The sequence below is a fragment of the Rhipicephalus microplus genome, chromosome 10 (assembly GCF_043290135.1).
Source record: "Rhipicephalus microplus isolate Deutch F79 chromosome 10, USDA_Rmic, whole genome shotgun sequence".
In the NCBI taxonomy this organism is placed as follows: domain Eukaryota; kingdom Metazoa; phylum Arthropoda; class Arachnida; order Ixodida; family Ixodidae; genus Rhipicephalus; species Rhipicephalus microplus.
Genome location: NC_134709.1, coordinates 60,787,051 through 61,061,855, shown reverse-complemented (window position 1 = coordinate 61,061,855; position 274,805 = coordinate 60,787,051). Strand labels below are relative to the sequence as shown.

The window sequence follows — 274,805 nt, the reverse complement described above, 5'->3', positions numbered from 1 at the left end:
GATTCCTACACCAGCCTTATCACCATAAACCGAAGCGTCAGTCGCTATCACAGTGGATGTTTCTAGATTGGCCAAATGATCTTCCAAAATGCCATTTATATACTGATATGGTAAATTTTTTGCATTCTTGGGATATATATCGTCAAATTCTATCCTAATTGCATCTACAGTGTTGAGCACAAGTGTTTCCCAAAGGTTAACTCTTAAGAGCTGCAAAAGTTTCTGAGTAACTATTACTTGAGGACACCTTAATTTAGGCCATTGGTGGTTGAAGAATGAGGTCTGCTGGCTAATGAACACATACTGTGCCCTCCGCTGAGGTGATGCATAAATTTTAAGGAATGTACGTACTGTTAGAATATGAAATCATTTGATAAGAGAAGGCAGGCGGGATTCTTCGTATAGGATATTGTTGGCAACATATTTGGGTAGCCCTAGGCATAAGCGTAAAGATTCGCGTTCTAGCAGAATCAGTGGTCGAACTCTGTAGGCCGGAGCGCCAGAAAACAAAACACAGCCGAATTCTAGTATCGGTCGAATGTACATGCAATATATCATAATGAGCATGTCTATACGCAAACCGGCACGGTAATTACTGAGCCTGCGCAGCATCCCTACGGCACGTGCTCCTTTAGCGGCCATGTTTTCTATGTGGGGACTCCAGTTTAGTGTTTCGGTGTAGGTTACCCCCAAGTACCTAACTGACTCGACCTGAGGTATGGTGTCCTGCCGGTACGTTAGTGAAATTCGCACTGGGGCATTTTGTGCGAAAACTATGATTGTACTTTTGTTTGTATTGAGTAATAGGTTGATATCCTCCAGCCACGTTTCCGGACTATTCATGTATGTCTGCAGAATCAGGTACAGTGTGTGAATATCCGCCGACGCAGCAAAAAATGCAATATCATCGGCATACACATAGACATGTACATCTTGCTGTATGGGAATGGAACATAGTAGAGCATTAAATAATAAGGGCGATAGTACTGACCCTTGCGGTATACCTCTCGTTTGCCTGTATACTGAAGAGTTGACACCAGATTGCGAGCAGTAAAATTCTCTATCACCTAAGAAAGCATGGATCCAGGCCACAAAGTATTGAGGCAGTCCTAAATTCTGAAGTGAATCTAGCAGTTTAACATGCTCCACGCTATCATAGGCTTTTGTGATATCTAAGGTTACCAAAGCGGAGTATTGTTTCTGATAGCGAGCAAGTTTAATTCTGCTTTCGAGATCCACGTGCGCACACCAAATAGAGCAACCACGCCTGAATCCAATCTGACATGGGCTCAGTGTCAGTTTTTCTGACATCCTTCGATCTATACCTCTATATAAAATTCTTTCAACTAGTTTTACTAGGTTCGATGTAAGTGAAATGGGCCTGATATTATCTAAGGTAAACCCAGCGCCTTGCTTTTTTAATAATGGAATCACTTTTGTCATTCTCCAATCAGGTGGGATCCAAGAGCTTCTAAGTGAGTGATTAATAATTTCGAGTAGGCCAAGTGGGAATATTTTATGCACAGATTTTATCACTGATGTCGTCATGCCATCAGGACCAGGAGCCGAATGGGGTAGTGTTCTGACTACGTTTGCTAATTCTGCAGGCGTAACCTCTTCAAAATCCTCAGCCCTTTGGGGGGACTGGGCTTGGTATGAGAGAAGTGTCGTAAAGCGACTTTCTAGGCCCTGAGCTATATCTTCTAGAAGGGCCTTCAGTTCAACTGGTGATGATACTACAGATTCTATATTTCTTTGTACCGGAAGAACTTTCTTAGTTCTCAGAAAGCGAAAAAGTGCTTTTCTATTGACCGGCTTTGACAGGAACTCACATCGGTCATTGTTAAATTTGTCCTTCGCATTAGCGATGGTTCTCTTAAAAATAGCGGCTGCATACTTATAATCACTCCAGTTCCTGGGACACTGGTTGAAGATTAATTTTTTCTATGCAGCCTTTCTTAGTCTATAAGCCCGCGAACAGTCCGCATTCCACCAAGGGTTGGTAGACGGTTTAGTGCTTTCAATGGTGAATTTCGATTTATTTAACGACTCTTTTAAAATGTCGCTAATTCTGATGGCGTCTAGTTCTGCATCATTCGTTTTATTGGGTAAAGCGCCTCGTAAGGATTTCTCGAAAGCATTAAAGTTTACATGTGTTACGGCAGATCTATTCTTGGAGGTTGTTGGACATACCACCTCGAACAGTATTGGCATATGGTCACTACTTGTTCCCGAGTTAATCGCAGACCATGATAAGATGGAGAGGTTAGCGTTAGAAAAAGTTAGATCGAGTACCGAGGAGGACTGATTACACATAAAAGTAGGAGTTTTTGTGTTTATGCGTATAAAGTTATTATTGTTCACCCAATCCCATAAACGTTTACCATTCAGATCAGTTTTAAAACCCCAAGATATATGATGAGAATTGAAGTCACCTACTAATACAATATCTTTTTGGCAATATTGAACTGCAGTATCTAGGACGGAAGAATTTAGAACACCCGCAGGAAAATAAGCATTAATAAATGAGAATGGGAGGGACCCAGGAATAGTAATGCTTATTGCTAAAATCTCGCTTTCTGAAGCCAATGACTGATAAATAATTTTAGCTCTATGGGCGATTTTAGATTAGATAAATATTGCCAAACCTCCACCCTGAGTTGGGTGGTCTAGACGAAATGTGCGGTAATTTTTAATCCTAAAATACTTATTTTCTGCAAGCCAAGTTTCTTGTAAAGCAACAATATCAGGGGAGTAATTATCGCAAAGTTGAAGTAAATCTGTGGCTGCTGAAAAAATGGAGCGGCAATTCCACTGTAGTACTTTTAAATTCCCTATTTTGAAGAGATACCAGCAGCACTCACTGCTTTCTCTAAGCAAAGCTGCCTTTAAAAACACAATTTTAAAGGACAGCAATGCTGTCCTTTAAAAAATCTTTTTTTGATGGGTTTTCCTTCTGATATCTCTTATTTCTTGATTTATGACTAATTGAGGACCGTTTTGCCTCAGGAGAAGCGCGTCGTTTCATATTTCTTGAGTCGGAGTCCATTTGTTCTGGTTGTGAGACATGAGAATCGGAGTCCGAGCTCCAATCTAGGTCTTGTACAAGAGGCTTAATTATTCTACGGCCAGTGTTCGGAGTGTCTGGCTTTGACTTCGAGGGGCCTGGTTCCGATGGAATATCAGTAACCTTAACTGGTGAAGGGGGCACGGTAGGTTGGTTACCTCCCTGCAATATTTGATTCAACTGAGTGCTCACTATTTGTGCCAATGACTCCGTTAGGCTCACGAATAGAGATTCCATAAGTTTCGTCATGGCCTTTTCCACCGTTGATGTTATTAAATCAGGCAATGATGAGTCAAGCATCTGGTTTGCCCGGTTGGCAACGGAGGCATAGCCACGTGAGCGCTCAGAAAGAATAGATCGGGCCTCACGCCGGGAGCATCGTTGTTGTTCGATGATCTCTAGAAGTTGCAACTCACATGTCCTCATGGGGCAACTTTCATCGTCAGCCACGTGATTTCCTCTGCATAGACAGCATCTCACCTCTTGGGTTGAACATTCGTCGGGTTTATGTTGGTCAGAACATGTGCGACACCTCACATCCGATCTACATCCCTTGATGGTATGTCCATACTTCCAGCATTTTTTGCACTGCAGTGGACAAGGGGATAGTGCATCAACACGATAAATTAGTGGCCATGCCTTAATTTCGGTTGGTCGAGCCGTGCCGACGAAAGTCACAATCACTGATTCTGTGGGGACCTTTTTGTTCTCAACGTTACGCGAGCATCGAAATACAGAGACTGCTCCTGCGGCCGCAAGCATTTCAAGTATTTCGGGTGGTGTAAGGCTCAAGTCCACTTCTCGAACTAGTCCCTTCACACAGGCCAAATGGGCAGGTACGAAACAGCTCACCGGATTTGAAGCGAAGGATCAACAGCGTCGCTCGCGAGCCAGTCGAGTCTCTTCCTCCTCTTCGTCGAATCTTCGCTAGCGCGTTTCAATATTTTACAAGGTATGTACATTAGAACACATGAAAATTCAGAGCACGGCACTCCGAACTCACACACTACGAGTCCTAAAAATGCACTGAAAAATGTACAGTGGAAGTCCTGAAAATGCACTAAAAAATTGTATACAACTCAGTACAATATAGATTTGGATGCATTGGACCTTTGCACAGAACAATAATGTTCACGAACAGTAATGAACAAGATTTCTACGCCACGTAGTCTTTGAACCGACGCGGCTTCTGCCGCTTCCGCTTACGGTGGGCCCTTTTGGGTGTAGAATCACGTGTCTCTGCACCTTGGTCACTTATGCTCTGATGTGACACATCAAGAGCAATAGAAGATTGTGAAGGCTCTGAACGAGCGTTAAAATTCGCGGTCTCATCAGAGCTCGCAGCATGAGCTTCGGAAGAATTTTGCGGACCGGAGTCCGGTTGAACGGTCTCAGCCGAATTTGAAGGTTCGAAGTGAACCGTAAGACTTGGTGTACTTGAACCAGCGACACCGACTGGTAACTCCTCCCTCCTTGAAGAAGAAATGCCTGTACATGGAGGCCACATGTAATAATCTGATGGATAGTTGAAAGGCGCGGACGGAACGTGATGGGGAAGACTTTTAGGTGTTGAAGGCGAATCCGTATGAAAAATAACAAGGCGTGAAGCATTCCAGATGTTACCATCACTTAAGCGAAACGAAGTGGGGCTTACCTGGCTCAAGACTTTGTAAGGACCCCGATACTTGGGGTGCTTGCCTGGCACACGAACCTTGACTAGATCGCCAGTGCGAACTTTGGACTGCTTTGCACCTCGACGGGTGTCGACATACTTTTTCATTGCTTGTTGATGAGAACAAACCCTGGTACGGATTTGATCAGGAGAAGACACTGCTATGTTACGAGGCAAAGAGACTATGTCGAGAGAAACTCGCGGTTGCCTACTGTGGAGAAGTTGAGCAGGAGACACTCCAGTGGTGCCTTGTGGTGTGAACCTGTACAAAGCTAAACATTCAGTCAAGACTTGCTTGAGGGGACGGTGCTCTAATTGGGCGATCTGGATATGTTCCTTCAGAACGCGATTAGAGCGCTCGATTTGCCCATTTGATTGGGGATAGAAAACTGATGACCTCAAGTGCTGAATTCCTCGTTGTGAAAGAAAAGCCTCGAAATGTTGGGACTGAAACTGTGGACCATTGTCCGTAACTATGGCATCAGGAGAACCTTCCCGGCTGAAGATTGAAGACAGAAACACAATGATGACCTCAGAAGTAACCGTATGTGTGAAACAAAGCTCTGGCCATTTGGAATGGTAGTCGATGAGAGAAACAATGAACCGGGCATTTTGTGGAACATTATGCAAAAAACCGATGATGTCCATGCCGAGTTTCTGCCAAGGCCGATCAGGCCACTGGACTGGCTGCAACGGAGAAAATGCAGGTTTGGCAGACTTGTCAGTTGCCTGACATATATGGCAGTTGTAAACTGCATGCTCGACCTGCTTGTCTAAGGCTGGCCACTAGTACCTATCTCGGAGATTCTGTTTGGTGCGGACAATGCCTGGATGGGCCTCATGGGCAAGCTGTATTAGCTTGTTACGGAAAGAAGCAGGGGGAATCACGCGTTCATCGCGGAAAAGCAAGTCTTCGACACAGGACAGTTCTTGTCGGACTGCGATGTAAGGCAAGAATTCAGAAGCAAGAGCACATTTGGAAGGCCATCCTTCACGTAAATATTTGAGAACTTGATACAAAGTGGAATCTGCAGCTGTAGCTGCCTGAAGCTCAGCTTTAGTAATGCAAGAAGTAACTAATGAAACAACTTCCTCATCCCGTTCTTCAGTAACCGGTATCTGAAGAGGAAGGCGCGACAGTGCGTCAGCAACCACGTTATTAGAACCCTTACAATATTGAACACTGAAATCATAATACATGAGTTTGGCACACCAACGGGAAATGCGGATGGGGCGGCGGCCTTCGGATCCTGCAGAAAGAAGAGCAACTAGTGCTTGGTGATTTGTACGTAATGTGAAGTGCCGGCCCCACAAGTAAACATGCCATTTCTCACAGGCAAAAAGACACGCGAGAGCTTCACGCTCTCCTACTGAATATCTGCGTTCAGCAGGGGTCAATGTACGAGATGCAAAAGCGATAGTGACCAGCTGATCACCTCTGAGTTGTTGAAACACTGCTGCCAGTCCAACATCGGACGCATCCGTCGTGATGACGATGGGAAGCTTCTCATTGAAAATACTAACAGCTGGCTTTGAGGCCAGTATTGACTTAACTCGAATGTAGCTCTGCTCAGCTTCAGCTGACCAGTTAAAAGGCTGTGCTTGTCGAAGTAGAGTACGCAGTGGTTCAACAACATCAGCATAGTGAGGAACAAACTTGGCATAATAACCAACAAGACCTAAAAAAGATTGCAAGGTTTTGGCGTCAGTAGGCCGTGGGGCATTGACAATGGCCTGAACTTTAGACTCAACAAGTGTCAAGCCGCGGGAACTGACATTATGTCCTAGAAATTGTAACTCATTCACAGAAAAAATGCACTTGTTATTAAGTTTCATACCACATTCATTGATGCGGTTGAGAACAGTATGCAAGTTAGCATCGTGCTCTTCGCGAGTACGTCCCCACACCAAAATGTCATCCAAGTAACAAAGGGCGCCATTACAACCCTTAAGAATAATTGACATCATCTTCTGAAACACTGCAGGGGCAGATGCAAGCCCAAAACACACGCGGCGAAACCGAAACAAGCCTTCGTGCGATACAAATGTGGTTAAGTCTCTACTGCACTCAGAAAGTTCAACTTGGTGGTTAGCGGACGCGAGGACCAGCTTGGAGAAACATACCGCTCCGGAGAGCTGATGAAGCAGTTCTTCAATGTGAGGAAGTGGAAACCCGTCTACGACGATCGCCTTGTTCGGTTCTCGTAAGTCGACGCAAAGTCGAAGGGATCCATCTTTTTTCTTGACGACGACCAGTGGAGAAACACAGTCGGAAGCAGAGACAGGCACGATGATTCCGCTGGCTTGCAGGCGAGACAGTTCCGCACAGACTTGCTCACGGAGAAGAAGAGGAATGCGGCGCAGCTTGGCACGCACAGGGCACACACCTGGTCGACGCATCACTTTATGCACAAAACCACGCACACAACCCAGTTCACGGGTGAACAGGTGGTGGAGTTCAGAAGGCGCGTTGGCCGGAAGATCATGTTGGACGTCGACTTGAGCACACGTCGTAGACGCACCGACGATGTTTATGGACAAAGCCTTGATGGCATCACGTCCCAAAAGCGAGCTGCCATTGACAGTTACATAAAAAGTAATGGAAGCAGTGTGACTGCGATAGGAGACCTGAGCTGTAAAATGACCTAATATATCAATCGTTTCCTAGGAATATGTTTGTAGAACGACGCGTGAAGGCAAAAGCCGAATGTTGGAAAAATGTCTATGAAAGTCAGCGGCACTGATCAAAGATACTGAGGCACCAGTGTCCACGAGAAATGACAAGGGCACATGGCCCACTGAAGCTACGATGCTGGGCTCGGACGTAGTGTGGACGCCATCCACATTTAAAACAGTGACCGTATTGGTCTGTGCAGTGCTCGAAAGAGCGGACGAAAAACATGGTTCAGGAAGATTTGCTGGACGGGAATTGCATACGGACTGAAAATGTCCGATTTTTCCGCACGCAAGACAAGTGCGGTTTCTCGCGGGACACTGCGCAAAATTGGCTAAATGCCGAGTCGATCCGCAACGAAAGCAATAAGCGGTTGCGCTTGTAGAAGAAAATTGCGAACACGAGTTAGGAGCTCGGTGCTGTTCCTGAAAACCAGAATTTGGCGGAATGGGGTCGCCATATTGCCGGTTTCCTCGCCCCCGCGTCGCAGAGAGGCCGCCACGGAAGGACTGTGCAGGCGGGCGTCCATGTTAGCCGCCGCGCCGAGACGAAGGTGAAGGGCCGCCATGTTGACGTGTCCCGTGAAACAAAGAGCCGCCGCCCTGGCCCCACGCAGCAGAAAGTTGCTGCACTGAATGCGGAGCGAATTGCTCCAACTAGGAGCGAATAAGCTCGTCCTCTCGCGCAATCGAGAGGGCTTCGGATAATGAAATCGAGGAACCTTTTTGAAGCATGCGGCAGCGGACGTTTTGTGAGGCTACCCCGGTAAAAAGCTGATGGCGGATCATATCGTCCTCGAGCTCGCCGAAGCCGCACGACGCGGCGAGCGTTCGAAGAAAAGTAATGAACTCGGCGACTGGTTCCCCAGGCAATTGTCGCCTTTCTTGGAATTTTACGCGTGCGAGATAATCGCACGAGACATCTTTAAAATGCTCATCCAAAAGAGCAACAGCATTCTTGGAGGCATCGCCCGACGCTGGCGTCGGCGACGCGTTGGTGGCGTCCAAAGTATAGAAGAGCTTTAACCCGGCAGGGCCCAACGCGTTGAGCAGCAGGGCCTTGCGACGCTCGGGCTTGCTGGCGTTCTCCCCGGCCGCGTCTGCGTAGGCCTGAAACACCAATTTCCAGTCCACCCACGGAAGTGGCGGGTCTCCGGGCGAATGAAGAAATAGGGGAGGTGGAATAAGAGACGCCATTTCAATCAAGAAGAATGGAGAGGTGCTGACGAGAAGAAAATGCCGCCAGTACACTGTTTGAAGACGAAGGCAGAGGCGGCGTAGCTTAATGAAGAAATGAAGCGATGCAGCACGCAGTAGCCACCTTGCTGGGAACAAAGAGCGTCTAGGGTTAGCAGGGTAGGTCCGTTAGAAGCAAGAAAAAGGCGAACACGGAGAACGAAATGGGTTCTCACAGGTCCTCGTCGCCATTGCTGTGTTGGGGGCTGGCTGGTCCCAACGAAGCAGAAGGAGAATACGGCCGACGGAGACGTACGCGACCGGCGGGGACGCCGACCAGCCCGAACACGCGGGTTGGCGCGAAGCGCTGAAGAAAAGAATAACGACCGCACTCCACGGTTACCCAACACACACTGGTTTTATTTTACAGTCGCCTGGAAATTCTAGATTAAGGTCCCTAGATGAAACAAGTTTTTTTTTTGTTTCATCTAGGAACCTTATCCTAGATGCCAGAACGGCACCCCCTGGCATTCTCACATGTCATTTCGAAACCAAAACCGAAAACCCAGAACACAACACTTGAAGAGGCCTCTATGACTCCTTTAGAGAGCATCTTCTCGACTTCTCGTTGTATGACCTGGAGTTCAGACTGGGAAACACGATAAGGTCGCCGTCTAACTGGACTAGCATCGCCGGTATGTATTTGATGACGCACGACGGACGTTTGACCTAAAGGGCGGTCATCGATGTCGAAAATCTCGGTAGGTGGTCAGAACGTGGTGGAGTTGCGCAGCCTGACAGAGCAGAAGATCAGGGGTAATCGTCATCGTAATTTCATCGGTAGGTGCGTTAGCTCGGCTGGCTGATATAGGGGACGAGCAGTCTTCAGGGTCTAATGCCACGATGTTACATGCATCAAGTGGGGAAACATGGCCTAACGAAATGCCTTGCGGGAGAACTTGGGTCGAACTACTAAAGTTGAGAAGCGGAGGCTGAACGTAGTTGTCCACGATAGTCACGATGGTATGCGGCATAGCAACACTTCGCGCCAAGAGCACATCCACTAATGCAGACAATATGTAGTCACCGTCAGGAAGAGCTGGTGATATCGTTAAGGCCGCAAACGTGGTGGCTTGCGGTGACAGCCGAACATAATCAACAGCGCACAATCGGTGTGACGGTGAGGACGGCACAGCCCCAAGTCGAGGCAGTTCAAGTTGGAGAACGCCGGTTGCACAGTCGATGAGAGCGGCATGAGTGGGCAAGAAATCCAATCCAAGAATCAGGTCATTGGGGCACTGCTCAACACTGCAAAGAGAACAGATGTGGGGCGATTGGCGATTGTGATGCATGCTGTGCACATTCCTATGATGGCAATATTTCTTCTGTCAGCGACACGAATAGTGCCAGAAGCAGCCGATGTGAGAACTTTCTTCAGGCGGCGACGAAGTCGGGCACTCATCATAGAAATATGCGCCCCGGTGTCAATAGTGCAGAAACAGTCAGGCCGTCAACGTCTACGTCGATCAAATTTCGTCGTGTCGGCAGTACAAGAAGAGGATTTAAGGTCGGTATCGAGGATGCAGCTTCACCTCTAAGAGCTGCACCGCTTAGTTTCCCTGGTGAGAATTGAGCGGGGAGGTCGAGCGTCGTCGTAGAGGAGAAGGGGACAACGGGCGACGTGCAGGCGGCGAACGAGACTGATGACGTCGAGGCGACGGTGAGCGGCTGTGCTGCGTATTAGGGCATCGAATGGTGGAAGGCGGCGGTAGCTGTCGGAGATCGACGCAGAAGGCTGGAAAAGGCGGTATCTGCCGGCGCGGCGAGCAGTGTTATACTGTGTTGGTGACGAAGACCAATGGTTGCGGCAATGCCATGCGACGTGCCCTATGCGACGGCAGTTAAAGCAGATCGGCCGATCATCCGCCGTTCGCCATTCGGCCGGATTGCGAGAGCATGGAAAAGACCATTCCTGGGGCGGTGACCTGGGGCGAGGCGGCGACCTTGAACGGAAGCCAAATGGTCGAGACTGAGCAACGGCGCAGACATCGAAGCCCAAATTGCTGAGTTCTTCCCGCACAATCGACTGTACCAAGCAAACCTGAGGTACTTGCGAATCGACATGGCAGTTGCTGGGAAAAGCAGGTGTAATTGCTTCGATTTCCCGCCCGACGATTCGCGTAATTTCAGACGCCGGTGAAGACTGCCGATGAGAAGTCAGTCCATCTTCGCAGGAGGACGTCGCAGCGGTGTTCGGCAGTCGAGTGAAAGATCTTGAAATACGCCTGCTTTTGGCCTGTTCAAAACGCCGGCATTCCTGAATAATTTCCTCGGTGGTCGCGCAGTTCCGGTACATTAGCAGATTGAATGCATTGTCCGCTATCCCCTTGAGGACGTGGTCAACCTTATCCGACTCCGACATGTGTTTGTCGACTTTACGACGTAGAGCCAGCACGTCCTGTATATACGAGATATACGGCTCTGTGGACGTCTGAGCACGTATAGATAACTCCTTTTTTGCAGCCGCCTTTCGACCGCTGGGCTTCCCAAATAAATCGCGAAGCTTCTCCTTGAACGTGTCCCAACTGCCGATCTCCTCCTCATGGTTCTCGTACCAGACTTTGACCGTGCCTTTCAGATAAAACAGGTTAAAGAACCCCAGGTGGTCTAAATTTCCGGAGCCCTCCACTACGGCGTCTCTCATAATCATATAGTGGTTTTGGGACGTTAAACCCCACATATCAATCAATCAATCAATCAGATAAAACAGCACGCTGGCCAGCATGAGAGTCGGGTCATACCGGTTGAGCGCACTGGTACGTTCGTAGTCGGCTATCCAGTCGTCAACATCAACTTCGTCCGTACCGCAGAACGTTCCTGGATGTTCCTGATGCGTCAGCACGTACGTGGGTGGGGGTGGGGCCGGTGGAGGCGTTGCAGTAGATGATGCAGGCGTTGCCGAGGCCGATGGAGAGGTGGCCGTGGGATCAGTCTCGTGTTCCATCACGGAAACTCCGATTTGGCGACCACTGCGGAGCTCCGTTGTAGTGCGCTTCATTACCCAGCACGTCCACCAATTCGTTACGGGGATTACAAATACACGGAAGAGAGAAAGGAGTGTATTTGCAATATTTACAGGTAGGTGTGACACCTCAGGGTTGCTAGCATCTCGCGCGCCGAATCCACTTCTTCTTCATCGATACGTCTACGACAGGGCGGAGCCATGCCCACTGCCTCGTAATATCTTTCTTATAACCAGTTTGCAGTTGCATAATGATTCTAACAGTAACATGGATATTAGCAACACCAAACGTGGTTAGCTGATATGAAGCGCAGGTGCTCATGAGAATGGTAGGCCAGAACACTGCTACATAAATCAACTTCAGTGGATGGCGCCCAACTATACAGACGTTAAACCGACGTGACGGCTGTATCACAGCACATATATGTTTATCAAATCGGATAGCCAGTACTGCAACCACAATTGACGTTTCACGAACACTAGGGTCCATTTCAAAAGTAGTGCAGAGACCTGGCGTGGCTCTCAGAAAGAATGCTTGATTGCCACACACAATGTCGGGATTCGATTCCTGCTGGCACTTCCGTATTTAATCTTTGCATTCGTCCGGTCAACTCTGCCAATGTGTGTTTTCTTAACGCTCACGTGTTGAAATTACACATGTGTGTTCTCACCGTTCCTCGGTAGATATAAACTGTCGATGACCTGTGGCACATACCCACCCACGTGTATGTGCCAATGTCTGGCGGAGTGTTTGACGACGTGCGCACGGGATTGTGACATTATTCATGTCATAACGAGCGAGTCGTATTCGTCGAACTATCTTACCTTCCCGTACCAATTTCGGTTCACCCCAAGTAAGTGGTGATCGCGAGAGCACCTAAGACGTAGGGGGTTAGACAGATAGCCTACATAGTGCCTGCCGTACCAAAAGCGATGCTTCGCATTTAAAAAGCATTGAGGGACCTGAAAAGGGAAGTCCGGTTCATTTTCATCCATACTGAGATAATGCTGTTTTCTAATAGTATTGACACTCCTAAAATAGCTAGGGTGATTCATTTTGCCTAGACACTCCTCAATAACTTTAAGTAAGCAAAAACAAACGATGAGTCAAAAGAGAAACCGAAACAGGGAGCGGCTCTATAGTCCATGGTTGGCACGGAGGAAGGAAAGGTAGGAGAGGGCATGCCCAGCCGGCACGCGGCGTGAAAAGTGTGGAGGCAACACGGAGGAAGGAAAGGCTTCCTTCCTTCCTCCGTGGGAGACAATGACATCATGGCGGCCATATTCACTGGGCACAATGGCGGCGTTGCTATGGTTACGTGTTGCGCATTGCAGCTAGGGGGGGGGGGGTAGTGGTTCGTAAGGAAGAGGAAAAGGGCACCTAATTTCTGTCCACCTATAGGCGACACGGCACCGTGCCTTGAAGGGGTGGGGGTAAGGAGGGATAAAAAGAATAGAAGGAAATATATGAAGAAGTAGAGAGGCAAGCGACGAAAAATAGACGGAGATAGCAATGTGGTGATCCGGTCGAAGCAGTCCAAGGGCGGGGCACCACAATGCGAGAGCTGCACGGCGTCAGGAGACCGCGGAGGGCGAACCAGTCGGAGGCAGATACGCTGGCGTCGGAGATCACGAGGGCACGACTGTCCAGCTTGAAATCCTGCGAGCGAATCCCATTGGAGCTGGTCTAGCAGTAAGCGGCCGCGGCTGGCGGTGGCATGTGTGCCTCCCCAGGTCTCGTGCTCAGCCGTGGCGGACAATATCCGTGCTCTGCGCCACGTTACTGTTTACGCAGTGTTCTCCTGGGAGTTACTGTACTCTTAGCAAAGTTTATAAATCCATTTGTCCATCACGGGGTTTCAACAGTGCGTAGAACGAGTGCATATCCATATGTCGTGCGGCGGATGACGCGGATGAAGCAATTAGTGTTCAGCGAAATTGCATTGGGCACCATGACGAAGCGGAACAACGACGAACGCCTTGCAGGTCAGTGATGGTTGGGCAGTGCTCCTGCTTGTGACAACGGACGACGCTGCTGAGCCCAGCAAGACGCAGTGAGGACCATGTGCACATACGTAGTTTCGTGTTGTGTGTGTACAGTAACGACTTGCATGTGCGTATTAAAACACCTTTTCTCTTCCGCTTCGTATACTCTCCCCAAGCATTGCATGTAATCTCAACGTAACAGCAACCGCATTCAAGTATCACTTGCACCGTGCTCAAAGTCACCACGGTCACAGAATGCTGACGCCGGTGAGTTTCACGCGGAACACGGACACAGCGGCCGGACGCTGCGTCGGCCGCGTGGCGGAATGCAACCGTAAAGGGCGCATGACCGATCGTGTTGTCTGTACAGTTGCTGAATTAATGACGTGAAAACACTCACCGTTGTCAGTGCATCTAGCGCGCGTTTTCTTGTACATGCTTCATTGTCGGTGAGCTGTTACTTGCTGTTAATACTGGGACGAAATGATTTCGCCGAAGGTGTCGCGCTGGCCCAGAGTGTTGAGCCCCGTTCCATTAGTTTCAGATCGTCACGACACGCGCGCTGCGCAGCTCACGTGATTTCCGAGCCAGAGAGAGAGTCGTGGCTTCTGTTTTACATTCGGATGTAAACAAGAGAGGAGAATCTGCCCAGTCAATATGGCCGACTTCCAGCTCCATCACGGCTCCACAACGAGTGACGTCAGGGCCTCTCCTACCTTTCCTTCCACCGTGATAGTGGGTATCCAATGATGTCACAAGATACCATAGAGTTTCCCAAAATTAACTAGAGAGCACTCTGGCACTGCGATCGTTCAGCGACCATGGAAATTATGGGTAGTACACACATTTGCCTAGTCTTCGTACTTGCGGGCGCCGAATCGTACTTGCGGCTTCGTTTATTGCTGGTTACGGTTTTGTTTTGAAAGAAAGAACAAACCCTTGTGAACCTAGAGACAAGATTCAAAATGGTAAGCCTAAAAAAAATAAGGTTGTGAAGCGCAAACGATGAATATTTGCTAATATATGTTTTCCTGAGAAAACAGCTTCAAGCCACACGAACAGACACGGAGCCAGAAGCAGGCCAGAAGTACGAAAATCAGACAAATGTGTGTACTACCAATCATTCCCATGCTCGCTGAAGCGCCGTGTGTGGCAGCTCCCATAGACACTTGCGCCAGAGTTCCCTCTAGTGTATATTGAGAAACTCTATGCAAGATACCGTCACCGATGACGTCACGAGATCCGCTGCACCCCGCCACGGCTGGCGGGAAAAGCAAGTTCACGATGGAGCTGACAAAATTTAACTGTGCTCGTGTTGTCGTCACCTAGTTGAAGAAAGCATGCGCTGCATCCATGAGCTGGGATAGGCGGGGTTCTTGAGAAAAAACACGGAGGAAGGAAAGGTAGGAAAGGGCATGCCCAGTCGGTGCGGGGCGTGAAAAATGTGGCGGAAATGACATCATGGCGGCCATATTCACTAGGCACAATGGCAGCGTTGTTATGGTTACGTGTTGCGCAGTGGAGCTGGTCTAGCAGTGAGCGGCCGCGGCTGGTGGTGGAATGTGTGCCTCCCCAGGTCTCGTGCTGAGCCGTGGCGGACAATATCTGTGCTCTGCACCGTGTTATTGGTTGCGCAGTGTTCTCCTGGCAGTTACATTACTCTTAGCAACGTTTACAAATCCCTTTGTCCATCACGGGGTTTCAACAGTGTGTAGAACAAGTGCATATCCATGTGCCGTGCGGCGGATGACGCGGATGAAGCAGTTAGTGTTCAGCGAAATTGCGTTGGGCACCATGACGAAGCTGAATGACGACGAACGCTTTGCAGGTCAGTGACGGTTGAGCAGTGATCCTGCTTGTGACAACGGACGACGCTGTTGAGCCCAGCAATACGCCATGAGGACTATGTGCACATACGTAATTTCGTGCTGTGTGTGTAGAGTAACAACTTGCATGTGCGGATTAAAACACCTTTTCTGCTCCGCTTGGTACACTCTCCTCCAGCATTGCATGTAATCTCAACGTGACAGCAACCGCATTCAACTGTCACTAGCACCGTGCTCTAAGTCACCACGGTCGCAGAATGCTGACACCGGTGAGTTTCATGCGGAACACGGACACAGTGGCAGGACGCTGCGTCGGCCGCGTGGCGGAATGCAACCGTAGAAGGCGCACGACCGATCGTGTTGTCTGTACAGTTGCTGAATTAATGACGTGAAAGCACTCGCCGTTGTCAGTGCATCTAGCGCGCGTTCTCTCGTAGTTGCTTCGTTGTCGGCGAGCTGTTACTCCCTGTTATTACTCGGACGAAGTGATTTCGCTGAAGGTGTCCTGCAGGCTCAGAGTGATGAGCCCCGTTCCATTAGTTTCGGATCCTCACGACACACGCACTGCGCAGCCCACGTGCTTTCCGAGCCGGAGAGAGAGTCGTGCCTTCTGCTTTACATTCGGATGTAAACAAGCGAGGAGAATTGGCCTAGTCAATATGGCCGTTTTCCGGCTTCAATCCGGCTTCACAACGAGTGACTAGAGGTGTGCGCCGACTCGTCGGCGCGCCGCCGCCGACGTTTTTCATCGGCGCAATTGGCGCGCTATTTATGCACCAGTACCGAATTTTCACAGATTTGTATTTTTCTTTTTCATCTTGATTTATAGCTTCTCTTCACAATTATGTAGCCAGTAAAAAACGGGCTTCTTAGTTATCTTCATCCAGCTTCAGAGACCGAGAGTACCACTATGAACAGCGGCACAAGTTCGGTGGCCGCCGCATGAAATGACATAATGGACAAATTGACAAAAAATAAATATAATATTGTGTAGTTCTTCACCTAACGCGCTGCATTCGTGCTGCACTGCTACCACTTCATTTCTTCTGTGTATACGCCCTGTTTCGGGCACGATTATAGGCTGCCATCTTGGACTGATAATGATGCCGTTTTACATCCATATGAATATTATATATACGTTGATGGTAGCGTCATGGAAGCTTGATGGGAGCTTCTGAGAGCTGGTTCAGAGCGTCTCGGTGCTCGCGCTTTACGCCCTGGTCTTTCAAAAATTCTCTGCAGGAGGAAACAATGGACAGTTTGCAATGATCTGCTAGACAGCTTTTGTGTAAGGTTAGTTTTTCAAACAAGAACTCTCGTTCACAGGCTGCTTTTCTCACTCATTTCATTTTTGCCATTCCTTTTTTTTTTTTTTGAGATCTTGTGCTCGCGTGCCTTCGCTGGAATTTGGAGAGGTGACATTTTGTTGTAGTCGCGTGCTCAAAATGAGAAATAAAAGCAGTCTGTGAACGAGAGTTTTTGGTTGGAAAACAAACCTTACAGGAAAGCCGCCTTGCAGATCACTGTAAACTGACAGACTGCATGTCAATTCAGTTCAGGGCAGTCCCAAGAAATTGTCGTCTTCATCTCTGTCCGCCAAAAGGGGGGGGGGGGGTGTAGTTAGAAGAAGGCGCCTAATTTCTGCAGCCCAGCAGGGAGCGCAGGGCGCAGCGAATAAAGATTAAAAAATCGCGGGAAGAAGAAAGAGAGAAAAAGTCAAACACTGCCTTCTTTTCAACCAAGGAAAGTGAGAAGGTGCACGTTCAGTTCGTCACACGGCGAAAGAGAAACATAACGTAGGTCACAGTGCAATAATACGCACAACACATCACAGTGCAATAACATTGCATCGCATGCGCAGAATAGGGTCTGCAGCGCTAGGCATGCTAGGGCTTGTGAGAATGGAAGACTTACAAGCACCACGGAGTGTGGGAAACATACCTGACCAGGGATCCCAAGCTCTCGGCCAATTGTTCAGCGCGTCTCGTGGCACGTCGAACAAATCAAGCAGCCTCGATTTCAAACAGCTCGTCCTAGGCCGTCAGTCAGTCAGGCATGTCCAAAGAGTTTTTGACGAGGGGAGCCAACAGCCCTAAAGAATTCGAAGAATGACTTTCGCGTTGTCACCGCTTTTGGCGCACCTCGAAAGCGTTGATCCGGAACAAATCAGGGTAGGCTTAGCTGCAATCGTCCCTCGCGTCCAAGCGGTGCCTAGCCAGGGAGGCCGATCTTAACATTTTTTACAGACACACGCACATAAGCACGCACAGTTTCACTCCAAGAGGGAATTGGTAGCGGTCGCAATGACGTACGTAACGTTCATCTACTATAAAAAGGCATGCAGTGTGTGCGATAGCTTTTTTTTTTAAGTCTTGTAATTCTAGTATATTTTCATAATATAGCCGAGGTATGAGGCGGTTGTTACTCGCATATATTTGGGTTAAAGTACTACAAATATTTATTCGCCGCGCATGACTTCTAGAAATGATACTCCGAGAAAAAAGAAATCGCTCCAACATTTTTAAAACTAAGTTTGCTCGTGGGAGTGTTTGTTCTCTGTCTGCGCTTTTCCATGGTTCATGAGTGTTAAGCCCCGCTGCCGCTTCTATAGAATGGTGTACAATAAGCCGTATCAACGCAGTTACAGGAATTTCTACAGACTACCAAGCATACGATCACCAGGCATTTTCCCTCTGGCATATTTTGATTAAAAGAAGCGACATATTTTTGCTGAAAAGCCAATTTATGCACTGGGGCCCGGTGCACAGATGTTGCATGTTGTAACTCTTGATAATGGCGAGTGCGAAGACGGCAAGTAAAAGCCTTTATGCTATTGTCTGTGCATCCGGTGTAACGAAAACCTCTAGTCTTGAGAATGTTGGGTTAAACCATGCACTTTGCCCATTGCTATTTTTCATCATGGCGTTTCTGAATAAAATTTTTGAGTGGTGCTATGTGGAGCATGCGGCAGTAGTGCCGATGTGCTATTTGGTGCTGGTACAAAGAGAAAACTAGCTTGTATCTCTTCTTCAATGAGTCCTTTAATTAACCCTATTCTAGGGGACTGCATAGAAGACTATACGCCTGACACACTTGGAAAAGTAAAGCACATCACAAGAGACCACTTCTGCTAATTGAAGGACTTATAGACCATCACCATCTAGACTGTGGTGTTCTGCAGAAAGATGTTGAGCAGAGATGTTGACATTGTGAAAGGATACCGACGTGTCAAGCTCCTCGTTAATTACACCCGAAGATTTATAAATTGATACAGCACAACGATCATGCAAAGAATCCGCGAAAATAAAAAAAGGTATGCTTCGCGGCGGATAAGTTGTAATTAAAAACCAACACATTATTACTGGTTAATTAAACATGGTCCTTCAAATACTTTTCAGTTAGTTTATAACTGTGAGTTCTCTGCCATGGAAAATTTTTTTTTTAATTTTATGGATTCTTCGCTTTTGTCACACAGGTTGGTATCACTTCCCAGTAAGCGGAGAGCTGCACGTGGTTTAAATGCACCTGGGGAGGGTTCGCATTTATTGTTGACCAAAGCTATAATAATGTGGCACTCGAAATGCCGAAAATCAAAATGACGAACTTTTGGAATGCCGAAATTTAGAACACCGAAAAATCAAAAAGCCGATTATACAAGATACCGAAAGTGTAAAATGTAACAAAATCAAAACACCTAACTATCCAAACGCCGAAATATCAAAATGTCTGCGTCAAAATGTCTGCCGCGCGAGATTAGGAAGAATATGGGAGGGGCGCTCGGCGAGAGGGCAAAGTGGCGTGAGAGAGGATACCAGCAGAGGGAAGCGCAGGAGAGAGCGAAAGGTGTGATCGTCACGGTTTCGATAATCAAATGCGTCTAACTCGACTATAACTTCACTGTTTCAAAAAATTCTTACAGCTCCGTGTTAGTGGTACACTTGTGCACAATTTCCTTACCACCACTGAATTTCGACCTCTGGGTGGTTTAGGGGCCCTTCAAGTGAGCATATTAATTTACCTGCACCCCGATAAATTATTTTTCAAGTTTGAGAGCATGTTGCTGAGGCTTATCAGGGCTACGTATGGTAAATTTCTAAAGCATGACGAGCCTACTACATTTTCAATCCGGTCATAATTTCTTCGATACTGATTATCGATTTTTCTGGCTTTGCTACAAACCAAGAAAGCGATACTAGCAGAAATATACTTGTGCAAGCGTTATTTGGTTTCTTATTAAGGTAAAAAAATTACGGCATATTCACGGGGTGAATGATGATGAATGGGCGAAGCTCCGGAGGGATTCATCGGTAAACTGTGAATCTTCCGTGTAATTCGCCCAGTCGATCATCATGTAAAGACGTGAGAAACGCTGTGTGTGTATATACACAAATCAACTTTTATTTGTTCTTAGACGATGGATGGCTTGCGATGTCCCTTGCCTCGCGCGCTCGCACATCGGGATTCTGTCTGCGAGCGCGCGCTGCTGCCGCCTTGCGCTCTCTCCGCTGTGCAGCCTTATCCATCCGGCAACTCCGAGCGCGCGCCAACAGCGAACGGATTTTATTACAACGCTCCCCCTAGCGTACGTCGCCGCACTAAATCGAACGATTGCCTTCAACCAATGACACGCGCCATATGTGACATCATTCCTATTTTATAAGATCTCGCGTCTTTCATCAACTACAAGTACCACTTTCTAGTTTATAACATCTTGCATCTTTTCATCATCAGCTACAAGTACCACCATCTAGTAAACACTACAAGAACTAAACGAGAGGTGGCTACATACAGGAGACGGTACCGCCATCTAGTGAACACTGCAAGAACTAAACTAGAGGTGGCTACATACAGGCTACAGGGGACGCACAGCCCACGCCCTAAGGAGCTTCGCCCCTAAAAGTCGTAGGTAAAGGGGTGGTCGAAAGTTCTTAGGCAGCACCGCCCACCCGAGCAGCAGCCACTAGGTGCTGCTGCTGCTCGGGTGAGTTACATGACACTCAAACCTCGATATAAAGGATTATGGATTATAACTAAGTGAATGAAGAAAATCTCTGTGGCAGATACGGCATTACAAATGTATCTTATAATGAATTTTCGGACATAACAAAGTATTCTTGGAGCAGGTGTAACTTTGTAATAATGAGGTTTGAGTGTATCTGTCGGTGTGCTATAGAACATTTATGAAGGAGAAAAAGAAAGGAAGAGGAATGCATTTGAAGGTTAGCGTCCATCTCATATGCCCAAGGATGATTTCGCTTCTAGTTAAACTGTTGATGTTCATGACACTGCAGACGAATTATTCGCATGCATTAGCAAGATTCTGCTTTTCGACCGGACGGAGCGGCCTGGGAACTGTTGACCGACCCTGTATCTAAAGCATTTCCATGTAACAAGGGACAGGAGAACGCTTGCATAAGTAGGTTTCTTCTGATATCACCTTCTTGGTTTGCAGCACTAAAAAGTCTTTGGTAATTAATTAGTATCACATAAATTATCACCAAATTTGAAACGTAGCAGGCTCGTTATGCTTTACTCAAGTATGCAAGCCTTTCTCGCGGCTTGCAAAGATTGGCCACGCAAGTATTCTGCTGTGGAAAAAGCGAGAGCTTGTGTCTGTATGAGCGCGTTAAGATCAAGAGATCCCGAACTGGGAAAGCACATAAGTGACACGTACGAGAGGCAGAAGGCGTAAATAATACACCTGCAACAAGAAAACGCTTTCACATAAGGCGCACAAAAGGTCCATTTTAATGTCAAACATATCCGCTGCTCGTAACAGCTCATCTTCCCTTACATGGATGCAGCAAGGCTTCTGCCTTTTTGTGTTGTAAGAACACCTGCCAAACTTTCATTTTGTTTTATTCAGAAATCGAACACCATTTCTCATAGGCAAAGAGCTTGACCATTTAAATATGTAAATAATATTATGAGGTTAATGTACCATAAGAGCAAACTGATTTATGAGGAACTTGATAGCAGAGGACACGGGATTAATTTCCACTGCCAGATCATTTTAACGTCTACTCAATGTGTTATACACTGCGTTATTCCATTCAACCCTCAATAAAAATGAGGCTGTTATCGCTGTATTTTGATTCAGCAATGTCACGCACAGAAATACATCATTATTACCGAGTTGCTATGACAAAAATCTTGGTATTTCCGATGCTGAGGTTTCACCTCAAAAGCACTAAGAAAAATCTAACTTCTCATCGACACCATGCAGCAATCCAAAAAAATTTTCAGCAGGGTCAGGAAGAGTCCAAACACACTAGAGTTCTGTGTAAGCATGTCACGTCATAAACCAGCACCGAAGCAACTTCTTATGAGATTGTTTGTGCTGCAGTCTGCAATAACTCTTTATATTAAAAAACGAACGATGTAGCCTTTCCCCGCCACACTTTAATTTCCAGTGCCCTGCCTCATATCCACTTTAGAGTCAGATCCATTCTGAGAATCCATTGCCGTGAAGACTTCAAGGCTGTCTTGAAAAGTTTGCTGTCTTGTGCTTCATTCTTGATACACACAATGCCTGACACAACACATCAATAGTTTCAAAAAGCTGGTCCTGCCACTTGTTACAAGAACTAGTCCATCGTGGACACCCACCCAGTCCTTCAGAAAGGTTCGCCCTCATCGCTCCACGAGTCTGGCATGCCTTCCTGATAGGCGTCCAGCGCCTGCTCGCGGTCAACGCACGACGTCCACCAGAGTATCGTGCGGTCGTTCGCGCCACTGAATGCCTCCAGGGTGTCGCCGCAGATGAGCACGCAGTTAGCCTGTCCAAAGTGAGCCCCGCTGAGTGCCTGCAGAGGCTGCTTTCGCACCAGGTTCATGAAAAGCAGGCAGTGGCCGGATGGAAGCAGGGCCACCTCCTGAGTTGCGGACATTTGCATGGGTGACCTGAAAGGAAAGAGACAGGGCCAAGCGGGGGGGGCAGTGAGTGCAATCCTTCATTCCAACCTGCCTTTCAGAATACAAGGAAATAAGGCTGAAGACTGCAGCAATGCCAGAGACGTCCCAAGAAATACTGAATGCGAGCGAGCGTCATCAGTCTTAAAATTGAGGATTTACGAAGCTGCCCAGTTAGGAGGAAAAAGAAAGTGCACTGGTTCCTTTGTTTTCAACAAGCTTCCTGACATGCGAAATTTTCAGGTATACAAGAAAAATGGCTGTGGATAAGCTCAGCTAGGCCTACTCATGCAAGAAAGCTTTAAAAGTAGGCTTGTGCAAATATTAGAGCACTTTGAATATTCAAACGAATAGGTACAAGAATACAAGGTACTCTTGCAGGTACAATAGATACAATAGATACAAAAAAAACCTGCATGCAACCACCCTGTAAAGGTGGTTTCACTACAGTGGAAAAGTGCTCCACTGTGAATACAGCTTTTCAAGAAAAAAAATCGACACCACCACGAAGCCCCACTTCAAGGTTAAATGAACAAATTACCCTCACATCGATTCTTCCAGTTGTAAGTTTAAAAGCTTCTTATGCTGGCATATATGCTCATTTTAAAACTTACCATATTTTACAGGTTATCACTTGCACTCTACAGAAAGTCAAATCCTGCAGGTATTTAAAGTTACTCCAACATCCTTTCATTTGCACATGCTTTGTGTCAAAACAAGGCCCAAGCAATGAATGCGATAGCAACACATCAGTTTCTTATGCGAAGTAACACATCAAACTGTTATACGGAGTAAGGCTAGGATATTCAGGAACCATACAAAATGTAGTGAACATAGTCGAATGTTCGTTGAGCCGCAGCGTTTCTCGCACGCGCAGCAGTGCTTTATTCCTGTGTCTAGGCACATATGTGAGCCCGCCTTGCTTCAACTAGAATTCTGTCGGAGCTGTTTTGCAGGTGTTCGTACAACATGTGGTCGTATCAGAAAGGCCAAACTACACACAGCGGTTTGGCCGGCGTTTGTGCGGCATTTCCTCGCTGGGAGTCAGTTGATGTCGACAATACCGCTGATGATAGCGAAAGGTAAAGTTTGAATGCATTTCACCAAAACCTCCAACTACGATTATCCTAGACATCAAGTGTAGGCTTCGGTGTCGGAAGCAGCTGGATGATGGGAAAAGCTTGCTCATTGGCTCCTTTCTTCATATTCCCCGCCGCGGTGGTCTAGTGGCTAAGGTACTCAGCTGCTAACCCACAGGTCGGGGGATCGAATCACAGCTGCGGCGGCTGCATTTTCAATGGAGGAGGAAATGTTGTAGGCCCGTGCGCTCAGGTTTGGGAGCACGTTAAAGAACCCCAGGTGGTCGAAATTTCCGGAGCCCTCCACTACGGTGTCTATCATAATCATATGGTGGTTTTGGGACGTTAAACCCCACATATCAATCTATCTATCGTTTCTTCATACTGTATTTACTCGCATAATAAGTACACTTTTTTTACAGGAAGTCCAACTCCAAAGCTTTACATTGAAAGAACCACGTTAGCAATGAAACTAGCAAGCAAAAAAAAAACTACGAAAAGAAAGCACCATCACGAAAATTCGCCGATTAAGTTTCCGCGCTGACGGGCTTCAGAGAGAGAGAGAGAGAGATTTTATTAGAAGGCGGAGAGGTCGGAAAGAGCTAGTTCGCTCTAGCCTGCTATTCTACACAGGGGATAAGGGAAGGGGCAAGGAAAGAGGGATGAAGGATGACGATGGGGACAAGAAGAGGTGGTGCGTATATACAGTAGCCACTTAGCATAGTACCCTACAGTCTAGTATCTAGTCCAGTGTTTTTGATGAAGTCGAAAACAGCCTTTGTAGCAGTTTTTGACACTGTTTGGTCATTCATTGCTGACAATATGTTGCTTTCACTCAACGACGTTCATCCGATGCTTGCCAACGTTGCAGTTAGCATTTTTCTTTGCGCCACGTATAATGCACAGTTACAAAATATGTGAGCTAAAATTTGGCGCACTACTTGGCAGCGCTCACAATTCAGGCTGTCCATACGGCCGATTAGGTGGGTGTAGTGACGAGTGAAGGCGACGCCCAGACGAATCCGGTGCAGTATATTAGCATGTCTTCGGCTGATTTTAGCTGAAAGACGAAAAGTCATATTGGTGTCTGTTTCCCGCAGACGCTTGTTCCGATGATCTGGTAGCGACCAGCAAGTGGCAGCGCATTCGCGCATGAGCAATCTCAACAATGCGTTGCCATCACTTCGCGAATACAGTACTTTGATGTACATAGGAGCGTTGTATACTGCCACTCTTGCTTCGCTATGAGCTGTTTCGTCGCCAACCAGGTCGCAGTGTCCCAGAATCCATTGAAGTGTAATCAAGTGACCGCTTCAGAGCGTATGTGTAGTGAGGCCTTGAAGGGGTGGTGTCACAATATTTGCAGCTTGCACACTCTTTGCGGCAAGCCTCGACTATAGCTCCAACAAGCACGATACATGCACCAAGATTAATTTATTCTCACTAAATAGTTTATCCTATTACCCTATGGATGAGGACAATTTTCAGTTTCGGTTTGTGGCCAACGAGTAGGGCAGCGATGTAGCAGTGTAGGTGACTTCATACGATCACACAAAGCTTTCACAGGCATGTGTGGCACGTCTGCCTCCGCACACGTGCCACACAAGCACTTGCAGAACAAATGTGCCACTAGCTGCAGCAGCCGCGATGCTTTGCCGGTGCGTACCTGCCGTGGCGGAAGCCCAGAGGTCACTCACCTTATTACAGATATGGTGCGACATCACTACAACTTTCGTTGCCCTTCCTATAAAGCTACGTCAGTATTGGACACGCTCGCGATATGCCTCGATTAGGAGAATGAGCATTTAGGTACACTTGGGAAGTGACTTAAAATATATTCTAAACGTTTCCCGAGTACGACCATTCATGTGGAGTGTCCTTGCCTATACAAACAAAACCCACACGGCATCTTACTATAGCCTTGAATATGATGGCACCATTTCATTAAAGGGGCCCTGAAACACTTTTTCAAATATCCATGGAATGAATTCACTGGAAGAGCTTATTGCCTTACGAATTCAACACTGCAAAAGTTTTAAGAATCAGTCGAGTACAAGCGGAGTTGCAAAGATTTGTCACATGCTGCAATTGCATTCTCTCTTCTCTCGTCTTGATGAAAGCGATGGAAGCTAAGCTGAGAGGGGTGACAGGGGCAAAGAAAACATGTCACCTGCACCTTGTGACCTTCAGCACTTTTTTTCTTAGAATGTGCGGTTTTTTCTGTGTGATCGCGCACGCATGCATGGACAAGTCGCGGCCTCCTGTGGTGATCTCCGTAATGACCAAGCGCGCCATATTCAATTCAGCCAATGGCTAATAGATGGGCTTGCTACGAGTGATTTTTGAGCATCTTCTGTCATTTGTCGAGATAAGAGAAAGCAATTTTTAGCTGACTTTGATAATTTATTGTGAATTGCAGGCTGCATGCTACGCTATAATATTTGGCTCGTGTCTTGTCAGGAGTCCACAACCAATCAGCAGCGTTTTCTGACCGTGCTCAAAAAGTGTTGCAGGGCCCCTTTAAGAAGTTTGTGCACAGTTTACACTTGCAGCACGTTGCTAGACAACTAAGAAGTAACAACCGTGACAGTGGTTAATTCACACTCACCCTGTGGATACATATGTGTTCTTTTCTAGCATCCTTCTTGGTGTATAAGCAGCATGCTTCCAGTGTTGAGGTGTCAGAGTTGTTCATCAGCGCTTGTCCTGTGTGCTTTTTCTTGTTTTTTTTTTCGTGCGCCCTTTGTGCTTGAGCGACACGTTGCATGTATGGAGTTGCTGCCCATCTTTGTGTGACATAATTTCTTGCTATCGCATTCACTGTTTCACCCTAACACAAAACTAACTTCATTTTTTTTTCACATGCATTTTGCAAAATGGGACCATGTGCGCCCACGCCACATTGCTGCTTCGGATATGGGAGTTTGACAAGTTGACACACTAATCTACTACATTTAAGAGACCGCGGTGTCGATATGAGAGTGCACTGTCCTGCTCACGAAATTCAAGGACTTTCAAGGATGGCAAAAAAAATTTCAGGACTTCAAAATGCATTTTCCAAATTCAAGGAAGGGCTTTCAAGTACTATTTCAAGGACCTGTACACACCCTGTGTAAATAGTGAATGTATGTACCAGTAAAAGGGGAAGCTGATGCAAAAAAAAAAAAAGAGTACAACATAAGTTACATAACTACACAGGCCTGCTATGTCATGCAGACCATCCATGTTATCCTTAAACTAGATGATAGTGGCGACCATGCTACCCAGGCTCCACCTAAACCACCAGAAGGTGCTAGTGACTTGCCGACAGCCATGCGTTCGCACTATTCGAAACACTAAAGAGAAGCAAGTTGGCTCACATGCAGCAGGCGAGTCCCGAGTGTGCCCTGCTCAATGTGCACTTCGCCACGTCCCACAGCTTGACACGGCCATCCCTGCCCATGGTCAGGAGTTGCAGGCCGTCGGGCAAGAAAGTCATGGCTGTCGTGCCACCCTTGTGGCCCTGCAATGTTGCCAGGCAGGTGCGTGCGCTCCTCACGTCCCACAGGATCACCTGCGTGCCGCACAAACAGTGGTCGAGCGAGTCTCTGTTCCAGGTATAAGAAGAGTTCAAGCTTCCCCTTCCTTCCTATCTCTCTCTCAGCCGTTCTTTCTCTATCTCTTTCACTTCCTATACTATCTTTTGCTCTCTCCTCTCCTCAACTTCACTTCCCTATCCCAGCCTTTTGGTATATACCATACACTCAAAGCCTCATTATAAAAAAGTTGCATCTTACACAAAATTAAGTTTGTTATATCTGAACATTCATTATAAAATATATATTTCTATCGCTATATCTCCTGCGAAACTATTCTTCATTTATATATTTGGTTTTAACCAATACTTGGTTATACTGATCCAGAAGAGGAAGATGATGAACATGGTGTGCGCCAGTGCATGGAAACGACAGTATTCTGTTGATGGATGATATCCAACGACTGGCATAAATAGCCCTGCTATAAAAAAAAAAGGAGGTGGAACTCGCCATGAAACATGACGCGGTCCTTAGATTAAAAAGTTGGCACCAACTTTACTTGCGAATCTCAACAACGTGGTGCAGAGTATTTAGGAATAGTTGGGACTAAATATTCAGTACAGCCAGAAGAGTGGATGATGAGAAGCCATCAACATGTTTGCAACCTTGGGGTGTTATTAGAAACGGTGCATTAAGATCAGATGCCTGGCTACACTGATGCCCATAATATAGGGTGTGCCAACCCACATGGTGGTGCCACCTGCACCCGAAAATTCTGCCGACAGCATGCTTCTGTTCGTGTTTGTACTCATAGGAGCAATAGAGCACGGGATCAGGTGAAGAAAACAGGCTTCTATGTTATGTCCCCTCTGCATCTGGAAAGGTCTGTCAGCAGTTAGGCTTGGCTAGACTGCCATCGGCAAGCCAACTTTCCAATCCTTTCTGATAATGCCGACCATATGGCTGTGAATTTGTGGCATGTGTCTAATTTGCTACTGTTTCCACGACTCGTATTGGCACGGCAAGGCACTAACAACTCATCATCACCAGGAACAGACTTTTTGCTTGCTCCTCGGAAGGCACCTTACTTACAATGCTTTTGCATGTCCTTGATAGCATTTTTTTTTTTGTTGACACCCGTGTGCACGCTCACAACAAATACTGCCTATAACAAAAAGGTGCCCAATCTGTCATAAAGTTTGACATTATTGTATAGGACAGGTACAAAAAGACACATATCAATCCCTTGTGTCTGAAGAATATTCAACTTTTTATGGAGCTTTAGCATCATGTTGAATCTTTAAACAAAGATCCCTCTGTAAACACTAACACATTAAAAAATCAGAAGATTTCTCTTAGGTTCGTACTGCATTCAAATGTACGCAGACGTTCTCAATCGAGGAGACACATGTTGTATCAGAGAAGATGTGATCAAGCAAAATGAAATAAAAGTTCAGGGGAAGACCGAAACATGGAACGAGAATGTGTTAACCTAGGAATATTACCAATGAGAACTAACAAATAATAATGCCAGAGAGAGTATAGTGGATGTCGTTAGAAGTAATTGTAATGTGAAGAAAGAAGAAGAAACGAAAACATAACTTGCTGCCGGCAGGGACCGAACCAGCAACCTTCGAATAATGCGTCTGATGCTCTACTACTGGGCTGCACGGGGGTCCTCCCCCCATCCAATTTATAGGATATATATATATGCATTTAACTGCAAGAGCGTCAGTCAGCGCCACCTATTGCCATTAGGGAGAGTGCGGGACACTTTTTTTCTGCCTGTTTGGCATTACGTAGTATGTGATCTCATTACGTGATGGCAGCTGACCAATAATCCCTCGCATACCACCTCAAGGCATGAAGTCTGCCAGAACGAGAGCGTCTCTCTGAATGAAGGGTGTAGATTTGATGGCTCGTTTTTCTTTGTTAGACACAGTATTATTGAGAAATATGAATATAGCTTGATGCAATGTTTCAACAAACAAACTTTCTTCATTAGGACACACGGTCAAAACAGCAGCTGCAGCAATATTCCTCGTTTGTTTCGTCACCATTTCACTCTGAATATCACATTGTTAGGGGCCCCACAGGTGTGAGCTTCATAAAAAGAACTGAAGTAAAGTTGCAAAGCTTACCGAACCATCTCGGGATCCCGAGGCCAGAAGGTTCGGAGTATGTGGGTTCCAGCGGACCGCAAGCGCACTGGCCGCGTGACCCCGCAGCTGCTGGCACGCTTTGCCCGTTCGCATGTCCGCCAACACGACCCAAGGTTTTTTGAATCCCACTGGAAATAAGCCACAACTCACAAATCTATCGCAATATGAAAAAAGTGTACATAATACAAGGAGTCCATATATGCATGAATCAACATGCTAAAAGATGGTACACTCAAACCTCATTAAAACACAGTCTTACAAAAAAATAGGTTCATTATAACCACAAATTCATTATAAAGATTATTCCTAACACTGTATATACTGCAAGACTACTTCTCATTTGCTTCGTTATAACCGGTATTTCGTTATATCTGTGTTTGTTATATTGAGGTTTCAGTATTGACAACATCTTTCAAATAAGCTGTTTCACAATCCGAACAGGTTACGAAACACCGCAAAGAAAAGCACTTTATTAGTGCTTCAAAAGACAACAATGTCCTAATTTCTTCCCTGCACGAAGAACACTCGCGTCAGTTGAACATTCTTGCCACTGGCATGTGTGCACACGAATATTTATTTTACTTATTAATTGATACTGTGGATCCCATTAGGTATCATTAGAAGAAGCGCATATTAACATGTTATAATATAACAATACCAATAGAAAACATTTAATCACAAGGAAAGAAGATATTAGCAGTTAACAAGGTAAACAAGAAAACGTAATAGTGCATCATAATAATAGTACATTGAGCCTAATATCATCCCACATTTTCTCTTGACGAAAATGGTGTTTCTTGTTTATGGCAGACGGGATAATTTATAATTATATAGGCGAAATCAAGTTTGTCTTTCATGCCACTTCTATGAAACGGAAGTGGAGAACTCGATAGGCATTTGTTATATGATGTTCCTTTGAAGCAATGAGCACCCTGCCTTCTTCAAGGCTTCACACACTTCTAGCTGATGCCACACTCTTCCTTTCATCATTCCCAGTCATCTATCCTAAACTCACACAGCAGGACTCACCGGCCAAGAGGTTGGGTTGCGCCACTTCGACGTGATGGCAGAAAATGAGATCGCTGAGACGGACCAAGTCGACCTGCTGGAGCGCGTTAGTGTCCCAAATTCGAAGGGTGCCGTCCATGCCCGAAGATGTGAAGAGGCCGGTGTCACATGGGTACCAGTGTACTGATGAGACTGAGAAGATGTGCGCCTCGTGCCTGCACAGGACGTTTCCATTACCGAGTCAGCAACATGCATCTAAAATTAATTGCAAATGCGATGGTGCAGGTACGCAGTGGAAACCGCCGACAGCTTTTGTAGGTTAAAGATAAAACCCACGAGGAAAGAAGTGTTCGAGGAAAGGAATCTGTCAGGTTGTGGCAGCACAAAAAAGGAAGTTTTTTTGTTGCACCATGCTCTATGATTGTTGGCAGAATTTTTGCATAGGGAGAGCAAACCAGTGTTGCGTTGCGCCTAGGAGAGGGAGAGCACTGGTATAGCTTGGGTGAGGCCAAGTGCCCTTTTTTACCCCCTCTGCCAACGTCCAATGCCATGATCAAGAGAGTGCCTAGTCCATCTCAATATCTTGCACACTCTTCTACAAATGCAACGGACAAAAAAAAGCACTTATTGTGCTATATATTTCAAGTTTTTCCAGATTTCAACTGGTAATGTCAGGGAAAAGAAGGTATGGATACTTTAGCACATGTCGCTATCAAATGTTGCCATTCTGTGCATTAATTAGGTATTTAATGTTATGTGATTCTAATACTGTCTACTTACCAGTGCTACTGAGTTAATTTTGTACTGTACTGAAGCAATTCTGTGCAACTGAATGCATATATCGTACTAGAGGCTGTGGGGATCTGAGGCGCGCCCGCGTCCATTTCGCGGGCATTCCGCCACACGGCCACACCCTTTTGCTTTCCCGCTCTGTTAACACCAAGTGGCGATAGATGGCGCCACGTGCGGGCACGGCACGCGGTACGCGCGCGCCAAGGGAGCGCGCTTCTCCGTTGGTCGGCGCCGGGTAAGCACGTGTTTTCCTTCGTCCGCGTCCCCTTTGGGAATCGCCGGACTGTAGCCTGCCTGGGGTGGCCTTGGGCACCTCGGCAAGCGTGTTTACTTGAGTGCTAGCTTCGGTAGCGTACGCTAAGCCCACAGCGGTGCCTAGTGCTTGAAGTGGTCGTACCACAACGAGCCGCACTTGCCGTAGGCCTACGCATACGAGGTTTGCTCTAACACTCGCGACCAGGCCCATTGGCCATCGTGAGAGTGCGCAGCATAGCCGCGAGGGACTTTTTCCCGACCGGCGTGTCAAAGCTCGCCATTGCCAGCTGCGACGTACTCGCGGTTTTCCCCTTATTGTGAACGTCCGCGGGCGGGCGCCTTTGCTACCCGCGTCCCGGAAGCAGACGTTGTACTGTTGTTCGGGGTGCCGCCAGAGGCAATAAAGTGTTGTGTACTTTTGCATTAGAACACTGTCTATTTGCCGCGCCGCGCTAAACGCCTTATTAGTTGAGCGTGCGCGGAGCGGTACGCTACACGCGAGTAAACGGAGTAGCGGCCCTGTGGCTCGCTAAGCGTGAACCCGCGGTGATCGTCCGCTGCAGTTAGTAGCGGTGGGGTCACCACAAGGCGTCATCAGGTGATGTTTTCTTTTGAACACTAAGTTTTGCTGCAAGCAGGGTGTTGACAAAAATAAAAAAATAGATAAATAAATTAGATATTGTTCTGCCCTTGAATCTAACTATCAGTACTTGCTTTGAAGTAGTCTAGATGACACCTGTTGATGAGCAGTGCCTCTGAATGGCCAGGAACCAGCAATCCTGAGCTGAAATAAGATGACTAGCCTAGTAAAACATGTCCTTAGCATGAATTACCGACTCTGTAATTTAATGGCATGACAGAAGGTATGCTGACGCGATAACCTTATCGAGACTCCAGAGCGAATGATGGTTTGCCAACTCATTAACTGTCACTCTATGCTGGAGCTATACAATTTGCCACAGCAAAAAGCTGAAAGCCAACTCTTACCACCAAGGAAAACTAACCATACACTTACTGAACTGACATATTCAGGTGTGATTACTTCATTTATTTTGTTGCTCGCAGCTCATAAGTTGATGTAAAAGGCCTTGCAGTTCTAGTACAGAGTGCCTAAACTACTAAACAACTGCAGCCAGTCCTGAAGAAGGACAAGTTGCATGGCTGAGTTTATTGCTTATGCACTCAACGGAGAAACTGGAAGTAAAAAGTCCGAACACAGCCTAATTCTGTTACGCAAAATACGGTAAGCACAAGAGGCATGCTCAACTTTCACATACGCCAAACTGTGTGCGCGAAATTTTGCCACAAATGTCACTGCAAGTTACTATTGTTTGAAGCTGCTGCACTCAAACTGACAGGTACAAAAGCGATGAGAGGACAGACAGTACTCGATGTGCCAACTAGAATGGGCCAATACTAGACATAGCGGAATACCGAACTGCACTTTGATGGTGAGACTTGGAAAGCAGGCACACCAAATCACAAACGACAGGAAAGGAGGCATATTCTTCACCAAAAGAATTGTTCTTTTATACTGACACATTTCATTTTGCACTGAGAACATTCAGATACCTTTTGCTGTTTCAATATGTAATTGTTCAGATAATAAAGAATGCAAGCAGGGCATCTTCAAAGGTAGCTAAAATGGCAACGTATGTAAAAGAACAGGCCAATAAGATTTTATGAAAGCTGCTTTTAGCATGCCGTTGAGGTATGCAGGCGGTGATGCCAAGGTGAGCATATTGTGCTGCTTGCATACACGCCCGCCAGCAGGAGGAGGAGGTGTCGAAATACTAAGAGTGCGACGTGTGTACGCTGCCAACAACCTTATATTGGACCTTGGCATTTATAGGCAAAGATCCCTTGAACTTGAAAGTGCAAGGATGTTAGAGTTACTTACTTGGAAAGTTTGCAGATGGCCTTGCATGTGCGTTTGGTTTTGCCCAAATCGGAGTACAAGTCATGGATGCAGAGGCCCCCATCAGCACCGCCCGACAAGAGGCTGCACACGAAAAATTTCATAACGCTCAGCATTGTCACCTCTGCCGCTCTTAGTAAATAGAGACTTCAGGTTGGGAAAAATAAGCAGTTTATGTATAGGGGGTACTATGCACTGAGCCTTGATCCGCAATGGGGCAAAACCATTGCGCCATTTTCAAGGTCCTTTTGCGCACACTGTCCGCACGTATACAAGTTTCCATATGAATTGCTGACAAAGTACGTGCTGCGAGTTTCTTGCATGTGTAGTGAGCACGCAGATCTCTAAAAAATGGCAATCCCACCGTTAGAGATTCTCGCAGATGATGTCAAGCGCATACCCCCTATACCTGAAGCCGAATCTTGCCCTCACTTCAGTAAGAACTTCATTGAACTCAGTGAGGTGTGGTTGTTGAGAAGGATGACTTATCTGTCCTCATGCATTTACATTACAGCTCCTGCACTAAGGCTGATCCACTCCGCTAAACTGCAGGAATCACGTGACCATGTTGGCAGCTTTGGTGGCAAGTAACAAAGTATTGGGTCTTTTGCTTCACTGCTTGATTGTCCAGTCGTGCAACTCAGTAATGCTGGAGCAAGGAGACTGTATTCTTATATTATGCAGTGACATGAACAGATATCTCATGAAACATATTGCTGACAATGGGCACATCACATGAGTCACGGTCAACATTGGTCATAGCAAGTCACTCCTGGGTCACCGGTTGTGTAATGGTGCGAACAAACTCTCAAAGCTTTATTTTGGACGCTTGCGAATTTTGTCATACTGTCTCATTCACCACCTTCTCATGTCCTTTGAGAGGTTCGCAGGATGACACCTTTTACATGCGGTTCAATAGGCACCGGCAACAAACACTTTCTGAAACTTCAAAAAATGATCCACAGTTCAGCATCAACTAATTGTCTCAACTAAATATTGTTTACAGCGATAGCATGCATTCATATTGCTGTTAGCTCATCGTACTCAGCCTGATCTTTTCTTCAGAAGTCGCACCTCTCTGTAAAGCATAGCACGGAATATTCGCAATGTCCACGGTACTCAAGATGCCAGTGAAAAACAGCAATTAAACGGCTACTGGAATGAGGTTTTTAAAGTGTGGCACGCCCACGCAATCTATTCGTACATGAAACATGGAGCTGCCCTTCGTGAACAACAGCAAAGCCAACTTACTATCGGCCATCAATGGGATCTAGCGACAGGCAGTTGACTCCCGAACCATGAAACAGTTCGAGATCTTGGTGACGGCTCAGTTGGATGCGTTGTAGTCGCCGTTCCCTCTGGGACACTTCGAAGGCGACTCGCGGCACAATGCCACACTCGACACGATGGTCAAGCATAGCGACGGGGACCGCCGGTCAGGAAACGTAACTGCAACACTTATTAGTTCGCAGTCTTTTGGACACTTTGCCACCAGCTCCTGAAGGTATTTCCTCACTGTTCATTCGCACTGTTCCACGTCATTGTCAGTCAGCAACCATCCATCCGCAACCGGCATCTCACAGCTTGCGATGTTGAAGCCGCTCAGAGTCGATACTTCGTGCGGAGAATGCTTCTCGGCGTTCGAAGAACACAAACACTCGACATCACTGCGTTACGGTCTTGACGGTGCGACAAGACAGCCGGAAGACGTCTGAAAGATACGGGCAGTCGTATAAATTTCCATCACAAACACGACAACCGCAACAGAGACGCTTCGTGCTTCGAGCGCTTTCGTACTTGGCTTGACGATTGGCTTGTTGAAACTTGTTCCGACTTTGCGCTTGTCTTGGCTGAATTACCGAATCGATAGTTCAGTGACTTGCACCACTACCATTGCCTCCTAGATTTCTCTTGCCTGCCGGATGAGCGCGAAACGTCCGTCGTCTATGGTAGCGCTGCCTACGTAGGGGTAAGGGTCTTTGTACTTGGCCTTTGAGATAAGCAATTTTGGTGTTTGATACTAACTTCAGAGGCTATGCCTTGTATTGAAGGGTTTGCCTGCTGAATGAGGGATGATGTTCCCTAGTTGTTTCATGGTTGTTTCATCAAGGATGAGGCAATATTTGTACGCCGTCTTCGCGACAGCAGGACCAACGATTGCTTTCATGTGAAACATTTACCGCTAGTTTCTGCTGCATGACACGAGCAAGACACCACAGTACATTAATCAGAACAACCCTGATGCGAGACACTACGACGACCCCGAGGACAGCCGCCTCGAATGGCTCGAGTTAACTTGTCCTATGTATACGGAAGAAATAAAAAACAGGTCACCTTCCCCGCAAATTTTTTTCACCGCAGAAACGTACGAAGCGCTTAGCAACGTACTCCACGGTAGCTTTCATTCGGCATTTGCTTTCAAGAAAGGTGCTTTGCTTTGTGCTCATTAGGAAGTTTAATAGTGACCATATTGAATCCCTGTTCGGTACGTTGAGATGACCACTGGGATCGAATGACACCCTGGACGTGCGATCTGCAATGTCAGACCTGGAGAAGCTGCTGAAAACGGGAATAGCAGCCGTGCCTGAAGGCAGCAACGTACGGCTTATACGAGCAAGAGTCCAGACCAAGCAAAGCGCTCCCTGCAGTAACCCGCACACCCAGGGATCTATCTGAGCTTCCTCGAGGTGCCACAGGCGTTCTCAAGCGTTTAAAGGTGAAAACTGTGCCAGCCATTTTGCAAACCCTGCAAGATACAGCCACCGTATATATGGGCGGCTACATCGCCCGTGTTGTAAGGGAACACATCGATTGTGCTTACTGCTGTCATCTAACGAGTAAAGTTCCCAGCAGCCAGCCGCTGCAACAGTTCACCAGGCAACAGGATAGAAGCGGGCTTCTGTACCCCTTCTTTACGTCCTTGAGATGCTAAGAATGTTCGCTAGCCGTGCACTGCAGGAGGGACCTAATCTCCGAAGGCCCCTAACACCCTTGCTAAATAACGCAGCTGTACCGGCGCTGGTAGATTCAGCCCTTTTGAAATGCGCAATGGGCGATGACTAGCATCGCCAAGACTTGGCTGAACTTGTGTGTTCCCGTTTCATTAAGCACTTGTTGTTAACTACGCCTCAGCTGCAACCGACAGAAGCGATGCGGGCAAAAACTTCCTTCGAAAATTCTTGTCAAGGAAGTACCTGAGGGTGTAATATACCAGCACATTGCTGATGCAGAGCACTACACATATAGTTCCTGAGAAGTCAGCTGACAGGATGAACACGTCAGTCTAAAGAGCTTCCATCGGTAATAACATGTGGGGTTTAAAGTCTCAAAACCACGATATGAATATGGGAGCCGCCGTGGTGGAAGGCTTCAGAAACTTCGACCACCTGGGGTTCTCTAACATGCGCCTGATTACAACCACACGGGCCACAATTTCGCCTCCATCGAAAATGCAGCCGCCGCGCCCGGGATTCGATCCCGCGACCTTCCGGTCATCAGTCGAGTGCCATAACCAATAGGCCACCGTGGCGGGGATGCCATTGGTGATTCCATATGCCAGAGTGCCGCATCCGAAACCAGTCAGTGACATAGGAGAATGCTTTTGCTGACTTCATGAGGCCGGGTATGCCGATACAGCCATTTCCAACAGCTCGCCTGGTATTCAGCATACCGACCGTACCTCGATCGCTTTGAATACCACATACAGTTCCGACTGCCGTCGACATCAGTGCATCTTCGTAGTGAAACACAGCCGGTGACTTTCGTGTGACATTGCATCCACCTTGCATCTGTAGTGAACACGATAACGATTTCTCGCCCCTAGTGCACCCTCTACGTCGAGAGTTCAACAGATTCCGCGCACTGCGATATGCGCCATAATGGGTCGAACGCTTTAAAGCAAGGGCAATTATGGGAGGCCGGCTCTAAACCACAAACTCCGAACGTTTGTAATGGGTGGACCTTGAAAACTTTCCCCTCGTTTCGCAATTCACCCTTTCCGACGCGATTCTATAGTATACACTTCCGCCACGAATCACCGTGACTTTGTGGTATGTCGCCTGCTTCCCACCGAGACGTACCCAGACGGTCCAGATTTTAATCTCACTCAGACCGATGTTTTTATTATTTATTTTATTTGCAGTTTTCTCAATTTTTCGGCCACGAGTGATTTTTCACTCACATCCAACGACGCTGTCATTGACGCCAATGGAGGATTCTCTACGAAACAAGCTCTCGAACGCTATCGTGTTTGTGATTCTGCTACATTAAAAAAAAAAAAACTCTTTCATTCCCACGCTCAAGTACTGAGCCCGCTCGCGCCCCGCTGCCTTCTTTGTCGTCGCTGCCTCGGCACACCAGCACGCGACAACGGCAGGGCTCCCCCTGCAGACCAGTGGAGCCTGTTTTACTTTGTTCGAGATGGCTTCGTGAAAGATGGCGGTTGAAGTGTAATGATGGTATGGTGGCTAGAAGGGGTCGCCCTCTTCTAGCCACCGTAATGATGGTACCATTTACAGAGGATGCATATACACAATGTTGCTTGAACTGCGTGCGACAGTAGTATGTCTCATGGATGTTTGACAGAAATGTAACATCGCACTTGAGTCCTCTGAAAGTTGCCTTTTTCTTTGGAACTCGCGTTTCAAGCTCCAGGCGTGCCTTCGTATAGCCTCTCGTTCTGCTTGCCTAGATCTAAATGCATGCCTCATCAGGCTGCTCGTCCACCCACGATCTTCTTGCGCCCTGAACCCATGCGCTTACCCGAGGCTGCAAAATAGGATGGTGTCATTCCGAAAACGTTTAGGTGATGCCAGTTTGATCACATGGTTTCATTCCAGCTTCACGCTGCAACCACATGATTTCATCATTCGGGTCACGGCCAAACATCGGCCTCACAGCTGCCTTGACCAATGAACGCTTGCACGCCGTGATTTTCTTAGTTGAAGAAAATGGAAAGGAAGAAGTCACAAGAACAATTCCTACCGGTGACAAAAATCCAACCTATACATAACGAGGATCTCACCGAAGTCCCAAAAAGTACTAGGCGTGTTGAGTTGGGTCGCTGACAGCTAGGTCGTGGTGCGTTGAGGAAAACACTGGCGGTGTCGATGTATAGCGAATGCTCGGGGTGTGTTGCAGTATGGTCATTCTTGCGCTCGCGTCTGCCCGACTGGCAGAGCTGCAGACTGATTCGACAATCGTCTGCTCGGACGGGCGTTTTCGACCTTTCCAGGCCTTCGAACTTGCCCGTAGGCTTGAGTCCGAAACCCAACGGCAAGCGCGCGCCTTCTTTGTTTGTAGTCTCTATTCCATGGCTCATACCCACTCTGGTGGATTGGCCAAAAGAACATATAGTCTCATATGGACGATAACTGTACTATTGATTACAACAAAAAGTAAAAAAAAGTTGCAGAATGAAGACAGTATATTAAAAAAAGGAAACAAAGAGAAAGGTTCTTCTCATCTCATGGCTCTTACCCAATGCAGGGGATTGGCCGAGTGCTAGGTGATTTTGTCTCTTCGCAATACTACTCGTATATGCTAGGGATAGGTTACACAACCAATAATTACTAAATAATAATATTTAAATGTTTAAAAGAATGAAGAATTTAGCTCTATATTCTTTTAGTCTGACTGATAAATTCCTCTATGGCGTAGTAAACAGCTGTGACTGTAGCCCAGAGTAGAAGCGCCGAATGATAGAACAACTGATTCGGATATTTCCAGACTCAAGTTTCGAAGAGGTGGTGTTATGAATCTTCTTCTCAATGACGTATAACGGCGACAGTATAGAAAGTAATGACAGATTGTTTCCTCCTCCATACAGAAGATACACAAAGGAGACAACGCTTGACTAGCTCTATGCAGGTAAAAGTTCGGGGGGTAACCCGGCAGCGAAGTTTGGTTATGGCCACTTCTATTATTCTCGACCGCGATAACTCACTGTTCCAGGGAAATAATAGGTGCTTATATTCTGAAGAAGCTAGCCATGTATTCTATGGTAGAAAAAAGTTTGTGACGAGGGGGGAGGGGGGATGGCAGGTGCCCGGTCTGCCACCCCATTTCTACGCCAATACATGGTGTTCTCCACTATGCAGCTGAAACACGTTGTAAAAATAATGCCTGAAATTAAGTTCGTAGTTCCTTCTTTTTAAATATTTGCTGTAGCGCCAAAAACACGGGCTTCTTCCTTTCTTTTGCTGATCGCATATTGACCGACAAAAAGCATTAAACGTTTCATCATGACGTCAAATGTCAGTATTACTGACACTTTGTCAGTGATAGTTAACCCACAAGTGACTGTGGGTTAACTGTGGGTCTGGGCAGGTGTATGTGGTCGAGTATGTGTTATTTTGCGCCATGTATTCTATGGTAGAAAAAATTTTGTGACGAGGGGGGATGGCAGGTGCCCGGTCTGCCACCCCATTTCTACGCCACTACATGGTGTTCTCCACTATGCAGCTGAAACACGTTGTAAAAATAATGCCTGAAATTAAGTTCGTAGTTCCTTCTTTTTAAATATTTGCTGTAGCGCCAAAAACACGGGCTTCTTCCTTTCTTTTGCTGATCGCATATTGACCGACAAAAAGCATTAAACGTTTCATCATGACGTCAAATGTCAGTATTACTGACACTTTGTCAGTGATAGTTAACCCACAAGTGACTGTGGGAACCCAACTCATACCACTGCTCATACTAACGCGTAGTCGCAAACATTTAAAAAGCGCACCTTAACACCATGCGTAAGTAGCGTCCCCGACTTAAAGATTGACCAACAACCTTTCTTATTTTAAATTTACAATACAATAACATATAGTTATGTTCATGCATTTTATTATTTTTACGTTATTTTTGTTGCATATAAGTTTCAAAAAACGTAAAAACTTATCTGAAAAGAACCCTACTTAAGTAGCGCCACGACCGCAGTTCCTACGACGGCTGTTTCCCAAGTGACCGCTGATAATCCGGCAGGCAAAGGAAGTTCAGAAGGCTGTGTGACTTGCACGCATGCTTGTTTTCGGCAAGGAAGCTTGTTCATTGCCGCTGTTCTCCCTGCTCGATATGCGAAATCGCCTTCGAGCGCATCGGCGTTCCGTCGCTGCCGCGATTCAACATTCCAAATTGCAGAAGAGATTGTGCCATTAAGGTCAGGCGCGGGGATTCAGAAGCTAACGGTGAAACATAGCCGGTCAGGTGGTGGACTGCAAACAGCTTTCGAGTCAAGGCCGAAGGGAGTTTACGGTTGTCCAGGTAGTGCACGAAAGCGAGCAGATCGCGATGACATAGGCGCCGTGTCGTCTCTAATTCAAAGTTTTCTTTGTGTATTACTCTTTCGTGTTTTAACTTAGCGTACGTGCCCAGTAGGCGACGGAACGTCAACGATGAGAGGTCGCTGACGCACTTAGCCGCACTCTGTGGTCGATTGCCGTTCATGTCAACCTGCGCCCGAGGAACTCGTCTAATCCTCAACCGTGCACAATGTACAGCTTCGAGGGAGAGTACAGAAAAAGGCCGCAGCAGTCGCTGGGAGGTGCCAGCAAAAAGGTGAGCTGAAATGTTCAATTACCGCGCGCCGTGTGGTGTTGAGTGTGCGACCGCTCAACCGATCGCTGTTGTAGTTACTGGTTTTGTAAATTCCATTGCGATTGCGTGCTGTCTCGTATAATGGTTCTCCCTTTACTGTAGGCAACGCCTTAACTTAATCACCGCGCCACTTTGCTTGCATGCCGTGATTGCTTGCGTTGGTGATCCACCGTTATACGTTGGTGGACTATCGGAGCACTTGTCAGCGCAGGCTGACAAATTGAATTAGGTACATAATACATGCTCCTTATTCTTCGATAGTCTCTGCTACACCTGCAGTAACCAAAACTGCCAGATTTAACGCCCGGCTGCTACTTTCACGCTAGCAGGGCGTCAATAACTTTTGCTTCTCATAATGCAGGCGGCTTGATTATGTAGCGAGTGGTTTTTCAACGTAGCGACGATGCGTAAACTGTTGCCGTTTGCGTATCGCTCGACAACTGAAACCGCAGGGACGCTGAAAGCCAGGACGAATCGCGCGTTTCTCAAGAAGCGTTCTTTTCTTATAATTCCGCATGTATTTCTGGTTACCTTCGTTCTGCAAATAGGTGAATGACATTTCCTTTTCAAGAAGAGAGCACTGTTGTGGCTTACCCAGAAAGCAAAGCTGTTGCCCTTTTTGTGCGTTCAAGTGCTATTCCTCGCAGTATCAGTTGCTGGTAATAGCGTGACAAACAAAAAAAAAGGGGGGGGGGGAGGTATCAGCTGGCAGAATAAGGCAGCTGCTTATTTAACCCGTTATGACAGGTAGAGAGAAGAGGGAGAGGCGGGACATTATATTGAAAACACAACTTAGCTAATGAAGACGAAAATTCATAGATAGATAAAAGTGTGAAAAGATGAACAGTTTATTAGCATGGGGCGTTTCTAGCTCCAGCGATGCCCCATGTTCCAAGAATTTTTCACCTCTTCGAATTTGCCAGCAGCAGCACTGTCTCCAAAAACTTGCAGAATACATCTCAGTTATATGAACTGTTTGCACATGGATGCACTTCACTGATCCATGTACTTGCGACACATCAATTGTGCCTTGTGTATTTCAATTGACCTTTTCCTTTTTGTTCTCTTCCTTCAGGTTGGCCTCGATGATCTCCTACGAAAGAGCGCTCTTCGGAGGCAGAATCGTGAGGTGAGACCATGGCAGGGTAGCCTAACTATCTTGTTGCAACAGATTCCCTACTCACTCTGTTAGTAAACAGAATGGCACCGTGCCCATGTAATTTCCAAGTTGTCTGGTAGTAGGGGAATGGTAATCAACAAGCAGTAGCCAAAGGAACTTGTGCATTATACTACCCTAGCTTGCGGCAAGGTCAGTGGTTTGTTAATGCCTCCTTAGAATGGGGTAACAGGCTGATAGTTCAGTGGTGTCCTTGGAGCATTGCCAATCTGCTGTATTATCTTAGTGGCTTCGATGTCGTTCTGCTAAACTTTGGTCCTGGGTTTGATTCCCATTCATGACGGCCGCATTTATACAGGGGCGAAATGCAGAAACACCACTGTGCTTAGATTTAGCGACACTATTAAGGGAAGCTCAAGTGGTTTTAGAATTCAGAAAAACTTCATAGTTATTGTAAAAAAAACGGGGCGTGCAAGCAAAAACGGGAGAAAGAATTCAAGACACCACAAACGCCGACTAACAGCTTGCTGGTCGGCTTTTGTAGTGCCTTGAATTCTCTGTTGTGTCTGTGCTTGGACGGCAAGTTGTTTTCACTTGAATACAAATGAAGTAGTTTAGCTGTCTGTTATGTTTAGCTTCGTGGTTCATAAGGCTAGACATTATGGTGCCATGATTATTTTCGCAATTGTCGCAGCAGAAGTTTTAGAATACAGGGAAGCAAAGTTTACTTAGCTCCATCCTCGTAACCACGTCAGAAGTGTGAGCACAGCAGTGAATATACTGGAACTACGTCATCTTTGGTTTCGTTGACAGACTGCTACTGAAGGTTCCCGCCACTCGCTAATCCGAGCTAACTGTGGCTGCGCTGTTTTCCTATAGGAGGCTAATCCGAGCTAACTGTGAGAGCTCTGTTTATCTACTCGAGGCTCAAGTAAATACAGACTCGGAAAGTTCGGCAGCTAGATTGCAAAATCTTCCGTAATGATAAACAGCCGAGCGCGAATGTTGACAAGGATCTCTCGCATCCTGAACCATGGCCTCCGTGATTAGCTCCTGCTATGTGCTGTTGGCAGAGATTGTGGAGCCCACTGTTCAATAGTTTTTATGTTGAAGACTGTGCAGCATAGAGATGATGACGTTACCTCATTCGTTCAGCATCTCAAGAAGCTGTGGGTGCAGCAATGTTCACTCCCCTCCCCCAAAGAAAAGCTACTTGCATTGACTTTCGAGATTACTCACGTTGTTCTTCGAATTCATTAGGGAACAAACTGTGATTAGGCACATCAAAGTAATTTTGTCTCACAAGTGTTTCAACTTCGTTCTAAAGGCTGCTAGGGGGTCCAAATTAATCCAGCGTCCCCTATTACAGCACACCTCCTAATGTTTTTACAGTTTGGGCATCTAACACTTCACCCTTCTTCTTCTACACCTGGCTCAGAAAATAAATGTGTCTGTTTTTGTTCTAGTTATTATGCACTATTGAGAGACGCTCTTTTGGTACAATACCACTCTGTAGTCGGACAGTGTGCCCCTTAGTAAAAAGAGTGGTGCCATTACAGCGTGTGCTGCTTGACTGAAGATGTTCACTTGTGATTGCAATTAGAATGGCAATTTAAGGTTGGTTATTTTTCTCAACAAGGGCCCAACTTTGAGTTAAGGGGGGACATGGTTTCTAGGGCTCTCTCATTTATTTTTGAACCAAGTGTGACAAAAGTTGGCATGCTTACTTAGTTTGTTCTTCGGATTGTAAAAATGTTATTTTTTCTGTAGCTTCATTAGTTAATTAAATAATCAAGATAACAATTTCTATTGTTCTTACCATAATAGAAAAATAACCACCTGTCAAAAATTTATAAATAACATAGGGATTGACAGTAGAAAGCATAAGACATGCAACATAAGGAGCACTTTTTTAAATGGGTCATTATTTCTCACTTTACAGTACACTAAATTTCGCAGCCCTGAATGTGGCCATTGTGTGGTCACACAAAAGATTAGTTTGAAAAACTTGCATCAAGAGAAATCAAAATCTGCTTCCTATGTTGTGTGCTCCTAACATATAGCTTCGTGCTGCAAAATAAAATATTCTGCTATCTGTAATAGTTTCAGATATATTGCAGTAATTTTCATGCAGGGTGTACAAAATTGCCATTTTGAGAAAATGAAGAAAACAAAGAATTCTAACATTTTTAACTGTAAAAATGTATGCACTTATAATTACATAGCCATTGACATATAAATGAATGCTAGAAAGCCTAAGTAGTGCAATGCTGCAAGCTGATCGAAAATTGAACGGGTACTTCTCGAATTACAGCACAGTAAAGTTCATTGCATGTAACCAAATACAGAAATTTTTATATTAAACTGAAAAAAAAAAAGATGAAGCTGCCCATTAAAAATAGGCTCCCAGCATTGTTCTTTTGTGCACATTTAGCTACATTGTGCAAAAACAATTACAGCTCTAGCTGTCCTAGGTCCACTTTTACCGAACAAGCAGAAGAATGTGGCAAAATCTGTGCTTCGAGAATAATGCTGTTAAAACTTAATTTCGCCGTTCCGTGGGAAAAATATCATGGCACACATGCTTTTAGTCAGTTAATATGCACCGGGTATGTAATGGAGTCTATCTGTTGCCAGTAGCCTCTATTGCGAGGGCCGCGAGCATGTTCACTGGGAACGGATTACTCCACTCTGACGACCCGTCGCGCAGTTCAAGGTCCTTTCGTCAGGCGGGGGGAACCACAACATCGGCGGGTTTAGCGATAAGACTGCACTTCCGTTCCGTCACTACAAAGATTGATATCTCTGGTAGCTTCACTTCTGTTTTTTACCTGCCGTCCTCTAACTGATGAGGCTGCAAAACACAGCCGTTCTCGTTGGCGGCAACCAACGGGCTCGTACGTGAGTTAGGCCTACACCGGTGACTCGGCGACCGCCGTTGACCGCGTCGAGTTTGTTATCCTCATTGTCCTGAGCCATAGCGGGAATCTTTCTGAAGTTCACAGCGAACGAACCACCGCCACACCCGCTTCACAAATTACTGTAGCACGGAACTTCTTTACTGCTGCAAGCAGTCAGTAGCCCCATGACAAAATGGTGCATGTCCGTGCACGTCACGATGGTGAAGCAGACGCCGAAAGTGCGCCTTGGCCAATCGGATGCCTAAATTTGGTCACGTGCCCCAAGCAGCCAATTGAATCGCGCGCTAGTGCTTCTCGATGACGCGTTTTTGCTAAAAAACCAATGAGCAAGGTGAGCTAGTGGTGGCGGGAAATTGAAGATGAAGAACGACCCTTCCCAACGAGACCAAGAAAAGATGAACACGATAGCTCGTGTGTAATGGCAACAGTTTGGCGCGGGAAAAGCGCGATTTTAGCGTCAATTTGCGCTCACATTCATCTCACAGGGATGTTATAAATTGATTATGCGCCAGAAATAATGACGCGAGAAGCTAGAAACTTCTCAGATAAGTGCGAAAATAGGTGCAGATTTCGAAAATGTCAGCTTCAAAAAGTCGATTTTTTTTGCGACTTTCGGCCTTCGAAGACCCGTGTCCCCGCTTAAAAATACCCAATCTCAAGATCTGGGGTTTGTTAGAACCAGGACCTGAAGAATGCCATGAAAGTAATGCATGGCAGGCAAAAAGGAACTGGTTGGTCACTGTTAAATGAAACATAACATACTTGGTTTCGACAATGTGAAAACATTGGCTGCGTTTCCGATGGAGGCGGAAATGTTGTAGGCCCGTGTACTCAGATTTGGGTGCACGTTAAAGAACCCCGGGTGGTCGAAATTTCCGGAGCCCTCCACTACGGCGTCTCTCATAATCATATGGTGGTTTTGGGACGTTAAACCCTACAAATCAATCATTCAATCAATGTGAAGACATTGTTACGAGAACTGTGATGGTGCCTTACAAACCTTCTTTTTTTTCTGTTGCGTTCAATGAACCTGCAGTGCTAACTAGTGGCTTCATGGCCAGACTTTTACGGCTGCTATAAATAAATACACTTGGCACGTACTTGCTCTTTGGGCTATACATGTACTCGTTAGTATGCCACTGTTAAATTCCTAAGCTCTCCTTGTTTCACAAAATCTATTACCTCATACGGTCGTTTTGGCCGTATTTGAATTTCCCCACCTAAATAATTTCTTCACACCTTGAGTATGGTAATAAAATTCGTGCCAAGGCGTGTCTCACTTAAGCTTGTTTATAAGATACAAGTGGTATTTATTTTCTGAAACAATCACTGAAGTTCACATGTAAAACTTTTGCGAATCATGGTCAGATATTGTACGTATATTGTCGTTTGCTTTGGATTACCTGTCATTGTATGCAAGGAATTTTTAATTGTCTTAAAAAGCACTGACTGAGAAATTTTAGTTTGTGATTTTTGTGCTTTTTAGCTCTCTGTTTGTCTGTCTGATGATCTGGAAATATGGTGGTAATTTCACTAATACCCATGCCACATGGGTACAAGAAAGGACATGACTTGCGTTAGACGTTAAATACCAGAATTATATTTTTTCGGGGAAGCTGCCACATGTCTATGTTTAATGGAATTTGACCTGTTGATGTCGATAATGTCATTTTTTAAGTCTGTCGTTTTAAATGCAGTTTGCATTCTAGGCTGGTAAAATGTGAACATAAGCATACTAAAGTGCACAGGTCGGTGAACTCAGTCGACTCACTGGTACTCATTCGGGCTCGGATCGAGTTAATGTTAGTCTGAGTGAGCCCGGCTGACTAACACATACCTGACAAGTCTCCCAAATTTTGACCTAACCTCCCAATTGTAGGAATGCTATCTTGAATCTTTCAAAAAGTGGCAGTTTTTTTAGAGGCAGTTTTTTTCAGTCAGAGGCAGTTTTTTTATCATGCGCGTACATCAAGCCTTTCCTTCTGTGACAGTGGTAGTGCTGCCGTAGAACACTCACCACTGCCTGTCTAGTTCATTGTAACCATACCGTTGAGTACCACTAAGTATGTACCGCACATCTGGGTGGAAGCATGCTGGTGCAAAATGCATTGTACGAAAAGAAGAAGAGGTAAAAAGTACAACTTGTGTGTCTGTCTGTCTTGGTTTCTGCACTCTGTACGCTAGGCCTATGACACCTGCTTAGGTGTCAGTTATGTTTGTTGTGAAGCGATGTGCTCATAAAAGGGCACATCGCTTCACAGAAGCATCGGAACTACGTTTGTGCTTTGGAGGGGCAGTAAGGGGCAGTACAACACTGGAAGTTTCTTCCAAAAAAGCTGCAACGACAATGCGATGTGTGCAAAGTGCCTATTCACAGGATTTATTGTGGAACGCTGCTCAACGTTTGTGATGCAAGACCATTGTTTCAGAGAATGTTCCCAAAGTATGAGGACGCTATGTGGTACGGGTACAGATTTATTTATTTATGTTTTATTAAAAATACCTGCAGTGCCCGAGGGCATTATTGCAAGAGGAAAATACACATCGTAAAATATCCTTACACAAAAAGAACTATTTAAAAACAAGATGGTCACAAAAACAGATCATGAAAAATGCAGCTATGACAGTAGCAATATGTCCCTGAAAGATGTTTCAGTGCGCAGTCTGCAACCTCCTGTGGTAGCCAATTCCACTGGGAGATTGTGAGCGGAAAAAAGGAGTTTTGATAAATGTTCGTTCTGCAAAACATTTCATCTAATTTTAGGGGGTGGTCAGTTCTGTTAGAGGAAAAATGGAAAGGTGAAAGGTGAGGTTCTTTATCTATTTTGATCGATCCATGAAGTACCTTGAATAGAATTTCTAATCTCAAGTGTTTCCTACGTAATACCAACAAATCCCACCTTGACCTGTCTTTAAGCACAGGGACACTGACACTGAAGTGGCAGTTGCTAGTCATAAAATGAGCTGCATGGTTTTGAATGATCTCAAGCATATTAGACAAAGCTTGTGTTTGTGGGTCCCATGCCACAGAGGCGTACTCTAAGATAGGTCGGACATTCGAAGAGTAGAGTAGTTCTCTGATTTTGGGAAGAGCCAACCGCAAGCTCTGTTTAACAAAGTTTAACATTCTGCAGGACCTTGCTGTGACAAACGTGCTTAGTCCAGGTAAGGTTTGATAAAAAGTAAACACCTAGGTATTTATACTCAGTTACTCGCGTTAGCCGGATGGTGTCTAATGTACAATGAAACAGGTATGGGTCGCATTTATAAGGGAAGGAGACATACTGGCACTTCCTAGGGTTCAGACCCATATACGACTTATCACACCAGCACGCAGTACTGTCTAAATCGCGTTGCAAGTAGGGATGGTCAGAGATAGATCTAATACAGTGGTAAATCACACAATCATCTGCATACAGACGTACTTTGCATCACACATTCTGAGCAATATTGTTAATGTACACAAGGAACTACAAAGGTCCCAATACAGCAAAGGTCCCTATGGAACTCTTGAAGTAACAGCAGCATATTCAGATTGAGAACCATTAATTACGACACGTTGCATTCGGCCTTGTAGATAACACCTGATCCAATCAAGCAATGCAGGAGTAATACTGAGGGATGAAAGGCTATGTAGAAGCCGAACATGGAATACAGAATCAAACGCTTGCAATGCAGGAGTAATACTGAGGGATGAAAGGCTATGTAGAAGCCGAACATGGAATACAGAATCAAACGCTTTCTGAAAGTCCAGGTATATGCAGTCTGTCTGCACCCCAAGGTCAAATGAGCAAAAAAGATCATGGCTGAATTCGATGAACTGTGTTGAACATGAAATACCAGACCGAAAACCATGCTGAGATTTGGTAAAAGAACTGTTACTTTCTAGATGTATCATTATAACGCGGTAGACTATGTGCTCTATTGCTTTGCTGCACATGCTCGTTAGAGAAAATGTACGAAAAGAACTGGCATCGTTAGGGAAACGGCAGCAGACATAGAAAAAACAATGGGGGAGGCTCTGAAACGTCGCGCTTTCGCACTCGCAGTAAACGAAAACAACAAAGCGGGTTGCAAATGTCTCGGTCTCAAAAATTTCCTATGTACAAAAAAAGCAACCCCCCCTCGTTGTGGTCTCCTGAGTTTACATGCAACTAGATTGGCAGGTATGCTAATATTTTGGCAAGTTTGAGTCCGAGTGGTCTGGTTGAAGAAAATTATCGTGAGTGCGAGTCCAAGTGAATATGACTCAGCAAAATTTCGGTCGTGGCGAGTCCAAGTGGGTTCAAAGCTCGAGATATATTTCTTGAATGAGTCTGAGTCAGTTCCACATTTTTTGCTGACCTATGGTCATATCTACTTATATTCAGCTTTATTATTAATGTTACGTTGCTCATGTTTATACTCACGTCTACTCAAATATTTCAAAGCAGTGTTGTCATACAACCTTTAAATATTTTATATATCACAGGCAGAAATTACGTAAGGGGGTGCCTTTGACCTCCCACTTCCACTGAAGTTCTTGATAAATATATTGACACATGTTTATATGAAAAAGAATGATGATAGGAATGTTTTGGAGATTCCAGCTAGTGGGTCAGGTGGTTTTTCGGGACGACAACGAAGCAGGCATCTTGCTGTACAGCTGATCCTGAATACGCTCTTTTCGCTGCCGTAAGCTGCTCTCATCTTTTGTTCGCGTTGCACTGTGACACTGGTAGAGGTGCTGGGCCGCGACGCTGCCCGATGCTTCACACTCCTAGTGGGAGCCGCTCATCCAGCCCGGACGTGCCTACTGCAATCCCTGTCCGTCGATTCAGTCGTCGGCTACGAGGTATTCCTCCAGACTGCAAGCCCTCGCAGAAAACCTCTACCAGACATCTAGAAATGGCTAACAGCAGCCCCCAGGGTGTACTTCTCGGCACCAGTCCTCCCGCTCCATCCCAGGTAACGTTTTTTCAATCGCTGGAGCCTAAACGCTTTGATGGTGGCGCACACGAAGATGTAGAAGACTGGTTAGACCACTATGACCGTGTTGCGAAGGTCAACCAGTGGTCTGCTCAGGAAAAGGTCGGCCGGGCCTACTTCTATCTCAATGACAGCGCTCGTACTTGGTACAAGAATAGAGAAGGCAACCTGTTCACATGGACCGACTTTCACCAGAAGATGGTTGAAACTTTTGCCAATGTCGACAGACGTGACCGCGCCCACCAACTACTAGAGCTAAGGGTCTAAAAACCCAATGAAACGGTCGCCATGTTCGCCGAAGACATGACACGTTTATTTCGGAGGGCTGACCCGCAGATGACCGAAGATAGGAAGTTGCGCTACCTTATGTGTGGCGTGAAAGAGCAGCTGTTCGCCGGACTTCTGCGCAACCCGCCAAGCACTGTAGAGAACTTCATCGAAGAAGCGTCGGCTATCGAGCGGGCCCTTCACCAACGCTGCCGACAATATGACCACTTGTGCAGCAGCCCCCAAATTCAGGCCGTCGCTGTGACGTTTGACAGTCATAGCTCCTTACGTGACATGATTAGAGAGATTGTTCGTGAAGAACTGCAAAGGCTGCGGACTCCGGTAGTGGATACACCCATGGCATCTGTCGCTCAAGTCGTCCGTGATGAAATCCGCCAAGCATTCTCGACAGCTGATCCTGCCCCCGAACAACATCCCATGACGTACGCCGCCGCCTTTCGAAGCTCCCCACCCGCCTACTATTGCCAGTTCATCCCCAACTTCGCACGGATTGCGTCGCTGTTAACTCGCCTCACTAGAGACGACGCCACCTTTGAGTGGAACCACAAACAGCAAGCAGCGTTTAATGACCTCCGCCAACATCTTCAAACATCTCCAGTGCTTGCTCACTTCGACGAGCAAGCGCCAACAATGCTTCACACTGACGCAAGCAATGTAGGCCTCAGAGCTGTGCTTGTGCAGTGGCAAGAAGACACTGAACGAGTGATTGCCTACGCGAGCAGGACGCTAACACGCGCTGAGGCCAATTATTCAACAACTGAGAAAGAATGCCTCGCCGTGGTCTGGGCAGTTATGAAATTTCGCCCGTATTTGTATGGCTGCCCTTTCAAAGTTATAAGTGACCATCATTCACTCTGTTGGTTGACTATTTAAGAGATCCAACCGGCCGATTAGCACGGTGGAGTCTGAAGTTACAAGAGTTTGATATGACGGTCATACACAAGTCTGGGAAGCGCCATACGGACGCCGACTTCCTGTCTTGATCACCAGTACAGTCAGCTTCCCTTTCTGACGACGACAATATGGCCTTCCTTGGTGTTCTCGACGCGTCCACGATTGCCCTGCAACAACGAAGTGACACTGAATTGCTTGATTTGATTAATTACGTGGACGGACGTTCTTCGAGGGCACCTAAAGTCTTTGTATGGACATTATCGTCGTTTTGCTTACGCAATAGCGACCTCTACAAAAGAAACTTTTCATCCATCGGAGCTCCCTATTTGCTCGTTATTCCTGCACCCCTTCGAACTGAAGTACTCCAAGCATGTCACAATGAGCCGACGTCTGGCCATTTAGGCTACACTCGCACATTGGCAAGAGTACAGCTGGGATACTACTGGCCACGACTCACAACAGTCGTCAAGCACCACATTCACACTTGCCTTGATTGCCAGCGACGCAAGTCACCTCCAAAGAGACCCGCCGGTCACCTGCAACCAGTTCAGGTTCCACGTACACCGTTTGAACAGATAGGAATGGATATTTTGGGACCCCTTCCTACTTCTACTGCAGGGAATTGCTGGGTTATAGTCGCAACAGACTACCTAACCAGGTATGCCGAAACAAAAGCTGTCCAAACGAGCACCGCAGTGGAAGTGGCGAGATTTTTCGTAGAAAATATTGTGCTACGCCACAATGCTCCGACTATCGTGATCACAGACCGCGGAACAGCATTTACGGCAGCTCTTTTAGACCACGTCCTGATGCTTAGTGGAACGACTCACTGTAAGACCACTGTGTACCACCCGCAAACGAATGGACTAACGGAGCGCCTCAACAAGACGATTGAAGACATGCTGTCGATGTACGTAGATGTCCAACATACAAATTGGGACGAAATTTTACCCTATATCACGTTCGCATACAATACGGCTAAACAAGAGACGACTCGCATGACTCCATTCAGCTTGGTTCACGGACAGGAGGTATGGACTATGCTGGATGCGATGTTGCCACATGAATGGGACGCTACCGATACAGGCGCTGACGTGTTCACTGAATGCGCGGAATAAGCTAGGCAGCTCGCCCGCTTACGGATCCACCAGCGACAAGACTACGACGCAGGCCACTACAATGCTCGCCATAGAACTGTAACGTACAAAATCGGTGACAGAGTGTGAGTTTGGACACCTGTACGAAAACGTGGACTGTCCGAGAAGCTGCTAAGGCGATATTTCTGGCCATACTGAGTATCGCGCCAGCTAAGTGACGTCACCTACGAGGTCGTCTCCGACAGTCCCCAATGCCCGAGGCGTCGCCAGCACCAGCCTGAACTTGTTCATGTAGTGCGTATGAAGCCGTATGCGAGTGACTGACTGCACGTTAAAAAAAAGTACTGTGGGTCTGAATCAGCATCGGGGCGATGCTCTTATAAGGAGGGGCAAGTGACACGTGTTTGTATGAAAAAGAATGATGATAGGAATGTTTTGTAGATTCCAGCTAGTGGGTCAGGTGGTTTTTCGGGACGACAACGAAGCAGGCATCTTGCTGTACAACTGATCCTGAATACGCTCTTTTCGCTGCCGTAAGCTCCTGTCATCTTTTGTTCGCGTTGCACTGCGACAATATCTTATGGTGTCTCATCTTTCAAGCAAAATGACCTTACTAATTTACAAGTAGTCATAACTCGTATACGAAAGTATTATGTGAAAAGGCCCTATTACTCACAGCACACATTATTTGAGATGTTGGTGTTATAAATCCTTGACACCTACATCGAAAAAGCTGATTGTAGGCAAACAGACTCATGAGTCGATTCACTCGGACTCAAAATGAGCCGTGAGTGTGCGTGAGTAATGGTTTGTTGAGTTTGAGTCTGAGTGAGTCCGGTTGAAGAAACTTATTCTGTGTATGAGTCCGGGTCTGTCCGGCTCAGGAATATTCTGGCGAGTTGGAGTGTGCGTGAGCCCGTTGCGCTAGATATATTTATTGAGTGAGTCTGAGTGAGCTCCATAAGATTTGCCGACATATGTTAATGGTGTCATTAGCTTGACTTTTTAGCTGTTTTTTTACAACACACCGACCGGGCCAAAGCAACTTTAGCCACTGCGTGTCAAGTCCAAAGACTTGAATTCGACATGGAGCCTGTCGTGTTAAAAGTTGTGCTTCTGACGTAAATTTCACCATAGTGTGACTAGGGAATAACTCGAGATATGTCAAGTCATGTGTAAAGTATGTTTGACCCGATAGATTCTATTACGAATGCTTTATGCATATGCAGTGAGCAAACTTTGGTGTCAAAAGTTGTCCAAACATTGACTGGAGCCAACGTTTCGAAAGTGCACTTGTCTTCTTCAAGGCTACAACTGCTTCCCTGACGAGATTAGACTGCTTGTCGGCATGTCAGCTCCAACAACACCCGTTATTAATGAGTTTTACGTGTCTTCAAGCTTCCATTTTGCTGCACTGACCTTCTGTCTTACAACAGTATATTTTGTAACAACAGCATAATTTTTTACTGTAGTCACACAGGCACTCCAACCTTAGTTACGATGAGCGTAAGTTTCTTAAACGGTACTTCCAGTTACACAGAAAGCCTAGCCACAGTTATCCCACTAACCATGATTGCTCCAAACTGAGGTTGACCACCTCAGTTAACTAAGCTAACTAACAAGCTGGCGGCACTCGTGTTGGTGGCTGAAGGCAACGGGGTTTAAACAGAGACCGATACCTCTTCCCAGAAGGGTGTCAATTTGCTTTTTTCGATAACAGATACGCTGACTTGTGAAACAGTCCGGCAAAACAAACTACACACAGATCACTGCAATAATAAACATAGCCAGCTACAGATTGCCTTGGCTTTCACATTGACCACGAGGTAACTTCGCCTATAGTTGCGAGACTAGCACTTTCTTGTGCCAAATATTTTCGTAACACAAGCCAGAATACACTTGTGGAAAGTTGCTGTGAGCAGGAAGTATTTATTTGAAAGAAAATGAATTTATTTGTCAGTATGTGTATGAAAAGCTGGTAAATGTTTATAATTATTAACCACGAAACTGAGTGTCACGTCACACGTGACCTGTTTTGCAGCCTAGAACACTTCCAAACCAAGGGCAACTTTTCTAGTGTAAATCGTGCCAATTCCAGTTGTCGGTAACTTTAGTTCTTTTTGGTTAACTGAGGTTAGTGTGTCTGTGGAATGACGGCATTACTATCTCTATTAGAGTGAGGTATGAAATGCTGCATTCACTTTTTTGCAGGAGAGCCGACGTCAGGAAGAGGCTGCACTAAAGATCAAGGCCTATGGCAGGGGTTTCCTGAGTCGCCGTCGCCTGGTACCGTGGAGATTATCATCTCTTTTGGCACGCATGTTTAAATTTTAAAAATGAAACTAACTTTCAGTGGAATATGATGCGCATGTTGCCTGTCTGATGCTTTCGCACCAGCTTCGATGCTCTAATGCTTGTGTTGTTGGCTTTCACGTTCTGTAGTCTAGTCGGGGAGAATCAGTAAGAGGCAGCTTTCGGTGATGGTAAAGAACTAATGCCGCAAATAAATGACTTCTGCACTTTCTGATTGAAGGAAGGAAGCTTTGAGGGCGCACTTTATTTGTTTTGCACAATCTCAATGAAAATCAGCAGATAATGAAGGAAATTCAAACCTTCCTTGGCTTCATTATCTGCTGGTTTTCATCAAAGTTCTATAGTTTGTATAATACAGGATTGTGCCTATATGTATTTAACAATGCTAGTTTTTTTGCATCACAGCAATAATGCAATTATCGCAGGTAACAATAGAGAGCTTGAGTGTAAGTAAGCTTGGCTGTACCTTTGTATTCTTTTTGCATGCGGCTAGAAGTACAAAGGAATGTCAGTGCGTGCACATGCAAGCTGCTTGGGACCCTCGGCACTAAAACTCTAACATGTATTGACTAGTCTGGCCATGCTGCAACCTCATCAGGAGTGGAAAGATCTCACAGTTGTACAGCAACCTAGGCAAATTGCGCATCGATAACAGTTTAGCTGCGTTGACTGTGCCAAACACTGTGTGTCGCGTATTATCATGTGTTGGTGTGACATGCTGCTCCAGGTAAACAGGGGTAAGACAGCCACGCATATTATGCATATTTTATGCATTTTCATACTATATGCGAAGCAGCTCTTTGATTGGCCTGTGTAACGCTGTCCGTCCATGTCTCTATGCCAACACGCCGCACGGCTCTCCTCTTGCCGCAGTTTCCAGAACGATGCCAAGTAGGTCAAGTCGCAGCTGCGCATTGGCTTCACTCTCTCCTCCACCCACAGCAGCTGCTGGCTCCTCCACCAGCTGGCAACACACTTCCCTCTCGCTTCACTCTTTCTCTCACCCACAACACTCAACCACACGTAGAGTGGAAACATTAGACAGATTTAGCTGCGCATCCGCAGCAGCCGTACAGACGCAGCCTGACACTGCAAATGGCTAGCAGGCTGCATCCGTACAGCGGCTGCGGATGCCTGACTAAATCTGTCTATTCATTTGGCTCGTTTATCTGTGATGAAACTTACATGAAACCGAACCCACCTCCTATGTCTTGCGTTACAAACGTTTACTTGAGTAAATGCTACACGAAGTGTCGCTTCAAATCGTTCTTCCAGCACTTGTGTCAACGCCCATTTCAATGGGGTCAACGCCATGCACACCGCTACTGCTTCACATCCCATTGGGGTTCCCTTCGGGGAGATGGCACCAGAGATTACTAGGAAAGGAGACATTCGATCGCAGAACAGAGAAAGTGTGTTTCTATGCACCTATGTAGTGTAAGCTCCCATGGTGCCGCTTCAGTCTCCTCTGGGTTGTTCTGAATATGCCTGACCCTCTTGAATCTGTTGTTCCCCGTGCTACTTCTACTCGCTAGTCTGTGCAGTCTAGCACTACTACCGCTTAGTGAAAACTGTCGAGTTGCATGCGTCGCGATATTGACTCTGAGGATCTTTGTTGTGCGTAGATTGTTCCTCTAGTTGCTGCGGTTTTCGTGTCAACGTGGCCACGTGTACTCACCTACGTGCACTTTTGCTGTGGGAGTGTTCATGCCGTTACGCCCCGTACCATGCAGGGGTGAGGTGTGTACTCGGTTGCATCAAGGCCGTGACAATTAGGTTCTTGCATGCAATATGTTACTATGGTGGTTTAGCCGTTTCGTTTATTGGACGGATGCGAAGAGCATTCGAGTCATCCCCTGATGAAAGCGTGCAGCACGCTTACTACTGCACTACACTTGCAGTACCATGCGTGCACTGGACAGGATATTGTGGCAAGGTTTATTAAAGACGATAGTCTTTCTTGGGGACCTTCGACGGAAAAATTCTGGTCTGTCTGTCTGTCTGCCCTAACGATACGTCAAATGGCACCAAACGGCCAACCCCGTCCGCAGCACCCACCAATATTGCTCAAGGTTTTGCGCTCATAGCTGTGCGATTGTCAATTAAAAAGCAATTATTGCGCATATCTGAGGCACCACAACATCGCTTCAATGTTTTGTATGTCTGCCTTTATACGAGAAGGGGCACACGCAAGTAACTCTAAGGAATGTAGCGTTTATTGCGCTGCGCTGACAGTGCAACGCGATGCTCAAAAAGGTGTTTCCAACGCTTTGCTACGACGTCACGGTGATGGCACCTGCCCGTCGTTCTGCGTTCTACACCTTATCACCTCCGAGACTGGCGCGCATCTTTCTCTACGGGCTGCACGCCTTTGTTTTCAAAGATAACTGCCAGATGGCGCTTGTGTCTAACGTGCCTCAATGCGCTCATTCGCCTTCGCTACACGCTCGAGGCACTCTAACGCGGCGCCTCCAGAATACCATTCACCGATTTTCTTGCACAGAACATCAAATAAACGTTTTTTTCACTCTCTCCAGACGCAAGACTATCGTCTTTCGACGACATTTGCGGTGTAACATGCCGATTTGGAACCAATTCACCTTTATGCCACACTCTTACGGGGATATGGTAAGGTAAATGGTATATGTCAGTTTTAGCATGATATCTCAGAAGCCGCTGCAAATATTCGCATAAAATATTATGTGCTCATCAAAAGTGCCACTGGGTATCAAATGACATCCTTTTTTTTATGCCTCGGTTGCTTATCCTTTCTATGGCCCACTCCCAAATTTCAGAGGGGGTCCACTTATTCAATGTACCTTTTCTTTGCAGCTACCGAGAGGAATGTAACCATATTCAGCCGAGTTTTTGTTGAGGCTCATAGGTTACATCTGAACTATAAAAATATTACATTTTTTATGAAGTTTTTATATATGAAGAAATAAGAATACTTGACGCGCAATGACACAAAAGATGTGTATTGCGTAATCTTTTCACAGATTCCTTTTTTTTGTGAAATCGGCAATTATTTTAGTTCAGATTGTTTCTAGCTTGTAGCTCCCACACACAAAGTTTCATCGAAGTCGGTTCAATACCTTTTCAGAATAGGTACACTGAGGTTGATAAATTTACAGAAAACGCAATTTGAGAAAAATGAATTTTTATGTGCACATACTGCTTACGACAGAAAGTGCTGCGGGGCGCACTTTGGCGTGGCATTTGAATCGCTTGAGGGGGTCGCTTGACGTCAAGCTTCCACAGGTCTGTTCCTCAGAGTACAGTAGATTTTTTGGTGTCGAAATTGCAAATTCGGTCTCAAAAATGGTGGAGCGCACTCAACACCACGGCAAACATGCGGTCAAGCAGATGGATAAAGGCACTTATTGTGATGTTCTCGTGACAAAAAATAATGCTGACCTGTAGGAGAGCTTAAGTAGCTAAATAAGCAGCCCTGCAAAAGCCAAAGCAGTAATCTGCCAAATCATGTCACTCATCTTGAGATAAAGCCTATCGCTGTGTAACTACAATTTTTGTGCAGTCACACTTGTTTTAAGAATTGTGATGCCTTCGCACTCTTTTCTTCGAATGTTTATGAGTTTAACTTAGTTTGCAGAATTTTCTTTATTTCGCATGCCGTTTGTTACTCAGGTTAGATACATCGTGTAGTGTGTAAAAACCTAGTGCACTTCATAGTTGGGGTAACCTGTTTATAGAATTTTCTATGAAGGCTGTTTAAGTGTAACGTGTGTCCTAAGCTGACTAAATTATTTACTTGTCCCCCCAAATTGGTGCACGTTTCTTTTACACATTAAATGCTACTGACTGCTACAAATCAGTGTTGTTCTGCTCCCATAATCGAAGTTTCGCTGCTTCAAAAGCTGCTCCCAATTCTCGTTCATCCATCTCACCCTTGTGTAAGACATTTCTCACACCCATCGAAACTCTGTGTAGCTAAGGTCTTATAGGAATTCCACAGGTCAGGCTGCCATGTATCGAAACTGTGATTGTTGAAAGCGTTGTGAATGGATGCTTGTCCACCCGATTGCTTTAAGCCAAAAAGTAACCGTGCAGTTTTATGAAGCTGGCACTGAATTCGTGAAGGCAGGAGTGTTTCGAGAACAGTCTTAAATGGAATCGACTTTCTACTTGAAAATAGGAAAACGATGTTGGGGGATCTTGCAGTACCCCTTTTCTTTTCTTTCTAGGCTCGTGAACTTCGCCAAAAATTCGACACAACCTCAAGAGTTTCAAGTGACCTGGGCCCGCTTCTGTCCTCCATCCCGCTCTTTTATGATGTCCAGGTTGATACAGAGCGTTTGGTGAGTGACCATGCTGATATGTGTTGCCTAACCTAATGTTGTGGCCAAGGTTATTCAGCTCCTTTTATGTGTGAAGTACTGCATGTTTTTGTTGGCTGAAACTTTTAGTAGCAGAAAGCCAGAACTGCTATCAGGAAACACAAATGAGAACATCCAGCCGCACAAATAAGGATGCTCGGGTATTCTGGCAAGACAGTGTGGGAATTGTTACGTGAACAAAATGGTGAATGTCCGTGCATCCTGTCAGAAGTTTTACAAAATGCAGTATGAGGCCTCCACTGCTCTGCACAGGGCATCATTACATGCTCTAGTTACTGCCCAAACACGTTACAATAAGTATTCCTTATGAGTTCGTAATGTTTGTTCACAATATCATTGAAGCCGTAACTTCAAGTGTGCTGAAGTTTTTTATTTGTCACTTTTAGAAGCAATGCTCCATATGTAGATTATAGAAGTCTTCCAAAAGTGGATTCGGTACACCATACACTTGATTGTCATCTTTTGGTACTGAGGTGCAGTCACCTCTGTTTTGGTTTGCGAGTGTTGCTGCGAGGATTTCGCAGCACCTCCGAGGGACGGTGCCTCTCAGATGGCGTTTTGCCGGGACAAGACTCGCAATGAGGTTTAGAGGAAGAAGTGTTCCCTCCGGCTACGGGCTAGTTTCTAGTAACTTATAGTGCCTCCTAATCACATTTTGTGTTTGAATCTAGCACTTTGGATTTATATGTTGGTTCCACCTGTCTAGGCCTGGTTGAGTCATCAAGTGTTGCTCCGTAAAGACGAAGTCGCCGGCCAGGCGGATGATCCCGTGTGGCGTCTGCGAATTCGCCGCCTCCTTGCTCTTAATGTCGTGTGAGTATTCTTGCCACTTTACCTTTGCAGTAGTGGCGGTTTATGTTGCCGTTAGCATTGATGATTTCAACTGCCCACATACTCCTCGACCCCGCGTATAGACCCTTGCACGCAAGTCTCATACTGCTTGCTCATTTGGATTAATCTCTATATGTGTGTGGGGAGGATGGGAAGTGCAGACACTTCTTGGTTCTCGGCTGGATTGGTTGTCGCAGCGGTTGCATCGTTCGAATTGATGCAGCTCTGTGGCATACAACCATTATTATGTGACCATCTTGGAGCCTTGTAATGAAACGTAATGTCCAAGGACAGCAAGGGCTACTATTTGGCGACTCGCTATGATTGCGTTTTTGTGAGTGCTGCAGTTGCCTAATCCTACATGAGAGGCAACATCCGCTGTGCAACGGAGAGCGGGAGGGGCAGCGTAAGAGCAGCTCGGCTTGCCGAATCGTGTGACACTTCCCTCTCTGTCTGTTCCCTTCCCCAATACATGTAACACCAGCCGTCTTAACATTGGTGCTGTACTGATAGCCATTAGCGTTACGGCGAGACTGCTTGTCGATATTGTCACGGAGGTGAGAGAATGAATGAAATAAATATATTTACAAAGTATGCAGGGATAGTCAGAGGCAGCTGCAGCCAAGATGGAGGCCCAACAGCAACAACAACACGAGCACGGTCGCTTTCATCGTCTTTGTCGTCTATGATGCTCTTTCGTTGCCGGTGTCGTGTAACATATAACCCCCCGCCGCTGGCAGCGCCGTCTCGGCTCCTGAAGGAGCGTAGGATCATATGCGGATATGTAGGGTTTGAGGCGGGTCACGTGGACGTCGTCCGTAGCGGGTGCGGACGACGACGACTGACTGTTTAACGAAGCAATCTCGTATGTGACTTTGGTAAGCCGGTGTAAAACCTTGTAAGGCCCCGAGTAGTGAGACAGGAGCTTCGAAGAGAGGCCAACGTGGCGGCATGGTGTCTAGAGGAGGACTAATGAACCTGGAGAGTAGGAAACTACTCTGTGATGGCTATCGTAGCGGGCCTTCTGAAAGAGCTGCGAGCCAAGAAGACATTCCTGTGCGATTCGGCGGGCCACTTGAGCCCGAGCAGTAGCATCCCGGGCGTACTCTGTAACCGTTTGCGTAGTTGATGGGAGAAGAGTCTCGAAGGGTAACGCTGGATGGCGGCCGAACAATAAATAGAAGCGGAGAAGCCAGCGGTGTCGTGGCATGACGAATTGTACGCAAATGTCACATAAGGCAAAGTACTATCCCAATCAAGGTGATCTTTGAAAATGTACATGGAGAGCATTGTTGTCAAGGTTCGATTTAGGCGCTCGGTAAGACCATTTGCTTATGGGTTATAGGCCATAGTGAGCTTGTGACGCGTCGAACACGAGCGAAGGATGTCACTTACTACTTTTGAAAAAAATGAGCGACCACGATCAGTCAGCAGCTGTCGAGGAGCGCCATGTTGAAGAATTACATCATGAAGCAAGAAGTCTGTGATGTCAGTGGCACAGCTTGTCGGTAGCGCTCGTGTGATAGCGTATCTTGTGGCGTAATCAGTGGCTACAGCTATCCACTTGTTTCCAGTGAGAGAAGTAGGAAATGGTCCAATGAGATCAAGACCGATGCAGTAAAAGGGAACGGTGGGTATTGTCATAACTGGCAATACAAGGAACCGGCATGCAAGGGGCGCTCATCGGCGTACCTGCCATACGCTGTCCGCATTCCTGTGGAACGCGGGAAATTTCTTGGCGCGCTGCGAGAAACGTGCATCGGCAGGTCTGCTGTACGCAGTCGGCGTCTAGTGCGTGCACGGACGGCTATAAAAGGAGCATGTCGGGAGTGCGCTGGGCTCTCTCTCTGGACTTCGCTGGCCCGCTCGTCTCGAGTGCGCTCTGGGCCCTTGTGATGGAAAGGCGCGTCAGTACGCTCTCGTTGCAATGTACTTCTCTTGCAAATATGTAAATTAAACGCATCTTCTACTTGTTCGTGAGACGCGTCACAAGAGTTGTCCTTCGCCGGATCCTGGGTGGCAGCCTCAACCCCTCCCCGGGCATATCAGTATGTCTATTGGTTGGAGCGGACCAGCTGGTGGCAAGGTGGAATGTTTGGAGCGCTGGCAGGACTCACATGCAGCAACGTATCAACTCACAGAATGGTAAAGGCTTGGCCAGAAGAATCTACACCGCACGCGATCGTACGTGCGCGTGACCCCGAGATATCCCGTGGTTGGGGCGTCGTGAAGTTGTTCAAGTACAGCAGAACGGAGTGTCGCAGGTACTACGAGTAGTAGCTCTGGTCTCTCGGCGCTGGTGTTGCGTCCGTAAAGAATGCCATCGCGTAGAACGAACAAGTGTAGTGACGGGTCTACATGCGGCAAACATAGACTCTGCATGATAGACCGCAAGTAGACACCGCTGAGCTGTTCCTTGCGTATGTCGGTGAAAGCCGACATGGCGAAGACACAAGGGTCAGAATCATGTGCTGAAAGGTCAGGTGGGTCCACGGGGTGACGGGATAGACAGTCGGCATCCTGGTGCATTAGGCCAGATTTGTATGCCACGTCGAAGCTGTATTCTTGTAGTTTCAAGGCCCAACGGCCAAGTCGTCCAGTTGGATCTTTAAGGGACGACAGCCAGCCCAAGGCATGGTGAACTGTAATTACCGAAAAGGTGCGGCCAAACAAGTATGGACGAAATTTTCCAACTGCCCAGACTAGTGCGAGGCATTCACGCTCTGTAATGGGAAACTTGCTCTCCGAAGGAGGAAGGAGGGGACTGGCATAAGCAATGACGCGATCCTGTCCTCGTTGCCGCTGGGTGATAACAGCACCAATTTCATGTCCGCTGGCATCAGTACGAACTTCAGTATGGGCTGACGGGTCAAAATGGGCCAAGATGGGTGGGGAAGTAAGTAATGTTGTAATGGTGCTAAAGGCAGCTGCTTGGTCAGTACCCCAATAAAAAGGCATGTCCTTCTTCAATAGCTCTGTAAGTGGTCGGGCAATGTCAGCAAAATTCTTCACAAAACGTCGAAAGTAAGAACAAAGCTCGATAAAACTCCGTACAACTTTTGCGGAACGTGGTATGGGAAAATCTTTGACAACTCGAATTTTGTCAGGATCAGGTTGCACGCCTTGAGCACTGACAAGGTGTCCCAGCACAGTGATTTCCCGAAGGCCAAAGCGACATTTGGAAGAGTTGAGCTGAAAAAATTACCGGAGCCCTCCACTACGGCGTCTCTCATAATCATATGGTGGTTTTGGGACGTTAAACCCCACAAATCAATCAATCAATCAAGAGTTGAGCTGAAGTGCTGCTGTCCGGAAAACCTCAAGAACAGCTGTTAGGCGGCTAAGGTGGCTTTCGAATGTAGGTGAAAATGCGATGACGTCATCGAGATAGCACAGGCACGTGGTCCATTTGTATCCACGCAGGAGAGAGTCCATCATCCTTTCAAATGTAGCAGGCGTATTACACAATCCGAATGGCATAACCTTGAACTGGAAAAGTTCATCCGGTGTGATGAATGCGGTTTTCTTACGGTCTCGATGATCGACAGAAATCTGCCGGTATCCTGATCGCAAGTCGATAGATGAAAAGTAGGCAGACCCATGTAGGCAGTAGAGAGCATCATCAATTCGTGGCAGTAGATACACGTCCTTACGTGTTACTTTGTTTAAGTGACAGTAGTCTACGCAGAAGCGCCAGCTGCCATCCTTCTTCTTGACTAGCACGATCGGCGATGCCCATGGACTGCAGCAAGGTTCGATGACGTCTTTTGTGAGCATTTCTTCAATTTCGTGCTGGATAACTTGTCGCTCAGCATTAGACACGCGATAAGGACGTCGTCCGATGGGGGCTGGCGTCTCCAGTGTTAATCCTATGAGTTACAAAGGATGTCTGACCCAAAGGACGGTCATCAAAATCAAAGATGTCACGGTAGGATTTCAGCAGGTGCCGGATGTCAGCTGTCTGTGCTGGAAGGAGGTCCGGAGCGATCATCTTGTCGATGGTGGCATCCGCTGCGCTCTTCGAAGATGAGAATGGAGCAGAGGACGAAGAAGATTCGGCAACGAATGCTGAAATGGCAGCATCTATAGAAGAAACTTTTGCCAAAGTCATACCATCTGAGATAACTTGAGCGCACCAGCTGAAGTTTAGGATCGGAAAAGATGCTGTATTTCCCATGACTGTCAAAAGGGTGTCAGGCACGGCAACATTTTTGGCCAGCAGAACGTCAGCAATAGGTGTCAACATGTAGTCATCATCGGGAACAGGAGGGACAGATCTCAGGTTCACGTAAGTAACTGCTTGAGGTACTAGGCGAACGTGATCTGCAGAACACAGATGGGGTTGAGCTGGTGTTGGGTCGTCATGGTAACACGGTAAATCAAGTTGAAGCATGCCGGTTCCACAATCAATAAGGGCAGAGTGGGCGGATAAAAAGTCCATGCCAAGGATAAGTTCATGGGAACATTTCTCGAGCACAGCAAATAGCACTGTCGTGGAGCGATTAGCCGCACTTGTACGCGCGGAGCACATTCCAAGCATGGGAAACGTGCCGCCGTCGGCGACCTGGATGAGTGGCACTGTGGGTGGCATTAAAACTTTCCTTAGGCAGCAACGAAGTTCTGAATTCATCACTGATATGTGAGCCCCTGTGTCCACAAGTGCAACGACGGGTGTGTCATCTACTTCAACGTCAATAAGGTTGCGTCGAGTCGGTAGCATGGTCAGAGGATTTGGCGGGCAAGTGGTCGATGCAGCATGATCTCCGGGAGCTGCATCATCTAGTTTCCCCGCGGCAGGTAGTCAGTCGGCGACGTTGGTCGGCAAAATTGGGGCAAGCGAGATGACGGGCGACGGGAGAGCGGTGAGCGGGACTGGTGAGCATGCGGAGGTGGAGAGTGACGATGATATGGCAGCATAGAAGGAACGTCTTCACTGGTGGCCTGAGGTGACTCCCGGTAAGTTTGAAAGCGTCCATAATCCCTCTCTGGCCGATGGGTGTATCCATAGGATGCCTGAAGCCAATACCACCGAGTGTTACAATGGCGGGCCATGTGGCCGATACGGTGGCAGTTGAAACAAATGGGGCGATCGTCAGCAGTCCTCCACTCGGCTGGATTGCGAGGGCGCGCCGGAAGATTTTGGCTTTGGGCATACGAAACAGGGGGTCGGCGACTGTCGATCGGCTGAAAGGGAGCTGTAGTGCACTCGGAGGCCAGTCCAGCATTGGAAAGCTCTTGTCTCACCATGGCATGTACCAGTGGCACCATCTGAAGGCTAGAGTCACAGGCGTGGGAGCACGTGGACACAGGAGACAGAGCTTCAAGTTCACGTCTGATGATCTTGGTCACGTGCTCTGCAGTTAACGCACGACTGGGTTGCTGCTGTGTTTGGTAGTCGAGTGAAATTATGGGCGATATGTCGACTTTTTGCGGCCTCAAAACGCTGGCACTCCTTGATGATGGCATCGACCGTGTTGCAGTCCTTGAATATGAATATGAGAAGGTTGAATGCATCATCTGCAATGCCTTTTAGTATGTGGGCTACTTTTTCAGTTTCTTCCATATTGTTGTCTGCTTTTCGGCAAAGGGAAAGCACGTCCTGTATGTAAGTCACGTAGGTCTCTGATGACGTTTGCGCACGAGATGCCAACTCCTTCTTGGCCGCTGCCTTTCTACCTACAGACTTGCCGAAAAGAGCGCGCATCTTTTCTTTGCACGCATCCCAGCTTCCAATTTTATCTTCATGGTTCTCGAACCACACTTTTCCTGTTCCTTTCAAGTAGAACAGGATATTGGCTAACATAAGAGTTTCATCCCAGCGGTAATTCTTACTTGTAGGTTCGTACAACGGCAACCATTCTTCGATGTCGACATCATCCGTGCCACAGAACGTGCCAGGATCTTTTAGCTGCGAAAGGACAACAGTTGTTGTTGTAGTCGCCTCGGCAAGAGTGGGTCCCTGGTTTGCCATGGTGGAAAAATCCAAGCGTCGGCCACTGCGGAGCTCTGTTATATCGTGTTGTACCCCGCACCACCACCAAATGTCACGGGAGTGAGAGAATGAATGAAATAAAAATATTTACAAAATATGCAGGGAGAGTCAGAGGCAGCTAGCTAAGATGGAGGCCCAACAGCCAGAACAACACAAGCATGGTCACTTTCATCGTCTTCGTCGTCTATGATGCTCTTTCGTTGCCGATGTCGTGTAACAATATTGCAGACTTTTAGTGTATCATGTGAGAAGACAGCTCATCAATAAGATAATTGTTGTTCACCCAGCCAAAGCATTCAGCTACAGCATACAATCCTCATTTGCCTCTGCAGCTCCCTGCAGAGGCCAGGCTTTCCAACGGCAACTGCGCTGCGTCTCCTGGAGGTACTGGGCTCAATCGAGGCATACCACCGCTCCTTCCGGGGCTGCCTGTCGGAGGAGGAGCGAGCTGCCCAGCTGCGTTCATGGTTGCAGCTTCTGTGGTTCCATCTGGCACGCCGGTGCAACCTGTTTGAGCACCTGTGCAAACTCCTGGAACCACGGATACCAGATCCAGGCCCAAAGGAAGAAGGCATGCCTCAGGTGAGTTTGTGAGAAGGCTAGGAATCTTATTGGTAGGAAAGCTGGGCTCACATGGCTCTCGTTGTTAGAGGTATAGCGCATCCAGGACGGGACAGAGAAGAAGATACAGAACACATACACAGCGCTTACTTTATTGTTAAAAGTAAGGGCCGTGTATGTGTTCTTTGTCTTCTTCTCTGTCCCGTCCTGGATGCGCTATACCTCGAACAACATGAATAACCAACAAGCCCCCCGTGCAACCTTAGTCGATCACATGGCTCATCTAGTGGTTGAGTCACATTATGGCAATGCTGCATACTAACTGCTGGTTCCCAGAGAAGGCAAGCAGGTGAGGGGGAGACAGAAAATTAGGGGGGGTACATTAGATTAGGAAGTTTGCGGGTGTAAAGTGGCAGCAGCTAACACAGGGCCGAGTTGACCGGCGGAACATGGGAGAGGCCTTTGTCCTGCAGTGAGCGTAGTCAGGCTGATGATGATTAGTTGCACTTTACCAGCCAGCAAATTACAACGTGCACTGCTCAGTCGTGCGTGGAGGCATTCTATACAAACTTGTGGTCCGTCGCCATTATGGGAGAGTGATGACAGTGTGTCTGACTCTTCTGACGGGAGGCCGTTTTGAACGCATTTTCGGTTTAGTTTTCATGCGCACGCAATTTTCGGACTTCATTTATTGGTAGAAAGATGCGCGTCAGGTTAGATTTTTTCTTAGAGTAAAGATTCGACCGCATCTCCTCCAATTATGACTGCTGCCAGTAATGGCCACTGGCCACAATAATTCAATCTACCTTCCTTGCAGAGGCACAAGGTCGTGCCGTGGGCTTACTTGGTTGGTTTGTACCCATTTTTTGGGTAAGGCAGAGTGTCACTGTCTATAATTTTAATCTTTTGATTATATGACACCCGGATTATACAACGGTCTTGCGCGGTCCTCTGAAAGTCATATAATTGTAGTTTCACTGCACGTCATGAGTTCTGGTGGAGTCAACAGAGGCATGTATAATATTTGACAATGCTGGTAATCACTCCTGATGATGGAGAACTTGAACAGGGACCTGCGAACATAATGTTGCACTGACTTGCCTGCTTACTGACTCTTTGTAAAGCATTGGCAGTGAGATAATTATCAACTCACCAGAATTCTCCTTGTTTTCCTGTTTTTTGCTCAATAAGAACAGTGATGCGACTAAGAAAACAAAAAAGTGCAGTATAACCTCGTTACAGTGAACGTGCTTACAACAGATATTCGGATATTACATGCTAGAGCTGTGGGAATAGCAAAATTTTGGGTGCAAAGCGAATTAAAACAATGCAGTACGAGTGTAAATCGAATCCAATATCTCATGAACATGTATGTCTAGAATATTTTTTGCATACTTTGAAGCAAGATCGCAGAAAAGGAATTCCCAAGCATATTCCTGTGAGTTAGAAACATAAAAGTGTTTCTTTTGGCCCTGTTGGAGAAGTGTTGGCGGGGTGGTGTATCATAGATCTCTTACCAAGAACGGGACATTGCAGAGGCTAAATTGTATTTATGTACATGATTTGGGGCAACCAACGTGTTGCCCCAAACCTAAGTGTTTGGGGCAACCAAAGTTTGCCACACTTTACACGTGAAAGGCAAAGATCTATTTCATCAGCCTCTCTTCGTCTTTTGACTTCTCTGAAAGCCCAACTGATGTGGTGTCCAAGGGTGTGCCCCCTTTGCGTCTGAGTCCCAGATTTGCCTTGTAGATGTCAATATATAGTAGTACATCTGAAAATTTGGGTGCTGAAAATCTCTGGCGTCCGATTTTTTGGGCTTACTGCCAAAATTTGTGGTCCAAAACAGCATCAATTGAGCCTCCACCTCTATCAAATTTATCATCTCCATATTGGCACCAGCATTTGGTCAAGGCAATAAATTTAAGATCGTAGCAGAGCTTGAAACACAGCTTTGCCGCAGTACAAGTGTGTAATGGGGTGAAGCATATTAAAAGTCTGAAGGGGACATTGTAGACATTGACTGAATACGACTTTGGGAAGTTCTTATAGTAAAATTACAGTAGTGAAAACGGTAGCCTCTCTAGTATCAACTTCAAAGCAGCGATTGAGCGTCTATCCCTTTAACCCTTTGCGGTCCATTGTCGGGCCCCGCCCGACAACACAACACAGCCGCAGCGGTCCGCTGTCGGGCACTGCCCGACACGCTTTCTCCTGATTGAATTGCGCGCACATTTTTTTTACTGCGCATATTGCGCCACCTCTTATAAAAGGCAAGAACTGCCTTGATTTCAGCTTTGTTTTTTTCACCAGATGGCGCAGTTTACGCGGTTGAACTCTTCGATTGTTCGAGTGGCACGCAGCTCAGATTCGGCGCCACTTGCAGCGAAATGGCCGCCTTTTCACCGAGTGCCTTCTACGGCGGTAATTCTGAAGCTTTTAGTGAAAGCGAAGACGATTTTAGTGATGAAGACAACTATGTGGCTCCATCGAATATCGAAGAAAGTGATTCTACAGAAGCCAGCGAGGAAAAAAACGAGGACGGTAGGGACGGTGGAAACAACCAGAACAACACAGGACCACGTGAAACCGACTGGACAGCCTACTTGGATAATTTACCAGATTTTGACCCTCTTCCCTTTACTGTCCCGAACCCGGGATCTCAAGTAAGCTCTTCCAATGTAAAGTGCGAGTTGGACTACTTTCAGTTGTTCTGCGCGAATAGTGCGCGAAACAAACCGCTACGCCCGTGATAAAATCTCGAGTGCCGGTGTTCTTCAGCAGTACTCGATTTGGAATGACTGAGAAGATGTGCGCGTGGAAGAATTCAAAGCCTTCCTAGGGGTTATAGTGAACATGGCCTTGAAACCCAAACCGGAGCTGAAGGAATACTTTAGCAACGACCTCCTCAAGAAGGTGCCTTTTTTCCCACACGTTTTCAAACGAAAAAGGTTTCTTCAAATATTTTGGATGCTGCACGTTGAACCAAGCCCACTTATCTCTTCAGGTCCACCGACTCGAGGAAGCAAGATGAGGGATGTTGTGACCTACATAGATGCTAAATGCAGAAAGCATTTCAACGCCGGCCCCAAAATTTGCGTAGATGAAAGTACTGTCGGCTTCAAAGGCCGAGTCTCATCCAAGTATTACAATCCCCAGAAGCCAACAAAATGGGGCATGTGCGTTTATGCGCTGGCTGACTGCCAAACAGGCTACATTTCGTCCTTTGAACCATACTACGGCAGCACAACAACTGATAGCCTCTGCCATCCCGAGGTTCCCTTCACATGCAGGATTGTGCTCCACCTGCTGGAAAAAGTGGAGCAAGCTACACCGGGCATTGGCTATCATCTGTATACGGACAAATTTTATACGTCTCCAATGCTTGCAGAAGAGTTGCTTTCGCACAGTATTTTGCTAACTGGGACTGTGATGACAAATCGAAAACAAATGCCGCAGCAGCTCAAAAAAAAGATGAAAAAAGGTGAAGTGACGGCTTATCGCAGAGGAAAGTCGTACATGGCACTTGCCTGGCGGGATAAGCGTCAAGTGACAATGCTAAGCTCAGCCCACAATGCGTCTACGAAAGAAGTGCCAAGGAAGATAGCTGGAGGAAAAACACTGACACTGAAGAAGCCTGTGGTGATATGCGGCTACACTGAAAACATGGGTGCAGTGGACAGGGCCGATCATTACTGTGCAAGTTATGCATTTTCCCGGAAGTCAATGAAATGGTGGAGAAAGCTTTTTTTTTTTTGGCTTCTGGAAGTTTCGATAGTGAACAGCTTCATTTTGATGAGACTGCAGCTCCTGAAGCAGGGAGAGAAAGAGCAGCGACACCTCCAGTACCGGAGGAACCTGATAGAGCAGCTGGTTGGTGACGTAAGGGCTCGCGCTGGGAAGCGGGGCCCATCTGCAAGATTGGATTGCAAACAAAGGCTGGATGGAAAGCCCCATTTCATCTACAAGCTCCCTGGCCAAAGCAGCAAGGACTGCGCTGCTTGCAGTGACCGGAAAACAAAAGGGGGCAGGAGGGAAACAGTGCTCTTCTGCAAAACCTGCGGAAATAATCCTGGACTGCACCCAGGAGAGTACTTTGAACGCTTCCACACACTGCCCAAGTATCGCTAAATAACTTGGGGACAAAGAGGAACTGACGAAATAAACAACCGCCAAGTTAATTTCCCACAGTTGTCGTTTCCTTTCGTGGTGCCTCAAACTAGTGAAATAGTTTCGGACCGGAATGACTGGAAAGTGGGTAAAAGTTTGGGATCGCAAAGGGTTAATCCATTGTAATAGTCCACCCCTCACATGAAACCCCTTCATTGGGGCCTTTGAATTATTGTAAATAAATAAATAGCAAACACAGTTGGAAAAATATTTGAAATTTCAAATTAAGTACACCAATGTGGGTTGTCAAATCGCGTCAACGATATTCCACTTTAAGTACGGAGCTCTGGGTTCAACTCATGTTCTTGCGTGTTGTGTGTTTGCAGGTGGTTACGCCACAGGCTCAGGCCATGGTTGACCTGCTCCTTCTCCCTCTTGTCAAACCAGTGGCTGATGGCCCCGAATGCAAAGACTATCAACGCGAGATCATCACCTGTCTCTTAAGAGGTGTTCTCGGTGACTGCCCTCAGGTATTGTATTTATGGGTCATTTTGGGTAGTTTCCTCGCGTGCCGGCCGATATTTGGGATTTACCCGGAAGACTCCGCAATTTCGAGGAATTCATCCACTTTCCAGAAATATGTCAAACGTGGCACTGGTTCGTTACGTGTTCCAGTGATAAAAGTTTGACACTCGCTGGCATAATCATCATCAGTGACTGGTCTATAGGTCCACATTTGGAGTGTGGTGTCAGTTGTAGCAGCTGCTAGGTTCTCATATGCTAATGGGCAGTGGTGGCTTATGTAACACGCTGAGAGTTTATGTAACACGCGGCAGCTGCCGAGAGAGAGAGATTGTGTGTGGGGGGGGGGGTGAAGAGTAAGTGGCGCTATTTTCTGCACTGTGGCCTCCGTGCCAGTTTCTCTGTTTTTCTCTCCGCTCCCTGTCAACGCCGCCTCGTAACTCGGCAGCCGCCCTATTGAGTAACTAGCCAAGCAGCCGGTGCGGTGGCGCGTAGTTGGAATTATCCGCGGCGGAACCTACTCGCGTTCGAATTAACAGGCTTCTTTATTTATAGGCTTGTATGGAGCTTGGCCAGACCATAACTTACAGTTCGAGTTATCCATAAATTCGAATTATTGAAGTTCGAATTAACGGGCTTTCACTGTGCTCTTTGTGCATTTTATCTAGGATGCGTTCAGAGCTCTTTGTTGTCTTGAAAGCTGAGATGCATGGGCTTTTGTGCATTGCTTTCTCTGCTGAATTCACACCAGCTCCCCTTAATTCATTAGGGGTGGCATACTCTTCGAGTATGTTACACACTCACAGATTCAAATGTGACATCATGCTTTTTTAACGTAACAATTGGTACACGCTGTGACTAGATATTGCCGTGTCACGTCGCTATGAATTTGGCTGCTGAAACTGATGTGTACTCTGATGCAAGTCCTCGAGTCAAAATTACATCAGTATGACACAAACTAAAAGCACGGGAAATGAAAGTAAACCTTAAATTTTCAAACTGCATTCATGAGTACTGTACAACTACGACTTGAGCCTCTTTTGACTAGGCTGAGTGTCTTGTGCTCTGACGTCAGGTTGTGCGAGTCGTGTTGCCAGAGCTGGCGACTCGGTGGCCCTACCCCGGTGAGCCCCTGCTTCAAGCTGTGCTCAGCCTGGAGCCTTCGCCATGGCTGTTCCAAGCCCTTCTGCGGCTCTCGTCACCCGCAGAGCCGTTGTTCATTGCTGCCGCTGCACACCTTTCACCCTGCCTCACTCACAAGACGGTGAGCATCCTTTGTGGCATCTTGCAGTGGAGGTGTTGTGGGTCTATGAACACTAGTATTAGTAGTAGTAGTAGTAGTAGTAGTAGTAGTAGTAGTAGTAGTAGTAGTAGTAGTAGTAGTAGTAGTAGGAGCAGCAGCGGCCGCGGCGGTAGAAGTAGTAGTAGTAGTGGCAGTAGTAGTAGCAGTAGTAGTGGTCCCAAGTTTGCCTAAGTATAGAGAACTGATGGAAGTGTTTTACATTGCCAAAGAAAGGTGCCTTTGCATTAGTGACACTCTTGTAGGACTGTATAAATGCAATAAAAAGTTTATTGAGCATGTGTTACCTGTGTGTCATTGACGTGAACATGTTCTCTGTGCATGCGCTGACAAAGGTACATATGTAATTTACATGTATTTCTGCAAGTGCACTCAAACCTCGTAATAACGTAATGGGATATAACGAAATAATGCATATACCGAAGTAAATTAAATTCTCCTTGAAAGCTTCATTGAGAACCATGCATTTTAAACCTTGTTGTAACAAAGTAAAATTGACTGTCAAATGGACGTTGCGGGCGTAGCGGTAGCGTTCGTCGCTCAACAGGAGCCCTCAAAGGTAAGCGTTGGACGTCAGTATTGGGCTGATGGCTATTTAACAGAATTGTCCGCAGTTTCCTTCTTAAGATATAAAGTTTACCATCAATCCCAGTTTTAGGTACACAACCGGCCCAACGCGTCTTGGTGGCTTTCAGCAGCCATCACTAGTAGCGAACACAAAACTCGTAGACTCCGAAGGGCCTACCAGCGGCCCTGTTGCCGTTCTTTAGTGCATTATCAATCACTTGCAACTTGAAAGCAGCCGTACAGCTTCAGCATCGCCTCATAACTTGACAAAGTTACCAATGCAACATACAAAATATGCTGCAACGCACACTGGCCACTTCGGCTTGGCTTGAGTTGGATTGAATCTCTGTGCAATAGTACGCTTCATGCTTAAGAGATGGCGCCAGATGACGTGCGCTATCATAATCAATGGCTGGAAAGTGCAGACGACATTATTGCAGTAGTTTTCATGGGTGCGATAATTACTTGAGGAAAAAATAAATCGTATTTTTGTTGGGTGTGGGGGGTGCGAGAATTGTGCGAGTGCGAGGATTATGCGAGTGAATACGGTAGCTGATCTGAGCTAGCAAAACAAAGGAACGTTTATTCTCAAAATTCCAAAAAATGTCCACTGCTTCCTATCCTTTCGCAGCAGTGTCACGACGTCATTCTTACCCATGCATAGCGAGGCCATGGTGAAAAGCACGCTGAAACAACGCCTAAAACGGCCTTCGTGAACAAACCAAACGGTTGCATTTCAACACATTAACACCGGCAGCTGTCCGCCGTCACAAGTATCCGACAACGCCGAGATGGAGGCAGGGTATCGTGGAGCGGCGACTTTGGCATTGTTTTATGCCATTCTTATCATCCATCGCTCGCGGCTAGCTGATTTTGGTGATAATGCGGAGAAACAGCCACTTTTATTAGTTACCGCACTGGCCAAGCGGGAACATAATGATAAGCATCGGAATCGGAAAAGGCATTGTTCTGCAGTTGCACCCAGTAACCTCCATAGCTGCGTGAAGGAAACCATTAACTATAGTGAATATGATCTAGTGGCGCGAACGGGAGGCCCTGGCTGCTGTCTCGGCGGTCCAAAACGGCACAGACGTCCGCTAGAATTTCTCGTGGCGCCACTGCGCCTTTTCATGTCATGGGCATGAGGCGAGCGCGCGCCGGCGGCGTCTTCTCTGGATAGTGCGGGCAGCTCGGGAGTCAATCAGTGCGTGTGCGTGAGTATGTCGTCTTGAGCCACAGCCACTTGAAGAAACTCAAAGCCTGGAAGCTCTACCTCGTATGTCAACGGGCTGACAAAGCTGGTTGCGTTGTGTGCTGTGGTGGCACACAACACAACCGACGCCAGCATTCGGCGACGCGTTCGCATCGATGTTGCAGTGCCTGCAGCATTACTGCACTGTGACGAGAAACAACGAATGTTGCATCGTTCTGTGTGTGCCGTCGCGCTCTCGGTAGTTGTGATGTGTGCTTTGTGGTTGTGCTCGTGTTCGTAGGTGAGTGACCAGATTGCAAGCAGCTGTGGTTCCAAGGAAGTGTTGTGTCCACATTTCTGTGGAAATTGTGAATCTGTGCTGCGAGTGTATGTATTTGTATTTCCGACTGACTAAGATGAGCAGAAGGCGTAGATACAGGCTATCCTAAGAGATAGGGTGAGCCCAACACATGAAAAAGTAAATATGCTGCTTTTTTTTCATTTCTTGTATTGTACTACACCTAGTACCGTGTTATTCCATGTAACTTTTATCCCATGCGCACGTTTTGAAGTACGCATTAAGGCCAATACCATAAACGAGAAGCATAATGCTGTTACTTTTTTGCCATTCGCAGATGTCGGTAATAATTTTTAGCCCGAGTGGGCCAGCAACGGCCAGCAGGAAATCCTAGCTTTTTATTCCTCTGCCTCGCCTGCGTGCTTTTCAACAAGTGTTCTTGCTTTACGCGTACTGCGCTCTTGTGGGCCATGGGCCACATAAAAGAGTGAAGTGATTGAGCGTCTCTTGCAGGACGGATTATTGCATTTCCAGTTATAACAAGCTACTATACTGCATGTGCACGTGTGCCGGTGCAATCTGCTGCGTTCTCTCGCCAGTACTTGGTGGAGTCTGTAGTTTGTGAGATATCCTGCACCAACAAACATGTAGCTTGCAACATGTTGAAGCGGAGAACGAATTCTCATTGCTTTGCTCTGGGTTGCCCAATCCATAACCGGGGTGCTCCGAAGGCGTCGCTGTTTCCAGCTCCCTGTGATGACGATCTCCCCAGAAACTGTGAGCGCAACCTCCGGAGGGCTGACAAGTCTTTGACTGAAACTTCAGCGGTGTGTGAACATCATTTGAAGCCAAGATGTATACTGCGCAAATATGTGCATGTGATAAACGACAGTGAAGTGCGCATTCCCCGAGGAAAGTCGTCAATGATTCCTGATGCCACTTCAATGCTTTTGCCAGGTTGTCCACACAGTAACTAACCTCGTAATTGTACGTTTGCACGAACCAGAAAGCAAATGCGCGTTAGAAGTAACCACATCTGCAGCTCTGCAGGAGTCCGCGACGGCCCGACAACACAGCCGAAGCTGGCATGAAAAGTAGCAGTGGCGCCACCTGGTAGCATCTGCGTGAAAGCTGACGCCAGAGCCCAGGTGGTCGTGCCACTAGATCATATTCTAGTTCACTATACCATTAACTGAATGACTGAGCTTCAGCTTCGGATCGACTCAAAAGCAAGCCAGGGGCAAAAGTAGGGTAGGGCAGTCTCGTTGCCATTGCTATCGAGCAATGGTGGCGCCCATGCTTGCTGAACAGTGGCGGTATAGCGGCCGTTTCTGGTGATGCCAATGCGTGTTTTACACTTCGTTTACGCATTTTCAGGCTCTGAAAATGCGTCAAAATGTTAAAGATTGAGTTTACTGGAAATAAGTATCTGAGCCTGGAATTGCATTCTAAAGTTTCGTTGAAGCGGAACGATTGAGAAAATGTGTTCGTTGTGGCGACAATATTTATGCATTGACTCCTATGGACTGCTGACGGAGAACCATGAATTTTTTGTTGTTATAGAAATCTCTCTCAAGCAGCGTTCGTTGTAGCGGAGTTCGACTGTATACACTAGAGGGAACTCTGGCACTAGTGTCAATGGGAACTGCAACGCACGGTTCTTAAGTGAGCATTGGAATGATGGGTGGTACACGGATTTGTCTAGTCTTCATACTTCTTGCTCCGTGTGTGTTCGTGTGGCTTGGAGGCATTTTAAAGTCTTCACCGGTTGTGCTTCACCACCTTATTATTTTAAGCTTACCATTTTAAATCGGGTCACAAAGCTCAAAAAGGTTCGTTCTTTCCTTCGAAACAAAACTGAAACACAGCAATAAATGAAGTCAACGGTGTGATTTGCCGCCCGCAAGTACGAAGACTAGGCAAATCCCCGTACTACCCATCATTCCCATGGTCGCTGAGGGATAGGAGTGCCAGAGTCTCCTCTAGATAATTTTAGAAAACTCTATGGTAAATTGTACTCCGAGAAGTGTGATGCCATCAGTTTGATGTCAGGTTTGTTAACAGCGGAGAAAATCCAGGTGAAAGTTTCACATTCGATTTTCGTGCTGAAGTCTCCATGTGGGATGTTGCGGATTCTCAAAGTGTACCTTTTGTATATTCATGTCGTTGGTTCAACAAAATCTCTTGAAGCTTGTTCTTTTATGTCTATGGTCACCTAAAAGGACACCAGGCTGCATTTTTACTGATTAGAAACAACACAGAATCAAGTAGATGCTGTTAAAATCTATGACGCCACAATGTTTGGTGCGGGAACATCGAGGTATTGTTGACACCTGCATTTTCTTCTGGTGTGTTTTCTCGATAACCAGGCATCTTTTCACGGAATGCATGGTGATTTTGAAATTGTGAAAGAGCAATTTATCAGTATGAGAGAAATTATTTCTTTTTTTAGTGTCCCTTTAAAATCGAGAGGAAATATCCACATGCCTGAACTATCTCTTAGATCGAAAATGCATATTGTTTCCTTCCTTCTTCAGACAGCATTATGACTGTAGGATTATTTATGGAATTTTGAGTTCACTGGCTGGCAGGTACGGCAGTTGCGATGCTTGTGCTTGCATTTGCTAACCACTGTGCTTCTTAATCTGTGGATCCAGGAGAAGTCCAGCTACGAAGACCTGGACGCCGATGAGCTGAGCCCGGTCGACGAAATCTGGAGCGGGGATGGCTACTCGTCCTCTTCGTCACTTGCCGACGAGGCACTGGAGGACGTACTGCAGCAGCTCAATGCGTCGTCCACAGTGAACACGTTTCTGGAGGCTGCGCTGTCGAGCCGTGAGAACCTCCCGGCGCTGTGCCAGCTGGGCTGGGCCCTGTTGCAGCGGCGTCCTCTGGCCCTGCACCACTTCCGGCTGCTCTACACGCTGGCCTTCCGACCTCAGTTCCTGCGGCAGCTGTGGGAGGCGCTCAAGGATGTTCGAGTTCCGTCACTATTTGTGTAAGTGCTAGGTGTTATAAAAAAAAAATGGGCATATTTGTCATGACCTAACTAACCTGCACAGCATTTATTTTTTTTAAAGGTCAATCAACAGGCTCCTACTTTTATTTTAGACACCCCAAACAAGCTCGGCAATTCGTAGTGTAAACTACAGAGATCCCATTTTCTGAATATTATAAAGCTGCGCACCGTGCAGAGCCTCTATTTCGAAAAACAATTCCAGCGCTCCTTTCCTATGCCGGACCAATGCTCCTTCCACGTGCAGTGATGCCAACTCGGCGATAGGCGACAAAATGCAGCACGCAGCTCGTCGATTGATCTAAACCAGGTCTCAACTAACAGTTCCTGTTCCCACCCACAGCTACAACAGAGCTATTCAATCATAAGAATTGTGAAACTCTCCATAGGCTACATGCATTGAAATCAAGACACTTCACTAACCCACTTTTTGGCAAGACACTTCACTAACCCAGTTTTTGGCAGTGAGCAGATTGTCGTGCCACCTGTTGATCAGCACACCCACTGTTAAACTATTATTTGTGTTTTGTGTTGGGGCTCCCAGATGGAACGAAAGTGTGCTTCCGAAAAATCGAACTCTCGAAAAAATTGGACCAACTTCATGTCCGGGCTTTGGGACGCAGTTTTGCTGCAAATCGTTGTCAGCTGCAAATTGACCGACTGGGCTGCGGAGAAGCATCGGCACCAGGTGAACAGTAAACAACCAGACATCTCGGCAAGCGCAAGCGGAAATGCTTTGCGACTGGTCGAATTCGCCGGTGACGTCAATTACCGACATCTTGTCACGTTGCCAAAGTGGGCGGAGTCACGACGACGGGCTATGCCTTCCCCTCCCTTCAAAGGAGGAGGGTGATGAGGCTGCATGAAAATTTGAAACCAGCTGAAAGCGATGTTCTAGCCCCTGTAACTTCTTTATGGGGGGACTTGACAATGAAAATTATCTTTGTTATTTATGAAGCTTAAGGGATGAACTTTGGCATGCGGATGTCATTTGTTGTGCTGATATCATAACTGAAATCGGTATTGAGCTATCTAATATAACTTGTGAGTTACAACTTTTGATAGACTCTCATTGTCACCCCAATATAAATTGGCTAATTAGACACAAGTTCATCAAAATTTTTGAAACGGATATTTACAAGGATACATTTTGTGCCATAATGCTATTGGGGGTGGTACGCCGTCGTTCTTCGGTGATCTGTGTTGCTGTAGCGTAAGATTCCTTGCATGAGCTCCGCAGTGAAGGTCGTTCCGCGGTCCGTGATTAGGACCTCAGGGGCTCCACGTCGCAGCACAATTTGGTTAAGAAAGAACTTTGCAACTTCTTGTGCAGTTCCCCTAGGAAGAGCGGTGGTCTCTGCGTAGCGCGTCATGTAGTCTGTCGCTACGACAATCCATTTGTTCGCGGATCGGGATGTAGGGAACGGGCCCAGAAGGTCCATTCCGATCTGTTGGAAGGGCCTCGTTGGGACGGCGATCGGCTGCAGAAGTCCGGCGGGTCTCGTCGGTGGTGTTTTTCGTCGCTGGCAGTCACGGCAGCTCCGGATGTAGTGGGTGACATCAGATGTAAGGTGGGGCCAGAAGTATTTCGCCTTGATTTTTGTAATCGTGCGAGCTGTTCCGAGATGTCCGGAAGACGGGTCGTCGTGGCACGCTTCCAAAATTTTGTCACGAAGGTCTGCGGGGATGACAAGTAGATAATTCGTTCTCGTTCCGGGGTTGAAATTCTTCTTCACTAGGATGGAGTTTTTGAGGCCGAATGCTGGTAAGTTGCGCTTGAACGCCCTAGGCACGGCGACGTTGCGTCCTTCGAGGTAGTCGAGCATGGCGCGGAGGTCAGGGTCGGCACGCTGCTGGGCGGCTAGGTCGCTCTCTGTCACGACTCCGAAGAACGCGCTGTCTTCATCGGAGTCCTGTGGTGGTGGGTCGACGGGGGCGCGGGACAGGCAGTCGGCGCCGGAGTGTTTCTTGCCGGATTTGTAGAATATTGTAATGTCGAACTCTTGCAGGCGCAAGCTCCATTGCCCAAGACGGCCAGAGGGGTCCTTCAAATTGACGAGCCAACACAGCACATGATTGTCTGTCACAACCTTAAACGGTCTACCATAGACGTATGGGCGAAATTTTGAAATGGCCCATATGATAGCCAGGCACTCCTTCTCGGAGGCAGAGTAGTTTCTCTCCTCCTTCGACAGACCACGGCTTGCATAGGCGATTACCTTTTCGTAACCGCTTTGCTTTTGGACGAGGACGGCACCCAAACCGATATCACTGGCGTCCGTGTGCATTTCCGTTTCGGCGTTTTCGTCGAAATGAGCAAGCACGGGCGGGTTTTGCAGGCGTTGTTGCAGCTCGCAGAATGCCTTTTCTTGGTCGTTTTCCCAGCTGAAAGGGGTGCTTTCTTTCGTCAGGCGCGTGAGTGGCTCTGCAATGCGTGGGAAGTTTGCGACGAAGCGCCGGTAGTATGCGCACAGTCCGAGAAACATTCGCACACCCTTCTTATCTTTCGGCCTCGGGAAGTTCGCAATGGCTGATGTTTTTGCCGGATCGGGTAGGACTCCCGCGACGTTCACGACGTGACCCAAGAACTTGAGTTCCTCGTACGCGAAACGGCACTTCTCAGGCTTCAGCGTTAACTCCGACGTACGAATGGTCTCGAGTACAGATTCCAACCTTGTCAGGCTTCAGCATTAACTCCGACGTACGAATGGCCTCGAGTACAGATTCCAACCTTGTGAGGTGTTCGTCGAAAGTCCGGGCGAATACGACAACGTCGTCGAAGTATACGAGACAAGTGTGCCCCTTCAGGCCTGCTAGCACAGTGTCCATGACTCTCTGAAACGTTGCGGGCGCCATGCACAGCCCAAACGGCATCACCTTGAACTCGTATAGACCGTCCGGGGTTATAAATGCAGTCTTCTCTCGGGTATCTCTCATCCACTTCAATTTGCCAGTAGCCGGTCTTCAGATCCATGGATGAGAAGTACTTGGCGTGGCAGAGGTGGTCGAGGGCGTCGTCGATTCATGGCAGGGGGTACACGTCCTTTTTGGTGATTTTGTTTAGTCTCCGGTAGTCAACGCAGAATCTTAAAGTGCCATCTTTTTTCTTCACGAGTACAACCGGCGCAGCCCACGGACTTTTCGATGGCTGTATTATGTCGTCGCTGAGCATGTCATCTACTTGAGTCCGGATGGCTTCGCGCTCGTGTGAAGAAACGCGGTACGGTGACTGTTTGGTAGGTCGGGCTCCATCTTCGGTTATTATCCGGTGCTTCGCCAAAGGTGTTTGACGTAACTTCGAGTTCGAGGAAAAACACTCGCTGTAGCGACGGAGCAACTCCAGTAATCTGTCCCGATTTTCTTGCGACAGCGCCGGGTTCACGTCGAAAGGATGTGGCAGCCTGGAAGCATCTGCGCGTGTGCGTTCAAAGGTGGCGACCGCGATCACTTGACTCGCTTCTTGCGTTTCTTCGAGGAATGCAATCGCAGCGCCCTTGTGTAGATGCTGGTACTCCTCGGTGAAATTGGTGACCAAAACGTGGGATCTGCGTTGCTTAAACCGCGCAATGCCTCTTGCGACGGACACACCATGGTCTAGAAGCAACCTTTGGTCAGTCTCCACGATAGCGTCGACGTCAGGAGCAGCACCTTCACAATAGACGCCGATCATCAAGCTTGCGCGGGGTGGCAGGGTGACGTGATCGTCGGCGATCCTTACAGCAGCGCGGTGTCCGAGGTTCGGCTGCGGCGTCGTGGAGGGATCGGAAGAAAACGTTATTGACCTGGTCTGCAGATCAATTATTGCGCCATTGTCCGTCAAAAGTCCATTCCGAGAATTACGTCGCGGGAGCAGTTGGGCAAAATGACGAACTCCGAAGGGTACGTAGTGCCGTCTATGGTGACGCGCGATGTGCACATTCCACTTGGGGTCACGAGGTGGCCTCCTGCTGTGCGTATGTGCGGACCGTCCCATCTGGTCGTAACTTTCTTTAGCTTGGACGCGAATGACCCGCTCATGACCGAGTAGTCAGCTCCCGTGTCGATGAGGGCGACTACGTCAAGGCCGTCGATGGACAACTGGACGTCGGATGCCGCTTTTCTCGAATTTCGGGTGCGTCGGGGCGTCGTGTCACGGCTTGCGCGTGTTGATGGTCGGGCACTATGCGTTGTCATCGTCGTCTTCTCAGTGGCAGGCTTCGTCATTTCGGGTACGCGTCGCGCAGCGTAGCTGTTGTCGTTTTCGGGGGTCTCGTCAGGGTGTCGTCGGGTCGTCGGGATGAGGGCATGTCGTGAATCACGGTCTTGCGTCGTTGGAGGGTTTTCATTTTCTCGCCATTGTGCAACTTCACCTCCAGAAGTTGCTGCTTTTAGTTTCCCCCTCGTGGGCTGGGGGACCTTCCACGGGCGAAGTCAGCATTGCTGCGACGGTTGGGGGATTGGTACGGGTAGGGCGACGGCGAACGATTGAAACGGGATGGTCCACGGCTGGTGTTCGACAGGTATTCTTCGATATCAAATGGGCGCTGGCCGGCTCGCGGGCGGGGTGCGTCGACGGAGAACGCACGAGAACCCAGCCTCTTGTACGGGCAGCGGCGGTAGACGTGGTCGGCCTCTCCGCAGTGGTAGCACAGCGGACGATTATCTGGCGTTCGCCACACCTCGGTCTTCCTGGGTGCCTGGTTTCGGGTTACAGGGGGTCGGGCGGGCGACATTGGGCGGCGGTAGGGCGGGGCCTCTTGATAACGGGTTGGGACGGGTCGGGGTCGACGAGCAGCAGCGGAGTAGGTCATCGCTTGTGGTTCGCAAGATGCTTCCGACGGCGTGGAATTCCCCAGTGCTTGCTGAACCTCCTCGCGGACGGCGTCAGTGAGGGAGGCGACTTGGGGCTGCGGCGTTGCTGGGAACAATTTCCTCAGTTCCTCGCGAACGACGGCGCGGATGGTCTCCCGCAAGTCTTCCGTCGCCAATCCAGGGGCGTTTACCGGGTTCACCGAAAGGGTGTTGAGTGGTCTATCGTATTGCCGCGAACGCATATCCAAGGTCCTCTCGATCATCGAAGCCTCGGTGACGAACTCAGCGACGGTCTTAGGGGAGTTGCGGATGAGTCCAGCGAAGAGCTCTTGTTTAACTCCCCGCATCAGAAAGCGCACCTTCTTCTCTTCTGCCATTTCGGGGTCAGCTCTCCGGAACAGCATCTTCATCTCCTCAGCGAACAGTACAACACCTTCGTTAGGGTGTTGCATTCGCGTCTCCAACAAAAGGGCGGCTTGTTCTTTCCGCACAACCGTAGCGAATGTTTTGAGGAATTCACTCTTAAAGACAGTCCAGTCGGTTAGGGAGCCTTCATGGTTCTCAAACCACGTTCGAGCTGCATCCTCCAAATAGAAGAAGACATGACGAAACGTTTCTTCGTCATCCCACCTGTTAAAGATGCGGACGCGCTCCACCTTCTCCAGCCACTCTTCCGGGTCTTCACCAGGAGATCCTCGGAATGATGGGGGCTCACGGGGTTGTTGCAGAACGACGGGAGGGTTGGTAGCGCTGGTCATGGTGCCTGCGTTGATCATCGTGGTTTTTACGTATTCTTTCCTTTTTTTATCCGGGAGCAGTCCAAACTCTGGCTGAAGGCCTCGCTGTCGGCGGCTGACACGAGTTGGGCGTGCTTGTCGTGTTGGGCTTGCTTGTCGGCTTGGCAATGGCTTAGGGTTCATGTACCCCGCACCTCCACCAGATGTCACGCAGCAAAGGACGACACAGTTGTCTATAAGGAAGACAAGTTTATTGGAGCGAACCTGTGCTCCCCTAACAACTGAAATAATACACAGGCGGCGAAGCAGCGGCCGGCAAAACGATGGGCACGCTAGTGAGCGTCGGCGATCGAATGTCGCGGCATCGGCTGTGCGGGAATTTGTATCCCTCGGCGCGAGGGTTTCTCGAATAGTCGAATTGTATCAAGAACGCCGTGATAGCGTTTGTTCGAAATGCTGTTCGTTCGGAACGCTCGAAGCGCTGTTCGGTAGCGTTTGTTCGAAACGCTGTGATAGCGTTTGTTCGAAACGCTGTGAAAACAGTGATAGCACAGGCCGGCGCAGCCAGGCCGAAAAAACAAACACAAATAAACAAACCCAATGCATGGTTCGCGGCAATATATACAAGGATACATTTTGTGCCATAATGCTATTGGCTTATTTTTAATATTTAAGTAAGCACACAAAATTTTTTTTCTGAAATGTCCTGGGCATATTGTCTTACCAACAACTCTTACAAAATGCGAATTGAAAAAAACTGCATGATGTGCACACAAATATGGACAGCTTTACGAAACTTATATAAAGAAGTTGAAGGGGAGCCACAATTATTTCGTTATATCCATTATTTCATTATATCGGTTATAACAGTTTGTGGTGCACACCTATAAGGACGATGGGTTGGGACGGGTCGACGTCAGTGAGGGAGCATGCATAGAAACTGCCTCGCATGCATATAAGCATGCATAGAAACTGCCTCGCGGCCCTATGTATCGTTACGCGACCACGCGTGCCACGGAAAATAAACTAAGTCGAATCTCATTTATTCGAACTTTCGGGTAATTCGAACTCACGCTGAGGTCCCGTCTAAGCTATGTGTATTCCGATGAGCGAAAACGCCCTGTAATTGAACGCACAAGCACTTGCGACGGTTAATCCGAACATACCGCGCTCCAAAATTCTCTCAGCACAATGCCCCATCCCGCGGCGGCACCTCTCAACGCTGCGCGTGAAGAAGGAAAAGAAGAAAAGGAAAGAAAAGACTGTGGCAGATTGTTTGTTTGCTCTCCCTCAAATGCCGATCTGCGACGCGCCTGTTCCACGCTTCTCCATTTTCCCTCTCTGCATGTAGAGCAAGGCCGTGCGCAGAGAGAGAGAAAAAAAAAAAGAAAGTCGTTGCAGAGTCGTCCTTTTTTGGTGCAGAGGGTAACAGTTATGGTAGCAGCGGGGATGCAGTCGTTGCCGTCGTGAAGAAAATCGCTTGGCACCGCGGCGCCGCTTCTCGGTCATGTGACCCGCTGAGCGCTTCCTCAATGCTCTCCGCTGCCTGTGTAAGGAAGACGGCTCTCTTGGCCACGCGGGGCGTGGCTGTAAGGTCGTCGCGGGAGTTTTGAAAGAGCCGCGCCGAACGAGCCTTAAACTCCGCAGAAAATGATATACTTAACCCACTACGGTCCTTTTTTTTATAGACTATTTGATAGACTAATTTAGTTCGTTATATACATTTACTATTCAATTTTACTTTGTTACAATGAGGTTTAAAATGCATGGTTCTCAACGTAGCTTTCAAGGTTAATTTAATTTACTTCGTTATATCCATTATTTTGTTATATCTCGTTTCGTTATAACAAGGTTTGAGTGTAGCTTAATTTATTGGGAAATGGCACAGGGATGACTGACAGCGACTGCTCAAAAAATGAAACCTGAGTAAATGAAGCTCAAAGAAATTGGAGCTAGAAGCTGATAAAACGAAACTCGGAAGGAAGCTGGCTCTATTTTTCATTGGAGAAATGCATCTTTGAGGCTATGTTGAGCTCCAATCTGTCCTCTTTATGGTGATGCCAATGTGGTGGCACTTTGCCAAGGGAAAGCTGTAAATTTGCATTTTGCTACGCCCAATTTTCACATAGCTTTTGACAGCAGCCCACCAGTAAAATGCTTGTTTCTCAACTTCTACTTTTTATTTTGATCTAAAATCGCACTGTGATGTAAAACATGGTCTCAGGATTACAGAAAAAAAATAATTGAAAAACTGAACATTTTGACCAAACTTACAATTCCCATTGCCCTTAATATTGCTCGTATTTACGGAATTCTCGCTGCAGCATGTTTACGAAGTAAAAGTGTACATACCTATTTCTCTTTAAAGCCATTTTTGGGCCTTGGGATTGTTCACTGGCCCTTTAAATTTAAACAAGGTATGTGCAAATGTCATTTTTTTTTTGTTCGTGGGAGGTGGAAACAAACTTGAATAGCAAGATTTAACTTTCGGTAGAATGCCTGTGATAACCTATTTGATTGACTGATTGATATGCGAGGTTTAACATCCCAGAACCACCATATAATTACATTAGACTTCTTAAAACGAAACCTGAAGGGACCGGGAAAATGTGTTTCCTTTAAGAGGAGTTTCGTTTACTGAGAGATTAATGGCGTTACAACATTCAAGTAGAAAACCAAACATATTATTGGTAGTTGTCCCATTTAAGCAGCAATTTCAATTAAGAGAGTTTTGTTTAATGGGAGTCTACTGTATGAGAAACGCTGTAGTGGAGGGCTCCGGAACTTTTGACCACCTGGGGTTCTTTAACGTGCATCCAAATCTGAGCACACGGGACTACAGAATTTTCGTCTTCATAAAAAATGCAGCCACCGCAGCCAGGGAGTCGCAGCGGGACGTACGCCGCCTCAGCGCAAAGCCCTTCTGCTTCATAAATCGGTGCACCCACGATGACGACCTCTTGAATTGTGCCCTCGTGAGCCGGGAGTCGCGCAACATCTCGATAGATTTCACTCAGATGCACTCTGCTGGCATGGGTTGCGACCTTGCAGGCAGCTCCTGGACGAATTCGGCGAGTAGCGTTTCCAGTTCACAGGGCACTGCAGTCGTTCGTTTCCGAAACGAAGTTTTTTTTTTGTTATTGTTGCTGTAGAATGTGATGCGCTGCTTTTGACTCTTTCAGTGTCAGACGCTTTTCTGCGATGCACCGAATTCCCCTTCTTCCACCAGGTTGCAGTGCGCTTCGGCGTACTTGATAACTTCTTTCTTAAAGCCTATCGTAAACTGCCGTCGACTACCAGCGATTTCTGAAGGAAATAAAAGAAGAAAACAGCAGACTGATCGAGATAACAGAAGCAAAATGGCATTGCTAGTACACTGTAGGCCTTTGGCTAGCCTTGCCCTACGGCACAGCTGCTGATGCTCATGATGGCAATGGTTTTTGACTGGCTGCCCATTGTTATGAGACTTCCACATTTTTTTCTGCCAAAGACCGGTATATAACACGAGGGCCGATTTTTTATTGCGTTGTTTTGAAAGAAGTCTACCTATATTCTGGTTTTTACGGTAGTTTCATTTTGACTCAGTTTGTGTAGGCTGTGCACATGCCTTCAGAACTGCATAGACATCGCATCGCTAATGACCGTAGTTTCATTTAAAGTGGATGCGGCACTCAGTAGCTTTGTTTTGATTAAGTGCAGCATTAAGTGCAGCAGATTAAGTACACATGCACTGCATAAAATTCTAACATAGCGGAAGTCGTTGAAGATAAAGAGCCTTCAGTCATGATCCTTATGCTGGCATGAAACCTGTTTGGTATGGCATGATGGGCGAACAGAGCAGAGTGCATTTTTCAGCTTATTTATTTCAGCTAACTGTTGGGGATATTCTTTGCAATCTCGTGAAAGATTTCACTGTACACTGAAACGTCATTGTTACAAAGTTGCATCTTGCACGGAAAAAGTTTGTTATAAGGGTACATTCCTAACGCTGTAGCTACTACGAGACTATTCTTTAGTTTTTTTGTTATAACCAGTATTTTATTGTATCCGGGTTCGCTATATTGATGTTTGAGTGTATTTTGAAAAAGGGGTGGTATGTTACAATGATGACATATTTGAAAGGGGAAAAAAACATGTACTACAAGCACTACAATGCATCAGCTGCTTTCTATCATGTCATTCTTGAGGCTGTCTATTTTCCCATACTTTCATGTCAATATTTTCCAATTTATTACTTTCGCATTATAGTACGTTGTCATTGAGATAACAAAAACGGACATTTCCTGTTCTGTCAGGCCTGGCGGAACGTCGGTTATGCAGCTGCTTTCATCCGGCATCTGCCCACCAGACAACTGGGCTGAGCCCTTTTCGAGCCAGCTGAACCTGTTTTGCAGCCTGCTTGCCCACCTGCTGCTAACACTGCACGACATAGAGTTCTACGAGTCTCGTGAGTCTGTCCTTCTGTAGCACAGTGGACTAATAAAACTCTCTTATATGACTGTTAATGTCTTGGTGAATGATACTCCTGCCAAAAGAAACACATTTTGCTGGTCTCTTCGGGTTTCGTTCAACAGGAGTTTTCTGTAGTTACTTTGAGCGAAGCTGTGCATTTTGTTTGGTTGTGTCCGAGGCAACCATGAACGCGTCGCAAATTGTGGAGTCTTCCAGTGAACGTCACTTGTCGCAGCGATGTGGTCAGTCGCGGCATGGGCCGCTGTCTTGCTTTGAAGTTGTGGAAGAGTCGTTCGATGAGCATGAAATATCAAACGTGCCAGAAACTTTTGAGTGTTGGGTAGCGTGCCAGTTAGCTTGTACTGGTTAGCGTCCCTGCCTTTCCCACCGCTCTCTCTCTCGCCTCTCTCCTAACGAGCCTTGACCTCTGTCTGTGCGTGTAGCTGCGGGCGACCCCATGCCCTTCTCGCTGGACGAACTGGTGTTGCTGATCGCGCAGCTGCGAGAGCTCTGCCTGGGTCTGCTGGAGCTGTGCTTTCCCGACACTCGAACGAGCCTGACGCCCCAGCAGCTGAAGTACCTGAAGACTCTCTGGAGGCCCATGTTCGAGGTGAGGGAAAGCCTATTTCATGGAGGTTGCTGCCTTTAGCTAGCAAATTTCTGCATTGGTCAGTCACACAACCACAGCTGCTGCAGTGACAATGAGTCCTGGGGCTTTCAGTTTCACCTGCTTCTCTTTCAAAAGAAAAGAAAATAAAGCTTGATTGATTGATTTATTGAGCTATGCAGAAAAACCACCCTCCGTTTTTGCAGATGATATGACTAGCTTGTCGCTAAGCGTGTATTCACACTATGAACTTCTCTGCGGACATCTCTTCCGCAGGCGATCATTCTGCCACCCGTCTGGCTGCCAAGCACATCGAGACGGCAAACGAGGCGCGCTGAAGAAGAAAAAAACATGGCGGCACCGTTTGAAGCGAGAGCCGCCTGCTTTCAGCTCTTTGTGCATATTGCGTGGGCTGTTAGTCCCAAACTGTTGATTGTGTTAGCTTTAGGTTTGTGTCCGCAAGCTTTACCAGCAATGTATTCATGACAGTTTAATACAGTTGCCGAGCGCTGCACTCGTTTTTGAGAGCTGTAGGCTTAGCAAATGCCTCTATTTACAGAACATGAGCTAATGATCTGCGATAGTGCGGGGTATCTCAGAGGTTATAATAATGTGTGAGTGCGTGCTTGTTCTTTTTTATCTAGATGGCAGGAGCAGTCTGAAAGCCCAAATCACATTCACGCTAGTAAATGTATTGAAGGTTTTTATGTTTCCGTCTTTGTCACAGAGTTTTTTTTAAGTTGAAGACATAGTTTGAAAGTAAGCCACGTCAGAATTAGATTATGGAGCGCTCTCCTTTCCTGCTAAAAGGCCTTGTTCGCAAAAGGACTACATTGCTAACAAGCATCTGGGTATGCAACACCAACTGTACCATGAGCTTTTGATTAGTGCCACGAAAGAATACAGGAGGCTGCTGGCGGGCTTCCGTCGTTATTGATCTCCCATCCATGAAAGCGAATTTCGTATTACGCACGCTGATCTTTGTTCAGCACTTGAGTGCGATCTATTGCACGTCGGATCTTCATGTCTTGAACACACTTCCCACGACAACATAACGAATGGCAGGCTAAGCCCCATCTGCGTCGGTTGCGTTTCGGTAGCGGACGTTTGCTAAATTGCAGTTTAGTACAAAATCAACGAAACTCTTTGTGGTCGCTCCACTTGACGGCAAGGGATACACATTGTAAATGAAAACGAGGGTGGCACTTGAATGGTGGTTGACATCTTTCAGTGCGCGAAATTCCGGGTGTGATTCGACATAGCTTCTGTGTGATGTGTATAACCGAGATGGTCTGAATAGTAATTGGGGAATTTCTGCGATGGTGCTTTCTTTTATTAGACACCCCTCCCCCTTTTCCCATTCGTTTCGTTGGCAACACGTGTCTTTGGACGGTGATTTTTTTTAATATTCAGAAATTTAAATGGTTGTAGGCACTATGGATCGATCGCTTGCTTCGAATCTTGGACATGCGAGGCTGCATGCTCAACTTTTTTTGCACAAGTGGTACCCTTGAAAAAGGTTGTTTTGGTTATAGTTTGGTACCACATAAAGTGTAGATATTCGGGACTCCCACTACTTGCGTACATTCATCATCATCATCATCAGCCTGACTACGTCCACTGCAGGACAAAGGCCTCTCCCATGTTCCGCCAGTTACCCCGGTCCTGTGCTTGCTGCTGCCAATTTATACCCGCAAACTTCTTAATCTCATCTGCCCACCTAACCTTCTGTCCCCCTAACCCGCTTCCCTTCTCTGGGAATCCAGTTAGTTACCCTTAATGACCAGCGGTTATCCTGTCTACGCGCTACATGCCCGGCCCATGTCCATTTCCTCTTCTTTATTGCGTACATTATAAGTGGTCTATACTGTATAACGAACTCGTATACAGTGTAACCTCATTACAACATAACTCCTTAGTGAAGAGAATTTTGTGTTTTGTAAAAATAGTATATAAAATCCAAGCACTGTATCAACAGACTTTTATGTAAACACTCAATGGGTCTGTTATAATCAAGATAATTACTAGTCATAAACAGATTTACTCTCAACAGGGGCATAAAAGAATTGATTTTTCGAAAATCATCTTTACATTCAGTTGCCCTCTTTATTTAATCTGATTCCTAAATATCGTTTCCGCGAAATATGCAGAAATGCTGTAAAAAAATTTTGCGCCTGCTGAGGTTGGGGAAATTATTGCAGAAGTAACAAGAAGAACAAAAAAAAAGGCGTTCTTAAAAAAATTATACCTTCATAACGGCACGATTGTGAAAGTTGTACTACCTAGTGACATTCTCGCACTTGTTTTGTGTTCGCGGGATGCGATGTAGTTAAAGCAGCTGCAAACGAAAGTTCAGTTATCAGATTACGATAGTGCGCTGAACTCGTGAACATTGCAGACATGCGTCTTGGGCCCACTGTAATGTCTCGTTGCAACCGCTGCTTATCAGTACTTGGACCTTGGTACGAAAACCGCTGCCGGAAAACCACGGTGGGACAATCGAGCATGACGTACTTTTAGAACATTGGGCGCTGTGGCCACACACATCGCAACCGAGATTATTGCTCAGAGTCGTGATTAGGCCTAACTTCGCTCCGATTTTTGTGGGCGAGACCATTACGTTAGCGGACATGCGAAAGTGGTGAAGCCATACTGTGGTTCGTCAAAAGTGACAAATTAAATGGTCTGCTGGCTCTTTAAAACTGCGGATGGCCATATTGCGCGAACCTCGCAACGGCGAACTTCCGGGCGAACCTCCAGGCGACCCTCCGGGCTAGCTCGGTATGCAGCGACCACTCGAAGCAGCGGCCAGCAATTTCGAGCGTTGGCGCTGCAAAACGCAAAGCCAAGCACCATGCGCACCGATTTTTTTTTTGTAACCTTGAGTAGCCATAACTGAAGTTTAATTGACCGCAGATAGGCGGCCTTCGTTCTTAAATCAGTACGTCGATACCCGCTGTGCGCCGTTCCTGTCTTGAAAGTATGCCGATCGGAAGTTATTGAATTTGGGACGTACGCGGTTGAAAAGTCTGCTGTAGAGGAGCCCTGACCACCTTGCTGGCCCCACATTTTAGTCAATTAAATTCGAATGTTTGTTGTACCAGAATTCGTAGTAAATGAAGCTCAATCAATGGAATAAATAGGGTGTGCCGGCATATCGACGCCGATTGGTATGTTGTATCCGAAAGTCTTTTGTAAGCAGATACGTGGTAATGAGGTCATACTGTATAACAAAATATTGCTTGTAACGAAGTAAATGAAAAAGTCTTGTAAGGTATATAGTGTTGGGAATATATCTATATAATGGATTTTTAGGTATAACAAACCTATTTTCCCGTGAGATGCAGCTTTTCTATAATGTGGTTTGAATATACCTGTAGTGTTCACTTTCATCAGAGTCTACAATATGCACAGTGTTCTTTCTTTAAGTGCGTGATGGTAACAGGTACGAGAAGCCCAAGAGCAATCCTGAACCTTGCTTTCACCATCAATGCTTTAATCCTCTTTGTGTAAAACTGCCACTTTTTTAGTGCAGTGCATAATCATTGCATGGTTGAGAGGCATTGTTTCATGTTGCTCGCTCACTCATTTGCAGTGCGTGGTCTCACTGCTACGACAGCTGTACTCTCGGGACTCGAGGCGGCCCTTCTGCCCCGACGGCCACTGGGTTTCACCTCGGTCGGCTGTTCTTCCAGAACGAGTGAGCAGCTTTCTTCACCCTCGATACCCGCCATCGCAGATTATGCTGCATGGTCTGTCGCACAAATCTTTTAGCTTTGGTCTGGTTGATCAGTATCACAAGAGGCAGCTTGTCGGCCAAGTAACATATTTACATGATTGTAGATCTAAATCATTTTGTGTAAATTCGAAATACACAGTTGGGGGTTGACTTACAATTAAAATCGAAATTAGTTGGGCCAGCTAAGGCAGGACAAACAAGGAATCGGGACACTGTGACATGATTGTCGTATTACATTTCAGTTCTGGCTGTAACTGTAATGTATACCGTGTTTTTTTTTCATGTATAATATGCACATTCAGCAATGATTTGAAAAAACAAACAAAAACATTAGAATTAATTCTTTACCTCTCCTCGTGTTGCCGTGAAGCAAACCTCTCCGCCTAGCTGTGAAGAATTGTGAAGTCATTTTTGTGCATAGGCATTGTGTTTTTTGTAGGCTTGTGTGAATTGTGAATGTCAAGGTCGAAGCAAGCTTGAAGCAAATAGTGATTTTGGTTTAATCATTTTGAATCGAATTTGAATGCTAAATATCACATATTGATTGATATGTGTGGTTTAACGTCCCAAAACCACCATATGATTATGAGAGACGCTGTAGTGGAGGGCTCCGAAAATTTCGACCACCTAGGGTTCTTTAACGTGCACCCATATCTGAGCACACGGGCCTACAACATTTCCGCCTCCATCAGAAATGCAGTAAATATCATATATGAATAAAGTGAAATGGGCATATTTGTCATGACCCAACTAACCTGCACAATATTTCTTGAAAATTGACAAGGCCTGTGTAAATGCAATTCTTTCAGGTTCAAAGGAGGTAGAAAAAACTTTGAATAGTAGAAAAATTTGACTTTGATAGAAGCAAAGTGATAACCTGCAAAAAATATTGTTTTAAAATTTACTAAACTTAGAGCATGTAAGTTTTTAACCATAAAAAATGATGATTCAATGTGAGAGTAATATGTTCATATAACCTTGAATTGGAACTTCGCAACAATGCGAATTTTTATATATTTTTTTAAATAGGTGCATTGGTGGCTTACCACTTCATTGCAGTGAAACCACCTTTCCAAGAACACTCAATAGATGCTTTCAATGTCACTGTGAGTGGTTCAACAACTCAGTTTTAGTCTGGGTAAACTGGACAGGTCGTGCTATCTAGCAGGGCCCAATTGAACCAAGCACGCCTGCAATCTTGAAGGTCATGCTAAGAACTGTTCAATAGCCATTGTGGCTGCTGTGGCTCCCGTTACTTTTCCTCTGCTGTTACTATAGTGTCGGCGGTAGCGCATTAAAGTCGGGCAGCAGAGACGTTAGACGTTCAGTTGAGGCAGGTAATTTGAAGTGGGCGAACCTGATGCGGACCACTAAAACGTGATTATATTTCTTAATAAGCCCTTTCTTGGCACAAAAGTAACACTACGAGGTTTCTGGACCGCAAATTCCGCAAATATCATAAAACTAATAGTTAATAATTGCTCTTAGTGTCCCTTTAGATAGATGTTTTCATGGCTTAGCACTCCTTCACTGCAGTGAAACAACCTTTCTAAAGGTAGTTGTTTTTACGGCTTAGCGCTTCTTCACTGCAGTGAAACCATTTTTATAAGGTGTTGCATGCAAAGTAACGTACACCTATTTGTTTCATTTGAATACTCTGAAATTTTCAACAATATAAATTCGAATTAAAGCGAATTCCAATACATTGATATTTGTTCAAATATTCAAAGCATTGGAAGTCCAAGAAATTTGCAGTTGTTAAGCTGTAACTTCTAGCAAGGATTAGTCTCTCATCACTTTTCATTCCCCCTCCCTCTATAGCATCCGTTAAATGGAGTGACATGTTTACGACAAGCTGTCAGGCTGTTACAACGTCTTAGTTAAATGCACACAGGCTAGTTTGGCACGTGTACCGGGAGCTGGGCTTTTCCAATGTCACCCTACTTGCCAAGAGAATTCTGTGAACTTTGATTGTCTGGAAGCATTGGACGTGCGCAAAATGTCAGCGTTGGGTGTAAAATGTAGGCATTGTGCGTTCGTGACCATGTTTGGGCACCGTTTAGACTGTGCCCTCTCCACGTGCAGTGTGTGGTGTCTTTTCCTGCCTTTGTAGGTGGACCACCGAGACCATCGAGCACCGTATTGTCTGAAGCTGCGGAATGTGGCGCTATAGAAACGGGAGACCTTTTTTATATTTTCAGTTCTGCAGTTCTTCAACGAACTCTTTCTCATTTAATCACCTCCTTTCGACTTCTTAGTTACTAATCATGTCAATAAATTTTTGTCGTTCTTACAAGCGCCTCATCTGTCTTCTTGGATGATGGGTCCTAGGACGGGGGCCCGCTACCAGACTGAGACATGCAGGTCCTAGAGTTGCAACAATTGTCACTACAGTGATTACACAAATAAATCTGCTTTATCAGAAGCGCACCTAGTTTTTTTGTTTGTTTTGCCATGCCAATTGGGGGATCAACCCACATTTCAGTCTACTTACTATCGTGCAAGTACGGTAGCCACCCATTGTGTTGTTACTCGCATGCGCTTTATTGCGTACAGGCAGTGTGACTTGTCTAGGCCTGTGTGAATATTCGGTCACTTTGAATTCGAAAAAGTTTTGCAGTAACATTCACAGGAATATTGCAGTACAGTAAAAGCACGGTAATGCGTATTTCACGGGACCCCCATAAAATGTCTATATTATCAAAGCCGAGCGAAATCTTAAATGGCAATCAAGCTTTTCCTGTAAGCCCCTGACCGATGCGTTGTGACCCGCTGAGTTAAATCCAAATACGCATGCAGCATTGTGGCTTTGCTATCACTGTGTGGTTTGCGCTGGTGATGATGGCGATGTGGGCTGAGCTGCTATCTTTACGCTTTCTGCAAAACCCACTTTCCCTCCTTCAGTCACACTCGGTGCTCTCTGGCAATCAGCCTAATTAATGGACAAATTAGCAGTGGTCCGATGCCATTGATCCATACATATGCTTGTCAGGTCTGGAGAACAATTTTGGATGATCTGATTATCCGAATCAGCGAGTGTGCATTTCATTCAAGTTTGCTTTGACACGAATGTACAATTTTCTAAATTTTTATTTATTCGTCCCAGTGAATGACCATGTTTTTACCGCTGGTAATATAGCTGAAAATCCGCTTTAAAGGCAGCGTGGGTCCACTTTGCCGTGAAATTGTCTGTTCAGAGAAAATGCACACTGCTGCTACTAAACCCCACCGATCAAGGTTAATACTTGTTACCTGCACGTTGGTTTCATTTTTCTAAAGTTTAAAAGCGTGTTATACTGGCTTATATGAGATAAGCATAGTGAATTAGAAAAAGGGGCGTATTTCACCGCTTGTAACAACTTTCACCTTGTTGAAATTCAAATTGGGCTCATTCGAAGTCACTTTGAGATTATACAACACTAATTACCATTCACCTCAACTTTGCTTCAAACCGATAAGGGAGTTTTATACAAGATTAGATTTGTCACCAGAAGTAATGCCACAAGTATGATCCCAACCAATGCAGTAAAGATTGGTGGTTTTGTATGGTTACGTATAAAAAAATACGAAGAACAAAAATGACCGACAAGAACAATGCAAGTGCCAACTATTGTGTCCGTGTTTTCCCTGCTGAATTCATCGCAACTTGCTCGGTTGTTCTAAAGGTTCCTGTGCATCCGTTAAAGAATTGTGTTAAAGTAAGACATTGAATTGCCAATTCTTTATTGCTGTTCACATTTCTCGTACTGATTTCTACGTTTTCGTGGGTTTTTCACAGGTGGCAAACTGGAACCTGGAAATTCAACGGCTACCGACGTGTGGTGCTGCAGGGTTGACACGAAAACAGCTAGGTGCGTGACCTAATGTACAGTACTTGTGGGGCTCTGATGGAACATCAAATTTTTTAGTCTAAGAACCGGTATATGCTATTGCCACAGGTTGGCGAACTCTGACTCAGATTGAGCCGTGAGTCTGAGTGAGTGCGGTTGAGTAATATTTTGGTTAGTTTGTGTCCGTATGGGTCTGGTTGAAAAAACTTTTTGTGAGTATGAGTCCGAAAGAGTTTGGCTAGGGAAAATTTTGGCAAGTCTCAGTCCGAGTGAGCCCAAAGCACAGGATATGTTTCTTGAGTGAGTGTGAGCGAGTTCCACTTTTTTTATAAGTGACCGAAAGGTAAAGTGTGAGGTGCGCACCAGTCACGGCAGCTGCTCCGGCATACCAACTTTTCCTGTGAGCGCTTGTGTGTCCGTTGGTGGCACTGGTGGGCTTTAAAACAGTCTCTTGAAACATGCTGTAATATGTGTTGTGCAATTGCGTGGGGTCCTGACTACTGAAGAGAGAAGAAGAAGAAGAATAACTTTATTTATGAAGTCCAGCGAAGTTGATTTGGGGCGGGCCTAGGCGTCGGCCACGAGCCCTTGGGCTCGGGCGGCTTCCTCGGCTCGCTGGACGGCCCACAGTTGTTGTTCGAATGAGGAGCTGAGCAGAGCCCCCTCCCAGCGTGTCCTGCGGTCCGAAACTGCCTCTTCGTGGTTTTCATCGTTGCTTTCATCTAAACTCGAGCATTCCCATAGTATATGTGAAAGTGTCGCCCTTTCATCGCAAACCTTGCATTTTTCTGTTAAATACAGATCAGGGTAACAGAGACTAAAGAGAACTGGATTCGGATAAGTATATGTTTGCAGTTGTCGCCACGCAACTGCCTGTTTTTTATTTAACCTGTTGTGTGGCGGAGGGTACTTTCGCCTTTCTAGCTTATAGTGCTGCGTTATTTCGTGGTAACTAGTCATGCGGTCCCCCCACTCCCACTCCCCCCCGCGTGGAACTTCGTCCGAGGCGGCGTCGGCGTTCGCAACGGCTCGGTTCGTGAGTGCTCGAGCCGCCGCGTGCGCCGCCTCGTTGCCGGCCAGCGGGGTTTGTGTGTGTGCGGGGGTCCATATGACGAAAGTGTCATTTTTTTCCCGAATTTTGTCTTCGTTAGTCATTAGGATTCGCAGCGCCTCTCGGGAGACACGACCGTTCGCATAGTTGCGTATCGCTGCTTGCGAGTCACTAATTACTACTTCGGCCTCAGTGGTCGCCACCGCGAGTGCTATGGCCACCTCCTCGGCCGTCTCGGTCAGTGGCGTTTGCACCGTAACGCTCGTCATGCATGTCCCTTTACCGTCGACCACCGCGGCCACGTAACCACACCTTCGCGCGTATCTGGCCGCGTCCACGAATACCGCTTCCTTGCAATTTCCGAATTTTCTCTGCAAGTCCTGCGCTCTCTGGTTTCTTCGGCCGGTGTGATGTTCCGGGTGCATATTTTTGGGCAACGGCGGAATCACTATCTTTTCCCTTACCATCACGGTTATGTCGGCTTTTTCGCCTTGCTGCGTGTGATAGTGGATTCCCAGTTTTTCGAGGATGTACCTGCCCGTTTTAGTCTTAGAAAGTCGTTCATACTGTGCTACGTTGTGCGCTTCTATTAATTCGTCAAGCGTGTTGTGCAAGCCTAGTTCTAATAATTTCACTGTGCTTGTGTTCATGGGTAAGCATAAAGCTTGCTTATACACTTTCCTGATTAAGCAATCTAATTTTATCTTCTCGGCGACGTGCCAATTCAAGTAAGAGGCAACGTACGTGATTCTACTGAGGACAAAGGCTTGCACAAGTCTAATAGTGTTCCCTTCTTTCATACCACTATGTCGGTTCGTAATTCGTTTTAGAAGTCGGATTGTCTGATTTACCGCGTGTTCCAACCTGCGAACAGTTTCGCCATTGTGGCCATTGGCTGCAATATACAAGCCTAACACGCGTATAACGTCTACTTTGGGAATGACGTGGCCTTCCGAGGTCGTTAGCTGTATCGCTTCCTCTGCGTGATTTGCGCTTTGTTCGCTGTATTTGGGCTTTCGACCTCTGCGCGTAGGTCTGTAAACCAGTAGCTCCGATTTCTCAGCCGAGCAGGTGAGGCCCGTGTCCTCTAGGAATCTTTGAACCGTATCGATGGCTCGCTGTAGCGTCTGTTCTATTTGGCCGTCACATCCCCGAGTTACCCACAGAGTAATGTCGTCTGCGTACAGACTGTGGGAGAGCCCGTCAATCTCTTCTAATTTAGCTGGTAACCCTATGAGTGCGAGGTTAAAGAGCAAGGGCGAAATCACCGAACCCTGAGGAGTGCCGGCGCTGCCCATCTCTATCTCTCCTGACTCTAATTCTCCCAATGTGATCCTCGCTGTCCTGTCCGTTAGAAAATCACGGACGTAGTCGTACGTCCTTTTACCGAGTCCTAGTTCTATTATTCGGGTAAGTATAGTCGAGTGCTTGACATTATCAAACGCCTTCTTTAAATCTAGGCCTAAGATTGCTTTGGTAGAAGTGGTCATGCTGTCTATTACCTGGTGCTTGAGTTGTAGCATGGCGTCCTGCGTGGAGAGGCTCTTCCTGAAGCCCAGCATGGTGTGAGGAATCAGATCGTGGTCCTCGAGAAAGTTTGTTAGTCTCGCGAGGACCACGTGCTCCATGACCTTACCAACGCAGGACGTCAGCGATATCGGCCTTAGATTTTCCAGCTGTATGCGCTTTCCTGGTTTGGGTATCATAACGATGCGGGCGGTTTTCCACTGTCGGGGAATACGTCCCTTTTCCCAGCATTCGTTAAGGAAAACCGTGAGGTGCTCTATCGATGTGTCATCTAGATTCCGAAGCGTTTTGTTCGTAACCCCGTCTGGTCCGGGCGATGATTTCGTGTTGAGCCTGTGCAGCACCGCGCGTACTTCAGCAATGCTGAAAGGTCTGTCCAAGCACTCGTTCGCAGTGCCTTTGTATTCAGAGTGGAGCACGGGTCTAGTCGCACTGAAGAGAGAGAGAGAGAAAAAAAAAAGGAGTCAAAATTTTCTGCAAATCATACATTCTGCTGCCACTTTGCACACTCACACGAAAAATGGCAGACATGGCTATTGCACAAACGGTTATAAGTTCGACTTTTTCTTATATCTTTAGTGTGTCTAAAACTTAAATTTTATATAAACGATCATCCATATGGTCCTCAGAAAATGAAACATGACATTATTTATTAAGTATAATGGCTGCCATGCGTGATTTCTCGGGATCATTGTATCATGTTGCTATAAAACTGGCTGCTAAAAAAAAACATCAAGTCTGATGTAAATGGTCAAGCCAATTTACGCCAATATATAAGTATATACAGACGGGTTCACAGTTAAAGGGAACACTTCAATTGTGAACCACGTGCACCGTGTCTAGATTTCGCTCTCTGGCAAAAGGCAAAGTGGCCTAGATTTGCCGAAGACTGCTGCTGGTTGACTGTTCTGACTACTTTTGATGGACCAGTGCCGTGCAGGAACAATGTTTCTGCGTCTACTTGCAGTTGTGAGGCCCGCAATATCACAGGTGCTTATAGGAGTGTTCCCTTTAACAGTGGATGGAACTGTACATATCTTAGCCCTAAACTGCCTCATTACAGTTCTTGAGGGCCCTACGTGCTTTTGCTACGTGCTTAACACTTGTGGCTTCGCAGAGGAAAGTGGGCCGCCTTTGACAACTAGCGAGCTTCGCGGTGCAGCGATCCTCCAGGAGATGCCCTTTGCCGTGCCGTTTCCTGTCCGTGTTCGGGTGAGTTGAATGACGATATAGTGGGTGCTGTTGCGAAGCATGTGAAGAAGGTGGGGGGGGGGGGACATGGCGTGTGGGGGAGTCGGAGAGCAGGAATGAAGGAGCCGATGTGCTCCTCCTTTTGCCTTTTATTTTTGTTGCTCTTTTGCGAGGTTTGGTCAGCCAACCACAGCTCGCGCCTTTTGTTGTTGCCCTCGCAGGTAGCCGTCGCCTCGCGAGCGCTTTGTTGCTCTCGAGCTGTCGCGTCACCTGCGTACCACAGCATGTGCATCATTTCACTTTTGCATGCGTGGTGTGCAAAGCCGCTGCATAGCTATGGCCAGCATCAAGAAGCGCAAGATCCTTGACTTAACGACGAAGTTGAAGGCTATTCAGCGTGTTGAGGAGGGCAAGAAATGTTTGACCGTCGAGGACAACTTCGGAATACCACGGAGCACTGAGTACTTTGTTGGAAAACAAGGCAGATATCAAGGCAAAGGCGGTGGAGCTGCAAACGTTGGGAGCCTGTCACTGCACGCTTCTGCCCACGATAATGTAGAAAAGGCACTCTATCCCTGATTTTTAGAAGTCCATGCGAAGAATGTTCCGGTGGATGGCCCGACGCTGATTGCCAAGGCCAAATGGTCGGCCGCTGCACTTGGTGAAACAACTTCGCCAACAACAGTGGATGGTTTAACCGATTTAAGCAGTGCTACAACATCGCTTGCAAAGCTATTTCTGGTGGAAGCAAAGCTGTCAGTAGCCAGGACATCTAGCAGTGGATGAGGAAGGAGTGGCCGCAAATCTCCGCGAAGTTTTCTCCCGTGGGAGATATTCAATGCCTGCCGAAACGTGAAGACGGACACAGTGGTCAACTGCGTCCGCAAGGCAGGCGTCGAGGTGGCGGAACTTGTGGAAATCGGTGAAGATGACGACGGGCGCATAGACAACGCGTTTCGCGAATTGTGATAAGATCGACACTAGCGTCTTCAACATTTCAAAAATGAAGAAGCAGGCCAAGGTTAGCGATGTTTTTTTCTCGCAAACAAAACATTCTGTTGCAGCGTGTGTGTGGAATTAGTTGTAATTCTTGAATGCACCTATTGTGGTGATGATCTGCTACAGGCAAGCTGTCGGGGCCTCAATTTTTTTTATATCGAATTTTTCATATACGGAACTAATTTGGGATCCTGTTTGAGTTAGATATATTCGTGTTCGACTGTATACTACTCACTAAGGGGAACTTCTGTATATGGTTCTTTTGCTCTGAAGTGATGGGATAATGTATTATTGGCAAGGGTTTCGCGCAATGCAAGCCACCGTGGTTATAGCACACTACACTTCTGCTCACTGCCTGTCAGCATGTCATGATTCTTACAGTAGCATCCCCTTTAGGGCTGATGGTATCTGTCTATTAATAATTTAGTTCAGTCACACTTGTGTCCTTGAAACGGTGAAATTTGTGCACTGCTACATAGTGAGGTCACCACTTTCAGTTCTTTGGCAAGTTCGGTGAAGATGTAAAGACCGTGGGAGACTTCTGTCAAGCTTCATAAAGGCAAAAAAACTGTCGTTCACTTGTCTTTTATGGGAAACAGCAATGAACATTCATACAGATTTTGCAGAAAAGGAAGATTTTTAAGTTGACGAAAAATTCGTCCAGGACTGAGATTGAAGAACTGTTAGGCTTTCACGGAACTGGTCTGGTTGGAGACAGGCATTATAGTGTAATTATTCTGGTGCTAATTCTGGTGCACCTGCATATATTGAATCTAAAAGACATCACAGAAAAGCTCTGTATATCGTGTTTGTGAGGGGCAAAATAGAACAGCCAGTCCAGCATGTGGGTGTTGTCTGTGGCTCATCCTTTACAATATAGTAGTAATGCAATATATGCTACAGTCTTCGACTGATACATCGGCAACTGATAATTTAGACGTTGCTCGGCAATTCGGACAGCTGTGCAGCACTGCCAATCGCCCCATAGAACTAATCTGTAAAGATGACCGATAATTCCGACAGTTGCCATATCTGCATTCCATTATCCTGACTATATCCAGGTGCGCACACCGAATCGGCAGGCATTATCGTCTCTGGTACCCATACCATGCAAAGTATGGCCTCAGAGATGAAAAACGAAAGCGAACTGGTGATCTGTGAGGCTTTACTTCGATTTATTCACAACTTAAAATAGCAAATGTTGATCTGGGAGGCACTGCTCAACTGGGGGAGGTCATACCCACATCGCGAACATCCTATGTTCAAGTTCCGGTATTCCCTCGCTGTTATGGCGCTGTACTGGTCTGCGGTTCTGCATTCTGCTGGATTCCGCACATGTTCGTTTTTGTGTTCAGACCTGCTTTGTTTTGCGTTACCTTGTCCCAATAGGTCTGTGTTAAATGGCGCCAATGGTGCCCTCACAGCCAGGGCCAAAGGCCGGGCCAACGACGCCTAAACGCGGCAGACATATGCAATGCTAATCATGGCAAGGAAAACAGTCGTCATTCTGCAAGAGCTCAAAGGTCGTCCGAAAGTCAAAGTTGCCAGAGAGTTTAATGTTTCGAGAGTTCAAGAACCCGACAGTGCAGCTGAAGAGCTGTACCTGCCGCCCCGGGCAATGAGCTTAAATGCGCACGTTATTGACGATCTGCGAGGCTGCGGTGGGCTGATTCCTGATGCAGTTACGTTTGAAGGCTTCCCAAACGTCGACAGTGCTGTGTCGTCGTGTGCTGAATTGAACCACGACATAATTGAGCAGGTTCTGCAATGATTCTGAAATAGTAAGGAGAATTGGGCGAGTTGGTTTGAGGACATTCTTAGAAACATTCCGGCGCACACACAGTGGACGGAAAATTGAAAGGGGGGAAGGTCACACCTGTTTGTCTTCTCGCTTTTCATTTTCCCATCAACTTTGTGCGTGCCTAAATGTTTCCAAGAGATTCTGACTTTGAAGGTGACAACGCACCGTGTGCCCTGGAGCCGTCGCATGCGGGCCCGTCTAGAGCCATCGCAATTCTTTCGTCGTCCTACCCGTGGTCCTACAGCGAGCATATCACACTAGCGGAAATACAGACAGACTTGGTTGAACGTGAACGGTAGTATGTGCAGTGATGCTTTGACAGGTTTTACCAGCCACAGCGTCTCTGAAGCGTCAATAAGTTTTTTTTTCTGACGCATTCGTTTTTTCAGACACTCGATAATTCAGACTTACCATATTTTTCAGTGTATAGGACGCATCTGTGTATAAGATGCACCCCCCACTTTTAGAAAGTTTTCATGCAAAAATGGATATAGTAAGACGCTCTGGTTTATAAAACGCACCTGCAATTACTTGCTTTCCTTTCCTCAAAGAAACTTCATAATGTGTGGTTAGCGAGCATTGTAAAATGCCGTACTTTTGTTTCTGAGGGCTAGTCTGTAAGAAAACTTATACAACTCCAAATTTGCAAGAAAAAATTATGCACACCAACCCAAATGTCCCACGTGACTGCAGGAAACACACTTGATTTTCTTTGAAGCCCTCAAAGTCCTTGTCTTCCAACGGGCTTTGGAACTGCTCAGAGAGATTTTGCGGCAGCATTCTGCTTCCTTTTTGGAATCGCTGCTGCTGCTGTCGTCATCGAGGTCAGGGGCTGAGGATGCTAGCAGGCCTGCCTCGCCGAACCGTGCAGTTACAGTGACCTGTGACACCGCGCATCAGGCTTCGCGCATCCAGTTCGCGACTTCGCAAAACGAAGCACGCCTCATGCGTTCGGTTGAAGTGTAGCTGTGCTTGCCGTCGGACATCCACGACTCCTAGAGGCGCCGCAGAATAGCCTTGAACTGCGGTTCACCAAGATGTCCAGCGGCTGAAGCATTTTTGTCATCACGTCTGGGATAACTGCAGGGGTGCAGTTATTTTGCCTTGATGCATTTCAGAGTCAGCTTTGTTATATGCACCCGCATACTATGAAAGACCAGGAGGCCTTTCTTCCCATGAAAGAAACCATCCAGTCGCTTAAAAAAGCATTCCTCGAGCCACATGTCTATCATGTCTTCGTCCATCCAGCCTTTCATTTTCATTTCTATGACGACGCCAAACGAGATGTCCTCTTCCAGCATCGTCTTCTGCTCAAACAGTATTAGCATTGGGGGAAGCTTTTGCTCGTGAGCGCAACACGTGAGCACCACCGTTAAAGGGACACTAAAGGCAACTACTAAGTCTGTGTTGATTATTGAAATAGGGATCCAGAAACCTCGTAGTGTTACTTTTGTACCAAGGAAGGGCCAATTTTGAAACAAAATTACGTTTTAGTGGTCCGCATCGGATTAGCGCACTTCAAATTACCTGCCTCAAGAAGCGAACCGGTTGGACCGACACACGTCACAGTTGCCGTGCGCAACGTTGCTTGGTTTTACTGCGCTAGTAGCAGCAGACCGAAAGCAGCGGTAGCCACAGCAGCAACAATGGCCATTGATCAATTTCCCGCCATTGGCTGCGAGATTGCAGACATTTTTTTTTTTTTTTTCGTTTAACTGTGCTTTGCTGGATGACACCACATGTTCCGTGTAACCACGCGAAAATTGAATTTGGCCTGAAACTTGGCAGCTGACTGCCTCCGTGATCGGATCATCTTTTTGGTGACGCCGAAATGGCGACCTGTGGTTGGTTTCTTATACTTCTCTGCATACTTCACAGTCGTAAGTGTAATCTTTGTCGTGTAGCTTTTCTGTGTAGCCGGCATACTGCAGTTAAAGATAACAAAAGCGCGGACCAACCGAACGATTAAGGTTGCAATTGGCGACTGGCCCAACTCGCGGAACGACAGCTGCTAGCATGGTGGCCAAAGTCGAGCCGTACTGATTAACGCACCGATTGTTATCTTACGCCAATTTCACTGAATTCAGTCTGCGAAACTTCTGCAGCATAGCGACATTACATACTTTTGTTTTTGTTGAGGAACCGTAGTATCGGCACGTTGAGTCTTCGTTCTTATAATTATGACGCATCATTCGCATCAGATTGCTGTAGTAGTTTAAAAAAGGGCTAATCATTCTCCCCAAAAAACTAAAAAAAATACATGTAAGATGCTTCATTCTAAAAATGCACCTTGAGAACTTTGGAAAAAAAAACAGTGCGTGTTATACACTGGAATCTACAGTATGTACATTCATCAGGAAGTTCAAATTGTTGGTTATCTGCTGTACAATGTTTGATGTATCGAACATGTATTCAAAGGAATTTTATGTCTGTTCGATATACACAATAATTGGTGTAATTGGGTTCAGTATGTAGAGATACAACTGTAATTGTCCCGATTGCAATGGTTCTGTGTGCCACTTTGCAGATACTACAGAGCCTGATAGCACGCGACAAGTCTGAGAACCATCGGCAGTCCGACTTCATGCTGGGCCCCCAGATAGAGGTCATCGTGCGGAGGAACTACATCTATGAAGACGCCTTTAAGAAGCTCTCTGGCGAACCCAACCTGAGGCTACGGCTGCGCGTTCAGCTCGTCAATGTCGCCGGTCTCGAGGAAGCGGGCATTGATGGTGAGAGGACACAGCCGCGGTGGCACCACCTGATAATGTTTAAACCTGGGTGCGAGAAAGCGCTGCACCTACTATTGTAACACTTGGGTTTGCTCCTGTAAATTCTTTTTGCAGAACGCTGTAGCAATGCTTCACACAAGGCAGGTGTGTGTCTAATTACTGAGGGTAGACATAGCTGAATATTGGAGTACTTTTAATATTCAGATGAATACTGTGCTGTTAGAATTCGCTTTGACCATATCTTAAAATTTTGAATTACTTGAAGTGAATGATATGCTTATTGCATGTAACCCCAGTTTTTTGAAAAGGCGCTGCGGTGTGCAGCTGCCCTACGTGAAACTGCCTTTTTTGGAAAAAGCTGCGCTGCTGTGAAGCAACGAAGTTAAATGTACATATTATCTGCACCATTTTAAAACTTGTTATATAGGCCTATGTGCGTTAAGGTAAGCAAATTTTAAAACAATTCACATTACCACTCATGACTTGGCCCTACTACATATATTCTATTCAATGTTGCTGTAATTTTATTTGGAAAATAAGAAAAAAAGGCACATTGGCAAAAGCCTAGTTTTAATTCTTAAAAATTTTGTGCATGTCAGATGCATCATGGATATGGTAATTGTACCCCTGTTTTGTTTATGTTGCATATTTTGTTCGGTGCGAAATTATTTGCTCGTCACTACATGCTTCGAATTCGTGTTGAACCTCAAGTTTACTGTTTGCCCATTCCTGAGCAGGAACCGTCAGAGTGTGTTCAGGCTGCTGTGCAGATATCTTTGCCATGCTTGACAGGACAGGAACTGTTGCCATCTGGTAGCAGCGGCAAAAAATTTAACAACATACTTGTGCATGGTTTAGCCTCTGAGGCTGCAGCAGTGCACTGACACACGGTCACTCGTGGCTAGTCCGTTGTGTTCTCTTTTTTTCACTGTCGACCTGCAACCTTTGGTATACGTAGTTTGGCTACCGTAGTCGCATTGGAGGCAGGCAGTTTGTTTTGTTAGCGACGGTCAGACATAGAAAGGTAAATGTCCAGTTTAAAGCAACAAAGGCACCAGACATGTTAAGGCACAGGTTATCAAACAGTGTGATTTCACTTAACTGATGCAGCGAAGCAGTTTGAATCAAGCGACAATAAAATACATTGAGAACATGGTGAGTGTACTGAAAATTTGAAATTTGTTTGAAATAACCAAAGTTCTTATTATCAGTTTGAATTATTCCAAATATATTGTACTAGCTAATTGTACTGTAATATATACAGTTAAACCCCCTTTATAAGAGACATGCACAGGGCAGCAATTCTCCTCTTTTATATGAGGTGTTTCTCGTAAGCAAAGTACCACGTATGCTCCTCTTATGAATTCTCTATTTCAGTGTAGGCACACTGGTGTCTCTTATACCGACTTAGTCTCTTATGTCTCCAATAAAGGGGGTTGACTGTATATGTATATCCAAATATTAGATTTACTTTGTTGTGCTTGATAATTCCTCATGCGTGCATGTTGTGGATTCACTGTGTGCCAACCAGCGGTCGTCAACCGAATGACTTTTGTGTTGAGCGTACATATCGTACCCACTCTTTTTTCCTTGCCATGTGAGGGGGACTGATCAGTTAATATAGAGTTCATTCCCACCCAATCAGGTGGAGGCCTACTACGAGAGTTCCTCGCTGAGCTCATGAAAACGGCCTTTGATGAGAACAGGGGCCTGTTCCGGTGTACGCACGATGACCGACACCTCTACCCAAACCCGGCGGTCGCAGAGCTGCCAGACTATGCTGACGGTCGAGCGAAGCGCCACTACGCCTTCGTCGGCCGTCTGCTCGGCAAGGTTGGCTTTTTGTTTAGAAGTTTGATGATTATCGTTGGGACATAATGAAGTGCAGCCGTCCTAATATAAGAGGGCCACAGGATCGTAGGTCGGCAAACATAAATGGAACTCACTTGGACTTAAACTCTGGACTCACTCGTACCCACACTCACAAAAGTTTTCTTCAATCGGACTCACACCGACTGAAATATTACTCACCCGGACTCACTCAGACTCATGGCTCGATCAAACATAAATGGAACTCACTTGGACTTAAACTCGTGAAAATTTTTCCAAGCTGGACTCACTCGTACCCACACTCACTAAAGTTTTCTTCGATCAGACTCACTCGGACTCACACTGACCAAAATATTACTCACCCGGACGCACTCGGACTCATGGCTTGATCAAACATGAATGGAACTCACTTGGACTTAAACTTGCAAAAATGTTTCCAAGCTGAACTCACTCGCACCCACACTCACTAAAGTTTTCTTCGATCGGACTCACACTGACCGAAATATTACTCACCCGGACTCACTCAGACTCGTGGCTCAATCAAACATAAATGAAACTGACTTGGACTTAAACACGCGAAAATTTTTCGAAGCTAGACTCACTCGTACCCACACTCACTAAAGTTTTGTTCGATCGGACTCACTCGGACTCACACTGACCGAAATATTACTCACCCGGACTCACTCATACTCATGGCTCAATCAAACATAAATGAAACTCACTTGGGCTTAAACTCGCGAAAATGTTTCCAAGATGGACTCACTCGTACCCACACTCACTAAAGTTTTCTTCGATAGGATTCACAATGATCGAAATATTACTCACCCGGACTCACTGAGACTCATGGCTCGATCAAACATAAATGAAACTCACTTGGGCTTAAACTCGCGAAAATGTTTCCAAGCTGGACTCACTCGTACCCACACTCACTAAAGTTTTCATCGATCGGACTCGCACTGACTGAAATATTACTCACCCAAACTTAATCAGACTCATCGCTTGACCAAACATAAATGAAACTCACTTGGACCTAAACTCCCGAATATTGTTCCAAGCTGGACTCACTCGTACCCACACTCACTAAAGTTTTCATCGATCGGACTCGCACTGACTGAAATATTACTCACCCGGACTTAATCAGACTCATGGCTTGATCAAACATAACTGAAATTCACTTGGACTTAAGCTCGCGAAAATTTTTCTAAGCTGGACTCACTCGTACCCACACTCACTAATGTTTTCATCGATCGGTCTCACACTGACCGAAATATTACTCACCCGGGCTCACTCAGACTCATCGCTCGATCAAAAATAAATGGAATGCACTTGGACCTAAACTCGCGAAAATTTTTCTAAGCTGGACGCACTCGTACCCAAACTCACTAAAATTTTCTTCGATCGGACTCACTCGAACTCACACTGACCGAAATATTACTCACCCGGACTCACTCAGACTCAGATGATATAAGTTTCATGCAGATACTTAGGTGCATATATCGAGTGAAATAATAATGAATAATATGTAAATGTCTGTGTTTTTCAGGTGTCTGTTATATGTTGCTCACCAGATCAACTCATTTCCTGGAAATTAAAAAAAAATATGATTTGGAAATAACAGTTATAGCAGTAAGCTATAAAGTTGTAAAGTTTAAAACTGAGCACTTTCTTGCTGACCTGGAGAAAAGAACACTGCAGTAGTTCTTTAGATGATGCAATGACTTCGAATGTTTGAATGAATAATTCAGTATACGAAATTCTTTTCTGCATAAATTTCAAGTCTCTGAAATTTTCAATTGTCATTTACAACAAACATAAATTACTGCATGTAACCCTCTGAAGAGGCGGCTTCAATGCATTGTGGAGCCGTTGTGCCATGAAATCAGTGTTCTAGGGAAAATCTCTAATGTGCGCAAAGCTGCCTTCAATGATAAATGAGCATAGCCTGCACCCTGATTACTATTGTTTTTGAAGTTTAAAATAGTGTGATACGAGCTTATATGTGCTTAACGTAGTAGTCTTTAATAAGTTACGCATTTTACCGCTTGGAACTTGCACCCTAATATTCAAACTGGTGAATGTGCTGTGCAGGCTCTTTATGAGGGCATGCTGGTGGAGTTGCCCCTGGCGCACTTTTTTCTGGCCAAGTTAGTGGTGCCTGGGCGTGGTGACCTCGACCTCCACCACTTGGCGTCGCTCGAGCCGCTCGTTTACCGCAACCTCTTCTTTCTCAAGACCTACGAGGGCGACGTGACCGACCTCGGGCTGGACTTCACAGTGAGTGCTCTTTAGCTGCTCGCAGTTGTCGACTGTTGGATAAGATATGCGAGAAAAAAAGAAAAAAAAGAAGGGAGGTTGTATTTTTGTTAATTGCCGATCCTCGCATGACGATTATGTCTTAGAAAGCCGTGCAGCCTCCACAGCAGGAATAAAAAAAGTGCCATGTTAATAATAAAGTAAAAATTCTATTTCAGGAACTTGAATGTAACGAATCTGTTGTAATTAAATCAATTTAAATGTCGTTTATACTGGTACTTGGCCAATGATATGTTCAGCTGAATGTTTACACCCTCCATTTCTTTTTTTCTTTTTTCAGAAAGTGGGTTCAAAAATTGCCTATGTGTTCGAAATAAATATGATACCTACACCACGCTCACGCCAGTGTTGGTATCACAACAGCCTGCCATCAGAAGCGGTGTCGTCGGCTTAACGAGATACATTTTCTAGACATTGCTGTTAGTTAATTTATTGTTCAACTTGAATCTTTAGCGCTTTAAGTTTTCGGTAATTGTCCCTTTGGAGGAGCAGGTCATGTTGAGGCTTTTGCATATGCAGTTGACAACTGACGCAGTTTCATGTGTGCAACATGTGCGCTGCCGTTTTTACAGGTAATGAGATGCCAGCTGGGCAACAGCATAGTAGAGGAGCTGAAGCCCAACGGTGCCGCAATAACGGTGACGTCAGCAAACCGCATCGAGTACATGCACCTGCTTGCGGACCATTTGCTCAACGCACAGCTGCGGCAACAGTGCCTCGCATTCCGACAGGTAGGCACTGGGTAGCATGCACCAGACACGCACTGTAGCCTTTATATGAGCTACTCTAGACTCTTCATTATTCAAACTCTGATATCAGACTTTCAGTTAATTCAAACAAACCTGAAATTTTCCCCCGCAGGGGCGCCTGCGCAAGTAGGCGTTTGGTGTGTAGTGACAGCACGGACCCGAGCTAACAAGGGAGTTTTGACTCTCTCCCACGCCTAGCCGTGCATGGCTTTGCCGTGTCCGAGGAAAAGGGGATCCGGGGGGTTGAGCGGACGCTAGGTGATTGGACCTTTAAGGCCCCCCGGAAGAGGTAACACACCCCTTTGGCCCCGGCTTCACGTAGACGGCACCCCTGGGCTGACCCATACAGGGGAAATCGGCAGTCGGCTTTTCCTGTCTCTCTCCTCCCACATCTTCGTCTTTTTCTCACACTTTCTATCTTTCATGTCCTCTCCTCACTTCCGTTGACTTCCGATATTCATGGCGGCAAGGGTTGACCTTGTGTAGGTATCCCACTTGGGTTATAGTGACAGTGTACGGCTGGCGTCGGGAGGACTTGTTCAACAAGTCCAACTGCGTCCCCTTCTTGGCCTCCATGGTGGGTGGTCGCCGCTGTTACCAAACACATTCATACTTCTATGGCTTTACAAGCATCCGCCGACCTTGATCGGTCTCGTAAGAGAGGCCGCACCGAAGCAAGTTATCACTTCTCGACAGAAACCAAAGTTACTTTCACGAAGTACCACATTATCCACAGCGACAGCACACCTCTAAGAAAACTATCCCCATTTTTGGTGGCCAAGTGCCTAAAAGAAAAAATAGGACCCATATACAAAGCATACAAAATGTCAAGCGGTGACCTCCTATTGGAGCTAACCGAAAAAGAGCAAGTGCCTAAGCTATCCCAACTAACCAGCATTGGAGAGACAGCTATCACCGTTTTGGTCCATCGCTCTCTAAACACCAGCAGGGGAGTAATCTCTGAGGAAGACTTCTTAGGCCTTATTGACGAAGAGCTCCTCGAAGGATTCCAAGACCAAAATGTCATAAAAGTCCAAAGAGTAGTAATCCGTTGCAATAATCAGGAAGTGCCCACCAAACATGTAATACTAACCTTTGGAACAAGTGAAATGCCCGCCTCTCTTAAGGCTGGGTTCATAAAAATAAACGTCAGACCCTACATTCCCAACCCCAGACACTGTTTCAAATGCCAAAAATTCGGACACGCCTCGCACTCATGTAGAGGCAAAGAAACATGCGCAAAATGCAGCACAAACGACCACAAATCGGAAAACTGCTCATCCTCACCCCACTGTGCTAACTTTGACGGGGAACACCCAGCGTATTCCCGGTCATGTTCATGTTGGAAAAAAGAAAAGGAAGTGATCGCTCTGACCGTCAAAGAAAAAATATCATTTAGCGAAGCGCAAAAACGGCTATCATACCTTTTCCCTAGAAGTTACGCAGATGTGACGCAGTCGGAGCAGCGTCACAAAGGCCTCGGGAGTAGACTGCTACCACACCCAGTGGTCCTGTGGTGACTCAAACCGCCCCTTAAAGGAAGCAGCGCCAGCTGCTCCATCCACATCAAAGGACCCACAGACTCCGGTCTCCCTGGGCCCTAAACTCAATCGATTGCCAAGGCCTGAGATCCGTTTCTCAGCGCCTCACTCTCGATCTGCCAACGCCTCAGACAAGGCAATGGAGATCAACCATAAAACTCCGGTGTCATCGACACCGAAGGACAAGCGCTCTCTCGAGCGTGCCAAACAGGACAAGGACAAAGTCCCAGTAACCACAATAAGTAAGCGATAACCGTAATGGTTATCGTATTTCTCTCTATTCCTGTTTCTTAGTATTGTCACCTATCATCTTTTACTCATACTGATCAATCCCCAGAAGCATAATTACTTAACTTTATTCTGCCATGGCTTTTATCGTACATTGGAACTGTAGAGGCTTAATTCATAACTTAGGTGACATAAAGGACAGCATTAACAAATTCTCACCAGTGGGCTTTTGCCTCCAAGAGACAAATCTTGGTGCAAAACACGGCCATTTCCTAAAAGGCTTCAAAGTTGCCCGAAAGGACTGCGAACATTGCAACCGTCTTTCAGGAGGAGTAGCCGTAGTCGTGCAGGGCAGCACTCCTACGCGAGATGTCCAAATAAACACATCTTTCGAGGTCGTAGCCATCACCATCCTATCATACAAAACCATCACCATCTGCTCACTGTATATCCCACCTCACACCCTTTTCACCACCAAAAACCTGGAAAATCTAGCGGAACAGTTGCCAAAACCATTTATTTTAGTTGGGGATTTCAATGCTCATTCAACCTTTTGGGGTAGCGACAAAACAGATGCAAGAGGGCAAGCCGTGGAAGATTTCATTTTATCAAATGACATCTGCCTTCTTAATTCCGGGGCTTTTACCTACTTTTCACCAACCTCACGCACTTTTAGTTGCTGAGATCTTGCCATGTGTTCACCGTGTATTTTTAACGATTTTAAATGGGACGTCGTCAACACGTCTTATGGTAGTGATCATCAACCCGGCATCATAAAACTCATACCATCCTACCCAACTTTAACAAGCAGGCCACGCCGGTGGAAACTGCAGCTCGCGAACTGGCCAGTTTTCACAGAAAACGCTAAGCTCGATGGTTTTCTCATCGGAGCTTTCTGTTGAGGAACTAAATGAAGAGTTTGTCAAAGTTTTAATCTTAGCAGCAGAAAAGGCTATACCCCAATCATCCGGCATCGTACGCAAGAAACTCAACCCTTGGTGGACAAACGAGTGTACTAATGCCAAAAAACAACAATATAAGGCCTGGGGAATTCTACGAAGATACCCCAATCATCCGGCATCGTACGCAAGAAACTCAACCCTTGGTGGACAAACGAGTGTACTAATGCCAAAAAACAACAATATAAGGCCTGGGGAATTCTACGAAGATACCGCACCTACGCCAACCTCATCAACTTCAAACAGGCAAAAGCCAGAGCTCGATTTATTCGAAGACAGACAGAAAAGAATTCATGGCAAAAATACATATCATCAATTAACAGTTCAGTCACATCTAAACACATCTGGGACCAGGTGAGGTAGTTCAAGGGAGGGTACTCCTCCTACACAATACCACTGCTTACAAGTCCAGACACACAATCAACACTAGAGGACCAGGCCAACCTATTAGGAGAACACTTTTATAAGGTATCTTGCTCAGCAAATTACACCAATACATTCCTGAAATATAAAGAAAATGCAGAAAGACAAAGATTGACTACTACCAGTACCTCAAATGAAAGTTATAACCTTCCGCTTACGCTGCACGAATTAAACAGGGTACTTTCTGCCGGTAAAAAAATGGCAACAGGGTCTGACCAGATACACTACGCAATGTTGGCACACCTATCCCAAGCATCCACGAAAGCACTTCTCCAATTCTTCAACAAAATATGGGACTCTGGCACAATGCCTGAATATTGGAAAAGAGCCATAGTTATACCATTCCTAAAACCTGGTAAACCCCCAACAACCCCAAGTAGCTACAGGCCCATTGCATTAACAAGTTGCCTTGCAAAAGCTTACGAAAGCATCATAAATATTAGACTTACCTTCACTGTGGAATCGGAGCACCTAATAGGCGCACACCAGTGCGGATACAAAAAGGGCTGTTCCACCACTGATCACATTGTTAGGCTGGAACAAGAAATACGACAAGCATTTCTACACAAACAGTTCTGTCTCTCGGTCTTCTTTGACTTAGAGAAAGCATATGACACAACTTGGAGACACGGAATTCTCAGAGATCTAGCTAACTTAGAGATTCGCGGAAGAATGCTGAACTGCTTACACGATTTTTTATCGAATAGAATTTTTAAAGTACGTTTGGGTACGGTACTATCACGAATATTTGTCCAAGAAAATGGTGTACCACAGGGCTGCGTTTTGAGCACCACCCTGTTTATAGTGAAAATGAACTCCATCAACAGGGCTATACCCCATACAGTCATGCACTCCATCTATGTTGACGATCTCCAAATTGCATGCCGAGCCTCCAGCCTATCATCCTGTGAAAGGCAACTCCAAATTACAATAAATCAGCTTATGAAATGGGCCGGCCAAAATGGTTTCTGCTTTTCAGCCCAAAAAACCACGGCTGTTCTCTTTACGCAAAAAAGAGGATTGTTCCCTGAACCCACGCTCAAACTATACAACATCAACATGCCGGTAAAACAAGAACACAAATTTTCAGGAATCACACTCGACCGAAAACCAAACTTTCTACCACGCATAAACGCACTGAAAACTAAGGCAAACAAAGCACTCAACGTGCTCAAAGTACTCTCTCATAAGCACTGGGGTTCCGATCGACTCTGCCTTATACGTATTTACCGATCTCTTGTACGCAGCATTTTAGACTACGGATGCGTAGTCTACGACTCGGCGCGAAACTCATACATTCGCTGTCTTGACCCTATACACAACCTCGGTCTCCGTCTTTCCAGTGGTGCTTACAGAACATCATCTGTGCAAAGTCTATACGTAGAATGCAATGAGCCCCCTCTATGTGATCGAAGAGCATTACTAACCTTGTCATATGTTTTAAGAATAAGGTCGTCACCTGAACACATCTGCTACGAAATTGCTGCAAAATGTGACTCGCGCTCACACTACCTCAACAAACCGAACCTAATCAAACCACTTGTCTTACGTTTTGAGGAATACTGCCGCTTTTATACCATCCCTGATGGATCACTAGATGTCACTATTAAACCACCAAGACTGCCCCCATGGTTCGACCTGTCGCAGCTATGCAAATTTTCTCTAAGCCGTTTTAACAAAAAAGCACCCCACCAGAACACATAATCCAAAAATTTTATACACTTCAGCATGAATATAGGGATTACGAAGAATTTTACACAGATGGCTCAAAAACGGAAAACCACGTGTGTATTGGGATTGCGACGACGAAAAGCGTAATTTCTGTGAAAGTACGTCGTAGTTTTTCCATTTTTTCAGCTGAAGCTTATGCCTCGAGTGAAGCAGTTCCGAAAATCATCGCTGAAAAATACAAGAAAGCAATCATATACATCGACTCACTAAGCACACTAAAAGCAGTACATATAAAATCCGAATGTAAGCCAATAGTGGGCGACATCTTAAACATGGTATACTTAAACAGCCAGGCAGCCTCCATTCGTTTCTGCTGGGTCCCAAGTCATGTTGGGATACCCGGAAACGAAAAAGCAGATAAGTATGCTTCCCAGGCAGCCCATAAAACAGTAGCAAGAGTGAAAATTCCCCTTAAAGATATCCAGACAACAATTCGCCTGGCTCTACTAGCAAAATGGCAAAAGCAATGGGACACACTCACGAACAATAAACTCCACCTGGTGAAACCCACACTCGGGGAATGGAAGACCTGCCGTCACCAGCAACGGTTTATTGAAGTTGTATTACGCCGACTTCGCATTGGACACACACACTTGACACACAACTTCTTACTCGCAAAGGAAGAACAACCAACGTGTGAAAAAATGCCAAGAAGCGTTAATACTTATGCACATCCTAATCACATGTCCTACCATTGAAACACAGAGACAAAAACATTTCAGCAAGCTATACAAACAACACGTACTTCTACACCCTGCTTTGTTCCTAGGAGATGACCCTCTAGTACCTCTGCCTGACTTGCTAAACTTTCTGAAAGAATGTAATATGTTAAATAAGCTTTAAAATCTCATCTTTTCAGTTTTCATTCCTGAAAGTCTTGTGTCTGGCGCAGCGTAACCTTAGCTGCTTTTGCGCCATAAAAACCAAATTAACCTAACCTAACCTAAACCTGAAATTTTCAGCTCGCTGACCATGCTGTTTATACATATTAAGACTGCTTAATTCGAAGTGCCTCATTGCACAAATTCAGCAAATTCAAACTTTTTCCTTGTCCATGCCTGGAGGTATCTGTGGTGGTTGTTGCCTCTGGCTGAACATTCGCTTTTTTGTGTCGCCAAAAGCCGAAAATAAAGCTGGTTGCTTGCCTACAAAATAGCCAAACTAGCTAAACCATGCTGATCGACAATTGCCTGCCTACCAGACAGAAAATTTTTAAAAACGAGGCAGTGGCCTGGACTTCGTCTATTGCGTACGTACCAAATAAATGCTTCCTAAAGTTACTTTTGCTGCAATACGCTGGTGTCATGTGAGAAAGCATTCTTAGAATGGGAAGTTTTACACGCTGCAGCAGCACATAGCACATTTTAGCCTTTGCTTACACTCACGTGCATCATTGTATAATAATGAGTGCCAGCACGATTGCTGAAGTAAAAAAAACTTTACTGGTAGTCGGACAGAGCTGTCTATGATGTTGCTGCAACGTTGGCAAAACAATAAACTTCACAATACTAGTTGGCGTATTAACATGAGTCACATTTATGAGAACTTCTGATAATTGAAATGAAGTCCTGAGGTTTCCTTGAGTTTGAATTATCAAGAGTCTGCTGAAGTTGGTACGGTAACATATTCAGGCAAGTGAAACGTAACGAACACAGACACCGAAAAAACCCACGCTTGCAGGTAGGTTGCGATTTTTTTTTTCGCTGCCAGTGTTCTGTCAGAACAACTTCCCTTTGTTCAAGCATTTGTATGTCGAAAAAAACCCCAAGTGGCCAAAATTGATACGCCCTTTGTTGTGGTAACACAGCGCTATGCATTTGCATGATTTTTTTCTAAAGGTTGGCTCACACCGGCGACTAGCTGCGGTGGCGTGACCATTTGCGACTGGCGACCAAAAAGCAACTGACGTTCACACCGGCAGAGGTTGAATATGAGCAACCGCAAGTCTCAAACTTGACGAGTCACGTCCGGGTCTTGTTATCAGTTAGAACTTGGTAGACCGGCGGCGGTTAGCTGATTGTCACCAGCCGAGTGAGTGGAGCCTGCTGAGCGCTGCATTTATTGTTTTCGCGGCTGCTTTCGTGCACCATTCCCAGCAGCATCACGGACTTCGATTCAAGTGAAAAATAAGTGATCGTCACAATGCTGACATGACTGCTAGATTACAAAAAAAAAAAAGGTACGGCCTCTAGAGTGCCACTGAAGTGGCGTATTAGAACTAAACAAAGTTGTTACTCAATGTTGTTAATAACCCCCTCGGACCTATAATTAACCTCTAGCCACGCTCGGATGCCAAAGTTCGTTTCTGGAAAAGCGCTTCCACACACATTTATACAGGCAACAGTGACTGTGCTCAGACCGTAAATGACGCGTTCTCCAGTTGCACATCACAGGTCTGATACTGAAGTCGTTATTTGAAGTAATTCTTGCACCACATATGTGAACAGTTTGCCCAAGAAGTGCCAATCTCTCGTAGAGTGGGCCTCAATACTCTCCGGTGGAGGTGCTTCGCTGTAGCAGACAACGCGGCGAAGGCCCCACCTACAGCTGTCACTGTGCTTGCGCGCTAGTTCCCCAAGCGCCCGCGAAAGATGCTGCGCCAAACTCTGATTGCACGGTGCGGTGTTCAAGGTAGAAGTGGACGCCTCTGTACATAGTTTTCACTCCATATTCCGAGGTGATCCATAGTACGACCTCTGTACCGAGGTTGTGGCTGCAGTGGTCACACCTCCATCATAGTTGATTGATTGATTGATTGAACGTTTATTACCATTTGTCACATGAAGTTTACAAACACTGATTGAACCCATAGCCTGAGGCTAGTGTAGGGTCCAATGAGAAATGTAATGGACAGAAGCGGGAAATATCAATTACACATAATACATATGTAGCTATACAGACACTGTAAATATACACATATACAGAGTAGAGAATTCTTTCTCTTCCTAAACAATCTGGTCACACCAAACAAAACTGCATGTGCGCATACAAAAAGTTATGACAGATAACTTCGTGGACACACCCAAAAACATCAGTTAAAATACACAAAGAACATCAAACTATCACAAAGTTTAGTTAGAAGGAAAAAAATGCTAGGTTTACAAGAGTTGTATTAATTATCATGACATTTCGCCAGTCACACTCACTGCACATATTTCATGCCACTGTCATGATTTTAATATTTTTATGTTTTTACCTGCATTAGCTAGAGGAACTTAGAGGCCCCAAAACAGCCATGTACCATATCATTGTTCACATCTCTTGTCTACTGAAATGGCGCTCTTTGGCCATCAATTAGCCCTTGCACTGTAAAGCACCACACATAATCATCATTACCGATGGGCAGTGTTTTCTAACCATGCTAAAAAGTGTTGCAGTTCCCCTTTAAGTTATGTCCAGTATTTACCAGCTGAGAGCAAGCATTGCCAAAAGATATTTTTTAAAATAATTAGAAATCTTTTAGGCCCCATATTTGCCCAGATTTCCAAATAACTCACCAGACATTTTTTTTTTAATAAAGTTGCGTCTCTCTCTCTCTCATGTCGATAATCTCATTAAACCTAGTACTGCCTTCTTCAAAATGATCGTGTGTAGCAAACCCTTTTACCGACAAGCAATGTACCGTTCGAACCTTAAGTAACAAGAGTATTTCATTTATCATTAACTCAATGTTGTCTGTTTGTTGCCACTCATGCGCAGGGATGGCAAAAGTAGGTTGCGTGTATAAATGTACTCTTCTTGTTACAATGCGATGTTCTCAAACAATGGGATGTTCTCAAATGGACACCGCAACAGCTGTGCTCAAATGGAGAAGCATCTTGTAACTGAGGAATCGGTGAATCGTGATGACTGCAGTGAGGCGCTGTCCATGTGCAGGAAGCTTCCCTGGAATCACATATGTTCAGAGTGAGCACACTACACCACCGCCGGCTTCATCTCGATAAGAATCTTCATTCAAGCGAACATCCACTTATGTACGGAGCACTGTGGCGCCATCTGTCACATGAATGGGCAGTGCCATCTGTTGCTAAAGCACGACACTACACTTGTGAATTGGGTGCGGATACGCAGGGCTTGGAGGAGCTACTGCCCAGCCACTGGCTGCGCCTGTTCGCACCGCACGAACTCCAGGTGCTGGTGTCCGGTGCCGAGAGCCCCATCGACCTCATTGACCTGCGCGAGCACACGCACTACGAGGGCGGCTACAACCCCATGCACCCGGTCGTCAAGGCCTTCTGGCACGTTGTGGAGGACTTCGACGAACGCCAGCGACGCCTCCTCCTCAAGTTTGTCACCAGCTGCTCCAGGCCGCCGTTACTGGGTTTCAAGGTGGTACACTGTCTACCTTTTGTTGCACACGATGTGCACATTCGTAAAACAGCTGTGTGCTTGTGGAGAGAGTATATTTGGCATGTTCCAATATTCTAGCGCTTCGACACAAATTTAAATTGTTCAAATTTTGGTACTATTCTAATTATGTGTAGGCACATATAAACTGCACGTAACCACTTGTAAAATGCTTTCACTGATTTTATACAGGTGTATATGCTCAAAGATTTTATACAGGTATTATATAGAAATTATACAGGTGTATATGTTTTATACAAAGATTTTATACAGGTGTATATGCTCAAAGTACAGTGAATTTTAAAATGACATATTTTACAAGTTATCAGTTACATCTTTATTCTTTATTCAGAAATACCCTGCTTTGCCCAAAGGCGTGTAAGCGGGAGGGTTACAGCTTTGAAAAAAACAAGTCTTCGTTATGACAGCACACTTGGTCATCCTGCTGAAAGTCAACTCCTGCTACTATTCAAGGTTGATTCTACTGCACAGAAAAGAATTACATTTGCTTATGTCTTGTTGCAATTTTAAAAAGTATTCTGCAGGTTAGTTAGACAGACATGCTCGTAGTAAGAGATACATAAACTATCTGAGCCACTATTCGAAACAAAATTATTCGACCAAGTAAGCATTCGCATTGATTTTCCTTCAGACCTAAAATTTACTATTGGCATATGCCTAATATTCTTGTATCTTATAACTTGCACCCTAATATTAACAAATCCTGTTACTATATTCAAGTTCGTTTTCAAATTATTTTATACTAATTACCATTCCTAGGGGTGCAACAGCTGTGCCAAAACCATGAAATATGCTGAAATTGCACCACTTTGCACCAGAATGCCCGAGCAGCCTCAAGGTTTTCTCAGTTGCACTAATTTCAGCGTGTAATAGAGGCCACAGTGGCCACCTGCAGTTTGCGTCATCGGTTCGCTGACCGCAGTGGATGCCTATCAGTGGGACGACGCAACTTCCAGACAAAAAAGGCGTTGCTGTAACCACCAGCACTTAGTGGGAAGTATGAATTTCCTTGTCAGCCAATGCAACAATCGCATGTTATTAACTAAAGCTGGAAGCGTACGCTGGGTTTTCTAGGTGTAAACAGACTCGGCGTGCTGCGAATGCTGGTGTGGCCGGCGACCACGTTGGTCCTGGCTAGAGTTACTCTGTATGCTACTTTTAGGTAGCAGAGTTGCGCCACTGATAGAACTCGCCGCTCGCGCCCCCATTCGCCCAGCGCATCCATGTGCGCAAAAAGCATCCATTTTAGGGAAAGCCAACTTTACGGTCACGCGGGTTCAGGCGATCGCCACGCCACTGGGGCCACCCCCACCGCTGTACGAACAGTACGGCGAACAGATCCTGCTCAGTACTACTTCATTGGTGTTCCGATTGTGTCTTGTGTTGTCTGTTTTTAGTGGACGTCAGTGTTAGAGGAGTCTGTGCAGCGCCGTGACTTAGTGCTGCGTAGTTGCCACGATCACAGTATGCCACAATCACGTATAGATAGGCTCGAAATTCTCGTTTTAGTGCTATTTGTAAAACACAGAAGTACAGCTCTAGCATTGTTTTATCGTGCCATCTGCTTAATAATTTAAAGCGGCGAAAAACTACGTGAAACGAGCGATTTACGGAACTCAAGTTGTCGTAAATCGTGTGCACGATTCTCGTCAAATTATGTCAAGGCTTTTTTGTTTGCTATTTCCAACAAAAATATCTCCCTATGGTGACTTCCATCGAACAAGCTGAAGCACTAGTAATATCTAAGACCATATTTTATTAGAGTTCTCCATTTTTTTCTTCCAAGTGAAAGCCTTTGTGCCAGTGACAGGTTATGAGCGAGCGAGAAAACGCAGGGAGCCGCTGAGCTGCGTCAGCTCCTACATTAAGAAGGTGTCAGCAATATCCGAAATGATAGGTTGAAAAGAGGTCCGATTTAAAAAAGTAAACATCTTATATCGAAATTACAAGTGAATTGGCAGTCGCTACATGTGGCAGAAAACGCGGTTCGGTGCAGGAGCTCCTTGGATCCATCCGACCCCACTCGTGTCTCGGCTCATCCTCCTCTCTCTGGCGAAGTGTCGCTATGCGTTCACGGCTCACGGGTTCACTTATGTTCTTTCTTAATGTTTGTCGAATCAACGCCGCATGGAAAAATAGCAACCAAAGTAGCACTGGGCTCGTGTGGCGTTTCTTGTACAGACGCCGAGATGCTGCCGGAGATCTTGGCCGTGCTGGCAGAAGGGGTAGCTTTTCTGCATGACATGGACGTCTCGGCGCGCAAGATGGCGGACGTATGTGCAACTCTGTGCCGCCGCTGGGCCAAAGTGTGTTCCGTTGTTACTTTATCTGGTCGAACACACCTTGCGAGCAAGCCGAGTACTTATGCCTTAAATTTAACCCCACCGGTGGGAAGAAAAAAGGGGGGGAGGGAGGAGGGAGAGTAGCGGTGTTCAAAAATTTGTTGGCCTTGTTCCCACCTCGGCAGAGTGCTGCTTAAGCCGCCTTCACCGCATTACATTAGTGCATTGTGGAAAAGCACATTAAAGGAACCCTGAATTATTTTTTAAGTAACCATAGAATGAATTCACTCGATGAACTTATTGCTTCACGAATTCAATGCCAAAAAAAAAATTTGAAGAATCCGTCCAGTGCAAGTGGAGTTACAAAGATTAGTCACATGCTGCGATTCTATTATCTCATCTCTCGTCCCGACGGTTTTGTTTGAAGCTAAGCAAGGAGGAATGGTAGGGGCAAAGAAAAACGTCACGCGCACCTCGTGACCTTGAGCACTTTTTTTTTCGAATGCGCGGCTTTTTCAGTGTGATCATGTGCGCACGCCTGGACAAGTTGCGACCTCCCGCGGCGATCTCAGCAACGACTGAGCGGGCCATGTTCAAATCAGCCAATGGCTGATAGATGGGCTTTTACGAGTGATTTTTGGGTGTCCTCCATGATTTTTTGAGAGAAGAGAAAGAAATTTTTAGCCGACCTTGATAATTTATTGTGAATTCCAGGTCGCATGCTGCGCTATAATATTTGGCTCGCATGTTGTTGCAAGCCTCTACTACCGATCGACAACGTTTTCTGACCATGCTCAAGAAGTGTTGCAAGGTCTCTTTAAGATTTGGAAGGGGGTTGTTAGCATTACTAGTTACGGGACCCAACACATTCTGTTCAATTACTCGGGCATGTATAGGACACATAATTGTGAGCACTAGTATGATCGCTGACATCTAAAAAAGTTTCTGGCAATCATTTGGAGCAGCGTACGACGTTTCTGCTATCGTAACGAAAAAACTTTGTACTAGTTGTGATTTTTTTCACCAATGCTAATTTTCAGTTTTACGAATGATCCAAATTTCAAGGTCACCGGCTTGGCAGATTTACATATGAGTTAGCAGGGTCTGTCAAAGCATCTGACAGGCACGGCAAATGCTAATGTGGACTTTAAAATCATTGTTTGCTCAGTGGGTAGTTCAAAATACTACATTTAGTAAAATAGCAGTGCTTATGTTCCTCTCTGCACGATTTAGATGATTTTGAATGGTTTGTACACATGTGCACACACATACATGCACGTGCACACACACACGCATGCACCCACCCATACACACACGCACGCACGCATGCACGCGCACACACACACACACACACACACACACACACACACACATAAATGTATGTATATATATATACAGTCAAACCCCTTTATAAGAGACACTGATATAAGAGAGAGCAGTATGCATGCAGTAAAATACGGGGATAGGAAAATGCATACGAGGTACCCTGCTTGTAGGAGACATCTTGTATAAAAGACGAAAATTGCTGCCTGGAGCATGCCTGTTATAAAGGGGTTTAACTGTATACATATTTTTAAATGTAAGACTTATTTTTTAAGCTGCTCCTAAGTTTGTCTTTCATGATAAAAAAAAAATGGATGTTTTTTTTTCTATAACACGCTTCGGATTTGAATTTTTGGTGCTCTAAAAGTAACAATTTGCTGCTCTTAAAATTCCTCCCAACTCTATTTCGGTTGTTGCACCCCTGCATTCACTTCAACTTCGCTTCGCAACAGAAATAGCATATTCGCGCAAGCCCTTTTAAAAGTGAAGTGTCTCACTATGTATGTATGTGACCCCTACTCCCACTGAAAATCTTCATGCGCAAGACTTTCGCTCATAGTAGTGGCTGCACACTTCTTAGGCCTTGCTTGTAAGGTTATGAGTGAAGCATTAGCATTAATGGTAAAATTTTACGTTTAGTTGGTTACTTAAATCATTCTTTTGCATTGTAGTTTCATACTGAAAATGTGTAAATGGCAATATTTTCATCTTTTGTATGATGTTCTTGTGATAAAGGTGTGCAAGTCCTAGGTTTAAATCCTGTGAATTATGCATTGATAAATTTGTCTCATTATGCATGCGTACATGCGTGTTTACTTTTTTTACTCCCTTCTTACTGAGGGATGCTTTTATCATGGAATGAAGTACTCGTGCACTCTTTTTCAGTCATAGTGAAGCTTCTAATGCTTAGTTAGGCATTCACTGTAAAATTCCAAGCAAGCACCCCCCTCCCTTTTTGGGACATCTGAAATAAGCGCCAATGACCAGTCCAAGAACCCCCCTTCCTTCCTACATCTAGTCGGATTATCCTTCACCTTCGGGGCGGGGGGGGGGGGGGGCGCACTTGCTTAGCATTTTACGGTATGTAGACTTGTTCAATACGTCTGAGCCCAACTGTACGACTCTCATATTCACCTTGTCTTGCACCAGGACCTAGTACCTCAGTTCTGCATCCACTCGGCCGGCTCGGAACCCGGGCGGCTCCCCACGGCATCGACGTGCATGAACCTGCTCAAGCTCCCTGAGATCGCCGATGAGGCGCAGCTGCGTGAGAAGCTACTCTACGCCATCGAGTCCGGCGCCGGCTTCGAGCTTAGCTAACAGCCCCGGAGACCACATGGGGGGAGGTGTCGAACAAACGGCTCGCTCAGGTTGTGCACGCTCGCGGGAATCTTACTGCAGCTCGCCAGGGGCTTGCCAGTGTCTCGCCGATGCCTGCTACGCAGACGATGCCCAGTGCCTCCCTGATTGTGATATGAATGTGGGAGGGGCCAAGTGTTGGAGGGAGGGGAGGCGGGGGTCGTGGCCTGTGAAACCAAACTATGAATCGTCAGCTACAGAAGGTGCTCGTCCTTTCACCGCCAGCCAATGATGTGTCAAACAGTCGAATAAAGAATTTATAAACCACGCAACATTCTGTTTTTGGCCATATAACACCCAAACCTTGGCATAATGAAGTACTGTAGAATCTCGTTAAGGGGAAATTTATTGGACTGGGAAAACATGTTTACTGGGGGCGTACCAATACCTACACAACCAACTATATGAGAGGCAGTTGTTCCATGTAAGTTATAGCAGTGTTGTTTGGGTAACTTGAGTTTTTTGGGGGCGTACTTATCGCATATGAGAACTAAATGTGTAAAGCTTTGTGACAGTGCTTTTGTTACAATGTGCATTGCGCTGATAGAACATCTCAGTAACTCAAATATTGTAGGGTCAGAAAAGATGTTTGCTTTTAATTTTGTAAATGAGTGAAGCAAAAATTTGCGTCGAATTTCATTTTTTTTTCTTATAAATTGTGACTGACGTGCTGTGTATCTTTCTTGATTTAGGATATGCTGTGCCTCCTCTATGACGAAATAGCGTTCGTTAGCAAGCAGCCGATTGGTTATTGTTGAAATTATTAATATGTGTTCACTGGTGAATGGGAGAATGAGGAAAGTCTGGGACTGGTTGACTTGGATTCTCTGTTTCTTGATAAATACAGTTTAGTTACCGTTGTTTTCCTTTCATGCAACATAGTTGTGACAGCACAACCGAGCAAGACGGAAATCCCTAAGCACAATCAGGTGAGCGCTTTTGAGACTTTTTTGTGATACAGTGACAACTGCAAGTACATTCGAACCTCGATATAGCGAACCCGAATTTAACGAAATATTGGTTATAATAAAGTAAATGAAAAATAGCCTCGCAATCGATATAGTTGTATAACTGATATATAGTTAGAAATGTACTTTGACAAGAAATTTTTGGATATTATAAACTTATTTTTGTGTAAGATGCAACTTTGTTATAATGAGGTTTGAGTGTAGAAAGTTTTTGGAATAGTCCCGCTGCTACTTGACAAACAGATGAACTCTCGATGTTGGGTCAACAAGGCCAATGTCAGCTTTTTCTAAACACCGACGTGTTCAAATTAGTCGTGCATGATGTTACGGTTCCTGTGTAGACTGTCAATCACCTGTGGCACATACCCGCTCGCGGCTATGTGCCACGTGTCTGGCGGAAAAGGTTTTACGCCGCACGTGACTGGATTTTGTCATTCATGTTATGGCCAGCGAGTCATATTTGTCAGACCATCTTACCCTCCCATACTACTTTTGGATTACCCCACGTTAAGGGTGGTGGTGGAAAAACATTAATTCAGAAAAGCACTGAGAGTTGCACTTCAAATGCACTTGGGTGGTCTCCTTATTTCAAGTCTACTGGAGGTCACTGGGGGTGATCACATGAGCACCCAGACCTAGGCAGCTAGATAAATAGATGGAAAATTACACAATCTCCCGTTATAGGGAACTATGTATAGATGCGAAGCAGCGAGCGCAAACGCTTGCACTGGCGGCGGCATTGACGCTGGTGCTCATCGCGGCATTGCGCTGGAAATAAACCTGGGGAGGCACAAAGCGCGCAGCGATAGATCAGTGTTTCCTACTGGAACATGCCAATCGCTGCTGATGGGCAATAAGAAACGGGAGACTCCGGTTGAACGGAGACTTACAGTTGGCTTTTAGTTAACGTGCACGCTGCAAATTTTTATGGCTCAACGACGCAGAGGAGAAATCTCCCACCGGCACTACCTTGGAGGTCAAGATCCAGTGCCGATATATGTGGAGTGGCCAGTGAATAGTTGTGGAGTTCGAGTAGCCGACTTTTTAATCAAGATACTCGCTAGCAAAGGTCTTTGTCGACGTTGTGATGTAAGAGAGGAGTGAGCGTATAAGAGGAAAGGAACATCACGGAGAGGGATACTTAAAGGAGAGAGGGAGCAGCGAGCGTAGGCTAGCAGATGCTTGCGTTGGCACTGCAAGGCGAGAGTGTGGGAAAAGAGAGGGGGGAGGGGAAGCATATGGACAGTAAGAGTGGTCGCACTGCACACGCACCAGATTGAGCTCGACCGTAAGGTGTTTGGCATCAAATAGATATGTAGATAGACACTCAAAATGCCTGCAGTAGGCAAGGAGATGTTTTGCAGTTAGTAATATGTGAGGCTTCAAGTCCCAATACCGCGATATGATTATGAGATGCCGTACTAGAGGTCTCCGGAAATTTTGACCATCTGGTGTTTCAACGTTCATTGACATCGCACAGTGCACGGGTCTTTAACATTTGGCCTACATTCAAATGCGACCTGGATCGAACCCATGACCTTTGGGTCAGCAGCCGAGCACCCTAGCCACTTGTCCGCCGAGACGGGATAGCCAAATTTTATCAGTCAGCAGCACACAAATTGCATGCCACGTATGGTGCCAATTTTTTTTTAATACATGGGCCTGCAGCACCACGAGGGCATTATTGCAGGGGGGTAACATGAGAGAAAGTAATCACTTAAAGGAATATACGGTATGTCTACACAAAGACAAAGATATATAAAAAAATCAGCTATTAACAAAGTGGTGTATGCAACAATAAAATGTGATGACATATAATTCAGGTACAATCTCATTAAAAGAAGAAAAGAAAAAAATAAAAGACAGCACAAGCAAAAGCCAGGGGACAGGCCCCGACGCGGTGGTCTAATGGCTAAGGTGCTCGGCTGCTGACCCGCAGGTCGCGGGATTGAATCCCGGCTGCGATGGCTGCATTTCCGATGGAGGCGGAAATGCTATAGGTCCGTGTGCTCAGATTTGGGTGCACGTTAAAGAACCCCACGTGGTCGAAATTTTCGGAGCCCTCCACTACAGCGTCTCTCATAAATATATGGTGGTTTTGAGACGTCAAACACCACATATCAAAGCCAGGGGACAGCTAGCTTATAGCTCACATGAAATCTGAATGTAAAAACGACTGGAACTGGGAGAGTGTTTTACAATCTGCCATACCTTTAGGAAGTCTGTTCCAAAGCGTGGAGGTGTCAGGAAAAAATGAATAATGAAACACATTTGTGCAGCATCATGTTTCAAGTACTTTACAGTCATGATCACAACACGTAGAGATGAAGTGAGGGGGAAAAATGTACAAGATTTTGTTAATACCTGTGACATCAGAGTAAATACGGAAAAAGTTCCAATTTCGTTGCTAAGTGGCGTTGGGCTAAGGTTTTCCAGCCAAGGTTGTCTTTAATTAATGAAATGCTGCTTTTATAGTTGTACAAGCGTACTCGCGTAATGGGCGAACGTTCGTATTATAAAGGAAACGCTCCTGGGGGCTTTGTGAAAATTGCGTCTAATGAGATTAAGCATTCGGGAATATTTTAATGTAACAAGTTCAGTATGCCTAGTACATGACAAATTTTCTGAAAAATAAATGCGAAAGTATTTGTAATGCTGTACCCGTTCTAGTGATATGACGTCCAAATGATAATCTGATCTCATAGGCAAACGTTTGCTGGTAAAAGATATAAATTGACATTTAGTACTATTCAAAGACATACACCATGTGAAACACCAAGTTGAATTGTGTTTATATAGGTTTGTAGGCTAATGACATCGTCTTCGTTTATTATGTTCCTGTAAATGACGCAGTCATCTGCATATAATCTGACATTACATTGAAGACCCTGCACAATATCATTGCTATAAATAAAAAATAACAAAGGCCCCAAAACAGATCCTTGCGGCACGCCTGAAGTAAATGGTATTCCAGTTGACATCAAGACATTAATTACAACATGCTGTGTTCTTCCTGAAAGGTAATTTTTAATCCAAATAACTATTGCCAGATGAATACAGAGAGATGATAATTTATGGAATAACAAATTATGAGGAACAGTATCGAAGGCCTTTCTAAAATCTAAAAAAGTGCAATCAACTTGAAATCCTGAATCGTAGAAGTAAAAAAAGATCATGGCAAAATTCAACGAACTACGTTGTGCAGAACAAGCCAGACCTGAACCCATGTTGAGCAGGTGAAAAGAAACTATTGTTTTTGAGGTGTATCATCGCAGCACTGTAAATGATATGTTCTAAAGTTTTACAATATACAGAAGTTAGCGAAATTGGTCTATAGTTTTGAATAGAATGTTTGGGACCACTTTTATGAATGGGAACAACAACTACTGTTTTCCATTGTGTTGGTACAGAACTACTGTGCAGAGATTTTTTGAACAAGACGACTAAGAAATTAGTTATTTCCTGAAGACATGCTTTGATTACCTTGGTTGGTATGCCATCAGGACTTCCAGCTGAATTGTTTTTCAGGTTACTGCATTGTTTTTCAGGTTACGTGACAGCGACCATGAGCATACTCCCGTAGGGTAAATCTGGAATTACGGGAAGTTGTTTAGAGCAGGTGTTGGAAAACACGGATTTAAAATAGGAGTTAAAAGAGCAGCCTTTTTCGTAATCATCAAACACTCCTCTTCCGTTGACTAAAAGATTTTGTATCGCGTTCAGATCTTTACTGTTCACTTTAATAAATTTCCAAAATTCTTTAGGATTATTATTGACAGTTACATCGAGTGAAGAAATGTATTTATCCTTATTTACTTTAATGAAATGTTTTGTTTTCCTTAATTCTTTTTTCTTTTTAATGTTGCTGTGTTATATTGCCCAGAAGTGTTACTGATAACTGAAAATTAGGCTTGTGCAAGTATTCGAGTACTGCAAACTCTCAGTAAACGGAAATCTGTTAAACAAAACTGCTGCTCAATGGAACAAGTGCTTCTGACAGGATTGGTTTCGTACTTGTATTCCACAACATTGTTTATCTATCAGTAAATGGAATTCCTGTTAAACAGGAATATATCCTCCTGGTCCCTTCAAGTTCTGTTTAATAGGAGTCTACTGCACTTCAAATAATCAAACTAGTATTTTAGTATTTGAATTCACTTTAATTCGAATTTAAACTATTGGAAATATTAAAGTATTCGAAATGAACAAATATGTGTATATTAAGCTGCATGTAACCCCCTGTAAAGGCCGTTTCACTGTAGTGACAAAAACAAACAGAAATGCATTGAGAATGGCTAAGTATGTTTCGTAAATTAAGTAGCTGGCGAGCACAACTCTACATGAATACGCCTATTCGGGGACAATTGGAATACCTGCGTTGCTGCAAAGCCTCACTTACCCTCAGATTGCTTCAACATTTTACAAGGATAAAGACCTTCTATGCCGACTTACATGTACTACAAGTAGTATAGCAAATTTTGTAACATGACATACTTTAAAGGTTATCACTTGCATTCTACCGAAAGTCAAGCCCTGCTAGTACACACTAACCTTGATATAACGAAACATCGGTAACAACAAAGTAAATTAAGAATAGTCTTGCCCTAGATACAATGTTAAAAATTGCTTTTATAATGAATTTTTGTATATAATAACCATCTTATTTTCGCGTAAGATGCAACCTTGTTGTAACAAGGTTTGAATATATTTAATGTTCCTTCCACCACCTTTGAACCAAACAGAGTGATATTTGCACATGTCTCCTTTCAATTTTTTTTAATACAGCCGACTCTCGTTCATTCAGACTTGAAGGTACCTCTGAATTTTGTTTGAATTATCAGAAGTTCTGAGATAGATGGATCCTGATCAGGTGACACCACACATTATGATTAGGCATTGCTTTTATAACATTTAAAAATTTTAGGTGTTTTTAAGCCCTAACTGCACGCAGTGAACAGAAAGCAAAGGTGTAAAGCTCACAAGTTTATTGGCCATTTACTGCTGGTCAGACCTTTTTAAGAAGTCTTGAATATCCAACCTCTTCATTGCTATAGGTATGTGACCTCTGCACAAAGCTCTCTTTACCAGTTGAGAAGTGTCACGGTTTACCATGCGTGTGCTTCATTTCAAACATTTGTTTACTTGCAAAGCCTTTTCCCTTGAAGGCCTCGGGTGCTTATTTTTCATTTTTAGACTGTTAGGATTATATAAGCACAAAATTTTTAAACAATAGTGGGAAAGCAGGTCATACTTTTTGGTATGAACCTGCAGAAAGTACGAATTATCTAAATAATGGAGTTTGAATTAAGAGGCTTTTAAATACAGTTGAACCCCTTTATAAGAGACAATGCTTTAAGAGAATCATGGGTATATGAGACACCAGTGTGCCTACAGTGAAATATGGGTTGATAAGAAAATGCATATGAGGTATGCTGCTTATAAAAGACATCTAATGTAAAAGACAAGAATCGCTACCCTGAGCATGCCTCTCATAAAAAGGTTTAACTGTACATTGAAAAAATAGCGGGCCAACCAAGAAATAGAATTTGCTTGAATAGCCCGAAAGTATGAATTATTAGAGTTTGAATTATCATGAGGCTACTGTATAACTGATTGCCTAGAGATGAGTCGTTACAAATCAGTGTAACACACACAAAATCACTTTATTCACGGGAAACATCTCCATTGGCCAGGCGCACGATTTGAATTCAACAATAAGTTAACGCCACTGCAATATTTCATTTGGATTCTACACGAGCGCACGCCAACAAGGTGGTAGCGCAGCTGGGTACTAAAATTGCCAGCCTAATGTGTGCAACCAGGATGCCACGTATAACCAAGGTTTCTACGAGTTCGATAGAAATATGTCACAGGATAGGCACTCTTACGGCCGCCAACTGCAGAGCGCATGTTGCCATCAGCCCAAGTGAGGCCACAGCGGCCGTCCACAGCCAGGCCCGCACAACGCTGTTGTGCTGGTAAGACTTGTACTTCACTACTTTAACCGAGGGGTCTTCTTGAAAGGCTTCCACAATGTCCCTCGCACATCCATAGTTGCCCACGGCGACCAGGAGGCAGTTGCGCGAGAGGCAGCGTATGTCAACAGTGCCGCAGCGTGACAACACAGCCCGCACCTGTGCCTGCGCCTGTTCAGGCAAGCGGATGCAGAGCCATGGGGGCCTTGTCTCGGCAACCTTGTCGGTGGGGCCCAGGCTGAGGTGGTGGTACTGGGCACGAATCAGGTTCACCTGGTTCGCGTAGAGTCGAACGGTGTGCTGGAGACTCCGCCAGGACAGAGCGCAGGAAACCTCCAGAGGCTGCAAGGAGGAACACTAGAGTTTTGCTTAAGAGAAACGCCAGAGACTACTAGAACTATTTCTCTGGCACCATACGATAATACCTAGAGCGATGTCTGGCGCTGCGAACGTGTACCCCCATGGGAATTACGGGAAGTATGGGCTTCGGATAGGATTGCGTTAACTAGCGAACTATATACGGATTCCCTTCCATAGTTTCAGTTTCATTCTTCCACAGCGTGGGTACTGGGGTGTGGTGCAAAGCTGGCAAAGCGCTGAAGCGGCACCTTTGTTGTTCAAAGAGGCTGAAGGCCACTAGGTCTGAGATTTGCTGTGGCTTAAGAGCTTTAGGAGTCGAATTTGACAGTTTCGCTCTTTCACTACCGCGCGAAAATGGTTGCTTTTCATATGTCTTCAGAAGGTCGTTTTTGTTCATTTGAAAAGCACTCCAGCACGCATCGTAGCATACCAAGCTTTGCACAATGAAATGTTCTTTCCAAAAAATATGTGTTGTAGAGCGACAAAAATATTTTGGAATGATTAAAAATGAGAAAAGTATGGAATTTTTTGTTGCCAGATGGTAGGTATTGCAATATTAAACTCTATATAGGCAAAAATATTAAAAACAAAGAAAATTCAGAATATACATTTTGTAGATAAATGACCCAGGAACAGTATAAAAAATAATGAATGTGTACAAAATGAGAAAAAGAAAATCGGAACCAAGGTGGTGCTTCGTTGCTTGTGTCATGCGGTGAAGTATTGCATGGTTTTGCAGCGAAAGCTGTTATGAGATCACAACTCGGGTCACGTGCAGTTGTTCGCCGCTCTCTGTAACCACATCGTGCAAAAAAAAAAAAAAAAGAAAACCTAGCACCAATGACACAGTAGGGCTCGACCTGGGTCCCCTGGGTGCCAGCCCAGTATTCTACCACCAAGCTACGCTTGTGACTTGTTGGCAAACTTGCCCTAAGTAGGCTTGATGTCAGAAAAGCAATCACGTTAACATGACTTATAAAGCGTTTTAAAACAGCAAAAGAATAACCAGTCGTTGCACAATGCGAATACCGTAACTAGTGAGCCGTCCTATGCTCCAACCCATTACAAAAGCTTGCTCTGTTAAGTGTGGCACATACCACATCAGCCATAATTCCTTATCGTCGTCCGCCACTGCATGAACAATTGGCACAAGTTTCCTTGCAAGTGTTTAACGGATACCACACTGCTCAGAAGAATAACGAAAAATAGCACAGCGAATTCCGGCCTACTACCCAAAAATATTTATTACTAATGCCCTAGTGGGTATCAAAAAAGTGTGCCCGCAGTAGTTACCCAATTAGTGTTTTGAAAAGGCTCTGAAAGGCCGCTCTTCTAGCTTTCGCTGTCACTGTGCTGCGTCTTCCGCGCAGGCCTGGCGTTTTTTTCATGATACACAAGTGTACTTGTACACTGTTGTCAATAAAGTCCTGTTTTCTTGTGATAAGGGTCTCCAGCTGTTCCAAAGATAGATAGATGCCCATAATGTGAATAATCCCTTATAAATGATATGTTAAATGAAGTTCGCTATTTCATATAGCGTCACCTCTTTTCATAAGCCATCTCACTCCGCATAGGTTGGCGTTCCAATTTATGCATCCAAGCATATTTGTTTGCATTTTTGCCCATATCGTATTCGAAAAGGGACAATACGCGCACAGTTCTAAAACGTTTCTCACTGCTTTGTAGTCGAGGCCAAAATGTGTTCCAGGGGCCTTTTTGTCGTTAAGAGAATCTCTGCAGCCAGCGCCTGCACACCGCGCCCCGGCGAAGTGTGAACCACACACGTAACCCATAGCTATGAGATTGTGCACACTCGTCAGAACCTTAAGCACTTGTGTAGGAGGGAGGGGACACCTTGAGGATGTAAACAAAACAAACCCATGAACGGCTGCGGATGTCTCAGGCTCACGCAAAACATCCTCACCATAAAACTTGAAGCCGAGGTGCTGTCATCCTTGAACTCTAAGCTCATCCTCACTCGATTCAGGTGGGGTTGCCAGACAGTTTCGAGCAGCGGATGTGTTTCGCAGTGCTAGTGCACACCCTGCGTGCGTGACGACATCAAAGGAACGACTAGTGACACTAAATGCGACCCTGTGTCTGATATAATGATGGGAGAAAACCAAAGCTGCTGGAAACAGTCCGAGAAGGCCACCTCGACACTTTAAACAAGCGGCGGACTTTCGTAAATATTTTTGTATAACAAATTTTCCCCGGTTCCTAAGACCAGCTCACTATTGAATACCTGGCATAAATTTCTGTCAATTATTACTGCTCAAAATAGTCAAATTACAAAGCAGACATTTTAATTCAATATTTGGCTCGCAAAGACTTTTTTCATTGCACAATTTTGATGATACTGCAGCATAATCATGAGGGGCATGCACTTCTGTCAAGTTCGCCAGTTTAGTGCACTTTTCCAACAATACTTGCTCAGTGGTTCGCCCAAAGGTCTGTAAAAAATCACAATGTTCCCAAAACGGGCAAATTAAATTTGATTCTGGAAGTTGAGTGCCTGAACTAATGACTAGAAAGCCCTGGGTGCACGAGAAACAAATTTAACATGCCCAAATAGGTGATCCAAAAGCGTCGATCACCGGTAATTGATTTGAATAGGCGTGGTAACAAGAGTTGAGAAAAGCGTCGCCCACTCACCACTGCGCATATCTGTAGCGTCTCGTGACAGTGCAGAATATTACATGGAGTTCACGTTTTTTTGTAAGTATGTCTTGCCAAAACTCGTTTAAATTAACTGCATAACGACTGCAAAGCAAAGTGGATGCACCTTCACGCTCCTTTGACTCGACTTCACAACAATACGTGAGGTGCGTAGGTGGCAGACCACTCAGACAGACCCACCTGGCATCGCAGCAGACGAAACGTTAAGTGTTTCTCACTTAATAATGTAATGTTATTTCTATAAATAATACGTACTTTTGAGGGCAATACAAGAAGATTTATTTTCAAATGTTGTAAAAAATAATTTATTATGTCTTGATGCCAAATCTGAAACTCAGTGACGGAGCAGTGCAAACCCTGGTGGATATATTTGCCCAGGTTTCACTTCTACCACAAAACCACAAAAACTTATTGGAATAAAATTTACATACAAAATAATTAAACAAGATTAATTTAAATATAAATTCATATTGCTTTGTTTTACACTGGACAAACAAGCGTGGCGAATCTCAAGAATTCGATCCATCCGAAGCAGATCCGAAGCCTGCGTGGACATTAGCGCCAGATTACCTTCTAGGTATTGTTGTATGAAACTCTATGGTGTGCCCCGCCGCAGTGGTCTAGTGGCTAAGGTAGTCGGCTGCTGACCGCAGGTCGCGGAATCGAATCCCGGCTATGGCGGCTGCATTTCCGATGGAGGCAAAAATGTTGCAGGCCCATGTGCTCAGATTTGGGTGCACGTTAAAGAACCCCAGGTGGTCAAAATTTCTGGAGCCCTCCACTACAGCGTCTCTCATATGTAATCATATGGTGGTTTTGGGACGTTAAACTCCACAAATCAATCAAACTCTATGGTGCGGACTATTGCAGCCGTAGCTCAATTGTCCAAGCATTGGGCACATTATCTGAAGGTTACAGGTTCGGTCCCTGCTGAGGGCAAGTTGTCTTTTTTTGTCCTGTTCTCGGCATTTTTATCGTAATTACTATATAAAACAGCACAATTAACATTCTCTATATCTTCCTGGGCCTCATTAGCAATGAGTTTTCATTAAACTTGCATAAAACAAAGATACAAGCCCGCAAGATTCTCTTCTCATATTCTTTCACATCCGTAACCTCTTTTTTTTTTTTCGCGCTTTTTAATGGCACCAAGACCATAATGCTGAGAAAGAACCCCCCCACCCAACTACAGTGAAGGATAATCCGACTACATTTAGGAGGGAGATGCTTGCTCGGTCCCAGACTAGTCACTGGCGCTTATTGCAGATTTCCTGAAAAAGGGGGGGGGGGGCGTTTGCTCATTATTTTACGGTAGCAGATGGTTGGTAAGCCGTATGGGAGCGACGGTCACGAGCGCGCTGACATCAGAAGGAAGAGGACAATGACGATCGCGGGTGCACTTAGGGCACGCGGCAGCCACTGTAAGCGGACAGTTGCGGCCGAGACTTAGAGGAATAAAACAAGGTTCCTGGTTTAACTCCGCGTCTTCCCTGCGGGGTTCTGGGCCGAGCAGCCTCGAAACCCCTACATTCGGCACCCAACGGAAAGCACTCTGCCCCTGGGCCACAGACATGGAGGCAGTTTGCGACCATCGCCCTGATGACTCCGCTGACCGTGCCTATTTTTTCCGGCCAAGACGCGAGGGAATCGGTCACTGATTTCATGTGGTTTATCAAACGGGTCTTTAGTCACGACGTAAAATTTTAGTGGCATTTTCTAGTGTTTATATCACTCTTCAGCTGTGCAAACAAACATTGTTTTTGTTTTGTTATTATTTATTTTCCATGGGGCTAGAAAACACTCCTTGCTTCAACGGGGGAGAGAAAAAAGAGAGGGTGCCTTCAACATGAGAAATCCTGGGACCACTACTTGGTGTACTGTACAGGAAGGCAGGAACTAATCTAGTAAGCACCAGCTTTAAGTAAACTCTTGACATTACACATGTGAATTCATATTAGTAATACAATGATTGGCCCGAGGTTGGTGACAATCAGTAAATCCAGCTGGCGCAACTGTGTGCAGTATTCTCAAGGCAAAGGGAAAGAAATGTGAAGACACACCTTTTGAGCAACAATGTGTGCCAGTTTCAAAAAGACGAAGCCCGCTGCGTAGGCATCACAACCAGCCTCGTGAGCTCGTAGGTTCTCTGGTGCTCCCACGACGCGTGGTGCGTAAGGTACATTTACGTCGCTCAGAGCTTTGAACAGAGAGAACAGGTCTGCACCGGACACCAACTCCTTCAGCCCCGAAATGCCCTGCACAGCATAAATGCATGCCATCGCGAGGGTCAGCTGCATTGTGACACAGTTCCTGACAGGAAATATTGACTGAGTGGTGAGTGTACATATTGTTCCCGTGTTATCCATGTTCAATGGCAAGGAATACACTGCCGTAACTGGAGCTCACATTGGCTATATTCAAGTAGTCTAAAATCAAACTTGACTGCATTAACTGGCTCACTTTGCTTAATATAAGCACGTTAATGCAGTGCACGACCATAATTTCCTACCATGTTAATACAGGCTTGTCAGTACTTACCGAAATTCGAAAACAGCGCAAGAATAACAAGACAGGGCGCTTTGATGCCTACACAAGGTTGACAGTCAGACCTTCAGTGCATTATTTCAGGGAACAGATATTAAATGCGGAGCACTTTATAGTGTCTTCGCAAATCCGGCCTCGGAGGCGGTGTCGACAACCGCACTGGGCATGCTTGTGCCTTGTGCCAACTGTTGCTCCCCACCCCCTCTCTCACCGTGCAAGGCCGACGCAGGCAGCGTCTGCAAGCAAAAACCGACTGCTCAAGCTGCACAACCGTTCACTGGCCACCCCAGATATGTAGGCGCCGGATCGCACACCGGTGTCCCACCACTCGTTCAAAGCAACGGTTCTCCTTCATTCAATAAATAGGAATAATAAAGACGAAATAACAATCAAGCATTCCTAAAGTATACCCGATTACGCAACACTCACATGATACCCCACCGAACTGCGAAGCATTCACTCTAGTTCCCCCTGCGGGCGGCTTTTCCGTTTTTTTTTTTAATGTGTAAAATCTATGGTGACCAGCCATCTTGATCTATGCAGGATATATCTCGATTTTACCACTGTAGTCACACTGCCTCATAGCTCATGTGTGGTATGGTGCTTTCTCCAACTTTGGCTTTTTCCATACCGCAAGCCGTCTAAAAATGCCGTCCGACCTGTGGTGTAGGACCGGCTGAAATTTCCCGGCATCGTCACTAACACTTGGGACATGGGGCATAAAGCGAAACGGCTGAGGCAGCACGCGTGATTTTCCGACGGTCTAAAAAGCAAGTCTTTTGCTTGCGCTCAAGTTATCACCCTGAATCGTTCTTTCACAGGCAAAAGCACGCAATAAATGAATTCCATCTCCAAACTGCAACAGGCTGCTTACCCTTGTATTCAGAAACACTCCTAGACTTCAACCTGACTTGAGACCGCTTTCAATGCAGCGCGTTTGAAATGCGTCTGTGCATTTGTGCTGCCTTGGCATAGCCTAAAGACAGCACGTGTGAAACGCGTTTGTGCTGCTTTGAAGTTGGTGGTAAGTCAAGTTCAAGTCAAGCAGTGTTTCTCAATACAGGGGGTAGAATGAGAGACAGCTGAGCTAGTTGGCAGGTATTCGCGTTACGGTGACCGGACATGCAAACGTACGACAAAAGTCAAGACACCACGGTGTTTGTCGTGTCCTCACTTCTTTTCTCGTGTCCATGTTTTCTGCCCGGTCTCTTCAACGTGAACACGAACAAAATGACCACTTATGGCAGTTTCTTGATCCAGCTATAAATAACTGTGCATGCGCCGACAAACAAGCCATACCTCAAAAAAAAAAAAAAAAAATCTTTTGACGGTAACCCTCATGCACAACCACTGAGTTACTGTAGAAATCAGCAGATTTCCTGTCGGGGGGTAGCCCCACACAAAGTACGCTGCTCACATCGTCTCGCTGAGAGTTTTGGAAGCATGTAAAATGCTAAAATACTAACGGAAACTTGCCTAAGAGCCTATTTTCATGTCCTCCTCTGGTGTCGGGGAAATCAGGTCATATGACTGCACATTAAATTAGGCTCTGCTGTCGTTTCTGTTGAACTAGAGCCCGTGGGGATCTACAGTCACGCTCAACGCAAGTTTCTATATGCTGTTAGGGCTCAAAATGGAGCCCCCTGTGATGTTAACGTGGGTTCAGGATTCGCTCCAGAAAGAATAACGCAGCACGCAGGTGGACAAACACGCGTAAGACACCTTTACAGGCACGACAGGACTTAAAGAATAGAGAAACGTTAATATCACACCCACATTCAGAGTCGGTACCTACATAGAAAACAAAATTGGCAAATTAAACTCTCAGTTAGCAGTGTTTTCCGAACCAATTTAATGTTTTTTGGTGTCATTGCTCATGCTCGCGGGCACAGGCAGAGCGTTGCAACTCATATTTAAGCGCAATTGTACATTTCCCAGCTCTTCAGCACAGCCAGGCTTTCAATGCAACCCTGCGCTACATTGAGTACACGGCGGTTTACACCTGGCTGTAGGAGTTCCTCACTGCATCCTAGACCAGAGATAGCACTTTACCTTTCTTTTCTACTTTCTTAGCACCTGTAGTAGTCTTGTCCGCCCTTCATGCACTGCACTTCCATAAAAGGTGGCTTAGGAAATTTTTTAAAAATGTGTTCTTTTTGTTCTGGTCTTGTGGACTAAGCTGGGTGACTGCCAATGATTCCTGATGAGAAGACATGTGGACAACCTTATACGTAAAGAGAGAGGGAGACAAGCAACCGCAAAACACTCGACGCAGTCAGTTTTCCTTGTGCAAACTACAAAAAAAAAAAGAACTGGACGCATACAAACCACATATGTGTTCTGTATGTGTGTCCCTTCGCTTTGTCATTGCGTAGTTAGTTTGCGCAAGGAGAGTTGACCGCGTTCATAATCAACTGGCAACAGGTTCAACTCGACACAAATCTACACACGACTTAACGATTCATTATGGGCTACTCTCGACGAGCCATGATGCTCCCCCGTATTCAGAAACGCTGCTTGACTTGCCACCGATATCAATGCAGCACAAACACACAGATGCGCTTCAAACGTGCTGAGTTGAAAGCGCTTTCAAGTCAAGGAGCGTTTCTGAATAGGTGGGTTAGTCCGTCACCCTTGCCGACGCACGGGCACTTCACTGTCGATCGCTTCCCGTACCTGTTGCCGAAGCTGGAGAGACATGTGCTTGGTGTCGTAAACAGCCGGGAACACGGAGCTCAGTCCGGCCTTAAGTTTGGCGTACGACTTGGGCAGCGGCTCGCAGAACTGGTGGTACAGCAGGAGCAGATCTAAGAGCATGTTGTGACCCACCACGGGCTTGCCGCTCGCGGCCAGCACCTCGAAGCAGCGTCTGAAACCCACCATGGCGCTACGCAACTCAGATTCCGTGGGCGGTCGGCCTTGTGCAGCAATGCGCTGTGGTTCAAGATTCTCCGGCAGAGTCAGCTTGAGCCCGCCGCGAGAAAGTTCGACTAGGACGCCGGGGAAACGCGTCTTCAGATCGGCCATCACGACCACGGCGCTCAGATCTTCGGGCAGCGTCAGTGTCAACGAATTCTCGCCGTCAGGAGACTTGGAACGGTCGTTGTTGTTCAACCAGTGGCGAACACTGTCGTAGACTTTGGACAACCCAGGCGTCTCGAAGTAACGCTCGTTCATAACGTACAACTCGGCGGCCCTCTGACATGCCCAGTCGGCGTAAGGGACGCCCTCGTAGAAACACTTGTTGAAGTCGAAGCCACTCTGGCAGAGAAACTCGATCGAGGAGGCTTGCACGCAAAACTGAGGATCTACTTTGCCGAACGAGCGTGGACACAGGTAGACGTTGTACGCTTGCGCCTTGTAGAGATTCTCCTCCGGCACGTACGTGAACGTGCAGAGTCCAAGCTGACACACGTAGAAAGAAGCGACGCTCTGACGCAGCTTAGCATAGCGATCTTCGATGCTGTCGAAAAGGCTTGGCGTCGCGTCCGGATCGTAAACGAGGCCCGTGAACTCCGTGTCGATGGCCACGAACGCGGCATTCTCGATAGCGGCCTCGATTTCGGGCGCAAGACGCTCGAAATTTCGAGAGGTCACGTCCGTCATGTAGCGGCGTTTACACGTTACTGGTGACTAATGTAGGACAGCGTTGCGGCACGTATACTCGAATTACTATGACGCGAAGCGGACGCTTCACGCGCGACTAATCTGTGTCATTATAGTGGCACCACAGAACACACTTCGAAACGCGCACGCTTTTGGGCACTGCACACACGTGACCTCACACCGCGCGACATCTTCGGGCAAAAGATTTCGCAAGAATCGGCGGAACTTGTAGCTCGACATTGAATGTCCCGTGCTTTGGAATGAAGATTGACTCACTAGATAAAGACTTCCGCCAAAGGACGCCCAAGATCCAGAGGCACGCAAATGTGTCGAAGCGCACCGATCGATTGAACGAAATATTTTAGAAACGGATAACGGTATAACCTACTAATGATTCTGCAGACAAATAGTTACAAACACTGCCGCCATGCTGAAGTCCACTTGTTCTAAAGTGGCGCTACTAGTCAACTATACAAGTGTTTAATATTTTGGTTGTCTTGCAGCGCTATAATACATAATTTGTAATATATGTGGCAAACTGCTGAACTACAAAATAAGTCCGTGCTGGGTAATGTTTATGTGATCATCATTTGAGTAGCCGCGCCCAAACAGCGCACTACTTGTGTATCGAGGAGTATTTTGTATGTGCGAAACGGAGGCGGTAGGTGGTTGCGGAGTCTTGAAACGAGGGGGTTTCTGGTGGAAAGCGTAGCCAATGCCCGTCGGCAAGTGGCCGTGATGATGATGAGGAGAGTGCCTCGTCTTTCTCCTCAAGTGCGCGTTGTTTTGTATGCTTTTTTATTTTCATCGCCAGCTTGTGTGCGTGCGTTCGCGGCTAGCGCCGTGGTGGTTTGTGTGCTACCGCTGCAGCCGTCGCGAGTGCTCGCTGTGGTCGCCCAGCCGTCCACCGTCTCTCCGACGTCGTGAGTCGTTTACGGCGAGCGTGGTACCCCGAGCTTCGCCTGACGAACGAGATGCGTAGCGCCATCGGCTGAAGCGCAGCTAGCGCTCGACGTCGCGTCAGTGGTGTGCCTGGATCATCGTCGAGCCAGCCATCGAGCGACGACTGCGAGCACGCCAGCGGAGCAGGCAAACATGCCGACCCTACGGGACAAACTGGCCGATTTCCTGCGGCAGTTGTCGACGGGCACGGAGCGGGCGGGCGCCGATCCCAAAGCGGAGTTGCCGTCACCTACCTCGGCGACGGCCACATTCATGCAGCGTTATCTGAACGGGTGAGTGTGGTGTGTGAATGGACTCGCGTGGCGTGTATGTGTGTAAACAAAAAAAAAAAAAATGCGAACGGGAGCGTTGTGTTCTTAGTTTTACTCAAAACCTGTCCGTCGGTCGCGCCCGCGGATTCGACCGCGATCTCGTCTGGCTCAGTTTTTCGGCGCAGCCCGTTGATTTGTTGTCGCCTTTGCGGGGGCTGCCGAGCTTGAGGAGCTTAAAAGGCGCTGATTGAGACGTCGGTAGTGCGCGGCGCTCGTCCCGGGGTCGAAAACCTCTCTCCCATCTCGCGCTGTGTTGGTGGTTGTTCCTATTATACCACGTATAACGGAGCTCACTTCTCGAAATAGCTGCTTTGTGCGGACTGAGCGTACCTCGCCCTACGAAAGATAAGTCTTTTCCTGACGCCGCGGCACGCTTTGTATTCGCTTTATTTTATCGATACCGACCGATTTTGGGCGGAGTGCTGAAAGGGGGTGTCGGATTTCTAAGAGCGCGGGTTCTTGAAGAGACGATCGGTATTCCGTGCCGCGCGCGTTAAAAACGCGGACACCGTTAGTGACGTTTCGGTTGTCGGTGCAATCGCTCTCCGCCCGCGAAAGAAGGGACGTGACGCAATGCCTAAGCGAGCGAATGAATGGACACGCTCAGCGAGCGAGAAGACTGGCCGCATTTGCAAAAAAAAAAAAAAAAAAGGAACTACGCGAAATGGTCTTTTCTTTTTTTACCTTTGAACGCAGCTGGAAAGAATCACGCATCCATACCTAGGTTGCGAAATACTATAACGCTTTCGTCTTCCAAGCGCTTGAGGTTTTCTCGAATATTCAGCGCTATTAAACGTCAATCAGCCTCGAGCACACAGGAGTGTGTATTCAAATGCCTTGATGGTGAATTTCAGTGGCAACGTAAAACAAAAGTCTGAAAAACTCATGGTAAACTGAAACGACGGTAATTAGTGGCCCCTCGTCTCCACAAGCACTCCACAAGTGTGCTGAATCATTTGTCGCACAAAATACTGGACAATGCATATTTTTATTAGCGTTCTCGCATAAAACATAATTTTGCAGAGAATTGGCAGATATGTTTAGCTCACATTGCAAAGGGACATGACCCACAAGAAAGAAGTGTGGACAAACACGTTTCATTTAGGTCAATGTTGAATATCCAAATGTCCCACCGGCATTGACACACAGTGTGAAACATTTTCCTGTGAGTTTATTTCACACTAGCAAAAAGTTTGCTGGCGAATGTTGCTGATTGAGTGTGGGCTAACAAAAAAAGTGCAACGATGCAAAAGCTTCACTTAATGCTTGAATTGAGATTGCTCTGAATTGCTTTTTTGTTCATAATATGTCATTTGGTCGTAGCTACCTGTTTTGTGCACTCCTTCTGCACCTGTGTTTCTTTTACACTGCATGCATGATCAACTTATGTACATATCGCTTAAATATAACATTTCAGACACAGTTGTCAACTGATTCAATTGATGGGGCGTACTTTCAAAACATAACGTTTTGAGCAATCTTCAAGGACTAACTCAGTCAGGCTTACGCATCGCGTGCAATCTGCCCAGTATTTAGAATGAAATGTGCGGTCGTATGCATATAGATCTTCCCTTCAGGGGTGAAGCCTCTTGAGACCATGCAGTGTCCGTAAACAGTCTATATCAGATGTAGTGCAGGTGCATGTAAACAAACCAAAACATCTATGAACAACAAACAGGTGATCAAAATGCTTTTAACCAGAACTAACAACATAAAAGGCCACAACACTGTAACAACGTCGACATATAACCACCCATCTATCAAAGCAAATGACAAAACAAAAGGTTGACAAGAACAAAATAAAAGGCTGTTAACCAGAACAAAATAGAAGGCCACGATTCATGATTGGAGGCACACTGCTTCATTCTATCATCACCGTTCACTTCATGGATATGCATGTTTCTTTTTTTTTAGTTCACATTTGCTTAATAGCAGTGTTCACCTGAATTTTCCATGTCACATTACCTTTAAAATGGGAGCTTTAATTTTAAGCAACCAGTATGTTTTACAATCTTTGATACATTATTCAAGAGAATGCATTAATTAGCCATGGATTGCATGTGAATGCACTTGAATTATAACATTTGTGCTCTGATGACTTTTCAGTGCGGGGCTTGGTAGGTTGTGATGCATTGCCCTATGCTTTCTGTCCTATGGTGGGCAGAACATTAAGAAATACAGCGGGTGGGGGGGTGTACTCTGTCCTATGGTGGGCAGAACATTAAGAAATACAGCGGGTGGGGGGGTGTACTGTACTACTTCCTGGCTGTGCCGCCGTGTGCATACCAGATAGTGTACAAATATGGCTCTCCTCTTGCAACTTCTGATAGACAGCAATCTGGCTGAAGTATCTCCAAACAGTGCGTGCGTTGACTTTTCCAGTCCTATCACTTGTTTCTTGTGTGATAAGCGTGGCCTTTTTACTTCCGATACGAACCCCTATGTAATGCCTCTATCTAGGCTACATACTACACGTGTGCTTTCATCACGCACAATACTCTCACCAGCTTCCTGCAGAATTGGAAATCATAACAAAGAAGTGAAAATCTGCAAAGAAATACTTTCAACGTTTATGGTTGCTTTACTGTTCATTGAGAAAATTTATGTGAATGATGCCTGTAAAATAAAACAATATCATGGAGCATTTTTTTTTTACAATGCTAGTGTCAGAATAACGAAAGAAATCTCTTTTCTGTAATCGTCCTTATTCTTTGAAGTTGTACATTGGTCACAACAGCTGGTGATGGCTCGGTGAGTAGTAGGACGAAACTGCAACGCTTGGAGACTGTTTTTATAAATCATTGCTGTTAAATGTAAAACAAGCTGTTCTCACTTATTTTAAGCAATGATTAAAGTTTTTCAACCAATTCAGTCATTGGTAGCCAGTTGGGTGCTGTACTCTTTGAACCAAGCATTCACTACAAGGAAGCAAAAATGTATGACATTTTCTAAATTGTTAATAAATGACGCATTTATTAAGATCCGGATTCATATATTGGTGCAACAGAGGTCCGCTGGGTCAAGTAGTATGAACAATTTGGGTCTCAAGGTTATTGTAAAATATTTTTGTTATGAATAGCAGACAGTGCCGTGCCGCAGTAGCTAGAAGAAAGAAGCTTCATACTATTTTACATTTACATAAGGCCTCTGTCTTCAAAGAGAGGCCATACATTTTGGTAAGTAGACAGATGCTAGAGCACTCTTATGAAAAAAAAAAGGGGGGGGGGGGGTTCTAGAATACTATATAGTATAGGACACTAACAGAGCCACTTCAGTGTCATTCAGAATTCACGTCCTGTACACCTATCATGCATCGTGTCCTGTCAAGTTTCTAAATATCACACAATGCCAAGCATTCTATCAGGCTGCTTACTGAAATCATCATTTGGAATAACTTTATAGTGTAGTTCACATTCTTTTGCCTTGTGTATCTGTTTGTAAAATCAGTTCTGCATTGTATAGCGCACTTCTTTTTTTTCTGTTATCCTTGTGTAATCAGTGAAAGTTGCAGATATGCAACACCACTTTTATGGGCAGGCATGATCATTGCTCTGCTGCATAAATGAATTTCAGTAAATATTTAGCGTCCGCTGCTGCGTGCTGCACAGCTCCCGAGGTGTTACTTTTAAAAGCACAGACATTTTTCAGAAATGCCGGAAGTGCTGAGCACTGTAAATTGAATGTAAATAGGGAAAGTGATATTCGGGCCATCTGTTATCACATGCAAACACATGTTCAGACAGCAAAAGGAAAAATTAACAAAAAAAGCAGAGAAAAGCAAAAAAAAATAGATGATTCATAATGGCAGCAAGTAGACGACAGCTGTCACAGGTGCTGGCTTGCCAGCGGGCGGCAGATGTGAGAGACAGCTAGACTCACAACCACTGCTCGTTATGGAAACAATGAGGCCTTGGTTATTCTTAATGTTGTCATTATTATAGCAGCGGTGCTTGAAGTCATTATAGCAGGTATGATTGCCAAACCTTACATTACTGCATAGAAATCAAGCTAGTCAATAATAAGTTCTTCAATGTCTTGTTTTCTGTGCTTTGTGTTGCTGGTTTTTCCCAGCTCCAGAACAGTTCAAAGAAACACGACTTTATGGTCAATTTTTTAATGAGGATATTGTAGTGTTTATTTTGCTTAGACATGTGTCAGCATAGGGTCTCATGTCTTTGATAAGTACACATTCATAGAAAGTCATAACTTCAGAACCTTTTAAATGGTGGAGCCACCAATCTTACAAAGCCTAGAGTTTTCTGTTCATGTTATTAATACATAGGAAAAATATGTGAAGCATATACACCAAGTGAACCATCTTTAGGCTTACTTTAACGCTCCAGCTCCCCCACAGGAGCTGTGTTTATGAGCTGGGAAATAAACTGTATTCAAATGTTGAATGCCTGCGTGAATGTATACCCAGGCACCCACAGATGTCTCGCCACTAATTCTCTCATCTGTTGTCAAGCCCCCAGCTACTAGGCGATCACAATGGACTGACATTGCCGCATTCATTCAAGGTCACTCGCAAGGCGAGGAAACAATGGATGTCATTTGACTCCTTAAGCGATGCGTTCTCCTGTGGTGTTGCAATCTAACACGTGGGCAAGAAAGGGGCAGAACGGGAACGGTGTGTTGCTTGGCAGTTTCGATAGTTGAAGGGTTGACGTTTAGTGGAGTACCTTGCCAATCTTCCAGTCTCTAGGCAACTCACCAGATGACAGATACTGTGGAGTGATAAACTAGTGGAGGGTTGGCACTTTGTATTCTTACCTGTCGTTTTTTTTGCATTGCATTATTTGGGGCTTGAACTATAAAACTGTTTTAAATATAATTTCACCCTGAATGGCCTGATTTATCTACTGAATAATAGTTAACTCTTTTCTCAGCTTCACCTTTGGTTTCTTTGTACATTTCCCTCCAATAAAAACTCACCTCTTAGTGTCTCATTCATGTCGTACTAAGTACCTAGACCACGAAAGTTTTGCTGCTTTTTTGGAAGCGTATAAGGGTTTATTGGGTGGCTGTCTTCAAGCCAAGTTCACGTACCACGTGACGCCGTCTAGCAAAATGAATGTTTTTCATTTATTGCCGTGGGTACGAGTGGCTCTGGTTAACACTCTCAAGGTTCAACTGAAAACCTTGAGAGTAAACAGGCGAGGGGCTGCCATCGTAGCACAACTGGTAGTGCGTCACGTGCGATTTTAATGCTGCGAGTACAGTATCGGCTTCTGCCAGGCCGTTTTAACGTGATAGCGTGAAAGAGCTCATTTCGTAGAAATTCTGGCGTCGGTGGTTGTGAGCGAAAAGTCATCATCTTACGCTTGACCGAAAAATCAACAATGATGCAAATACAGTAAGTGATAAAAATTTCCCGAGTCAGAGTGGGGATGCAACCCGGGCCGTTTCGGTTTGAGTGGGGATCAAACAGGGGTCATTTACGTTGCAAGCACTTGTTCTACCACATGGTCACATGTCTACTTGTGAATGCAGTGAAAATAACTTCTGCTTGAAAATGCAGTGAAAGCAACTTCTATGTTTTCTGAACACACGCGTCCTGTATACATGCTTCACAATACAACATGAAATATTGCAGTAATAATGCGTGCTACAAGGGCCCATTGTCATTCAGCATTAGAACATGTGATTTTATCATGATGGCTTCGTGGTTTAAAGATGGACAACCTCCACAAAAGGCACACACGCTACTGCACCTATTCCCTTAAGGCCACGCAGTGGGTGCATAGCAAGTTGGAAAGATTTCATGCACTGTGTTTGAAGTGCGCACTAGGAACAGGATATCACTGTTACATTGAACTAACTCCTAAAGGCGAAGATTTACGGTCCCCTGATTTTTTCTTTTTGTCAACTTTCGCTTCTGTTTGTCTCATTAAGCAAATTGAACAAAAACTACAAATAGCACACCTGCGATTTTCTTGTTCATTGTCTTATGACTTCATATGAATGTATATAACAAAAAACAGACCACTAATTCAGTTGCCAATCCTTCTTTAGTTTGTACTAACTTAATTTAGCATTGTTTCTTAGGAAAAAATTGCGTCGTGACACTGTGATGCATAGTCTTCCATTGTTCTACAAGTTGGCATGACTTCCGCACATGAGACAAAAACTATAAGCGTGTCAGGAAAAAGCTGTTCCCCACGAGAAGGAAGCGTTTTCGTATCCCCGAGAAGATCATGTTTGTATAAGCGAGAACACTGAAACATGTATGCTTTCGTGGGTTTGAAAGTAGGAATGTTTAGTGCTTTTTAAAAATGTTTGTTATCAGATTAGCTAATGTGGTCAGCCAACGTTCTAAATATTTCCACTACTTATTGGAATTCGTTTTTAACTGATATCATTGTATTGCTATGCCCTGCCATTTATTCATGAAATTTGTATTTCAGGAAAGCTTACTGTCTTATTTTTGTATTGGAGCTTAGTGTGCCCCTGTAATAATGTTGCTGCTAGCGCTGTGGTGCTATTCAAAATTTTATTATGCTGCAGTTCTTTAATTACCTTCTCAGAATTGGTGCTCTAAGTATTATTGTGACGGAAACTTTAAAAAAGGGCAGTTATTCTTAAGTGTAACTGCAAAAAAGGGTGGGCAAGTGGAAAAGGGGCTCTGTTGAAGTAAAAACTGTGTCGGTTTTTGGTGGTGCACGAGTCTGAGTAAGTGTAGAATTGTCCTGAAGTTACCGTATAAACCGGACTATAGGTCGAGCAGGAATATAAGTCGACCCCCCAAGTTCAGGTTATTGAAAAAGAAAAAAAAAAGGAAAGCAACCCAAAACTGCTGAACCACATTTATTTGCGAATTGGGCGTGCCGTACACCGATTGTTGGAGCTCCCCTCAACCACCATCACAACTGCTCCTATTCGTCCGACGAAGCACCACTGTCTTCTGAAGACGAGAGTTTGTCGCTGGCCGCCTCACACAGTGCGTTGTCTTCAGTGCCATCCAGTGAATCGCTGATGCAACCTTTCTTGAAAGCTTTTTCCACCATGGAATCCGGCAAAGAACGCCAGGCGGAAAGCACCCAGCCACAAACAGTCGCAAGTGGAGGCCTCTGTAGGTAGCCCGTCGGTGTCTTGGGGTTGTCGCCGGACACCCACTCTTGGTATTCCAGCCGCACTCGGTCCTTGAACAGCTTCTTTAGCACAACGTCGAGCGGCTGGAGGGTGGACGTCATACCACCTGGTATCACGGCGAGGTCCGTTTTCCCGTCGCCGAGTGCGCGTTTCACTGCGTCGGTGAAACGCACCACGAAACGCACCCTACACCAGTATGTTGCGAAGACGCAGCAGTGCGCCTGACCGACGGTTCCACACCGCTCTTATTTATTCGAGTATCATGGCCTCTTCCATGTATCCCTTTTTGTTGACGCAAACGACAACACCAGGCAGGAACTTTTCCTTCGGCATTGTCTTGCGTTTGAAAATGATGAAGGGTGGAAGCTTTCTATTATCTGTCATGCGTGCCAGCATGACGGTGAAGTGCCAGTGCTTGTTGCCAGTGGACAACAGCTTCGCATCTTTAACGCCGCGCTGCGTGATCATGGTCGACTAAGGCATGTCAAACCACACAAGGGTCACATCGGCGTTACGAATCTGTCCCATTATGTGGTCGTTCTGCTCCGAAAGCCAGTTCACGAAGCACTGAAAGTTTATGATCTTTTCCTCGAACTCACCCAAGAACTTTTGACAGATGGATGTGCGCCGCCAGAGAGAAAATCCTTTGCGTCGCATAAATCGACGCACCTAAGAGTTTTGGTGCACGAAACTCTTCTCGAGCGAGTTATACGGCTTTCTTGCGAACGGTATCCACGGTCACTGGCAGCGAGCGCGCACGAACTTCCCCCACAAAGTCCGCTTGCTTATCCTCCAGCTGCGGATGAACGGCCCTTCGTCCACGAAACAACATTTTTCGAGCATTGCACATCTGCAGCTTCCCTTTCCCCGCCCTCCAATAGCGCACGCTTTTTTCCGATACACCAAAGCGGCGCTGAGCAGCCATATTCCCGTTCGCTTCTGCGAACTCAACAACATCTAGTTTTAACGCAGCTGAGTACTGTACTACCTCCTCGCACCGCTAATCATATTCAGTGAACGAAAAAAAAAAGACCACTAAAAATGGAGCACAATGTCAAGCAGAGCGAAAACTCAGAACAGATTGGAAGCAAATCACGAACACAAAGAAAATAGACTGAGAAAAAACAACAACCTGCGATTGGATTTAGGTGCAGATATGGCCGCGTCCGGCTTCTCAAGCACATGCAAGCCACATGTTGCCAGACAGCGGCGCACTTTCGGCTAGACACCGCTATATAAGACGAGGGACGACTTTAGCTTATTATTTTATTGAAAATATCTCGATTTATATTCTGGTTTATACGGTAACATTTGTCATTGCATTTTAGACCAAATTTATCAGTTTTCAGGATTAAGGTTTCGAGTCTTAAATGTCCTTAATGACTGCACCCGCCTACTCTGGCAGGACTAGCTCTCACAGCAGCCAGTGGCATTTTACTGTTTAGCTTTTTGTTGTAGTATTGATTTGTTGCTGCGGCGATAGCATTTCGATGAGGCTGGAAGGTACACATGCGCTTGGTATTGTATGTTGACTGCCACTCTTTACCTTTTATAGCCCCATGTTCTCTTTTTGTGCATTGAAGAAAAAAAAAATTAAGCTGTATTGTTTTATTGCCATCATGAGACAAAGGCGTGGAAAAACAAGAAACAGTTTAAAACTGAAAGGCTGGTGGAAAGGCTGTTTTGAAGTTCTGAGATTGGCTCCCTGGTAGTCGCGCAAGCCTTGTAGGTAAAATTATATAATGTCTTCTAAAGCTCACTTTTTGCCAACCAGCAATGGATCTTCCAGCAGACCCACGAAGTGACCGCCAGGTATTCCTTGTCGGTCCTTACATGGGATACGGTCGCTGCGCACCCAGTGTGTCAAAAATAAAGTCTTTTCTATTCCATTTCATTTTATAGCAGTCAGATACAAAACCGAGGGAGTTCTTTCTTTTTTTCAATTTGGTAACTGCATTACCATGCCAAGCATTGTAGCTTGGGGTTATGTACTATACACAAAATGAAACATACAGGGATGGAGGAATTACTGAACGTCAAATACCCAAATATGAAACAATACCCCAAATGTGGTAAAACGCATTGAAATTTATAATGTCAGCATATGAGTAGTAGTGTAGCTAGAATGGTTTTGATGTGTCTAAAAGCAAAGGTATCGCTGATTTTCACGAGAAATCCTAATGGCCAAAAGGTAAAAAGACAAAATGTACCTCGGGCATTCAGAGTGGCAAGGCATGGTAGGAGAAATCCCTGGAGCTGATCCGAAGCAAATGCGTACTTGTAGTTCTCCTGAAATGCACCACAAAATGACGTACTAATTAGTAAGTTGCGGGGCTACATTACACCTTTTGATCATCCATGGTCTGTTCAAAAAGTAGTTCAGTTTTAACGCAGCTGAGTAGTAAATATGCCCCTCCAATAGTATTCAAAACCCTGCATTAATGCAGCCTTTCTAGCAACTTTGCCAATCACTGAAGGCTTCTGCAACGCAGAAACTGGAGTAATCTTCAGCTCCTTCGTTACAGCCTCTTGAATGGCCTGGGCTGAGCCGTGGTGCCGTCCTTCTGTGACCCTTTTCTATTGGCAGAAGAGGGAAAAAGTTTGAAAAAGTGACACCAGGGCTGTAGGGAGACTGGGGAAGCCTTTGTGATGCTATGCTTTCTCAAAAACCGGATTAGAGGAAAGTGGCTCGGCACATTGTCGCGACTTTTTCCCGTTGAAGGGCATCCTGGCCATAACTCATCTTCACCTTATTCGCTTACTTCCTCAAACAACTTGTACCACTCAAAAACACTTGATTGACCCATGTTATTGATTGACTCATAACCCGTCTTGATCACGTCGTGGGCCTCACATGCTGTTTTACCCAGTTAGAAGTAAAGCTTCGCAGCGTAACGCTGCTCTAACGAAATTCATTGCGGGGATGACAAGGCCCGATCTACACTCCACAAAGACTTATGGACGACTAGGGACCAGTGCACCGGTAGCCAAGTCCCTCCACCCCCCAACCATAATGGGAACATCCCCTTCCTTTACCAAGAACATTCCACTTTTTTACTAAGTTCTGGCAAAAAAAAATATCAGTTGTACTACTTACGACTAGTTTGCTACACAATGAATTTTCTAATTTTGTAGATCATGGCACAGTTTCCTAAATGAAATTCTTTGATGCTGAGGTTATTGAGCCAAGTTTCACGTAGTTGCTCCTTGCTGATTGCTTTGTGAAATGATTGAACAGCGCTAGACCGTCCATTGTGTATGTTTTTCATTTGCATATCCGCTATGCCTTACTTAAAAATCCACTATGCAAGAACATCTCTTTCATGCCTTGAATTCAAGCAAAAATGCACTTTACGAAATAACCATGCACTCTTCAAAAGTTATGCTTTATGCAACTCTGAAAGTCCTAATGCGAGACGGTAAATCTCGGGTACTTATGTTATCTGCCAAAGTGCAGGGAACGAAACAAACCTTTCTTTCACTTTAGCACGCTTCATGCACTCTGTGCCATTGCAGATCTACTTGTACATCCTCATGTTATTTTGTTCCTTTCTTTTTCTTTTTTGTCTGTTCTCACTAAGAAATGACCCACTTGGTCATATTTTTGCCCTCGAGAACGATGTGTAGTCGTTCGTTGGTCACTACCTTTCGGTTTTCCCCGTAGCTTGAGATAAAATAGTGCTATTTGCTATCTCGATTATGTGTAGTCCTTCGTTGGCCACTATCTTTCTGTTTTCCCCATAGCTTGAAATAAAATAGTGCTATTTGCTATCTCGATTCACACTGGCTGAAGTTGTAGCCTGGGCTGAGAATATGTGGGCAGCTGTTTGGGGATCACCAACCTGTAAATAAAGCCAAGAGTGATAGTCCACATTGTATTCTTGCACAGATTTAAATCCTGCATCTATCGAATTTGCGCCCCTCATAAAAAAACTGCATTGGGCTGCAAAACTTTTACACGCAACATACCTTGATGCCATTTCTGTCAACACATGACAAAAAACATTGGCAATACCGTATATGTACAGTGCTTATCTCAGAACTGGGTGTTCACCTACCATCCAGTATTGTTATTGTTTCATAGTGCATGATTGCGGTACTCCTACTTGATGTAGTGGGGCCTGTCGATAGCCGCACGAAACATGGTTCTGACTTGGAGCGTGCGTATAGTTTTAACCTTGAGCTTTAACATGCTCCAGCAGCTCACAATCGACACTAGCCTGCCACGGCTTGCTATAATACCAAAGTTTGAAGGTGGGCGTGCTCATTTTTTCAAGAAAGCAGCTCACAGAAAACAAGGACAAAAATGTGAGAAGATGCACAGCACTGCGCACAACTGATGGTTTATTGAAAGAAACATGAACCTCCATGCACAAATTACTAATGTTAAATGAAGTCAACTTCAGAAATTTGTCTTTACATCAATACCTTGATCAATTAGAGTACTTTGTTTTATTTTATATTTATTTATTTTATTTTAGCCAACATGCTAAAGCTGGTCCTCCACAAATAATTAGCTCTTGCTAACAAATTTATTATTTTATGCATTTTTTAAAAATCTGACTAACACTTAGCATATTGCGACGTTGGTTTGCCAGTGCTACTCCACGGAAGCAGTCTCAGTGGCAACACAATAATGTTTGCTAGGTCTATTATGCTGGCTTGGGCTCAATAGCTGCATGGCCTTGTAGTTCTCTTTCATTCCGCACAGGCTCTAAAGGCAGCTGAAAAGGAAGTACTTAGGCTTCGGCGTCAGTGTGGCAATATTATTTGACGCCGATATGGCTTTTCTTTCACCCTTTCTGCTGTTGTAACAAGCTCCTTTAGGTTATATTTAAGAGCACTGACGTAATACTTTAAAACCAAATGACTCGTGGCATAGATTTGTGTGAATATGCTCAAATCTACAAAATATCAAGGGTAAATGTAGCCTAGAACTTAAATAATATCACTGTTAAAGTGTATGCCGCGCTTCCAAAGGCTAAATAGAGTGCCTCGCGACATCGATGCCAACTTGGATGTAACGTAAACAATGAGCTGCCATCCACATCGTAAGTTTGGGTTTGTTGCCGTACTTCCGCGTGTGGTTTGTGTCGCAGTTGTCACCGCTGTGCTCAAACGCACTCGTTGTCCACAGGCAGCACGCGCATCACTTTTTTGTGTTGTCACGTGGACCGACTGTGTTTGCCATAAAACCTACCTAGTCCTGCGGTTCTTGGTGCTCTCTGAACAGTGATGGTGCTTTGTGAAAACGTCCTCAGTTGATTATCTACCCAATGAGGTTTTTTTTCCTATTACAGTAAAGATGGAGTAGGTCTCGTTGAACTCGAGGAATCATGACCCCTTTTGTAGTTCTGTGATGTAACAGCTGTGTGCAGTTATCACCTGTTATGAAAATACGAAGGGCTATTCATCACGCTTGTTGCGCATATTGTGAGAAGAGCAAATGAGTGCAGGAACATCACTTTGAAAGAGACAAACGACATTCATTACCAAACACGGAAAGAAAGCTAAATTAAAGGTATATGGAACACAAGAGACTAAGAAACATGAGGGAAATAACCAATATGAGTTCTTTCGGGAATCCAAAGGCCTCACAGTGCGATGGTTGGCACGGTGGACGCTGATTTGCAGGGCTGGAGGCAGCGAAAGGCTATGTACAGTTAGCGTCAACCCGAACAGTGGCAAGCCTTTGTGATGGTATAGTCCGCATCGTCCAGTTGTCACGATTCACGGGCACGCACACTCTGTTCGGCAACTGTGCACATAAACTGTGCGCATTGTAATAAGTGGACGGTGCGCACTATACCACTGCGAAGGCTTGCCGCTATTTGGGTTTCATTTGATGCCGATAGTACACGTCATCACAACAGGGTAACTTTTGTCTTTAACCAAAATGTCGTCACTACTCCCCTACTAAGCGGGTAATGAATTTAAGGCCTGGACATTTGCCTATACAGGGAGGTTATTTTTGTATGCTAACCACATTCACTTAGAATGTCTTCTCCTACACTTTTCTACTGCTGTGTAGATAGATCAGGATAAAGCTGTGTTGAAATTTTACCTTTAAGTGGCAACATGGGCAGAATTATCCGTTGAAACTGTATGAATGAAAGTGATCAAACAATTCTTGGAAATCCTAGTCCTTTTTCAAACATCACATTTTGGCAATTAAAAAACAATCTTCTGTGCTTAGATGTGTTTTAAAGAATCCTGAGTGGTGGAAATCAATCCAAAGTGCCGCGCTACTAAAACTGTGTCTTCAAATCGGTATGTGAGCTCAGCACACAAAGTACTAATGTGAAAGTTTTTTCCCCAATAAACGGGAATTGGACTATAAAGACATAGCAGTAATTTAAAGAACAGTTCTGGATAGTTATTCATTGCTTAGCTTCTAACAGGTGGTAGCACTTTAAATTTAGTCAGTGAAGCGTTGTGCACAGGTGAACAAAAGAAAGCTGATTTTCCGAAAAAGGAGTCTCTGAATCTGAATACTAATTGAATGTGCCGTAAAGACCTATGCTTTTCTTCTTGTATTACATGTGGAGCGTCAGGTTGTTCGAGCCATGAAATCTTTACAGCGGTATTGATCACTATATCTTATGATAAAGAACGAGGTAATGGAAGATATCGTGCTGATAGTTGCTTAATGTTGAGTTTGATGTTGAATGTTGATTCGTGCATTTGCTGACCGCTGTTTGCTTACAGTCAGGAGATATTAAGAAAGCAAAAAAAAAAAAAAGACAAGCTGGGAATGGAATCGCCCTTTTGTATTGCTATCTGGTGTGAATCGGGATAAGCACCTTTCCAAGCATATCCTCCAATGCCTGGTGTATCATATGTCTTGCACTGATTTGATGGCTCTAAATTTGAATTTATGCATGGTAAATGTAAGTGTGGTCTTTAGAGGAGCACTTTTAACGAGTTGGAGGGAAATTTCATTTTTAGATATTTCAGCAAACCCATTACCAATGAATTGGCTCAATAATGGAGTTGCAAGTCTAGTAGTATCATGTTCTTTTCTTCTCACGGTATGCCACCAGTGGCAAGAATTAAATGTGAACATGATGCTTTAATAGTTCTCAATGTGTATCTCTGTTTCAGTGTTCCGGAGTTGCCACTCTGTGATTGGAATGACCTTGGAATCATTCCATATTTTCGAGACCCTGGAGTGAAAAGGGAACAACACTTAGAGGAACAGAATGAGAACAGAATTAAGTGCCTTTTGCATGGAATGGAATGGGAACAGAATTACATCTTTTTCTAAAAATAGACCACATTTCCCTCTACGCGATGTTTTTCAAACTTTAAGACATTAGTAATTTAGAGCCTCAAATTTAACTGCAAAGCTGTATCTTTAAAATGGCTTGGCTCATTACAAGCACGGTACATTTATAAACAACGTATCTACAACAATTTTGTCCTTATGTAGACTGTATCGCTCCAAAGTTTGTCTCTATTCTTCGCGTAACTGTGGCTTTAGGCTGTTGGTACCCGTCGTGTGGAACTATGGCGGCAGCATACTTCCGCTCCTCCCCTCACCTTGTGACTTCTTTTCTTTTCCCTCCGTGGCACCCCGGCCACCTGCCATCTCCCCAGCCTTCACTTTATTGCTTTTGGTTCTGTCACCATCAGGGACTCGAATTCATGTTTGAAAAAGCGCTTCTCTAAGTTGTGATGTGTGTTGATGCCGGCACGATGCTTGCATTCATTGCAAGCTTTTGGATACCAGCTTGTATGTCGCGTCACCTCCTACTGTGTGTTTACAGATTGTGATGTGTACAGATCCCTCCTGCAGAATAAAGTGTATAACATTGGTGCTTAGCAGTATGCTGAAGAATTCGATCCCAATACACACCTTCAAGAGACTATCTTTTCTGTAACTTGATCACCTTCAAAGTGCAAAGCTTGAAAGGCGTGCACCAATATAGTGGTTATAGAGTTTTGAGAAGGTAGGTACTGCATGTTTTTTTTTTTTTGGCAATAAACGGCTATAAATGACACATTTGCCTACTTCTATTCACAGGGAAGGGCTACCAAAGCAACCGGAGATTGTGCACTCCAAGTCATGCTACGACCTGCCCAACCGAGACATAGCACCACTTTCAAAACGCATTCTGGCAGCCTACACGGGCCCATCAGGTGGTCTCACGCGTGTCAACCGGGGTCCACTCCGTGCCCTCACGGTCACCGACCAGGTTGACTTTATCGACGATGATTCTCTCTGTGGCAGTAATGAGAATCTTGCCTCTAGGTAAGCCTAGAATTAAAGGCATGCAAAAAGTAAATGTAGAACTAAATTACACCAGGCTGCCCTTCTAGAAACCTTTCAGTGTGTTTTGGGCCAAGACACACCCGCAAGGAAAAGTGTAGAAAAGTTGTACAGATTATGTGCTTCTGAATGGGCAGACCAATGGTAACATGCATATGGTTTAGTCTGAAGCACAGTCCATGGGCAGTAATTCTGATCGTCGAGGTTTAACTGTGTCAGTTTGGCAAGGAGGATCAGTACAATTATGACATTTAATGGAGAACTGGTTACATGTTGTGTAGGAGGAATGATTATTTGAAATTGGCAAAGGGCCTGTGTTATTGGTAGAATGTCAAAGGTATTCTTGCAGCTACAAGGACTAGAATTGTACCATCACTCTTTTCGAAACTGTTTTGTTATACCTAATGAATTCTATCTCAATTTATGAATGGGTGGGGAGTGTTTTTGTTGTTTAAGCAGCAGGATTTCATTCGTCTGCTACACTACATTTGTAACTTGAAGGCAACCATTTCTCATGTTCCACTGCACTCGCACTTCATGGAAAAGCGTTGATTTCACATTTACAGTATGTGTGCCTCTGAAAGACAATGACAGAGAAAACATCATATCACGTCCTCGCTCAGCAACTGTGTGTGCAAACTGTTGAGATTCGTCAGTCTAAGCAGAGTAGACACTTGGGTTATCGATTGCCGTTTGCGTGCAGTGTCTGACTGGGATGAGAGCAATGGAGACATTGTTTCTATGTGGGCCGGGTACTGTACGTCGCCAGTATGTTTAATACAATTTATTGACGAACCGAAAACATAATCGTTGTCTGCATGAATAAATCTTTTTGCCTTCAAAAGAGGCAAAAAGAAGTTCAGTATAAGTTTTTTTGGGCTGACGAGACATGTCTAATTTGTGCAGGTACCTCGATAGGAGTGGGAGCACACCCAAGGCCAAGCCTTCCGCCAGCTTCTCGTCAAACAGCGAAGGCCCTCGAGTTGCAGACACAGGTAGGAGAACTCTAGATGCTCCTCGGCGTATTCGTTCATGCATTTGTTGCTCTGTACTTAACTTTTTTGGTGCGATTGAAGTGTCACGGCTGGTCTGAATGCACAGCTTGGGATTCTCCAACAAAACTCCTCTTTATATCTTATCGCACTTCTATCATTATCTTTGTCAGCTTATTTGTGTCATCTAACACGTGTCACATGGTCACCTTTCATCACGATCGAGCCTGATCTGGATCAAATTTTCGCGATTGTGATTGGCTCCTTACGCTTGCTGCAGGAGGTACAGTCAATCAATGTTGAGAAACTTGATCCCGACGGGGCTGAATCTCGATCAGCAGCACCAATGTGTGACACAATTATAAAATAAATAAAGATTTACGTCACCTGCTGTGTGGAATAAAACTCCATTTCTGCCTTCATGACTGTGTATAGAATTACTAGCGACAGTACGTAGCCTATAATTCATTATGCTATATTTTCTCATCGCCCATTTCAAGGTGCCTTCATTTTCCTTTTGCTGCTTCTTTTGTGCTTTTTATTTATTAAAATTAGGAAATTTTGCAGGACTTCTTATCTGGGGGAGTCATTTATGAAGTTACTAGCATCTTTAAGGTGTCACAATTTCTTGAATCTGAGGTTTTGGAAGGTAGCTTGAGTAATATTTTTAAGTTTGAATGACAAATGGCGGCAGAATACTTCAAAAAAAAGTTTGACAGCTAGAATGTTTTACTTATGCTGTTAAGCTCTTGTTTTTCCTGCTAGGCTTGACAGAAAAGAATGATGAATTATTGAGTAGTTGTTCGTAAGCAAGGGGTGGTAGTGCCAATGCTGACGGAGAGGCTAGTGTAATGTGCCTTTTTTTTTTCGTCCTCTTGTTAGGCTGCATGAACTGTCGGCACACCCAGTTGAGATGTCGCTCTTGAGAGATTGATGTTAGCAGTTGGAGTGTTTAGTATGTGTTGCGACTGTACTGAGAGCTTCTTTTGGGCGTGTCATTCCAGGGGTATTGGTTCTGTGCTTTTGTGATTCTGATCGCTATAGAAATAAAGATGTTACGTAACTAATCACCGGTTAACTTTTTATCCAACTTTCAGACACAAATATTTAACTTTTAGCAGAAGTTGTCAATTAGTCGGCACACTAGAACCTCTTAAGGTGCTGATACAGGAAGCAGATTTTGGGCTGCATACAGAAACCACATAAACCTTCGATACACACCTGTTATATTCAACTTATTGCCTTGTTTTTTGGCAGGTTTAACTAGAGTTGTAAAATAGTTAACGGGATTGTGAGAGATTTTGTGACAATGGTGTGCAGTGACGGGCCTCTTGTGAACCTTTTTAAAGACGGACTTTCGACGGAAAAATTTTGGTCTGCCTGCCTGCCTGCCTGTCTGTACATTTGTCTGTTTGTCCGCCTTTAACGATACCTCAAATGGTCGACCCCATCCGCAGCGACCACCAATATTGCTCAAGGATCAGCGTTCACACTTGCGGGATTGTCAATTAAAAGGCAAATATTGCGCATATCTGATGTACTATAACAACACGTCGATGTTTTGAATGTGTGCCTTTATACTAGAGAATGCACACACAAGTGATTGTAAGGCCTGTAGCATTTATCACGCTGCGCTGACACAGTGCAACGTGATGCTCAAAAAGGCATTACCAACGCTCTGCTAAGGCGACACGGTAGTGGCACCTGTCCGTCGCTTTGCGTTCTACACCTTATTGCTTTGGAGAATGGCACGCATCTTGCACGCTTTCCTTCGTTTTCGAAGATAACCGCCAGATGGCGCTCGTGTGTAATGTGCCTCGATGCGCTCGTTCGCCTCTGCTGCACCTTCGAGGCACTCGAGGGTGCAGCAGAGGTGAACGCCTCCAGACTACCATTCACCGATTTTCTTGCGCAGAACATCAAATAAACGTTTTGTTCACTCTCTTCAGAGGCAAGACTATCCTCTTTCGACGAGATCTGCGGTGTAACATGCAGATCCGGGGCCAATTTTTTTCTTTGTTTTTGCTTTCTTACGCAGCTTGCGTAACCGGTGAAGAGGCTGAGACGGCCTCCGAGGAAATCGCCGGTATCTGCAATTGGAACCAGCCAGCAGAGTTTGCTTATGGAATTGCCACAACACTTTACGAGTGTCACCCCATCACCAAAGAAAATGCGGGTGTGTTGCATGTGCTAGTACATTTTGGACATGGCTGTCTCGTTTTTCCTTTTATGTTGTGGTTTCTAGAAACAAAGCATTATTCTTTTTTTATACATATATATGTCAAGGGCAACCTTGAACAGTGTGTCGAACGTCCTGCTTTGCCTTAGCACTTTTTATCCATCGCAATAGGTGATAATTTGTTTATGCAGTTCTTGCATGGCAGCCAAAATCAGTAGTCCTGCATTACTTTTTACTTGAGAAGTACCAGTTCTAGATGCTTCTTACTTGGAAAAATATTTCGTATATACAATGCGAGATTATCTTCTCCTAATCTAACACTTAGCCACTTGATGATGAAGATGTGCGTGAAAGTCAACATTCTTACAGCAAGAAAGGTTCAGCCACATTGATGACGAGGCAATGTTAAAACAGGAACGTATAGACAAAGTTTTATCATACCTTAAATAAGAAACATATTAAAAATGTAGTGGTGATGTTGCATCAGTTTCTTTTGCCAGCTCGTTGTAAGTTCAAATTTTTTGGCCAGTGGTGCTTTCAAGTGTTCATCAGTAAACAACTGTCTATAATTTATCACAATATTTAATACCCCTGAGCAAAGGTGCAGGTAATGTATGTGGGAAAAAGAGAAGAAAAATAAATCCGAGCGAGTTCTGAAGTGGAATGTTGCTATTCTTTTTTTGCGTAATGCCACCTTCATATAGGTTTTGCCATTCAAAAATGAATTGTGTTGTTTTATGGTTTTTTTGTTTAGCGAAACGTTTTACCATTCTTTGCGAGCTTCTTTGTGCACTTACACCAAGGTTATGGCTAATTTTGATATTACGAAGGGTAGTCTCCGTATGACGACAACAGACTACAGTCGACTCTCGTTGATTCAAACTCAAAGGGACCTCTGAGTTTTGTTTGAATTATTAAGAAGTTTGAATTTTCAGAAGTTCTCAGATATATTACTGGAGTGCGATGACAAAACACATTATGAGTAGGCATTTATTTTGTCATATTTAAAATTCTTTAAAGCGTTTTTAAACCCTAACTGCACGCAATGTACAGAAAGCAGAGGTGTAAAGTCCACAAGTTTATTGGCCATTTATTGCTGATCAGACCTCTTAAAGAAATCGTGAATTGCCAACTGCTTCATTGCTATAGGTATGTGCCTTTAGCACAATGCTCTCTATACCAGTTAAGAAGTGTCACGGTTTACCATGCGTGTGCTTCATTTCAAACATTTGTTTACTTGCAAAGCCTTTTCCCTTGAAGGCCTGAGGCACTTATTTTTTTATTTTTAGACTGTTAGGATTATATAAGCACCCAAATTTTTATATAGTAGAGGGAAAGCAGGAGATATTTTCTGGTATGGAACCACAATATGTATGAATTGACCTAATGTTGGAGTTTGAATTAAGAGGCTTTTAAACATATTGAAAGAATAGAGGGCCAATCAAAAACTTTCATTTTGTTTAAATTAACCAAAAGTATGAATTATCAAAGTTTGAATTATCGAGAGTATATTGTATGTTGTCTCTAAATATTGGGGAAATCGTCGGATTGACATTTAGACATGGTTGAAACACTCTGTTAAAGGGACACTAAAGAGAAACAATTACTTGGTATTGATTGACAAGCTGCACTCTGAGAACTTCAATTCTGTTTGTTTCACTTTCAAAAGCTTGTTATTAGCGGAGAAAATCGAGGTTAAAGTGTAATACCTAAGTTTTGCACCGAAATCTTTGCAAAGAACATGACGAATATGAAAATGTATTTTTCGTATTTTTGTAACATTGGCTAAATGAAATATTCGGTAAGTTTCACTTGCTAGGTCTGTTGCACCCACAGATGACAATGTACTTTATTTCTACCTATTAGAAGGTACGTAAGACCTAGTAGATGCCGTCAAAATCTGTGACGTTACGGTGTTTTTGTTTGCTGGAATCTGGCGGTGGGGTCTCCACCCGCATTTTCATTTCACGGGTTTGGTCGCTTACCAAGCGTCGTCTTGCTGCAAGAGTGGCGACTTCAGGATTGTGAACTTGTACTTAACTAATACGCAAAAAATCGTTTTCCTCTTTAGTGTCCCCAGCCAATAACAGTTGGTGTCATTTATTTCTTCACAGGGGAGCCAATTGCAGATGCATTTGCAATCTGCGTTCGGGAGAACAGTGCCATCATGGCACTGGCCGATGGTGTCAACTGGGGAGACAAATCCTGCCTGGCGGCACGCTGTGCAGTGCACGGCTGCATGGACTATCTCAATCGGGCGCTGTATCGCGAGGGCGGCACCATTGAAACAACACAGGTTGGTATATCAACACAGGCTTGGTGTGCTACCTTCTGGCTACGCCACTGCTTTTTACGCATGCTCAAGATTCCAGAATTGATGTTGCTCCCTTCGTTTCTGTTTCAGGAGGTGTTTGTCTGTCTGCTGCGCTCGTTCCAAGCTGCGCACAGCTTGATTCTGCAAGAGCAAGGCATGCTAACGACACTGTGCGCTGCGGTGGCTGTCAAGCTGCAGGGCTCGGACCAGTACGTCGTGTGCACATGCAACGTTGGTGATAGCCTCGCGTACGTTTATAGTCAACAGCATGGTGTCCGTGAAATCACTTTAGGTAAGTGTCTGCTGGTTTTCACCTTCAGAAAAAAAAAAAATAAACCTTGGTTTTGAAATGGTGGACTACAGTACGGAGCCACTTTGATTGGATCAGTAATTGAATCAAATTATTTGGGGATTGGAAATTTTAAGAATAGGGCCAAAAAAAGTTCTGAACATGCTGCTGTTTCACTTGAAAGTACTATTTATGCGTTAGTGACATGCCCCGCATATGAACCCTAGCCTCGGGGAAAGCCTCAGGATCTGCTCGCATTGGTGCGCATTTAGCAGCCGTTGGGAGAGCCCTTGACGGAGAGTGCGCGCCGCAGCCGCATTCCGAGCCTTCTGCTCCGCCGTCTTGTCTTCGTCGCTGGTTGCGAGGCCCACAAGCGCAGTGACTGCTGGCGTAAAAGGAGGCTCCTAGAGAGAATGCGCGCAAGAGCATGCGTCCCCAACGCGTCGGAGTGGAGCAAGCACTCCCAGCACCATCTAATGAGCAACTTGAGTACTAGCGGAACGAGTGCCACAGCTCCATTTAGTGAGCACTCCGAGTACTAGCGGGTGGCTGGGATGCGTCGCGGGATTGACCCACACTTTAAGGAGCTTCGCTTTTAAACTTGAAAGACAGGCGCTACTCTTAGGTGTCTGCCACTTGGTGCAGCCTCCCACATGACATGGTGGCTTGTGCTGACGAAAAGTGCACTATATGAAATGCCTTCGATGGCACCAAAGACTGCATGTCTGGAAGGAGGAGAGTGGGAAAGATGACTCGATTTTTAAGAACTCGTTTGCTGAAGAGGATGACGGTAGAGAAAGGTAACAGTTTTAAGTCAGTTTTTTTTGGAACATAAATATGTTTTTGTATATTTATGCTACTTTTTGGGGCTTTAGCTTCTTTTTCTTGCTGGTTGCCATGAAATGTGTCACGTTATAATCTCAGTGGAATTACAATTCTGTAAATACAGTGACATCTTTAATTGAAAAGTACAACTTGCACTTTTTTACTTGTTCTTTAGTTCTTAACAAAAGCATTAAACACCGCAGTGGTAAACAAACTGCAGTGCTCGGCTGCCGAAAGTCACGGGGTCGACCCCAGCCACAGCAGTCATGTTTAAATGAAAGTGAAGTGCTAGTCACCTAGACACAGGTGCACTTGAAAGAACCCCGAGCGGTCAAAATTTCTGGAGACCTCCACTACGGCGAGTCTCATAATGACGTCATGGTTTCTGCACGTAAAATCTCAGAGTTAGTGTGCGAGCAACATTGCCGGTCTCTTTCTTGCTGTTTGCAGGATCTCATGACATCCACTCGATGCGAGATATGCGCGACGCCCTAGGTGCGCTGGGTCCTGTTGACGGACAGAACCCCGAGCTCAACAACTTAACCGTGTCCATGACGGTAGTCCAGCCAGGCGACATTGTCTTTCTCACCTCGGACGGCATCTCGGACAACTTCGACCCCGTCGTCGGCAAGTTTGCCATTGCCAAGCGGATTCGTAAGGACGGCACCAACACGCAGCAGCCGCTTCCTCGTTTGCCTGAAGTCGAAGCACACCAGAGGCATGCACTGACCCTGCTGCGAATGCAGGTACGGCTTTGGGCATTACGGGCATGAAGTTTGATGCTTAGTTTGAGCAGGCAAGTGCTGTCGCGCAATAACATTTGTGCATCATTGTGAAAAAAAGGTTGCAATAAATTTCTATTGCTGTACAAATAGGTACACACCGTGAGAAATGCACGTAATCATAGACTGAAGGCAAGAGAACTAAACAGAAGGCATTTGTGTGGTCTGGTTTTCGTCTCTGGTGTCTACATCATTATAAGTAAAAAAAAAATTTAAATTAGGATCCATTTCTTTGAGGGAGAATGGTGACAAGCAAGCTTGAGGTGTGCGTGTTTCTATTGCATTGCATGATGTTCCCTCCTTACTTTTTCCTTCCCCTCCCTGGTGGTATTTGCACATTCATCCATGTGGTTAGCAGCGCACTGCTTCAGTTGGGCAACCATGATGGCCATGCATTCATGTCCAGGCAGCAATAAAACCAGGCAACATGAAATGGCAAGCAACCTCATAAAAGATCGGGTTGCCATATCAAAAACGGCTGATCATATACCAGCCCATGATCTAGAGAGCATGAATCAAACAGTTCATTGAATGATATATGAAGTGTAACGTCCCAAAGCCACTATATGACAGTTGATACAAATACAGTAAAACCTATGTAATGCGAATCTCATGGGGTCACCAAAAAGGCCATACTTACTGGCATAATCCTCCCACATTTTTGCAGAAAACTGATGAAAAGTTGGGGGGTGCAAGGATTGTGCGGGAAAATTTTTCATGATAAAGTACCGAGCAAAAAAGAGAACGAAGTGGCCGCAAATCGGGATCCGCGTGCCAGAAAATGACTAAAAGCTTTGAGGCGTACTAATCAAGACTTTCTTTAATAACAAAAAAACCGCAGGTTCAACACAAGGCAAGATTTATTTGAGACATAAGAGCTGCAAGAAAATAGTATAGCATAACGTACGCAAAGCATGCGGGCATTGCGGGTGTAGCGTTAGCGTTCGCCACTCTGTAGGAGCCTGCAGAAGGTTAGCATACTACGTCGACCTTGTGCTGATGGCTATCTAACACGGAATCATCTGCAGTTGCTTTCTGACGAAATGTAGTTTTACCATCCATCCCAGTTCTCGGCATACAGAAGGCCCAGCAGAACTTAGGGGCTTTCAGCTGCTTGTGTGGCTGTCGCTAGTGGTGAACGCAAAAATTGAAGGGCTACCCATGGCCCTATTGCCATTGTTTAGGGCAGGATCAATCACTTTCAACTTGAAAGCAGTCGTGTAGCTTCCGTATCGCCCCATAGCGTAGCCACAGAATGGACACAATGTACACTAACTTGCCACAATGAGCGCTTGCCACTTTGGCTCGGCGTGGCTTTGATTGGGGCTTTGTGGATTGATAGTGCTCATGATGCTTTAGAGATGGCATCAGGCTGTTGTGCACTACCATAATCAGTGGTTAGAAGGAGCAGACCACATTACTACTGCAATTTTTGAAGGTGTGGTGATTACCCGAAAAAAAAAAAAAAGAAAATCGTATTTTTGCTGGGCAATGTGGGGGTACGAGAATTATGCGAGTGCGAGGATTATGCACGTAAATACGATAGTCATGTCTTCCAAAATCTATCGCAAAAAAAAAGAATGTGGAAAATTAGTTGGTGACAAAAAAGTTGGGTCACTCATTGATTTATTGCGTTTAGCTCTGCTGCAATGTTATGAACAGCTCAGAGTCATTGCCAGTAAAGTTTTTAGACTCTCTTCAGTGGCGTAACTAGGGGGGGGCAAGGGGGTACAAGTGCCCCGGGCGCCACTAGGGAGGGGGCGCCAAGCCGAGTCCTCGGGTTGGCGCCCCCTGGAAAGGTTGTCAATGTTTTTTTCCGTAAAACCGCCTGGAAGGGGGGAGGGGCGAGGTTGTAATGTACGACTGGAAGTGGGGATGGTGGTGAAGGAAAGGGTTGCCGCAATGGCTTTTGCATCGGGAAAAGGATCCTCTATTTTCATTTTGCTGCGCTACCTCCGTGCCTTCCCATGACCCTCGGCTAAGCTTTGTTTTGTGCTCCGCAGCACTGGGTTAGATGAGTTTCAGCGAACCCCACCAGCCTCCCAAACCACTTACTGAAAGCTTCCCTGAAACCAACCACGTACGTAAACAAAATAAAATAAAAAAGTTCGAATGCACCTTTTTTGAGTAAGAACAGAAAACTCCAACGAAATAGCCGATCGTCCAACGACTAATCGTCCACGCAGCGGCGGAAGGAAGGGCGAATATAATCCGTGACCTCGGCACCAAAGGCTAAACAAAGGCGTTTATTCGCAGAGTTCTCTGGAGGAAAGACGGAGAAAGCGTGACACGACGGCGACGTTTGTTGATTCCCTGCATCGCGGGCGCCAGCAAAGCAATAGAAGGGCGGGGGTCAACGTTTCCCACATGCCATCCACCGCCATGGGCAGGTTCATCCTTTGGCCCAAAGAACACGCACCTGCGAAAAAAGCGCAGAGCGTAGTGTACCCGACAGCATGTGCCGACTGCCCCGCTTCGTACGTTGGAGAAACCAAGAACTTCCCTGAAAGAATGCGGCCGCACAAGGATGACCTCCATCAATGGAACAGCGAACGGAGCGAAACGGCAGAACACTCCGACCAGTTTAACCCCCATACCAGACCCGAGGGCGCGGTGTCTAGCTGGTTGCTTTGTTTTGTACTCACCCTGCATTCCTTGGAATGCACAAATAGCGCGAAAGCTTAGGTACGAGAAACTTGGGCCTGGGAAGCGCCCGTGCCGTCAAGATTTTTGCAGTGTGGACTGGAAGAGAACAATGACGGGTAAGGGACTTCCGGAAGTTTGAATAAAAAAAGAAAAATACTATACAAAAACGCGGGCGTAGCTCATCGAAATCAGAACTGGTGGCCCTTGGCCTCCGAAATGGCCCGCCGCGCGCCAGTAGGCAATCGCGGAAGCCTACATTAGCGCTAATAATAATAATAATATAATAATAATAATAATATTATTTAATATTATTATTATTATTATTATTAATATTATTAATATTATTATTATTATTATAATTAATATTATTATTATTATATAATAATAATAATAATAATAATAATAATAATAACAAACATTATCACGGGCATAATGAGGGGCGCGGAAATATATTTGCCCTGGGCGCCGTCCTATCTAGTTACGCCACTGATCAGAGATCATACTTATTTTTGTAGATAATGGACACAATGTACACCGCTACAACGTGCACTTGCCACTTTGGCTTGGCGTGGATTGGATTGGGGCTCCGTGTATAGAGATGGCATCAGGCTGTCGTGCACTATGGTCATCAATGGTTAGAAGGAGCAGACGACATTATTACTGCAATTTTCGGAGGTGCGATGATTACCGTATTTACTCGATTCTACCGCGCCCTCGATTGTAACGCGCACCCGATTTCCACCGCGAAAAAAAAAAAAAAACGTAAGACATCGATTGCAACGCGCACCCATTTTTTCTCGCTGGCCCGCATGATCACACCACTCAAAAAAACGACTCCTTTCGGGAGCGTCTTCCATTTAAATATGAGGTACGGGCGAAGCTTGTGCCCATCTGACGTGTAACAGAGCATTGCCGTCACTGTAGTTTTACCGTGGACCGATGTCAGCACGCGAACTTGCTTCGCCCCCTTCTTCTCGATGGTTGTGGTGCCAGGCATGTCGAAGTAAAGAGGCGTCTGATCGGCATTCCCGATTTGCCCAAGCAGGTAGTCGTTGTTGCGCCGCAAGTTTAGGACGAACCTCTGAAAACTGTGAAGCTTTTCATCGTACTCCACCGCAAAACTTTTCGCATATGCATGTTCCCCTTCGGAGGGAAAAGCCTTTCCTCTTCATAAAGTTAGTTAGCCAGCACCTGCTCGCTTTAAACTGGCTCCGCATTAGACCTTTTTCTAAGACTAATTGCATAGCCCGCACTTGGAGCAGTTCTGCCGTCACGGGCCGCTGTGCTGCTCGCTGCTAAAGCACATACTCGCCGAGCAGCTCTTTAATTTGCGGAAACCGACCCTGCTGTGGTCCACTGAAGCCTTTGCGTAAAGCTTTGCTGTCGAAAATCTTCTGCTTTTGTTTCCGCCGGTCCCGCACGCACGTTTCGGGATTTCCGAACGACCGCGATGCGGCCCGATTTCCGTCCGTTTCTGCACACGCGATGACTTTTCTTTTAAAAGCGGCATCGTGGTGCACTCGAGTTTTTGGAGTCGGCCATTCCACGCCGTCGATGCTAATGCACTACTAGATGACGAACTCCTCAGCACACGTACGAAGTGCCGCACATGAGAAACACATAGGCAGAAATGGACGACGCGCCATGCCGACGCACGTAGGGGGCGGCCATTTTAGATTTGCCGATGGCAATAGGTTGGCCGTAATTTTTTTGTTCGTACTCGATTCTAACGCGCATGCGATTTATGAACTCGCTTAACCGGAAAAAAGGTGCGCGTTAGATTCGAGTAATTACGGTACTCGTGGGGTGGTGTGAGCATTGTGCGAGTGTGAGGATTTTGTGAATAAATACCACAGCCCTGTCTTTCAAAATCTGTATGAACAAAAAAAAAACACCAAAAATTGGTTGGTTACATAAGAGAGCTGGCGCACCAATTGATTTATTGCATTTTAGCTTTGCAGCAATGCCATGAACAGCTCAGAATGATTGCCAGTTTTTAGACATCAAAGATCATACTTGTTCTTTTAGATATACAGTGCACTTGTGTAAATAATGAACCAGGTTTGTTGTGACCTGTGACAGCCAGTATTTTTGTGACAGCTAGTATCGTCTTCCAGATCTCAGTACCCTCTTCTAGATCTCAGTGTACTTTTTTTTTCATGACAACAGAGTACTACAGCGAAAGTGACACAAGGAGCACTTTGTATGCTATAAATGAAGTCCACAAAATTTTAGAGCCACTGCCCTTTGTTGTTGCTATTTTATGATCGCGGTGGCGTTTGCGCTGTTGGTCGAGAGATTCAAGGCAGCGCCTGGCGCAACCGGAAGGTTTTCTCCCGTGCTAATGACAGAGTTGGCAGGCTTACGTGTCCCCAACAATCGTGCTTGTTGAGGTTGTGAGGCCTAGTAGCTCCTTGGACAAAACCGTCCACACCTGTTTCATCACACTGAAAAGACAAAAAATAAACACAATGCCAGTGCCATCTGTAATCTAAATGCAAAGGCTCGTGATAGTATAATTAAGGCTTTCAAGATTCGCGCATACAATCTCGGGAGGCTGCGACGCGACACGGTCTGCTTGTTTACCTACGTGTGATAGCTGCGTCTTTTACGACAGCGCATGCAGCACCTGTTCATACCTGCCTACATTCGTATCAAACCTTTGCGGGCAGAAAATTGGTTTGCAACTACAATAATTTATGACATTACAGGTTAATTGGCCATTGGCGGGACCACAGGAAAGTTTGTACTACCCCTAAATCAGTACTAACCATAATCTTATCACCGAGGTACCGCTGCAGTGACGAACTGCGTCGCAAAAAAAGCTAGCTTTAGAATTATAAAAAGGGTTTTAAGCACTAAGCTACTGGTTGTGGCTTCATACATATATGGCAATATATATAGTAGTGAATGTAACGGTGTCTTTCTGGCTCCTGACGTCTGCAGGACCTTCTCCAACAAGGCCTCTACCAAGGAGACGGAGCATGCAGCTCCGCCGAAGACCTCTGTGAGCGAATGGTAGACTTTGCCACCAAGTTGACCGCAGCCAAGCGACGCATTCTGGAGGATCCCGAGCTCTACGCAGCCGGCGCCGTGCCGGGCGAAGACGCTCGAAGGCGGCGCCACCGTGCCGGACCCCGGCTTACTATGGTGCCTGGAAAGCTAGACCACGCCTCGCTTGTTGCCTACCAGGTCGGGACAGGCAGCCGCTCTAATGCTCACTGCCATCACCAGCGAGGCGGCAGAGATATGTACGACGGTCAGCAAGACCGTGCAAACAGAAACATCCCGTCCACTCCCGGGGATACGGAGGACGACTATCCCGACAACCTCCCTTACGAGACGACTATCTGAGCTGTGGTCTGTTACGAGGGCGATACGTGAGCGCCGGCTGTGAGAGATGGCCCTCTACATCCGTACATATTTGGCCGGACATTGTGAATTTGCTTGTGCTCCCTTATTCCAACGTTTGCTGGGATTTCGTGATCTGGAATTACTCATTCATATCGAGGAGGGTGGTGATAGGATGCAGACAACCCTCCACTAAAGACGGTCTCAGTTGTCAAACAGTAGACGTGTTGTGCTGGATGTTGTCATGAAATGGCAACCCTTTTTTCATTGATGTTAGACCGGCGTATTGCTCTTACTGTGCAAAGCATAGCGGGCATTGTCTGGCATCGATAACCTCCGTTTCTTTAAGAACTTGACCAGGAGGATCGTGCGAGCCAATAAGGTTTTCTTCACTTCTACAAAGCCAGTAGTGACTATCCAGACAGTTTTTTTTTTTTTGTAAAAGACAGCCATCTGATCTTTCTTTTGTGTGTGGCTCATGACAGTAGCTGACCTCAAGCCATCACCTTTCACTCCTCTGATATAAGTGGGCTAAACGTTAGTCACAAGTTCACACGGGGCTTTTATTTGTAACTTCCCGTCCTGTCACCATCCAGCACACTTGCTGTTTTTGTCGTCTTGAGTAGCACCAAAAATGCAGTCGCTTGGGCTTCGAAATTTATTTTTGATCGCCAGGGTGCCCTAGCATTGAGACAGTATGTACAATATACTAGCATCTTATTACTCTTTGAGTAGATGTGCTCATATCTCGGTGTTAGTTATTCATTACAGGACATCTCTAACAAGTAGTACACTGCAGAAGGAACAGTTGAGATCTTTCGACAATCTAGATAAAGACTGTAGCTGCTTCGAGAATAGTTGTGAATGTTTCCACTCTTTTCTGGTACACTGGCATGTATCTCGCATCTTAGTATATTTCGCAAGGAGGAACCGAGGTTACTGTGCTTTTTGAATTCACTGAGGTTGTCGTCTGCATTTTCAGGATTTCTGTAGTCTCTTGAATATTAGCTAGCCAAATGTGTTAGTTTGCTCAGTTGTAGACGGAGCACATTGTTAGCTCATTGATAATATTCACCAACGCTCAAAGGTCTCCGCAAGACTTGCGCTTTTCGATGCCATCACGCAGCTTTCATTAAGGCATTTCTGCTATGCAAAAAAGGTCATTTTGTATGCTCTAAGTTGTGCATCCTTATTTTGTGTGTTTGTGAAAGCCGGCATGCTTACATCACAACTATTCATGTAACGCCTCAAAGTTCATGAGTTGGAAGAATTATTTTGATGAGGATGTGTAATTGTACCTGCAGTGACTCGTAGACTGCTTTGTGTTATAGAACCAGTAAACATTCTCGTACTTTTTTTTTTGCATTTATCAAACAAGCTCAGCAACTCATGCGGACATTGGTGGCGATAACATTTTATGAGTAACACAGTGCAGTGCCCCTCGCAGACACTTCATTTTGAAAAACAATTCAGGTGCATCTTCTCCAGAACCTGTCCAATCCTCATCTAATGCAAAGTGACGTAAACTTGCCCGTCAGCAGCTTTTTGCAGCATCAACTTTGTCCTGTACTACCAAATGGCGCCTTCTCCCTGCAGTGATGTGGTTCTGGCCATGTATTTGCTGCATTCCTTCAGCACGCCGCTCCGACACGAGTAACACAAAGTACGCCTTGCTTGGTCATTGAACGCGTGCCGATGCCGTAATCGATGACGTCATGTCATATTTTGCTGCCAAATTTGTCATAGTCACGACAGAAGAATGCGCCTACCCCTCTTGGCTGCCAAGATAGATGGAAAGGCTGAGCAGGAAACCAAAACTAACTGAAGCTGGTTGTTCCATACCATGTAACTTCGTTATTACAGCACTTATCCTTGAAATTCTTGCATCGGCTTGTTCACATTGTACAGTTTCACAGATATCGCTTCATCACACATTTCGGACCACAGGTTGGTTTGCTGGGTCTTGTAAGCTTATGTGGAGTACTTCCTTTCACTAAAGTACTAGTTGCTTTCACCTGTCTTCTTTAGTGGAGTGCATTGTAAAACTCCAGGCTTCTGAAACTCTGACAAAAAAAAAAGGTGTGAATAGGCTTCATGTTCTTTCATGTTCGTAGTTCATTGTAGGCTTCTGAGACTATCTGCAGTAAAGTTTTGCAGTAACATAGAATGCCACTAATCGGTAACATATAACACCGCTAATCGTAATACAGTTTTCAGCTGATACGTTTTGTGCTAAAGAAACACTGCATTATTTGATGGCAGAAGGTACAAAAGGTTGAAGTGGCTCTTTCCAGCTGACCGCTTCGAATGTGCCATGGTCGTGCGTTTGTGTGTGTTAGAGAAATGTGCCAACAGTTGTGCATGAGAGAGTGAGGATTCCCGCCGAAAGACGCTCGTCCGCACCATTGAATATATGGCATCACCCATACATTGTTCAAAGTCTTGTGCAACCTTGTATTTGTTCACGAGTGTTTTGCAAGAATAGCTGCATGGCTCATTTCTGTTGTCTTCATAGATGAAAAAGTGCAAGTTGAAAATTGTGGATCGATGACGTGAAAGATATAAGGGACTACTAGTAAGATAGCGTACGCCTACCCAACTGCTGGGTTGGCTCTATTTTTGGGGAAGCATGCAGTGTAAACAGCTCACGCGATCGAGGTGTAAATCAATACGTCCAGTACTTCTGTGGCCTCATTTCAGAAGGTAGCCTGTCTTGACTTAAGCAGTGTTATGCCAGAAGATGATCCCAGAATTCAGACTCTCATTGACGTAGTACATTGAACAGTGATACCCGTCCACTTGTAACCAGGCAATGTCACAGCGAAAAAATAGGTCGAAAGGACTTTGTACTGTGAGGTAACTTGTATCGTGCTTGACTGGCTTTTGCCACTGCTGTTTTAACTCACTGGGGCAGCTAGATCGATGAATGGTGGTTACACTTTCCACTGGGGCTCTATCGCGGGTGCCGTTATTGACCATTAGCGCCAATGGTGTCCGTTGTAGAAGTGCTGCCACCAAAGGCAATAATTTTGCGACTCCATCTCGTGGTGTGTTCTCTGCACTGCGTAAAGAAGTAGACTCCATCGATGGGGACGCTTCATTGCTTTCTTGTGATGCGTGATCGACCAAGTGAAGTAACATCACCATGGCCCATCTATTTGGTGGCAGCAGCGGGCATCGCAAAAGTTTGAAGGCGGGTAAGGCTCTATTTCCTGTTGCTATAGTAGTCAGCGCTTTATGGGAAGTCCGTTATGATTGAAATGCGAATGGAAATGGGTTAGCGGTGGACGCAGAAGGCACTTGTTCCTCGCGTTTTGACTACTGGTCAGATGCATCGAGGTAGACTTGTGTCCATCTGTCATTAAACTCTGAACTCCTCAGAAGCACTGGTTGCTGTAGCAATGCGAGATTGACCCTTTGTGAAAGTTGTGTCATAGTTCCAATAGACAGGTACTGTCATCACCGGCCCTTTGCTACAATATCTGGTCAATCATGCAAGTCTTCTTACTCAAAGAATATGTACCTTGGTTTCAGGTTGTCTCCTGAGCACTCGTGACCTTGGCACCCACGCTATGCATGTTACCAGTACTGAATTGCTGTGATACTGGAGGTGCAAATGGGAATAGTAAGGGGTGCAGTAACTTCTTATGGTGTTGCCATCCATTAAAAATTTAGGAATAGCGTGTGATGCTGCACAGCAGTGGCAAAACAAGTTGGGGAAAGCCAGAGGGTTCATGCAGTTTTCGCCGTTAGCATGACATTGTTCAATGTGCAGCTTTGGCTGAAAGAAGTGATGGTATGCAACTAGCACTGCATCTGATAATGCTGCTAACTGTAATATGTTTCTGTCGGTTTAAAAACTTGTGTAGTATGAACGTACTCTAATGAGATGTGTCTCCTTTGCAATGTTTCTTTCTCTGGGTACTATGTGGCATTTTCACTTGTCGCTTCACCTTGGCTTTTTTTTTTCTTTAGTGTGCGCATGTGTGTGGTCTGTCCATGACTGAACACGTTGCTGCATGTGCAGCCTAATTAGACCTGATCGAGCACTGCTACGTCTCGCTTTCATTCCCTTGCATCTTCGTGCATGAGCCACTGTGTTTCCTGAGGTGTCGCTGATCTTTAGTCTTCCTGCAGGCACGTCCATAGGGTGACAACTGCTTGCTCATGCGTGGGCATGTGTGCTTGCGTGTATGTGTGGAAATTATTGTGTTTTTGTTTACATTATTTTAGCACCAGTTGCATAGCTTTGTACATACCTGGCATATGTTTATGGATGAATGGTGTAATTTCACATCGTGGTACTCTATATTTTTTTAGGCTGTCGTGTTCGACTTTGTCTTTTAAATGTAAACACTTTTCTTGATGTCCTGCAATTCTTACTATTTGTTAATACTCCACACACTCGTTTCTATAAAGAACTATTTGTTTAAATGACCAACAAAAAGCTAACCTTTCTCTAACCTTATGGAAAAGGCAAGATAATGCAGTGAACTATTCCGTCAGTCAGCATGTGTTTCTGATTTTTTTTTAATGCACTGGCAACCCTGTAGCTGGCTAGAAGGTGAGACTAAAGGGATTTCTGTGCATTTTGATTCACAGATGCAGCCTTTTGAGAGCAACTGACTTACTGCTAACATTTATGGATCCTTGTTCAGGGGCGTAAGTGCTGTGCCAATTGTGCCACTCTGCGCTAATCTTACCTGCTGCACCAGGCTGTGCATAAATGAGAGTTTTTATGATAAAATTAGATTCGAAGTGTGAAAAACACGAAATATAGCTGATTATTATCGTCGACCGAGCAACACTGAGCATTGACTACAGTAAGGATGCGGCCACATCCGTATCAAGTGAAGTTTGAACAGGTTGTGATTCGGTTCGTTCGTGGGACTTTTATTGCTATTATCACCGAGGGCTCTCTGGAAATTCGGCGGCACCAACATGAGTAACTGTTAATTATCTAGTAATACAGTGCAACCTCGATTATTTGTACTAGCCGAGAACACGGCATGATCATGCGCTAAACGGTAGTACGTGTTTATTAGTGCAAATGTACATCTTTTGATGTGCTCAATCACCACTAATAAACGAATGCAGTACTACTGCAGATGTCCCCGAAAGTGCCTACCACAAAATCTTTTTTTTTCCTTTTTTGCCAGAGGGCGGAAAAGATCACGCGAGACTGGCTCCCTCGCACGATTGTTTTATTGCGTGTAGGGGCGGCGCCAAGGAGCATTTCGAAACTATTATAGGGTCCGGGTTACACAGCTGCTAAAATAGCGACAGAATGAACACTACCGCCTATCCGGGATACCTATGTGCGCTTTTTTATCGCGATGTGATACTCAGTGACAACTGACAGTTTTGTTGGAACAATGAGCGGTCACGTGGACTCTGATCATCTCCTGGTTGGTTGCATGCAGCGCGCCGCCTATGCTGCCTACACAGTTGCTGTACCATGTGTGTGAATTTGCTGTGTGAATTGCTCGTATCCACTTCACTTCAGACTGAGCACAGATGAGCAGAGTATTGTGTTTAGTTAGCGTTGGGATAACAAACTTCCGCTAAGAGAAGTGTGCCGCGATTATCTGTACTCGGTTTCACATATCATGTGCAAGGCTGCCGGGGCTAGTGAGACTCCTTGTAGTAGTTATGTTCATGTAAAGAAATAGTTCTATGTTTTTACCACCCAAAATATATTCTTTTCATTTCAGGTTGAGTATGAAATGGACGTGTTTTGTATCACATACATACACACAAAGGGCTGCACGCACGCAGGTGGTAATTCTGGTAAGCTCATTAGTATTGAATGTTTAGTGAGAACCACCGACATTTCTTTACCAGCAATAATTTTGATTGACGTTGATGGTTGACCCTAGAAATCTGCTCTAAAACTCCCCTTTTACTGCGCCAAAGCTGCTCCAAAACAGCATTATTCCTGCTCTCTGAGCTGCTCCAAAACGCTGAAGTCCACTTCCATCTCTGCTTGTTGCATTGCTTCATGCGATTTGGCTACTCTTATCGGTGATTGCACATGCAGATGTTCTGTGGTAGCAGTTCTGCTGGTCACTGTTGTATGAAAGGCCACTCTTCAGGGCCATGGAAAGAAGAAAAATGGACAAAGCCCATAAAAAGCTGCTGTCACATTATAATGGGCTTTGTACGGCTTCTGTGGCAGTCTGGCCATCTATATAACACAACTCTGAAAGTGTGATGCGCAAAGACATGCAAATCAGTTTTGAGCAGCACACAATTCTTGCGTGCACAATTTCCTTCAGTATGTAGAAGCCACTTTGGCACAAAGTTATTGTTCTCTTAGAAATAGAGTACATTCAAGGCTGTGTATTTGGCTGTTTTCTCAAAGCAGTTCTTGTTTTGGGAGTCTTTTCTGAAGTCAATTGTATAAATAGAGTCAAGGCAACACGCTCTTGACCTGGTAAGACAACTCTTAGTAATTAGATTAGTTGTTGCACTTCTTATGCAGTGGCTAATTATAATGCCAGTGCAAGGTTTCGTCAGGCAGCATAGGCACTGTGATGTAACTATCTTTATAAAAACACCTGTATGTTAGAGCAACTTTTTGCTTAAACACCTCAAAAAATGTTTGTGTAGTAGGTAGTGCAAATGAGCTCCGTTGAGTTTTAGTTGTGACAGCCAATTTTAAATTGCCTTGAACAGCATGCATATGCAGAAGCTTAAAAAAGCTGTCGTACTACTTCATGTTATCATTTGTTCCTTTTAAAGTTCTGTGATGTCACTTCATGCACATGGCAGTTCAAGCAAGGGTGTTGCAACAGTCTGGTTTGCTTACTCTAGGGGGGGGGGGGGAAACAGCCAAACAAAGAAAAAATGGATTAGATGCTCACCCTGAAATCCCAATTTCTGAACCACTGTCTAAATGCTGTTTAAAAAATATGAATAATAGGAAGTCTACCAACAGTGTTTGCTGGTATGCATAACGTTATTGCATGCGCCTCCCTTTTATCAGGTTTTATCAAAGCCAACTGTGTTCAAACCTCATTATAACGAATTTGTATCTTACAAGAAAATAAGTATGTTATATCCAAAAATTGGTTATATAGACTATTTCTAACACTATCAACTGCAAGATTATTTTTCATTTACTTTGCTATAACCAATATTTCGTTATATCTATGTTCGTTATATTGAGGTTTGACTGTAATAGAAAGGGTAGTTGCAGGAAATTCGCTGTGAGGTGCCCCTGCATAGCTTTACTCTGCGTTGCTGTTAGAGCTCATGGATGATAAAGGTGGGATGGTGGAAAATGCAAAGCAAGATTATTCCTTGAGCTAAACTTTGAAATCTTCCTGAGTAGGAAATTTAGTGTCATATGTTCTGGCTCTCTGGACATTGTGCCTGGGGCTTTTGTCGGGAGTACAATTTACACCCGATTCAGGTTATACAAGCAAAGCTACTGTAATTTTTTTACTGTGAGCTAGCTAGATGTATACATGCAGGTGCAGCTTGTATCGCATTCTGAACAAGCATCAGCACCACTGAAAACAATAGTCGGTGTCAAACACTTCTTGGAAGCTGAATTTCAGCCACGTTCAGCCTACAGCAATTCCCAGAGTGACGATGGGTTGATTGTGCACTTTATTTACAGGCAGCAAATCTGAAATCAAGGTTGTGTGCCAAACTTCCAGATATGGGCTTTTTCATGGGCTACAAGCGTTTTAGTCATGTGCTGTTGTATTCATCAAGAGAACAGTTTGACGAAAGTGTCGACTCAAGCTGGGAGAAGTGAAGTTAAAAGTCTCGTGAACCTTCTCTTGTACAGCTACTGTATCTTTGGGCAGTTGTGTTCTTTTATTCTCACGATTGGTGTGTTATATTCATGCAACTTTTCTTGAAATACTCTTCTTGCCTCTGTGCAAGGTTTTGCCAACAATGTGAAACACTGCCCCAGAGTCGATGACTCGCATTTTTTCAGGTCACGACTGATGCATGTTGGAGCAGCGAGGCTGCTGCTCCTTGCTGTGTACACACTCGTGAATAAAATTGCATGCCACGGCCAACACAAGGCAAAAGCAAATGGTAAAGACAATAGTAGTACCACATTACTTAGCCTGCCATTAATTATGTTAGTGTTCTTCATTGGGCGACTGACGTCTGAGGCTTTTTTTCAACCTGAGAAGTTTTTCAACAGTGTGTAGAGTACCCGCGTGCAATCCTGGCTTTAGAACCCTCTAGCAGCACTCAGCTTCTGCTTTGTGTGGTTGTTTCAAGCATGAGTAATAACTTCAGTCCTCACTTTTGGTGCCTTGTAGGCCTTTGCGCTGAATTTGTGTGAAATGCATTTTGTGTGTGTGTACCTTGTTGAGCCTTCTCGCGCGGCGCAATTTTGCACTGCGGCCTTTGAAACTGCTTCATATTTAGATGGAAACCTTAGTTGTTTGGTGTGAGCTAGCATATTTTTAGAATGACTGGAACCTTCAAAATGTTCACTTGCTCATTTTTGTTTGGAAATGGAAAGCATGCAGAACATGTATACTAAAACCATGAACTTTGGACTGTGAGCTCACCTTGTTTACTTTGTTAAAGACGAATGAAAGCAAATTGGTTAATGTAATTGACAAATGGTTCTGTTTGAGTTCGTCGGTTGAGAGAAACAATTATTGAGACGGTCACCGTGTTACCATTGATCAGTCACATTAACATTCCCACTCATGTTCAAGCAGGTAGGCAATCAAGTTCATTGCATCTGCCTGCCATAAGTCTCGCTCAAAAATTCATTTTCCATGAATATGGTGTTCCACGCCCAAGTTGGAAGCATGATTTTACCTAGTTAATTGCAGTTTTACTCATTTTTTCCTGCCTCAAATACAAAGCATGTTTGTTGTGTAAGCGTTTGTCACAGATTTTTATTTTTCGTTTGCATTTTATGAGATATGATTTATTGGCACAGTTTGTAGTGCTTGCAGTTAGTTGTTGACGAAACGCATTGGTTTTGTTTTTTGTTTTTGTTTGGCGCTTGGAAGGGCTTGGGTTGCGCAACAGTTTTTATCCCGTCTGCTTGATGTCGAGCTTTTAGTGCTGCGCGTTTTTTTGTTGTCGATTCGGTGTTTACATGCACATTCCAGGTTACTGACATGTACAACTGTATCATCCTTGTGATGCTCCTTTATTTCACTCGCGTCAGTGGAAAGGTGTACTTCATAATGTATTATAGAGAAGCAACTATTGATCACGAGACTGCCTGGAAAGACTGCTTGTGCTATGCTTGTAGTACGCATTTTCCGAAAGCGTTTCTTGAGCTGTGATGTGTGTACCAGACTTGGAGGCAAAACGGCAGCAGAGGAACAATATATGCACCGAAATATTGTGTGTACAGTTTGTTGTGGCTTTTATCCCGTTGTGTGATAATCATGTACCACTTTTTCCCCGAGCTGTGCTGAAGTGGCTCATATTCCCGACTGTATGTTAATTTTCGGAGCTGAAATAAAAGCGATTGCGATGCCTTTTGGACATTGGTCTCTCCTCGTAAAGGTGTCCTGAGCTACCTCCGATGCTTGGTGATAAAAAAAAACAGAAAAGGTAGTTTCACGTCATTGAAAGCATCGAAAAGCAAAGCTCTGATCGTGTGAGTGTATGTAGTTGGCCGGCGAGACCACATGAGGTCGTTTATTCAGCGGTAGATTTGAAGTGTGTGCATATTGTAATTGAGTAGGCAATGCGAGATTACATGACTGTCGGGCTCTAAATGGCGTTTTAGCGGATGCCTCTCATCGTGGGTTTTAGCCCGTGCAGCCAGAGCCCTACCCATTGTGCACTCCTACATGACTGATTAACATATTTGCTGAAATGTTGCTGATTAACATGTTTAATGAAAATGGAAATTGGTTTGCTTTGCCTTTGAATATTACAATTCATGTAATAAGATAATGCAACTTATGAAAGTGCGAATTTTCTTGTATTTCATAGCAGAAGTTGTCATTTCGTTTCATTTTTTTATGCACTTCCCTCTAGTCACGTAACCTGTCTGACACCTTACATTGCGTCGGCAGAAGACAGACTATATCAGATTTTCCTAAAAAATAGAGGCGACTGTGGTGCTGTAGTCATTCAGCCACCATGGCAATCATGGGTAGTACACAAATTTGCCTAGTCTGTGCTTGCGGCTGTGAACGCATATGTGGCTTTGTTCATTGCTGTGTTTTGGTTTTTCTTTTTTATTGAAGAACGGACCATTGTAATTTTCGTGACCGAATTCCAATCGGCAAGCCTAGCACAGGCAAGGTTGTGAGGCGCGGCTGCTGAACCTTTTTTTGAGCTTCGTCTTACGGCTAAGTGAATTAAGACCACACTGAGCCAAACGGAGCTCAAAGAACAAATAATAGAAGCATTTATGTACTAGCCATCATTCCCATGCAATGAGACCAAAAATAAGCCAAGGTAGGAGTAAATGACTTGTCCTCTAGCGCACTCCCCAATGGAGATTTTATATACTCCCTACATAGGGAGTAAACAATTTACTGCCATAAAGGACAAAGTAAGGAAACTTTTGTTTCTACGTTTTGATATGAACTCGTCTTGTACGGAGGCCGCAATTCATCATCGGGTATTTCCCAAAAGCGCTACGCCTCGCTTGCCATTGCACGCGCTATTCCTTTTACGCACCTCTCGAGCAAGACACCTTGCTTGCTTATTGCAGGGGTCTCAAATACGCGCGGACCTTTCGTTATTGTGGCTCGGCCCGCCCAGGTATTCGTCCCATATACGCGTATATACTTTTTTTTTAGTAGAGAAGCTTAGGCTCGCACGATGTCCGTCGTCGTCGTAGGTGCCCGTAGGACCGAAGCACGGGTGTTACATACACCGTGATCAGAGCGTTCATAGTGCGCATATGTTTTGGGACTTTGAACCCCACACATCAATCTATCAATCACTAGTGCGCATATGGTTTAAAAAGACGCCGTTTAGTCTTTCCGTGCATCTGTGCGTCCATACGTGCGTTCGTCCGTCTGTGTATCTGTCTATTCTTCTGTCTGTGCATCCGTCCATCATTTGTGTATGCATAGGTCGGCAGACGCTTGAGTCGACTCACTCAGATTGAGGCGCGGCCCTGAGTCCGAGTGAATCCGGCTGACGAAAATATTAGTGAATCCGAGTGCGAGTGAGTTCCCTTCAGCAGAATTTCGGTTAGTGTGGGTATTTGTGAGTCCTAAGTGAAAAAACATATTGTTACGGTTGAATTAATGGATAGGTGGATTTATTTACAGGGTGAGGATGAAGTTCGGAAGTTGCGGTAAAGATGGAGTCCTCAGGCCGCACCAGACAGCGTCGTCTTCCTCTTCTACCTCCCCGGCACATACTACAGCCCGGCTCATTCCGTAGCAATAGTTATTTATATTGAATCAGTATGCGTGGGTTCCATTTATTTTGCCGATCTGTCGTTGCAAATGTATTTAAAGCCATCCAACTATGACGCGCTTTGTAATCGTATTGATGTTCCGACTTCTAAAGTCCAAGAATTTACTTTTCAAATGATAAAACTGTGAGTTTCTCCACACTCCTGGAATTCGTTCTAGAAGAGGCCGTGACACCATCCATACCTATAAATAAAATATATTTACTAGATAACTATTCCTAACTCTTGTTTAGAGGTACGCGTCATCAAAAGAAATCACACGATGTATTGTTCAGGTGAGATATTAGTATTAAAAAGCATTTCCAACGTGATTTAAAAGCTATTTCTACGCAGGCACAATATTGCCGCGACATCTTGCCTGCATTCAAACAACGCGCCCATCACCGCGCGCACAGGGACATACATGCGCGCCGTCTAGTGTTGCGCAGAGACGATGATGATAGCACGAGCGGGTCCACGGCCAAGCACCCAGTTGGACCCGGCTGATGTGCGCCTCGTGCTCGGGACTTCGCTTGAAGAGAAAGGAGAAGGCGGGCACCTTCGGTGTTCGGCTGTAACGTTCTACGACCATAGTCCCTTTGAGATGCGGGCACAGGTTCGCTTTTTAATAAATACGTTTTATTACACCCCTGCGTCCTTCAACATCGTTACATTTCTGGTGGAGGTGCTGGGTAATGAATCAAAGCCCTACGAACGCAAGACAGCGTAGCCCCGACCACCAGCGAGTTGATGCTGTGGAGCTGACACCTGTGCATCAGAGGATTAGTCGCCGTCTTCGAGGTGATTCACCAGAATTCAGTCCACTCCACTTCACGCCAAGGGGAACTCAGTCAATGGACGCCACCACCACCATGACAAGTCATGTAACACCGGCCCTAGTGGTGATAAATCGGCCTCACCAGCCACCAGTATTTCATGGCGACTCGTATAAAGACGTAGAAGATTGGCTGAACCTCTTTGAGAGAGTGACAAGTTTGAACGGTTGGGACAAGCGAGAGAAACTCCGCCGCGTATACTTTGCTTTGGAGGACTTTGCAAAGACGTGGTATGAGAACCATAAAACCTCTTTTACGACCTGGGATAAATTTCGGCGACAAGCTCTGGCTACTTATGCCAGCGCGGATCGCAAAGAAAAGGCGCAGGCTGCGCTTGAAACTAGACACCAACTCGCCAACGAAAATGTCGCAATGTACATCGTAGGACATGATCCGTCTGTTCAAGCGCGCAGATTCACATATGACTGAAGATAAGAAGCTACGCTACCTCATGCGTGGGGTGAAGCAAGAGCTATTCGCTGTTCGCGTCCGCAACCCACCACGAACAGTTGCGGAGTTTCATACGGAAGCGACAGCCATCGAGCAAACGCTAGAACAGCGGGCTCGACAGTACAATCGGGACATAAACTACGCACCTGCCAATGTCTTCTCTGGAGGCCAGCGAAGTGACATGGACGCTTTGCGAGAACTCATCAGGTCGGTGATCAGGGAAGAGCTCAGCAAGTTGCAAGTACCTCACACTACAGCAACACTGTCTGTCGTTGACGTAGTACGAGATGAACTGAGGCAGATAATACATAAGCCGGAGCGTGAGCCACACCCGATCCAACGCATCCCAACGTACTCTGAAATACTCAGACAACCCGCGGCGCACACCAATGCAGCAGTTGCGATGGCCACTCCCTACCCACAGACGGTACGCAGCGCACCTCGTCCACTGGAACCGACGGCTACCTACCTGCCACGAGCCCGTAGTGTAGCTCGCTACGTGGATCAAAGGTCCCGGAAAAGTGACATCTGGCGTGATCATGAGCGCACGTCTTTGTGTTTCTATTGCGGGGAAGCAGGTCAGCTGTATAGGTTCTGCCCTTACCGACAGGCAGAATTAAGGGGCTTTCCGTTGTACGCACCATGCCCTCGAAACGGTGAACGGCCAGCGGAGATCGAAAAGTACCTGTCGACGCGCCAGAGTCCGCTCACTCCACGCCAACATCAGCCAAGATCGCCGTCGCCCAGGCGTTACCGATCATCCAGCCCACGAGCTTCTTCCGCACGGCCTGGGCACCGTTCTACAAGCCCACACCCGGAAAACTGAAGCAAGCGACCTGTGGAGGTGAGGCCGCTGATAACTACAGTTGCGAAGATCCTCCATCACGGTTTCAAGGAGACGATGCTATGTTTACAGAGGATAAGCGCAGCAGTGCGAAGTATACTTCAGGTTTGCGGTTGAAAATAGATGGATACGAGCTGAATGCTTTAGTTGACACCGGCGCTGATTATTCGGTAATGAGTCACAAAATGGCAATGAAACTGAAAAAGGTTGTGACGATATGGAGTGGGGCACAGATACGCACAGCAGGTGGCCACACTATTACGCCGCTTGGCAGATGCACCTCAAGGCTCGAAATAAGAGGCTTTACTTACGTTGCTGACTTCATCGTACCGCCGGACTGTTCACGGGAGCTTATACTAGAAATGGATTTTCTGCAAGCCAATGGAGCCATAATTAATCTGCGCAGATCCAGTGTATAGTTTTGGACCCAACAAGCTATGTCGGTGGAGAAATCGGAAAAGCGACGTCTTACTGCTTTGCGCGTTGTTGATGATGACGTCACAGTGCCACCTCGCTGTAGTGTAATGGTGCTTGTTGAAAATAAGGCATTTTGTGACCACGAAGGAATAGCGGATGGAAACGTAGAGCTATTTTTAAACAAAGGAATTTGCGTGGCAAGGGGTGTTGTTCACTTAACGAATGGCCGCTCAGTTGTCCTCCTTACGAATTTTGGGAATGAATGTCAGCACATCGCGCAAGGTATGGCTATCGCCTATTTCCGCGAGCTCTGCATGGCGACCGAACTATGCAGTTTAGCGACAACGCCAATCACTCCACAAGAGACCTGCAACGTCGGCGCATGAATTAACGTCAACCATAGGCTCCCAGAATATCAAAAGAAACGATTGTTCGCCCTTATAAACGAATTTTCGGACTGCTTTTCAACATCCTCTAAGGTGCGACGCACGGCTATTGCAAAACACAGAATTATAACAGAAGCCACGAGACTGATTTACCATCACCCATATCGAGTATCGAAAAAGGAAAGAGACGTCATTAAGAAACAAGTGGAGGAGATGCTCTCAGATGACGTGATCCAGCCTTCCAGCAGTCCATGGGCGTCTCCCGTAGTGCTTGCTAAAAAGAAAGATAACAGCCTTCGATTCTGCGTCGACTATCGGAAACTGAACAGCGTAACGAAACGGGATGTATACCCTCTGCTGCGTATCGATGATACACTCGATCGACTACGCAGTGCAAAATACTTCTCCCTTGATCTCAAGAGTGGATATTGGCAAATTGAGGTGGATGAGCGCGACTGTGAAAAGACGGCATTCATAACCCCAGACGGCCTCTACGAATTTAAAGCGCTTCCATTCGGCCTGTGCACAGCACCAGTGACATTTCGGAGAATGATGGACGCTGTCCTCGCGCGAGTGAAATGGCAGTCCTGCTTGGTGTACTTGAATGACGTTGTCGTATTTTCCGCTGGATTTGACCAACATCTAGAGCGACTCCGCACGGTATTAGAAGCCATTCGTTCAGCAGACTTGACCATCAAGCCAAAAAAATGCCACTTCGGTTTTGAAGAGCTTCGATTCCTCGGACACGTCGTCAGCTCCGAAGGCGTTCGGCCAGATCCCGAAAAGACAGCTGCCATCGCGAAGTTCCCGACACCCAAAGACAAGAAGTCAGTACGTCGCTTCCTGTGTATGTGTGCGTACTATCGGCGATTTGTGGAAAATTTTTTGAACATTGCTAAACCCCTTACTAATCTAACAAAAGACGACGTGCCCTTTATGTGGGAAAGTGAACAACAGGGGGCAATTGATGAGTTAGGAACACGCCTGCGAACCTCTCCTATCCTCGCTCACTTCGATGAGACTGCCGAAACTGAAGTTCACACTGATGCGAGTAACGTCGTCCTCGGAGCTATTCTAGTCCAGCGGCAAAACGGCCAAGAAAAAGTGCTAGCGTATGCCAGCCGCAAGCTTTCGAAAGCTGAGACAAATTACTCTGCAACCGAAAAAGAGTGTCTTGCGGTCATCTGGGCGATAAGTAAATTTCGGCCGTAACTCTACGGTAGACCACTCCGAGCAGTCAGTGACCACCATTGCCTGTGTTGGCTGGTGACTCTTAAGGATCCCTCTTGCCGACTAGCAAGATGGAGCCTTAGGCTACAAGAGTACGATATTACTGTGGTATACAAATCTGGGAAAAAGCACAGTGATGCCAAGTGCCTGTCACGCGCACCAGTGGAGACAAGTGAGCCGGAGGAAGAAGACTTCCCGTTTCTAGGCGTCGTCCAGGCATCAGAAATTGCTCAACAACAAAATGACCCTGATTTGCTGCCGATTATGCAGCGTCTCCAAGGACTCAACGTTAAAGTCCCGCGCACTTTATCCAGAGCGCTCCTAATATAATTTGACAAAGTGGCACCACACTTCTCAAATCTCATGCAATATATATAGCATAACCCCAATATACACAACTATTCGCAGTACTTTTTGCAGCGTATTTGGTCAAGTAGGTAATCTCCTTCTTGGCGGGAATTTTCAAAAGTTTAATGGTGTCATCGATTGGCAGATTCGTAGTGGCCGACAAACGGCTGCGCCGGAGCACTACACTCTGGCGGAGGGTAACATAAGGGAATATACCAATGAAACACACGCGCTCCCTCTGGAGCAAATGGCAGGGTCAGAATGGTAAACGATGTGCGCGTCTCTCTTCCTGCATGATTGGGCACGCTGGGCACAGAGACGCTACTCTAGCAAAACGTGAGCTCTGATGCGAGTCGCAACGGACGCGACCGGCATGCGTTGGCGCGCCCAAAGTTGCACTGTTTCAAGGCACGGGGTGCTTACGACTTCCGGTCGAATCCACCGATTTTCTCGTAGCAGAAAGAGTGGCTTCGTGGAGTGAATCTCGCGACGGAGCTGCTCCAGATCTGTCAATGGAACATACAGGAGGGCACTCTCAATCTGCCAATATGAAATAGACGTGCTCCGCTTAGAATGATTACCGGAAGTGCTCCGAATGTGCCAATGAATGACACCATAACTATGAATTTCTAACGAGACATTAGGAGTTCCTTTCCGTGAAATTTTGCCGACCTATGCTAGTACGTCACTTCAACGTTGAGATTATGAACTTCAGGACCTTGCTTCGCTCCATCATGCACTCACGTCGTGAATCGGCTGCCATTTTTTTTTAACACGAGAGTGTTGTTTTATTCTGCAGTTCAACACGGCTTCGCTGACGTACTTCCGTCACGGATATGACGTTTAAATAAATGCTAATAGATTGCAAAGAAAAAAATGAGAACTTCCGTAGCGGAACGTCGAACCTGCGGTTGCATAGCGCGCGATGCACGCCACTAGACCGTAAGGCGTATGTTCTGCATGCCAACGGCAAGCCATTTATGTACACATGCAACGTTGGTGGTCCTCAAGAGTTCAGCAACTTTAGCGCGTTTTATTCTTCAGTAGCAAGATGGTGTGAGAACCCGCGCTCACTCAAATGGTTAGGTCGCCGCCCAGTGCGTTGCTATGCGAGCGCGCCTCCAGATGGCGTCGTCAAAGTGCCTAGAATGCGTATGAATGCTGTCTGGTGTGGTGGTTCACTAGCGAGTACGATTATCTCGGGATTCGAGCGCTTTGTACCCTTGTGCATCCACGGCAAGTTTGCTCTAGGTTACAGTGATTAAAGAAAGCACGAAGGTCGCATCGCTCACTGTCGCGGCCGCGTTTACAAAAGGAGCCCGATGCCCACACCCTAAGAAGTAAAGAGTGTGCAGTTGTTTGCGCTCGTCTTATGTATACCTGTGCGTTCGTTTCGTGCGTCTTTCTTTATGTTGGAGCAGCGTGCTTTAAGTGTCAAGCTGTGACAGTTGCTTGTCTACGCTCGTCCCGTGTAGGTTCATTTCGTGCGTGTACATTTCTGCTTGTGTTGCACGCGGCAAGTTTCGATCTGCTTGCCGTTCTTCGCCTGACATTGAAATTCGTTCCTGTAGCATTCATTCCTTTCCCCTTGTGGTGAAACAATGCACAATAAACGCTCAACTACCTCTGTGAAGACACGTTTCACTTTTGTGTTATACCAATTCCAAAAAAGAGGGATCTGGCACGTTTTTTTTCTAAGTAAGTTGTCTACGAGCTACACAGACCTCATGCGGTCGCACTGGTTTGTTTTTACCGCATTTTCATTTATACTGAATGCAGCACATAATGGGCTGTGCTGGGATATCTGACGTACCATGTCAATTGCCGACAGAAAATGAGCTATCGTCAAAGCACGAACTATTCCTGGCAATACATGCCAACGTTCAATTGTTGAAGGAAAGTGGCTATATATTTTTGTACCAGTAAGTTCTAGATTAGAACGCCATAGATCAAGATTGTGCGTGTCAGGTACCAGTATACAGGAAGATTGAGCGAAGTACTTACTTATAAGTAAGTCGTGCTGGAACTTTCGCTGCGACGACATGGTGCTGGAACGGTTAGTTTGGGGATGGAGATATTAGAAGAAGGTTAAAGGGCGTAAAACAAAACGAACCGTTCTTTATTGTTCGAACTCATTCTTATCATAATTTTTTATTGAGTGCCAAAATATGGACCCATATTCTACAGGCTAGTACGAGTGCGCAAAAACAACCCGCTCAGTTGATATTATTTTGGTACGCTTTATGCATAGTTAAAAGCAGCGCGAAGCAAACACGGACAGAAATGCACTCAGGATCCAGCGCTGACTGCGAAATGCTTATTTTATTGAAAAACGTGCAAAAAAGACAAAAAAGAAACAGAAACATTGAAGTGGGAAAGTTGGAGAAAGGGACCATATCGAATCTCTTGTAGGTGCCTGCGTCCAGCGGCACATTATTGTTTTTGTCAAAGAGATTAGTTATTAAAGTATATCTACACACCTTGCCACATAATCAAGGGCGCACCAACGCATATCGTCACTGGGCATGCCATTTACGGTCCAGAACAGTGCCAACACTGTGTGGTGGCGCATCACATACGAGAACCATAGGTTTTTTTTTGGGTCATAATGCACCAGCACTACTGCTGAAACATGTGTTACCTTGCTCCTTTGGAAAGCACGTTCGTGATCTTCACGCCATTCCCAAGGCACCTTAGCCACAAGCAGCTCGTCCAAGTGATACAACCCACCAGACAGCCTCGGCAGGAACTCCCCATCCCCCTCCCATGCGCAGGGTAGCAAACCGGCTGCCTATAGGCTGGTTAACCTCCCTGCCGTTCTTTTCTTCCTATTTTTCTTCCTTCCTAAGGTAAAAGGGGCCTATACACCCTTAAAAATGTCAGTAGAAAGGTAGCAACAGCAAGCGAATAGGTAGTAACTGCAGCGGTTACTACCTTCCTTGGATCGTTACTACCCTTTAGCTACCTATTTACTATCTACGTTAGTAAACAGTTACTAGCTGCAACAGTTACTAACTTTTTTTGACCTGTTTGCTACCTTCATTAGTAAACAGTTAGCAACTGGAAGGAAAGAGGTAGTAACTGCGGCCGTTACTACCTTTCTTGGTCCGTTACTACCTTTTTGCTTCCCGGCTCTTGACTATTTATTCCAAAATAGTGTGTGATTTCGATTCTGATAATTCATGACAGGAATTGTCTCGACGTTTTAACATTAAAACCAAAAATGATGCAGAAGATATCCATAGATAAGAAAATACATTATGTTTTAAATTATGCAACAGAGATATGTACACGTCATTGGGATATTGTCGAAACGGAGAAGTACAAACTAATGAACCATAAGCAAGTGCTACACGCGTTGCAATAGACAATTACAACAAACTTAGTAAATACAGCACATGTTAACAAGACCGGCGGTTCAAAATAACCAGGCGGTCACAATCAGCCCCGAGGACGGTCACAATTAATCCACTGCGGCGTGTCTACAGCCATTACCATTGTTTTGATGCGTCAAACCCCAAAAACGATTATTACCTTTTAAACGCTGATATATTAGCCGTGTGAAGCATTCAAATGCACTGAGAATGAGTTCATAACCTTGTTTCGGCCACTGTACAATTCGCCTTTTAGTGACCCTTTTATAATAAATAAATACGACATATAATTTTTTATGAGTAAAGATGTTTAAAAGTCTTGTGCCACGACCCCAAACACACATAACCAGGTAGTATATTATAGTGTTGTAAGTTCAAATTTGTCATAATTCATTTTTAAACACAAGTTCTCCCTTGTGCCAAAATGCCTCTGCAAAGTGGGGGCTATATATACCCTACACTAACTTCATACTACATGTATGCGTAAAGAATAATAAAGAAAAAAAAGTATGCGTAAAGAATAGTGAACTTGTTCAGCAAATGTCTTTACTGCAACGAAGTGATGTTGGTCGTAATACATAGATGTGCCGAAACGTATGTACCTTGTTACTATGAAGCCTTTGTGCTCCGTGCATACTGTAAATAATATTTTTCTAAACAGGTCTATGTATTTTTTGAACTCATGGCACACCACGATTAATACCCCGAGTTGTCTAGTAAGGAGGCATTGATTGACCAACATTAGAAGTGGAGAAACAATTTGCCAGATTGAACAAAGAAGGTAGTATCGGTTACTACTTCTAATTCTTTAAACCTTTAAAAGTTACTAACCATGAGTGGTAACGGCTAAGTTAGTAACAGTTACTAAATGCTGGTAGTAACAGCGAAGGTAGAACCTGTTACCACCCTCGCCGTTACTAACTGCGCTTACTACCAGGGTTGTAACATAGGTGACAAACCATTACTACCCCAAAGTTAGCATGAACTACTACCTTTTTTTTCTAAGACGTAGATAGGCTTATAATTCCGTGACATATTTGGGTGTATGCCTTCAAAACGGCCTCCACCATTCCGGAGGCGGGTTTCGACTCCACTCCGGAAACAGCCGTGATAACGTCGCCCAGGTATTCAGCTTGTCCTTTCAAAAACGTGCACTTTTCAAGCTTCAACGTAAGCCCAGCTTGCTTCAGACAGCTTAGGACAATATCCAGGTTTTCTGGGTGGTCCCTGTCATCGTGTACAGTTACAAGAACGTCGTCGAAGTGCACCATGTCCGAGACCTAACTCGTAGCGGGTTTTTCGTCTCCCGCTGGAAAATTGAGAGAGCAGATGCGACACCAAAAGGCAAACGCGTGTACTGATAACGCCATTTTGGTTTGTTGATGGTCGCCAGCTTGCAGAGTGCCTTGATTGATATGTGGGGTTTAACGTCCCAAAACCACCATATGATTATGAGAGACGCCGCAGTGGAGGGCTCCGGAAATTTAGACCACCTAGGGTTCTTCAACGTGTACCCCTTGCAGAATGCCTCATTCAGGTGAACTTGCAAATACGTATTCTTTAAGTCCAACTTGTTGAACGTCTCGCCGCCGCTAAGGAGACTAAACATGTTTTTGACGAGTGGTATTTCGTATTTTTCAGGCACTGCCACGGCATTCACAGTCACTTTGAAGTCAGTGCATATCCGTATTTAGCCACTCCGCTCCAAAACAGACATGATTGGCACAGCTCATTTTTATGTCTTCACTGGGCGCAGCACTCCGATTCGTTCCATGCGCATCAATTCCTCATTCACGTGGTTGATCATTGCGAACGGAACAGGACGAGCCTTGAAGAACCTCGTCCTTGCGTTGTCTTTTATTGTTATTTTTGCGGACACCTTTTGGAACATTCGCAAGGCGTCGTCGAAAACACTCGCATACTTAGTGACGAGCTCCTCAACTGACGTGGCAGCCTTGACGTATTTCACATTGTGCGGTTCAAACACTAGACCTTTCAACCAGCCACGTCTTTGATTGGACGGACAGCATGTGGACGACGTACAACACATCGCGCAACTCATGGTTTCCTGGTCGTACAGTCGCAGACAGGCATGTCTAGTACCAGGGACACCTCGCTGGTGTAACCTTTCAGCATGACGCTTGGCGGTTCCAGATGACATCACGGAAATGTGTGGTGAAATGTGTCTTCAGACACTATACACACACTACATGCTCCGGTGGCGAGTTCCACAATGAGTAACGTTCCTTTCACAGACACCTCAAGCAGTTACGGGCTACCGTCGTGAGCCAGTGCGCGCGCTTGCCACACTTCGTATAGGCTTGCGGTGCTCAACGTCTCTCTTAGTCGTCTACGGTGTGTTGAATGATGCTTCTAGGACAAAAATTATGGGCCATTTCCCCGAAGGGAACCATGATGGGATGCGAAGCAGCAGTGGTGCGCACGCCGTTGACCCGGCTCTTAAGGGCGTCGACGCGAGTGCTGCAAGAATGGTTTGAAGCGAAACTTGGTGTAACCTTTACTCGAGTAAACATTTCTTTGAAACGCAAAGGCACGGGAGGTGGGTTGCGTTTCGTATAAGTTTCATCGCTGGTAAATGAGCCGAAAGAGTGTTTCTACTCGACGTGTGGCCGAGTGTTGTGGGCGGTGGAGAGGGTGAAGCGAGATAGAAGTGTGTTGCAAGCGGGCGGAGGAGCAACACCACCTAGGTGTGTTGGGAGGAGCCGGCAGCTGTGGCGGGTGGGGGAAACAGTGACATCAACGCGCATCTGCCACTTGACCTACTTGGCATCGCTCCAGCAACTGCGATGGGGAGAGTGCGGCACGGCGCGTTGGCACGAAGACACGAACGGGCAGCGTTACATAGGCTTTCAAAGAGCGGCTTATCATCCGAAACGCGGGACCGCTTGTACTCGTAACTGTAGCTGCCTTGCCCTTGGCAATTCGTGCAAGGACTGAGGGTGTCCACCAACCTGGACAACTGGGGAAAGTCGGGGAATTCGGTCACTTCTAGAAAGGTGATAAAATAAGTCAGGGAATTTCTGAAAAACTTGCCGGGGTCATGGAAACTGAGAGCAGTTCTGTGTGACCGTCACACAAAAAAAGCATTATTATCGATCAAAGCCTAAAAAAGTCGCTCCTTAAATTGCAAGTATAGTGAATTTGCAGAAGAGGCGTGAAAAAAAAAGAGTGCACAACCACCGTTGCTTGCGTGAACGCGAAAGGATACACCGAACACAAAGTTTACTGACGTTCCGGCACCCGATACGGGAGGGAGCGTTGTTCACAGTAAAAGCCACTATAAAGGCGCAGCGTATTTGAAATACCCCCAAATACGTGACGTAAGCAGCGAGAGTACATTGTCGGAAGCGTCCCATCACTCCTGCTCAGCGTTTGTACAGTCGTCTGTATCTGGATTCCAGGCGCTGGCATGATGCAAGCTTCTTTTCTTTGTCCAGAACACACAAGTTTGACCAGACTATTTGGTGGTCTACAGATTCCGCGTGTTCAGCGAGAACAGTCAAGGCCACGCGTCGTTTCGTGGCGTCATATTTGTGCCGTTTAACTCTTTTCTTGAAATCACCAGCTTCACCGTTGTACTGGTTGTCACAATCGTGGCAGCCTATGCCATAAACAAGACTGCAGGGAAATTTCTGCTCGGCAGCTTGTCCTTCACATTGGCTAAATCATTCCTTAGCTTCCATTTTGGTACATGCGCTATTTTGATGTCCGTTGCTTCTACATATGACACGGCATATCTGACTTTTGAAATACAACACCACTACGCATGTCTTTGAATTTGTGCATGTTTGTCTAGGCCACGATTTTGGCTCGGCTTGAAGGCCATCTGGTTAGGATAGAATTACCACCAGCAGAGGCTTCCTGGACTATCTTATGCTTTTATTATTATTATTATTATTATTATTATTATTATTATTATTATTATTATTATTATTATTATTATTATTATTATTGAAACGGGGTGTTGAACCAGCAGGAGTTGACTCGGCGAACGAAAGCTTTATTGAGCGCAAGGGCTAACTGAACGCAAGCCTGCGATCACAGCAAGTCTTCTTCCTTTTCTATATTCGAGCTCCATGCCAACTGCCCTCGTTACAATCACCCCCGGGCGATGAGGGAGCCATCCTGGCGACCTAAGGACAGGTGTACACAGAAGGGTCATGGTATGGCTTGAGCCGAGAAAAGTGTACAATTTCTTGTCCCCGACGGCGCTTGTCCGGAGATGCATCCAGCGGCTCGACCAGGTAGTTGACAGGGGATGTTTGGCGTATAACTCGATAATGATGATGAAAAACATTTATTATAAAAGAGAGAAGAGAGGTACGGGGCCAAAGCATGACCCTGCTACATGGTCGGCGTCCTTAGTCCGGGACACCGCATGACGAGGCCCCTACTCGCGCCCGTCTCACTAGAGCCCGTTGAGACTCTAGTGATGAGCAGTTGAGGAGGGCAGTCTCCCATGCCTCTCGGGAAGGGGTAGGGGAAGGGGGTAGGTGGGGATTTTTCGGACATGCCCATACCATGTGGAAGATATCACACGTCTCCCCACAGTATGGGCACCGCCCATCTGTGTTCGATTCGAAATGCTTTAGGATTGCAGGACAGAGTAGAGTACCTGTCTGCAGGCGCCTTAGAGTTCGCTCTTCCGCCTTACTCAGCCCCTTTGCAGGAGCCGGGTAAAGGCGGTGAGTGTCACGATAATAGGTCAGAATTTCTTTGAACCGCAGCAGCGGTGTATTGGCCTCCGAGTCATAAGAGCCAAGGTGAGGAGCCCGGTGGGTAAGCGCTCGGGCGGCCGCGTCAGCGGCCTCATTACCTCGTAAGCCCTGATGGCCAGGAGCCCATACGATGCGTTTCGGGGCTGGATCAGCGAGAGCCCGTTTTAGAATTTGGCTGGCTAGAGGGGATATCTCTCCTACCAAGTAATGAGTACATGCTTTCCGGGAGTCCGTGATGATAACTTTCGAGTTGGGGTCCGCAGCAGCAAGCGCTATCGCGACTTCCTCAGCGCGCTCTGGATTTCGTGCTCGGAACGAGAGCCCATTGACATGCTTTTCCCGGTGAACTACAGAGGCCGTGTAAAATCCCGTGGGCGAAGGCCCTGCTATATCTACGTAGAATACACCAGGTCGGGAGCAGTGTTGCCTCTCAAGCGTCCGAGCCCGCGCCTGTCTTCTTCTTTCGTGCGTGTGCTTATCCATGTTACTGGGGAGTGGAGAGACCGAGAGCATATGCCGCCATAGTTCCGGAATACGCTCCGCCTCCTCTGCAGTGCAAGTGTGCTGTATATGTAAGCGGTTTAGCAGGCGGCGCCCGGGAGCCGTTTGCACGAGCCGCGTATATTGATTCATAAGGTGGGCCTCCCGCAACTCCTGGTAGGAGTTGAGCACACCTAACGCCCTCAGTTTGGCGTTGGAAGTGGCCACCGGGAGATCCAGAGCTCGTTTAGTAGCCTTACGAATGATGGCATCTATTCTTTCGTCTTCTTGCTTGTTAGTGCGAAGGTATGGGACGGCGTAGAGGATCCGGCTAGTCACGAAGGCATGCGCGAGCCGAAGCGCGTCCCTGCCCCGCAGACCACCCCGCTTGTTGGAAACGCGGTGGATCATGCGCCCTACCTGTTCGCCTATTCTCTTAAGTTTCGCTATAGTGGAGTCCGGTCTAAGTCTGTGGTGAATGAACAGGCCCAGAATCCGGAGCTCCTCCACCTCTCTGATGGGAACCCCAGACAGGGAGATGTGTATGGCTGACTTATCTCTTGGCTTCGCTCTAACGTGCAGAAGCTCTGATTTGTTTGGAGCACATTGGAGTCCACAATCGTTGGCATACGCCTCGACTATGGATGCGGCCTGCTGAAGGCGTTCCTGCATTTCACCAAGGCTCCCTTCAGTGGTCCAGATTGTAATATCGTCGGCATATACTGCGTGTTGTGTGCCTTCCACCCTGGCCAATTCGCTTGGAAGGCGCATCATAGCAATGTTGAAAAGGAGTGGTGATAACACTGCTCCCTGTGGGGTACCCCGTGTTCCCATAATGTACGGGCCATATTCCTCGTCCTCGATCCGAAGAAGTGCCTGGCGTTTAGAGAGAAAATCTCTGACATATGCAAAGGCCTTAGCCCCGCAGTCAGTGGAGCTCAAGTTAGCCAGGATGCTGCTGTGTTTAACATTGTCGAAAGCCCCCTTCAGATCAAGGGCGAGGATGGCTTTATCATTGTGTTGCATACTTATGGGCTGTATGACGGCCCTATGGAGCTGGAGAAGGACGTCCTGTGCAGACATGTGTGGGCGAAACCCAAACATGATGTCTGCAAAGAAGCCCTTGCCCTGAAGGTATAGGGAGAGGCGATCCCGTACCATCGTCTCCATAAGCTTGCCCGCGCACGAAGTCAGTGATATGGGCCTCAGATTTTCCGTATTCACGGCCTTGCCTGCTTTGGGGTAACTCGATAAGGGCCATGGTACCTGAACGAAAGCTTGTGGGAGAGTCCTGGAGGAGTAGAAGGAATCCATAACCACACCAGTGAGTTCGGTGCAAAGCTCATAGGCGTGGCTGATGCGTCGTGGCGATGTTTTTGGCGCGTCTGGTCATGTGACGTGAACGCACGAGCAAGCTTCCGACATTCTTCAGCGTGTGCTGCTGCTCGAGGAACGGTAGTCATCTCTGAAGGGTCCGGTCGATAAGGAAGAATAGTATCCATTGTTGATGATGGCTCGCGTCCATAAAGAAGAAAGAAAGGCGAAAATCCAGTGGTGCTTTGCGTTGCAGTGTTGTAAGCATATGTCACAAAAGGCAGTATGCTATCCCAATTTGACTGGTCGGATGAAGCGTACTTGGCCAGCATATCCCCAAGTGTACGATTAAAACGCTCTGTCATCCCATTAGTTTGCGGATGATAGGCTGTGGTAGTGCGGTGTATGACGCGACACTCGCTCAACAACGCTTTGATAGCATCGGAGAGAAAAACGCGGCCGCGGTGGCTTAGTAACTCTCGAGGTGCTCCATGCCTTAAAACCAGGTTTTGCAGTATAAAACACGCAACGTATTTTGCGGTAGCAGAAGGTAACGCAGCTGTTTCAGCGTACCGCGTTAGGTGGTCGATAGCGACAATGACCCAGCGGTTGCTACTCGAAGTATAGGGAAGCGGACCGTAAAGGTCGATTCCGACACGATCGAAAGCTCGTGCTGGACATGGCAACGGCTGCAAGGGACCTGTGGCATGCTGAGTGGGCATTTTGCGTCGCTGGCACGTAAGGCAAGACCTTACGTAACGGCGAACGAAACGGTACATACCGCGCCAGTAGTACCGCAGCTGCAAGCGAGTGTATGTTTTTAACACACCAGCGTGGCCACATTGCGGATCATCGTGGAACGTGGCACAGATGTCAGAGCGCAGATGTCGGGGAATGACGAGCAACCACTTACGACCCATCGAACTGTAGTTTCGGCGGTAAAGCAGGTTATCCCGAATAGCGAAGTGTCCTGCTTGACGGCGAAGCGTCCTGGAAACTGGAGCGGGCGTCCGGTTTGAGAGCAAGTCCAAAAGAGAAGAAATCCAAGCATCTTTGCGTTGCTCGGAAGGCATGTCCGAAATGCTGATGGCCAAGGCAGCACTGGTGGAGATAGGCGAGCCGACAGGTTCTGAAGCCAATGGCGAACGTGACAGGGCATCGGCGTCGGAATGCTTACGGCCAGAACGGTAGACAACACTGATATCAAACTCCTGTAACCGCAATGCCCAACGAGCGAGCCGACCATTAGGAACTTTTAGTGAAGATAACCAGCAAAGCGCATGGTGGTCTGTTACAATATCAAACGGACGTCCATATAAATAAGGCCGAAATTTTTTAATTGCCCAAATAATGGCAAGGCACTCCTTTTCAGTTACACTGTAATTCTTCTCGGCTTTACTGAGGGTGCGGCTGGCATAGGCAACGACGTACTCGTCAAAGCCATCCTTGCGTTGGGCCAGTATGGCCCCTAGCCCGACACCACTAGCGTCTGTATGAAGCTCCGTTGGCGCAGATGGATCGAAATGTCGGAGTATGGGAGGCGTGGTGAGAAGCCGTCGGAGTTCCTGAAATGCATCATCACACGCCTGCGACCACGCTGACAAATCAGACCTTCCGGCAAGAAGATTGGTCAAGGGGGCGATAATGGAGGCGAAATTGCGGACATAGCGCCGGAAGTAAGAACATAGGCCGATGAAGCTTCGAAGCTCTTTGACGGTGGTTGGCTTTGGGAACGCCGCGACTGCATTAAGTTTCGTAGGGTCCGGGAGAATGCCGTCCTTAGAAACCACATGGCCGAGAATTACAAGCTTGCGAGCGCCGAAGTGGCATTTCTTCAAGTTAAGTTGAAGTCTCGCCGTTGAAAGGCACGTAAGAACTTGCTCGAGGCGGCTGAGGTGGGTCGCAAAGTCGCTTGAAAATACCACAATGTCGTCTAAATAACAGAGGCACGTTTTCCATTTTATACCTCGCAAGACGGTATCCATCATTCTTTCGAAAGTGGCAGGCGCATTGCAGAGGCCAAAGGGCATAACGGTGAATTCATATAGTCCATCCGGTGTTACAAAGGCTGTCTTTGGGCGGTCACCCTCTGCCATGGGCACCTGCCAGTAGCCGGAGCGTAAATCTAACGAAGAAAAGAACTCTGCTCCTTGTAGGCAGTCCAAAGCATCATCGATGCGCGGCAGAGGGTATACGTCTTTGCGCGTTATCTTGTTGAGTCGGCGGTAGTCAACGCAGAACCGGATGGATCCGTCTTTTTTCTTGACGAGAACAACCGGTGAAGCCCAGGGACTGTTGGAGGGCTCGATGATGCCACGTTTCAACATGTCGTCCACTTGTTCGTCGATGACACGGCGTTCAGCAGATGACACACGGTACGGACGCTGCCTTAGTGGGGCTTGTTGACCGGTGTCAATACGGTGAACGACCGCAGAGGTTCGGCTTAAGCCTGACTGGTCACGATCGAATGAAGAACGAAAGCGGAGAAGAAGATTTATAATTTCTTCGCGCTGAGTTGGTGCGAGCTCAGAGTCGATGGCATCCGAGAATACGTCCAGAGCATCATTAGGCGCGTTGGTAGGAGTGACAGCACAAATTGGGAGTGAAACCGTTGAATCGGGTATTGTAGCCGGAAAAATGCACTCGCAAGGTTCGTAGCTTCCCAGGCATTCTCCACGTAGTAAGGATGACGGGCTGTCCGAGGGATTGCACACATAAATGGCAGCGTGACCATTGCGAAAAATGACGACGGCAAACGGAAGCATGATATTTCGACGGCACGCAGATGGGACCGATGGCATAAACAACACAGGCGATTTCGGGGGGGGGGGGGAGGCACACGACACCGAGACAACAACAGCTGAGAAAGGCGCAATGTCAACGTCAGAAGCAGCAAACACTCTACACGAAGCGCCATCGTCGGGGTCATAGCACGACACAGATAATGCGAGTTCGGAACGAGCACAGTCGACCAAAGCAGAATTTGACGAAAGAAAGTCCCATCCAAGGATAACGTCATGCGAAGAACGGAATAAAACTACAAATGAGACGACGTACATCGCACCTTGAATGACGACTCGTGCAGTGCACAAAGCTGAAGGCTGAATATGATGGGACGTAGCTGTCTGCAAAGATAGGTCGGTAAGTGGCGAGGTCACTTTCTTCAAGTTTCGGCACAGTTTCTCGCTAATTACAGATACGGCAGCTCCAGTGTCAACAAGTCCGTGCACCTTTATGCCATCAATATAGAGTTTGATTTCGTTCGGGGGACAGCAGTTAGGTCTTGAAATTTTCGCTGCCAACGCAGTTCTTGCCTCCGGAACTGCGCCCGTCAGTTTTCCCCTCGCGGTGGGCTGTTGCGACGTAACATTGGAGAAATGGATCTGCGACGAGGAGAAGGCGAACGGTTTGAGCCGGATGGGCGGCGACCGGTACGTGCGTCTAGAGGTGGATCGGCAGGAACGGGATATCGCGGCTGAATGGGCATGTAGGTTGAGGCCCCTGCAATGTCATGAGAAGGGAAGCTGCGACGGCGGCAGTGACGAGCTATGTGGCCTGGGATGCCACATGAAAAACATATTGGCCGATTATCCGGAGTGCGCCATTGGCTGACGGTAGGGGCACTTGTCGCCGAATAAGGTACCGGAAACGGTCGTGCAGGCGGCGGCTTCATATAAACGTTCCGAGTTGTTTCGTATACAGCCGGAGACGGGGCAGTCAACGGGTGGGCAGGTGGCGTCGACGAATAAACGTGGCGAGTTGCTTCGTAGATAGCCGGAGACGATGGAGCGCGTGGCCGAGCAACAGCGGCTGCATATGTTAGTGGTGCGGTAACAGATGGTGGAGCCGGAGCTGGCGGCAATGCTTCGGCAACTTGCGATTCAATGACCTGACGAAGCGAAGGCGATAAGGGTGCCATCGGCTCGGTAGTTCTGGTGATTATAGATAGCTGCCTGGCGACCTCCTCGCGTATGAATTGCTTTATGAGTGGCATTAGAGCAGAGTGGTCGGCAGTGTCATGGCGATAGTCGAGGGATGAAAGGTCCGCGGTGTCTTGAGCAGCGCAACGTGTGGAAGCACGTTGCCTACGCAGCTCATCATAACTTTGGCAGAGCTGAATCACCTCGGCGACTGTCTGGGGACACTTCGCAGCAAGCATTTGGAAAGCACCATCGTCGATTCCTTTCATTATGTTTTTTATCTTGCCTGCCTCATCCAGAGTCGGGTTGATGAGCTGGCAGAGGAAGAGCACATCTTCGATGTAGCTCGTGAAAGTCTCATCTGTTCTCTGTACTCTGCCACGCAAGCGCTGTTCAGCACGAAGGCGGCGGACAGCAGGACGTCCAAAGACTTCCGAGAGGGTTTTTGCCAATTCCGACCACGTACTGAAATCACTTCGATGATTTCTGTACCATAGTTTCGCCACGTCGGTCAGGTAAAAATTCACATTTGTGAGCTTATCGGCTGCGTTCCACTTATTGTACGCGCTCACCAGTTCATACTCGGCAATCCAGTTGTCCACATCTTGGTCCTCTGTGCCACCCAATATTGGGGGGTCGCGCTGCCGGAGAGCGCCAGCGCAGAAGACAGGTATGGGTGCGAGAGCTGGAGTGGCGGCCTGAGACGGTCCCGGATCAGTCATCGCAGAAGGTGGTTGGAGTGTGCGGCTACGAAGCTCCAGGGTGAGGACCAGATGTATCCCAGCACCTCCACCACTTGAAACGGGGTGTTGAACCAGCAGGAGTTGACTCGGCGAACGAAAGCTTTATTGAGCGCAAGGGCTAACTGAACGCAAGCCTGCGATCACAGCAAGTCTTCTTCCTTTTCTATATTCGAGCTCCATGCCAACTGCCCTCGTTACATTATTATTATATTATTATTATTATTATTATTATTATTATTATTATTATTATTATTATTATTATTATTATTATTATTATTATTATTATTATTATTATTATTATTATTATTATTATTATTATTATTATTATTGGTGATGTAACAGCAAACGTTCTCAGCTACACATTTATTACTGGTAGCTCGTGTTTCAAGGATAGCAGTTGGGTAAATTCAACTAAATTTTTCATTTCAGTTTCATGAAATCGTGTTAGTGAATCTGCAATTATTTTTTAGTGTCACGTCCACAGAAGAGTACAGAAACGAAGGTAACATGCCGACATTCGTGATTCACCTGTAGAATTAAGAAAGCTGTTGTACTTCGACAAATCCTTGACCACCGCATATTCGAATGTCGGCACTTTAAATGCTACGTAACCCAGCTTTCACTGCAGCCGTTTGGGGACGTTAGTTGTACTTCGAGCGTCAGAGCCCAGAGACATAAAATACAAGCATGCATGTGTTCGTCAAAAAAAAAAAAGAAAGACAATTTTGCAGTACGGTTCCGTTCTTGCAAAGTTGTCGTTAGTCGTTGTCAAGGCAAGGTACACAGAATACGCGAGTAGTTGTTATTCTTTTTTTTTGCTGAATAGTATATTTTAGAGGTGCGCAAATTAGGCGGGGACACAAATCAATAGTAAGTGCAGTAATCCAGGTTGAACCAGGTCTAATCCAATCCACATCCTAAATAGTTGAGCCAGAAAATACAGCAGTTCAGGTTGGTCTGATTAAATTCAATCAATATCCTAAACGACGTGGGCTACAGCCATATAGTAAACTGGATTATTCTGCAGTGGCAGAACCGGGTCAGGCTCCCGTGTTCTCATTTTAGGCGGACACCGCGAGATGGCACCACTTCTACGTTTCCTAGCAGCTTTGACTGCAATGTCGGACTATCGCAGGCTCCTCCAAACTTTCATCTGTGATTAACATCAAACAGCTGGTCGACTTGCTCACTACCTGTCTCAGAGGTTTTATTTTGGCCATATACATATTTTTTTCACGTTTACCACACGTGCTCAGAAGATTCTGAGTGCTGATGATATGTGGGGTTTAACGTCCCAAGGCCACTATATGATTATGAGAGACGCCGTAGTGGAGGGCTCTGGATATTTAGACCACCTGGGGTTCTTTAACGTGCACCCAAATCTGACCACACAGGCCTACAGCACTTTCGCCTCCATCGAAAATGCAGCCGGTGCAGCCGGGATTTGATCCCGCCACCTGCGGGTCAGCAGCCGAATACCTTAGCCACTAGACCACCGCGGTGGGGCAACATTCTGAGGGTGTCTGGTAAATATGTCTACCTATTTTATAATATGGTGCACCTCATTTTATTTTCGCCACTCGAGGGTTTGTTTCTAGTGCACAGAGTTTTCCAAGCAGACGTGGTGGTAATAGAATTTGGTTCAGAAAACTTGGAAAAGTCACGGAATTCAGAAATATCAAATCGGTAAACAACCCGAACGTGTCGCTCCTTGCTTTGACACTTGTGACAAACGCTGCTTGCATGACGACACTGCGTCGCCAGATGCTCGCCTCCGCAGCGGAAACATGAAGCTGGTTTATGCTTCTGCTTTCCTGTATCACGTGACACGGCAATAGTTGGAGCAATAGTCATTGGTATGGCTGTTTAAGCGCTCAAAAATCGTTGTTCATCCCTTCCATCGCAATAAGTGTTTTCTTTTCTTTGTGGTATCAAAGGTCAAGTCTGGTGACTCTAACGGACTTCGCTGCATTGCCTCGTCGTTTATGCCTGCCACGATGATGTCATGAAATATTCTGTATCGGAACCTGCCGAAAGCGCAAGCGTCAGCAAGTTTGTTGAGGCATGCGAAGAAAACCCCGGCTGTTTCGCCAGAATGACGTATCCTTGAATTGAACGTGAACGTGGCAACCACTTCTGATAGTCTCGGTGAAAAGCGCCTTTTGAGTACGTCAAACATGGTTCACTGGCGTGTTTCTGGCGGCTTCAACGATGACAGCGGGTTCCGCAGTAACGAATACGTGACTGGTCCCAAACAGGTCAGAAGTACTGCTCGCTTTTTGTTTTTCATCCTTCACGTCGTTCATTCTCAGCCTCAGCAGGGGAATGTCCAGGCAGCACCAGGAAATCATACTTTCATCCTCGTCGTCGCTGTTATAGCCAACTCGCATAGTAAGCTGAAGCGAGAGAGCATGCCTTAGTTACCGTGCCAAAATTGCCATTTTTTCCCTATGCGCTTATCTTTTTATAGGAACATCATGATGACTTAAATGGCAATTTTCATGACATGACATGTGACGTTTTTCATAACATTATTGTGACATGGTTAACATCGTGTTCCCACATACTGGGCGCTCCAGCTCGGCTGTTTTCGGTGACGTCAGTGCGAGTATATTGGCTGTTGAAAACGGTTCGAAGTTCAGTCAGTTTGTACCCGATGTGAACGGGTTTGGTACCGCAAGAAAGACGCGAAAACTGCATTGCATTGGAGTGGGATGTTTGGGATATAACTCATGGTGAGGTCGCACGTACGGCTCCGCCTTTATCGCGTGCTGCCTAATGTCACTGGAACGGGAAAAGCACCGCATTCGATGCCGGTTCACGTCCGCGCGCTCCCCATTCGGACCATCTCGCGCTCTAGATTCAATTTCCGTGGTGACGCTGTATGTAATCTCGCTCCATGAATGGTCCTGCTCACTCTCCTCGCTTGAATTTTAGGGGCGAAGCTCCTTATGGCGTGGCTTGTGGGTCCCCCGTTGTCGTAGGGCGTAACCTGTGCCACATACCCACATACCAGTGGCACATACTTGCCCTCGGGATCACATCCGCATTTCCACATGTTACGAAAAAGGTAGCACGGCATCGTTATCACGCTGTTGGTGTGTGTTAACAAAGCGCTGACAGCAGAAATGTGGTACATACTCTCATTTAGTCCTTGGATTGTCCGCTGGATGGCGTACTTGTATATGATGGATATAGGATAAAAAGAAGCGAGATGGCGGTACTTGAAATGTTCACTATATGGACGGCTGGACGCGTGAACGGACAGATACACACGGATGAACGAATGGAGGCATGGATGCACGGACAGACGAACGCACGGACGGACGCACGAACGGAAGCACGAACAGGTGCACGTACGGATGGACTGACGCACGGATGGACGGACGGATGGATGAATGCACGGATGGAAGCATGGACGGATTGGCGGACGCTTCACCACACTAATCATAATTCATTCCGTGGATATGCCGTGATTTTTTTTTTCTGGCTGTCGACGCACGGTATTTCGGAGGGTGATTGTTTCAATAGCTGGAGAAAAGCGTTTTTTTTTTGTACCTTCGTAATAGACTTTTTTACGGAGGGGTTCAAGTGCCACCATGTTGGGCTTTTGACCTTTGTGCCTCTCTTGGATATTTAACAACTAAACAGACAGTGTTATACAGTAGACGCCCACGCATGAAAAAAGGTTGAGTTGATGCATACAATGTTTCATGACCTTATTATTAGTTCACATCGCCCCGCCGCGGTGGTCTAGTGGCTAAGGTACTCGGCTGCTGACCCGCATGTCGCGGGTTCAAATCCCGGCTGCAGCGGCTGCATTTCCGATGGAGGCGGAAATGTTGTAGGCCCGTGTACTCAGATTTGGGTGCACGTTAAAGAACCCCAGGTGGTCGAAATTTCCGGAGCCCTCCCACTACGGCGTCTCTCATAATCATATGGTAGTTTTGGGACGTCATAAACACCACAAATCTTATCTAAATCTCATCTATCTATCTATTAGTTCACATCACAAAACAAAACAACAACAAAACATTGACATTAAAGCTCAAGATAGCGGCGTCCATATGGCCTAGGTAAAGTAGTCTTCAGGATCCCCTTGTGGCCTAAATATATGGGGGAGGCGTGTATTTTGTTGTATCTGCCCTCAAGCTGGCGGCGAAATCACGCCGCCGTTCCAATTTACCTGTGTATGCGCGTAGAAGTTCGCGCATACGCAAACTGATAACAAATAAACTAGGTATTCTCAGATAAATTAGGGCATAGTGTCAGTTTAAATGTATATCTAAGCACTCACTCCACTACAATGTTTCACTCAGCTTGAACTACATTTTGATGGTCGCGCTGTGGTACAAATGATCTCAATGTTTGTTTAAGAAGAAGAACTTTGTTACATGCCAAATAGATTGTCATCGGCGCGGGATGCGACATTTGCGATAAGCCTTTAAACGACAGTTTTCGAACTCGGAATCGCTACGCAGTGCGGAATAATCGTTCAGTATTATGTTTGAGGCACGCACACTCGCTCGCTGGATTCCGTAACGACTGGTTGTGCCCTCGCAATCTCCGACGTCGGCGTAGCTCTGGCCGACTGGGCTGGCCCTACGTCCTCTCCTGACGCCGATCTCCGACGACAGCGTAGCTCTGACCTACTGGACTTGCCCTACGCCATCTCATGACGCCGACAAAAGCTCTCGCAAGTGGTGCCCCGTCCTCGGGCTCCTGTGACCGTGTTTCCATCTTTCATATCACTCTTATCCCTCATATGTCCTCGCTCGCTGTCCTATACGCATCTCTCTCTCTCTCTCTCTACCTTTAATCCTATCCTTTTAATTCCTCCTTATCCCCCTCCCTTGTGAGCTACTTTTGAGGTGTCGCACCCTGATGCAGGCAGTTACGGGGCTCACTTTTCTCTTCTTTTCTCTCTCATAACCACTTCTCTCTCTACTTGGCTTACCCAGTCGCGTTCCGCAGGACCGAAATAAAGCTGTTTTTCTTCGTTCCTTCCTTTCTGTCTCTTGTGACATCATCTTTCCACGTCAGTGTTGAAATAATAACAGGATAGCCCGACTCATTTTTTTCTTACGTTGGCCTGCTGTTGCGCACACGCACGCACATACTTGCTTACCCACTACCTCACACTTAACACAAAAGCACGGTCCCTCAGTCAGGCGCACGCACCACCTCACTCACTCACTCACTCACTCACTCACTCACTCACTCACTCACTCACTCACTCACTCACTCACTCACTCTCATCAATTTCTTGGAAAGACCATGTTTTTTTCCCTGAAATTTTCGTCACATACGACCTGTTATGAATTGGGTTAATGAGAACTCCATTCTTCCTATGCTCTCTTTCATTGCGTCAAAAAACATTCTGTGAAATTCACGTCTGATGTTTACCTATTTGCTTACTGGAGCTTGGTAATAAAACGCGAAAATTTTCTAAGTGTCAAGTCAATCTTATAGTCGCCAAACAACTGCAATGAAGCAGTGATTATTCTTTTCTTAGTTTTCTTTTACCTGCTCGCTGATTTCACTGCTGGATTTAGAAATGTCATTCCACATCACAGAGGCAGACATATTGCTGAAAGGTTTTATTACTTTTTGCTTTGTCATGTTTTATAGAAACTTGTCAAAGCAAAAGCGACGCAAAGGGTTTCGTCAAGTTTCACGGAAACTTCACAAAGCACTGCTTACACAAATGTTGAGATAGATTTTTCTATCCTACCAAAGAAATAAATGAAGCGTGTCAAGTTTCATAGAAACTTGACAAGATTGATTAGTTTCTTTGTTAGGAAAAAAATTTCTCCAAACATCCAAGTGAAAAGGGCTAGCCGTCGCCACGAAGGGGCGAGAATAGATCGTTAATTAATTTTTATTTCACTAAACAGTCTGTCTGAACATCTTTCGGATGGGTATTGAATAGTTCAAACTTCTTGATGGTATGTAAGTGTAGGCAAAACAGCGAAGACCTCTATTATTAGTAGCGCGCTTAGCGAGAGTTGAAAAGTGCGAGGACGTGTGAAAGAGAACACAGACCTCACAAACCTTACAAAAGCATATAGCACTGGCAGAACAGGGAAATTATTCGCTTGATTTTTCCCGGCTTAAGGGCGGGACATTGATCTTTAGAAAGCACAAAGGTGGCTTATTTAGGAAAAAGTCAGTTTCAACACAAGGGCGAATCATTAGGTGTGATAGCAATAAATTGGAATTTCACACAAAGAACGACCCACAAACACCTCGATACTTGCAGCTTCCCGCTGAAGCACGAAGACGGACGCTCGACAAGAATGCTAGGCAGCACAAGCGCGGACTAACAAGTGTCACATTGTTACGTCTATATAGTTACGCCTTTGTGTTTAAGCAACGCGCTGCAAGTGTTGAGAGTGTGCAAACCCACGCTCTTAAGTGTTTGTTTTTCTTTTTTAGTGCGATGCGTGGCGTCTAACGCAAGGTGTTCGTGGCGTTTTTTTTTTTTGAACATGAAAGCATTTTATTCCGAGGTCCAGCAGAGCACGCTGAGATATTTCCGTTACGAATATGACGTTGCAAAATGAGAAGAAGAAATGAGAAGACCACAGCTGGCTGTTGAATTATAACCTCTCGCTCCACAGCATGCGGCGCGAAGTCGTTAGGCCACAGAGCGTACGTTGTCCCGTTTCTTAACGGCAACACATTTATATACCGGCGGCGGCGACTGCATTTCCAATGGAGGCGGAAATGCTGTAGGCCCGTGTGCTCAGATTCGGGTGCACGCTAAAGAACCGCAGGTGGTCGAAGTTTCCGGAGCCCTCCACTATGGCGTCTCTCATAATCAAATGGTGGTTTTGGGACGTTAAACCCCAGATATCAATCAATCACATTTATATACATCATATACCGTTGGTGTCGTCCTCAGAGCTGAGAAACTTCAGAACGTTTACAGCATCAGCAGCGAGCAGGCGCAAATGAAGCGCGTTAGGCGCGCTCAGAAGGTCGTCGCTGCACGGTGCTTTGCCCGTGCACGCGCACTTATCTCATGGTTCGGATGCTTCGTGCCTCTTGTGCTTCCATCGGAAATTAGTTTTGAAGTTACAGTGATTAAAGAGAGCACGAAGACTTCTTCGCTCGCTGCCCCGGCTGCGTTTACGTAAGGGGCGGGCTGCTCATACACAAAGTAAGAATTGTGACACTTCGCACTCTTCCTGTGGGCTGCGTCATTTCTTAGTGCGCGCTCGTACTATATGCTAATGTCATGCGTGCTGTCTACTCGAGGTGCCCGCTGCAAGTTTCAAGCTGCATGCCATTTTGCGCGTGATATTAGAGAGTTTTAGTACTGCGGAATGGTGCTACGTACGCATCACGCAAGCGCCTTGCGTTACGTGGCGTCGTTTGCCACTAATCGGCTTCTAGTACGCCGTAGTACCCGCGTACGTAACGAGCGTGAAGCGTGTTGCGCCATCTGGTAGATCAAAATAGAAGCACGTGTTGTTGACAGCCAATGTGAGCCAATCCAAGTGTTACAGCCAGATTATGGCCATATTTTAAGCTACAGAGCCGGTCGGTGCTTGCCTTCGATGCCGCCATTTTGCAAAACGAAGTCTCGCACTGTCGCGAACTTATTCGAGAGTGGCGCGATCACCTCATACGTACGCACGCACGCATCTCATGCGTGCGTACGTAGCGGCTGCGTACGTAACGCGATACGTGCGCGTTGCGGTCTGCGCATGCGCACTACGCAGAACGTGGCGTCCTTACGTACGCAACGCCACCACGTACGCAGCGTATGCAGTACTAAAACTCTCTATTACTGTTCGTCGCTGTAGCGTTCATTCTAACGCCCTTGCGGTGAAACCATGCACAATCAACACACAACTTCTTTGGTGAAGGCGCGTTTCACTTTCGTGTTATACCGATTCGTGAACAGAAAGATCAGCCACGTTTTTTTTAGATGCGGAGCATCTTATACCCGCGCCTTGTAGTGCGCCGTCCGCGCCGTCCGCGCCGTCCGCACCGCTTCTCAAACATTCGACAGCTGACGCGCGCGCATGCGCCGTCGCGCCGTCGCCCACTCTTCTACCATCTGTGCATCCCTTCCTCCTCTACACACCGCGCGCGCTTCACTCCTCCACCATCTGTGCACCCTTCCTCCTCTACACACCGCGTTCGACATCTACAATTCTCCTGATTCTCCAGTGGACGCGCATGTGGCGTCGCGCTTCGAGAACATTCAACAGCTGACAGTGCATGCGCCGTCGTGCTGTATATATACTCAAGGTCGGCGCTCGCTCGCTCAGTTGCCGCTCGTCGGTTGGTTTGTACGGCGCGTCGACGTCCAAGGTCGCGGTGAAATGAATTCCAACGAATCCACAAACACAATGATCGACGTCCCTTCGACCAGCGCCGCCCTTTCGCATACGTGTGTACGTGTTCACTCATTTAACACCCCCTCCTACAACCACGTTAACCAATTTAGCCATCGACCCAAGCAAGTCGCAATTTAACACCCCATTTCACAACCACGTTAACCAATTTAGCCATCGACCCAAGTAAGTCGCACTTTAACACCCCGTTAACCAATTATATGGTCCGCATCCTCCTCAGTGTTCCCCCGAGGGAAGCTGCGGGCAATTTTTTTCCTTCCACACCATCAGTGGTTGCACACAGGGACTCTTTTGTCGCGCGTGGTACAAGGTTAGCTTTTAAATGAAAAAAAAATTGTAGGAGCGTAGTGTCATTGAAAACACCCTATAAGTCTTCCGAGATCTGCATATCACTATCAGAAAGTGGTCTTGGTAAATAGCTGATGGAATTTACACGGGGGCGCGCATGGCACGTGATTGAGTGGTATTTATTTATTTATTTATTTATTTATTTATTTATTTATTTATTTATTTATTTATTTATTCACCCTCAGGGTCAACAGACATTACAAAGGGGAGTTGTAAAAACAGCAAAACAAGTTTGTAAGTACAAGAGGCAATGCAATGTTTTTGGTTATACAATAGCAGATTGAAACAAAACAAAAGAAACAAATGAGAAATATCTAAATGGCATATAAGAAAATAGAAAGATACAATCTTATAAAAAGATAAATATAACGTTTCTAAGTACACAATGAGCATTGTTACACTTCAGTGCAACAGGTGCAACAAATACAACAGGTAACAGTGAAATTTTATTTTTAGAAATAAGATTTCAGGCAGCGCGCGGAGGAACGTGTGGTCACTGGTTCAAATCTTTGGTCGGTTGTCTTAGAATGAGGACGACGACGATGATTCTCGTGAATATAAAGAACAAGCGCGTTCCAGACCACACGTTATCTTTCTTAACCATGGCACAGCACGTGCAAGGTACCCTCTATACGTGATGACGTTGACGCTGATGACAATGGTGATCACGGACAACGACTGGCTTGTCCTGTAGATGACGTCTCGATATGCTCTACGATGCATTTCTTATGACTGAAACAACCAACAATCACCACGGGAACGTGGAGACAGACCTCGTGTTTGCCAACTTCAGGCTAGATGCGATACCACAAAGCAGTAGTAACGAAGGCAAAACAAAATTCACAATTCAACACACCATATATGCCAGTTACGACTAATTCGTATACCAGCTATAGCCAATAAACATTTTATATAGCTGTACACCATTGTCACTCATTCGCACGCGTTAGTGGTCAATGTAACGGATGATGTACGGTAAAACGGAAAGATATCACTGCTTCTCCCACTCATCATCATTCACTTCCTGGATATGCCGCATATTTTATCTGGATTTTTATTATGTCCCGTAATATACTTCGATCCTCGCACATTAGTAAGTCTTTCGCAATCTTCGTTTCTTCGTTAGTACTTTTCGATGTTCACGTTTTATTTGTATGTGTTGTCATCGAATGCCCATTTTACGAAGTGTGTTTATTTCTATAAATTACGCCAATATTTCTTTTCCACCGTTACTCGAGTCGATACCGCATTCGGCGATTGGAAAAATTTGGCAGATCTCAAGCCCCGTGGAGATCGATGTTACGGGAAACATGAGGTGGAGAGCTGACTGTCGCGGGATTTTTTTGCTGAGGGAAAAGTTATAAAATTGCGTTCGAGATTGAGATGTGCACACACGCATGTTTTAGAGCGGCATATGTATTATATAAGCAGTTTATAGCTGGGTAAAGAGGTCAACATCAACACGGGCATTTACAACACCAGATACGGTGAGCTCACTGCATCGTAGATACTTGCCCGTTATGAAGGAGAGCGCTCGCACTTTTCCAGTGGGTGTGTGTGTAGTAAGGGGCTCTCGAGAGTTCTTGAGCTAGGTTGTCATAACCGTGATATTTAGCACTGCCAGCTGGACATAAATTGTTATCGAAGCCATTCGTGACCCTGATGACGAGAGGTCTATGTCACCTCTCGACGGGAGGTCACGTATGACGGGAGGTCTATGTGAAGTGATGTCACCCTTTACGTTGCGGAGATGTATCCCTTCGAAGCCAGTAGCCCTGCATAGTGCTACAGGTAGACCAATGACCGCGGATAGCGCTTAGCATATTTGAATACTACGTCGACGTATTTGGCCATGGTAGTCTAGCCCGCAATGCGGCTGTTATTTAAACTGATGTCTTCCTCCGTCAGCACAGGACCGTCGCCCAGCCTCCTAAGAAATAAAGTCAACACTGTCTCATCCTATGGTGGACCCCGTGCACGGCATCATTGAACTGGAATGCGGAGAGATCGTGACCTTACGCCTGCGTAGTGTCCTTTTCCAAAAAAGGTTCAAGAACTGCCGCAGCCTTGCGGTATAGAATGCCTCATTACCACCCAGAACGCTTTGCTTCGATTCATGCTCAGATTCTGATCGTTTATTATTGAATTCGTTGGGTCAACGCTGTCGATATCAGTTTCTTTTAATGCCTTCTCATTTAGGTTTTTAATGTCTGTGCATGCTGTTTCGTGGTATACATACAAACTGACGCTGACCCATGGCGCATACCCGCATGCCATGGCTCGTGGCATGCAGGTATGTGCCACACGTGTCGGCAGGAAAGTGTGTCCTGACGTACGTGACAGGGCATTTAAGTTATTCATGTCGTCACCAGGCAGACATTTATCGCGATAGCATGAAAGAGGTCGTTCCGCAGAAATACCGGCATCGACATCGGTGTCGGAGCTGGCGTCGCTGGTTGGGACCGCGAAATCAACTTTAGCGTAACGAAAAATTAAATAAAAAATAGAATTGAACTGATTACTAAAAAATTTGGGTCCGAATGAAGGCCGAACCCAGGCCATGTGCTTCGCAAGCAGATGTTCCATCACAAAGCCACGATATCTGTTTAACCTGCATTGGGGATAAAAGAAAAAAAAAAGACACTGTATGAGTCATGTAGTTAAAGGAATATTCTTAACGCACCATATATTGCGCGGCAGAAGCGTGAAACTGCGCCTGACATCAAAACACGTCAATTGAGCAACGAAGAGGTGTTGTAAAGGCCCACCCATTACAAAGCGTCCAGACATTTAAACATCATCCTCAGCAGAACCATCGACGAAGTGAACAGCCTCGTATATGTTCGCGTTTTGATACGTGCGCATAGCGGGCCCTTCGCTGATTCGCAAAAGGAGTAATTAAGGCGTAGTAGGCCTGTGCTTGCAATAGACATTCAGTAATTCTTTGAAACGGCCAATGTTACGTGCACAGTCTTTCATTTCTTTACGGCACGGTTGAGGCGTTCACCGAGAACCGAGGCAGGCTAGCCGTTCAGAAGCTGATGCGCACGAGGCCCGATAATGCTATCGCTATCTACTCTCGAAGGCGAAGCTCAAACGCCCTTTAATTTTTCTTCAACTTCTCCTTATCCTCTCATACCAATTTCAGTCTACGCCATGTTAAATAGAAGATCGCGAGGCACACCCAGACGTGAGTGGCTAAATAGATAAAAATGGCGGCATATCCACGGGGTGAATGATGGAGAGTGGGGTGAAGCATCCGTCCGTCCATTCGTTCTTGCTTCCGTCCGTCCATGCTTCCGCCTGTGTGACTGTCCATGCGTTCATCCACCCGTCCGTGCGTGCATCTGTTCATGTGTCCGCACGTCCATCCATGCGTCCATCCCTGCGTTTGTCCATGCATCCGCCCCTGCGTCATTCCGTGCAGCAATCCGTGCGTCCGTCCATGCATCTGTCTGTGTGTCCATTCGTCCATCTAGTCGACACTCCAAGTACCACCATCTCGTATCTTTTCATCATATATTCTTCATATAGAAGCACCGCCATCCAGCGGACATTCCAAGGACTAAAAGAGAGGTGGCACACGCACACTTTCTTACGGCTTGCGCTTCGTGTCTTCCCATCTTTAACAACCTTGAGTTCATGGTATATACTAGTTCACTGTATTCATGGCACTGCGGCCCAACGCTGGCAAAACCTTTCTAAAACCAAGGAGGTTACGCCCAGAGAGTATAACGAAGCAACCCTTTCTTGTCAGATAGTGCTCAATGTACATGCCAATGGCTGCTAATGGGTGATGAGAGACAGGAGATTTCGGCTTTTAGTTAACGCGCGCGCGGCGAATTTTTTCATTGCCCAACAACGCACAGGAGAAATCTCCCACCGGCACCACCTTGCAGACCAAAGCGTAAGACATGTTGCGTACTACGACGAGGGACGAACGGGTGCCGCTTTAAGGAGCTTCGCCCCTAAATGTGCTCAAGGTCACGAGGCGCACGTGACGTTTTTTGTTTGCCCCTGCCATCCCTCCCTGCTTAGTTTCCAGTGCTTTCGAAGGGACGAGAGAAAAGAGAATGGGATTGAAGAATGAGACGAATCTTTGTAACTCTGCTTGTACTGGACAGATTCTTAAAGTTTTTGCGGCGTTGAATTTGTGAAGCAATAAACTTTTTCAGCGAACTATCTCCATGGTTACTGGAAAGAAAGTTTTTCAAGGCCCCTTTAAAGAATGAAACACCACCGGGCGTTCAGCAAGCCTAGCATGCGCAATGGGGGTGCGGATCTCTAACCCGTTGTCCTCTCCCCCGAACGCGGGTGGTGTGTATATAAGCGGCGGAGCGCGCGTTCGGAATTCAGTCTACGGCGTCATTACTTGGCTTACGCTTTACTTGACGATTTGCTTCACTCGAGTAGATGAGATGGAAGCAACAGTACCGTCACCCAGTAGTGGGACAAAACCTAACATCAGCCCACCACTCGTTGAAGGCAACGCTTCTCCTTCATTCAATAAATAAGAATGATAAAGACAAAATAACAATTAAGCATTCCCAAACCACACGCGATTGCGCAACATTCACGTGACACCTCCACGACTCTGCGACGCATTTACTCGAGTTCCCACCGTGTGGAAATGCGGGTCGCTTTTTTAATATACACAACCTTGATAAAAAGCTAGAGACAATGAAGGAGTGCTGCCTACCAAATTTATGAAAAGCACCCAACGAAGCAATCAAAATCACCGTACTTTACCCTAAACATTTGTTTTGTTAACGTACATTTTACCCTGCGCGTAAAATAGCGTATTCTTAAAATGAAGAACTAAGGAACAGATACGTCCCTGCGTTACATGCGTACATGTGGTGGTGCTGAAGTCGGTAATGATTTCAGGGGCTTCAAAATTAGTTTCGAAGAGGAACGAAGGGACATGAAACACAGCAAATGGGAAGACAGCGTGTTTCGGTGTTTGTATATGAGGTAAACGTTGACACACAGTTGAGAAAAATATGTAAGAAACTCACCAGTAAGTATACTATATTGACCGTGTACACGATATGGTAAAAACGAAAGTGAAGCAAGAAGTGTGAGGAGTGAAAAGAATTTATTGGAGAGTAGCGATGAAAAGAAAAGGTGACTATAAGAAGGAACACAAAGGGTAAAAATCAAATAAGCAAGGATACATCTTATGATAAGTCAAGGGGAAGCGCTTTGCTGTTTAAAGCGAGTTTAAGGTGCATTATAACGTGTACTAAAAAGAACATAATATAGATCTCTGCGTGACATGTAGACTTGTGGCGATGCTGAAGTCGGTAGTGATTTCAGAGGTTTGAAAAAGTAGTAGGAGGGAGATAAGTTTATTTACAGAAAGGCAGAGAGGTCGGCCTGAGCGATAGCTTGCTCTAGCCTGCTACTCTACGCTGGGGGAAGGGAAAGGGGAAAAGAAAGATTAATGGATGACGATGGTGAGATAGAGAGGTGAGTATGTAGTGTTTTTTCTAGCTGAGAACATTTTATAGCCGCGCACATAGTCCAGTTGTTTCCAAAAAGGTTATAACTGCTCTTGTGACAGCAGTTGCACTGTTGGTGTCTGGCCAAGGGCCCAACATGGTCTCATCAGTTAATGACCTATTGTTATATAGTTCAGTAGAATAAATCAGTGTTTGTCGTTCACGTGCGTATGCTGGGCACACACAAAATATGTGCTCAAGTGTTTCTGGCACATCACAGTGTTCACAATTAGGACCGGTGTCACTGCGACCGATGATATGTGCGTAACGTCTGGTGTACGCTACACCAAGACGAATGCGGTGGATCATACTTGTGAGTGGCCGTTTCAATTTAGGAGGCATGCGGAACCTCATTTCCGTGTCCCATTTGTGAAGTCGCTGGTGTCGCCGTTCCGGTTTGGTCCAGTGCTGAAGTGTGTAGCTGCGCATCACGCAGCGAAGCAGGGCGTTCGTGTCAGCTCGTGAAAACGCAATGCGTACTTCAGGGGCACTGCTTAAGGCATTTTTAGCTTCAGCGTCTGCCTCTTCGTTTCCCATCCCGCCGCAATGAGCGGGAATCCACTGGAAAGTTATAAGATGACCATTTGTTTAAGCAACCTGAATAAGTTCTGTGATTTCTGTTGCCAAGCTGTAACACGGACCTTGCTTCATGATGCAATTAATGGTTTGCAAAGCGGGTTTGGCATCACAGAAAATCGTCCAGGCTTGAGGTCGCTCTCCGGAAATAAACCTTATTGCCTCTCGGATAGCGACAAGCTCTGCGGCAGTTGATGTGGTTTTATGGTCCACTTTGATTTGCCGAGCGATATTTATGTCTGGGATGACAAAGGCTGCGGCGGAGGTGTTTAGCGTGGTGGATCCGTCGGTGTGCACGTGCAGAAAATCAAGTAATTTTGAAGAGAAAGCAAGGGACGTTAAATACAGCTCATAGGAAGAGAGCGTGTTTCGGTGCCCCAGTAATAACATTAGTGGATGAGCTTTAACATTCCAAACCCATGCTGTGATTATGAGGAACTCCGTACGAGAGGGCTCCGGAATTTTTGACCACCTGGGGTTCTTTAGGTTTTCTTAAATCTACGTACACGAGCGTCAGGCACTGTCATTTACTACGAAAATGTGGCTACTATTACCAGGATTCAAAGCGAGGTCCACTAAAGAACAAGAAGTGTACATGTCATGGAGAACCTTAAGGAAGGCATGTTCTACTTCAAAGGAGGCCTTTTGATTCAGAGACATCACTGTAGCCTGATTATGCTATCATCCTGATAGCCCCCAACCACTAACACGTGACACTAACGTCATTAACTGCCTAATGTATTTATATCGCTTGCTTCACTGAATAAACAATTTTCGTTACCGGACTGTCAGCGAGTCACAAACACCACACAGATAAACTGATCGGCAATGGATATCAGTAAAAGGCGACCGCAGGATGGGTGGCGGTTTATAGTAGGCAGAACGAAAAGAATAAGCAGGACACCTAAGGTTGATCTGCGCCAAGGCGTTAAAAGTTGGGCTCCGAATTTACAAGGTTTCGTATATATGAAGAGAATAGTCACTCAGCTACTGAGCATTAGGCTCAAATGTAATAATAATAATAAAATATCTACCTTAACGGAGGGCAGGAGTCACCGCGTCGTCATCAAGGGGACACATTTAACATCCATCTTCCACTCCACGGTGTTAGAAGTATTGTGCTCTTCTCTCAAATAAAAATAAATGAATTGTTCCTAATGCATTCGCTGAATATAACTCCATGGCACATTTAATATACGTACACGCGCAAAACATTATGCCCTAAAGACAAGTCTAGTGGCTAAAGTACTCGGCTGATGACCCGCAGGTCGCGGGATTGAATCCCGGCTGTGGCGGCTGCATTTCCGATGGAGGCAGAAATGTTGTAGGCCCGTGTGCTCAGATTTGGGTGCACGTGAAAGAACACCAGGTGGTCTAAATTTACGGAGCCCTCCACTACGGCGTCTCTCATAATCATATGGTAATTTTGGGACGTTAAACCCCACATATCAATCAATCATATTCCCTAAAGACAAGCCTATGTCGCAAAAAAAAAAAACCTCCAACGCGAAAGTTTTTCGGCCCCCAACCTCGTTTTGCCTGGCCTCTGAGATGAAAGACACTGCAAGTGCTATGCACTTCACGCGCCTCTGGGATCGACCCATTTATGACCAATTAACAACGTCAGGCGATGACGTCATCCTTTAACTGCACGTCATGTGATGTTACGATGGCTTCACGATAGCGTGACGATGACGATATACATTCTGGCGTTCTCGGTCGTCACCACAAAGTCACGAGGTGATAAATTATTTTTTTTTGCATTCCTCGTGTTGATGACGAGTGTAACTTTTCGGGTTTGGTCGGGGCTGTCAAACTTTCTCCTTAAAGCAGGAGCTAACTCCCATCCCAAAACTCGAAAACCCTCGACGCAACAAATCAATGCGAAACGACGGAGAAGATAAAAATATAGCAATTGTATAGCGTAAGGGTGCGCGGCGTATTATTTTACGTGTCTTTCCTATACTGGTGAGATGTGAATTGAAGCAGGTTTGATTTTATCGAAACATGTTTTCGAATCTTTTTCCGAATGTTACCCTGCAGATGTCGCTTCGGTCGTCCACTGTTTTCGCTGATTGACGACGAGCGACGACTGGAAATTACCCTACGTCTGATAAGAAAATTGTGTTACCACCCAATTCCCCTACGCTTCCCCGAAAATTGCGAAAACACCCTACAAGTAGGGTGATTACCCTGCAGTTGGGAACACTGCAGTGAAGCTTAGGCAAGCCTAGTGCATACCATTAGTAGTTATTTAACAGTGCAACAGTCAAAAACAACCTGCGTATTTTTTTCTTATAACGGCTTGCATTAAAATATAGTAGCATGTTCAATTCAAGAAATGTCAATTTAACGTTTCAGTAATCAATATTATACCGTTTGGAGGCTCCTCGCTCAATCACTATTGATGGGGTTATTTGCGACAGTTTTTAAGGTACCACTCGAGTAGTGCTTCTTTGTAGAAATGTTCTTATATATTTTGGTATTTGGCCAAAACTTCTTTATGCATCCTTACTTCTTTGTTTCCTACGCAGATTCAGAACTTTAGCGAAACAGGCTGTTGGGCCAGTTGGCCCTCTATGAACTGTAAAAAAAGGATAGCGCAAAAAAGAAAGCGGAAGAAAGGCTTTTTGTGTACATCCCTTTTGCTGTTCGACGTTCTTTTTTTTCAGTTATACTTTTTAAGCGTTGATATATTAGGTGCTTAATTGATTTCTTCTATATCAGCGACGGCGAGTCTACTCTATGAAGTGGGAAAAAAAATAAAAACTCGGAGATTTTCTGCCTTATTGTAACCATTTCTTCATAATGTCACGATGAGTCACAAGTACTGGGGGATATATTGAACGACCGGGTAGCTAGCTCTAGGACGATGCGTCAATCGTGGCTGGCTCTCGAGCCGAGAAGAGACACGCAAATCTTCTTTCTTTCCTTCAGATGGTAGAGCCGCTCTTGCAGTCGACCCACTACGTGTGGGTGGCAATATTCTCGCTAACGGGGCCTCTTGCGTGTAAAGGGTTCAAACCTTCAAGAAAAAAAAGAAGCTCTCATCGGGTGGGCTTACACATTTTGAGGTTTCTTTTTCTCCTTCAGCCCCCATACTCATGTGCACCGTAGTGGGTTAAAGCCACACTATAAGGATCCAACCAGGCCACCAGCCATCTGGGAGTGGGAAGGGCAGTTTTCGACAAAGGTCAAGCGAAAGAAGCCGAAGCTGCCAATATGGATGCACTGAATGCCGTGGAAGCTGTGATGGACATCATGGTAGACTTCATGATACCTCCCATGCCTCCCTTGAATCAGCCATTCCTAAACCTTCAAGGTCCTAACCAGCCTCAGCAGAAGGTAGCCGTTGCTTACCGTCAAGCACTCGGGGACAGCTCGCGCACGGCCTCCGAAATGCACAAGAAAAGAAAGAGCACCGTACGCGTTCACAAGAGCCAGGCAAGCGGAATTCCTCCGAGGTGGGACTGCATAGCTATACCGCCGGTTGAAAGGAGCGTTTACAAGGAGCAGGTTACAACAGCGCAGCGGTCTGACGTAGAAGTGAACGCGTATCGACTCGAAAACGAGATTGTAGTTAGTGGGCGCGACGTGCCGAGACCGATGCTAAGCCTCGAAGAGGCGAGCCTCCCGGAATGCTTACGAGAATGGTTAGAAACAAAGAACTGTCCCATCACGAGCATTCAGGCTCAGTGTTGGCCTATAGCATTCCATGGCAGGGATCTTCTGGCAGAAGTTCAAGCTGGTACGGAAGTCAAGGCTGTCGCCTACCTTGTCCCTGCCATCATACACGTCTTCAGGCAGCCTCCATTGAAGTACGGGGACGGACCCGTCGCACTCATTCTTGTTGCAAACCGTGAGATGACCCGTGAAGTTCATAAGCTAGCCTGCGAGATCGATGAGCGCACGAAGGTTGGAGTCGTGTGTCTTGCCAACGGTGAACCCAAACAGCCACAGCTCGAGGAGCTCGAGAAACGTCCCTCGATATGCATCGCCACTGTCGGTCGTTTGCTAACCTTCCTGAAAGAAGGCAGACTAAACCTCCACCGCTGCACGTACGTGGTGTTCGACGGAGTCGACCGTATGATGGTAACGGGACTCGAAGATCACGTTCTGACCATCGAACAGTGGCTCCGTCCCGACCGTCAGACACAGCTATGGCTCAGTTCACGAACACAAGACGTGCATCCGCTATGCGAGGACCTGCTAGAAGACTACGTACAGGTCAGCTTCGGAGTGAAGGAGGTGCCTTCTGTCGGGAAGTTTGAGCACATCGCCATTGTTTGCGACGAGACGGAAAAAATCGATCAACTCGTCACTCTTCTCGAAGACATCCTCAGCGAGGGTCGTCAAAAGGTCATCGTTTTCGTCGAGACGAAACAGACGGTTGACGACGTCGCGACCTTCTTGACGCTTCGAGAGTGGCCCGTCATCGGCGTCCACGGAAACAAGAGGGACGACGAATTGGACTGGGCCCTCTCCGCCTTCCGGGACGAAGGGGCTTCCATTCTCGTGTCTACCGACATGTGCGCGCGAAAACTGGATGGGGCCGGTAACGTACGCTGCTTGGTCAACTACGACTACCCAAGGTCCACGGAAGTTTACAAGAGGCGCCTGGAACATGCCTCGCGTTCCAACGGCGACGCCGTGGCGTTCACATTCTTCACTCCTCAGGACAAGCGACACGCCCGGGACTTCGTGTCAGTACTCCGCGAGGCAGAACAAGTCGTACCACGCGAGCTGAAAGAGATGGCCAAACAAACGACGTCAAATAACACTAATGGTGTTCGCCGCCCCGGCAAGATCCGTGCTGTGTGACAATACAGGCCGCCGCTCCCAGATGTGTTTTCTAATATCGGTTGGATACCTGCGTTGGGAGTCCATATCTCTAAAAAATCAGATGAATAATATGAAGCAGTGACGTATTTCAGCCACAAGGAATGAATATAAACTGTTGCTTTTATTAAAATTATTCGAATTACAAAGAACTACCGTTGTCTCTAGTGTGGTTTTAGTTATATTTTGGGATCTTATGTGTAGCCCATCAGGCCCCGATGGACCACTAGCATTGCCGTTATATGCATGCTGTGACTTGGTCCAATGACGAATGCGTGTTCACACGAAGTGTCCCGCATATGCAGTCCGCCGCGATGGTGTAGCGATTCAAGTGCTCGGTTGCTGACGTGGGCTTAATGCAGGTCATGGCTGTCGCTTTCAATGGAGACAAAATGCTATAGGCCTGTGTACTGTGCGACGTCAGTGCTCGTTAAAACGCATAAGTTTGTCGAAATTCCCGGAATCCTCAACTATAGCGTCACTCATAATCATATCGCGCTTTTGGGAATCCCTCTTTTTCTGAATACGGGGTTAAGCAACGCGCACATGGTTTCCTTAAAGGGCTGCTCACCAGCCTCGTAAAACGAGCGCATTAGTTTCCCATGATGTTTATATGCTCTCGATGAGTCTCCACAGCCACCACTGTTCGTTATAAACAAAGTGATAGAAATCCAATAAATAAGGGTGTAAGGCAAAGAGACATGATCCCTCCAATTCTATTCACCGCGTGTTTACTGGGGATTTTCAGAACTCTTGACTGGGAAGATCTAGAAATAAGAGTTAATGTATAGTATCTTAGTAACCTGCGACTCGCTGATGACATTGCCTTGATGAGTAACTCAGGGGACGAATTACAGCTCATCATCACTGAACTGGACACCGAAAGCAGAAAAAATATGTCTGAAAATTCATATACATACAACTAAAGTAATGTGCAACAGTCTCGGCAGAAAACAGCTCATTCTGATTGGTAGAGAGACGCTGTAGGTTGTAAAGGAATATGTCTACTTATGACAGGTAGTAACCGCGGAGCCGAACCCCCAGAGCGAAATAACTGGAAGAATAAGGATTGGGTGGATCACAATCGGCAAGCATTCTCAAATCATCTATGGTAATCGGCCACTAACCCTTAGTAGGAAGATATGTAACAGCTGCAACTAGCCGGTACTTACCTGCGGAGCAGAAACCGGGAGGCTTAAAAAGGGGGTTCAGTTTAAATTGAGGACAACACAGCGAGCGATGGAAAAAAATGATAGGTGTAACCTTAAGAGACAAGAAGAGAGCAGAGTGGGTCAGGGAATACAGAAGGAGAGAAAAAAAAGAAATATAAAGACTTTTGGGATTTAACGTCCCAGAACCACGATATGATTATGAGACGCCTTAGTGGAGGACTCCAGAAATTTTTACCATTTGGGATTTTTTAACATGCACCTAAATCTAAGCACACTAGCCACAACAATCTTCGCTTCCACCGAAAGTGCAGCCGCTGCGGCCAGGATTAGATCCCGTGACCTGCGGGTTAGTAGTCGAGCGCCTTAGCCACTAGACCACCATGGCGGGTAGAAGAAACAAACAGGAAAAAAAGGAAGAAAGAAAGAAGAGAAAATAGCCAGGACCAAAGGAAGAAGTGAAAAAAGAACGAAATAATGGATGGCGAGAAGAAAGAAAGAAAATAAAGGAGAAAAGAGGAAAAGAAAAGAGCACAGAAAGAAGGAAGAAAAGAAAGGAACAAGAGAAAGAAGAAAGAAGAGGAGAAAGAAGAAAAGAACGAAGTAAAGAATGAAGGAGGAAATGGAAAAAAAGAAAACGAAAGAAATAAGGCATGACGAGAAGAAAGAAGGAAAGAAAGAATGGAACAAGAAGAGAAAGGTAGAACGAAACAAGCAAGCAGGAAAGAAAGAAGGAAAGAAAGAAGAAAAGAAAGAAGAAAGAAAGAAGGAACGTTAGGTAAGCGCAGGCCTTGCATCACTTGCCTTGGTTTGCCCGGTTGGGGAAGGCATCCTTATGCTTTACTGGACCATATTTTCTCGACCACGACTGTTAGAGAAGTGTATACACTTACCAATAATCGAGCCGAGCTTCTACAGAAAGGCGAATTCTCGTAGTAAGTACCTAACGCTGACCATGGGAAAATTTTACAACTTTGAAGGACACCTTAATAATTCTAAATTGAGTTCGGCGAAGGCCTGTGCCCATCGAGATGGGGCCAGTCGGAGTGCAGCGCGATGTACGCTTCTCCTTTGTCGCATGGCTGGACACGCTGGGCACAGCGATGCCTCGCTCTAGTACACTCTAACTCTAGCCTCGCTGGCAAGGCGCGAGCGCTGCATAGTTCAATACGACTGGCGTCTGTTGGTGCCAAGGAAGTAGGCGCTCTCTGGCGGCCCCCTAGCACCGTTCCATGGCAAGGACCGAGGCAAGGATGGTTGATCAAAGCGAACGATTGGACCAGTTGGTGATACATTATCTACGCGGTAGAAAACACGGACGGGAAAAAGACAAGGACACTGCGCTTGTCCTTGTCTTTTTCCCGTCCGTGTTTTCTACCACGTAGTACACTTAGATCGTAGTAGGATAAATGGTTGAACAGACAGACGTGAGCATGAGACATGCGCCCTTAAATTGTGCCTCTTTCTCTCTCTATAGCTTTTCACGTCCTGGTTGTTTATTGAATCCGGCACTTGATGCGTTCGTGCCGGAAATGTATTAAAGATGCGTTATTAACCGTTAAACAGGGCAGCATTACATGTTTTCACAAAAAGAATCCCTTAAGGGAAAACTTTCCATCTGAAGCTTCAGAGAGAGCGCCCGTGATCTTAATTCTGTGATGGGACATGACTGAAGTTAGATGTTAAACTTGGGCTATCCTGAGGGCTTGCATGTTAGAGGTGTATGAAAGATCCGATTCGTGAATGGGTTGCAATGACACTACAAGTTTGTGTACTGCAGGCATACTGCGTGGGAAGGTACGCAGGGACGGGGTGGCTCAGTGCTCTCCCATAGTTGAATACGAATTACTCGTAATTGTTAAACATTTTTTCTAATCAGGTGGTTATTTGAAATCCTCTGTGTCCACGCGGCTCATAGGCATTATTGTTGTCGACGTGGCCTCGTCAAGTGGGTGGCCCACGGGGCGACTTTATGCTCTCCCATATTAGAATACCAAGTATTCTAAATCGTCAATCATCTAAACACACGGGAAACAGTGAATGGACAAAACCTAATTTAAAACCTGCAGACTAGTGGACGGGCCTAGGCCACCCGGGTGGTCGTGGTAAGGTTTAACCTTTCCGCCGCTTCCCGGGCCTGCTAGATGGCCCGAATTTGGTCTTCGAATTGTCAGCTAGCCAGAGTGTCGAGTGCCTTTTTTGGACGTCAAAAGCTCGTTAATTCACATTGTACTGTTCCGGAAAGTGTATCAGAGTCAACCCAATCCCGGCTTATCGGATGTGTACAAGAAAGAAATGATAAACAAGTGTCTGTTGCATCTATACACATTTAATTTTTGAATGTAAATCCCGTACATAATACACATAAGAGCATCCGCAATTGTCTTAATATTGTCCTTACTTATTTTAAAATACTACCTCACTTTCAGAACCCCGTGTCTAAAGCTGGAACTTGCTCCGAACTCATCGCGCATTATGTGCCGCCGCCATCGACAGAAGCACGCACATGCGAAGATAATTTTTTCGCCAGTAAATGGCCCGCAACTGATCGTTCGTCCCTCCCAATCTATAGCTAGCCAGTTTCATGCCAGCACGAGGATCGCGGCTGAAAGTTTTCGTCTTCAACAGCTTCCCACATGTTTGAGTTTTGTGACATCTAACATGCTCGATATGCGAAGTTAAAAAATATGCGCAGTTCTACATCAACAGCTGTTAAAAATTATTTGCCAGTGTCACGATTGTAGCATATAATCAAGTTGCGGTCATGATTGACCAAATTAGCAAGGGTCGATGAGAGATAAGGGACACAAAAGTCAAGAAATGCACAGGACGCGTTACTTGCAGTAATTTTGACGTAAATGCAGTAATTACTTGCAGTAATTTTGACGAAATCACAGCCACCTGCAAATTCCAAGCACACATCGACAATCACATCACCCCAGCCAGCCGTCGACAAGCTGCCTGAGGAGGACACCGAAGTCATCAGAATGTTCCGAACACTGCTGGATGCCATGCGAAAGCTATGCAGCAGCCTGAAGTCTCCACTCGCTCAGAGTGCACTACAAGTACTGGATGCTCTAAGTCCAGTATTTGCAAGTCTCCAGTAGCAACCATGGCTCGACCAATTTTCTCCTTCCGCAACGAGGTTCGACAAGCGTCGATAATGCAGTGGAACGTTAGAGGCCTGAGATCCCACATCTCTTCATTCCGTCAGTATATATTCATGAATTGTTTTCCTATATTAGTTATATGTGAACCAAACGTGCAACAACCTCCTAAACTATCAGGGTATGAATTTTTCGTTTCTTCAACGTGCGAGGAACGCAGCAAGGTGGTTGTTTACATTCGCACAGATTTCACATATGCGCATCACGCAGTTCAACCGCACGATGACAATCAATATGTCTGCTTACGTGTTAAAAAGGAAAAAGTGTCATTCACACTCATTGGTGTCTACATATCACCATCCGGACGATTTGAACAAGACCGACTACGAGACATACTGACAACAACTACGGGCCCGTGGTTTATAACTGGAGACTTCAACGCACATCACTTAATCTGGGGTAGTTCGACGATCAACGCTAAAGGAAGAAACCTCGTGTCATTCGCCTCCAAGCATGACCTATGTTTCTTAAATGATGGCAGTCCTACATACCTGCGGGTTCTTACGAACAGCAGTTGCCTCGATTTGACTCTGGTATCCAGAAAATTCCGGTCGCAAGTGCACTGGTTTTCAGACATCGAAACGCATGGGAGTGACCACATTCCAACTTATATGCGAATAAGGGGTCTTACTAACTCCTTCCCTATATCTCCACGCTCAGCCCGGCGCTCCTCACTGACCCAACATACCCAACGCGAATTGGCGACTCCGTTCACAGAGACACGTGCCCCGACCTATACTTTGGTTCAAAATACGAAGCAAGGCATGCGGGAACACATAGGAGACACCTCAGGCAGTGGTCACTGCATCCTCAAACTCACTCTCATTGCCCGCGCAGCCAAGCGAAGACATGTGCAAGCAAAAATCCAAAAACTGGCACACCTTCTGCCTGCAACAAGCACCCTATACACTCTACAAACTGAGGGGTGTAGATGGGCCAACCAACTTCAATATTTGCAGAAAGACCAAGAGCCGCAATTTACACTCCACTGAAGGCATCCCTGCGATAGGGCCCACACTTGTTACACCTGTAACAAGCCTAATTCGGCGGTGAAAGAAAAAAAACGTATATACTCTGCATTGCAGTGCTCACAGAAGAAGTGAGTGAGTAACAACTTTATTAGTCGAAGGGGTGAGGGGTAAGGGAGGCTAAGCCACGAAGGCTGCCAGGCTGTGCTTCTCGATGACTTCTTCCGCTCGTTTCAGGACCCGTGTCTGGATGTCTATGTCGTTGCTGGAGAGAAGGGCCTCCCATTGTCCCTCGGTGGGGGGTGAGCAAAGGAGGTCGGCGGGCGGGGGATCCTCCGGGCAGCCCCAGAGGATGTGGTTCAACGAGGCAACGTTGCCGCACAGGCAGCAGCGTGGATCGATGGCACCTGGGTGCATGTATGAAAACACGAGGGGGCACGGGAAGGTGCGGGTCTGTAGGCGACGCCAGGCGATCTCGGACCGCTTGGGAAGGCTGCTGTGAGGATGTGAATAGAAATATCGCTCGAGGCGATAGTGCTGAGTGATGTCGTGGTAGGTGACAAGGGGCTCCGGCACCAGGGCGTCCGACTCTGAGTGGCCCACCGCTCGGTCGACGAATCCTCGAGCGCGTTGGTGAGCTGTCTCGTTGCCGGGGTGACCCGAGTGGGCGGGGACCCAGATCAGTTCTATGCGGCACTGCTCATCTTGCTGCAGTAGGGGCCGAAGTAGCCGTAAGGTGGTAGGCGAGACGAGACCTCGCGCGAAATTCGAGATGGCTTGTTTCGAGTCGCTGATTATGACGCTTGCGTCAGCCGAGGTCGCGGCCAAAGCAATGGCCACTTCCTCCGCCTCGACGGCGTAAGGCGTTCTGACGGTGCCAGCCGTGATGGTCGGCCCCAAAGGAGCTGAGGAGGGCGACACGGAAACGACTACGAAGGCGTCCCTGCGTGCATTGTATCGGGCCGCATCTACGTAGGCGACGGCCGGGTGGTCGGCGTACTTTGCGTGAAGCATGGCGGCACGGGCTTGGCGGCGAGCGTCGTGGTGGCCCGCCAGCATATTCTTAGGTAGCGGCTTGATGTAGAACGCCGCTCGAATAGCATGGGGTAATGAGACCAGATCCGGAGGGTGGGAGGAGGTGTCGTGGCCGATGGAGGAAAGGATGTGGCGACCGGTCGGCGAACGGTAAAGGCGTTGCACTTGAGCGGAGCGGTGAGCCTCAATCAACTCGTCGAGCGTGTTGTGTACACCCAAACGGAGAAGACGATCGGTGGACGTGTTGGGGGGAAGGCCGAGGGCAGTCTTGTATGCCCGGCGGATGAGGACGTCAATTTTATCGCGTTCCGATTTTAGGAGACGTGTATAAGGAAGGCCGTACGTGAGGCGGGAAACGACGAAAGCGTCGATAAGGCGAAGTAGATCGTGTTCTCGCATGCCCTCACGCCGCGCACGGACACGGGCGAGCATACGTGCGGTCTGCTGCACCGAGAGCGAGAGCTTGTCTATGGTGTGTGTATTATGGCGGTTGGACTGTAGGATCAGCCCGAGCACGCGGAGATGCGAAACGACGGGGACAGGAGTAGAGTTGGCATGAACCGTGATGGTGGGGTGGGGAGTTTTGTAGCGACGCCGGTCGGGAGGCCGCATGAGAAGAAGGGCCGATTTGGCCGCTGAGCAAGTAAGACCGGCCGCGTGCACGTGGGACGTGACGACGTCGGTTGCGCGTTGCAACGTCTGCTCGATATGGCCGTCAGAGCCCGACGTGACCCAGAGAGCAATATCGTCCGCGTACAGGGTGTGTTTAAGACCGGGGATACGGTCCAGCTTGCCAGGAAGCGAGCGGAGGACAAGATTGAATAGAAAAGGCGACAAGACGGCGCCCTGAGGGGTGCCACGAGGGCCAAGCTCGTACGTGGGAGACGGGAGGTCCCCTATGATGATTTCGGCCGTGCGGGCGGTGAGGAACGCGCGAATGTAGTTGTAGGTGCGGGTGCCGGGATTGAGGGCTGCGAGTTCGGCAAGGATAGCCGAATGGGAGACGTGGTCGAACGCCTTGTGAAGGTCCAGGCTAAGGAGAGCCTTTGTGTCTGAAAATGTGGGTGGGTCGAGGAGATCATGGTGGAGTTGTAAGAGGACATCTTGCGTGGATAGGTGGGGGCGGAAACCAAGCATGGTGTGGGGAAGGAGATGGTGTGCGTCCGTGTACGTTTGCAAGCGAGCGAGAACGACATGTTCTAGTAGCTTGCCGACGCACGAGGTGAGTGAAATGGGCCTGAGATTCTCGATTGTGAGTTTCTTGCCCGGCTTGGGGATGAAAGCCACGCGAGCGTGTTTCCATGATTGGGGGAGGTTGCCGGAGCGCCAGCACTCGTTGAGGAACGAAGTGAGGGTAGCAGCCGAAGGGGCGTCGAGGTTTCGGAGGAGCTTGTTGGGGATGCGATCTGGGCCGGGGGCGGAAGTGGTGCGGAGCTTCTGTAATGCCGCGTAGACCTCCGCTTCCGTGATATCGGCGTCCAGTACTGGGTTGGGGGCCCCAGAGTAGGACGCGAGAGGGGGAGGAGGTGTGCCAGGAGGCAGAAGCTGAAGGTATTTGGCGGACAGGTCTGCCATCAGCGACGGAGTGTCGCCGGGGTAAGCCCGGACCACTCGTTGTAACTGCTGCCGAGCGACCAACTTGGCAGAAGCAGGGTCGAGGAGGTGGCGGAGGAGATGCCAGGACTGTTTGCAGCCCAACTGACCAGAGAGACCCGAGCAGAGCTGCTCCCACTGTTGGCGGGCGAGCGCGGTGGTGTGTTGCTCGATCGTACGATCGAGGTGCGCAATGCGGCGGCGTAAGCGACGGTTGTGACGTTGCTTCTGCCAACGGTTGCAAAGGCCGGTGCGGGCGGCCCACAGGTGGGCAAGACGGGCGTCAGTTGCCGGATAGTCCTTCGTGGTGGGGATCGAGGCGGTGACTGCGTCGAGGTCCTCTAGCAGCTGGTCGGTCCACGTCGAGAGGTCCTCGATGTTGGAAGTGGCGGAGTGCAACCGGCGTTCTCGGAAAGCGTCCCAGTCTGTATAGCGGGCCGTGTGTGGGCGCGGCTTGCTGGGGGAGGTGAGAACTTGAATGGTGAGGACATAGTGGTCACTGCCGAGGGACTGATGCGTGTTATACCAGCGCGCGTCGGGCACGCTGCGGCAGAAGCTGAGGTCCGGGGTGGTATCGCGGCACACACTGTTGCCGATGCGCGTTGGTTGCGTGGGGTCGGTGAGCAGGGAAAGGTTGAGATCGTGAGCGAGCTGCCACAGCCTCCTTCCGGGGCCATCTGCCTTCGAGTAACCCCAGTCCGGATGCTTGACGTTGAAGTCGCCGAGAATAAGAAGGGGTGATTTGGCTGCTTTCGCTGCAGCGGCACGGAGCAAGGCTAGGAGAGACGCGTCTTCAGTGGAGCGAGGGGGGTTGTACACGTTGAGAATAAACAGAGAGGGCTGTTCACGTTGCTGAGGTAGTGTCTCGAGAAAGACGTGATGGACTGCAGGGAAGGGTAGATCGTGTCGATTGACAGCGAGCGTCCGCCGGGTGAGGACGGCCGTCACGGGATGGGGCAGAGGATGGTGAGTTACTTGGTTGTAGGCGACGTAACCCGAGAGGGAGACGTCGGCGTGAGTTTCCTGTAGTACGATGATATCAGGCGCGTCCGAGGGGTCTAGTTGTTGTAGGTGGAGAAGGAGGTGGTTACGCTTGGGACGAAAACCACGGCAGTTCCACTGCCAAATGGTGACGATGGATCGGTCAGCCATTTTTAACAGCGGAAGATGTTGCCTCGACCGGTGTTTGCGAGGTTCGGGCGGCGCCGGAGGAGGTGGTGGTGCGGGCATGGAGGGGTAGCTTTGCTCGGATGCTTCCAAGCATGGCAGTTTGTAGGCTATCAACTGTTGACTGTAGAGATTGGAAGGACGTGGCGGGGGGGTAGGCGGCGAAGTCTGTGCGCAGGGAATTTAGAGCTTCGTGCTGTGCAGTGAGAAGCTGGTGGACGGAGTTGAAGCGGCTATCCAACCGCTCTTCAAGATCCACCAAGGCCGTCTTGATGGATACCTGGACCTCTTCAGAAAAGTGAAGAGATTCAAGGGGAGTGTTGGGTCGACGGCGCTTGCCAGTGCATCCTTCGGGAGTCTGAACGTCCATGTCGGAGGAGGAGCAAATGGTAGAGGGCAGAGAGGATTTCACTGTGATGGCTGATTCCAGCTTCTCTTCAAGAGCTTGCAGTTTCGCTTGGAGGGAATCAATTTGGGTCTTCTGAGCTGCAATTTGAGCGCTTTGTGCAGTGACCTGCTGTCGGAGGGAGGCGTTTTCTTGCTGCAGTGCAACAACCTGCGGCTCCGAGGGCAAGCCGGGGGCGCCGCGGGGCCATGTCGAATTCATGGGCTGTGATGTGGGTTTAGGCACCGCTGGTACGGGGGGCGGAGAGGCAGTAACCGACTTGGGCGGTGGAGCTGGTGAGGGACCACTTGCTGCTTGCTGGGAAGAGCGCACTACCGCTGCGGGCGGAACAGGCTGTTGTGGCGGGGGGGGTGTGTCAGGTGCCGGGGCCTTCTGGCGTTGAGGGCGCTGCACGTAGCGGTGTTTACAGTTGGAGCTGTACGTGGAGTGATTCCCATTGCAGACGATGCAGCGGGGGTTGCAAGTGGGTGGCGATCCTTCGGGCGGTGTGGGGTGAGCAGCGCCGCACCGATGGCACCGCTCCTGCCGCGGCTTGGGGCACACGTCGGTCCGGTGGCCGGTCGAGCGGCAATTGTAGCAGGCTTCCACCTTGTTGCGGAACGGAAGGAGGCGAAGCTGGACACCGTGGTAGAAGATCCACCGCGGTAGTTTCGGCTCCATGAGGGTGACCAAGATGTGAGGGGCCTTGCCCATGCGGCGGCCGCCCACAACAGAGAGGGTAGGATTGCTTGCCTGAAGGTCTTCAAGGATGGCTTGGTCCGTGAAGTCGTCGAAGGCGTGGTACAGTATGCCCCTGAGGGCATCGTCTGGCGGTGGGGCGTAAAGGTGGACGGTGAAAGTGTTGCCGGAAACCGTGAGGGAGGTGATGCGGAGGTATGCTTGTGCACGAGCCGAGTCCGCGACGCTGAGCGTAAAAGTGTTGTTGACGGGGTGGATCCGCACCGTGTCGCGAGATGCGGGCGGGAGGTCTTGCAGGAACGCTGCTTGCAGCAAGGCGGTGTACAAGTGCCAAGGCTGTAGCTTGGTGAGTTCTACGGGGCTTTTTGGGCGGCCGACGATGTGAATCGTGTCCGCCGGGAGACGAGGGAGCGGAGCGCGGCGGCGGTGCTGCGGAGGCGATGTATTTACCCGCTTCGACGAGGGCAGAGAAGCCGGCGTGGTGGTGGGCTTAGCTGCGGCGGTGGCAAGGCGCAAGGCTGCGCGGCGTTGCTCTTGGGCGCGGAGGCCTGGCGACTGCCAGGATTCGTCCGAGAGTTCCTCGGGGGACACGTCCTGTCCTTCGACAATATACTCCATAGCGGTGGACAGCTAGGAGATGGGCGACGAGGCAGCGGCGGGCGGCCGGGCGGTCGCTCCGTCTGTCAGCTGATGTGCAGGCGGCCGCACTCGAGCTAGGCCTAAGAGGCCTAGGTCGGTGCACGGCGTGGTCGAAGGCTTTCGAAAGCTCTCCCGGGCCACCCCGGGCGAGTTTCGCAATAAAGTGGGTGTCGAAGAAATCCAGACAATGTGCTCCAGCCACCCGTGAAGAAATTATCCGGATAGGGTCGAAAGGACCGACGCGAGGGCCGAAAATTGGCGGAGCCGAAGTGAGGTGCGACTGCTCTCGACGGTGATCCGCCCCCTCTCCTCACAGAAGAAGCTGCAGCATATGCCACTCAACTTGCGGACGCAAACTGGGCGGACAAGTGCAACACTATTATATTAGATACCGTCTTCCGTCTAGTAAGATGTTATTTCTTTCAGGGCTTTGCCACTATAGGATTCAGTGACGGGAAAGTTGCCGATGCCATGCAGGTTCAGACTGTAGAATATTCTATTACTGCTAAATTACTTGTTTCCAAATTGATTTCTTCATTCTTTTTATTATTGTTGTTGCTGATATTATCTGCTTCATTTTCTATATTCGTTCTCTAAGTATCGATCTCTTATTTTTCCCTTGATCCCTCTCATTACTCTAAAATACGTGGGCTAACAAATTAACAGTATTTCGTTATACCTACCCGGTTCTTGGCCAATCCCCCAGTGTGGGTGAGTGCCACAAGTTCCAGGCCCTTCTTTTTTCCATCTGTTGTGCCGTTACGGACACACAAACAACGGGCAAGCATATATTCTAAAGCGATTGCCACTGAAATTTTGATTATACGCCACTGCATCCGTATACTTTCAACTAAGATTAATTTTAAATAAAAGCCAATATACGAGTGTGATTGAACATTGGTGCAACGATCGAGTGCGAAAACAATAAAAATGACAAATCTGACGGCAAAAAGACTTCCAATATCTATCGCTCTAATGAGCACAGGACAAGATGTGAAAATAGTCATCCGCCAGTGCATACTTCGAAATGACGCAGTTGCTTATTTGTCGTTTGGCTTCGGTCGCCCTCACAGACCGTCGCCTTCGGCCCTCGAGACGACGTCTTCCCGGTACGTCTGCCATCGGCGTTCTGCGTCAGTGCGTGTTCACCAAGCGTCGCCGAAAGCCGACACGCCGTCTATGATTTCCTCGACACCTCGACGTCCTCTGGAGCAAGGGGCGCCGTACAGCTAACGGCGGGATAACATGTAGAACGCTGCAGTCGACTCGGCGGTGGTGTTACACCTGACACCACGATCCTAACGTGCCAGAGGTCCCGGATAGCGCACGGATACTGAAGGACTTGTGCGAGCGTACGGCTCCACGAACGTTTCACCGAACCTCACTGCGCAAATCCACGTGGAAGCACAAGAGGTGACGCCCATGCTTCGGAATCGCGGTGGCTATGGGCAGAAGGCGGCGCCGTTCTTCGATGCCGTCATCCAGTTCTGGGCGGTGGACGGAGCGTCGACTTCGGTCGGTACTCTTCGGGCCTTCCACGAAGTCCTTGTTCGCGAAAAGCTCGGACGACGCCAGACTTGCGCCAACGTTGTATAGCGACCGCAGTTTGTTTCGGTTTGGACAGGGTTGCCTCTTCAGAGGCTGGCGCGGTTGACGGTCGCTTGACATTATGGCATCGGTGGTCTTCAGCCACGATGTGGTAGTCAGCCGTAGATACTCGTGCGCCACTTCGGCCCGGACGCCGTTCTTCGCTTCGTAGCGGCAAGTGCTCGTGCGTTCGAGTGGCATTGGCGTTCCGTAGACACCGGTCGTCGATTTCGAAAGACCTGCGGTTCATGGACAGCAAGCACGAAATGGAGCGACCACCGTGAAGGCCCGAAGCGTAGTCGACGTGTCTCGCGCGTACACGTGGCAATGGTGTCTCCATGTACGTGCGAGCGGGCTGATCAGTAATGATGATGATGATGATGATGATTCTTGGATAAGTTGATCAGTGAGTAGCAAAGGTTTGATGATTTCTATGTGCACTTAGCGTGACTCTTTCGTGGAGATCAGTGGATTGATTGATTGATTGATTGATTGATGGATGGATGAATGGATGGATTGATACGGCTGTACCCTTTAAATCAGGCAGCGGCTGACACCACCCAGCCGCAATGCCTAGTGAACCAAAAAAATTGCCCGCAGCTTCCCTCGGGGGAACACTGAGGAGGATGCGGAGCATATAATTGGTTAACGGGGTGTTAAAGTGCGACTTACTTTGGTCGATGGCTAAATTGGTTAACGTGGTTGTGAAATGGGGTGTTAAATTGCGACTTACTTGGGTCACTGGCTAAATTGGTTAACGTGGTTGTAGGAGGGGTGTTAAATGAGTGAACACGTACGACACGTGCTTATACGTCGACTTGCTCACCAATTTTCGTTTGATGTGAACGTCGATGGCCGCGTCGTCGGCGATGTTGCGAGGCAAGCACCTAACGACAGTGGGAACTTGGATGGGAACGTTCACGATCTGGCCCTTGATTCCGTACTGTCCGTTGCCGTGAGTCAAGCGTCGTATACTCATGAACGGGAGTCGAGGAGCGATGAGTCGTTCTTCAACCGCGTTCAACTCGGGTAGATGTTCGGGTCGGGGCGGGTAGCGGTAGCCGTAACTCACGCTAGCCGAGGGAACTCGACCGGCAATCAACGATTGCTTGCACGTAGCACACACGACGTAGTCGGCATAGTCGGTGCCCTTTCCAAACGTATCGCAAAGAACCGACAACGCTTTGGAGTTGTTCTGAATGTTGCCGATCCGAGTTAAGTTGTTATCGAACCAAAGACGATCACACACCTTGCAGGTGTGGCCGAAGCTTCGGTCGAGGAAGTCGCGCTTGAAGCGAGCGTTGGGCGTGGCATACTGCTTGGCGCGCCACGCCGCTACCTCGGCGCGCTTGCGCTCGCGGGCAGCATCGGGATCGGCCTCTCGTCGCCGACGCTTGCACTCGGCTTCCCGTTTTCGAAAGTCCGGGTCCTCTTGTCGACGCTTACGTTTCAAAGCGGCCGAATCCGGTGCTGCTGCTCGACGCTGTCGTCTCTCAGCGGCTTCACGTTCTCTAAGTTGAGCATCTTCCGCTCGACGCCGACGTTTACGTTCGGCGTCGCGAGCTCTTCTCCGCGCTGCCTTGTCTTCGGACGACGACTTGGTTGTGGTTCCGCCAACACTTTGGCCGGCGCTGGTCGAAGGGACGTCGATCATTGCGACCTCGGACGTCGACGCGCCGTACAAACCAACCGGCGAGCGGCAACTGAGCGAGCGAGCACCGACCTTGAGTATATATACAGCGCGACGGCGCATGCACTGTCAGCTGTCGAATGTTCGAGAAGGGGGAGAAGCGCAACGGCGCATGCGCGCGCGTCAGCGGCCGATGTTCTCGAAGCGCGACGGCGCATGCGCGCGCGTCAGCTGCCGATGTTCTCGAAGCGTGACGGCTCATGCGCGCTACATTATACAGCTAGCGAATGTTCGTAAAGAGGAGAAGCGCACGCGGTGTGTAGAGGAGGAAGGGTGCACAGATGGTGGAGGAGTGAAGCGCGCGCGGTGTGTAGAGGAGGAAGGGATGCACAGATGGTGGAAGAAGGAGGAGGAAGCTTGCGGACGGCGCCGCACTACAAGCCTCGAGTATTAGATGCTCCGCATCTAAAACTGGCACTTTGCAGTGAAGGTTTTAATTTTCACTCGTTCCTTTATTTTAGCCACTAATCAGATAACCTCCTTCTAGTTAATGCAGCGCAAATAACCCACCCTGGCGGAACGGTGATATATAAATAAGCGGTATATAAAACAAGAGAAAAAAATAATGTGAGGTCAAGAAACTATGAAATTACATTAAATAGTCGAGCGCACAGGGGAACGACAGGTTGGGGGGGGGGAGGTGGCCGCCCCTTCAGTTTACATGAGTGTGGGTGACGTGAAGTCTGGTACATTGAATAAATACTGAGAAGGGACGTTGCGACCAACTTTCGCCTAAAACTCCTTGCTTATTGTTTACGGCACGGTAACGACTCTTTGTTTCGCGCGCGCGCATACAACGTTGCGTGCACCCTCCTCGATGCTCCTCGCCCGCACGCGATGCGCAGGGCGCCATTTTTCCCCGCGGCTCCCACAGACGTGCCGCAGAATTCAATGGAGACGCATGATTTCGGGGAACTTGCGCGCCTCGGTACGGTATAAGTTTTTAATAATGATGATAACAAGATTGAGAACACTGAAAAGGAATGTTTATTAACAGATTACTTCTTCCGGAAGCCATGTAGTGGGACGCGCTAATTTAAAAGGAGATTTGTGGAGAGTTCAATTAGGCAGAAGTTTTTTTTCTGATCAAATATAACTTTGCTTGTGGCAACAATTGTAGACGACACAAAAAGCAGGCAGCAGCAGGTACTCACTATTGTCAGCTGTCGAGGCGACTTCCTGCGCTTCACGACAGCTCGGTGGGAAAATATTGTTCGAACCGAGTTGGGCTTCAATATTTTCCGGCGTCTCTGACGAACAAGGACGCATCGGGTGTCTCTTCGAAAGAGCCCAGTGTCCTTAAAGGGCCCCTCATCAGGTTTGACAATATTGAGCTGACAAGCGAAATGCATAGACGAGGCGTTCATGATCACGTCTGCCAAAATTTGCAATGCTACGCGCCGCGGAAATGGGTCGAATTTCAAGATGAAAGCTGGTCCCCCTCCCCTCTGCCGGCGCACGCGTAGAGAATGAGGGCATGACGTAGGCGTAGGAATGGCCCTACGTACACGGCAATGCAGTGACGTTGGTCCTCTACGTAGACGACTCTGCTCTGACGTTGTCAACAGTATACCACGTGACATGACAAAAATTATTTAACACAACATGCGTAGTTATGTTTTGTTGGTTCAAGAGATGAATACAACTTGAAATAAATAATGAGACGCAATAAAAAATTGTGCGCGTTTTTCTTATATTTTTCCCGTGAAAAAAAATGCTACGAGATGCGGGGCTAATATGCCAGCGTTTCGCATGCATTCGGGTTCCCACGGTCAGCGCATTGAGCAGACGACCGCCGTGGAACGCTCCTACGCGTTCGCTCATTGATTGTACTCATCTACTTCACCACGTCTAAGTCAGCGTTTCCAAACAATCCCGCAGAATCAGGCAGAAGACAACAAAATAATGCTGGTCAACAAAGCAACGCCGCTCGCGTGCACGGGGGCTGGGCTTATTCGGGCACGTCATTAGCACGTCACCTCTTGGTCGTATGCCGGAGAGTGTGGGAAAGAGATTTTGCTTGCGAAGGCTACGCGGAGGAGCAGCAAGGGCTTCGAGATCGCCTCCTCTCTCCCTCGTTTCGCGCCGCTTCAAAACACCTGTTTATTCCGCTCCTAATCAACCGATAAGAAAAGTTTTTGTGGCAAAACGTTCCTCATCGGACACCCAACAACTTCCACTGTCTAACTAAAACTTGGTATGGGGCCTGGTGAGTGGCCCTTTAATGGACGCACAGTTTCTCTGCAAGGCACGCCAACACCCTCATTACTACTGATCTGGTGTGACGTCACGACAACTGCCGTCGCTTCTCCTATTCTGAAACGTCATTGTTGCTGCGCAAGCGATTTGCCTAGATCGCGAGAGTGAGCATTCAGCGACACCTTTAAAAGTGAAATAAAATTTTATATGTGTACTTCTACGATAGAAGCGCCACGTCTGGTTAAGAGCAACTGTATTTAATCTCAATGAACTGAAGGTGACTGACAGTTTATTTCATCGGAAGAGCAGCGCAAACAGAAATGGGCAGTTTTAATTTCAGAGCGTTAAGAGAAAGCAGTGCATCTGCACTAAGTGAATGACGGTGAGTGGGCGAACTAAAGATCCTATAAGGTTCATAATTTGTACGCTGAAGTCACCAAATAGTATGAAGGATGGACACCTGGACGTACCATGGATGGTAGGACGCACGAAAGGACGGACGGATGGATGGATGGACAAACGGAGAGACAGACGCGCGCCAAGGTGATCGGATGAGCAGATGCATTGAAGGACGGACGAACAGACGAACGGCGTGGGTGATCAGCTGATCATGTATTGTGATCAGGCTTCTGCATATACGTTTTCGTTTTATGTTGTGCAGGTGTTCAGTTCGATTTGGGTTTTGTGGGGCGTGAACCAAGTCAGCCCTAAGGAGCTTCGTTCTTAAAAGCTGGCACGGGCGGCATTGACCCGACCAACGATCAAAAATAAATATCGTGGTCGTATAGCAGGAATCGAACACCAGCATTCTGAGCGGTATTGAAATGTTCTAAACACACAGCCACGCCTGGCTTCAGAACTGCTTTTCAAGTATAGACCATAATGTTCCTTAAACGTCAATAGAGGTTGCAGTTCTGGTGGCAATACGATCTTACGAACAGTACATGCGTACTCCTGTCATACAGCCGTCCCGTTGGGTTAACGACGATTGTAGTGAAGCGCTATCCACTGAAGCTCATTTATCTAGCAGTCTATGGCCACCATCCTCCCTGGCACAAGCGCTGCATGTTAGCTTACCGCTTCTGGTGTTGCTTATACCCATGTTGCTGTTCGCATCGCTACGCGACAGTAAACATGTTTAACTTACGTCTATGCGCACAACATTTAAATATATCTTAGCGTCGTTTCGTAACGTTTCGCCCAATAAAACAATCACAAAACAGTCACCTTCAATCCGCATGGTTCGCCTAACATCACTTCTTAAGGTACACGTTGTATCTGCCAAATTTTTCTTTGTGCCTTTTTATATATGTGCGTATCCCTGACATGACGGCGACGGCGAAGGTACACTGAGACTGATCATATACTTGCTATCTCAATAAAACACCACAAACTTGGTAGACTGCACAAGCTCCCCGCATTTCTGGAGTTCATTGCTGCAAACAGTCAAGTTAAATCAATGATAGCAAACTGAGCACATCTGAGCTTTTTCTTTAAAACGCCGTCGTGGCAAACAATGATGCGTCAAGTGTGACCAATTCAGCGCAGTTTCCGCGCCATCCATTGCGTGCTGGAAAGCAGATACAATTTGCGTATCATATATAGTTGTACGCGACTAATGAAACAGCTGTTTCAAAAGAAATGCGCCATCATGTTGCATGGCTTGGCACGGTTCGCGTGTCTGCTAAACTTGGAAAACCACTTCGTGAACTTATAAGACCTGTAGCGGTTGCCGTTCGAGGCCCGAGGCGCTCACAATAGCAGGGACACTGCTTGAACGTTAGAGCACGCACACAAATGCACGTGAGCATCTATGCGAGTCCATGTGTGCGTGCACGACTAGAGACTCTAAAATTTTACCGAGCTGAGTCCTCTCAAACTCTCCAAAATACTACCCATGGACATACTGCCAGTCACAGGTCGGTGAGAACCAGTCGATTCACGTGTGACCTCGCGTAACGACGACCTTTTACATCAATATTGTACGAAACTGAAGAGGAAAATACCGCATTGACATTAATGCGGGGCTCCTCCCTGCAGACGTTCTGTATAACAGAATGCTGGATAACCTTCTGCATGCCTCACAAATTACTCCGAGAGAAATTTAACCTATGCTAAAGAATTATGGCATGAGTCTTTGGTACCGGCATTTCAGGTATCTACATAAAATAACATATAAGCACTTATACGATTTGAAAACTTTAATGATAGAAAAACCCACATATATAAAGTTAACGTATTCTTTGTCTAATTGAAAAATAAGGCGTTAAATACATAACTTGGCGTCCACATATTCTTCTTGCGGCGCCCGAAAAGTCCGAGATGAGCACTTATTTTCGCTTTTCATGACAAGAACATCGGAATAAATCTGCAAGCATTCTTGTCGACACAGATACGGGTGCCTCCCAGCCCTCGTAGTGACGTCATGCCACCCATGTTTCGGCCTTGCTGTGGGATACTGTGAAAAAGAAGTGGCCTCAGCACCACCAACTACAATATTCTCAGCCAGCTACCAACGCAGATACACCACAGACACACAAGCCACGCGGGAACTGCGCTCCTCGCACAATGTTCCTTTCGCTTTTCCACTCATGCGTCGTGGTATAGCTGGTTGGCAGACACAGCTGCGGCGAATGGGGAGACATCGCGACGTGCAAGCTGGTGGTGGTGTAGGCGGAACGTGCTTGAATTTCCTCAATCCTCCCACTGCCTTTCACTTGGACTCGGTGCCGACAGCACCGACAGTCTTGGCTCTGGACGGGCGCGCACCTGAACCATAAAGACGGGCTGCTGGCGGAGCATAAGACAAGCACGACCACGAAAGACGACGCCATCGCTTCGAAATCCCGGTGGGTACTGGTGGTGGGCGGAGCATTGACGACGGTAGGCAGAAGGTTCTGTTCTGGCGCTTTTCGGGTCTTCCACGCTGTCTTCCTTCATGTCGGGCGATGTCGGAAGTGCGACAACGCATAGCGGCCGAGGTTGGTTCTCGGTTTCGGCCAAGTCTTCACCAGTGAGCGCTCGCATCCCTCTGGCACCGGTGGCGCCCGTTCTGGCCAAGAATCGTCTACGTGGCCTTGCGATCCCACCACCGACTTCACAACACTGTCTTCCCTAGCAGCGTTGCGTTTTACAGCTGTAACACTGGTCTGAGGACGTCAAGGACTCCAGCTTTCGTGGCCTGCGTTCGTGGCTGCGTTCTGGGGACGATCGTTCGCCCAGCTGTTTTGTTCCTCAGAGCTCGCTCAGAACACGAAATGGTGGTGATGATGATGATGCCGATGAAAACGACGACCTCACATGGATGGCGCTGAAAAATATCGCACATTATTTTTGTCATGTGCAAGATATTCTCGTATCAAAACTCGATTTCTTTTTACTCCTTTTACAAAAAAATAGGCTTGACCTTATCGGTGGAAAATATCTTAAGCTTCGGGGCCTAAGGCTTGGGATACTGCCACAAGGACGCATTTGATGCCGTGTGTAATTTCAGTATAAATACTCAACGAGTACCATTATAATCTGGTAATTAAAATTCTTCGTCATTTAGTCAAGTTAAAACTTATGTTTTCAAAATTGTTCCCGTCTACGGCAGTCTGGAATACCGGCTCAAAAGCTTGTAGAGTTAAGATGAATATTTCACGTATTATTGTCATTTCATTTTTTTATTGTTAGTTTTAAATTTTATAGCTTATTTAAAATAATATTTAACAGTCGCTACATTGCGGTATTAGCCAATCCCCCGAAGTGGGTACGTGCCATGTATCTAGGAAAGCAAAGCAAAGCAAATGCGCTCACCCACAAAGGGGGATGAGCGCAATAACGACTGACGACTTGTCTCGTGACCGAGTGCAATAGAGGTCCCCCCCCCCCCCACACGTGTGCTGGTGATGATGAACACGAATATATGTGGGGATCGGCATGCCGGCTGTAGCAAGGACGGAAGCTATCGCTATACCTTACCCGCGAAAGTAAAGTCAGCCGTTCGCCACCATTCATCTCGGAAACAAGGTCATTTCGGATTGTTCCCGATTAGACATCAAAAAGTTTTGCAATGGTAATGTAAGTGCTGTAAACATCAGATAAAAAGTAACTGTTCCCGACAAACGTAATGTACTGAGCTGAGCATTTATGTCTTAACTTACAATAAAATTTGCGAGGAAGGCTACAATGAATCTTAAAGCAACCAGTAATACAAAGTTTCATTGAGCAGTATTTGTGCGGAGAATTTTGCATTATGAAACTCGTTGGGCGAAGTAATAATACTACGAGAAATACTTCAGATTATACTCTAAATAGTTATCTACTTTTTTAAAATACAGCTTATGCACTGAGTCCTGATGGCTGATCGTGCCCCAACTAAGATGACTGTTTCGGCCTCCATCTTTTGAGGGGAACGGCCATGCTACTGATGTATAGCTTCCACCTCAGCGATTCCTTTGAATCCACCTTGGGTCACGACTAAAAAAAAAACCACAACCAAGCAGTATACTGTCTAACTTTATCCGCGTGTTATTTTTTACAGCCATTGAATGCACATGTTTATTCAGCAAAAAATGTAATAAAGAACTGTAACTAACAAATAATAATGTGTGAAGGCCATTGTATTAGATGAGAAATTGGATTCTATTTACCGAAACACGATCACTTGCATGCTTACTTTAAAACCAGCTATGGAAGACAAGCTGATAATACTAGCCTCAGTAGTTCGTTGGCGCTATCATAGATTCCTTGTGCTTATTCTCCAACAATGTGAATTCTTATATATATATATATATATATATATATATATATATATATATATATATATATATATATATATATATATATATATATATATATATATATTATGAAGTCTTGGTTTGGATTACCTTTTATTAGACCCGAGGAACCGGCAGCCGACAGCTACGATGAATGAACCAAGATGATGATGCTACGCGACAACGATGAGGATGCATGAGCCACACATGACATTGATGATAATGCACCGGTGAAGAGGATGCGTATACTAAATGCCTTATCAATTCCCCCCACGTGAAAGCGGCCAGCCTGGCCGCGGCAAGTCAAGGGGACAAAGAACGTCGCATGAAGGGCTTCATACGGGAGACATGGACGACCTCTGTAGTTCGATAACGGCGATCTGCTGGGGCTACAAATGGTGTCACGCGATAATTCACTGGTGAAGTCTCTTCAAGAACTGTGTACGGCCCGATAAACCGAGGCTGAAATTTGTCACACAAACCAGGTGTACGAACAGGCGTCAAAAGGAGCACTTTGTCTCCAGGTTGGAAGGATACGTCACGATGCGATTCATCATAAACTAGCTTTCTGTCTTGCTGGCGGGCTTCAGTGTTTATACGAGCTCGTTGGCGGCACTGTGCGAGTCGTGAAACGTATTCCTCTGAAGAGGATGGAGATGAATTCGCTTGGCAGGTAAAGAAGGAGACGTCCAGGAAAGAAGTAGGGGAGCGTCCATAAACTAGGTAAAATGGCGAGTAGCCAGTTGTTCGCTGAATAGCCGTATTGTAGGCGAAAGTGACGAATGGTAGAACAACGTCCCAGTTTTTGTGGTCTGGTTGAATATAGGCGGCGATCATCTCAGCAAGAGTGCGGTGAAATCGCTCAGTGAGGCCGTTAGTCTGGGGATGATAACTAGAGGCAGTCTTGTGAGTTGTGCCGGAGGCCTGAAGAAGTTCGTTCACTAGTTGTGAAAGAAAAGCCCTTCCACGGTCACTGAGCAACACACGTGGAGCACCATGACGCAGTATAATGGCTCGGAGGATGAAATCGGCAATCTCAGAAGCTGAACCAGTAGTAACAGATGCCGTCTCGGCGTAGCGCGTCAAATGGTCAATGGCTGTTACTATCCACCGGTTTCCAGCAGCACTGACTGGGAGGGGGCCATAAAGATCGACGCCTACAACTTCGAATGGTGTGGCTGGGCACGGAAGAGGCTGTAGTGTACAGGCGGGAGCAGATGTTGGTAGTTTTCTACATTGGCAGGTAGTGCAGGACCCGACGTACCGAGCTACACTAGTGGTAATGCCTGGCCAATAAAACCGACTTCGAAGGCGATCGTAGGTTTTATGGTAACCAAGGTGACCAGCAGTCGGATGGTCATGAAGTGCCCTGAGGACTTTGGACCGAAGCGATCGGGGTAGAACGGGAACCAAGCGCTGACCGTCAGGATGGTAAATCTTGCGGTACAGCACCGAGTTGTCCAGCTTAAATTACGAGAGTTGGCGACGGAGCCTTGCATTAGGTGGACGGGAACTGCCAGTGAGGTAGCCTATAATACGTCCACAGTATGGGTCAGCCAACTGTCGAGAAGGAAAATCGTGCGGGTCGTCCGAAGGCAGCTGGTCCATAGAGGCGAGAGAGGAAAGCGCCGTAGACGTGGACTCCGAGGGCATGTTGTGGAGATTGATGGCGGAAACCCCGAGTGGAGTCGCTGGTAGTGGGCAGCGAGAAAGAGCATCGGCGTCACTATGCTTCCTGCCACACTTGTACACGATCTCAAAATCATATTCTTGGAGGCGTAGAATCCAGCGTCCGAGGCGTCCCGACAAGTTCTTGAGTGTCGAAAGCCAACATAAAGCGTGGTGGTCGGTCACAATGGTAAAATGGCGGCCATGCAGATATGGACGAAATTTCTGTACTGACCAAACGATGGCGAGGCACTCCTGCTCGGTGATTGTGTAGTTCGTCTCGGCTGCGGGAGGACGCGGCTGGCGTATGCAACGACTCGCTCTCGCGAAGAGTTGTCGCGTTGCAGGAGCACGGCTCCTAAACCGCGGCCGCTAGCGTCTGTGTGCAGGAAGGTCAGTGCATCATCGTGAAAATGAGCAAGTACAGGGTCGGTCGTGAGGGCACTCTTCAACCTGTCGAAAGCCGATTGACATTCTTGAGACCACTGATAGGGCATACCGGAAGCAAGTAGCTTATGAAGTGGTGCGGCTATGGAGGCAAAGTTTTGTATGAATCGCCGAAAGTAAGAGGCGAGACCAAGGAAACTTCGCAAATCTTTTGGTTTGTCAGGGCGAGGAAAGCCAAGCACTGCAGCAGTTTCATCAGGGTCTGGGCGAATTCCGTCCTTGCTCACAACATGACCGAGTACCTTGATAGATCTGCTGGCGAAATGGCACTTTTTGGTGTTAATTTGAAGACCAGCGCCCGCAAGACAAGTCAGGACCTCGTCCAAGCGTTGCAGATGTTGAGGAAACGTCGATGAAAAGACAACAATGTCATCGAGGTAACATAGGCAAGTCTTCCATTTCAGGCCACGCAGCACGGAGTCAATCATGTGCTCAAAAGTTGCAGGCGCATTGCATAGACTGAACGGCATAACATTGAATTCGTATAGGCCGTCCGGTGTTGCAAACGCAGTTTTTTCTTTATCATCTTCGTGCATGGGGATTTGCCAATAGCCGGAACGCAAGTCGAGGCTCGAAAAGTATTCAGCACCCTGTAAGGAATCTAGGTCGTCGTCGATGCGTGGCATGGGGTATACGTCCTTTCTAGTGATCTTATTGAGTGCTCGGTAATCGACACAAAATCGTACGGAACCGTCTTTTTTACGTACCAGAATGATGGGTGACGACCAAGGACTGGTTGAGGGTCGGATTATCTCCCGTTGGAGCATATCGTATACGTTTTCTTCAATGATTTTTCGTTCAGCTACAGAGACGTGGTACGGACGGCGGTGCACAATGGATGTTCCGTCGGTCTGAATACGATGTGCTGTAGCAGTTGTCTGGCCCAGGGTGGATGAATGAACGTCAAAGGAGTTTGCATGCTTTTCCAACAAATCAAGCAGCTGCTGCTTCTGTGAGTCATTCAAGTCTTTGTTGATGGCTGCTGTAAAGGCCGAGGAAGCAGTATGATCTGCAGGATGGCCTTTAGAGGACACAGGGGTAAGAGGCACAATGCACACAGGCTGTAGATCGGCAACGCAGGCGACAGTAGTGCCCCGTGGCAGTAAAATTTTATCTTGTGTGGTGTTGGTAGCAGCGAGGACAGTTGATCCATTGTTGAAGCGAGCCACACCTGATGCCAGAGCTATGCCTTTATTAAGGCAACACGGTGACGGAGTGACTAAAATGTCACCAGAGTCGACGTCGTTGGACAAAACTGTCACTAATTGATGTTCGTTTGGTGGTAACTCGATGTCTACTGCAGTGATGAGTCGAAGTGGCCTGTAGGTTTCGTCGTTGAGCAAGTGGTCCGTGTCAGTAAGATGGACGACACGTTGTGCACAGCAAATAGCCGCAGAAGCAGAGGAAGGAAAGTCCCAGCCTAAAATGAGTTCATGGGAGCACGGGGATAGCACAGCAAATTCTATATGATGAAGAATTTCGTCCATTAGTACACGGGCAGTACAGAGAGCGGAAGGGCGAATCATTGTTCCCTGGGCTGTAACCAGTGTCGGTCCATCATAAGGCGTCGTGACTTTTCGAAGACGGGCACACAAATCAGCACGAATAACAGAAAACGCAGCCCCAGTGTCCACCAAAGCATCAACGTCCACTCTTTCAACTGTGACCGCAATCATATTGTAGGGGCGCGCTGGAGGAATTGGAGTCCTGTGTTGGAATGCAGTTTGTCCTACAAAAACTGCATCGCTTAGTTTTCCGGACGCCGATCAGAAGTAAGGGAAGCAGGCTGAAGAGGAGAAGAAGAGCGCCGGCAAGGCGACGGTGAACGGCGTCGGGTTGATCGGTGACTACTGCGCAGTTCACCCGATGCTGGCGGAGATGGAGACCGACGCGGCGGTGACGAATAACGGTGGCCATGGTACAAGGCTCCTGCGGTATAGTCCCGTTCGCGTATGTCATACCCTCGGCGCTCGTCTTGCTGGCGCTTGCGGCAAAAGTGTGCAATGTGACCACGATAGCCGCAATAATAGCACGTAGGCCGAGTCGATCGATGAGGAGGGTAGTAGCTTGCGCTAACTGCACCAGGAGAGAGAGAAGTCAGAGGGACAGGTGACGGCTCACGCGGTGGTGATGAAAAGCTCGTGGGAAAGCTTGTGGAAGGTGCGGCAGCAGCCGACGCGTACGTTCTTGGCGGGGACGTCGAGCTGACGGTGCCTGGTGGTGCGGCGGCGGTGTGCGGGAACGATGGTAGAGTACGAGAGACAATGGCCTGCAGGTTGGCCATGTGGGTCATGGACGTGAGCTCTTCCCTGATGACATCCCGCAATGACGTTGAAGAGGACTGAACGGGACACACTGAAGGTAGTGTGAATCCCATTGATTCCAATTCTTCACGTATAATCGCCCTTATCGTGTCTCGCAGGTTTGGATCAGTCGTAATACGGGCCGCGTCACTGTCTGATTGTAGGCGCATAGACTCAAGTTCTTCGAGGCGCTGACAGGTTGTCGGAACGTCAGCAATGGTAGCCGGATTCTGGATCGCAAGGGCATTGAATGCGACGGGTGCAATCCCCTTAAGAAGCTGGCGCACCTTGTCTGATTCTGTCATTGGTGTGTCAACCCGGCGGCAAAGTGAAAGAACATCCTCGATGTAGGATGTGTACGACTCCCCGATGTGCTGTTTCCGAGTCGCGAGAGCTTTCTTTGCGAGAGCCGAACGAACAGCCGGTGTGCCAAAGACATGGCGAAGCTGATCTTCGAAGGCTGACCAGTCGGGGATGTCGATGAAGTGGTTGAGGAACCACGTCTTCGCGACACCCGTGAGGTAGAATGACACGTGAGCGAGTTTGTAGGTGTTATCCCACCGGTTAGCAGCGCCGACACGTTCGAAATCGTCCAGCCATTCTTCCACATCTTCCCCGCGCATACCAGCGAAGGGATGGGGCTCACGCTGGAAGCTGTTGATGACGTGAGAAGGCGTGGCACGCGGTGGTTGAGTGGGAACGGCTGCAGCACCGGCCTCATCTTGATGCGACATATTTCCGGACACCTGGCCCAAGCGGCGACCTGAACGTGGCTCCAGGGGGTAGAGTGGTCGAGAGGATGGCGGGGGATCTAACATCACTCTCCACCACGTATGAAGTCTTGGTTTGGATTACCTTTTATTAGGCCCGAGGAACCGGCAGCCGACAGCGACGATGAATGAACCAAGATGATGATGCTACGCGACAACGATGAGGATGCATGAGCCACACATGATAATGATGATAATGTACCGGTGAAGAGGATGCGTATACTAAATGCCCACAATATATATATATATATATATATATATATATATATATATATATATATATATATATATATATATATATATATATATATATATATATATATATATATATATATATATATATGAACCTGTTTTGGGGCGGTGAGCCTCAGTCATCGGAACCGGCATACAACCGGAGCGAAAGTATATAGCGACGAGAGGAGCTGGGCTCCTTGAAAGCAGTCGAGGGCGTCGTCTATGCGAGGCAGCATGTAAACACCTTCGCGGGTGGTCTTGTTTATCGACGGAATTCGACGCGAAATCTTGCTGAGCCATCTTATTTCTTCACTAGAACGAATGGGGAGGCCCAGGGGCTATCAGAGGGCTTAATAACGGCACGTTTCAGCACGTCATCAAATTGTTGGGCGATGATACCACGCTCAGGCGCCGACCCGCGATATGGATGCTGACTTAATGGTGCGTGAAAGCATGTGTCGATATGGCGAGATAAAGATGGGGCGTGGCCCAAAGCTGGTGGCTGGTGCTCGAAGCTTGTGTGGAAGCGCTCGAGGAGGGCAACGATTTCCCCGCTCTGCTGAACCGCAAGGTTGTGGCCAATTCAGCAAGAAAGTGCATCGGCAAACGATGGCTAAGACTGTAATGCGGAGCAATCAACGGAATCGATATGGATCGAAGTCGAGCGATCAGGAACAACACGTGGACACCAAAGATCAACGTCATCAGCAAAGTCCCAGCACTCTCCGTGCAGTAATACGGAAACCGAGGGAAACGGATTAGAAACATAAAGTGCATTTGATTATTCCTGAATGGCGAGAACGTCAAAAGGAATCAGGAAGCACTTGCGGGAGACAGCGGTTTCAAGCAGCACAAAAAATTACAGCATATCCATGTAGTGAATGATGATGACTGGGGCGAAGCTTCGAAAGGTTTTATTGGCAAACCACGAATCATCCGCTGACCGCGTGCGTATGTATGTATGTATGTATGTATGTATGTATGTATGTATGTATGTATGTATGTATGTATGTATGTATGTATGTATGTATGTATGTATGTATGTATGTATGTATGTATGTATGTATGTATGTATGTATGTATGTATGTATGTATGTATGTATGTATGTATGTATTACATACTGCAGACCTTTAGGTCCAAGCAGGTGGGCAGTTACATGGGGACATAGTCGAAACAAGAAGTGGCATAAAGATTGTTTGGGGTGAGTGTTTCATACACTCATAGTGAACACAAGTAGTGACATAGCAAATTACTTCCTAATAACGCATGTACTAGACAAAAGAGAAAAAAACACCACAAATTCATGCTTCATATGTCGTGCGATTAAAGTAAAAATAAATAAATAATAAATACAAAACACAAACTATTATTATTTTCACCGTTCAAGCCAAGAAAGTAATGAATACATAAGTATACAATAATTACAGCACATACAAGATGAAAGAAAATACTTACATACATACTGTATGTATGTATGTATGTATGTATGTATGTATGTATGTATGTATGTATGTATGTATGTATGTATGTATGTATGTATGTATGTATGTATGTATGTATGTATGTATGTATGTATGTATGTATGTATGTATGTATGTATGTATGTATGTATGTATGTATGTATGTATGTGTCCGTCTCTCTCTCCAATCGCCAGTCTGTCTGTCTGTCCATCTAGTGAACTCTGGAAGTACCGCCATGTCGCATCTTTTGATCACATATTCATCATATACAAGTACCACCATCCAGCGGATATTGCAAAGATTACAACTAGAAGTGGCTACTACATACAGGAGACGCACGACCCACGGAGCTTCGGCCCTAAAATAACAGTCAATCCAATGGAGACGCCGCAGGAAAGTGGTACTTACCTTTCAAGTTATCCTTCTCATCGTGAGGAAGCTGCCACCCCTGGAACTGTATTCTCGCAAGGGCTCGGTCCCCGTGGGCTCTGTGTACAGGGGACAGACGCTTCCGCCATCTGGCACGACGCACCCCGTCAGACGCTTCTAGCACAGGGCGTGCGAACATGGCAACGCCATCGCTGTACCATGAGTGACGTGACAAACAATGCAGGTGTATCGACTCAACGTCTGCTCGTCCAAGAACAGCGTCGGGCACCAGTTAGCACCGTTCACCGAATCGCACAGTCGGTACGTTGCACGACGTCCTGTGCTATCCGGCGTGGTCGTGCTGGCTGCAGAAGACACACTCGCACAGGGGAGCCGCAACCGTTCCCTGGGAACGATCTAACTGTAGTCGGGATGCAATGTCAATGGGCCAGCCTTAAGGGATGACGTGGACAAGCACTGTCTACAATGGCCGTTGCGCCTTTCCTGCCGAGTAATGTTTCCCGTTGCCCGAACGAACTGCGCCGCGCACTGTTTTCGGGAACGGAACTCGCGCGCTCGTTCCGTTTAACACATGGGCAGTCAATATTCTTGATCTCGGAAAGCCGCTAAACATGAAGCCATCGTGGCATAGGTTAAAACGGTTTCGTCAGTTTTCTGGGTAAAGGGGCTGTCACACACAGGTCCCGTCAATTAGGGAGGCGATCGCCGGGCTAATTCCAACGGCCGAAGTATGGGCCCCCCGAACCGCACCACGAAAGCGTGGACAATTTAGAAGTGGTCCTTTTTGGCGCGCCAGCGGACGCCGGCTGTGGCCCAAAGAACAAGTCAGAGCCGAGAGTTGATAAACAAAACAAATATTATATTCTCAAAAATGGCAGATCGAAAACAATACACAAGAAGACACACTCCGCAGTAGTTACATACAATACGTCACCAATCAAACAACACACTACACAGTACAATCAACCACACTCAAAACAATGGACACAGACAACAATACGCACTACAATGCAGTCGCATGCATGGAACAACCAAGACACTTAAAGACTAAAGAGATAGATAACTTATCCAGTCCAAAGTTCTTGGAACCAAAGTCTAGGCGATACTCTTCCGAGAATCACTCACTCAAAGTCCAGCGTTGTTGTCGTTCCGCTGCCCTCGAAGTTCCTCTTTCAGGAACCCTCGCCGAAGTTTCTCCTCCAGGAAACCTCACGTCTTCAATAGGCCACTCTCCAAGTTTCAAACTTCTTCGCCGGAAACACGTCGGCTTCCCACACGCAGCTGTTGCCACGCGTCTTCGCTCGATAACGGTAAACACACGCTCTTGCCTGTAGCTCGAGCCTTCACCCATCAGGTGTGGAAATCCTCTTCATTTCCTGCTTCGTCCTTACGGACAAAACCTTCGCCGACTACTCGGCGGAATGCCTGCGCACTCTGGCGCTACTTCCGTCTTCTCCTGATCTCTCATCTCGGCTGCTCGGTTAAATACCTTGCGCGTGACATTCCAGACGGTTCTCGTCATTTCGTCGGCGCGATACGCAGCGAAGGCTGGGAAGAGGGCGAGACGGTTGGAATGCCCTCCGCGGCCGATGACTCAACTCGGTTTGACCACGCCCCTTTCGTTCTAGAACTTTCGCGGGCTATATCGGCCGCCGATGTGGGGTGAGGAGGTTCATCGGCGAAGCCACGCTTCCAAGGGGAGAGCGCGCGCCCGGGGAGCCTTGGATCTTTTTTTTTCTTTTGACCTCCCGGCGCCTCTTCCGCGCGTTACCGCAAGAATTTGGCGGCGCGCCCATTTTTAGCGCTCGTTCTGTGACACTGCCCCCCACTTTAAGAATATTATCTCATAATATTCAAAACCACACAAACGAGCACGAACAGTCACCACACACTCTCACAGACTGTAACATAGTCCGTCGCTCATGACACGTCACATTCACAATATATCACTCAATACAATTGGACATTACAATTCAATCTCACACACGTGAAAGATAACCGCAGGTACATGAGTACAACGCTTCATCACACATTCCAAACAATACAAACGTACAAGGTTCTGTCTTTACAACAATTATACCACACTATACATCACAGCACCAACACTTCGACACTTGTGACACAGGATAACACAACATTAACACAACATATGGGACTCAACACTTCCAAACACGTTCTGATTCGACTTCAGCACTTATCCTATGCATTCCGAGCGGCGATTGCGCCCCTTTTTGCGGTGCTCGCTCGATCTCTTCTTGTGTTTCCTCGTTCTTTTTCGGCGAGCTTTTTCCAACGACGTGGTCTGAGGCGGCGTCTCAGCCATCGTTATCACTTCTGACACTGTTAACGGGTGATAACGCTCAACCGATCCTGTCACCCGCTTGTTCATGTCACGACATTGGACCTGGCTGGCCGACTCCGTCACCTTTACACTGTCGTTTGGTTGAGGTCGTGCCGACGTAAGTTCAGCTGTCCGGCCCGTGAACTCATTCAACACGATCGTCTTCTCCTTCGCTGTCTTTTGCGCCGCGGCTTCACCTTGGGCTCTAGTGAGATCCGTCACGGGATGCTCCTCCAATGTATCTCGCGGTCGCTGGGTTGGCGAGGGCTCTATTTTAGGGTCTTCTCCCAAACCTTCCGGATCATTCGGTCCTCGCGCCCCGGCGATGTTTCCGATGACAAGGTCGTAAAGGGGGGACGTCATGCATAAAGCAGTAACCTTCCCGCTGAAGTACGGGATTTCCACCTCAATCTCTGCTTCGGGAAGCATCCGAACCGTACGGTCAATTAGGCAAACCGGTTTCGTTCTGCCTGTCAACTCACTTTCCCGTACCAAATTTCTCCGCACAATAACCGTGGAGCTACCGGTGTCTCTTAGAACCGTAATCTTCTTGCCTGCAACCTTTCCAGGCAGCGTTGGCATTCCCTTTGTAACAACGGTTGGCTGTTTTGACATTACAGCACCCACAATAGGAATTTTCTCCCCATTCTTCAACTCTACGAATCCATCGGTGACGGCATTATTATCAGATTTCGGTGCCGCTTGCACACAGGATACCTGGTGAGTTTGACTCGCTCCGTTTCGACATGCGTCTGCTTTGTGCCCAGTCTGACCACACTTAAAACATTTTACTGCCGTAGGGCTCGTAAAGATCATTCGACAGTTTTTCGCGCGATGACCCACTCGGTTGCACAGAAAACATTGCGGAATGCTCTCTGGTGCACGCTTCTTTTCTTCGGGAGCCAATTTCTTCGAATCATCAGGACAATCCTTCTTGACCTTGGCCAAATTAGTTCCACCTTGCGCTTCCAAGAATTGATCAGCCAATTCAAGCATTCCTTCAAGTGACTCAGCCTTCCTCTCTTTCAAGTACAGCGACAGGCTTGGGTGGCAACTAGTAAGAAATTGTTCTCTAATTAGGAGCTCTCTAAGTTCATCGTACTCCTGCGCTGTCCCTGAAAGTTCAATCCATCTGTCGAAATAATGACAAAGTCGGGCGGCATACTGCGTAGCCGTCTCACCATCAGCTGGCTTTCCTGTCCGAAATCTGTCCCGGAATCCTTCAACAGTAAATCTAAATCGCTTCAGCAAAGCAGTTTTCACCCTTGCATAGTTGGCTGCATCGGTAGGCTGACACACTGAGCGCTTCACCACTCAAGCAAGTACTCAAAGCAGTTACCCATTGATGTTCCGGCCAATTCTGGCTCTTCGCAATCGTCTCGAATCGGTGAAGGTACGCGTCAAGGTCGTCCTTCCTTTCATCAAACGCCACGAGCAGCTTGCTTGGGTTCAAGCGGAAGCCATGATCTTCCCGTTCGCTGCTTTCAATTCTAGGTTGGACGGGAGTTTCACTTCGCTGTTAAAACCGGAGCCGCTCGAGTTCCATCTCGTGCTGCCGCTGCCATTCCCTTTCCTCTCTTTCTTCTTTCAGCTGTCGCTCCCTTGCCTCTCTTTCTTCTTTCGCCCTTTCAGCTGCCAACCTCTCTCGTTCCAACTCAGCTGCTTTTTCTTCCTTGGCTCTCTCAGCTGCCAACCTCCCTCTCTCCAATTCAGCTTCTTTTTCCGCTTTGGCTCTTTCAACCGCCAACCTCTCCAGTTCCAACTCAGCTGCTTTTTCTTCCTTGGCTCTCTCAGCTGCCAACCTATCTCTCTACACCGCCTCTTTCTCCTTCTGGCTTACCCACTTCCGTAGTTCGGCGCCAGAAAGACCCATCTTCTCACCAAGAGCGACTAACTTTTCGAGATCCATTGTTTCTCGCAAATAAAACCTTTGCCGCGTGCAAAAAAATATCTGCCTAAATCAGTCTATCGGAACACTCCACTGCACTCGTTAACGAGAACACTGAACAACACACAAAATCGTTCCGATAGCACTATCAACAACTCGAGGCTCTTTCCTACTACTTTGGACACACTGTGCACCAAAAGGTCCTGTGTCGCGGACGCCAGAATAATTGTCACACACAGGTCCCGTCAATTAGGGAGGCGATCGCCGGGCTAATTCCAACGGCCGAAGTATGGGCCCCCCGAACCGCACCACGAAAGCGTGGACAATTCAGAAGTGGTCCTTTTTGGCGCGCCAGCGGACGCCGGCTGTGGCCCAAAGAACAAGTCAGAGCCGAGAGTTGATAAACAAAACAAATATTATATTCTCAAAAATGGCAGATCGAAAACAATACACAAGAATGCACACTCCACAGTAGTTACATACAATACGTCACCAATCAAACAACGCACTACACAGTACAATCAACCACACTCAAAACAACGGACACAGATTACGATACGCACTACAATGCAGTCGCATGCATTGAACAACCAAGACACTTAAAGACTAAAGAGATAGAAAACTTATCCAGTCCAAAGTTCTTGGAACCAAAGTCTAGGTGATACTCTTGCGAGAATCACTCACTCAAAGTCCAGCGTTGTTGTCGTTCCGCTGCCCTCGAAGTTTCTCTTCCAGGAAACCTCACGTCTTCAATAGGCCACTCTCCAAGTTTCAAACTTCTTCGCCGGAAACACGTCTGCTTCCCACACGCAGCTGTTGCCACGCGTCTTGGCTCGATAGCGGTAAACACACGCTCTTGCCTGTAGCTCGAGCCTTCACCCCTCAGGTGGAAATCCTCTTCATTTCCTGCTTCGTCCCTACGGACAAAATCTTCGCCGACTACACGGCGGAATCCCTGCGCACTCTGGCGCTACTTCCGTCTTCTCCTGATCTCTCATCTCGGCTGCTCGGTTAAATACCTTGCGCGCGACATTTTAGACGGTTCTCGTCATTTCGTCGGCGCGATACGCAGCGAAGGCTGGGAAGAGGGCGAGACGGTTGGAATGCCCTCCGCGGCCGATAACTCAACTCGGTATGACCACGCCCCTTTCGTTCTAGAACTTTCGCGGGCTATCTCGGCCGCCGATGTGGGGTGAGGAGGTTCGTAGGCGAAGCCACGCTTCCAAGGGGAGAGCGCGCGCCCGGGGAGCCTCGGATTTTTTTTTTCTTTTGACCTCCCGGCGCCTCTTCCGCGCGTTACCGCAAGAATTTGGCGGCGCGCCCATTTTTAGCGCTCGTTCTGTGACAGGGGCCTTAATCGGCAGTCGCATACAAAAGCTAGAAAGGTCACCAAAGCACCCCACTTTAAAATACGAGGGAGAGATTTCTCACTCGCCTTCGCGGCCCATCCCACTGGTGAAATTTCCCGCTCGATTTTTCTTTCTTTCTCAAAAGCACGTGTCCGATTCCAGAACTAAGCGCTGAGCTCATCAGAATTTCGCGCTCGTCGGCTACACGTGTTTATCTCCGCTTGCACAGTCTGAAAAATCAACAAAGATGAGTGAAATCAGTTGATCGCGCATGCTAGTCACGTCAGTCAATAAAACAGAATAATTTACAACTGATATATTGCGCGAAATGAACCAACCGAGATTATGTACCATAATAGCGACACGCAAATCACCGCTCTAGCGTCACGAAGTGCGTCAGAAAGCTGGGAAACACCAGGAGAGAGTTCATCACTCGTTCTTTTTTTTTGTATCTTCAGAGACTGCGTGTTGAGGGCTTCAGAGACTGCGTGTTGAGGGCTTCAGAGACTGCGTGTTGGACGAAATAGCGTTAAAGGGCTCGTTTTGCAGAAATTCCGGCGTCGGCTACGTTGTTTTTGATCGAAAAATTGAGAAAGATGCAATTAAAATAAATAATAAAAAATCCGGTTCCAAGTGGGGATCGAATGCGATTCGTTTGTGTGGTCAGCGGGTTTTCTACCAGACGCGCCTGCTTGCGTATACAGTAAAAATAACTTCCTCCTCTTGGAAATGCCGTGAGAAGTAATTTCATGATATGAACATAGGCGTCGGGTACACATGCTTCGCAGTACAACATGAAATATTGCAATAATAATGCGTCGTTCAAGCGTACATTGCTATCAGGCATCAAACCATTTGATTATCATAATGTATGCATGTATGTATGTATGTATTACATACTGCAGACCTTTAGGTCCAAGCAGGTGGGCAGTTACATGGTGACATGGTCGAAAGAAGAAGTGGCATAAAGATTGTTTGGGGTGAGTGTTTCATACACTCATAGTTTCATAGTTTCATACACTTCAGCTGGAAGACTTCAGCTAAAGTAAGCTGTAAACCAATGGCTGTTCTCTCGGCAAACGACGCCACAAACCAAAGCCACGCCTTAAATATAAAGTGTACGGCCATTGGTTGACTTGAAAATCGTGAGCTATAAGTTTACTGCTGTCGCTCGATGTCTCTCTGGAAGCAAACCGGACGTCGGAAAAAAAGAAATAAATGTGTGCAAAAACATGAGTTGCGCTTCCTAGCAGATGTAGCTTCTTGTCTCCTTGTCATTCCTTCCTTGCTGCCCTTGTAGCCTTCAACGCACTCGCTGTACGATAGCAGAGCACAAAGAGCATGTGACGAATTCTGTGTCACTGCGCGTACTACAAAACTTCTAAATAATTTTGCGCCCGTCTATTCGCGAGGCGATAAACTACTCTAACGGAACCATTCGATGATTACTTGGCCAACTGCTGCAGGACCCCTTAAGACGAGTCACGGCTTGAGTTATGCGGAGCTTACAAAGTCCTTCTAATGTGTTCGCACCTTCGAGAGGCGCTGCCAGCCAAAAGCTTGTTGGTTGTGCCACCTCTCTAGATCTTGTATGAAGCCGCCACTTGCGAAGATGCATGATTGTTCCCTCTCCCTGTCTCCAAGCTTATTTCATGGAACTGTTGGCGGTGGTTACGATACACTGCCTAGGCAGCCTCAAAACCGCCTTGGGTCTGCCGCCCGCCGGCCACACGTGTGGCGTCGTCGTTTGTTTAGGCGTGGCTTTGCCAGTGTGTCAGCGATTGAGGCGGCGGAGTTACGCGAGAAGGAATGTCGAGCAATGGCAGTGGATCACCGCGATCGTGATGGTTCCGACGTGCTGGTCGAAGCCGGAGGAGTCATCACCTATATAAGCACCTATTATTTCCCTGAAACAGTGAGTTACCGCGGTCGAGAATAATGTAAGTGGCCATAACCAAACTTCGCTGCCGGGTTACTTCCCTCAACTTTTACTTGCATGCATAGAGATAGTCAAGCGCTGTCTCCTCTGTGTCTCTCCTGTAAGGAGAAGGAAACAATCAGTCATTACTTTTTATACTGTCGCCGGTACGCGTCATTGAGGAGAAGATTCATAGCACCACCTCTTCGAAACATGGATCTGAAAATATCCAAATCAGTGGTTCTTTCTTTTGGCACCTCAACCAGTGGGCTGCAGTCACAGGAATGTTTACTATAAGCCGTAGAGAAATTTATCAGTCACTAAAAGAATATGGAGCTAAATTATTCATCCTTTTAGACATTCCAATACCAATATTAAGTAACTAAATTTGTTGTATTGCATATATCCCTAGCTTATGGGAGAAGTAATGCGAATAAACACACACAAAAAAACTCACATTACACTCAGCCAATTCCCTGCATCGGGTAAGAGCAGCGACTGGTAAGAGCCATGAGAAGAAGAGGAGAAGAAGATGAAGCAAGGCCCATCGCTACCTGGTCACCCAACCAGACTGAAATCGACGACGTCTTCGAAGACTACGACCAGGTTGAACGCATCCGAGACAATGACCGCAAGGTTAGTGTGCTACTGCGATGTCCTCGCGTCACTTCAGTTCCGATCCCTGTAACCGTTACATGAGCAGGACCAAAGAGGTTTAGGAAGAAAATGCTAGAGTGTGAGTCTCATGCTGAAAATGAAGGCAGAGCTTCGCCATATTATACACTACGCCGAATAGCCTTAGCGAATAAAAAGGTGGCGATTACTCCCACAATTAATCGCACAAACGCTCCTAGATTTGAACTTTTCACCACCTCAAGGCAGCGGACTTGAAACGCTTTCGTGGTGCCTGAATTGGTACCACCTACGATTCTATCACCATGGCACCACCTCAGGACAGCGATATTGAAACGCGTTTGTGCACATTGAAGGCGCTGACAAGTTGAGTTCAAAGCAAAGAGCGTTTTAGGTGCGAAGCTCCGTAAGTCATGAGTCGAGCGTCCGCGATGTGTGATATAGTTGTAGTAGTGCGTCGTCGTAGTAGGTGGCCACCTCCATGGCCGGACTAGAGGAGCGGCACGCGCAGTCATTTGAATTCAGGAGGAAACGCGCGCACGTTAATTATAAATAAAAAAGACAGTTGCTTCTGGTGAAATAAACCACAGAGACGATGATGATGATGAAAAACATTTATTTTAAAAGAGAGAGGTACGGGGCCAAAGCATGACCCCGCTACATGGTCGGCGTCCTTAGTCCGGGACACCGCATGACGAGGCCCCTACTCGCGCCCGTCTCACCAGAGCCCGTTGAGACTCTAGTGATGAGCAATTGAGGAGAGCAGTCTCCCATGCCTCTCGGGAAGGGGTAGGGGAAAGGGGCAGGTGGAGATTTTTCGGACATGCCCATACCATGTGGAAGATATCACACGTCTCGCCACAGTGTGGGCACCGCCCGTCTGTGTTCGCATCGAAATGTTTTAGGATTGCAGGACAGAGTAGAGTACCTCTCTGCAGGCGCCTTAGAGTTCGCTCTTCCGCCTTACTCAGCCCCTTTGCAGGAGCCGGGTAAAGGCGGGGAGTGTCGCGATAATAGGTCAGAATTTCTTTGAAGCGCAGCAGCGGTGTATTGGCCTCCGAGTCATAAGAGCCAAGGTAAGGAACCCGGTGGGTAAGCGCTCGGGTGGCCGCGTCAGCGGCCTCATTACCTCGTAAGCCCTGATGGCCAGGAGCCCATACGATGCCTTTCGGGGCTGGATCAGCGAGAGCCCGTTTTATAATTTGGCTGGCTAGGGGGGATATCTCTCCTGTTAAGTAATGAGCACATGCTTTCCGGGAGTCCGTGATGATAACTTTCGAGTTGGGGTCCGCAGCAGCAAGCGCTATCGCGACTTCTTTAGCGCACTCTGGATTTTGTGCTCGAAACGAGAGTCCATTGACATGCTTTTCCCGGTGAACTACACAGGCCGTGTAAAATCCCGTGGGCGAAGGCCCTTCTATATTTACGTAGAATACACCAGGTCGGGAGCCGTGTTGCCTCTCAAGAGTCCGAGCCCGTGCCTGTCTTCTGCTTTCGTGCGTGTGCTTATCCATGTTACTGGGAAGTGGAGAGACCGAGAGCATATGCCGCCACAGTTCCGGAATACGCTCCGCCTCCTCTGCAGTGCAAGTGTGCTGTATATGCAAGTGGTTCAGCAGGTGCTGCCCGGGAGCCGTCTGCACGAGCCGCATATATTGATTCATAAGGTGGGCCTCCCGCAACTCCTGGTAGGAGTTGAGCACACCTAACGCCCTCAGTTTGGCGTTGGAAGTGACATCCGGGAGATCCAGAGCTCGTTTAGTAGCCTTACGAATGATGGCATCTATTCTTTCGTCTTCTTGCTTGTTAGGGCGAAGGTATGGGACGGCGTAGAGGATCCAGCTAATCCCGAAGGCATGGGCGAGCCGAAGCGCGTCCCTGCCCCGCAGACCACCCCGCTTGTTGGAAAAGCGGTGGATCATGCACCCTACCTCTTCGCCTATTCTCTTGAGTTTCGCTATAGTGGAGTCCGGTCTGAGTCTGTGGTGAATGAACAGGCCCAGAATCCGGAGCTCCTCCACCTCTCTGATGGGAACCCCAGACAGGGAGATGTGTATGGCTGACATATCCTTGGTTTCGCTCTAACGTGCAGAAGCTCTGATTTGTCTGGAGCACATTGGAGTCCGCAATCGTTGGCATACGCCTCGACTGTTGATGCGGCCTGCTGAAGGCGTTCCTGCATTTCACCAAGGCTCCCTTGAGTGGTGCAGATTGTAATATCGTCGGCATATACTGCGTGTTGTGTGCCTTCCACCCTGGCCAATTCGCTTGGAAGGCGCATCATAGCAATGTTGAAAAGGAGCGGTGATAACACTGCTTTCTGTGGGGTACCCCGTGTTCCTATAATGTACGGGCCATATTCCTCGTCCTCGATCCGAAGAAGTACCTGGCGTTTAGAGAGAAAATCTCTGACATATGCAAAGGCCTTAGCCCCGCAATCGGTGGAACTCAAGTTAGCCAGGATGCTGCTGTGTTTAACATTGTCGAAAGCCCCCTTCAAATCAAGGGCGAGGATGGCTTTATCATTGTGTTGCATAGTTATGGGCTGTATGACAGCCCTATGGAGCTGGAGAAAGACGTCCTGTGCAGACATGTGTGGGCGAAACCCAAACATGGTGTCTGCAAAGAAGCCCTTGCCCTCAAGGTATGGGGAGAGGCGATCCCGTACAATCGTCTCTATAAGCTTGCCCGCGCACGAAGTCAGTGATATGGGCCTCAGATTTTCCGTATTCACGGCCTTGCCTGCTTTGGGGATATAAGTCACAAGTGACGTTTTCCATTCGGAAGGGAGCGCACGGCCGCCCCAGATCTCGTTCATGTATTCCAATAAATGGAGGTAGGCTGTGTCAGGGAGCTTTGCCAACAGCTTTACAGTTATGCGGTCCAGCCCCGGAGCCGTACCCCTGCGCATTTTAGCTAAAGCCGCTTTAAGGTCATGCAGCTCAAAACGGGCATCGAGTTGGTGTTTAGGCTTACCAGAGTACGTGTACGCCGGCCCAGGCGGGTCCTCCGTACGACAGAGATACCTATCGCTCAGAGCATCCGCAACCTGTGCCGGAGTGCCTTGGTACCCTTGCAGAGCTCGCCGGAGCTGCTTCTGCGCCTCCCCTCTCGTTTGAGAGGGATCTATGAGACTGCGAAAGAGACGCCATGTCCCCTTCGAGCTCATCTGACGAGCTGCGGCATCGCAGCGGGCTATCCAATTTGAATCTGAGAGTTGGGCAGCATACGCTGCAGCCTGTTCCGTGAGTTGGGCTATGCGGATACGTAATTTGCGATTAGTCTTCTCCTTTTCCCAACGTTTTGTTAAGCTTCGGCGCGCCTCCCACAAGTGTAGGAGGTGAGTGTCAACTGCGGGGATTTCTTCGTTGGTTTGGAGGGTAGTAACAAGTCTTTTCTGATTGTTGTTTACGTGTTGAGCCCATTCTGCATAGCCTCCAGAAAATAGTACGGGAAGGATAGTCTGATTGCGAAATCGGGTCCAATCAGTCAACTTGGCTTGACCGCATTTTTTATGAGCTGACGTTTCCAGGAGTGTGACCCGGAGAATCGCCCAAGTTCTCCCAGGTAGCATCCTTAGCATTTTTTTACGAGAGAGAGGTCCGGATACGTGTCACGGGTTACCGAGTTCCCCACTCGAGTGGGGTACGCCGGATCCGTGAGCAGCGTGAGGCGAAGGGTGGAGATAAGCTCCGCCAGCTTACGTCCTCTGGCCTTCTCGTAGTGATAGCCCCAGTGAAGGCTGGGAGCACTGAAGTCTCCCACGATCACTAAGGGGTCCTTGTCTGCCAACTTGATCGCCCGAACGAAGATTTCGCTAAAAGTTACGCGTGGCTTATGCGGGGGGCTGTATATATTTAGGATGTGTATTGACTGGTCGCGACGCCTGAGAGGCAGTACTCTGGCCATTGTGTATTCTTGTTCAGTACTTAAGTTTAAAACAGAGACGGGTATCGGTGACTTAATGTCCAATAAATTTTGCCTTGAATTTGATGCTTACTAAACAAAACTAGTATCAGAAGGACGCCCTTTGAGCACTATCGGACCAGAAAGAGTTGCCATGTTAAACTCGCTGGGTGTAACCTCCTTGGATTTAGCAAGGTTTAGCGAAGGTTGGGCCGCAGTGCCATGAACTAGAGACAGTGAATGGTGGGAACTAGACACGAAGCGCAGGTCGTAAGAAAGTGCATGCGAGCCGCTCCTCTAGTCCGGCCGTGCCTCCTCTCGTTTAGTCCTTGGAATGTCCGCTGGCTGGGGGTACTTCTATATGATGAATATATGATGAAAAGATGCGAGATGGCGGAACTTAGAGTGTTCACAAGATGAACAAATGTATGGACAGACGCACGGATGGAGGGACAGAAAGATGCACGGACATATGGAAACACCGACGGGTGGACGAATTTATTTATTTATTTATTTATTGAAAATACCTTACAGGCCAGAAGGCATTGAGTAAGGGGGGTTACAGTGAAAAATCGCATGTAAATTTCAAAATAAAAACGGTACAATGTCGGTTAGTAATAACAAAAAAAAATTAACAAAGCAATAAGTCAGCAATACGTAAACATGGCGATGAAGTATATAAGAACACTCCGTAACATAAAAACCCTCGGAAAAGAAGTAAAAGAACGTCAAGATGAAATATTAAGGAAATGCGTCTGAACTTTTTGCCGAAACGTGTTGGGGTTGCTATCAGAGGCGATATCGTCGGGAAGATCATTCCACATGCGGATGGCTTGTGGTAGTGCGGATGTGTTGAACGCGTTCGTGTTTCCAAAAATGCGAGTGAAGCTGAGATGGTTATGTAATCTGCGTGACGTGTAGAGCGGGCGTTGAAGGTGCAACGACGATGTTTTGTTACTGTAGACGTACTTATGAAATAGGCATAACAAGGACACGTGACGACGAACATTTAATGCTTGGAGGGAATGATGGAGTTTAAGCTGAGTCACACTGGAATTGATGTCATAGTTTCTAGAAATGTAACGGGTGGCTCTGTTCTGGATTGTTTCCAGCATGTTAATTTGATACTGAGCGGAAGGGGACCAAACAGATGAGGCATATTCAAGTTGCGGGCGGACGAAAGTTAGGTAAGACATTTTGCGAATGTTAGTGGGACAACGACGAAGGTTTCGGCGTAAATACCCCAATGTTTTGGAGGCTTTTGCACAAACGTTAGTGATGTGATCAAACCAGGAAAGCCCTGGTGTAAGGTGGATGCCACCTTACACCAGGGCTTTCCTGGTGTAAGGTGGCATAATGTATATGTAGATTAACGAACGGACGGATGGATGGACGCATGGACGAACAGATGGGCGCACAGATGGACGGACGCACGAATGGACGCACGGACGAACGGAAGCAAGAACGAACGGAGGAACGGATGCACGGACGGACTGACAGATTTTTCGCCCCACTCATCATTATGCACTCCGTGGATATGCTGCGACTTTTGTTTTTTAAATATGGGGGTAAGAAAGGCAATTTTACGGACAGTAGCTCTTAAGCGTGTCTCTAAACACCAAAGTCTTCGAAAGTTTTATTCCAGGTCACGTCAAAAGCCTTATGGTCGGAAACATTGACCTTTTCTTCTATAGTTAACTCGGTGTATACGTTAGCCGAACAGGAACACTTGATCTCTGATCGGGCTTCTCATGTAAATAGTCTTCTTAAGGTAATCAATACGCAAGTGGTGGCTTCATACTTGCTGCTGGGAAGTTTCGATGGCTCCCACTCCAGCACTGTCTTTGAAAGCTTTCCAGACATTGCTTCGAAAGGCTGGATGCGATCACGATATCAAAGTGACTTTCCCCTGGCCAAAGTGTAAATCTTGGCAGGCTCTTGAGGGGATTTTCACACTTGAATACCGAAGTGGCGTCGCATTTTTCTTCTGAGCGTTTGTCGCTTATAAGGCGCACTCTTTAGCAAGCGTCGTATTCTTGGTACCAAGAAAAAGCCATTCCCTAAATCGAGTAACCTCGTTTTAGATGCGAAGCTTGTTATGGTCGAGCACAATCCAGCGGGCGGCGTGACCACATTCCCTACGCATTGGTGTTCTCTCCACCTCTCTCTCCTCTCCTACGCTTCCCCCTTTCTCGCCTCGCATTGGAGGCAGCATCTGTCACCCTACCAACGCTCGTTCCTCTCTCTCTCTCTCCTTTGGGCATCCGTATACCCACGCATTTGCATGCTCGAAGAGAGATGACCATTGCGCATGCACGCGCCCTCTTCTCCTTGGTTTGCCCTATCTCTCACCTTGCAACGCCGACGCAGGCAGTGAGTAGTCTATTCTCGCTTCCCCTTCTAGAGATCCTTCCTCGTGGCCATTACACCGCCTCCTCTCCTACGCCCCCCTTTCTCGCCTCGAAACGCCGACGCAGGCACCGTCCGCTGTGTGTGTGTTTGGAAAAAGTGGGTAACGATTTAGAGTACCAGGTACTCAATTATGGGAGAGCATTAGGCAGGGTCTGCTAGAGTTTCTTGATTGAAAACAAGGACTGCTCGAGCTGCAAAACCGTTCACTGGCCATCCCGTACACTGGATCTTGACCTCCAAGGTAGTTCCGGTTGGAGATTTCTCCTGTGCGTTCTTGGACCATAAATATTCGTAAAATGCGCATTAACTAAAAGTGGACTGCCAGTCTCTGTGTTTCATAGGAGTCGTCTGTCTCTCATTGCCCATTATCAGTGATTCGCATGTTACAGTAGGAAACACCGGTCCACCACTACGCGCTTTGAACCTCTCGAGATTTCTATCATGCGCAACGCCGCGATGAGCGCCAGCGACAACGCAACGGCCAATGTAAGCGTTGGCACCTGCTGCTTCGCTTCTACACACAGTTCTTTTTATCAGGAGATAGTGAAATTTCTTTATTTATACTTCCACACCTAATGACCTTGACTCCCCGCAGGCATTTCGCGTCCGGAGACGGTGCCGACCTCCGTCCACCAGACACTGGGCTCTCACTCAACCTGGGGCGTAGAGTCCCGGCTCCCGGGCTGGATCTCAGAGTGGGACCTCCACGAGGCCAGCTGCTCGAAGGGCACCCATCGGACCAAGCAGAGTCCCGTCATCAGGTCCTGCCCCGGTTCCCGACCATCCAAGACGGCTCGGCTGCAGCGCAAGGCGACCACGGTGACGGCGAACGCAGAGGAGATGCCCCACCGACGCCACTCATACGAGGACAACTTCGTGAACCGGCAGAGCCAGGACCTGGCCCGGTTAAGCTTCGCCAAGGAAAGGGACGAGGTCGTCGTCTCCGCCACCGACGACGACGACGAAGATGCGAAGGATATGAACGGCATGGACGAAGTCACTTCGCTGAAGGCCACCGTCGTCTTTGCCGACGGCGGCGCCACGGCCGTGGATCTCGTGTTGGACGAAGAGTGACGTGCGTCAGCGCGTACTTCGCTACCGCAGGTACCACAGGTAGATTGCGTTCAGCGCCCGCAGCAGCTCCGCGGACGCAGGCTTCCCGGTGTTTCTGATGGATACCGAATGGGTAATAGAAAGCCAACCGCACCTAGCATGAGGCGACAAGGAAATCCATGCGGATTTTTCAGAAAAAGGAAAGCGTTTTAGTTGGAGGAAAATTGTTTTTAGTTCGGGCATACTCGGGTTCGATCCTGTAACCAGGGCCTCTGCGGGGCTGTCACTCTAAGCAATCGAGAAATAGACGGTGCGAGGACGAGTTAGTCAACAACTCGAAGCACATGGCCGCAAAACATTGCAAATTGCTAATGACTGACAAGCTACCGCTCGTAGATTTACTGCAGTCGGTTGCGCTGAAAACGGATGGTTATGCCTGTCACTTACCCTTCCCGCCACCTTGCGAGATTCCGCAGAAGTCGCTAGCGAGATATTTCCAACGGCTGCCTGTGTTTGCAGAGCTGCGGCGGACGCCCCGAACGATAATGTCTGTATAGTCACGACCACTCTATATTGTCGATGAGGCCACATTTAGAGTCTCATCAACTCGCGCACACATATTCACTGTCGCTCTAGAGCTCACTCACACTAACCAGGCGCAGCTGTGCGTGGATATCGGTGCCTAGTTTTAGGTATCGACACCTGCATTCGCTCGCACTTACACTTACGTTTTTACTCACACGAAAGGAACTTGGCAACGCTCGCGATCGCGTTTGCCACACTCACCCCATTCACTATCATAACTCTACTCTCATGATAGTATTCACTTTTAAAACAAGGAATAATAATTAAACGTGAGCAAGCAAAGAAATAGCGAAACGTGTCATAATAAATGCTCGCTGTTAATGTTGACCAATAGACCGCCTGATGTTTTCTAGCTAACTACAGTCGTACACAACATGACAATTCAGGACACTATCCTCCCTTTATTTATTTTTTTTCACGTTTGCTCCTCTTACAGAAAAAAAGGCGCGAAGAAATCATGTTGAATAGTTATTATACCATTGACTCAAGTTGGCTATTGGTCTTCAGAAAGCAACTCTCTCTTCATTCTACCTCAGTGCAATGAATGCCTAAGAATTTTTCTCTGACTCACAGGTACAGCGGGCAAGGCCGAAGCGCACGGCCTACAACGTCTGGCTGGCGGCATTTTGCAAACAACAAATCGTGCGAGCTTAATCAGCTATCAATAAACAAATATTTCGGATGGGTCTCGGGGGTTGTATATGCGTGGTATTACGTATCTAAGGTCGAGGGAAATTAAATTCACGCGGTGATGAACGTCATCTGCCTGAGGTCAGTAGCCGGGGCAGACCGGGTCCACATTGACGTCCCTGAAAGGTGGCATCTTGACGTGTTAGCATTGTCTTACCTGATAAATGGGGATCTCGCATAAAACCGGCACTCGCGAATCAAGATTCGCAGGAAAACACGAGAAAAAATACTCTCTTTGGGCTCTTAGAAAAAACGATTTCTTGTGCCAAACGCTTTTTACAAAACTGTAAGTAACAGGACCGGGGGATGAAGTCCCGTTATAAATTACAATCCCCTGTCTTCTTTCTATAAAACATCTTTGAAAGTAAGAATTTGAAATTCGAATTGGAATACTTCAGACATTGGAATTTAACTTTTCACTGGTTGAAATGCTTTAAAAGCTGAAGCGTTGTAATTGGTGCGTAAAAAGCGCCTGCGAAGCGCTAGAACGCGTGCATCAGTTGGTTATACGACAACTGTAAGAAACCTACAGTCTTCACACTGTTACAGTTTACTATCCGTAACATTTACTATATTTGGTTTCACTGTAGAGACTATTTCTTGCTACGCCTTGCCCTTCTTTTTTGTACTTTTTTCTATCATCTTTACTTCTCCCTTGCCCACCCATAAAGGCGCTCAGCGTACACGGGACGCGACGCGCGGTGAGAGCTAAAGCCCCTGCGAGAGCTAAGGTCCCTAGTTGAAACAAGTTTCCAAGGTAGCGACACCCTCCCTTTTCCTCCTCGATTATTTGCCTGAAGCGCGCCCTAGAAGGTTCAAAACTTTCATCCAAAAGTGAATGTTTGGGTTCTGTTGCTACGGTGAGTAGATGTAAATGAAACAAAATGGAGCGAAATAAGACGTAGAATAAACAGTTACCTTTAAGAACATAAACGGCACAACACAAGAGCAAGCGGGATGTGCGTTACTCAACCGGCAACGTTGGGCAGTTCTATACTTTACACCACTAGCCATGGCGTCTAGCGTAGTACATTTTAGTTCCACGGCCGCGGTATTTCGTCCAGTTCTAACTAGTCCACTTCGCCGATTGTGTTTTGTTCGTGATGTGACACAGTGAACGTGCTTCTTGCTGGATCCTGTAAGTGGCCACAGGGCGTGACGTTGTGACGAATGATTACAACCGGCTTGTGCACACGCAAGAAAAAAAAAACTACGACCAGACTGGTACGAACACTCGTCCAGCAGCACTGCGATGACGTTTTTTTTAAATGTGCCCATTTGGACAATCGTGATGCCAAGTGAATCTGATGCGGTGCTGGGAACTTCCTGAAAAGTGAGAGTTATGCTGGTGAGGTGTCTCAAAGCAGCGCGTTTCGGCTCAAGCGGGAACTGGTCAAGAAAGAAATGTTTCTGAAGTTGCGTGAGGCCGCCAGGGGGCTGAGGTGCGTAGTTGCACCTCACATGGGCTCTTGCTCTTTTTGCTATTTTCTGTGCAACCTTGACTGGACCCTGCTCGCGTTTAGTGACCTGGGATTCCTCGCGTTCCAAGGCATCGTTTGACACCAGACTCATCGCAGTGAGTGTACTTTTTTTACTAGATATTGAACTCTAAACATATTGTGCCTGCTCGCTGGGACGCGCCAAGGAATTCAGAGGACGCGCTGCACGCGAACGCCGCTGTGGCGACGGGCCTGAGAAACGAGCTGGACGCCAGCGTCTTGTAGGTGCACGAGCACGCTGCTCGCGCAACACAGAGACGCAGCGTCCGAGGTAAAGAGCTCTCATGGAAACGCAGACGTCTAACCCGCGTCAAGAAAACCCGAGTACGATGCAACTGGACAACACGGAGGGTAACTCAAGAACGGCATCACAATGGACGTTTCATGAAAATAGTGGCAAAACGACAGGCAAAGCCCACATTGAGTGGCTTCAAGCTGGCCGTAAAGGCAGGTCAGCCAAAGAAGAAAAGTCAGCCGAAGAACGAGCTACGCAACCTGTGAAACCAGACGCCGAATCTCAACCGCAGCGTCAACGCAGCCCTAGGATGCGGTCATTCCCTACTGATGACTTCAAAATTGTATTCCGCCCGCAACCAGGACTAGATCTTTCAAAAAGAACACTCATCGAGGTTACACATGCCATCGGAAGATCCAGTGGCTTGGCCCAGCAGGACTTCTATGACCATGTGCGAGTGCAGGTGCAAAAAGTAGAGAATGTGATCATCGCAAGCACAGCAAGTACTGAACGAGCTTCCAAACTGCAAAGTATAAATGCTATACAGCTCGGTGGAGTAATATATCAAGTGAATCCGCACATTCGACACCCCGATGATGTGTGCCGCGGAGTGATCTACGGCCTCGAACCAGGAACAAGCCCCACAGAGATTGTTGCAGGACTTCGCGTAGACCCAAGATACCACGTCCTTGGCGCGCGCATGCTGGGATCTTCCACAGCTGCAGTTATCACTTTCGACGGGCAGCACGTTCCTTTTTACGTGACGTACCTCAGTGGAGACTACCGATGCAAGCCATACCGGAAGTCCATCGAATATTGCCGAACCTGTGGCGCCCTAGGTCACCGACAAGACATCTGCCCTCTGCCGAAAGCGAACTTCTGCTACAAATGCGGCCACGACAAGGACACAGAACCACATGACTGCCAACCGATGTGCAAGATCTGCGAAGAAGACCATGATACTCCTGGAAAGGAATGCAAGAAGAAACTCCGCAGCGATCCCTCTCCTTATCAAGTAAGACGCCACCAGCTCGATAACGGCCACGCCCGTGAGAATCACTGGAGTGCTTGCACCAATGATTTACCCGGGTCAGTTATCACACCAGAAATTTCACGAGCCCCCTCTTTTCCCCCAAAATTTGACCGAAGTCGCTCTCGCTCTAAGAAAAAAGGTCGCTCTGGATCCCGCAGCCCATCACGGTCTCGCTTCGTTAGGGGAATCAGTTACGCCGCCGCGGCTACCGGTAGTGACGGGCCCAGTTCTCTAAATACTACAAGTGCCTCGACCATCTCGCCTGCTCAGACAGCGACCATCCGGGCTCTAGAAAATGAAGTCCAAGATCTACAACGGAGGATACAACAACGCCCACCAGCCGAGTGTAGCACACTAGAACTTGACGACAGCATACTAAAACAGACGGAAGCCAGAATACTGAAGCGGGTAGAAGAAAGGCTGCAAGCACATGAAGCGAAGATGCTCGACCTCGTCGAACGATGCCTTGAAGCTTTCGAGAAAGCCCTCACTGCGAAACTCTTCGCATTCGTAGACACAACCATAGAGAAAGTGGTTACGAAAATTATGGAAAAGGTAGACCCACTGACCCGTACTGTAAGCACGCTCGACGCCAAGCTTGATGGCTTCATGGCACAACAGCATAACTTCATAACATATGCATACAAAAATTTCGTTACCCATGAGCAGCTGGTAGAGCAATCAGGGACCAAGCGGAAAGAGCGAAAAACTTTAGGTGATGAAACTGCAGCGGAAATTCGATCTACAGCACCAAACGACCGGCACCAGGCGGGAATCAACTGCCAGAATTGCAGCTCCCACGCATAGAAAGTCTGAGCCACTCCCCACTCTTCGAATTTGGCACTGGAATTACAGATCCTACTGACCTCGTTCTGCAAACTTGCAAGAATATGTTAAAACAAATAATCCAGATATGATCGCGTTGCAGGAAACCCACACAGAAAAAACCAAGCTCCCTGGCTACAGCACTCTCACATGCACACCCCGCACCGCAATTCTAGTCAAGAAGACTATAACCGCACAGGCTCATGAAATTGAAGACATTGGCATCGAACACAGCATCGTGGAGATAATCCCTACTCGGAAGACTCAACAAAGCTTATACCTGGCCAACATTTACAGTCCTCCGCGGGAGCAGTTACACCAATACGACCACTTCGTCCACGAGCTCCGTCAAATGGTTAACGGCAACCGACTCGTCATGGTTGGGGACTTCAATGCTCCACACGCGGCCTGGGGCTATCACAGCACCTTCAAGAAGGGGGCGCGTGTTCACGACGCTGCGCAGCAACACGGTCTGACGCTGTGGAATGACTTGCTCCATTCAACCCGAGTTGGCAACAGCGTCTCGAGGGATACTAATCCTGATCCCACGTTCACTAGAGACGTGCACAACGCAACGTGGACAAGGCTACCAGACACTCTAGGGAGTGACCATCACATATTTCAAATAGAGGTCAAACAGGCTCACCGCTCGCTCAAGACAGGAAAAGCTCGGCTCACGGACTGGACCGCCTACAGGAATGAGCTTGATGATGATTCGACTATCGAAGACATTGAAGCCTGGTTAAACAGTATTGTAAGTGTTGCTGACGGACATACCAAAACGATACACTTGAACGAGGACAATCCGGCAGTCGATAATCATCTCCTTCACCTATGGGAAGCTCGAAGATCGCTTATTAAACGATGGCAACGGCAAAAGCTCAACCGCAAGCTGAAGCGCCGCATCGCCATACTCACTAGACAGGCACAGGAGTACGCCGAAAACCTTACGAGCCAGAACTGGCGGTCCTTCTGCGACAAACTTCAAGGGACATTGAGCACAAAGAAGACTTGGCGCATTCTTCGAGCCCTGATTGACGACACCCACACCAAAACTAACCAAAGAAATACAATTAAGCGGCTCATACACTACTATGAGGGCACAGAGCACCAGTTACTCCAAGAACTTCAAGCAAAACTTTGTGGCTCGGTTAACCAGCAAGCTACCTCCACCAACAATTCGATGCCCAGGGAGTACCGAGGAGCACCGAACGAAGCACTAGACCAGCCTTTCACGCTGGCAGAGCTACACGCGGCCCATGCTAAGCTTACGCACAACACAAGCCCGGGAAAAGACGGAGTGACCAATAAGCACCTACGACAGCTACCGCCCCGGGCATTGATGGCGCTCCTTCGGCACTATAACGACTGCTGGAGGAAGGGCGAGCTACCACAAGCCTGGAAGCACTCAGAGGTAACCATGGTACCCAAGCCAGACAAGCCAATCTCGATTGCGAATCTTCGTCCCATTTCCCTTACATCTTGCGCTGGGAAACTCTTTGAGCACATGGTAAACGAGTGGCTCACCACACATCTCGAAGACAATGGTCACTATCCGAACACCATGTTCAGCGTCCGCCAAATGCTCAGCACACAAGACGTCCTCTTGCAGATAAAGGAAGATATTCTTCTCCGCTTGAGCAAGCACAGTAAGTCATCTGTTCTAGCTTTGAACGTAAAGGGCGCATTTGACAATGTGAGCCACGAAGCCATTCTGCGTAGCCTGGAAGATGTCGGCTGCGGTGCCAAGACATACGCTTATATGCTGGCTTTCCGCTCCAACCGCACTGCCATTGTAGGGATTGCCAATATCAGGAGCGAGCTTTTTCAACTCCCTAACAAAGGCACGCCACAGGGCTCAGTGATATCACCAGTGCTTTTCAACTTGGCCCTCCTTAAGCTCCCACGTCTCTTGGACGCTGTACCTGGGATACATCACGCGTTATACGCCGATGATATCACTATGTGGACAAGAGGTTCAAGCACGGGTGAACAGGAGGACCGACTTCAAGAGGCGATTAAAATCACTGAAGGATATCTCAAGACCTGCGGCCTCCAATGTGCTCCGGAAAAGTCGGAACTGTTAGTACTTGCGGCACGCACCCGGGGTAGACCACCAAGCTACGACACTCGTGACCCACAAGTCTTTCTACAGGGAGTCCAAATACCACAAGTTGACACGCTTCGAGTCATTGGACTACACATACATAAAGATGGGTCTGGCTCCGCTGCCCTACCCCGGCTGCAGAACACTGTGACACAGCTCACCCACCTAATCCGAAAGGTGGCTAATCGCCGCAGTGGCTTCAAAGAGCACGACACCCTAAAAATGGTACAAGCTCTCCTTTACAGCCGCATAACGTACGGAACTCCCTACCTCAACCTGAAGACAGCGGAGAAACAAAAACTTAATCTGCTGATACGAAAGGCTACAAAGCTTGCCCTAGGACTGCCGCCAGCCGCCTCCACTGACCGACTGCTTCGCATGGGAGTTCATAATACGTGGGAAGAACTCACCGAAGCCCACCTCATCAACCAGGTCGAGAGACTCAAGCTGTCACTCACAGGGCAAGCCGTGCTTCGACGCACAGGATACCAGACCACTCTAGAAGCCAACGAAGAACGCAAAGGCAAAATACCGTCACAGCTGCGAGAAAGCCTTGAAATTCAGCAGATCACTCGAAACATGCATCCTCAACATCACCGAGAAAGGCGGCTCGCCAGGGTTAACATGATCCGGAAAAAACATGGCAATGACCCGCAGGCGCGATACGTGGACGCAGCCAAATATCCGAGACGTAATGCCTTCGCGATTACCGTCGTAGATTGCAAGGGCGCAGTACTGGCATCGGCGACTATCCTCGCCAAATGTGCGGAAACAGCTGAAGAGGCTGCTATAGCACTCGCCACCCAGACGAGTGAGGATCCCATCGTGGTCTTTACCGACTCACAAACAGCGGCACGGAACTACCTGAAAGGCAGGGTCTCCACGGTGGCGATTAGGCTATTAAAGCGCATGGACAATACACCTCCCTACACATGCATCGTGTGGATTCCGGGCCATGAAGGTCTCGAGGGAAATGAAGCGGCACAAACCGCAGCCCGCGAATGCGTCAACCGGGCATTCCCATACAAGATCCGAGGCACCTCCCACTCAACAACAGAATCAGAGACAAGAGAAGCCATACCACTAACGTACCATGCATTATTGCAACATTATCGGCTAGAACGCAGGTTATACCCCCCGCCACATCCAAAACTCACAAGAGACGAAGGGACTGACTATAGGCGTCTTCAAAGCAACACGTTCACACACGGCGTACCATTGCACCATAAGAGGCCAACGTTGCACAGCTACATCTACCCTCACTGCAATGTGGCAGACACTCTGGCGCACCTCCTACTGCAGTGCAAAGTAAGCGTCCCAAGACTACGAGCAGCAGCACCAGATGCGGAACAAGACCTCCTCAGTGAAGCGTGGGAGGCTGCGATCTTCCAGCCGGACCTGGTCGAGCAGCGTCAACTCGTCGCTCCAGCTCGGCGGGCTGTCCAAGCCAGAGGGTTCCTGAAATAAGGGACCCTCCCACCTTCACTCACAAGCTTATTTCAATAAATGTTTTCTCTCTCTCTTTCTCTCTCTGAAGTTGCGTTGATTACAACGTACAGCTGTTCTGTATACGTGCATACCCACATGTATTTGTACCAACTGGCATGCACTAGACACGCATTAGACGCGCGCCTGGCGTTTCAATAAAAACCGACAAGTGAACTCGCTTCACAGATCCGCGTCGACATACGTTGACGGAGTTGCACGAAAGCATTCGCGTGAAATGGTTCATAGTTGCACTTCATGGTGCGCTTCATCTCGGAAAGCACGAGGTAAGTTGAAGAGAGCGAAACCATTTTCTGTTGTTTACGGCAACGCAACATTGCTGAAAAACGCAGATGTTGCACTGAACGAGCATGGCGATACAATCTTGGTGGACTTAGCGCACACCGAAACGCTCCTCCTCTTCAGTTTATGTTCTGGCTACGATTTTGTCTTTGGTCATGGCGAGAATCCGGCTGGAGCCATATGCGCATGCGTACTCGTTTTGAACCTTTTGCATAATAATAAATAACACCACCAACCATTTGCAAGATCACGCGCAAGTAATGCACAATTACAGACGTGGATGGCAGAGAAAAAAAGGAGTAATCAAGAGAGTGAAGAGGACGGCTCGAAAACAATGAGTGACGCTACCTTGTTTCATCCAGGGACCTTAGCGAGAGCTACCACGTAGCTCCATCTGCTGGGAATTTCTTATTGACAGTCGATGTGCTTCCGCTGCAAGGGCTCAACGGTGCCTCCTTAATTATTCTCAATTTGTAGCTGTTTTCTGTCGCTATTGTCAAATTTCCTTCGACCAACTTTACTTCTTCCAAGTACTCCTCCTCTGTTCCGAACTTGGGAGGCGCAACCAAGGAAAAGAAAACTTTGTACTGACCAGCGTAGTTCGCATTGTGCGTTGTACGCTGAATAGAGAACACCAAGTCTCGCTCCGCGTGTTGCGCGAGCAGCAGAGGTCCGTCCGGTCACTAACAGCAAGAGCGTTGAACACCGTTTGGGGCCACCCTGCACAACGATCTCTGTTCACCGCACTGTGTGCCCCATGTTTTCCTCGAAAGGGTTGCATTCCCTCACATCGGAGGTCTAAATCATCATTCTTCGAAAAGCGAAGGCGCGGAGCCGTTCCACTCATCCTGTGGCCGCACTTAGATGCAAGCCGTCTTCGCACGCCATATCATGTTCGAGCGGCTACGTGCGCAAGAAACGTACGCAAAGAATCGAATCTGACTTATACGTCCGTGATTCTAGCGCGCATGACCGCTCTGTTCTGCGCATGCGCGCTGTTTACGCGTAGAAGCTCTACGTACGCAAAGCCTCTACGTACGCGAAACTAAAGCCGTCTAATACAGGAGGTTCCACGCCCCAAAAGTACGGTTCATTATGAGAGAGAGCGTATACTGGAAGGTTCTGAAAATTTCGACTACCTGGTGTTCTTTAAGGTGGGCTGAAATTGCACAGTATACACGATCCTCCAGCATTTAGCTTCCATTATTTACAGCTCTTCATCGGAGATTATCTTTGGGAGTATGTATTTATTCTAAAACGCTTCAAGCATTTACCACCCAACTCACACATGATCGTCCCTACTATGTCTCAAAATTTAACTGTGGTGACCGGTTGAATTGTTTCAAAAGTCGAGCATTCCAATCGGTGCATATAAGGTACGTTTAAGATGTGCTGGAATGCACGAATCAATAATTAATTACAACCGTTGTAAAGATTCTACAGTGAACAAACTGTTATAGCTTATTATCCGTAACATTAGCTAAGTTCTGTCTAAATGTAAGCAACATTTCTGATTTAGCTAGCCGAGCACAGCAATAAAACCAAAGACATACCATGCAGCAACACAGAATAATGTAGCCTTTATTATTGGGGCTTCCGTTATAAGTCACGCATAAAGTCGACGCTCAGTTCAAATACGTATATCCCTGCTAGCACATTTAGTTAACGACTTCATGTTTGACATTAGTGACAAATATAAACGTCAAAACTGAAGCGTTCCGGAAGGTGCGCCTGTGACGCGCATGGAATGCGTGAATGAATGATTCGTTGCTACAGCTGCAAAAATCATACAGTATTCAAGCTCTCGCAATTTTTTATCTTTACCATTTATTATACATAAACAATATTCATTCTCTGGCTAGCCGAATGGAAACAACACAACCAGCTTCATACCATGCACAATGCACAATAGTAGAGAGACAAAAGAAGTATTTAGTGATAAGCTTCAGAGACAAGTAATTAGATAATTAAGCTACGCTACTGCGACTTCCGTTAGTAGTCAAACATAAAGCCCGAACTCAGTTTAACTACTTCTAGCTTCCTTACGTTAGTCAAACGCTGAAAGCGTCTCAAATCACAGCTGCGTAATGTCTGAAAACGAGATCTTTTACTACACTTTAGTTCGGCACCCATTAACTATACTCATACGCTTCATAATATGTCCGCACATCCTGGCCAAGATTTCAGATACTCCCTGGCAATGTAAATGCGGTAAATGGTCTAAGCTCTTCGAGGCCTTGCGTATACCCAAAGCATCGATGTAAAACTGAACAATAACACCAAGCGTAGCCAGGTATTTACCATGTCGTTTTCTTTCGAGTCAAACTCTGGGGCATATCGAGAAGCTTGATCTAGAAGTAGAAACTTCAGAGAGAGTGCGCTTTTATTGCATTTTTACATTGGTACCGCCGTCAAAG

At 46.7% G+C, this 274,805-nt stretch overlaps 5 protein-coding genes across 6 annotated transcripts; 3 read left to right on the top strand and 2 right to left on the bottom strand.

Annotated features, from left to right (window-relative positions):
* Window positions 1–21,264: 21,264 nt before the first annotated feature.
* Window positions 21,265–34,834, bottom strand: LOC119180797 (DNA excision repair protein ERCC-8). The gene is made up of 6 exons (XM_037431933.2): window positions 34,315–34,834; window positions 33,046–33,147; window positions 30,120–30,313; window positions 29,070–29,218; window positions 26,773–26,966; window positions 21,265–22,325 (listed from the first exon to the last, which is right to left on the bottom strand). The coding sequence occupies exons 1-6, from the start codon at window positions 34,479–34,481 to the stop codon at window positions 22,040–22,042; spliced, it is 1,092 nt and encodes a 363-aa protein (XP_037287830.1). The 5' UTR covers window positions 34,482–34,834; the 3' UTR covers window positions 21,265–22,039.
* Window positions 34,835–40,408: 5,574 nt separating this feature from the next.
* Window positions 40,409–123,827, top strand: LOC119181651 (ubiquitin-protein ligase E3C). The gene is made up of 20 exons (XM_075875748.1): window positions 40,409–40,608; window positions 41,723–41,776; window positions 54,144–54,218; window positions 58,451–58,564; window positions 59,310–59,416; window positions 65,759–66,008; window positions 70,484–70,627; window positions 71,695–71,883; window positions 76,634–76,974; window positions 86,816–86,967; window positions 87,416–87,582; window positions 91,175–91,279; window positions 95,097–95,169; window positions 98,844–98,938; window positions 104,245–104,449; window positions 106,095–106,282; window positions 108,368–108,553; window positions 109,165–109,323; window positions 118,295–118,552; window positions 123,346–123,827. The coding sequence occupies exons 1-20, from the start codon at window positions 40,543–40,545 to the stop codon at window positions 123,514–123,516; spliced, it is 3,099 nt and encodes a 1,032-aa protein (XP_075731863.1). The 5' UTR covers window positions 40,409–40,542; the 3' UTR covers window positions 123,517–123,827.
* Window positions 118,924–139,830, bottom strand: LOC119181652 (pre-piRNA 3'-exonuclease trimmer-like). 2 transcript variants are annotated; one of them, XM_075875749.1, is made up of 5 exons: window positions 138,758–139,830; window positions 135,598–135,792; window positions 130,412–130,840; window positions 128,007–128,113; window positions 118,924–119,054 (listed from the first exon to the last, which is right to left on the bottom strand). In XM_075875749.1, exons 1-4 carry the CDS (start codon window positions 139,685–139,687, stop codon window positions 128,048–128,050), a joined length of 1,620 nt encoding a protein of 539 aa, XP_075731864.1. In that variant the 5' UTR covers window positions 139,688–139,830; the 3' UTR covers window positions 118,924–119,054; window positions 128,007–128,047. The 2 variants fall into 2 exon arrangements, with proteins under 2 accessions (XP_075731864.1, XP_075731865.1); XM_075875750.1 differs by lacking the exons at window positions 118,924–119,054; window positions 128,007–128,113 and having other exon boundaries at window positions 130,168–130,840.
* Window positions 139,831–140,519: 689 nt separating this feature from the next.
* On the top strand, window positions 140,520–170,147 carry LOC119181363 (PP2C-like domain-containing protein CG9801). Its single transcript, XM_037432583.2, has 8 exons — window positions 140,520–140,922; window positions 156,080–156,307; window positions 157,232–157,320; window positions 159,356–159,493; window positions 161,611–161,792; window positions 161,901–162,102; window positions 163,375–163,670; window positions 169,299–170,147. Exons 1-8 carry the CDS (start codon window positions 140,783–140,785, stop codon window positions 169,704–169,706), a joined length of 1,683 nt encoding a protein of 560 aa, XP_037288480.2. The 5' UTR covers window positions 140,520–140,782; the 3' UTR covers window positions 169,707–170,147.
* A 48,030-nt stretch (window positions 170,148–218,177) lies between these two features.
* Window positions 218,178–219,776, top strand: LOC119181653 (putative ATP-dependent RNA helicase DDX5). The gene has a single exon (XM_075874661.1). The coding sequence runs from the start codon at window positions 218,178–218,180 to the stop codon at window positions 219,774–219,776; it is 1,599 nt and encodes a 532-aa protein (XP_075730776.1).
* The last annotated feature ends 55,029 nt before the right edge of the window (window positions 219,777–274,805 follow it).

Coding starts and splice junctions, on each gene's coding strand:
- LOC119181653 (XM_075874661.1), top strand. CDS start 218,178: ATGGATGCACTGAATGCCGTGGAAGCTGTGATGGACATCATGGTAGAC.
- LOC119180797 (XM_037431933.2), bottom strand. CDS start 34,481: ATGCTTGACCATCGTGTCGAGTGTGGCATTGTGCCGCGAGTCGCCTTC. Junction 33,148..34,314: donor GATCCCATTGATGGCCGATA/GTAAGTTGGCTT, acceptor TTTCGTGTGCAG/CCTCTTGTCGGGCGGTGCTG. Junction 22,326..26,772: donor TCGGGACTCGCCTGCTGCAT/GTGAGCCAACTT, acceptor CTTTCCTTTCAG/GTCACCCATGCAAATGTCCG.
- LOC119181652 (XM_075875749.1), bottom strand. CDS start 139,687: ATGACGGACGTGACCTCTCGAAATTTCGAGCGTCTTGCGCCCGAAATC. Junction 135,793..138,757: donor CTCTCCAGCTTCGGCAACAG/GTACGGGAAGCG, acceptor TATGCTGTGCAG/GGCATTTCGGGGCTGAAGGA. Junction 130,841..135,597: donor CACACATTGTTGCTCAAAAG/GTGTGTCTTCAC, acceptor TCCTCCTTGCAG/CCTCTGGAGGTTTCCTGCGC.
- LOC119181363 (XM_037432583.2), top strand. CDS start 140,783: ATGCCGACCCTACGGGACAAACTGGCCGATTTCCTGCGGCAGTTGTCG. Junction 157,321..159,355: donor CCCTCGAGTTGCAGACACAG/GTAGGAGAACTC, acceptor TTTCTTACGCAG/CTTGCGTAACCGGTGAAGAG. Junction 159,494..161,610: donor CATCACCAAAGAAAATGCGG/GTGTGTTGCATG, acceptor ATTTCTTCACAG/GGGAGCCAATTGCAGATGCA.
- LOC119181651 (XM_075875748.1), top strand. CDS start 40,543: ATGTACAGCTTCGAGGGAGAGTACAGAAAAAGGCCGCAGCAGTCGCTG. Junction 54,219..58,450: donor TCCTGAGTCGCCGTCGCCTG/GTACCGTGGAGA, acceptor TTTTCTTTCTAG/GCTCGTGAACTTCGCCAAAA. Junction 66,009..70,483: donor AGGAAGAAGGCATGCCTCAG/GTGAGTTTGTGA, acceptor GTGTGTTTGCAG/GTGGTTACGCCACAGGCTCA.